This window comes from Eupeodes corollae, chromosome 2 (assembly GCF_945859685.1).
Source record: "Eupeodes corollae chromosome 2, idEupCoro1.1, whole genome shotgun sequence".
Classification (NCBI taxonomy): Eukaryota; Metazoa; Arthropoda; class Insecta; order Diptera; family Syrphidae; genus Eupeodes; species Eupeodes corollae.
The window spans coordinates 16,140,017-16,428,374 of record NC_079148.1 but is presented as its reverse complement, the minus strand read 5'-3'; the positions used below and the strand labels follow the sequence as shown (position 1 = coordinate 16,428,374).

At 33.7% G+C, this 288,358-nt stretch overlaps 13 protein-coding genes and 1 pseudogene across 19 annotated transcripts; 5 read left to right on the top strand and 9 right to left on the bottom strand.

Moving 5' to 3' along the window:
• Positions 1–6,482: 6,482 nt before the first annotated feature.
• Positions 6,483–94,070, top strand: LOC129948222 (farnesol dehydrogenase-like). 5 transcript variants are annotated; one of them, XM_056059134.1, is made up of 2 exons: positions 6,483–7,090; positions 93,284–94,070. In XM_056059134.1, the coding sequence occupies exons 1-2, from the start codon at positions 6,518–6,520 to the stop codon at positions 93,455–93,457; spliced, it is 747 nt and encodes a 248-aa protein (XP_055915109.1). In that variant the 5' UTR covers positions 6,483–6,517; the 3' UTR covers positions 93,458–94,070. The 5 variants fall into 5 exon arrangements, with proteins under 5 accessions (XP_055915109.1, XP_055915107.1, XP_055915110.1 ...); XM_056059132.1 differs by lacking the exon at positions 93,284–94,070 and adding an exon at positions 7,156–7,652 and having other exon boundaries at positions 6,485–7,090; XM_056059135.1 differs by lacking the exon at positions 6,483–7,090 and adding an exon at positions 67,830–68,444.
• Positions 24,574–25,466, top strand: LOC129948224 (farnesol dehydrogenase-like). Its single transcript, XM_056059137.1, has 2 exons — positions 24,574–25,191; positions 25,259–25,466. The coding sequence occupies exons 1-2, from the start codon at positions 24,622–24,624 to the stop codon at positions 25,421–25,423; spliced, it is 735 nt and encodes a 244-aa protein (XP_055915112.1). The 5' UTR covers positions 24,574–24,621; the 3' UTR covers positions 25,424–25,466.
• Positions 51,807–52,675, bottom strand: LOC129948223 (farnesol dehydrogenase-like). The gene is made up of 2 exons (XM_056059136.1): positions 52,079–52,675; positions 51,807–52,017 (listed from the first exon to the last, which is right to left on the bottom strand). Exons 1-2 carry the CDS (start codon positions 52,646–52,648, stop codon positions 51,841–51,843), a joined length of 747 nt encoding a protein of 248 aa, XP_055915111.1. The 5' UTR covers positions 52,649–52,675; the 3' UTR covers positions 51,807–51,840.
• Positions 94,071–106,666: 12,596 nt separating the features above from the next.
• On the bottom strand, positions 106,667–107,555 carry LOC129947651 (farnesol dehydrogenase-like; annotated as a pseudogene).
• A 68,150-nt stretch (positions 107,556–175,705) lies between these two features.
• On the bottom strand, positions 175,706–186,061 carry LOC129944547 (protein stoned-B). The gene is made up of 8 exons (XM_056054054.1): positions 184,237–186,061; positions 183,089–184,177; positions 182,860–183,028; positions 182,549–182,800; positions 182,299–182,480; positions 182,029–182,239; positions 181,830–181,969; positions 175,706–177,313 (listed from the first exon to the last, which is right to left on the bottom strand). The coding sequence occupies exons 1-7, from the start codon at positions 186,059–186,061 to the stop codon at positions 181,831–181,833; spliced, it is 3,867 nt and encodes a 1,288-aa protein (XP_055910029.1). The 3' UTR covers positions 175,706–177,313; position 181,830.
• Positions 186,062–186,101: 40 nt separating this feature from the next.
• LOC129944548 (protein stoned-A) lies at positions 186,102–217,395 on the bottom strand. 2 transcript variants are annotated; one of them, XM_056054055.1, is made up of 3 exons: positions 217,141–217,395; positions 187,465–188,829; positions 186,102–187,402 (listed from the first exon to the last, which is right to left on the bottom strand). In XM_056054055.1, exons 2-3 carry the CDS (start codon positions 188,798–188,800, stop codon positions 186,102–186,104), a joined length of 2,637 nt encoding a protein of 878 aa, XP_055910030.1. In that variant the 5' UTR covers positions 188,801–188,829; positions 217,141–217,395. The 2 variants fall into 2 exon arrangements, with proteins under 2 accessions (XP_055910030.1, XP_055910031.1); XM_056054056.1 differs by lacking the exon at positions 217,141–217,395 and adding an exon at positions 216,493–217,079.
• Positions 217,396–220,433: 3,038 nt separating this feature from the next.
• LOC129944761 (putative nuclease HARBI1) lies at positions 220,434–220,970 on the top strand. Its single transcript, XM_056054426.1, has one exon. It carries the CDS (start codon positions 220,434–220,436, stop codon positions 220,968–220,970), a length of 537 nt encoding a protein of 178 aa, XP_055910401.1.
• A 5,782-nt stretch (positions 220,971–226,752) lies between these two features.
• LOC129947028 (farnesol dehydrogenase-like) lies at positions 226,753–227,708 on the bottom strand. Its single transcript, XM_056057436.1, has 2 exons — positions 227,091–227,708; positions 226,753–227,014 (listed from the first exon to the last, which is right to left on the bottom strand). Exons 1-2 carry the CDS (start codon positions 227,664–227,666, stop codon positions 226,841–226,843), a joined length of 750 nt encoding a protein of 249 aa, XP_055913411.1. The 5' UTR covers positions 227,667–227,708; the 3' UTR covers positions 226,753–226,840.
• Positions 227,709–231,025: 3,317 nt separating this feature from the next.
• LOC129947767 (farnesol dehydrogenase-like) lies at positions 231,026–231,919 on the bottom strand. The gene is made up of 2 exons (XM_056058449.1): positions 231,332–231,919; positions 231,026–231,261 (listed from the first exon to the last, which is right to left on the bottom strand). The coding sequence occupies exons 1-2, from the start codon at positions 231,893–231,895 to the stop codon at positions 231,088–231,090; spliced, it is 738 nt and encodes a 245-aa protein (XP_055914424.1). The 5' UTR covers positions 231,896–231,919; the 3' UTR covers positions 231,026–231,087.
• Positions 231,920–238,461: 6,542 nt separating this feature from the next.
• LOC129948208 (farnesol dehydrogenase-like) lies at positions 238,462–239,295 on the top strand. The gene is made up of 2 exons (XM_056059108.1): positions 238,462–239,046; positions 239,109–239,295. Exons 1-2 carry the CDS (start codon positions 238,477–238,479, stop codon positions 239,280–239,282), a joined length of 744 nt encoding a protein of 247 aa, XP_055915083.1. The 5' UTR covers positions 238,462–238,476; the 3' UTR covers positions 239,283–239,295.
• A 5,075-nt stretch (positions 239,296–244,370) lies between these two features.
• LOC129946739 (farnesol dehydrogenase-like) lies at positions 244,371–245,835 on the bottom strand. Its single transcript, XM_056057044.1, has 2 exons — positions 244,675–245,835; positions 244,371–244,608 (listed from the first exon to the last, which is right to left on the bottom strand). The coding sequence occupies exons 1-2, from the start codon at positions 245,242–245,244 to the stop codon at positions 244,435–244,437; spliced, it is 744 nt and encodes a 247-aa protein (XP_055913019.1). The 5' UTR covers positions 245,245–245,835; the 3' UTR covers positions 244,371–244,434.
• A 136-nt stretch (positions 245,836–245,971) lies between these two features.
• LOC129946738 (farnesol dehydrogenase-like) lies at positions 245,972–246,895 on the bottom strand. The gene is made up of 2 exons (XM_056057042.1): positions 246,296–246,895; positions 245,972–246,227 (listed from the first exon to the last, which is right to left on the bottom strand). Exons 1-2 carry the CDS (start codon positions 246,863–246,865, stop codon positions 246,054–246,056), a joined length of 744 nt encoding a protein of 247 aa, XP_055913017.1. The 5' UTR covers positions 246,866–246,895; the 3' UTR covers positions 245,972–246,053.
• An 8,721-nt stretch (positions 246,896–255,616) lies between these two features.
• LOC129948317 (corticotropin-releasing factor receptor 1-like) lies at positions 255,617–263,833 on the top strand. The gene is made up of 5 exons (XM_056059269.1): positions 255,617–256,182; positions 262,440–262,559; positions 262,637–263,336; positions 263,398–263,578; positions 263,645–263,833. The coding sequence occupies exons 1-5, from the start codon at positions 255,765–255,767 to the stop codon at positions 263,807–263,809; spliced, it is 1,584 nt and encodes a 527-aa protein (XP_055915244.1). The 5' UTR covers positions 255,617–255,764; the 3' UTR covers positions 263,810–263,833.
• Positions 263,834–268,607: 4,774 nt separating this feature from the next.
• Positions 268,608–287,465, bottom strand: LOC129946491 (alpha-(1,3)-fucosyltransferase C). 2 transcript variants are annotated; one of them, XM_056056707.1, is made up of 3 exons: positions 286,919–287,465; positions 269,886–270,897; positions 268,608–269,196 (listed from the first exon to the last, which is right to left on the bottom strand). In XM_056056707.1, the coding sequence occupies exons 2-3, from the start codon at positions 270,728–270,730 to the stop codon at positions 268,758–268,760; spliced, it is 1,284 nt and encodes a 427-aa protein (XP_055912682.1). In that variant the 5' UTR covers positions 270,731–270,897; positions 286,919–287,465; the 3' UTR covers positions 268,608–268,757. The 2 variants fall into 2 exon arrangements, with proteins under 2 accessions (XP_055912682.1, XP_055912683.1); XM_056056708.1 differs by having other exon boundaries at positions 287,256–287,465.
• Positions 287,466–288,358: the final 893 nt, after the last annotated feature.

The window sequence follows — 288,358 nt, the reverse complement described above, 5'->3', positions numbered from 1 at the left end:
AAAGTGCTATGCGTATTTATGCATTTACATTACATAGCTACATAGATTTTTGATTCTCTCGATGGAAGAATTGCAGAATATTTCTCAATACCAATATTTGCTTTGTCTATTTGATGATATTTTATATTATATAAATATCATGGGCTCTTGCTGAGTTTGACAAGGTGGGACAAGGGGGGACGGGGGTCTATGGTAACGTGACTTTCGCCATTCATTAAAACATTTTTTATTAGTATTTCTTTTGACTATTTTTTTATTTTGCTGCTGCAGCTGGCAGTTACCCGTTGATATTTATTTTCCTTCGATGACGTCGTTCTCGGACGCAAGTACCGCTTATCACGACACTATGAAAAAGGGTGTGGCCTGCGCACGTGTATGTTGATGGTCTGATTTCGATTCGATCGTCAACGTCGTCGATGATGAGGATGCGCAACGTTAATGTGGTTGTTGTTGGGCTCGTGCCCAAAAATCTGCTGGACGAAGAATAATTTCTTGTTAGCGCCGCCGTTGCTCTGCACATATGGTTGATGTGCAATAGAATTTTCACTTAGTGATGATGTTTTTGGGTGTCCCGCTCCCGAATTGCATTGTAGTGTATATACACACATATAATCTTAGCATTTTCAGCTATGTATGTGGCTGGCTTTGCACTGGGCTTCTGAGTTGAAATTCCTGAAATTCCAAATCATTCGATTCATTCGTAAACAGTCGCGCGTGCGTTAATATATTGTTTTTGTCAAGTGGTGTAAAAATAAAAATTTCAACAAAAAGGAAATTAATTGTTCATTTAACTATTTTTGATATCCGGCCTTGCATAGGTAAGTAAAATAAAGTGACAAGTAATTAATGTTTATTAGTATTTTTTTGATGTTTCATTCAAGACAGCGCTTAAAAAAAATATAATAACTTTATTCAACCACAAAGCCTTTCACAAAATTAGCAAAAGTATTTAATAATTTTCCCTTTTGTTACAAATACCTAGTAATTGAAAACCATTGTGCGTCTTTCGAATTTATCAAAACGTTATAAAGTTTTGAACTTAAATTGTATTTCTTTTTTAGGAAATTTTTAAAAAAAATTTTAAAATGACGTCAAATGCTGGGTCAAGTGACCAGCCAGATATAAATGAACTGGCAACTGACAATTTTAACCAAAACACAAAAAATGTGTATGATTTACTCAGTCTCTGGGGACTTGATACCTTATATAATCACTTTCTTTGTAAGTAAATAATTGAAAACAACGGTCCACCTACATATGTATGTATATACTATACATATATATAGGTACATATATTTGTTTTTATAAAAGAAAATCAGGCTATGTCGTTTTTCTTGGGTTTTTTCATCATTTCGAATTTGATGTCGACTTTAATATCTTGGTTGGAAAACAATTTTATTTGGTTATTCACCACAAAGGACAAACTGAGAAATGATAAGAATTAATTTAAAATTTCTCCTTACGTTTTAGAATAATTTAATATTAATATCCCCGAGAAAACAAACATAGAAACCTACAAAAATAAACATAAAGCTAATGTTGCTTTAAATAGTCATGCATATCAAAAGTGGCATAAGTAAATATTTTCTTTTATAACTGTTCATGGTCCAACGGTCACCCAAATCAATATTACTGACCTAGGTATAATCCAATCTTATTAGTAAAATCGAACAATTTTTGGATTTTTTTTTCAGCTTTTAATATCACAGATTTGGAATCCTTAAGGTTACTGAATGAAAGTGATTTGATAACACTATTTCCAAAAGATGTGGGCAACCGGGCCAAATTGCGTTCTAAAATAGAAGATTGGCGAAACAGTGTAAATAATAAAAATAGTATAATATATTTTAATTTTAAGTTTCTAAATTTGTATTTTTAGAAATAAGTTAAAAACAATAAAAAATAAAGAATTCTTTCAAATGTGTCGTTCTTTTATATATTATTGATTTTTTAAATTATTATTCTCTAGTACAAACAAAATACAATGGTACGGAAATGAAAAATAAGTAAAGGTGTGGATTTTCTTATTGCATTACTACTGACAGAAATTATTTTCAGTTTCCTTCATAAAGATAAAGATAAGAGTTTTCGTTCATAACTAAGAAGAGTAAAACCACTCAATTTTGTAACTACCATTAAACTTCAAAAGATAAGACTACACTCTTGAATTCAAAAATAAATATGATATATTTGTGAATTAAGAACGATAGTTTTTAAATTAATAAGAAATATTCTTAAATTGCGACGAAAATGCTGAAAAAAATAAGCAAATTGATATTCAAAAGTTGCAATTACGAATATATTCATTGCAATTTGTAACAAAAACTTATAATTCGGCGCGCGATCAACTAAAAAAATATCCCTGAGAATACGAAAACCAATAAGTTTATGTTGTAAATCATAATGAAGATTGTTGATTTTGCAAAAAATTGTTCTTGAATCTCTACATGATTCCTTGAAAATAGAAAGTAAATTAATCTTTAAAAGCTACAAATTGCTGCAGAAACTGTTTAAAATTACGACTCAAAAGTTGCAATTTAAAGATAACTAAGTATCAAAACTGTGACTGTCATTTGCAAACTGCAGAATAACCTGTTTCAAATTACGACTCAAAAGTTGCAATTTAAAGATAACTAAGTATCAAAACTGTGACTGTCATTTTCAAACTGCAGAATAATCTGTTTCAAATTACAAATCAAAAGTTGCAATTTAAAAAAAAGAAGTAGCAAAACATTAGTTGTCATTTGCAAACTAATGTATATTGTCGCAGTCTAAGAAAACAAGGGTTGAAATTTGCCACTTGTGTGTGTAGGTATTTAAAAAAACGAATCATAATCTACAAGAAAACAATTTCAATCCACAAACTCCTGCTGAAATTCACTATTAAAATTAACATTAAATTGATACAAATTAATATCAAATTGCAATTCGCTGTTTGAAATATTTGTTTTCCTCGGTCGAATTATTGCTACTCAAATGTAGTGAAATATGATTTTTGAGTGTCAATATCTTCATTTTGCTCATTTTATGAAATTGCAAACAAAAAGTAGCAATTTACTTATTTCGAAGCCAAGGTCCAAAACTGGATTCATTTTTCGTGATTTGTAGCTTATTTTTCTTGATCTGATCTAAGAATTCTTTCCGTGATGTTGACATTTGTTCTTTTTGATGGTTGGGTAGAATTTCTAGCAAGTTCAGAGTTTTCTCGGCTTCTTTTCTTAGACTTTTTCTTTTGTTTCTCAGGTACACTTTCTGCGTTATTAACACCAGAACCTGATTGCGCAAGAATATCTTCCCATGTAGAAGAGAAAGTAGTGGGAATAGGCTGTGCCAAATCATTGGTCGACGTAGAACTATCGACCATGATGTTGGTTACAGAGTATGCATTTAATTTGCAAACTGCAGTGTTGAAAGACTTCAGTAGCTCTTCAAAATCTTTAGAAAGTTTTATAATAGCCGCGTTTTATTATCACCGTGATCTGATCCGGATCAGATCATGATAATAAAACAGCATTGGATCATCATATTTTTTATTATTTAAAGTTTGGTAGCAGTGTCAAATTCGTTCTTTCAAAAGTGACATTTCAAAGCAAAACAAATACCAAAAATGGAAGCTGCTGTGGTTGATCGAAGTATTCATTTTAATTTTTATTTCTTTTCTCTATTAAAAACTTTTATAATTTGCAGTTTTTATTTGAAAGCGATGAAAGCGAAGAATCAAACAATTCAATTTTATGCCTATTGAATCTTATCGATGATGATTCAAGTTCCAGTTCTAACTCCACAACTTCTGAAAATGTGCAAATCACAAAAATCAAAAAATGTTGAAAATACTTTTGTATGGGAATTTTTTGAAATCATTCTTTAAATTGAAAATGGTTGTAAGAAATACTTAGGTGACATAAATTAGAACTCAGAACCGTCTGAACCATCTCAATGAAGAGAGTAGATTTGAAATGACGGTGGGTTGTATGTAACACTTTTAAGAATTTTGTATGACTTTCTCTCGAAATTCTTGGAAGTGTTATATACAAACCACTGTCATTTCAAAACTACTCTCTGCATTGAGATGGTTCAGACGGTTCTGAGTTCTAATTTATGTCACCTAAGTATTTCTTACAACCATTTTCAATTTAAAGAATGATTTCAAAAAATTTCCATGTAAAAGTATTTTCAACATTTTTTTCTGCTGCAGCTTTCTCGATTTTATTTATGTTTTTTGACATTTAAAGCAGGGTTGCCCATAGAACATTTTGATCAATGATTTTTTTTGTTCCTTTTTTTGGGGAAAATAATACCCATAAATTATGTCAAATATACACTTTTTTGGACTTAATTATTTGAATTTCACCAATTAATTAGTTTTGTTAAAATATCTAATTATTTCATGGATTATATACCAAATAAATAAATATAAAGCTTCTCGCTTTTTATTTAAAAAAAAAAACATTTTATTTCAGTCAAATTGAAATGTTTATATGGCAATACAGGTTTTATTTAATTTGTTTGCAATGATACCAACATTTACATGTGAAATCACAATGATAGAGCGCTCCTTGTTGTGAAAAAAAGAATTAAATTTTGGATCTCAAATTGAGATCCAAACACAAAGCAGGATCTTGTGTTGTTGTTGTAATGCATGTAAATCCAAGATCCGGATCAGATCATGGTGATAATAAAACGCGGCTAATGTCAGCTTTAAAAGAGGACATTTTAAAAGCTAGTTGAGATACAGAGAGCTTACGGCAGTCGTGACAGTACCAGTAAGCAAATTTCGAATTGGCTATTTTTTCAATGAAAGCGTTGGTTGAACCAACGCATTTTGCATTGTAAAGATTACCACAGGATCCGAAACAAGCAAATAGAGGATTATTATTAGCACCCTCTTGACAGTTTTTATTGTAGCAATCCATATTTCCGAAGGAGTGTTAAAATAAATAATTTAAAAAAAATATAGATAAAATGGTATTTAAATTAAATAATAAAAAAAAATACCACTGGAAGCGGAACTCGTACCTACGTGCTTCAAAAAAAGTCTTAATTAAACCAAACTTTTACTCACTGGCCTACGCAAGGCCCTTAAAATTGGTTGACAAAAATATAATGAAATTAAACTAATAAGGTGGAATCAATATAGTCAAACAAAGAAAGTATAGGGGAAAATCAAATATAAAATAATTGAAAACAAAAAGCACTCACACATGGACAAGCGAACACTTTGGAAAAAACAAAAATACTGAACACCTTACCGGGGAGAACTTTAGTTTTAAACAAAATATCACAAAATTCAAGAAAAATGAAATTGATTAAAATGCTTTTATAACACAATATTTGATAAAGTTATTGAGTAAAACAAAATAAATTCACTTATTCAGTGAAATTTAACACCACTACAAATATATAAACACGACTAATAATAAGAACCAGTGCAACCACTTTCCTTTGAATGTGAACCACACCTAAACGTCAAGTATTTTTCTGCATTTTATTTGACATTTCTTAATTTCTATCTTATTCAATTTAATACACGGACAGATACAAAATCGAGCAATACGTTAAAGTTATTTAGGCTTGTAATTAAAATGGGCGTCAAATTAAAATTCATATCACGTACACCGTAGTTTTTCCAGTTAATTTAATCGTAAAAATGTGCTTACAAAACATTGCTGCTGTTCTTTTAGTGTCGATTAAGAGCCACCTCAACTCGTCGTTATGCTCAACTATTGAACTTCTCACGCTCGTCGTTGACTTGCATTTTTGGAAGACAATATTTTTAAACCTCGCTAAGATATTTCAGTTAAAAAACAATTTTACGAAATTTCGGCATTTATTTTTGTAAGAAAATTTAATTTTATATTTTTCTCAAAAGTTAACCATATGTCAAAAACTTTATTTTCCGTTGCAAGCATTATTCTGCAAGTAATTTAATTTTTTGTCCGTACAATATTCGAGGTGACAAATGTTTTGTTTTCAGTTTTTTTTAGTTAGTACAAAAAACCGTTGATCGTTTGTTTTTTCGAAATAATACTAATTTTTATCACTTCGCATTATAATATATTATTGTAAGACAAAAATAATTTAAAGTCAATACCTCAGATTCTTGATATATTAACAACGAAAAAAGGTATCCTGAACGTACGTTCCTACCAACGTCTCTCTAAAACTCTTTGATTTAGGTTCTAAAAATCTTAAAACATCGACAAATGTTAAAATTTTCAATTCGACAAATCTAACAGAATACAATAACTTCCTAAGTGTCTTTAATAATTTTTCCAAAAAACTGTAATCATTATAATATTATTGGTTTTTTCTCAGTGTAACTTCAAAAGCTCTTTCTCAAAGCTTAACAAGAATTGAATTGATGTAGGTTTATTATTTTTCTAGAGTCTAGTGCGTATCACTTTGCATTTTCTTGTTTTATTATTTTTATCGAGCTTTTTAAATTAAAACAATTAAACTATACGATCGAATAAATAATACAAATTTTTGAGAATTCAGTCTTCAACAATCGTTGATCATGGATCGTTGGCAAAATCGTGTAGCAGTTGTGACCGGAGCAAGTAGTGGAATAGGTGAGGCTATTGCCAAAGATTTAGTAGCCGCTGGACTAAGGGTTGTCGCTTTGGCCCGTCGAGAAGATCGTCTGGATAAAATTCGTTCCGAATTGCCTTCGGATGATGTTCGAGAACGTTTCTTTGTGAAAAAATGTGATATTACAAAAGAAGACGATGTCAAAACAACATTTGAATGGATCGAACAAACTCTTGGAGGAACTGATATTCTTGTCAATAATGCCGGGACAACAAGACCAGGAAATTTAGTTGAAATTGATATGGCTGTTATGGATGAAGTTCTGAATATCAATGTAAGAGGTCTCATCTACTGCACTCAGGCAGCATTCAAGAGCATGAAAGCCCGAAACTTTGATGGACACATTGTCCATATTAACAGTATCGCTGGACATAATGTGCCCATTACTAGACCTGGACTCAGCTATAATATCTATCCTCCCACTAAATTCGCTGTAACTGCTATCAATGAAGTTATGCGCAACGAACTTAGGGATTTGGGAACCAAAATTAAAACAACTGTAAGGCAAAAATATTGTATAATACCTTGAAAGGTCATAAAGAAACATTTGTATACTATTTTTAGAGCATCAGTCCAGGACTTGTTCGCACAGAAATCATCCCAGATGAACTATACAACGAAATAGGAGTTTATTTGAATGCAGAAGATATTTCTCAAGCTGTAATGTTTGCCATTTCAACGCCTCCTCATGTACAGATCCATGAAATAGTCGTAAAACCAGTTGGAGAAAGGTTTTGAAAAAAAAAATGTTTAAATAAAAAAAACAACCGCACGAGTATTTTATATTATATCAAATTTTTAATCCACTTATTTCTTGTTTTTAGTTTTGAATAAAATATATAGCTTGTATTCACTTTCAAAGATAAATATATCGACTACGTAAAAATAATAAAGAACTTGTCTGGTTTTTGTCTCGAAAGCTTTTCTGATTATTTATGTGAATACAATAATTAAAAATAACCAATCAGTATATTTTAGAAGTACATAAGACGGAGCTGATAAGATAAAAAGTGTGTTTTGTTTATTTAATAGAGTTTTCGAAAAGTGCATTTGTTTATTTTGTCTTCTTCACACTTTATTTATGTTGTGAAGTAAAAATGTGTAATGACTTGGGAATTTTCGTCAATATTTCGAAAACAAATTACAACAACAAAGCTGACAAACTTTATCAATTTCGGAAGTGAAAGTGGTAATACGAAAAATTGATTTGAAAAATTCTTATTTTAATCAGAAGGGTTTTTGTTTATGTTTATAATGTTGTGTAAAATCTTTAACTTTTCATTTAATGTTATTGTTCAATTTTGAAATTTCTTGGCGTAAGGTTTTTGGAATCGTCTGCTTGTGCAAACGTTCGGAAAACTTTTTTCTACTCAAGAAATCAAGTCTTAAGAATGCATAAAGATATCGACTTGAAATAAATTTGTTTTAAAGGTCAATACAATAATGAATTTTAAAAAACTTAGGCATGTTTTTCAAATTATATCAATTTAGTAAAAAATTTTGATTTATAAAAATCAATGAACAGTTTTTCTTAAAACATGTCTAACACACTTACACGTTTTACACTATTTTGTTTATAATTATTTAGGTATTAGATATTTTGTGCTTATAAGCATTCATTTAATATTTGAATTTCTTTAAAAAATGTTTGCTTGTTTTTGAGATACGAAATTTTAACAAAAAACCAAAAAGTTTTTTTTAAATTTAAAAACTCAAGTAAACGACTGGCTTGAACGTAATTGTTCGTGTATAAAAATTATTTGTTTAGTAATCGTATTTATATTTAAAATTTTAAAACTTAATTTTTATATGAGTTTGTCTTCTATAACATTTAAATGTTATTAAATCATAAAAAAAAACCTCATTGAATGTTGATTCGAAAATCATTTGTGTTGTATCTTTACAACTTTTAAATTTGGTCCTAAAAATATTTTTGGTATGCATGTTATTGAGTGCTTATAAAATTTTATATTCAAATAAGTCATGACATTTTTGATCATCAAATATATAGACAAGAGCTTTTGCAAAAAAAAATTATTGAAACCGGTCATTAGTTTTTGGAAAATCTTAAAAAACAAAATGTTTGATTTTTGACTATGTTACAGAACGTTTTAGTATTAAAACTGCTTTAAAACTTTTTTAACTTCCAAAAGGACGTTCTTGTAAACGGTCCGATTTGTCGAATGAAAAATGTTGGCATTTCTCGGCTTTTCAAGGTCCCTAGAGTTGAAATATAAGATTTTTGGAGGGATGTACATATGTGCGTGAGTGTGTACATACGTTCGTACGTCAGAACGTTCGCGAAGTATTTTTCATAGCCCATAGCTTAAGAACAAGTAGAGATATAGATATTTGATATTTTGATATTTCTTTATTTGTATGTCAGCTGTACATCAAGTTAAACTTATAAACAGTACAGGATATAAAACATTGATTTAAGATACAATTAACAAAAGAAATATTAACAAACGTGTGAAAACAAAATGAATTATACATTATAAATAGACTAAAATTAATTAAGAATTGAAGACATGTCAATTAAAAGTTATCTGAATCAAGACGCAAGGAAAATAAAATTAAAAATGATTAATTTAAAAGTATGTTCAGTTCAAGTTGGTGAAATATTCAAAACAAATTGCTTGAAACTTTCTGTTTTGGATTCTAGACCTCATGTGAATGGGAAGGTTATTCCACAGTCTAACAGCATGAACGAAAAAGAGGCTGGGATGCGGCCCACACTAATAATTTCCCATCCCGTCTGTCGATTTGTCTTGCTTCAAAGTTTGTCTATATGTATTTTTACCAAATTTGCGTACTATTTATTGTATGTAGATTTAATTTTTTATGAAAAAACGGACTGTTGGATTTTTATATAAAAATTACTGAATATTGAAAACAATATTTTCTCTGAAATAAAATAAATTTGAAGCCAATATTTTTAATTTTTGAAAAGCTATTTGAGCCGAAAGTAAATTTTTACCAAGTTTTAGTATTGTTTTTTTTAGAGTTTTATTTTTTGTAAGAAAACTGTAAATTCGAATTTTTAAAAAATTTTACCAACTGTTGAAAACAATATTTCTTACAAGATAAAATTAGTTTGAAGCCAATATTTAAAATTTTTGAAGAGATATTTGAGTCGAAAATCAATGTTTACCAACTTTTATTCCTTTTTTTTTTAGGTTTTATTTTTTGTAAAAAAAACTGTCAATTAGATTTTTCTCAAAATTTTATCAGATATCAAAAACATTACTTTTCGTTGCACAAAATTGTTTTAGAGATGAAATCATATTTCGGTCGTAAAATTTTGGAGTTGACAAATTTTTTTTTCACTTTTATTGATTTTTAAAAAAAACCGTTATATTGATTTGTTTCAAAAAATATACCTGTTTTGTGTCACGTTACAATATATTATATAAAATTTAATTCAAGTCTCTAGCGTTTTTGGTTCGTAAGATATTTAGGGTTAACCAAAATTTTCACCTTTTTTTCAAACTGCTATGGTAAAAAAACCACCCACGCAATTGTCTTGAGAGCCCTTTCTGCATCTTTCTGCCTTATTATCTGTATAACAAAATTTATTTGAAGTCGATATCTCTTCTGGTTCTTGAGCTATGGACAACGAAAAAAACGTCGCGAATGTACGGACGTACGGACGTACAAACGTTCGTACACACGCACACACAGACATCTTTCTAAAAATCTTTTATTTCGACTCTAGGGACCTTGAAACGTCGAGAAATGTCAAAATTTGCAATTTGACAAATCGGACCCATTACAATAACTTCCTATGGGAAGTTTAAAATTGCCTGTGCGATGTCAAACACGTAAAAGTAAACGAGCGCAATAAAATGGAATGTATAGAAAAAAAAATTAAGCCTGTCACTGTGCCTGTCACTGTGCCTGTGAATCGTCTACGTTTAATAAAATATTATATTAAAATGCTTTAGTACAAGTGCCCACAAAAACGGACGGACGGCAGACGAATATAAATCATCTTTTGTGAGTGCGTTCGCGTTGTCACGTAACAGATAGTCTTCTAAGGGAAGCATAAATCTTTGAAACAACTGTATCGACATGGTTATTCCAAGTTAACCTGTTATTAAAGACCACACTCAAATTTCAAACTTGGACAACATATTCAATAATACAATTATTCAACATAAGGGGATGGAAACTATCTGGGTTTGGTTTGTTTCGTTTTTTCAGTATTGAGTTTAAGTCCGTTCCGTGCCGACCAATCATATATTGCCTGTAAATCAATGTTCATTTAAGATATTGCATCCTTAAGCATCATCTCAAGAAAACTAATATATAAGTGGACATTATCTGCATAGATATGAAACTGACAGTAAGACAAAACAGAGGGCAGATCATTAATGAACAATGAAAACAGTAAAGGTCCAAGGATTGATCCTTGGGGAACACCATTATTAACAGGGAGAAACGGGGAAATTCTACCATTACAAGACACGGTCAAATATGAGTAAATAAGTTTTTCAGTTATGTCAGAGAAGCTAAATAGAGTCGTCAATTTATCACAGAGAAGATTATGGTTAACACAGTCAAATACCTTTGAAAAGTCAAGTAAGGTTATAACAGTTGTAAATATATTGTCCAAAGCATGTCTTATGTCATCAGGTACGTTCAGTAAAGCTAAAACACAGCTATGTCCCGACCGAAATCAAGATTGCAAAGGATTCAATAATTGCTTGTCCTGATAATCATCTAGGGCACTTACATCAAAAAAATTTTGTTATACAGATAATAATGCAGAAAGATGCAGAAAGAACTCTCAAAAATATTGCGTGGATGGTTTTTTTTACCATATCAATTTAAAAAACAAATTAACATTTTGATTAACCCAAAATATTCCACGAACTAATAACGCTTGAGACTTTAATTAAATTTTGAATTTTTTTATTGTACTTTGGTATCACTTCCAAACTAGTATATTTTTGGAAAATAAATCTAATTAACTTTTTTTTTTTTAAATAAAAAAACTGAACAAAAATATTTGTCACCTCGAATGTTTTACGAACAATAAATGATTTTATCTCCAAAATAATTTTGTGCAAGGAAGAATAACGTTTTGAACATAAAGTAAAGTTTTGAGAAAAATCGAATTGACAGGTTTTTTATTATAAAAAATTAAAATAAACATTACCAAAAGTTGGTAAAAATTGATTTCCGACTCAAATATTTTTTCAAATATATGGAACATGGCTACAAAAACTAATTTAATCTAATAAGAATAGTTGTTTTTAAAATTTGGTTTAATTTTGAGTAAAATCGAGACAGTTTTTTTCATAACAAATTAAAACCTACAGAAAGTAGTACGCAAATCCTGTTTAAGATTGGTAAAAATTGGTTTTCGACTAAAAATCTCGTTTACAAAAATAGATTTTATAATAAAAGTATATTTAAAATGTTGTTAGTAATTTCTATTTTTCTTAGAATAATTCAACTAATAACTTTTTAAACAATAACAAAACACGAACATTTAGAATCCTACAAACAAGACAAATCGGCAAATCTTTTTTTCAAGTTTAAACTACAGTGGCGAGGGCACACGGAATAGGAGGACAAACTTTTTTCGACTTCTCTACCATCGGTTTGTTTGATTAAAATCATGAGTTTGATTTTTTTTACAAATGCAATAATCAAATACACCATTAAAAAAAATAAATTTTTCTTTTTGTTGTTTTTGGTCTTTAAAAAAAAAAAAAAATACTTAAAACGAAGCTGTTTAAAAAACCTTAATTTATAATCCTTAATTTTTTTGTACTTGAGCAAATAATTTAAGGTTGAAAAGGAATACAATTACACTTGCTTGAAAGTCACTTCGAAAATATTACAACATATTCGAAAAAAGCACTCTTGACCCCCTTTCTCCCTCCCTTAATTGCTTATTTCTGGTTTAAACAATTACTTTTTAAAAAGTGGAAACGATGCAAAAATAAATAAGGGTATTAATCTTAATTGAGCTTTCTTAAAATTCTTTGAATTAAGTACGTATTTTTCCTGAGCTATTTAAAAATAATCAACTCTTGTTTGATTAATTAATACCCGTAGATCTTAATCTTTCCAAAAAACAATAGCGTTCATCACCGATAACGCCATCTGTTGCAGGTGATGAACTATTTTACTTAGACCGCAGTTTCTACAAAAAAATCCTTTCCTTTAGGTTGTTTACATTCTTTAAGACCTTATATTCAACTCTTAAAATAAATGAAAGTATCAATAAAGTAGAACTGCTCTTTATCCAAATTTAAAATAAAAAAATATAAGCACTTTTCATTAACTCTAAGTAAATACTTAATTCTTATAGAAAAACCAATATAGTCCGGATGAATAAGGGGTCAAGTGTTCGTCTTCCTAACTAACTAATACAATGTTATCAAATGAATCTTTGGCTTTGATAGCTTTGTTTTTAAGTGGAACAATTGTCTATAATCCCATCATCAAAAGCTCAAGTGACGTCTACTCTAGAAGATATGCGATTCCCCTAAGTATGATTCCGTGCTGTCGCATCTGCCAGAGAGGTATTTAAGATCAATTGAACTTCAATTAAATTGAATTTATATCAAACCAAATCTTATAATCATTGAAGAACAAACATACAAAAAGACAAACGTCTGAGGTTTAAAATATTTTCTTACGCTATACTTTTTTTCTCAAAAGATATACATATATGTATGTGTAAGAGTTCATAATAAAATAAATAAATAAATCATTCCATTCAAAATGACGCACATCACATAAATTGGTCACCAACCGCACAAAACGTAATAGACAAACAGATACGTATACTATTTTCTACATCTGTCAAATTCAATTAATTATAATCCATCACGTTCACTCAGGCAAATGGATTCAGTATCTTTGTATACAGTTATTCCTAGAAGACCACCAGCAAAAATGTCCAACAAACTGGTCGTCCTCGTCGTCCTTGTCGTCGTAGTCGTAGTCATAGTCATTCCAAAACTATACATGGTTAACCCTTAAAAACAGACAAGACCAACAAATAGAATAAAAAAAAGAAGGAATAAAATTCATAAACCATTTTGAGTCAGTTTCAGAGTCAGAGTCATAGGACACCAATCCAGCCCGCAGCCTTCAGCCTCAAACATCCTTGAAACCAAAATGCTTCGTCAGCATCTGCATATGTGTCCTTAAGCAAATACCACCAGCTTAGGAGTAACTCTATCGCAGAGTGACTTCCTAAATTGCCCCACTCACAACAGAACTTAAAAGGCAGTCCCAACTTAACCAACTACCAACTACCAACTACATCGACTCCCAAGTCCGACTATGATGACGACGAGGACGAGTCAAACAAGAAGAGTGATACCGTAGAAAATCCTTACCATAAGCCATTTGGATATATTTGGTTAGATTCGAAGACGGGGGTGGGGGCGAGCTGGGGATGTTATATAGTTGGCCAAAGAAAGTGTACACGAGTTGTCCTGGAATACGATCTTAGAAAATGAATTGTAAAAGTTTGGCTTTAAGTCCCAAAACTCAACTCAAGTTGTATACCTATAGAAATAGAGAGAAAGAGAGAGAGAGAGAGAATGGGGACTTGCCGGTTATCATAGACTAAAGGTGGGTAGGTAAGGGAGTTTCTCAAAATGAATATGCATGAACGGGGACATCTTATATAGCAGACCAAAGAAATACCATCAGACTAAGGACTAAGTGAATTTCTCATCATGGATTGAAATCGAGACAAATGAGAAATGTTTCTATTCAAGATGTTATAAATGTAAGTCTATATATCCTGCTATAGGTAAAATGTAAAGTTTCTTGAAGTAGATGATATCAATCGTATTAATATGACAGAAGACAGAAATTTAAATCTCCAGAAGTGCTATTAACTGTGATGGAAGTGTTTAAAGTTCGAAATTATCTAATATAAGTTATATATCTAAGGTTTTGAATATTTTGGGGCGTGTTTTGCTGATGTAGTTGTTAATTATTTTCCAACAGAGCGTATAAGGACGTTGGACATTCGTGTAGTACGGCAAAAGAAAATATCTCTGAACTTTGAAGTACCTACGGCGAATGTTGTTCCAAGGGCAAACAGATGGGCTTTCTTACAGACGCGAGTATTATTGTTCAATAAGTTGAATACAGATCATAGACCGTTACAATAATCACAAAAGAGGTTGAGGTGGTCTACGACAATATTAAAGTGACGTTAATGTCTTTTATTTTCACAAATCGTTTTAAAATCTCACCTTCAAGAGGCTACTGTTCAAGAGGTTTAAGTAACTTTCTAAAGCACTTCCCCAAAGATGGAAGTTTTACTCAAGAATAAAAAAGCTAAGAGACACTATTTTCAGCGAAACAATTTATTGCGTTAAATGTTTCAGACTGGAGTTCGTTTCAAAAATCAGGAAGAGACCCGGAGAAAAAACGGATGCCTGGGGTACATCACCATTAATATTGTGAGTTTCTGATTTAAGCCCGTCGAAAACAAGTTTTACTGAAAAATTTTTTTAACTCAACGAAGAAGAGTTGCCGATACTAAAAGCACGCATTTTCTATAAGGGAACAGGATGCCAACTTGAAAATTCCAATGCCTTTGAAATACCAAGTGCCTAAAAAATAATGTGAAGATTTGTCCCACTTTTTAGGGAGATTGACTATGAAGTCACCAGTGAACCTACTGCTATGAAAACCTTAATGTTGGCTATTAAGAAGCCTTCGAGCTGTGAAATACTTCTAAAATTGATAAATAACAATCAGCGTTTTTACGGCCTTTGAAAGAACGGACGTTAGTGTAATCGGTCGATAATTTGAGGGGGAAGAAGATTTTTTTTTTGATAAGCTTCTTAGCTTAAAGTGCTTTTTTAAAACTACTCGCAACGAGACCAAAATAATAAGAAAGACTCAAAATTACTAATTGAGATAATCCTACTTATTACAATAGCATCTCAATTGAAATTCGGCCACATTACCTACAATTTTGAGGCACTTAAAGAGCTCAGTGCTTGGAGTTATTTTGTTAACTGAAATTTAAAAGTCTTAAAACATAAGTTTTAAGTTTGATTATATAAATCGACGAGGAAAACAAAAATGAAATCCTGTGATACTACATTAGCAATATTTTCAAATGCTCTTGACGAATATGGCTTTAATTATTAACACCACTTTATCCCAACAGTTTAAATCTTTCACCAATTCAATATCAAAACCTAAAAATATTTGCTTCTCTGTTTTTTAGTAAATTTTGACAATTTCAATGCGTTTATGAAGTGCGTATTGTCCAATTTTTAGTCATAGATGTCGAAAGATGACAGCTCCAAATTAACAACTGCTAAATACCGAGCTTCCTAAAACTAAACCTTTTTATGAAAACCTTTTATATCAAAAATGTTCAATGTAAAACTAATTGAATTTTCTTATTTTCAAACAATCTTACAGATACATTATTATGTTTCGTTTATTTAGCTATGATAATTTTGATTCTGTCGTTCTATGTTTTCTATGTTATTTTGTTTATTTTCTAACTCCCGAAAATGAAGGTATTTTAAATTGCTATCAATTAGTCGACCAGTTTATATATTTTTGTTTCATGTTTTCTATGTTTTTTTTAGGTTTCTACTAACTTTTTTAATATGTCAAATCACAGAAAAACATAGAAAACATAAAACGAAACAAATTAAATTCCTCATAAGTTGTAAATGACAACATTATTTTTATGACAAATACAATTATGGCCATTATGGCCTAAGGTTCACTTAAGTTGATTGATTTTATTCTGTCATTCTACGTTTTCTATGTTATTTTGTTTATTTTCTAACTTGACATTAAGTGCCTTCCGAAAACGGAGGTATCTTAATTTTAATTAGTTGACCCAGTTTTAATTTTGTTGTTCCATGTTTTCTATGTTTTTTTTTTAATTTTTGCTAACTTTTGTAATATGTCAACTTAAAAAAAAAAAACATAGAAAACTTAGAACGAATCAAATTAAATTTCTCATAAGTTATAAATGACAACATTATATTTTGTCCGTCATAAAAAGACAGATAAAATGATGTATGTATTCGTTTGTGTAAAAGGTTTTTTTTCTCATTATTTTGTTGCTAATTTACCGTCAATTATTTGTAAAAAATTTAAAGTCTCCTTAAATCTCCTTAGTTGTTGGTGTTAAGGTACTAAGTTTCCATTTTGATAACATGTTAAAACTATTTATATTGAACTATCTGTTGGTTTGCCGCAAATAATTTACAATTATCGATAACAATCACCACCAAAGTTTTTTAGTGAACTTTAACAATTTCGGAATATTAAGATGACGGCTCCAAATGTGACAGCTATCTAAGTAGAGGGCTACTTAAAGCTAAACCTATTTATGAAGAAGGGTTATATCAACAATTTTCAATGTTAAAATAAATTTATTTTCTTATTTGTAACCATTTTTGCAGGCATGTTTTTCGTTTCGTTAACTTATCTATGAAAATGTTGATTCTGTCGTTCTATGTTATTTTATTTTGATAATTTTCTAACACGATATTATTTGCCTTCTGAAAATTAAGGTATAATGAAAGCTTAAATGGCTCTAAACTTGGATTTGATTTGTCTTAACTTAGTTGCAACAGTTTAAATGTTGTTGTTACATATTTTCTATGTTTTTTGTTAACTTTTTGTCAATTTTTTTTTTGTATTAATTTATCGATAATTTTTCATTTTCTATTTATGAAAAATTTTATTTTGTTCGTTCTATGTTTTCAATGTTTATTTATTTTCAATAAACTATATTCTGGTAAGACTGCACTGAATACAACTGCAAATCAAATTATTTATTTATTTTTTGTGTTAAATATTTTGTTTGCTCAGTAATTAATTTGTTGTTAATTTAACGTTAATTGTCACTTTAAATTAATTCTATGTTTTTTGGATGTCAAGGTACCAACTTTTGCAAGATTTTTTTTATATGGTCTGTTAGTTTTACAAATAAGTTAGGACTAATTAACTGCAAATAAGTGGAAAGTAAATAATTCAAGGTAAGCAAATACAACCAGCAACTTTCCTAAGTTGATAATATGCGTTGTTAGCGAAGCAGCAGACACAAAACATAGAAAACATAGAATGGCAAAATATTCCCCTTATATCTTTTCGATTAATGAATTTTCTCTTGCTTATTTAACACTTATTTCCTTTTAAGCAATTAAAAACGAAATCCTTGCACTTTTCGATTTATTCTTCCTTAAAAAATGTCTCCACTTTCACTTCTTCAATAAAATCGATGTTTTTTCTAAAAGATTTTCCTTAAAATTCGTCAAATACTCGTGTACCTTGTTCAGGTATAACGAAAACATTTTTGGATAAAAAATAAATTCCCATCAATACGTTCATTATACCTTAAATTTGATTAAGAAAATTCTTTGTTAAAGTGAAGAATCTTATAGAACCCTTTGGTAAAAAGAAGTTTATAGTTTTACAGCATCATAAAATCACAAAAAAATCTATACACTCATCGCCAATCTCCTCTTCAACGATGCAAAGAAAAATTCAAATTGCGCCATAATCGCTAACAAAGAAACTGACATTTATTATAAATATGTTCTATCCAAAAGACAGACTGTAAAGGGGTCTCCCCGATTTAAGATATACCTACTCTTCGAAAAAAAGCTTTCAATAATATATGGGTTAGGTATTGTAAACCACAAAATTCGGCTTGACAAAAGACTTCATAATCATATCCTGGCGACCAAAGACGAAAACGAAGACGACGACGGCGAAGACTACAACGATTCATTGAACAAAACCCAGGAATTTCCTGGAGTCATAACAAAAGTGATTTTCTTTCCTGGGCCATATGTATACAAAAGGCACAAAGCCCATGGCCGCCGCAGTTGAGCTGTTTGGCCTGAAAAAGTCTATTCGCAATAAGCCGCACCGTCCCTTAGAGAGAGAGCGTACGGATTGCTTTATAATAATGCGGGTGCTTTCCATAAGCGAAAACGAAAACGCTGAACAATGCCGAGATTAAATTCCTGAGGCATTGTGCCAGAACAGAACTTGATTCCCAACCAGGGCCCCATACACTTTGGTTTTTCTATCAAATTCATTCAAGATTGACTATAACTTGGTTAACAGTGAAATGCTCAATTTTTTGGAAGGGGTTTTATGTTTATTTTGTAGCACTCGCCCTTTTGTTAAGCTTCAGGTTATCGCTGACAGAGAAAAATTGAAAGTTGGACAAAAAAAGGCACCGCTTTAATGGCAAAGACGATATAGCGAAAGCCAGGTGATGCAATATTTTGGTCGATGGATAGGCCATCTATAATCCATGCGGAAGTGTAAAGGTAATGTTCGTCAACATGAGTAAAGCTTTTTTTTCTTTAACCCAGGCAATAGCAAGGACATCCCCGCATCGTGATGGTATATAGGGAACCACAAAAAAGGAAGTTTTCACAGTTTTCTAAAACATACCAACCAAACTTACCAACCCAGCCCAGATCCAAGACCAAGCTCAGTCAGCCTTAGCATCTATTGAAAGGTATTTCGAAAGTTTGTAAACTTTAAAATGTGTTTTGAAAGAATGCTTCTTCAGTGTGTGTGAGTGTATACTCGTAGATTTTGAAAAGGAAAAGTTTTTTTTTGTTCTTGTTGTTGCTTTTTTTCTTCCTTTCTTTTCTTCTTTTTGATTTGATAATGGAACAGAAAGAGAAAGAAACATAGTAGAGGAATAGAAGTTTTGTTAAGGACTTTATGCAATATAATAGTTCGTAGTACGTATATAGGTTTGCATAATGTGTTCGTATATGTGGTTTTAAACGAGCAACTTTTTCCATATGATGGCTAAGGCTATATCTATGGTTATACTCGAGTACCTATAGGTAGGTTTTTTTTTAAGGTTATAAGGAAATAAGAGCAACAAACATTGTAAGGATGTTAACCAAAGTTTCCAGTGATGCGTAATCGAGTTTATTTAACACTAGCCGCATTTTATCAGACTTGATAGAAATTTCCAAATAAAACGATTTTTTGAATAAAAACAAAGTTAAACTTTCTAAATATTGCTTTGAAACAAAAACAAAAATAAAATGAATATTATAAGAAAAACATATTCGACTGGGTTCTTATTTGGGTTTTGGGTTTTGAGATTGATATACCTACGAATGGATATTGTTTGTCACTAGTTCTCTGAGGTAAGTAGGATATGTTTTAGAATTTTAAAAGTCTAAAAATCTGGGTAGAAAGTTAATTAAAATTAAGTTTTTCTTGAAAATTCATAAAGTTTTTTTAAAACTCTTATAATTCCTGGAAACCTTTGAGAAGAGTTAAAAAGTTGAGTAGAACATTCTGTCATTTCTGTGGTCACAACCAAAAACCACGAAACTTTGTTTTACACATTTTTCAGAAGAGAACTTTAAAGTTTTCAAAAGATTAAGACAAAATTTTTAAAAAAAATTTAGTGGGTGGTTTTTTACCATAGTAATTTAAAATAAAAGTGACAAAATTTGAATGACCCCAGATAACTTTGGGACCAATAACACTAACTGCTATAATTACATTTTATATTATAACAGGTTATCAATTTTGTAGTTTCAAAAGTTTAAAGCTGGAATTAGACATTTTTCAAACTAAGTTGTCGAACAATTTTTTTTTGTCACTTGAAAGTCTGATATTTACGGAAATGGATCGCTTAACTATCGCACAACGCTTATGAATTGTTGAAAACTAATACAAAAATGCTTTGAGGAGTGATTAAAGTTTACATAAGCGTTCAACTAAGCAAGTAAAGCTTAAAGAAATTGTAAGGCCTGGGCATCATCGTTTCGGTCGTAAAACAGAAAATTTAACTGCTGTAATTGAAAGTGTTGCCGAAGACTAGCACCAGGATGTGTCAATTCTTCATCGTGTTCAGGAATTAGGACTGTCTTACGCACATTATGGCGTATTTTGAATTTGGATCTATACTTTCAACCATATAAAGTCCGGTTTACACAACCAGGTGACCATTTGTTGCGAATTTGTCCACCTTTATAGCGACCCGACGGACTGAATATAATTACGATTGTTTTTAAACAATATTCGATTTTCGAATCCAATATTGTCGAAGATCGAACGCGAGTTAAATTCCTTTTATTTTTTTAAATTATTTTAAATTAAACAATATCAAAATTGCACACCGCCGATGTGCCGCGAGAGTGAGTATGACACTTTACGAGAAACGTCAGTCGATATGACAAACAGGTGAAAAAATTCACCACAGGTAGCAATAAAAGTATTGCCAGCACGTTAGCTCAGCTTAAGGGGGGGTTTCGATGAGGTAAATATTTTATTAATCAAGGTGATCAATAAAATTGAAATAAACGCCCATGTTCCGAATTTCGATCGAAAGTGAATTGAAATCACTTTTCAATTTCACGTGAAATGAAATTGCATGTTCTTCAATTCGATCGAATTCGAAAACTTCGAATTAGCTTCGAACTGTCAAAACTGAAGAATCATACATTTTTTGTTTCCGAAGTAAAATGTTTGCTGTTTTGAAAATGGATGCAATATTATTATCAATTTTAAGTGAAAAAAGGAAGAAGAATTCAAGAGATAAAATAAAAAATAAAAAAATATATTGGATTTGCTGACACATTTTACGTGTGTGAAAATTATGTAGAATTGTTCTGATAAATTAAGTTATTTTAGATTAAGCAAAGACGCTTTTTTATGTGTTCTAAGGGAAATAGAACCTTTTATAATACCTTCTTCAATTCAAAACTTGTTGCAACCCTCCGATTCCTAGCAGAAGGAAGCTTTCAAAGATCAATTCACAAAATTAAAAAATGTGATTTGAATGCTTTCGAAAAATGGAACAAACCGAAATACAGAACATCCATTTGCATGTTTGAAAATCCAATTTACGATAACGAATTGTGAAACACCCAAATTCACTTTCGCAAAGTGTATTTACAATAAGTGAAATGCAGAACATGGGCAAAAATTAATATCAAAATGATATCAAAACTTTTTACTGGAAGTTTGCCAAAACCAGAACAGGAAAAATAAGTATTCAAATCAAGTTAGGAAATAAAAGAAAGGTTTTGTTTTCCAGATGGGAAATTAAAGTTATGTTTTATTGCTGAAAAAACCTTGGCCGAAGCCGGAATTAAAAAGCATGATCTTTTATAAAAGAAAAAGATACAGATTTAGATTATTGAGATTGACAGAAGGTCAATTCTCGATAAATGTATTGCAAACAAAAGAAAATAAGTTATGGATATAAAAACAAAACCGATAAAAGAAATCACTCGAAGAAAATTATTCCGATAATACCAAAAAATCAAAAGCGGTGAACGCGTCCCGTAATATCTGGAAATTAATACTTCGACTCAAAGGTCAAAAGCACGAATTCGAAACAAATGAAGAACACTAGAAGAAGCAATATTCTGAGAAACAATAGAAAACACTATACTTAGCTTTTTCTTGATTTCCTCCAACTGCTATCGTAGTCCTTTCTCAAAAACTTTTCTCCATAGCAGAACAAAACAAAATCTTTAGCTCAATAAAAAAAAACTTAAAGAAAAACTATCGTGCTAAACAAAATTACTTTATATGGGTCTTTTCAAAAGGCTCGTCAAAAGGCTTTGGGCGCAATCCAAAAAGTGGCCATCATCACGTCGAACTTGAATCTTCCGGCTTCTTGCCCTAAGGCAATCCTCTCGGATCTTATGTGTGGTGATCGATCTGTCTTGGTCCCGCAACTTCCTCCATCCATAAGATTATGGTGTGCGACCGAGAAGCCAGGTATCTTTCATCGCACGCGATCTCTTTAAAGAGGTGATGCGATCACCTAGTAGCTCAATGAGCTCAAGGCTTTCTGGAAAAAATCGTGTGGAATTCCTCTCATTGCCAAGTACCTACACGCGCTAGATTTTGGTCGAGGAAAAACTACTTATGTCGTGTTGAAGAAAGTCTGTACCCAAACCTATAATTAAAATGAAAGTTATTAAGATATTCTTGGAGAGATTTTTTTATCGTTAATACTTTATGATGGGCCCTCAGCAATACTAAGTTGTAGTTAATGTGACTTTCCTACACACATTGTTGGGCATGGGTATCGTCTTCATGCCTTTGAAGATTTTATTCGGCCAATACGTGACCAACCGTCGCACAGTTCGTTGGTGTGGAACTTTTTCTACACTTTGGTTAAACCTGTAAAATTTGCTTTCCCAAAATGCAAGAAGAACAGGTCACTGGCTGAAGGTCCAGCTTTCTACTAAACTCTGCCAAAACTTTGAGGCCGCAGTAAGAATTGTTAAGGGTGGTTAGCAACTAGGGAGGCAAAATTTGTTGTGGTTAAAAATTCATAACGTCGATGCTTGAACAACAGGCGGTGGACGGCGATTTTTCACACAAAATTTTCTTCAGCGTCGAAATACATTTCTCCCTCGGTGGGTATGTTAACAAACAAAATTGTCGTATTTGGGGTTCAGAGAATCTCCAAGTGATTGAAGACTGGCCATTGCATTAACAAAAAGTAGTTGTTTGGTGCACTCTGTGGTCCGGAGGTGTTATTGGACCTAACTTCTTCAAAAACAACTATGGACCGCTATGGTCCTATGATTTTTTTGTGTCTGCTGTTGAAGAATACGACTTCGAGAATAAGTGGTTTCAACAAGCCACATGCGACCCATCTCGAGCAAATGTGGCTTTATTGAAAGAGTCGCGTAATTTCTTGTAGTAGCGATGTCAAGACCGTGTTTATGCAGATAAAGATTTAACTCTAGAGCGCTTAAAAACCAACATTCGTCAATATGTTTCAAGTTGTCGAAACTAACCAAATCAATGCTTTGCAACAATTCACGTGGTGGTCATTTAATTGTTGTTATGTTTCACACATAATGTCAACGTTCAAACTTTATAATAAAAAAGAATCAATATATGTTTGTGTTTTATTTAAGTTTAGTTTTGGAACCACAAAATGGATAACCCTGTACATTGAGTGTCGGCATAAATTCGATTAAAATAAAAACTACCGAAAGCAAATATTTATCAATTCAAACGCTTTGCGAACAAAAAAAAATACCTTAATGCATCGAAGACTAAAGTTTCTGACATCTAGTAAATTTTTTAGATACCTACATCCAAACGACTGCTTCTCATTTTTTTTTAAATTTTAGTATATTTTTTTTTAAATTGACAACTTTTACAAAAACGACTAAGAACTTAAACAAATGATTTTAGAGCAAATGGAAAATTCAATTTTAATGGTGTCTAAGTCTCGAGAGCCTAGTCATGAACTCACAAGATCTACAATAGTCTTATAGAAGAAATTCCAAAAAAGGAAACAGAAAAAACGCTACTTTCATATTAAGATATAAAAACTCATGCACTATTATTTTTATTACTTTGATAATAATCAAAACAAAAAGCTTCCCTATATGGTCATTTTGTTTAGATTCCAAAGCTCAATTTATACAAACTTAATGACACACCTTCACTATATTTAGACACAAGCGGATTAGAAGACAAGTTCTGAACTCAAAATTCAAAAGGGCGAATTCTTATTCTAAAAAAAATATCTCAGATTGTGTTTTGCTTTAGTTAAGCTTTTGGAAACTTTCGATCCATTTCAATTTCGGAGATTTTTAAATGCAAGAAACCAAATAGAAACTCGATAAAAATATCAAGCCCTGCAAACACAAATTTTTAAAAGAACCAAAAGACTTCTGAGCCAATTTCGAATAACAAACTGAATTCACCCCTTGAAGGTATTGGTATATTTTAGCAAATTTTCTGTTTCACTTCGTTCAAAAATTTGTATATTATTTTTACTAAGCGTTTTCCAAACCTAGTCTACCCCTGCTTCCACTTTTTGTTGTTACTTGAAACTAACCAAAGTTTATAAGACTTGAACGAGAGTAGGTATAAGTGATGAGAATGCTTCCTATATCATTAATGTTTGTTCATTATCAGTAATTAAGCCAGTTTGTTAAAAAAAACTGAGAGCTATAAAAAGCCCTGAAGGCCTATTCTAGCACTATCACACTCAATCAGATATTCATTGAACGCATAATGGAACGTTGGCAGAATCGTGTTGCAGTAGTGACGGGAGCAAGTTCCGGTATTGGTGCAGCAATTGTCAAAGACTTACTCAATTCTGGTTTGAAAGTAGTTGGTCTTGCAAGACGTGTTGAACGTGTTGAGGGCTTGAAGACAAACTTGCCTGGCGATCAACAGAAACGACTTTTCGCCCTTCAATGTGATGTGACGAGTGAGAACTCAGTGAATCAGGCATTCGATTGGATTATTCAAAAACTTGGAGGTGTTGATATTTTGGTCAATAATGCTGGTGTAGTTCGACCGGGAAAACTATCAACCATGGATATTTCACTGGTGAGAGAAATTATCGACACAAATGTTATTGGTGTTGTCATGGCCACTAAGAGAGCTTTTCAAAGTATGAAAGATCGAAATTTCGATGGACATGTTTTGATAATAAATAGTATTGTCGGACATAGTATTCCTTGTTTTCCGACTTTGGTCGATTTGAATGTTTATCCGGCTTCGAAATATGCTGTAACTGCTATCACGGAAGTCTATCGACAGGAATTTAAAGGCCTTGGAACAAAAATCAAGATCACGGTAAGATGCATATGAACTGAAGAATTTTTCTGTTTTCTTGACGCACAGAAGCTTATTTTGATTTTAGAGTGTAAGTCCGGGACTAGTGAAGACCGAAATTACTGAAGGTTTTGCTGCAGCACCAATACTTTCTCCCGAAGATATCTCAAGTGGTGTAATGTATGCTATATCAACACCTCCTCATGTACAAGTGCATGAGATTACAATAAAACCTGTGGGGGAGAATATGTGAAGCATTGTAAATGATAATAAATTTAATTAAAATGAAATGATAAGCATGCAATAGTCATACAAATAAAAGTTATATGCCTGTTAAGAATCGTAAGTGTATTTCAAACATAAGAGAAATAATGTGTGAAGATTAGCACAAATGTAATGTTAACATAATTCGTGTTCCAATTTTTAAAATAATAAAATTTATAACACTTAATGAAAAAGTGTGAGAAAGTGTAAGAGGCTTAGAATATTTATTGTGTCATTTCATCATTTAAATTTTTTACATGAATTACGACATCTTAACGAAACATTGTAAAATTTTATAAAACTGTATTCAATGATTCGTAATATTTTAAACACTGTTTTCTAATTTTAAGTGTACAGTAAGCTATTTGAAAATTATAAAAATACTAAGAACTTTTTTATCGAAGCTCCAAAATTGGCAAGTAGCAATTTTAATATAGTATGACGTCAGATACACTGTGTGTCAGGTATCTTCAAGTGACTAAAATCGATACATTTAGTAGACTATGGGTAAGTACATTTAAAAGTGATAGTTTCACAAAATATAAGACAAAAATGATTTGAAACGATGGCAACCATAAAAAACATTTTGACAGCTGTGTTAATTTAAAGTCTTTAAACTTAAACATAAGTTTACATTTTTTTTTTATTTGGGCATCTTAAATACCTACCCTATGTATGTTTAAGTTTTAAGCACACCTATAATTTAAGGAAAAATCAAAAAAGGCGATGCATTGTACATTTGTCTTACAGCTTTAGATGTCAAAATAGGGGTCTGTAACAGAATTGAGTAAAAAATTTCACATTAATGGTCTTTAGCTAAAGAAAGAATATCTTTAAATGTAGATACATCAAAAATTGTGCTTAGAAATAATAAAATTTGGCATAAGTGTACATTCTGCGATTGAATTTTTTAAACACTATTTCGACAAAACACAAAAAGTAATTTAAAAATTTGTGGCTCTATTTGGATTTCCATTAAGAGGTTTCATTTAAAATACCTCATTACTTTGGAACTGTCACCTTTTGAATACAAAATCTTTTGACATTTCGTTATAAAGCATTAAGCGGCCCATAGAAATTAAACGCATGTGCACACCGGTGTACTGACAGTAGGTGTGACATTATGCCATACACGACCAACCAAACAAAGACGTTACCACATCAGTTATGAAAAAGATCGTAAAAAGGAAAGATCAGAGTGAGTGACGTTGAAAATTGAAGCTTTTATTATAACAACATGCCACTTAATTCAGGTGGAATTGAATAGTTAATGTGCACGTGCATCCTCATACACATCACACCGATCGAGACACCGACACAGAAAAATCAAAATCTTTTTATTTTATTCGCTCCGTGTCAAGCATTAGAAATTGGTGCATGCTCCAGCCAGAACACATTTCTGCACACTGAAAAAAGTTTGTGGACAAATTCGCGGGAATAGTTAGTACCTCGAGTACAGGACCGTCTCGAAATTTAATTGGTCCCGACATACCTTCTTCCTTATGAGGGTCATGCTTATGCCACAAGCAACTTTCTAGTTTGCTGCCAGGGATAGGGAACACGGTCCCAACCGATTATTCTGTGGTTACTGTCAAAGGGAAGCTCTGAGATCAACGAACGAGAAGAATCACTTTTTGATTTTATTATTAAAAATAATATGACCATTTGTAACAGAGGTATTACTCCCACTTTCGTCTTTCCGAGCTCGGAAAATTATGATGGATGGGAGGATGTGCTCGATGTTACTTTAGTAAACAACCGTAATGTATTAGTGGAGAATCGGAGAGTTTCCCCTTTAAATTCGTTTTCGGATCACAAGAGGATTTTTTTTCAAATTAATTTCGAGTAGAAAAACCCTCCGCCTTACAGAAATCCCGAAAGAACAGACTGGACGAAATTCAGTCAAATTGCTAATTCCAAACTAAACAACTTACCGAATCTCACTGAATCGACAAGAGATATTGAATCAAAGGTGAAAACCTTTGACACTTCTATAAGTAATGCTTTTAGAGTCTCTTGCCCAGTTAAATATAGCCGTAAAACCCTTCCTTCTTGGTGGAATGAAGAACTGTCCAGTCTTAGGAAAATGACGAGGACAATTTTCAATATCTGCCACAAACATAAGTTTTACCAACCGTATAAAGACTCCCTTAAAATTTACAAGCAAGCCCTGTCATCAGCCAAAAGACAAGGCTGAAGAGAATACTTTCAATCAATCCAAGACATAAAGGACTCCTCAAGGCTCAGCAAAGTTTTATCGAATTAACAATGTCATCCTTCATTTCTAAAAAATCCTGATGGAACCTGGACAGCCTCTCCAGCCGAAACTCTTGAGCTATTCCGGGTTGCGAGAGTGATAACCCCGAACAGCTTGAATTCACAGAACTAAAAGTAGCTCATGTGAAGCAAGTCAATTCCGTTATAACCAGAGAAAATATTTTGTGGGCCATCAATACTTTTTCTCCATATAAATCCCCAAAACACGGGAGCGCAAAACACGGGAGCGCATTCTTGATTACCATATTAGAAAAATCCTAGTTGGACGACCTCTAGAAAGCTCTCACCATGGTTATCTTAAGGTGAAATCTACGGAGACTCCATGAGGTAGTGCGTACTGTAGAACAAACAATCCATTATAAAGAATTTACTCTTTCCACCTTCCTAGACATAGAAGGTGCTTTTAACAACGTCATTACCGAATCCATAGAAGAATCGCTCGTTAAGTTCGGTGTAGAAGACTTCATTCGAGAATGGATTATTTCCATGCTCACTGGTAGGAAGATTCGAGCCACTCTAGGCAATACAATCGCAACAAAACACGTGAGTAGGAGAACACCCCAGGGTGGTGTCTTTTCGCCTCTTCTATGGCTTCTGGTCATGGATACAATTCTAGTTAAATTAGAGAGATTTGGAGTAAAGGCGGTAGCTTATGCGGATGATTTGGTGCTATTGATGTAATGAAAGTACACCTCTGTGATTAGTGAAATCACGGAGTCAGCTTTGAAGAAAGTTAGCAGCTGGACCACGTGTTGTGGACTAGGAGTAAACCAAAGTAAAACTGTTGCTCTTTACCACCAAAACTAAAGTACCGCCCTTCACGCTACCTCGACTCAAAGGTCAAATCCTATCATTGTCTTCCAGTGCAAAATATTTGGGAGTTATACTCGACCCTAAACTAAACTGGAAACTAAATATTGAAGTACGGCAGCAAAACTTTCGCCAAAAAGTGGGGACTTCAGTAGAAGATGATTTTATGGACGTACACAGCCGTAGTACGTCCAATCTTAACATATGGTTCGATTGTGTGGTGGCCTGCTCTTAGCAAAGCCTATAATATTAATAAGCTAAAGAAGGTTCAGAGAACAGCTTGCGTGGGCACCATAGGGGCCATGCGTACTTGCCCAACGGACGCCTTAAACGTTATTTTGGATCTTCTACCAATCGACCTTTTTATTAAATACATAGTTTCCTGCAGCGCTATTAGGCTGAAGGAATCAGACAGCTGGTTGTCAAAACCTTATGGTCACAGCAACACAACGAAATTGATTCCCTCAGATATTATCTCGTTAGACACTGACTACTGCACTCCTACTTTTGGCCTAAGTAAGGGTTAAGGTTATTTTCCCATCCAGAGAAGATTGGGAGAATGACATCGCGTCAAAAGGTTTCGACACAACCATCTTTACTGACGGCTCAAAGATGGAGTGTGGTGTTGGTTCTGGGATCCGTTTTTCAGGCTGAACTGCTGGCAATAAAGGAGGCATGTAAGATACTTAAACAAAGCCCAAACCAAAACCAAAATGCGGCTATCTTTACAGACAGTCAGGTAGCTGTCAAAGCCATTAACTCGGGTACATCCTCATCTAAATTGGTCCAGCAATGTCGGAGTGAGCTTGCGAGCCTGAATATTAACCTCGGTGTCACCCTGATCTGGGTTGCGGGCCATAGTGGTATCGTGAGCAAGGATCGGCCCTTCATAACTCACTTACGGAAATGGTTAACATTCCTCTTGGTGCTATGAAGGGTAAAATCTTTTCTATCTACAAAACTGAATCAAACCGAAGGTGAAGCAATTTACTCAACTGCATTATATCTAGGAAGATATGGCCCACATATAATAAAACCCGTACAAACGATCTTCTCTGCAGGCCAAGGCAAGACATAGCCAGGATTGTTGCGGTTCGTACCGGACATTGGCTTATAGGAGTTCATGCAAAGAAGTTGGGCATCTCTTACAACACCTTTTGCCGTAGCTGTAGTGACCAAAGAGAAAGTGAAACGATAATCCATTTCCTCTGCAAATGTCCTGCTTTGGCAAACACTAGAATGAAATACTTTGGAAAAGCATTCTTTCACGAACTTGCTGAGCTATTTGAGACAAAAATTAGAGACCTAATCTTTTTTCTCAATGCGACAAAATGGCTTTAACGTAATCGCTATAAAGCTTCTCTATAAATTTTTCCCTTTCTATCACAGGTCAAACGAGTTTTTGGTATCAAAACCTCGCACTACAGCGCTAATTGGATCTCAGGCTACGTTGCCTTGAGATCGCCATTTTTACCTACCTACCCCAAAGAGAACCTGCGTAGGTCCCCTCCATCCCTCACAACAATACTCTCGAACAGGAATGATTGAAAGTTGTAAGTCACTAGGCGCTAGTTCTTAATGGACACCTAATTTATTTATAGACGCCATTTTGTTTTGCCTTCTTTGGGAAGAACCCTTGACACCGACAGCTCTACCACAGCTTTGTACAAAATAGCATCACTTGTACAAATTGCTAAATTTACTAAAAATAAATCGATGCACATTTCAACAACGCACTGAAATCATTGAAGTTAATTCATGACACTTTTATTTCTAGAAAAATTCACCACAATATTGTACACCTACATCTTTTCATTAAACCCTATTAGACTTTTCTTCGAGGCCAACTGAAATGTAGATTGTATGCCAATGCTCCACAATTGATTAAAGTCCTTTAAGATGGGATTCGGAAGGTTATTGAGGACATATACAGCAGAAAATGTGCCAATTGGTCAATGAAAATTCCGTGCAAGGTACACAATGTTGCTGTGTTCGTGGCCGTTTCTTACGTTTTCCATTAAAAATAACATACCTTCGTCTTTACAATAAATTTAATAAATATCAAAATAAAACCTCCTTAAACACTTTTTATTTGTTTCATCAATGAAAAATAATAAGCCTGCGGGAATTGACGGTATTATCGTGGAATGTTACAAAAACAGAACAAAAAATTAATTTATATTAAAAATTAATTTATTCTATACCAGGCTTTTTGAGGAAAAATCTATTCTGAAATCATTTTTAAGAGCATAGATTTGCGCATTATTTAAAAAAGGTTATCCTCAGTGCCCAGACAACTACAGGGACATATTGATTTTACAGTGCCTTCGGAAAATATTCACTCATCTTCTATACCATTGGTTGACGAAATGGGTTGAAGAGAATACTACTTAGTATTTTCCAAGCCGGTTTTCGATCGGGTCTATCAAAAGTTGAACATACATATATTTGCACTCACTACTATAGTCAAGATGTTTTCAGAAAACAAAAAACAACTTTATGTTTTTTTGTCGATTTAAAAGCGGCATTTAATACGGTTAACAGAAGCGCTTTAATTTATAAAATTTCTACCCTAGGCTTATCAACAAAATTTTTCTACTTATATAAGTTTCTTATAACAGATCCTCTGCTGCTGTATGGAATGGAAGTAGAATGCCTAATTTCTTCAATACAAGTGCTGGTGTTCCACAAGGTTGTAAATTAAGTCCATTAATGTTTACACCATATATTGATGACGTATCCAAAGATTTCCCTGGTGGTATTAAGGTTGGTGAAACATTAATATATATGCTCCTATAATGACATTGTACTATTGGCTGATAATCCCATAGCTTTGCAATTACAAATAAACAAGAGAAATGGTTTTTGGAAAGTGAACCAATAGAAATATTAAGTCAGTTCAAAGACTTAGGTTGTTTGATAACTCGTAACCTTGATTTTCGCACACATGTAAAAAAAAATGCAATGCAGCTAAAACGGCAATAAATCTTATGTGGAGAAATTTCTTCTTTAACAAGTATGTGGATGCAACTGCTAAATTAAGAGTGTTTGATTCAAGCATTAAAACACGTCTGTGCTATGCAAATCAAGTGTTTGGCTTTCAAAAAATTAAAGTAATTCAACGCTCATTTTTAAAACGCATCTTTAAACTGGTCAAAAATCGCCTTTCAAAGAATGCAATGATCTAGCTTTGACCTAAATATCTGTATAGATGATAGACTCTCTCTTAATCAAATTAGTGTTATCTTTAAAAAAAGGACTGAAATGCTTTGCTTAAATTATAGACCTCCGCAACTTTTGCAACCGTAATGAAACCAAAAACGTGCATCATTTTCTAGTTGTGTGTCCAATTTTATAAGAAATCCGAAGGCTTTACTTTTCAAAGAATTTCCTTACACTTGAAGATACAAAGAATCTTTTGCTCAGGTTGGAACATTCTTTGTCTCTATGTGAATGATGCCTTAGGTTACCGTTAAAGTTTCATCGATAAAGTTCTAAAAAAAAATGATTACAAAAATGAAACCTCTTTTTCTGTTAAAACATGCTCTTCCTTTTTTTGTATTTGTTTAAAATTTATTAAATCTGATATAATAATCTAAAGTATTTATAACTTAAACCTTTTCTTTCTTTTTTACTAAAAACTCGAAATAGGTCAATTAGACAGACGGCAGCATTTTTGTCAAGCTTTACAATTCTTATGTCAACAAAATGTAAACAATTATTGAGAAATAAAGAATATAATATTAATAATAATAATAAATATTTGTTTCATTTAAACTTTAAAATTTAATCATATCTACGTCAAAGATAGTGACATCTGATCTTAAGTTTCAAGGTCTTTTTTCAAAAATTTTGTTTTAAGATTTGATGACGATGATCCAGTTGGTCACTTTTTCACAACTATAACGCCTTTCACATTTTTCGCATGTTTCGTGTCATAAACTTGACATTAAGTGCATACAAATTTGAAATACTATTTAACACATAGTGAAACCTTAAAAGTCTTCAATGCGTCACACACTGTCAAACTATTTTGTTGCCTCACATAAGAAATTGTCTTGAAAAAATATAATTCAACTTTTTAAACTTAAAGTGACGTCAGAAACGTAACAGTCACAAAATGTATGTATTTACTATATTCTCGGTTTCTTTCAGCATTCCTACCTATTTTTTTTTACTGAAGAAGTCTTAAAACGTTAAGTATTGAAGGAAATTGTGTTGCAAAGTAAAACCGCACTTCATCACAGAGCTCACCAAAAGTAGATACCTTCCTTATACACTACTTAGGTTCTATGGATGCATGTAAAAGACTTTTTTTTCAAAAAGTATAGCAGCAACTCCACAAACACTTTGACATAACTCAAATGACTTACGCTGGGGAATATAATATTTTAATTTTAACGCTCGCTTTTCGTCTCAAACAAATTCTTTAAGTAAAGTTATTAACTTACTCTAGCATAGTCTTTTTCCAGTACATATAATTTATGTTACCTCCATGACAAGGTAGCGGCGGCGGCGGCAGCGATAGTAATGCAATGTAACTCAGCGTCATGGGAAGAATAATGCTTCACGTTGTCTCCTAATTTGGAAAATGTTCACGACAAAAGCTTAAGCTCTGTCGTTGAAGAAAAATGAAGAAAAAGTACTAAACGAAGAAGAACAAAAAAGTTTGAGCTGCTTCATTCTGAATTGAGCAACTTGAAATGTGGTGGCATTTACCTACCTTGATGATGCATTTTCCCCTGCACCCTCTTCTCTTCGTGCACTAAGTTTTGACTTCAATAGAAGAATTTCACATCCGCAAAATGATGGGTGGGCTACCCATACATGTTGAACGGCACCCACAGCTCTTTGATGTCTCAAAAAAGGGCTTCTCCAAAAAAAGTTGCCCATTCCCAGGAACTAATTATTATTACTTGAGTTGAGTGGGAGCACGACTTAAAAGACGTAGAAAAAGACCTGTGGAGCTCTTCCCTTATAAAACCAACATAAAGCTTCAAACTAGCTACGGCATTTGTATCCATTTTCATCGTTGAGAAGATTATGTTGCTACTAGGAACTAATTTCAAGCTCAAAAAACAAACAAAATTGAGCAGGAGGACGGAAAAAGTTCATCTTTACTCCTCGTTTCTTCGTCATCGTTGAATTGAATGCCAAAGTTTGAAGGATGCATAAGTTGTATATATGCATGCAGAGTGCAGCATGCAGCAGAAGCAGCAGCAATCTAAAAATTCTGAACTCAAATAAATGAAAAATCTATTCCTGACGGAGCAAGTATACGCCCCCATGACCCACCGAAGACGACGAGTCGACGACGACGACGAACGCTAAGAGATGGGTGATGTGTCTCCTGAAGCATGCGAGGACGATAAGAGTGAAGTGTGAGGGTCATAAAGTTTTCTTTAGCGAAAAACCTCGTTTTTTACGAAAGATTTATGTGCAAAGGTACGCGATATTGAAAATTATACATGTAAGATGTAAGTATGTTTGTATAACGACGTTAAGTGATGCCCTGTATATAGTGTTGAGGCAAAAACCTTGCTTCTGGTTTTTTAAAAAAATTCTCCGTTAAAGTTTTTTTTCACCGTACTCATATGTGCCGTGTTGTATATGCACCTGAACTTCACTACAAAATGTGAGGAAGAAGTTTCTTCTAAGGCATGGCGCCTGCTGACGTTATTGGCTATGTGGTGGTATCTTATACCAACAACTAGAGCTACAGCTACAATGATGAGGATGAACCGACTTGCTGCCTGCCAGAGCATATACAGAACTGGAATAGAAGACTAAGAAGAACCACAGCTGAACCTTCAAATGTTTTCATAAGTGTTCTTATTAAGTGGCAATCTAATGTTGAAGGTGAATGGTAGGTATGTGCTTCTTGCTTAATTTAATTTTAATAACCTTGCTCTAATTTTTGCATTAAAATGAATGTACGCTGCTGCGCTAGTTAGAAAAGAATATAATTTAGTTTAAAGTTTTCTTTAAATTATTATTTGATGCCGATTCAACGTTGAAGCTTTACAAACAATGTTTGAACATTTTTGTTCTTATAAGTCAAGTGTATTAGAGCTTTGATGATTTCGTGTGTGGAATGTGAAAATTTAAATAATCTTTGCCTTAATCTACCTCACATGAAGAAAAAAAGTTTAAATTTTCGGAATGTTCAATTTTAAGTAAAAGAAGAATTAATTAACTGTTGAACCCATGGTGTGAAGGTAAGTGTGAACCACTGTTATGCTAAATGTCTTGGATTCAATCTCTCGCTATGACACCTAAAGTTTTTTGTACGGGGACTGCCCCTAGTAGTAGAGATTGACAAATCCTTGAAGAATAACTCTTGTAATGGAAGGTGATTGCTCAAATAAGACCTTTGGATTCAGCTTAAGACTGTAGGTCCTCTCAATCCCTGAAATGATTTGCACACACGATTTGTTGATAACTAGGCCCTATTTCTGTTTGTATGCATTTTTAATTTGTTGTATCTCCTTTAAAATAAAAATAAACTGTATATTTTAAACTTAAAAAAAGTGTTGTTATTTCTTGATGTTTCAAGGTTGATAAGTCCCTCCTTTCAAAGGCTCAATACGCCTACAACAAAGAGAAATCAGTTGAAACGGCTCTACACAGTATAGTACGTACAATCTAATATTCCCTCCATCATAAAGAATAAACCTTAGTTGCCTTCTTAAATATAGAAGGTCCATTTAACAATGTCGAGACATCTGCAATTGCTTGTGTATTGACATCTCTAGATAAGTCGATCAGCGAATTGATTAATCAGATGCTGAAAAGCAGGATTATCAATTCAAAACTGGGCGATTTTACTGCACAAAGGGGTGTCAGCAGAGAAACGCTACAAGGTGGTGTCCTATCCCCTCTCCTCTGGAACTTAGTTATAAATGAACTACTAATTACTCTAGAAAGACAGGGATACAAAAGAACTCTTACTAAACGCTTAAAATAAGCACACCATATGGGCAAATCGGTGTGGACTAGGCGTTAACCCACAATAAAACGACCTTGTCCCCTTCACAAGAAAATAAAAAGTCCCACTCACTGACTCTCCCCTCATAAACGGTGTTCCACTTAAATTTTCTGAACAAGTAAAATGCTAAGGTCTCATTTTGGATAAGAAATTAATTTGGAAAGCTTATATCCAAGAGAGAATAAAGAAGGCCACAGTAGCCCTGTTCTCCTGTAAAAAGGCCATGGGTAATAAATGGCTATATATCTCGGTTATAAGGCTGATCCTTACCTATGGAGTAGCGGTATGGTGGACGGCACTAAAAATAGCGACAAATCGCGATAAACTCAGCAAAGTCCAACGAACAGCCTGCCTGTGTATGGGAGTAGCACTTCGTTCTACCCCCTCCGCCTCATGCCGTATGGCCGCTAATACAGCCATACGGCTTCAAGTCTCCTCTCTGTGAATCAATAATGGAATTGCCCACACCACTATTTTGAACTCGTTCAGAACTATAAACAGTAATATTGACTACACCATACCCCATCCTCAGTTTAAAAACTATAGCTTCAAAGTGACTATACCTCCCAGGTCTTCTTGGGAGAATACATCATTTTTGAACGATGATCCTATAAACTTTTACACAGACGGATCAAATACGGAGAATGGGGTTGGTGAAGGCGTATACTCAGATAAACTAAACTTAAGTCTTTCCTTTCGTCTACCCGATCATTGTAGCGTGTTCCAAGCTTTAAGTAATGATATACGCGTATTCTCGGATAGCCAAGCTGCTTTAAAGTCCCTAGAATCTATCTCTACTAACTCACTAACAGCCTTAAATTGTCGATCATCTCTTACGGATATGGCTACACTGTTCAACATTCACCTTTTCTTCGTGCCGGCCCATAGAGATATTCCAGGAAATTGCAAAGCTGAGGAACTTGCAAAAATCGGAACAACTTTACCTCTGCTGGCTTACAATGCTAGCATAGGTATTCCCTTGTAAACTCATGCTAAAGCAAGATACCATAGAGAAAACAAACTTTAGGTGGAATAACATACCACCACCTGTTTAGCGACTAAACTTAATTGGCCAAATCTTAGCGCCAGGCGTTCAAAACAATTAATCTCTCAGAGTAGATTGCATATTAGCTACGTTTTTGGTGTCCTGACTGGGCACTGCTTGATAGGAAGGCATGCTATTCTACTTGGAGCCCCTGCAAATGATTTTTGTAGGAGTTGCATGGACTAGGAGGAGGAGGAGACAATCTCTCATCTTCTGTGCACATGTCCTGCCTTATCACAAAGACGTAGAAACTACCTTGGAGACTACTACTTCAACGATACCAGCGATCTAAAAAATTCTGACATTATTTGTCTCCTACGCTTCATTCGGAGCTCCAATTGGTTCGACGAGTTAAGCTGATCAACTGATCCATGTGGTATCACAACGGACTATACTTTGGTCTAAGTGTGTTGGACTTCCCAACCAACCTGACCTAACCTTAGGTCCATAAAATATATATCCACGGTTTTTGATAGATGCGTGTAACAGTATGTACCTTATGACGTTCAATATATTTTACATTCAATGATGCGGAGTTTAATCGTATACGATCTTCGAAGCCAAGTCACACGCCCGCGTTCGTATGTTCATACGTTCGTTATGCCATTTTTCGTAGCATATATCTCAAAAACTAATAGAAATATCGACTTCATAGAAATGTTTGTCTTACAGATGTAACATCAAAAGATACAACAAAAACTTTACTTTCAATCACTTTCCCACGTCTTTTTCTTCTATTTTTACAAGGATTGTCTTCGGTCTACTAAGATAAGGGCAGCGATATTACTTAAATGTTTGGTTCACTCTCTTAGTAAACGGTAATTTTTTAAGAGCTTGAGAACTTTAAAAAAAAAAAAAAACGCATACAATTTGCAAAATCTCATCGATTCTTTATTTGAAACGTTAGATTGGTCCATGACATTTACTTTTTGAAGATAATTTCATTTAAATGTTGACCCCGGCTGCGTCTTAGGTGGTCTATTCGGAAAGTCCAATTTTGGGTAACTTTTTCGAGCATTTCGGCCGGAATAGCCCGAATTTCTTCGGAAATGTTGTCTTCCAAAGCTGGAATAGTTGCTGGCTTATTTGTGTAGACTTTAGACTTGACGTAGCCCCACAAAAAATAGTTTAAAGGCGTCAAATCGCATGATCTTGGTGGCCAACTTACCGGTCCATTCCTTGAGATGAATTGTTCTCCTAAGTTTTCCCTCAAAATGGCCATAGAATCGCGAGCTGTGTGGCATGTAGCGCCATCTTGTTGAAACCACATGTCAACCAAGTTCAGTTCTTCCATTTTTGGCAACAAAAAGTTTGTTAGCATTGAACGATAGCGATCGCCATTCACCGTAACGTTGCGTCCAACAGCATCTTTGAAAAAATACGGTCCAATGATTCCACCAGCGTACAAACCACACCAAACAGTGCATTTTTCGGGATGCATGGGCAGTTATTATTTATATTTATTTACGTAGCCATTCAACCAGAAATGAGCCTCATCGCTGAACAAAATTTGTCGATAAAAAAGCGGATTTTCTGCCAACTTTTCTAGGGCCCATTCACTGAAAATTCGACGTTGTGGCAGATCGTTCGGCTTCAGTTCCTGCACGAGCTGTATTTTATACGGTTTTACACCAAGATCTTTGCGTAAAATCTTCCATGTGGTCGAATAACACAAACCCAATTGCTGCGAACGGCGACGAATCGACATTTCACGGTCTTCAGCAACACTCTCAGAAACAGACGCAATATTCTCTTCTGTACGCACTGTACACTGTGTGGTTGGTTTAATGTCCAATAAAGTAAACCGAGTGCGAAACTTGGTCACAATCGCATTAATTGTTTGCTCACTTGGTCGATTATGTAGACCATAAATCGGACGTAAGGCGCGAAACACACTTCGAACCGAACACTGATTTTGGTAATAAAATTCAATGATTTGCAAGCGTTGCTCGTTAGTAAGTCTATTCATGATGAAATGTCAAAGCATACTGAGCATCTTTCTCTTTGACACCATGTCTGAAATCCCGCGTGATCAAATACTAATGCATGAAAATCCTAACCTCAAAAAAATCACCCTTTACTTTGAAGTGAATAATATAAGAGATGTCAGTGGTAACAAACTTCCGGGAAAAAATAGGTTTAAGAACATAAATGACAGATGGTCCTTTAACAACAAATAAAATGAGAGACCAAATAGCATGGGTCTCTTCGCTTCCGCTGAATGCAATCATTGAATTGGCGCCTAATGGCAAGCTCTTCAGAGTCCGTTGAATTCAATGATGATGTCGGTGTATAAAGCTTCGGTTAAAAGTAGGATAGGCGGTTGGGTCTTGGTGCATAAAGCTGGGGCTAAAATAGGATAGGCGGTTAGGTCTCAACTGCGTTAGATCACTCTAGCGAATTATGCATTGTGTAGCAGATTTCTAGATCAAGATCCACGTTTTATGATTTGCCAAAAGCAATTTAAACTGTCTTCCCGGGATGGTGAAAACATGGAAGGGCAGTTTTTAAAGATTTGGATTCAGAAAATTGAGTATGATGTGAGATAAGAAAAAAAAGTTTTGAGAAAGTTCTCGACTTTCCTTTGTTCACTAAATATACATGTAATTCTTAGTTTGAAACTATCTTTGTTTTTTTTCCGGAAAAGGTTTTAAAAGAAAAATCGTTATATAAAGCTTAAATTTAGTTGATCTACGAGTAATACTTTGAAAAAGTATTTTTCTTTAATGACCAATCTTTTCACCGACGGTTTCGCTCCAAAGGCTTGTGATTTTCTTATTCTCATAAGAAAAAATTACTGGAGCCTATTTTTTTACCACAGCAATTTGATAAAAAGATACAAATTTTGGTTAACAACAAATGATTTTATCTCCAAAACAATTTTGTGCAACGAAGAATAACGTTTTTAACATCTAGTAAAATTTTGAGAAAAATCGAATAAACAGTTAAAAAAAAATTAAAAACCTAAATAAAATTAGCAAAGTTAAAAATTTATTTTAGATTTAAATATCTTTTCAAACATTGAAGGTTATGGCCTTAAAATGGTTTTAGCTTATAAAAAATTTTGTTTACATTCAGTAAAATTTTAAGTATAATCGAATTAACAGTTTTTTTTACAAAAAATTAAAAACCTAAACAAAAATTAACAAAAGTTGTTAAAAATTGATTTTTGACCTGAACATCTGTTCAAAATTTAAAAATATTTTCTTTAAACTTATTTTATCTCACTTTGACATTCATTACATATTTTATACAAATTCAATAGTCAGTCTCTTCATAAAAAAATAAATTCTAAAAAAAATTGTACGCAAATTATACTAAAATTTGGAAAAATTGGTTAACGACTAAAATCTCGTTAACAAAAATAGATTTGTTAGTTATTTTTTAATTGTTAAGAAACTTACGAACGAAATCGAAAGACGGGATGGAAGTTATCAGTGTGGCGCGCATCCCAGCCTCTTTATTGGTAATAAAATTGGCGGATTTGTAAACGTTTTTCAAAAATCAATCAATTCATTATGAAATGGCAAAGCATAATGAGCATAAATCAAGTGACAGCTTTAAATAATAACTCTTTCGAAAAAAGTATTTTCAGACTGCAAACCATGCGTCTAATAGAAACTTTTATTACAATTAATTGTTTAGAACTGCAGTTTTATGTTCCATTTTACTTTAACATTTAAACACGGTTTTTGGTAGTCTTTAATATTTTAAAAAGCTGATGTGATAAAACATTTTAAGTGGGTATTAGAGTTCTGAACTGCTAAATCCTATAAGAGAGAATTATTTGGTTTGTGCCAACTTGAAACCAACTTACTTTCCTATTCAATATGGAGATTGTTTTTCAAAAATAGAGGAGAAGGTATCAAACACATTGGGGAATGTACATGCGTTCAAATGTCATTTGTGAGTTGATATTTCAACAGAACTATAATTAGATTTTTATCACTATCTTTTAGGGTGGGGTACATTTGTATGGCAACATTTGTTTAGTTTTCGAAACTAATAGCAGTAAAAACTTGCAAAATGATGTTTTGAATGAACAGAAAAAATTGAGTTCAGACAACTCTTTCTGCCTCCAATTCTTAATTCAAAAAACATTGAGTAATACATTTCTAAAGTAAGGTAAATCTCCTTCTTAATTCATTTTATTGACTTAAAAATGCAACAAAAACTACTTTTGTATCACATTTGATTTATCAAAAGGAACTTTTTAAATATTTGATTTTAAATTGACATCAATTTACACAAAAGTCTTCAATTTACGAGATACAATCTTAGATTGTATAAATCCTTCACGTACTTCTTTTGAACATAAAGTAGCTGATGCTTTTGTGACGGTCTTAACTGCCCTCTCAACGGTCTGGGTGTGACATGGTAGTTTTATTATAAGTGGTTTAAAAATATACTTTTTCCAATCGATCAGTTTTATTATAAGTGGTTTAAAAATATACTTTTTCCAATCGATCAGTTCATAGTACACTTTTTCATGCAACTTTATAATTGGGACTTCAAAAACTCTTAACCGAGTAGGTTTTTCAGTGCGAGCTTTTAAAGTACGGCGCAGAGCCAGTTCTCTGATATGTTTTTTTGGATCAGTTAACATTGGTAGCAATACATTTTCTGAATGCGCAAAGAAACTGTTTCGTTTGATTACAGGATCAATAAAAGTCTGATATTCCACGGAGAGATAGCGACTTTTCGAGATTAAACCCCATAAATGCAAGGCTCCATCTTTGCAGGTAGGTTGTCATTTGATATTGAACCAAGTTGGAGCATAGACCTTCAGGACGCACGTAAGTTGCTTACACTATCCAATTTTCCTTAGGAGTTGATGTTCCGATATACAGACAAAGAATACGATTAGCTTTAGCGAACCACCTAGCATGGGACATCTTTCCGGGGGACTTATCAGCTAGGTTATCGGGACAACTTCCAGTCAAAACTGGTGAAACGATCCTGAATAAATAAAGTTGGTCAGAGCTAAGGTTCTTTGTGTCTATTTAATCGGCAGCGACTCTCATTTTTTCGCAATTTTCCAGGTCCTTTCCAATCACTCCTGAAAATGTTCATGGTCCCGAGGTTACGCCATCAATATGTCCAAATAAATGACGGAATTGCAGCACATTCATATAAAACATGCAAACTGGTCTTTTTAATCTCTTTTGCAACAGGCGCATGATTCCACCAAATTTCCCAACATTGACATAGGTACAATAACATCCAATAGCTACTAAATTTTCCAATGAAATGTTTTCTGTCAGGAAATACTTAAACAACTTTTGTTCAACACATTTAGCAGTACCTGATGTTGGAGCAATCTAACCTAAGTATTTTGACTCTGTATCGCTTATTAGCGAAATATGTTCTTCGATCACTTGTTCGTGGTAATACTTTCCATTTCTTTGCCGGTTGACTAAAGTTTTGTCCTTTCGACCGTCGAAATATAAAGCACTGATCTCAGAAACAGATTCTTAATTTTGAACACTTTCTCTTGCCGTTTTTCGCTCCCTTCTTAGTTTATTTTTATCAATAATGGGTAATTTACATTCCTGTAGGATTACAGAAGCAATCGCAGCGGCCGCTCTATCTGATACCCCATAACGGTCGCAGTTTTGAGATAACGTGGAGTAATTCAAGTGTTACGGATTGTTGTTTTTTTATTTCCTTTGGAATCGTCAACTGTAAAAATATCTTCGCTATCTGAATCTTCACATGAATCCGATTGTGCTTCTGGTGGACTATTGTAATGAACAGAAGAAGAAATACTTTTAGACGTTTTCGCAAGGCCAGTTCTTTATCCATTTTTCTTTTCAAACTTTTTTGATTATTTTTGTAGCGAGTACATCTGTGTTCCCAATTATCCTTTTTCTTGTGGTTCTTTGATCATTTAGAAAACTTCTTTCATTCAGTGGTACCTTTCTCTCTTTTGGACAGTTGCATTTCGAAAAATCAGAGCATTTACAAGATGAAATGTCAAATAAAACTTGGATAGCAGAAACAAATTAATCTAGCTTCTTGTTTGGAATGTTGGAAAGGAGTATTTTACACTTACCATGATAAGATTTTATCATTTGTAATGATCTCGTAGTTGAAATAACCGGTAGTGATGCCTGTTTCCAAACAAATTCGATTTTTTCACAAACTTTATCACTTACACTCAAAAAAAAAACTGGTACCGGTGACCATATTTCCCGCTAAATTTATCCAGAAAAAGTGGTTTTTAGATTCCTACCAGGCGTCTTGGTAAAATTTTCCAGAAAATCGTGGTAAATTTTACCAGGAGATTTTTCGAAGAATTCCTGGTAAAATACACCAGATTTCTGTTAGAATATACCAGGAGAATTATTTTTCCTGGTAAAAATTATAATGGAAATAAACCCAGTATTTTGGTAGAATATACGAGGAATATTTTTTTTCCCTGGTTACATTTTCCCCAGTATCCCTGGTAAAAATATACCAGAATTCTGGTAGAATATACCAGGAATATTTTTTTTCCTGGTAAAAATATACCAGAAGTCTGGTAAAATATACTAGGAATATTTTTTTTCTGGTAAAAATGTAGGTACCAGAATTCTGGTAAAATATAACAGGCTTGATAGGTATACTGTACTAAAATATGATTTTTACCTAAGAGGAAAATATATGCCAAACAATAAAATTCCAGAAAAAAGATAGTTCTTAAACTCATAGAATTTCTGGTATTAAGTACCAGAAGCATGGTTTTATCTACCAAGAAAAAATATAACAGACAATAACATTCCTGGTTTTATTCACCAGATAAAAGATAATTTTAAGACTTCCAATATTCCTGGTAATAAGTACGAGAAGACTGGTTTTATCTACCATAGGAAAAAATATACCAGACGGAAAAAATCCTGGTTTTATTTTCCAGATAAAAGATAATTTATAGAAATAAGTACCAGAAGACTGGTTTTCTCTACCAGGAAAAAATATACCAGTCAGTAAAATTCCTGGTTTTATTTACCAGAAAAGAAGATAATTTCCAAACTCCCAGTATTTCTGGTAATAAAAACCAGAAGACTGGTTTCCTGTACCAGGAAAAATATACCAGAAAAAAAATGTCCTGGTTCAATTTACCAGATTCAAGATAATTTTCATTTTACCAGGAAAAAACGTACTTTCTACCAGGACGCTGGTAGTATTTAATAGAAAATTTTCTGTCAAAAATTTTACCAGGCAACTAGATTTCTGGTAAATAAAAACCAGATTTCTTTTTACCAGGAAATCTGGAGTTATTTACCACGAAATCTGGAGTATTTTACCACATTTTTTCCTGTTTTTTTTTTACCAGGAAATATGGTTAAAAAAAATGTCTCCTGGTACTTGTTAGATTCTACCAGATTTCTGGTTTTTTGTTTTTTACCTGGAGTTATTTACCACGAAATCTAGACTATTGTACCTGTTTTTTGGCTGGTATTTTCTACCAAATTTTGCCTACCAGGAATTTTTTTTGAATGTATTTCCTTGAACGTTGGTTCCTTTTTATTAATTTTTGAAATTGTACCTATTCCATTCATAACATTTCATTAGCACTTCATAGTGGGCAGTAAATTATTCAAATCTCAAGTCTCGCCGAATATAGGACATTTGAAAGCCTTTCAAGTACGTTCCATTACTACAGATTTAATTCAAAGAAATTTTTAAAGCAATCACAAACACAACTATAAATTTAAACTTAGCTTCAATTTTGCGAATACACTGAAGATGAAAAACCTTAAAATGAATGACATGCTAATTGGTTTTTTTAAAATTTGGGTATCGGCCTACTTTGATTTTTGTTTCGAATAAAGTTCAAATAACGAAATGAACCCAACAGAAAGTCAAAGCCACCTCATTTACAAATTTAAAAAATTGAAAAATAAAAAATCAATCATGGTAAATAAGTTGAAAACGTTAAAACTTTAAAGATAAATTGGAGGCAGATAAAGTCAACCCATTTCAAAAATATTTTGCATATGTGCCAATAATACCAAATGGCCAATTTTTAGTGTTATTAGATCTCTCAATTCTCAAAAATAATTGTTTGGCCCACCCTACTGTCAAAATAAACACTGACAATTTTTAACGAATCAAATCCAATAAAATTGGCAATAAAAGCCTCAATTTCACAAAATATACCGATACAAGATCCTATATTGACGTGAAAACTGATTAGCTTAACAGTGAAACAGTCCACAGTGTTTCCTGCTGGGCGTGATGACCAGCAGTCAGTCCAAGGTAGATAAAGCAAGTCCAAAACATCTGTATTCTGTATAACAATGCAAAACCAATTAGTCCAGACATTAAATCTTAAGCCCCTTGTAAAACAAACAATCATTTGTTGCCACTATTATACACCTCCACAAAAGTGACAGGTGTACCTAAAATCAAAGAGAAAAAACAAAAACAAAAAAAAAAAACTTATGGAAGCGGAAAAGCGGTAAATCACAAGCACATTTTCTTTTCCATATCCATCTCTATTACCTTTATATGAATAAGGGTTCGAATCAGGCTCAGGATCTCGGGACTGCTGGGAAGAAGATTGCGGTGCAACTGAGTGTATCCTTTTTTTGCAGACTAGGAATTTTTCCACACTCACTAAACTCCTCCACAGTTCATCATTCCATTTTGTCGAAAGTATTGATTGGCAAATATGGTGATGGAAGAACATACATCCTTCTATACACATATGTATATAGAGAAAAGGATCTCCATCTCCATTTCTGTATGACAGAATAAGTTCGAAGCAGCGAACAGAAGCGTGGGTGGTTAGGCTTGGAAGTGATTGCGGGGGTGTGGAAATAGCTTAATCCATGGGCAAATACTCAATCAGGATATCCCCGGATTCCAGACACGTAACATTTTGCTCACATTTGAGTGCACCGAGTCAAGTGGAGAGAAAAATCAAAGGACGAGATTATCCAATCCTCGATATGATATAAATTTATGTATGTAGGGAGTGTAGAGGTATAGACAGCATATGAATGGATGATGGATAGGTCTCTTTATGGCGGCAGATAAAGTTGCCAAACAAACATGTGCGTGGGAGGGTTTCCCCCGGGAGTGTTGTTTGCTGCTCCTACTGCCGCTGCTGCAGCCCTTCTCCAGGATGCTGTTTGGTATGCAGACGAAGGATATATGTGTGTTTTTTTTTTGTTATTGTCGTTCATATTTTAGTTGCCTCTGCTTTTTATTGCAGCTAGATTTTTTTATTTTTATGTCGTCGTCTTTTTCTTTGATATTATTTACAGACGTTGAAACATTGAAGCCTACTCGAGTAGAAGATGAAGAGAGAAGTTTTCTAGGTTTAGTTGAGGTGGCTATACATCTGAAATCATCGTTTTTTATTTTGTCTATTTGAGTTATTTTGTTTATTGACGATTATGGGAAAATTAAAGTGGTATGAAAAAATTCTAGGAAGAAAATAAAAATCTTGTTTGATGTTTTCTAATACTCTTCAATCGAAAAGGGTGAAGGATTCGTTTGGTAAACTTTTCTGAAGGAGCTACTGATAGGACGAGGATATTTATCTTTTGCAATACTTTAAACGAGTTCCGTTTAAGATTTGTTTGTCCTTCCTTGCAGTTTGATGATTCTTTTTAAACTTACATTTTTATTTTAAATATTTTTTTAATCTTCAGAGAGATTTGTTTGCAAATTATAATTTACAAACATAAGCAATATAGACTTCATATCTACAAAAATGCTGGATTGGCCCCAACGACAAAGACTGCATTTCGACAGTTTTCTTTTTCAACTAGATACTAATGTTTGCGTCTTGATTTCAAACTTTTACTTTGGGGTTACTGAGCTTGGATCAACAATACATATTGTTTTGAAAAATTAATAATAATGTAATGGAACTAAAGCACCAAGTTATCTTATTAAAATTTAAGGATTAATTGGTATTTGTCTTGAACCAAAAGTCATTGTTTTGTGAGGACTGAGGGCTGAAATCCAAAAAATAAATGGTGTGCCTCAGTGTTTTACTATTAACGATACCTGCAAAATTGCAAGTCATGCATTGATCGAACTCTAAGCTAAAATCTACTAAATAAATGATGTACCACAGGGTTATACTTTGTCTCCTCTTTTTGTTTGTAATTCCAACAATCCCCTAATCATGGACTTCTAATTTGAATCATGAACTACAACATCATGTTATTAGTTTAAACATCGAACTTAATTACAATTTGAACCTCAAAATACAAGTCATGCCACTAAATAAATGGTGTGCCACAAGGTTCCCTTATGTTTTTATTATCACATTTTACAAAATATTGCTTTGTAAAATTAAAATAGTCACGTTTTAAGAAGGTTCTCTTACCTTAACACAGTGCAAGCTATACGGAAATATCAAAATGGTGTTACAGGCTTACAAAATTCAAGACCATTTTTTTAGAACTTGATTTGGACTAATAGTTTTTTGGGTTTCGTTCATTCGCTATTATATTTATAACTATTCTTATGCTTTACTATCAATATGCCTTTCTCCTACGAATTACTGTTCATTTTAACTGCTTTAAAGTTCATTTTTAGCTCATATTGGAAAAATATGCTCTTTACTATCCTCGCTCTAAGAACAATCGGAAAGGGAAGTTGTGTTGGCTTTTTTAACAAATTTAAAAAGTTAACTTCTAAAATCGATGCGGATAAAGTTGAAGCAATCTAAATGATATTTTGTTGTTTGTGCGGTGATTTACGATGGTTAAAAGTTAAAAGCAAACGTATATTTATCTAAGGTCAAAGATCTTCACTTTACACCCCTAAAAATGAAAAAAAAAAAAAACATCAAGAAAACTTTTAAAAATGGCATTTATCTTATGACAGACAAAATATATTATATAAATGCTAGCCTCCCCACTGCTACCGCACCGCTACTGTTTTGATTGACTCAATTCTAAAAGGATATAATCGATTTTCGATTTTACGCTTACTTAGGCCTGCTGATTGCAATCAAAAAAGTTTTGATGAAGACTTTTGAGTGCCGCCCGCCGCTTTCGCTATACATTGCCATCGCACCCATCCTCACCACAGACAGTCTTCCTTAAAACTGCTCCAGTTCCATCACCCTACCCGCTATCATAGAGGGTAACGATAAAGGACCTATAATAAGTCTTAAGGTTGGTGGTGTGATCATCTACTGCTGCGGTCGTATATATACGAGTGAACGCGGTTGTTTAGTCGTGTGAATTATCAAGAAGAAATCTCCTTCTTTTTTTTAAAGTGAAGATTAATTTTGTTCATCTTAAAGATGGAAGATGCGATGATGGAATATTGGAATCTAGAATTTTATAGAGGGGTGGAGATTTTGTTTGTCCTTCTTCTCTTTTTTACCTAGGACCTATTCAGGGAGAAAATCCGAGATAAAATTTCATTAAAGATTATAGGATTATTGTGAGAGAGAATGCAGTGAAATGTTATCCTGTATCAGTCAGGGCCAGGGGTAATGAAGTTAGTCTTCTCCTAGGCAAAGCTCAATTGAAGAGGTTACTGCGCAATTGAGAATTGAAAAAGTAGTAAATGAATAATTTAATCATATTTTCAGTATTTTTTCATAAGTGCAAGTTGGTCAAACGTTACATCTACAAAACTTTACTGAAAGCACACCTTATGGGTTAGTCTTATATTTTGTCTGAACTTCTTTCAAAACGATGCTTTCGAAAACGTAAAAGTTAATGGTGATCGCTATAGAGCCTTATTAATGACTTTTTCGTTCATTTACTGAACAAGCCAAATGACAGATATTTTGAACAATTTAAAAATATTGGTATTTATAAAGATTTTATGGAAAATAATGTTCAAAAACCCACAAAAATCCAATTTTCACCTGGTGCATTTTTCAGTTTTTGCTACGCTTGGAATATTTTGGATTTCTTCGATGTCAATACTTACAAGCAATATTTGAACAGTGATATTTATAAAACTAGAAACATTGTAGAGAAGACGACTAAAGTAAGGCTCGTTTCTCACTACACAGTTTTGACCGTACAGTAAAACACGATATATGTATGGTTCCTGTGCTTAGTATACTTTTCAAAGGTTTAGATTTATAAGAACATTCAAGTCACGCGTTGTTTTAATGAACGACAAACAAATTATTGCACTCTGCCGCAAGAATAAAATCGTATGATGTGAAAACATGCACTTCTTAACGTACGCCACTAAGCTTATCGCACCGTCCGGCTGCCTTATACTGTAGTGGCAGTAGACGGTTGCAACCCGGTGGCGCGGAGCCGGCATTTTGCCGTGACCGTATAATATAAAAGCGTATATGCTCTTCTTCGCGCCTCTAGAAAATGTCGCCGTCCGGTGTTTTGCTGTACGCACAAAACCGTCTAGCGTGAAACGAGTAAGACCCAGTTTAAGAGCTTTTTCATTAATTATATTAATTCTAAGATATCACATCCTCAATCGCGGATTATTTGATGACATCAGTTCTTTTTTTCCGAACTTTATAGTAATCCTGATCGATACAGTTTTGCTTGAACTTTAAGTTGGGTAAGATTTATTTGTTAGGTTTGCTACTTCGTATTATATTCTTCTGTTGAATTAGTGAGAACTTCAGGCAGAGATCGATGACAGTTGGGATTTGTTCTGCACAGAACGCGTTCAGTTCATCCATATCAACTTCTGTGCTGGTTCGAATCGTATCCCTACTATTATAATGAATAGGTGTTCTTACAACTAAAAAACTGCTGCGTACATTTTTCCTTCTTGGTATACAGTTTAATTCTGGGCCCGTTCCGGAAGTTGGAAAACAGCATTTCTTCCACTAATCCCCAACAAACGTGAATTTTCTTCTCCCTCAAATTAACAACCGATTGCGCTAGATTCTTTTATTTCCATAACACTTGAAAACTCTTATTTTTTATCAGCTTAAGAAATATCTTGAGGAACGGAGGCTATTCAATAATAATAATATTGAAAAAGATCCACTGCTTATCATCAAAATTCGAATTTATAAAAAAGATGAGGTTAACGCGGAAAGCGGGCCTCCAAAAACTACCGAAGGTGAACTAGCGGTTGGTGAACCTGGGACGTCGCGTCGTCTTCTCTCCTAACAGAGGGTGATGATGCACCCTTGTCCTCTCCAATCGCGACTGCACCCTCTACAAAAGTCGTAGAAAGTCCATCCTTAATGGAGACTGAGGACGACCATAACATGATCCTTCTGAGCGAGGACGAACTCTTGGGTTCATCCTCAGACTCAGAGGATCAGAACAAAACCGTGCTGGAGGTTGATCTGCCTAATTGTAGCCAAACTGCTGCAGTTAGTACAGATTAATCTCCAACACTCCATAAAGGCCTCGGCCTCACTTCTTCTCCGTCTGGCGAGTAACGGGGAAGACATTGTCCTGATCCAAGAACCATGGATTGTAGGATCCGTTGTTCGAGGACTCAGGACTCCTGGATACTACACACTTTGTGTGACAGATAAAGGTGAACCTAGATCTTGCATACTAGTGAAACGTAGCATTAATGTATTTTTACTCCATCGTTTCAGTGACAAAGATACCACCGTTGCTAGGCTGGAAACAACCAAAGGAAGTTTCTGGCTGGTATCGGCGTATCTTGGGCATGACCACCTTGGCCCTCTCCCTGGAAAAACCCTGCAGAAAGTCATCGCTGAAGCGGAAAGGAAAAAGATCCGCCTAATTATTGGGAGCAATGCTAAGGCTCTTCATACTGTATGGGGCAGTACGAATATCAACGACAGAGGTAGGTCTCTTTTTGATTATATTCTTGGTACTAACCTCTTAGTAAGTAATGTTGGTAATGAACCAACCTTCATAACTAAAACTAGACAAGAAGTCTTAGACATAACTCTTGTCTCAGATAGTATACACCATATGATCTTGGACTGGAAAGTATCCAAAGAACACTCGTTCTCTGATCATAGATATATTCAGTTCAATATAAATGTGGATGATAACCCGAGTCCATTGACTATTGGGCTTCATACAGGAACTCATTACAGAGTTTACTAGAACCTACACTATCTAGTCCTTTCTCTAACGCTAATGAACTTGACAACAAAGTCAATGACCTTACCTCAGCTATGAACAGATCGCTAGAAATTGCTTGTCCATTTATATGCATAAGAGGAAAGAGGAAACCACAATGGTGGGCCTCAGAGCTTGACTCGCTGAGGAAGGAATGCAGGAAACTTTTCAACCGAGCCAAAGCTGCAAGACTAGCCTCTCATTGGGACTCCCACAAAGAATCCCTAAGAATCTACAAGAAGGCACTAAGGAAATCCAAGAGACCTTCTTGGCGATCCTTCTGTGGCATTATAGAAGAAACTTCTGAAGCCTCTAGGTCACGGAAAATTCTTTCAACTAATCCAGCTATACCAAGCTGCTTGAAAAATACAGACGGCTCCTGCACAAATTCAAGTAATGAATCGCTGAACCTACTATTGGACACTCACTTTCCTGGTAGTTCTCTTACCGAAACTTGCAACAGTTTTACATGTTCAAGTTCAAATACAACATATCCACAAGGTCTGATCACAAAGGATAAGCTACAATGGGCTCTCAACAGCTTCAAACCATTTAAAGCTGCAGGACCAGATAGAATAATACCAGCCGAATTACAAAAAGCTTCTGATATAATTACACCAATCCTTGAGGCAATTTTTACCAGCTGTCTTTACCTGGTCCATGTTCCCTCGGCATGGAAAGAAGTTAAAGTTGTTTTTATGCCACAATGCCATTGCCACGCGTGCCGGATGGCATCCTCTCGCTCTTTTGAAAATGAGTGCTTTCAAATTTCAAGGTTGAGCTCAGTTTTTCCTCATCATTTCGTAAAAGCGAAATGTCTACTTGATTATAACTTCCAACTCTGAGCTGATGCTCCACAAACTAATGCTTACGCCCCTTATGAACATTACTGAAAGCTAAGCTTTTAACATGATTGGTGACAGTCATCGCTGTAAATGTTCTTGCCTCAAGCGGTTTAATATCAATTAAGCAGACTTTGCTCAAATCAACAAACCAACTCTAATCGAAAAGCCACCTCAATAAATGATCAATGAGACAATGAATAAACTATTTTGTTGCAGTAATGGAAACAATTGTAATTGAAATTGTAAAATTGATTTTACGTATTCAAAATAGGTATCATCCATTAGATCAGCCTAAGACCGATATTCGTTGCTTTAAGCCAAACTAACTTAAATCCAGAAAAATTATTCTTAAGATTACTTTTGTATGTTTTCATGATATAATTAAAAACATTTACGAGTACAAGTATTACAATTTTATTTTCTTAATTGCTATTACATTGCCTCTCCAACTGGTTTTATTGTCAATTCATGCACTTGAACGTGAGGTGGGGTCGATATAGCATATAAAACTCCACTTGAAATATCTTCAGATTTGAGAATACATTTTTCAAAGTGGTTTTTAATTTCGTCATCAACAATTTCCGTATCAACAAGTCCTGGACTGATGCTCTAAAAAACGAAATCAAGTTAATAAAAATTGCAACAATTTTTCTATAGCACAATTAATTACAGTTATTTTAATTTTTGTTCCAAGTCCACTGAATTCCTGTCGATAAATCTCTGTTATGGCAGTAACTGCATATTTGGTTGGTGGATAAATATTCATTTCAACATTCATTGGCATCACAGGAATCTTATGTCCCGCAATACTATTTACTATCAAAATATGTCCGTCGAAATTCCGCTCCTTCATACTTTTGAATGCATGTTGGGTACACATAACCACACCCATGACATTTGTATCGATAACTTCGCGAACTTTTGAAAAATCCATTGTCGAGAGTTTTCCAGGATTTAGGATGCCCGCATTATTCACCAAAATATCAACTCCTCCCAAATTCTTGCAAATCCATTCGAATGCTGAATTAACAGAATTTTCTTGGGAGACATCACACTTAACGGCGTGTATACGTTTTTGTTGGTCCTTCGTTAAGCCTTTTTTCAATTCTTCAACTCGTTCAACTCGACGGGCTAGGCCAACTACGATAAGACCGGCTTTAGCTAAGTCTTTGACAATAGCTGCACCGATTCCCGAACTTGCACCTGTAACTACAGCGACACGATTTTGCCAACGTTCCATTGTTAGTAACCTAGTAAAAGTAACTGAAATAAGTCTGGGTGTTGTGTCTCAGTTTTATAAAGTTGAACTTGAAGCCCCTTCAAACGGCTCGAGCTTTTTGTTATGCAACGAGGCTTACTAAATAAATATGCGTGACTTGTTATTTTTTAATAACATTAATAATACTATCGTTTTAATTGTCTAAATGTCTTTTCGATCTCAAATAATTGTTAACATTTTTAATGTATGAGGAACGGTTGAAGCTATTTATCTATTTGTTAACTTTTCCAGAGTCAGAAGCCGGCCGGCTGCTGTTTGGCTGACTTGCAATTTTCAATTAATGATTTATCAACACAACACAACACAAAATACCTAGTTCATCATGAAAATTTTAATCGAAATGTGTTTTTTCATGTAAGTATAGAAAAATAATATTTCTAGTTGTTATTATTACAAAGTTAAGGTATGTGGCTCTAACCACTTATTTGTATTGGCAATATATTGTTTTGCGATAACCGAGGCAGGTAGAAGTGCATTTAATAGGGTAGGGCTAGATAATTATTCAATAAAAAGTTCTGATAATTTTATTGAACATTTGAATACACAATGTAACATTAAACTTTTATAACAAAAGTTGATTTGAAGAAACATTATTAGCGGCTAGGTTTTTACTCCATATTGAATATCTCTTAGTCCTGAGTTTATGATTTATATAGCTGTTATTGCCCCTTGAGGCTTCTTAAAAATAATTCTTTCTTATACAATTTCTAATATTGATCCTTTTTTCGCGTTCTATTTTTAGTAAAGACGTAGTGTTTTGCTTGTTAAATGTCAAAACATAACAGCTTTAAAAGTGAATGCTGTCAAAATAAAGAACTATTCAAATCAAAACCTCTCATTGAAAGACTATATACTATATTTGTATCGGAATTTTGTTTACATCATCAGAGGTATCTTAAGCACTCGTAATCTTCTTTTTTATGACGATACAAGATTCTTTGAAATAATCTAATTTAAAGCTTAAACACAAGACTAACACAAAACTGAGACAAAACACAAACCTTAAGAAAACCAACAATTTTGTTGATTTCGGCACCAAAAGCAATTAACAATATTTTATAATACAACTTGATTGTTGCTAACGATGCCTTAAACTCTTAAGTTCTAAATATATCCACAATCCAGTGATTCCATTCCTGACAACATTACTCGCACACAGGAATGGTTGAGAGTTGTAAGTCACTAGGCCCTGGTTCTTCATGGACTGATGCGCCACCTAATTTATTTTATTTTAGCATCCAGTGATTTGTTAAATTTATAAATTGCTATTTTTATATACATAAGGCTGTAGAAATTTTCCTGATAAAATTTAATTTTAAAGTATAGAAAGATATTAGAATTTCTCTGAATTGTTGAATCCAAAATTTAAATCAAGAGATTTAAGAGAGATATGTATGTTTTTTATTCCGAGAGGCTAACATTGACCCGGACCACTACCTCGTTGTAGCCAAGGTACGGCTACGGATATCCCGATCCAAGCCAAAACAAGGAAGTACTGTGAGAAGATTCGACGTTAGACGGCTACAATCGCAAGAGACTGCCATGTCCTTTTCCGATCGAGTCTCTAATAACTTCTCAAGGAGTCATATGCTGCCTGCATTAAGCATTGAAAACCAGTGGCAACATTGCCTTGCAGCCATCAGAGATGCCGCCTCTGAAGTGCTAGGTTTCACACGGCCACCACAGCGAAACCCCTGGTTTGACGACGAATGCCGGCAAGGGCACGCAGCGAAACAACAGGCATAAAAAACGGCGCTGTACAGACAGTCCAGAGCTGCCAGTGAGCAGAAGAGGAGAGAGGAACACCTGCTTTTTAGATAGAAAAAAAGAGAGCACGAGAAGCCGGCAATCGAGGAGGAAGAGGGATGCCACAACAGGAATGAGGTTCGTAAACTTTACCAAAAGGTAAAAAAAAAACCTCCCAAGGGTATCAGCCACGAACCGAAGAATGTAATGTTGAGAATATGGAAAGATCACTTCTGCAAATTATTATAACGGCGATGACGAACCAAATTCCGCTGTAAGGGAGATAGATCCACTCAATCTCGGCGACGCAGATCAACAATTCTACCTACCCGACCTTGACGAAGTGAAAACAGCTACATCTAAACTTTAGTCAAAGAAAGCTGCTGGAGCTGACGGCATCACCGCCGAACTATTCAAAGCACAGGCGATGACTTGCTACGGAGTATGCACCAACTCATCTGCAAAATATGGTCGGAAGAAAGCATGCCCGATGAGTGGAATCTCAGCATAGTGTGCCCGATACATAAGAAAGGAGACCTTCTAAACTGCGCCAACTACAGAGGCATCAGTTCTTAAACATTGCGTATAAGATCCTCTCTGCCGTATTATGTGAACGTCTGAAGCCATTCGTCAACAACCTGATTGGTCCTTAACAGTGTGGCTTCAGACCAGGAAAGTCCACTATCGACCAAATATTCACATTACGGCAGATCTTGGAAAAAACCCAGAAACTTCAAATCGATACCCACCATCTCTTTATCGATTTTAAAGCCGCGTATGACAGCATGAATAGGAAAGAGCTCTACCGAGCAATGTCTAGTTTTGGCATCCCTGTCAAACTTATCCGTTTGTGCAAAATGACGATGGAGAATGCACGCTGCTCTATCAAGTTCGGAAAACATCTCACCTTTGCATTTGATGTCAAAAAAGGTTTTAGACAAGGCGATGCACTGTCATGCGACTTCTTCAACATCGTTCTGGAAAGAATTGTGCAAAACTCAACCGTCAACACTAGAGGCACTATCTTCCAAAGATCCATCCAATTACTCGGATACGCAGATGATATTGACATAATTGGAAGATCATAGCGTGATGTCAGTGGAGCGTTTTTGAGCATTGCGACGGAAGCGAAGAAGATGGGTTTTGTGGTCAATGAGGGCAAGACCAAGTATATGCTGTCATCAAAAAAGGACACTGAACGACGACGTCTTGGACAAAACGTCACCATTGACAGCTATAACTTTGAGGTAGTTAAGGACTTTGTCTACCGAGGCACCGTTATTAATGCTGACAACGACACCAGCGCTGAAATCAAACGAAGAATAACTCTTGCAAATCGCTGCTTCTTTGGACTTAGAAGGAAATTGAGAAGTAAAGTCCTCTCTCGAGCATCTAAAATCACCATCTATAAGACACTTATCATCCCGGTTCTCATTTATGGGGCGCTGAGGCCTGGACCCTGTTAAAGAAAGATGAGAGCGTCTTAGGATGCTTTGAGAGAAAAATTCTTCGGTTGATTTTTGGTCCCGTAAGCATAGATAGAGAATGGAGGAGAAGATATAACGACGGACTGTACGGGCTGTACAGCGACACTGACCTAGTTAGCAGAATTAAAGTCTAACGCATTAGATGGCTAGGTCATGTAAAGCGAATGGACAACAACGCTCCAGCCCGGAAGGTCTTAGAATTCAATCCCGAGGGACGGCGCAGTAGAGGAAGACCGCGACTCAGGAGGCGCGCCCAGGTGGGGGAGTACCTCAACCAACTTGGCGTGCGAAACTGGAGACAGCTATCTAGGGATCGAGCTGGCTGGAGACGCATGTTGGTTGAGGCCCAGGTCCGCCCAGACTGTAGCGCCAACTTAAGTTAGTAAGTAAGTAAGTAAGAATCGGTAACAAATAGTGTGGGGCACTAAATGCACTAAAAACACACACCGGTAAATAAGGATCAATCATGAAAGATCTACAGATTTTTATTTCTAAATTAAGAACTCACTACATTGAAAAATAGTTATCTCACTTTTGGGCATGGTGAGTTCAGTAAAAAAAGGTTATAAAATGAGAATTGAAGTACAACACTTTATGTTTGTCAACACAGCCATAGAAGCATTGTTCAAGCGTCAGTCTTTTCATGTTGAAATTCCAAACCAAATTTGAAATAAATCACTTTGCAGCTGAACGAAATTGACCGAAATCCAATTTAAATTGTGTTGCCAACTTAAAGTTATTTTTAACTCTAAACATAACACCCTTTACAACTGGTTTAAAATCTGTAATACCTCTGAAAAAAATAACTCAAGATTAAAGTATTGGATTGCATACTTTTCGAAGTTCTCTAAATGACTATATAGCTGCGTTTTATTATCGCCCATGGCTCATATTGGAACCTGGTAAATTTAAGTTGTTTTCCACTCTACCTGAAAGAAGTCAATGCGTGTACTGACAAATGTAGATTGTTTTTTTTTTCGAATTATTTTTCAATGCATTTCCCATTAGAAAAAAGTAAAAAGCAGCTCAAAAACATCAATTTTATTATGATTCTAAAAAAATAATCACGTTCTTCTTATATCTTTCACCTATTTCAGAAATAAAAACATAATATTACGAGTATGCCTCTATATTCATAACATTGATACCGAATTGCATTCCCAGAGGGTAACAGGGTGGGCAGTTGTCCTTTCCAGGAATGTTTGATTGATTGACACAAAGTTAATGACTAATTAAATACTAAAATACATTATAATCACTAACAAAGTATTATATTTCTAGTATTACTATTATTATTGCTGGACTCTTCTAAAACTTAAGCACAGTTGATTCGCTCAGCAATTTTGAGCTACAAACAAATACAAATTTTTTGTTGTGGTTTAGGCTGGGTACAATCTTTGCAAATTTAGAAAATTATCTCTCAAAGATCTTGAAAAATCGACTTATATAATATCGTACAAGAAGCAGACGATTTTTTCCCGACAACGAAACTTGAATGCATTGACTAAAAGAACTTTTCGAGGACAAAGACCAACCATCATCGAAGATCGTTAGAATTATATAATTGAACAATCCCATAATTTTTAGATATATTCTGTTTAGAAGTTTTAATTTACAGGATTTTGTATGTTGAATGTACACCGAAAAATGGTTTCGGAAAGAGAGGAAGAAATTATAGAAGTTGTACTCAGTAGATTTGCTGATAACCCACGGCTGCGTTTGGACTTCAAATAATTCAAAAAAAAAATACCTAATTTAAGTCGTGCAACAATCTGTTGAGAAGGAAAAAGAGAGGGCATGAGAAGCGTGCGGTCGAAGATGTTGAGAGGTATAAAAGCAGGAATGAGGTTCGAAAGTTTTATGAACAGGTGAAACGAAATTCACAGGTACATAAACCTAGAACCGAAGGCTGCAAAGACGAAAGTGGAAACATCATAGTGGAACCGCAGTCAATGCTGAGGATATGGAAGGACCACTTCTGCAGACTGTATAACGGCGACGAAGAACTAAATCCCGCTGTCAGGCAGGATGACCCATTCGATATAGACGACGAAAGCCAACAATCCCGTCCTCCCGACTTAGACGAAGTAAAGATTGCCATATCTAAGTTGAAGTCTAATAAAGCCGCTGGAGCAGATGGCTTGAATGCCGAGCTCTTTAAAGCAGCTGGAGATAAGTTGGTTAGGAGCATGCACCAACTTATCTGTAAGATATGGTCGGAAGAAAACATGCCCGATGAATGGAACCTCAGTATTGTTTGCCCGATCCTGAAAAAAGGAGACCCTCTAAACTGCACCAACTATAGAGGAATAAGTCTACTTAACATCGCCTATAAAATCTTCTCTGCCATAATATGTGAACGTCTAAAGCCCATCGTCAACAACCTGATAGGTCCTTATCAGTGTGGTTTTAGACCAGGAAAGTCCACAGTTGATCAAATATTCACATTACGGCAGATCCTGGAAAAAACTCAAGAGCACCAAATCGACACCCACCATCTTTTCATCGATTTCAAGGCCGCATATGACAGCATCTACAGGGACGAGCTGTATAGAGCCATGTCTAGTTTTGGCATCCCTGCCTATGGAGAATTCACGCTGCTCCATAAAGGTTGGAAACAACTTAACAGAACCTTTTGATGTCAAAAAAGGTTTTAGACAAGGTGATGCGCTGTCATGCGATTTTTTTAACATCGTGCTTGAAAGAATAGTGCAGAGCTCACACGTCAACACTAGAGGCACTATCTTTCAAAAGTCTGTCCAATTACTGGCATATGCTGATGACATTGACATAATCGGAAGAACTCAGCGTGATGTCAATGGGGCTTTTGTGAGTATTGAGGCAGAGGCGGCAAAAATGGGTTTAACGGTTAATGAGGGCAAAACAAAGTACATGCTGTCGTCTAGAAAGGACATACAACACCGACGTTTTGGTCAAAACGTCACAATCGACAGACGTACCTTTGAGGTAGTCAAGGACTTCGTCTACCTAGGCTCCGCTGTAAACGCAGAAAACAACACCAGCGCTGAGATCAAACGCAGAATAACTCTTGCTAGCCGCTGTTTCTTTGGACTAAGAAAGCAATTGAGTAGTAATGTCCTCTCTCGAGGGACCAAAGTGTTGCTATATAAGACCCTTATCATCCCCGTCCTGCTATACGGTGCAGAAGCATGGACCATGACAAAAGCGGATGAAAGCACCTTGGGTCGCTTCGAGAGAAAAGTTCTTCGTGTGATCTACGGTCCCGTATGCATCGAAGGGGAGTGGAGGAGAAGATGGAACGACGAACTGTACGGGCTGTACAGCGACGTAGACTTAGCAAGAAGAGTAAAAGTCCAACGACTAAGATGGCTGGGTCACGTAGAGCGCATGGAAACCAATGCTCCGGCCCGGAAAGTCTTCGAATCCACACCCACAGGACAGCGCAGTAGAGGAAGACCGCGGATCAGGTGGCGCGCACAAGTGGAAGGTGACCTCACCCAACTTGGAGCGCGAAACTGGAGACATCTAGCTAGGGACCGAGCTAGATGGAGAAGTTTGTTGGGTGAGGCCCTAGTTCACACAGGACTGTAGCGCCACCTTAAGTAAGTAAGTAAGTAAGTAACAATCTGTTGAAAACTAGGTACTAGTGTCTTAAAACTCTCAACCATTCCTGTAGGATAGATAGGGCCTACAGTCTTAAGCTAAAGCCGAACGTCTGATTTGATAAAGCACTTTTCATGGCAAGAATTACTCTTCCAAAATTTGTCAATTCCTCGCAAGAGGCAATACCCATGACCAAAAAAAATTGGAAGCCACATGCAGGGATTGAACCAAATGCCTCCTACCACGTCATAAATCATAAATGGTTGATCTTTCCAAACATGAATAAAAAAAATTCCAAAGATCGAACTTATTTAGTTTTTAAATAAGTTTAGCAACTTCCCTCTTCTCGCCGGACCAAAATCAAGCGTACGCAATTGTTAATGCACAGTTATTTTATTAAAATTGCAGTTCTTCGATACACTTTTTTCTGGTATTGGACTTTTATAATATATTGAACTAAAACTTTTGTGCAATAGCTTATCCGACATAAATATATAAAAGAAGCTGGTATGCGACCCACACTGATAAATTCCCATCCAGCCTGTCGATTTGTCTTGCTTAAAAGTTTTTAGGTTTGGGTTAAAAAAGTTGTTAGTTGAATTATTCTTTAAAATTTTAAAATTACCACCAATATTTTTCATTTAAAGAAATAGGTTATTTTGAAAATCGAGTTTTGATTTGCAAAATCCTACATCCAACCTGTTCAATCAGCATATCACGCCGCAATAAGAGCCAGCCTCAAAGCTTTTAAGACAAGCCCTTTAAAAAATATGTTAGCTGAGGGAGGTTTTTCGTCGATCACAAAAAGAAAAGAAGTCCTTACATCAAGACTTGTAGGAAAAATACTTGAATCCTATATGACTCTCCAATTCTTTTGGACTCAACGAAAATCCTTAAACGCTTAAAGACACCAAAAAAACCATCAGCCCTCTACATAACTTTAATGTATGCGAGAAAAATCGGCATTGAACCAAAAATTAAAAAAAAAGATGTCGAGTGTGAGCCTCCTTGGCTATGCCCGAAGGAATCTATCAACACTGCACTCGCTCGATTTAAAAAAGATTCAACTCCGAAAGAGGTATATCTGCAGCATTTTCATGAATTAATGAATCCTTTCATCAGAAATAACTGGAATATTCTCTTTACCGATGGCTCAAAGTGTAAGGAAGGTACCTCTTTCGCAATTGTTGACTCAAACAACAATCTAATCTCTTCAGAAAAGCTGCCACCATTTTTCTCAGCCGAAGCCTTAGCGGTTTTAAAAGACACGCAATTCGCCCGCAAATCGAAGAAAAAAACAGTGATATGCACGGACAGTCTTTCAACTTTAGCCGCCAACGAAAACGTCAACAATCGATCATCCTACATCATACAAATCAGAGACAACGTCATCAAACTTGGAAAAGCGATAAAGATTTTTTGGGTGCCAGGTCACATCGGTGTAAAAGGCAATGAGCACGCAGACAATGAAGCCAAAATAACCGCTAGGAACAGAAACTTAGCAATATCAATATACCAACCTTCCAAAAACGATATTTTAAAATTTACTTGCTCCATTCTACGCCTGCAATCATGAACAAATGCTTCACCAGGTTGAGGATTGGACACACCCAGCTCACATACAGTCACCTACTCAACAAAGATCCCCCACCCATTTGCCACCTCTGCCAACTCAATATCCAGCTGACCATCAACCATTTAACTACAGACTGCCCGAAAATCAATGAAATTTGTAATAAACTTTTTAACTGTAATCTAAAAAATCTCCTTTTGGTTCCTTCCGAACAAAACATACAAAATATTTTCAAAATTTTAAAACTTTTAAATCTTCACCAGAGTATTTAACATTTAATTATTAAAAACCCCTGCGGGGGCAGTCGGAGTAAGTCAGACCTATTACTCTTACTTACTCCGACCGCCCCCTGCAGCTGGCAAATTTAAAACATCAAAATATCCAAAAATACTATTTTAAACATTTCAGCTAGAAGCCCTGGTAGCTATTAGCTTTTAAGTATTGTTTTGTACATTTATGTATAGTTCAATAAATAATAATAATAATAGTTTTGATTTTTTGTCGAAATCAAATTTTTACCAATTAAAGTAGCATTTCTAAAATTTTTAAAAATTGGATGAATGAAATTTATTTGAGACATATCAAGAACCGAACACAAATTTGCGTACTATTTCTTGTAGAAAAAAACGGCCTATTTTATTAAAAAAAAACTTCTGAATAAAATAGAAAACAATATTTAATTTTTGTAAAGCTAGTTGAGTCGAAAGTAAAATTTTACCAACTGTAAGTATTGTTTTTTTGTTAGGTTTTTATATTTTGTAAAAAAAACCTTCGATTTTTTTTTTTTAAATATATTTGTTTGGTATCATGTTACGTTTGTTGCGTTTTTAGTTCATGAAATATTTAGGGTTAAGCAAAATGTTCAACTTTTTTCAAACTGGTTAGTAAAAAAACTAACCACACAATTTTTTTGAGAGCCCTTTCTGTATCTTTCTGCCTTATTATCTGTATAACAAAATTTATTTAAAGTCGATATCTCTTCTGGTCCTTGAGCTATGGACAACGAAAAAAACGTTGCGAACGTACAGACTAAAGGACATACGAACGTACGTAAACACGCACGTACAGACATCTTTCGAAAAAAAATTTATTTCGACTCTACGGACCTTGAATCGTCGGGAAATGTCGAAATTTTCAATTTGACAAGTCGCACCTTTTACAATTACTAAAAAGAGGCTTGAGTGTCTCTAAATAACTTGCTATCATTGGTTAATTGTTGCTAACCAATTCAATGACTCTTTTGGTTCTGTAGGTTAAACTTCGGATTCATTTGATTTCTGTAATAGATTTGAAGCCGAAGTTGGATTAGTAGATAGCACATATCAAAGTATTTTCTTTTTTTGACCCAGTTGCTAGATCTGAGGTTTATAGCTTAATCAACTCTCAATCTTGTTCTTGTGTAGTGATGGTTGTATTAAAAATCAAACTCTAAAGCAAATCGCACTGAATGTATCTGATATCCTAGCTCATCTTATTAATTTAAGCATTGGCACTGGGATTTTTCCATTTAAATTAAAATGGCTAGCGTTATTCCATTTTTTAAAAAAAGGTAATAAAAACGAAGTCAATAATTATAGACCTATTTTATTGCTATCCTCCATATCGCAAATGTTTGAAAAAGCTGTTAAATATAGAATGTTACGTTATCTTAACAAAATAAATTTCTTCAATAGTTCGCAGTTCGGTTTTAGAGAAGGGCTCTCTACTGAAGATGCTCTTCTTGAATTTTGCACTTTAATTAATAAAGGATTAGATGACAAAAAATATTGTGCTGGTTTGTTTGTAGACATAAGCAAAGCATTTGATAGAGTAGACAATTGCATTCTTCTAAAAAGATTACATAATATCGGATTCCGTGGGTTTTTTTATAACTGACTTGTGTCCTATTTGAAAGACAGGACCCAAAGAGTGAAAGTTGGAGATTTTTAAATAACACTAGGGTTTCAAACCTTGGTGTTCCACAAGGGTCGGTCCTTGGTCCTATCCTGTTTCTCTAGTCTATATAAACTCTTTGTTCAGTCTTCCATTCTTTGGTTACTGCTTTTGCTGACGATCTTGGTATAGCCAAGCCTTGTGGATGATCTAAATTTTGATATCCACCTACTGCGTATCTGGTTTGCAAAACACAAAGTTAATGTAAGCAGCAAAACTAAATTGATGTATTTCAGTTTAAGCGATTTCAGATGTAAATATATTATTCCATGCTCAAAACTGCCAACGTTATAAAATGTTAAACTGTACATGTAATGGTGGTGGTGCTCTATCGCGATTTTATGAATTTAAATCTGTTGTGACAATTGTTTTAATGTTGAAATTGTTAATGATTTTAAATACCGAAGTATTTCTTTTGATCAAAATAAGAGTTGGACAAATCACATTTCAACTTTGAAGCAATATTTACGTTCTTACCACCTCAAAAAATGTTGTGATCACAAAACCTTAAAAACAGCTTATTTTGGAATTTTTCATTCTAAACTTTAGTATGGGATTAGTTGCTGGGGTGGTGCTTACCTAACTAAAATTCAGCCTCTGGTCATTTTGCAAAAGTGTGCTATGAGAAAAATCTGCGGGGTCAACCGGTAGTATCCTTCTATGGTGCTCTTTAGAAAACTGAACAGTCTACCTGTGAGACATTTATATTATTTTTAAGTTTCTAAAATATTCTTTATGAGATGTGGATATCTACAGAGTCCAAACTCTGAGGTCCGCAATTTGTTAAGCAACCATGACAGCTATGTATCCGTCGTCGCCTCATTTCGAACGACTCACTTAAGAAACTTCTACTCCATTTCAACCAAATCTAAGTTTTGTTGGCCTACATCAATTAGTTTTAAACTTAATTATTTGTCTTTTATAATATAAATAATGTTTTATTCTTTCTTTATTTTTTATTCTTGTTTTTAATTTTTGTATTCTCGTTATGTTATGTTCCTTAATATTGTTCACCCCACATAAGGCATTTAATTATACCGAGTGCCATTTATCACTATTTAAATTGTTAAATAACAATTTGTCACAATAACTATTCTTTTTAATAATATTTCTTTTAAAACTTGCATAATTGTCCTTTGTTACTTTTATGTTTTATAAATGTATTATTATAAGTATAATAAAAAAAGTCTGTCGATATGTCTGGCTTGAGACTTTAACAAAAATCTTCTTATCAACATTTTGGCTGTAATAAACGTTTACCAATTTTAGCAGAATTTATGGAAAGTTTTTCTTTCTTAAATAATCAAATAATATTATTTTGAAGTCAATGCCAAAACGAGACATTTATAATCGATCATCAATTTTTACCAATTGTGCGTAATTTATTTGTTGAAATAAATAAATAAATAAATAAACTGACTGTTTGATTTTTATACAAAATTTACTGAATACCCGAGTCGAAATACATACAGAAAAACGAACCTCATATCGTCCTCAACGATTTTTAATCGTCCTCATTTCATCCCACATGAATCTTTCCGTTTTCTACGCATATTTTGTGATCCTTATTTTGTCCTAAATGAAGGTTTATCAACATAGAAAATAGATATTGTCCTCTTTTTATACTAAATAAGCCTACCTAGTCGTGTACCTGCGACGACATCGACGACGACAAAGACGACGTAGAAGATGATTTCGACGAAGAATTATTAGGGGAGAGTACGATAACTTAAGTGACAAAGTTTAATGACGGATTTGTATAGAACAGTTAAAAACAAGCATTTTTACTATAAGAGGGGTGTCTATCTCCCCCCGTTTAGGCGGTAGGGGCAAACAGTTATTAAATAATATTGGCAGTACTTACAACTTAGTTTTATACATTTTTTAAGAGTCAAAACTTTTGTCTATTAGCTTGTTCTTAAATCAAGTCAAAACTATGCATAGTTTTTGAAAAAAAAATGTTTTAACCTCAAAATTTGTGTAAAACAAATTTAAAAAAGGTTTAAATCCGCAAAAAAAAAGTAATTTTAATCAAAATATTTTTTGGTAATTTTTAATTTTCTCAAGAACTAGAAAACATAGGATCATCTAGTTTTAATTTTTTGATCAAAAAAAAATGAGAGCAATAAATTCTATAATAAAAACAATAGTAGATAATCTTGAAGATTTGAAAAATTACAATTTAAACCTTTTTTTAACTTTTTTTACTCAAATTTTAAGTTAAATTTTTTTTTCAAAAACTACTCATATTTTTGACTTGATTTAAAAACTGGCTAGTAGAACAGAATGTTGGCTTTAAAGACATGTATAATACTTAATTTTAAGTATTACCGTTATTTTTAAACTATTTTTTTTTTTTCATTTTAGATAATATTTTTTTTAAATTGCCACTCCCGCCTAAAGGGGGGGAGATAGACCCCCCTCTTATAGTAAAAAATGCTTGTTTTTAACTGGTCTATACAAATCTGTCATTAAACTTAGTCGCCTAAGCTTCGTACTCTTGCCATGTTTTGTATGTTTGTTTGTCAAAATTTTTACTAAAAATTTTACAAGATGTCAAATAAGTTATTTTTAGTTTTTGAGATAAAATACTTTTTGTTCCTTAAATCTTCGAGGTGGCAACCCTTTTTTTTAATCCAGTTTTTTAATAAATAAGAAAAAAAAATTAAACGATTTTTCACCTTGAACGTCAGAAATGTCAAAATTTTATCAGCGACGAAAAGACGATGCGGTTCTAAGACATACAACTTTCAATTAACGATTTATTTTTTTCCTTATATGTATGTTTATTTTCTTTTAAATATTATCTACCCTTTTTCTTAGAACTTCATTTCACACGACCAGACCATTTAGTACACAATAGAAATATCTTTCCGTCGTAATAATAACCATTTCTTAGGTTTCTGAAATTGATCTAAATAGAAGCCAGGTATTACATGGTTAAGAAATAAACCCTATGGATAATTTCTGATAAAATAAAACTCAGATATTGTGGCTTACTGAAACATATTGATTATTATAAAAGCCCACCTAACAGGAAGATATTATGGTGGGTTGAACTTAACCCTTTTCTTGTTGTTAATAAAAAATCAACTTTTACGAAATAAGTTTTATACTAAAGCCTAGTACGCTGCTGATGCGAAACGAAATTTCCCATACAAAAATGACATGACGAAATCATAAACGAAAAATTTCGCTGTGCTTTTCGTTTTTCAGTACGCTGCTGAACAACGAAATGTGTCATTTTAGTGGATAGCTGTACTAGATTTTTTAGTACAATTCTCCACTCTTTTCGTTCTCAATTAAATTGCCCGGTATATTAATTGCTTGCGAGATTTTGACGTTTAATTTATTTATTGGAAAAAATTGTTTACAAATCAAAATTGAAAATTGTTTACTCGTGACTTTCGGTGTTTTTCATTTTAATATAGATATAGACTCTATAGATATATAGACTCTACACAAATATTTTTCCGTTGTGGTTTTCGTTTTAATTTCGCTCTACACTTGGAGACCACTGAAAAATTTCGTTTCGCATCAGCAGCGTACTAGGCTTAAATGGTGATTTTTTTGGCAACATTGGTTTAAACAGCTGACGCACGTTTCGTGTTTTGTTTCACGGTCAAACATCTTCAGGTTGGTCTATAATTTAACCATGAATCGTCTTACAAACGAACAACGCTTGCAAATTATTGCATTTCATTATCAAAATGCGTGCCCTGTTAAAAATGTTCATCGCGCGCTTCTTCCATATTACAGACATTTACCAAAATATGGTTAGGGTACGTAAATAAGCAGAACTGTCGATTTTGGAGTGAATATCTGCCAGAAGCATTGCAAGAACTAAGATTGCATCCAAAAAAGGTCACAGTTTGGTGAACATTTTATTTCGCGTTCGGGACCGTTAAATGGGCAGCCTAGGCCGAGCGATTTAACGCCTTTAGATTTTTTTGATGGGCTTAGTTAAAGCTCATGTCTATACAGACAAGACCGCTTCAATTGACGCATTGGAAGACAACATTGAAGCATTTATTCGTGAGATACCGGCCGAAATATTGGAAAGAGTATGCCAAAATCGGACTTAGCGGATGGACCATTTGAAGCGCAGTCAAGGTCAACATTTGCATCAAATAATCTTTAAACATTAAATTAAATGGACCGTACTATCGATTCAAATAAAGATTTCATGCGTTTCTTTGAATTTTATATATTTTTTTTATTTTCCTATAGCTTTTAAAAAATCACCCTTTATATTGTTGTTTGCATAAACCTTACACAGAAAAGTTCATAGGCAGTTATGAATACAAAACTAAATTAAATTCTATAACATTATAATATCAAGCTATCACAATTAATTGAATAATTATCATTTCCCTACTTTAGCATTACAATATTGTACAACAAAAACGAGTGCCTTAACTTTGAAATAATTTATGATCTCAACTAGAAATATTATGCAATTAAATTATTCTGTATACTCTGTAAGCAAAAGCTAACAACAGTTTTTGATTAAAATTTCAATCGAGAATTATTGTTTGTTGTGTTTATAATTGAGAGCAGTCAGCCAAGCAGCCGACAAGCCGGTAGCTATGCGTCGATATTTCGAGTTAGGGTTGTTCAAAGATAAACAGACAAATGCCTTCAGTCACACTCATTCCATTTATAGATCGCGAAATTTCATTATAACGAATTCATTATTATTATTATTAAAAAAATCACATAGCTATTGCACAAAAGTAATGAAAACAAACATTGTTGCGTAATGGAAAGCTCACATCATTTGAATAGGTTTCGACAATTGAGTTAATAAAACTGAGGCACGATACTTGGAGGAATTTCAGTCACTTTTAAGTTTTGAGTTACAATGGAACGTTGGCAAAATCGGGTCGCTGTAGTTACAGGTGCAAGTTCGGGAATCGGTGCTGCTATTGTCAAGGACTTAGCTAAGGCTGGTCTTATCGTAGTTGGATTAGCCCGTCGTGTTGAACGAGTTGAAGAATTGAAAAAAGGCTTAACCAATGACCAACAGAAACGCATACATGCCGTCAAGTGTGACGTCTCCCAAGAAAACTCTGTTAATTCGGCGTTTGAATGGATTTGCAAGACTTTGGGTGGAGTTGATATTTTGGTGAATAATGCAGGCATGACAAATCCTGGAAAACTCTCGACTATGGATATCTCCAAAGTTCGTCAAGTAATTGATACTAATGTCCTGGGTGTGGTTATGTGTACACAGCACGCTTTCAAGAGTATGAAAGCTCGAAATTTCGACGGACATGTTTTGATTGTGAATAGTATTTTGGGACATTCGATTCCTGTGATGCCGATGAGTGTTGAAATGAACATTTATCCAGCAACCAAATACGCAGTTAGTGCTATAACAGAAATCTATCGACAGGAATTCAAGGGTCTCGGAACAAAAATCAAGATAACTGTAAGTAATCGAAACTAAATTAAGCTTTGAGGCAAACTGAGGCGTTATAAAAATTTTGTTTTTGTTTAATTTAGAGCATTAGTCCAGGACTTGTTGATACGGAAATAGTTAATGATGACATTAAACAATTATTTGGAAAATGCATTCTCAGATCTGAAGATATTTCAAGTGGAGTTATGTATGCGATATCTACCCCTCCTCACGTTCAAGTGCATGAATTGACAATAAAACCAGTTGGAGAGTCGATGTAATAAGATTTTAAAAAATAAATAATGTTATTGTTAAAAATCAAACCAAAAGTTGTTCTTTAAAATTTAGAATTCGAAAAAAATTAAGTTTGGGAAAAAACAGTATTTTTTAAAGATTTAGCTGATGGAAAATATAAAAAAATTTAACATAATAAATGTATTAAAAAATGGAGTAGTTTAAAGAAATATATCCGTTTTTTAATACATACAGAATATTAATCAACACATGTTTGAAATACAAAAATTTCCCTCTAAATAGCCACTATTTTTTGCTTTAAAAAACATGTTTACAAAATGTCGGCTTGGATGCGACCCACGCTAAGAACTTCGTGTCTGTCGATTTTTTTTTAAAACTTAAGAAAAAATTGACAACAATATTTTAAGTACGATGAATAAATTTAAAGGCAATATTTTTGTGTTGTATAAGAAAGTTGTCAAATGAATTTTTCTGAAAATTAACAAAAAATTATTTGATTTCAATATCTTATTTTGTTAGTCGAAATCGAATAATTATTAATTTAAGTAGCATTTTTGTTTAAGTTCGTATTTCTTGTTATTTACAATATGTTACGTTACTAACAATTTTTTGCATTGAACGAAATAATTTTTAGTCAATTTCTCGACGTTTCAAGGTCCCTAGAGTCGACATAAAAGATTTTTAAAAAGATGTAAGTGCGTGCGTGTGTACGTACGTTCGTACGTCCGTACGTTCGCGAGATATCGATTTCAAATAAATTTTGTTATACAGATAATAAGGCAAAAAGATGCAGAAAGGGCTCTCAAGACAATTGCGTGGCTGGTTTTTTTACCATAGCAGTTAGAAAAAAAGGTTAAAATTTTGGTTAACCCTAAATATCTTACGAACTAAAAACGCTAGAGACTTGAATTAAATTTTATATAATATATTGTAACGTGATATCAATAAAGTATATTTTTTGAAGAAAATAAATCTAACGGTTTTTTTTTATAAATCAAAAAAACTGAAACAAAAAATTTGTCACCTCCAAAATTTTCGACTCAAATATTATTTTATCTAGAAAACAATTTTGTTTAACGAAGAATAATGTTTTTGACGTCTGATAAAAATTTGAGAAAAATCGAATTGACAGTTTTTTTTATAAAAAATAAAAATCTAAGAAAAACATTACTCAAAGTTGGTAAAAATTGAATATCGATTCAAATATCTTTTCAAAATCTTGAAATTTAGGCTTAAAACTTATTTTATCTTATAAGAAATATTGTTTTTAACATTCTGAAAAATGTTTAGAAAAATCGAATTGACAGTTTTTTACAAAAAATAAAAACCAAAAAAAAAATTAGTAAAAGTTGGTAAAAATTGATTTTCGACTCAAATATCTTTTCAAAACTTTAGGATAATGGCTTTAATTTACTTTTATCTCTCAAAAAATATTAATGCCAACATTCAGTAAAATTTTGGGAAAAATCGAATTGTTAGTTTTTTTACAAAAAATTAAAAACCGAAAAAATATTAACAAAAGTTGGTAAAAAATGATTTTCGACTTTAATATCTTTTCGAAAATTTGAGATAATAGCTTATAACTAATTTGTACTTATAAGAAATATTGTCTGCAACATAAGGACAAATTTTGAGAAAAATCGAATTGACAGTTTTTGTACAAAAAATAAAAACCTAAACAAATTTATAAAAGTTGGTAAAAATTGATTTTCGACTCAAATATCTCTTCAAAAATTTTAAATATTTACTTAAAACTAATTTTACTTTATAGGAAATATTGTTTTCAATATTTGGTAAAATTTTTAAAAAATTCGAATTGTCAGTTTTCTTACAAAAAATAAAACTCTAAAAAAAAACAATACAAAAACTTGGTAAAAAATTACTTTCGTCTCAGATAGCTTTTCAAAAATTAAAAATATTCAAACTTATTTTATTTCACAGAAATATTTTTTCAATATTCAGTAATTTTTATATAAAAATCCAACAGTCCGTTTTTCCATAAAAAATAAAATAAAAAATAAATAGTACGCAAATTTGGTAAAAATTGATACGAGTACATATAGACAAGCTTTTAAGCAAGGCAAATCGATAGACGGGATGGGAAGTTATCAGTGTGGGTCGTACCCAGCCTCTTCTTTTATTTTTTTTTTTTTCGAAAATCGTTACATAGTTTTTTTGTGTTTCGAATTTTGAAAAAAAAATATAATTTTTCCATTTTAACTTCTTTTTATTGAAACAATTCAACTTAAGAACCCAAATTTTTGAGAAAATTTAATAAAAGTCTATCAGATCGTTTTGAAGAAAATCCGTATGGTTTCTTTTTTTAAATTCTTATTTTCTTTCCATTTTTAACCACAAAATGTTTATTGTTCCAAACATGGTTGTAGTTTCAAAGTTACAACTTAATCAACGATGTGGTAAGGTTTGAGGACAACCAGATACCATGTTTGAACAAAATCCCGAATTCGACGTTTTTTTGCAAATAAGTTATAACATTCAAGTCTCAAGTACAATTACTTAAGCTTCCAATACTTTTAATTTATAACAGCAAATCTATGTGACTGATTTGAACGTTTAATTTGTCCCAATTAAAGCCAACAAATTAATGAAAAGAAAAACTTATGACTCAAAAACGTGCTATTTATTTTAGAAACAATGGCTTTCAGTAATTTCTCATTACCAAACACAGTGAAATAAAAATTAAAACAAAATATTTTAACACATTTTTTGTGTACACAATTGTTTCAATTTTATTAGAATTTCGGTATGTTTTTTTTTTGTTTACATATTTTCTCCAATTGGTTTTATTGTTAACTCATGAACTTGAACATTTGGAGGTGTTGAAATCGCATACATAACTCCATCAGAAATATCTTGTGGTTTTAGAAGAGCAGGTCCAATGTCATTCTTAATTTCTTCAACCATATCGGTTTCCACAAGACCAGGGCTTATACTCTTAAATACAAAAGGAGAAATAAGAAAACATTCTTTTTAAGAACTATTTATTCAAAACTTACTGTGATCTTTATTTTTGTCCCAAGTCCCTTGAATTCCTGTCGGTAAATCTCAGTTATGGCCGATAAAGCATACTTGCTCGGTGGATAAATATTCAAGCCAATGTGAGTTGGAAAAATTGGCATCGAGTGTCCCAGAATACTGTTCACTATCAAAATATGTCCATCGAACTTTCGATCCCTCATACTTTTAAAGGCATGTTGCGTGCAATGCACCACTCCCATCACATTTGTATCTAAAACTCTTCTAACGTCTGAAATGCTCATAGTTGAGAGTTTTCCCTCCAAAAGAAGTCCAGCATTATTCACGAGAATATCAACACCACCGAATTTTTCAATAATCCAATCGAATGCAGAATTCACTGATTCTTCACTTGAAACATCACATTTAAACGAATGAACACAAGATGCGTATTTTGGAGGAAGACTTTTTTTCAATTCTTCCACTCGATCAACCCTTCGAGCTAAGCCGATCACAATGAGACCAGCTCTGGCTAAATCCTTGACAATTGCAGCACCAATGCCTGCACTGGCACCCGTCACAACTGCAACCCGATTCTGCCAACGTTCCATTGTAACTGAATTTCCGAATTGATCATTCTTTGGCTTTTATTTATAAAAGGTTTTAAATTTAATAATAAAAACACTCCAAGTATAGATCTGTTGTTTAATATGCAAATATGTATAATTAATATTTGAAACATGTTTAGCTTAATAGCTGAACGATGTTGTTTACTGCTTTATTTAGCTGTTAGAATAAAAGGTGTGTCGAAGATAAAGAAATGCTTTAAATAGCTACTTTTTCTGGGATAGGATTTTGCAAACCCTTAAAAATGAAGTAAGTTAAGTTAAAGGAAAAAAAAGAATTTCACGGGAAAGTAGTTGTTTTTATAGCTTGAAAATATTTTTAAACTTCTCATCAAAGTTTGGTGGACAGCAATTGATTTAACTTTTTGAATATTGTACACAAATAAATGAAACATTTCTGTTTTAAATTACGCTTGGTTTTTCCAATCCAAAATACCCAAATCAGTGGCTGTAGAGTTATAAGATATCAAAGTCTTGTTAACATTTTTGAACACCCTTTGAATGTCGAAATTGGCTTAGCTTATAAATGACACTTTCTCATGAGTAAATAAGATTTTTTTCTCTGATTTCTGGAGTAATTTCTATTATATTCGTTTACTAAACGGTGATTTTTTAAGAACTTGAGACCTTTAAAAAAAAAAACGCATAAAATTTGCAAATCTCATCAATTCTTTATTTCAAACGTTAGATTGGTCCATGACATTTACTTTTTGAAGATAATTTCATTTAAATGTTGACCGCGGCTGCATCTTAGGTGGTCCATTCGGAAAGTCCAATTTTGGGTAACTTTTTCGAGCATTTCGGCCGGAATAGCCCGAATTTCTTCTGAAATTTTGTCTTCCAAAGCTGGAATAGTTGCTGGCTTATTTGTGTAGACTTTAGACTTGACGTAGCCCCACAAAAAATAGTCTAAAGGCGTCAAATCGCATGATCTTGGTGGCCAACTTACCGGTCCATTCCTTGAGATGAATTGTTCTCCGAAGTTTTCCCTCAAAATGGCCATAGAATCGCGAGCTGTGTGGCATGTAGCGCCATCTTGTTGAAACCACATGTCAACCAAGTTCAGTTCTTCCATTTTTGGCAACAAAAAGTTTGTTAGCATTGAACGATAGCGATCGCCATTCACCGTAACGTTGCGTCCAACAGCATCTTTGAAAAAATACGGTCCAATGATTCCACCAGCGTACAAACCACACCAAACAGTGCATTTTTCGGGATGCATGGGCAGTTCTTGAACGGCTTCTGGTTGCTCTTCACTCCAAATGCGGCAATTTTGCTTATTTACGTAGCCATTCAACCAGAAATGAGCCTCATCGCTGAACAAAATTTGAACACTGAACACATTTCGAACCGAACACTGATTTTGGTAATAAAATTCAATGATTTGCAAGCGTTGCTCGTTAGTAAGTCTATTTATGATGAAATGTCAAAGCATACTGAGCATCTTTCTCTTTGACACCATGTCTGAAATCCCGCGTGATCTGTCAAATACTAATGCATGAAAATCCTAACCTCAAAAAAATCACCCTTTATTATGTTCAAGAGTTCATAAGAATTATTTTCTATTTCCAATAGACACAAAATCAAGATTGTTAATTGCAAGTTTTAATGAAATGTTATCGTATTCAATTTATATCATTTTGTAATTGACTTGAACCCCAGTTTAACCACATTTTGAATAAATTTCCTCAATTAACTTAACAACATAATTTTACAGTACAGTAAAGGAAATGATAGTGTTTTTTTGTTTTGCAAGTATAGATAAACATTGAATGTTGTTTTGAATGATTGATTTATTTTAGAAATCTATATATTTTTACGGAAATATTAACTTTAATTTAAATTAATTTAATTCAAACAAATTAAATGTTTTTTAACAAAAAATATAAACAAGTCGACAAGGTTTTGCTACTGGCAATTGAATTGCACTTTTTAATAGATTTACTGATAGTGTTGAGGTTGGGTGCTAAACAAAATTACATTTCATTAATTTCCTTAATCAAAATCTGTAATTTTTGTTTGTTTTCAGAACTGCATCTCACTTCATACATATTTGTCATTTTGTATGTGTTGCTATTTCATTTATATTTATAAGATAAAATAAACTCAAAATTAAAAATTAAAAATTAAGAAAGCATAGATATTCGGTACAAGATGTTTGAGGTGACATGTAATTCTAAAAGTTTCACAGATGAGTTTCCATTATGGTCTTTTTTATAGATTTTAATAAATAATATCTTATTTCAAAAGAGTGATGAAAAGGATGAGTGATGCGAGAGGAAGAAAATGAATGCTTTTGACATTGATGAATCTCTTCTTCGTTTAATTAGAAATTACCTTTCTAACGTTTCAATACAAGTTGTATTGGATGGTTCTAAGTCTAAAATTCATAAAAATAAATGCTGGTGTTCCCCAGGGCTCCGTTTTGTCTCCGACTCTCTTCCTTATATTCATAAATGATCTTAAAAAAATTAAACTGTACCCTCAGCTTCTTAAACTCGTATCTAGATTCACATCCTTGTCCTTTGGATGTGAAACTTCAACGGCAGCGTATGATAAGCCCATCAAATCCTGATCTCGACAGCATTCTGTTGAATTTAATGCTTCGAAACACACCCCCGATGCCACTATCTATGAGTGGCACTTGCATCCAGGAAACTAATCAACTGTCAGTACTCGGTATGTGTATCACAGATCACCTTTTATGGAATGATCATATATTTGATATCGCCAAAAATGCTGCCAGGTGCTTAGGATTTCTCCGACGACGGTGCAAGAAATTTGTCACCCCTTCTGATCTGGCTGTAGTTTGCAAAGCCTTCATCCGTTCATAGCTTGAATATAATTCGCATATCTGGGCAGGTGCCCCCAACACAAGTCTAAATCTCTTGGATAGAAAACAAAAAACTGCTTTAAAATTGATAGGCGATAGAACTATAATCGAAACATTTACATTTCATGCCTTTCGTTGTTTTATCGATATTTTTACAAACAATGTTCTATCGAATTAGCCAGTTGCAATCCACCCCTTAAACAATTGAGCCGTAATACTCGCACTTCCATAAATGCTCATCACTTCATCAGTTTACCCTTGAGCTCAATTTCGGGAGTACTGTCAAGTATAGAGATTCTTTCTTAAATCGCACATCGAGAATGTGGAATGCTTTAGCCAACTCTGTTTTTCCCTCCCATTTTGATGTTCAGAACTTTAGGACCAATGTGCACCGGTATATCCTCTTAAATCCATCCCTATTTTTCTAACGCTCACACTGTGTTTAAATATAAACATATAAAGGGTACTAAAAACCCCTTGAGTGCCTGTAAATTATAAAAAAAAAGAAAAGGTGATAAAAACTCGTGCATTGTTTTACTTCGATGTTGAACTTTTCAAAACTGACAACACTTCATAATGTCACACTTTTAATATTTTTATATCTGGCAACCCTGGTAGAAGACGTTTTAATTTCATTAGTTCCAAAAAGTATGCAATTTATTAAATATATAAACTAACTAGATTTTACCCGCGACTTCGTCCGCATAACAAAGTTTTTGTTGGATAGTAATATGAAAAAAAACAAGTTGTACTATTTTATACGTATGTTTAAGATGTGCCGAGATGGGATGAGGCCATACTAAGTGTTATTGGTTAGGTAAGGCGACGAACCGAGTAAATGATTAAGTATTAAATAAACAATTAAATTTACACGACAAATAAAATATTTGCAGGATTTCTATGTCTTTTGCATGCGTCCAAACGTGTGTGCCCGTTCGGGTAGAACCACTCAATGGTATCCTCCCCCGCACCACACTACCACCGCCGCCACCTGCCTCGTCTACAGCGTGTGACGCACGCCCGCGCACTCGTACCGCCCCACAGCCTAAACAGAGTTATCAGAAGTAGAAGACAGACCCTGTGAATTATTTGTTATACCTACATGGCTCGTGTTTGACGATGAAAGGTTGAGCATAGCAAGTTAAGGTTTAAAATTAGGTATTATTTGTGGAACTTCGTGGGAGCCACAGTTTGCGTCTAACATTGAAGGCTTGAGGTACATGGAGCGCGAAGCCCGAGTTAATATACGTGTATGATAAGTTTAACATGTTCGACAACTTATTTTATGGGTTGGGAATGCGTTCTTCTTTTTAATTGTAATACCAATTTTATTCAAATCTTTGAAAAAGCGATCAGATTCCCCGAAAAGGGAATGCGTTGTTTTCCCGAGGTCAGAAGTTACTCATGCCCTTTCTTAAGTCTCAAACTATCTCCTATTTAAATCTGTTCAGCAGTTTGGGCGTGAAAGCGATCGGTCCATCTGAATTTTCCTATGGATATGCGTCATACCGGGGTAAAAAGTAGCCTATGTCCTTTCTCGGGTATCAAAATATATCCATACCAAATTTTATGCAAATTGGTAAAGTAGTTAAGGCGTGATTAAGTAACAGACAGGCAGAGTTACTTGCACATTTATAATATTAGTAAGATATAAGATTTAGCAGTGTTTTGAAGCTTTGATTGTTTTTTGGAAAAAGTATGTATAAAGCATGTTTCTAAAGAAATTAGAACACGACATTTTAATCAGACATAACATTACGATGGTTAAGGTGTCGAAAATAGTGGGTCCGACGATTGCGTTAATCTGTCTCCCTGTCTGCCTGTCCTCACATATTGTCTGAATAATAAAGTGTTTTTCAATTGGCGCGGTTAGATTTCGGCACCCCGTGCCGCCCTTTCTGTTTTGGTGAATTCTGTCAAATCTGTTGTTTATTATAAAGTTGCTTATGTTAAATTATCATGGCAAGATACACGATCGAACGATCAAAATGAGTGTTGTTAAAGCAGACGCGTTGGCCCTTCAGTCTTCACAGTCGACTCTCCAATGTTTGGTGGCAAAAATTAATACGACCGGTTCAGTAAACTATCAGCCAACACCCGTACGTTCAAGGAACTGAAGAACATCACCGCGGTCCGTGAAAGTGTACAAGAGAACCCGAGGCAGTCTATTCCTCGCCGTGCACAAGAACTCGGCCTTTCGCAAACTTCAAGTTGGCGAACGCCATTTGTTCGCTGACTCGAATCGTTTGGAAGAGGATCCCAATTTTGGCGGAATAAACATCTTTAATGAAGAGAAGTGCTTTTGGTTGAATGGTTGTGTTAACTGGTGCTTTGGCACCAGTTGATAATGGATCCTCAAAAAGTTACCGTTTGGTGTGGATTTTGGACCGGCACGCGGTGTAAATGGTTCCTACTTTTTTAAAAACGAAGTTAGTGGGGCGGTCACCGTCAACAACGATCGCTACACGATGATAACAAGTTTCTTATGGTCCAAATTAAACCATATGGACCTGGATGACATGTGGTTCCAGCAGGATGGCGCTACGTGCCACACAGCAAACACCACGACATCTACACATACGAGTAACATCTACCCGCCCTTATTGAAAAACCCTATTTAATAATATTTCAATTAAAAGATCTACCTTTATAAAATTGATGTACTCGTAACTAAACTGATCGCAATTTTTTTTTTGTCAAGATAAAAGAAGCAAGACCATTTTTGCTATGCTCTTAACTTTTTTTTAACTTCCCATAGGAAGTTATTGTAATGGGTCCGATTTGTCAAATTGAAAATTTTGACATTTCTCGACGTTTCAAGGTCCCTAGAGTCGAAATAAAAGATTTTTAGAAAGATGTCTGTGCGTGCGTGTGTACGTACGAACGTTCGCGACGTTTTTTTCGTCGTCCATAGCTCAAGAACCAGAAGAGATATCGACTTCACATAAATTTTGTTATACAGATAATATGGCAGAAAGATGCAGAAAGGGCTCTCAAGAAAATTGCGTGGGTGTTTTTTTTTACCATAGCAGTTTGAAAAAAAGGTGAACATTTTGGTTAACCCTAAATATCTTACGAACAAAAAACGCTAGAGACTTCAATTAAATTGTATGTAATATATTGTAACGTGATTTTAAAGAAGTTTATTTTTTGAAAAAAATCCATTTAACGGTTTTCTTTTTATAAATCAAAAACACTGAAAAAAAAATTGTCACCTCCAAAATTTTACGGCTAAAATATGATTTTATTTCCAAAAAAATTCTATGCAGAGAAATATAATTTTATGACATCTGATAAAATTTTGAGAAAAATCGAATTGACAGTTTTTTTTTATAAAAAATAAACATCTAAAAAAAACATTACTCAAAGTTGGTAAAAATTGAATATCGATTTAAATATCTTTTCAAAAACTTGAAATTTAGGCTTTAAACTTATTTTATCTTATAAGAAATATTGTTTTCAACATTAGGACAAATTTTGAGAAAAATCGAATTGACAGTTTTGTACAAAAAAATTAAAAACCTAACAAAATTTAACAAGTGTTGGTAAAAAATGGTTTTCGACTCAAATATCTTTTCAAAAATATGAGATAATAGCTTCTTACTAATTTTACATATAAGAAATATTGTTTTCAACATTAGGGCAAATTTTGAAAAAAAATCGAATTGACAGTTTTCTTACAAAAAAATAAACCTAAAAAAATATATAAAAGTTGGTAAAAATTGATTTTCGACTCAAATATCTTTTCAAAAATTTGAAATATTGGCGTCAAACTAATTTTATCTTATAAAAAATATTGTTTTCAACATTCGATAAAATTTTGAAAAAATCGAATTGACAGTTTTGTTTACAAAAAATAAAACTTAAAAAAAAAAAACAATACTAAAACTTGGTAAAAAAATACTTTCGACTCAAATAGCTTTTCAAAAATTTATCACAGAAAATATTGTTTTCGATATTCAGTAATTTTTATATAAAAATCCACAAGTGTGTTTTTTCATAAAAAATAAAATCTACAAAAAAAAGTACGAAAATTTGGTAAAAATTGATACGAGTACATATAGACAAATATTTAAGCAAGACAAATCGACAAACGGGATGGGAAGTTATCAGTGTGGGTCGCATCCCAGTCTTTTTTTTTAATTTTAAGCAAGGTTTCATTTTATGAATAACTGAAAATTATTTTTCTAAGAAAAAACATTATTTCGATATATGTCAAGCTTGTCTAAAACATTTTTTATTCCTGAATATTTGTCTGTCAAATACCATTGAAGCACTTCGTATAGTTTCTTTATTTTGTTTTTCACATTCAAAAATTGTAATTACCAAAATAGAATTTGAATTTGAATTTCAAAATATGTCTAGGTAACTTTTTAGTTTTAAATCTCCTCTTAATGTCCAACTTTTTCACTTGAACACAGTTTCTTTAGGTGAAAAAAATGTTTAAGTAAAAGAATATACCTGGAAATTTCACTTTCATATTGTTTTCAAGATTTTTTGAAGTTTTTGGTCTCGAAAATTGTTGTTTTGTAAGGCTTAGCTAAATAATAGAGGTAATGAAAAAATTATTTATATAGAACTCAAATACATCAAAAAATGTACGGAAGAAAAATTCAAGTAATCAACTACCTGCGTACATATATCAAAACTATTTAAATATATTTTTGAACTTTCATTTATTGATATACATTGTACATATATCTTTTGTACAGTTGTCTAGTCACATCTAAGGGATATTAAATATTGCCGAAAAAATAAGCTTTCGAAATCCATTTTTACATACTGTGTTCGTAATTTAACTCAACTTGCAATATTATCTCCGACAATTTTCAATTCCCTTATGAAAAACCATAAACGTTTAAATTAATTTTCTTCTGATAGTGGTCCAGAGAGAAGATGATACGTAACGTATTGTATCCATAAACGGCTTGAATTAATACCTCCGAGGAATCTAATGGAGCAAAAACATTTTCCTTTCACACTTTCTCTCCAATATTTTGATGATACAGTGTGCTGATGGTAAGTTCAAAGAAACCCCCAAAGTCCTCTCAAAACGCACGCACAGCATCACCATAAAAGACAATACAGAACAAAAACAAACACAGTATCAACTGATGTTCAACACAAATTCGTTCGAATTCAAAATTTGTATAAATTCGCATTTTGCAAATGCATGTGCTCGACTCAAAAACAAGGATGACAACGACGACTATGAGCGACAAAAACGTATTTTAGGTATTTGTTTGTAAACTCAAATGCGATCATTTTTAAAACGAGGAGATAGTTTTTGCAGAGAATGTGTATAGTGCGATATTCCAGACATAACAATACTCAAAAACCAAAAGACAAACGTACTTGTAAAGTCCTGCCGTTTAAGGACATCCAGATACCCACACATAACAATACATAAAGCAATTGCAATATGCTTTGGCTTTTTCCTGGAATATGGTTGAAGCTTATAGAGGACGAGCAGCTGCCTTCACAAGACGCACAATTCTTCGGTTTGGTTTGAGGGTCAGGGCCGGATACAAAATCTTAGTTTTGGGGGAATTTTGTTTCATGAACCTCACTAAAATAACTTATACATCAGTAATGAGCTTAAAAACAAATTGTTAATTTTAATTGATAGTTTACTAACTTTACATCTTTTAAAATCCACTTGATTGAAACTTAGTTAACTTATGTTTTGACAGTTCTGCGTTTTTTATGACAGATATTGGATATAATAAAATCTTGTTTTCGAAATTTCTTATAGAAATGAAATTGGATTCAAAAATGTCAAACTGACATAGAGAAGAAAGTTCTTTGATGCCTTTGTCACCTCCTCCGAGTTACGTGCCTTCCAGCGTTATGACCATCCACGGTAAAATATCGTGCAAATGATTCTAAATTATAGAACCCTATCGTAGGGAAGGGTATTAAATGGTGCACTCTCAGCCGTTGGAAATATCCTTTCCGTATATGAAGCAGGAGCCCTATAGCTAATGGTATAAGAAGGTTCTTCTTCACTATTTTAATAAAGCAAACGACAGCTTTTCTGTATTTATTGCACTCAGTTCATTTCAGTTTGCTTGTTTGTTTGTTTGTTTGTTTGTTTGTTTTGCTTCGTGTTTTGTCCTTTCAACGTTTTGTTGTCTCCCTTCATGGTGCATCAGCAGAACTTAAACGCGACGAGTTAGTATCGTCGTCGTAAAATTTCAGGACGAATTTGTAAAGGACAAAAGTTGCAACTAGTATAGTTTGTAGTATAGTTGGAAATAGTAGCAGCATCCCTTCTATTCAAACTCCTTTTTATAGATGATTTGTGCTTTTATATCCATTGTGTGTCCTTGTAAATGTTGTTTTTGTTATTGTTGTTGTTGTTATAATTCATTTTAGAGAAATATATACATACATATATAAATTTAGATAGAGAAGAAGAGAAAGTTCTTCAATTGAATTTGTATTTTATTTACACTTGAATTGAGAGTTAAGTTAACATAGAGCTTTTGATGGTTTAAATTGTATATTGTTGAACCAATTGTGTAGACCAAAAATAACATTAAGAGTTAAGAAAATATGACGTATAAATAAATAGTAAAATTTATTTTACACTTTAGGAAGTAAAGTTTTTTAATACTTTAGTGATCTTTAGAATTTTAAAATACAAAAAGTGAATAAAGTCACTGGCTTGAATCAGTAAACTTATACAAGCATTTAAGGGTCTTTGATTAAGTGTTCTATAAACATATTAACATTTCAATAAGTTCAAAAATTCCATCTGTATGCTGCTGCATATCCTGTAAAAATCTTTAAAAAATCGAATTGACAATGCTTCAAGAGTTCCTGGTTTGTCGACGTAAGTTTTTAGTCATACCAGGAAAATTAACATGACCAATTTTGGAATGAGATTATCAAATGGTAGACATGTTCATTCAAGAGGACACAAGCGTAAACAGGTTTTTCTCTTTACCCCTGTCTATCAACTCCTACTCTCACCTCCCCGTGGTGAACATCGGGTGCCTAGTACCTTAACTGGAGATTGGGTTCCAACCCCAGTGGACAGTTGTTGGGGGCAGCAAACGAGGGAGGGGGGTAGAGGTGTTTCCACTAAGGCAATTCTCCTTATCCAGACGGGAGCGGAGGAATTCCCGAGATGGAATCAACGGTGGCGTCTACAGTTCCAGTATGGTTGAACTACTTAGTGAACACCTTATAGGGCTTCTTCGATTTATTCGGAGCCCAGGCCTGTAAGGAGCGGTTTTATCCGGCTCCCCATCCTTGTAGTTATACTTAGAATCTGGCCCTCCAGGTTGCGGGTTGTGCGTCGGGGTGATTTCCTGCCACGTAAAAGCTTTCATAGTTGCGAAGCACCAACAATCCTCGGATACGGACTGATTTACTGTTGACAACCAACGCAAACGAATAAAGGACAACGAACTTCGGATATGCACTTGGAATGTTAGGTCCCTTAACATACCACGTGCGGCGAAGAATTATCGGAGGCCCTAGACCGCTAAAAAGCAGATATCACCGCCATCCAGGAAATACGATGGGATAGGCCGGGCAAAAAGAGGATGACAAACTGCGATATTTACTATGGTGGTTGCTACCACGAAAACCAACAGTGCTTATTTGGATGCGGCTTCGTCATTGGAGCCAGACTTAGGCAAGAAGTCTTGAGCTATAGGTGCATCAAAGAGCGCCTTATGACCATACGCATCAAGGCTAAATTCGGCAAAATAAAACTGATATGCGCGCACGCCCCCATAGACGAGAAAGACGACAGCATCAAAGATATGTTCTTCGAGCTCCTAGACAAAACATATGAGCAGTATCCTAGCTACGATATTAAAATAGTCCTGGGCGATTTTATTGCCAAGCTAGGAAGGGAAGACATCTTTGGTGGAATAATCGGGAAGCCGACGACAACACTTCCGACAATGGATTCAGGCTCATAGATTTTGCTGGGGGCGAAACGTCATGGTAGCCAGTACGCGTTTTGCACACCTCAACATCCACAAAGGTACTTGGACTTCTCCAGATCAATCTACCGTCAACCAGATTGACCATATTGCTATCCACGCCAGACACGCTTCCAGCATCATGGATGTACCAACTTTCCGAGGAGCTAACATCGACTCGGACCACTACCTCGCTGTAGTCAAGGTAGCACTTAGGATTTCCAGACCCAAGGCAAAACAGGGAGGTGCTGGGAGAAGGTACAACGTCGAACGGCTACAATCGCCAGAGATCACCAAATCCTTTTCCGACCGAGTTTCAAGTAACCTCTCTCGAAGTTCTCTGCAGCCAACACAATGTATCGAAAACCATTGGCAACATTGCCAAGATGCAATTAGAGAAGCTCTGATGTGCTGGGATTTAAACAGCCACCAACAAGGAACCACTGGTTTGATGAGGAATGTCGGCAGGCAAATGCAGCCAAACAACCGGCACGCAGGAGCGGTACTGCATAAAAGGACGAGAGCTGCTCATGAGCTCTATGAGCAGAAGAGACGAGAGGAACGCCGACTTCTCAGAAGGAAAAAAAGAGGCCATGAGAAGCGTGCGGTCGAAGATGTTTAGAGGTTTAAAAGCAGGAATGAAGTTCAAAAGTTTTATGAACAGGTGAAACGAAATTAACAGGTACATAAACCTAGAAGCGATGGCTACAAAGACGAAAGTAGAAACATCGTAGTGGAACCGCAGTCAATGCTGAGGATATGGAAGGACCACTTATGCAGACTGTATAATGGCGACGACGAACTGAATTCAGCTATCAGGCAGGATGATCCTTTCAACATAGACGACGAAAGCCAACAATTCCCTCCTCCCTGCCAAACTCGTCCGTTTGTGCAGGATGACCATGGAGAATTCCCGCTGCTCCATAAAGGTTGGAAACAACTTAACAGAACCTTTCGATGTCAAAAAAGGGTTTAGACAAGGTGATGTGATGTCATGTGATTTTTTTAACATCGTGCTTAAAAGAATAGTGCAGAGCTCACACGTCAACACTAGAGGCACTATCTTTCAAAAACCTGTCCAATTACTGGCATATGCTGATGACATTGACATAATCGGAAGAACTCAGCGTGATGTCAATGGGGCTTTTGTGAGTATTGAGGCAGAGGCGGCAAAAATGGGTTTAACGGTTAATGAGGGCAAAACAAAGTACATGCTGTCGTCAAGAAAGGACATACAACACTGACGTCTTGGTCAAAACTTCACCATCGACGGACGTAACTTCGTCTACCTAGCCTCCGATGTAAACGCAGAAAAAAACACCAGCGCTGAGATCAAACGCAGAATAACTCTTGCTAACCGCTGTGTCCTTGGACTAAGAAAGCAATTGAGTTATAAAGTCCTCTCTCGAGGGACCAAAGTGGTGCTATATGAGACCCTTATCATCCCCGTCCTGCTATACGGTGCAGAAGCATGGACTATGACAAAAGCGGATGAAAGCACCTTGGGTCGCTTCGAGAGAAAAGTTCTTCCTGTGATCTACGGTCGCGTATGCATCGAAGGGGAGTGGTGGAGAAGATGGAACGACGAGCTGTACGGGCTGTACAGCGACGTAGACTTAGCCAGAAGGGTAAAAGTCTAACGACTAAGATGACTGGGTCACGTAGAGCGCAAGGAAACCAATGCTCCGGCCCGGAAAGTCTTCGAATCCACACCCACAGGACAGCACAGTAGAGGAAGACCGCGGATCAGGTGGCGCGCACAAGTGGAGGGTGACCTCACCCAACTTGGAGCACGAAACTGGAGACATCTAGCTAGGGACCGAGCTAGACGAAGAAGTTTGTTGGGTGAGGCCCTAGTTCACACAGCACTGTAGCGTCATCTTAAGTATAAGTAGAGTAATTTTGGAATAAAGTTTATCACTATATTGATTTGGCAATGAATTCATGATAAGCCCATTTCATGACAAGTTTTTTCTGACTTTTGGGAAGAAAAAAAATAAATACATAAATGATTCGTTAGTACTTTTTCTTCACTTTAACTGCAGCTCCTTCCTTGTATAACACAATTTTTAGGACGAGCTGTTCAAGGAACATATTTATTGATTTCCAATTAAGTGCCCAAAATTACGAAGCATTATTCTTGTATCAATAGAGTTCGACCTTCTTAAATCTAAACTGTCAAACTTTGAATGCTCCTGAAGAATAAACCCATATTATAAATGTTTAAAAAATATCACCAAATACTTTGTTCAGATTCTTTAAAGGTTACTAAGAGCTAAGAAATTGTTTAGGAAAGTTTAACTTTATATGTGGTCGAATTATAGCTTTCTGGCAGAAAAAAAGGAAGAACTTCTTCTACTTTGAATTCTAACGTCAGTTTCAGCATCATTCGATTGTTAAACGCCTTTTCACATAACAGAAGAACTCTCATATCAACTTGTTTTTATTCTTTACACCAGAATCAATTCCACGTTTTTGAACTTATTTTAGACCTCGCAAAAAATTGAATGTAAGAATACAAAACAAAATTTTATTTTATTCGCCTTCGCAATTTCGTATTATTTTCCATTATACTTTTCTTGGAAAAATTTCACAATGAACTTAAAAATTTGCAATCAACATCAACATCAACAGCATCAAAGTTTCTCACCATTTCCGCGTCTTTTAAATTTAACAACCAAAGTTTTATGGTCATCAAATTTTTATTATCTCGTTTCTAGACTCTACAATAGTACATACCTCTATAGGAGTAGATACTTTTTCATACATTTTGCTTTTAGTGATGGAATTCAAGTTAAAAAGATTATAAAATGCCCTCTTTTTGATGATGGAAACATCAAAAACCCAAAGACGTGTGTACTTCTTAAGTATTGTGGCGTGCTCGAGAGAACTTTCCTATATAAAGTTCCAAGAGTATCCAAATACAAAGAACTAACAAAGTGCGGTAAGGAAACAGGACGACCAACGACCAACGACGACGACAACTTTGAGATGATGACGAGAACGATGGACGTGCCTTTTGTTGACATGATTTCACTATAGCCATTGTCGTCGTTCGTCGTCGTTTGGTTGCGTTTTCGTATAACAAAAGACCGTTTTTCTCATTCTTCTCTGAAGTTCCTGCTGTTTTGAACGCCCTGAAAAAACCCACTGGCCCACACATCAACCACCATTCACTCATTTATTCAAGCCAACAACGTGCTAAGTAGTTATATCAAGTCTTTTCTAACCTAATCCACTAGATTCAATTCCAATTTCTCATACCCTAGTGACTTGGTGGGGAATGCCAAGTCAAAGAAGTGGGGTTTTAATGCAATTTTGCCTTCCTCTTGAACCCCAGTGGTGCTGCTGGAACTCCTGAACGATAGCACAAAGTTCTTTTGCAAAATATAAAAATACATACAATTTTTCTCGGCCAATTTCAGGCGATATGGCGAAGAGTTTAGACAAGGAAATTCGCTGAGAGTCCTGAGACATTGTTGAACAGCGAACGCACGGAACGGATAGCTAGTTTTGTATTGTAACAAAAGCAAAGCAAAGCAAAGCTATCCTTTCACATAGGAAACACATATGACTACAACGAGTATGTAATATTTTCAATACTCGTCCTTATGTCTATAAGTAGAATATTGTAAAGAAAGCTGCAGGGATTTCCTTAAAGGAATTTACTTTCTCCTTATATAGTCATAGAGGGCGCAATACACAATAGAAAGAAATAAACTAGATGAGGAACTGAGCTTGGATCTGGTCATGAGGACCGTGAATACAGGACATTGGTTTCTTTGCAAAATTGTGGATTGTAGAGTGTCGAAGAAAAAGATAATCTTATGTTGAATGAGTGCTTTGTGATTATGTGCATATATGTATCTAGGTTGTTTCTGTGTGTCCTTTTGCATTTTTGCTGCTATATTGCAATTCAATTACAGAAAAAGTGTTTCAATACGAGCAAGAATTGCCATCAGTTCAATAATAAGGAGGTACCTACTCGTGTATGTTCCTATAAGTAGTATAGTTTTATTAGAAAATCAAAGCAAAGTTACGGATTTAGTTCTCCAGAAATATCCAGAAGGTACTATAGACCAACTTTAAGGGATAAAGTGGGTGCGCTGCATGCAACAAAAGCATGGACATTGAATATTATTTTTATGGCAAAGATAAAATGGAGAAAGTTCATTTTGGAGTGAAATAAGCCAATAAAGTTTATGTTTTCCAATTCTAATTGGATTTCGACTAAAGTTGACAAATAAAAATTAAGTTAAGTGGGTAAAATGGAATCATGCTCACAACAATTGCACCATTTATATTTAGTTATTCAGATTTCAATAAGAAGTTTCCTTGAAACTGTAACATCCTTGCAACTTATTGTGTTTTTTAAGCTACACGAGAAGTTCTGATGGTGGTTGTCTATGGTTTGATAGTTGAGAGTTTCACACTGTCATATAATGCCAAAACACTGCTTAAAATTGTGGAAATTTCGTCGAAAAATTTTATTCATTGATGAAACTCATTTTTGGTTGTACAACTTTGTCAATAACAAAATGTCAAAAAAAACTTCAAGTCGTGAACGAATCATAACATAACATCTCCATAGATTAAAATATTACTATTTCGTACACAAAGGAATACATCATTGATAGCTAAATGTATTGGTCCTAAAAGACAACCCTAGGGAACTTCTGATTTGACAATTGGGGTTGGATAAAGAACTTTTGAATTTTATAAGTCTTATTTTAAAGATATAAAGAAATTTATTAAAAAAATTAAGAAGATATCCCTTCAGCTTAAATTTGATGATGCCTTAAGAAATGTGAGGAAAAGCCCTAGAATTATCAGTCGAGCTTTTGACAATTGATAACACTCAATTCTTGAAATGTAAGCTATCACAAACAACTTTCAAGAAACTCTATTTTCTAACATCTAAATGTTTTCTACCATTTTCTTTAAGCCTATCAATTTTCTAAACAAAAGGAGGTTGGGATGCCACCAACACCGATAACTTCCCATTCCGCCATTAATTTGCCTTGCTAAGAAAGCTTGTACATAGGTTTTTGTGTTTTGTTAAAAAAGTTGTCAGTTGAATTATTGTAACAATTTTTAAAATATTACATATAATGAAATAGTTTGATTTAAAAATCTATTTTAGTTAACGACATTTTGAGTCGAAAACCAATTTTTACCAAATTTGCATAGTATTTTTTGTAAAACTTTCTTAAATTTTACTGAATGTTTAAAACTATATTGATTATTAATCTCAAATTTTTAACTTCCCATAGGAAGTTATTGTAATGGGTCCAATTTTTGAAATTGAAAATTTTGACATTTCTCGACGTTTCAAGGTTCCTAGAGTCCAAATAAAAGATTTTTAGAAAGATGTCTGTGCGTGCGTGTGTACGTACGTCCGTACGTCCATACGTTCGCGACGTTTTTTGTCCTCCATACCAGAAGAGATACCGATTTCAAATGAATTTTGTTATACAGATAATAAGGCAGAAAGATGCAGAAAGGGCTCTCAAGGGTGGTTTTCTTTACCATAAGCAGTTTGAAAAAAAGGTTAAAATTTTGGTTAACCCTAAATATCTTACGAATCAAAAACGCTAGAGACTTGAATTAAATTTTATATAATAACCGGTAATGTGATACCGAACAAGTATATTTTTTGGAAAAATTCCATTTAACGGTTTTTTTGTAAATCGAAAAAACTGAAGAAAGAAAATTTGTCCCCTCCAAAATTTTAAGACTAAATTATGATTTCACCTCCAAAATAATTTCGTACAACGAAGAATAATGTTTTTGACATCTGATAAAATTTTGAGAAAAATCGAATAGACAGTTTTTTTTATAAAAAATAAAAATAAAAAAAAAACATTACTCAAAATTGGTAAAAATTGAATATCGATTCAAATATCTTTTCAAAAACTAGAAATTTGGGCTTCGATCTTATTTGATCTTATAAAAAATATTGTTTTTAACATTCAATAACATTTTGACAACAAATGCCGGCAAGCGGACGCAGCGAAACAAGAGGCATACAAAACGGCGCTGCACAAAAGGACTAGAGCTGCTCGCGAGCTCTACGAGCAGAAGAGGAGAGAGGAACACCGGCTTCTTAGATGGAAAAAAAGAGAGCATGAGAAGCGCGCGACCGAGGAGATAGAGGGATGTCACAACAGAACTGAGGTTCATAAATTTTACCAAAAGGTAAAAAAAACCTCCCAAGGGTACCAGCAACGAACCGAAGCCTGTAAAGACAATCAGGGGAACATCGCAGTAGAACCGCAGTCCATGCTGAGAATATGAAAAGATCACTTCTCCAAATTATATAACGGCGATGACGAACCCAATTCCGCTGTAAGGGCGATAGAACCACTCAACCTCGGAGACGCAGATCAACAATTCCGCCTACCCGACCTTGACGAAGTGAAGATAGCTATATCTAAACTTAAGTCAAACAAAGCTGCTGGAGCTGACGGCATCGCTGCCGAACTATTCAAAGCAGCAGGCTATGACTTGGTACGGAGCATGCACCAACTCATCTGTAAAATATGGTCGGAAGAAAGCATGCCCGATGAGTGGAATCTCAGCATAGTGTGCCCGATACATAAGAAAGGAGACCCATTCATCTGAAGCCATTCGTCAACAACCTGATTGGTCCTTATCAGTGTGGCTTCAGACCAAGAAACTCCACTATCGACCAAATATTCACACTACGGCAGATCTTGGAAAAAACCCAGGAACTTCAAATCGATACCCACCATCTCTTTATCGATTTTAAAGCCACGTATGACCGGGAAGAGCTCTACCGAGCAATGTCTAGTTTTGGCATAACTGTCAAACTTATCCGTTTTTGAAGAATGACGATGGAGAATGCACGCTGCTCTATCAAGGTCGGAAAAGATCTTACCGAAACATTTGATGTCAAAAAGGTTTTAGACAAGGCGACGCACTGTCACTCCAATTCTTCAACATCGTTCTGGAAAGAATTGTGCAAAACTCAACCGTCAACACTAGAGGCACAATCTTCCAAAAATCCATCCAATTACTCGGATACGCAGATGATATTGACATAATTGGAAGATCAAAGCCAAAAGTCAGTGGAGCGTTTTTGAGCATTGCGACGAAAGCGAAGAAGATGGGCTTAGACCAAGTATATGCTGTCATCAAAAAAGGACACTGAACGACGATGTCTTGGACAAAACGTCACCATGGACAGCTATAACTTTGAGTTAGTTAAGGACTTTGTCTACCTAGGCACCGCTGTTAATGCAGACAACGACACCAGCGCTGAAATCAAACGAAGAACAACTCTTGCAAATCGCTGCTTCTTTGGACTAAGAAGGCAATTAAGAAGTAAAGTCCTCTCTGAAGCATCTTAAATCACCATCTATAAGACACTTATCATCCCGGTTCTCATTTATGGCCCTGTCAAAGAAAGATGAGAGCGTCTTAGGATGCTTCGAGAGAAAAATTCTTCGGGTAATTTTTGGTCCCGTACGCATAGATGGAAAATGGAGGAGAAGATTTAACGACGAACTGTACGGGCTGTACAGCGACACTGACCTAGTTAGCAGAATTAAAGTTCAACGGCTTAGATGGCTAGGTCATGTAGAGCGGATGGACATCAACGCTCCAGCCCGGTAGCGTCCAATCCAATCCCAAGGGACGCGCAGTAGAGGAGGACCGCGACTCAGGTGGCGCACGCAGGTGGGAGAGGACCTCAACCAACTTGGCGTGCGAAACTGGAGACAGATAGCTAGGGACCGAGCAGGCTTTAGACGCTTGTTGGTTGAGGCCCAGGTCCGCCCGGACTGTAGCGCCACCTTAAGTTAGTAAGTAAGTAAGTAACATTTTGAAAAAAAAATCGAATTAACAGTTTGTTTACAATTGATTTTCGACTCAAATATCTTTTCAAAAATTTTAAATATTAGCTTCAAACTATTCTTATCTTATAAGAAATATTGTTTTCAACATTCGATAAAATTTTGAAAAAATCTAATTGAAAGTTTTTTTTACAAAAAATAAAATTCTAAAAAAAAACAATAATAAAACTGATTAAAAATTTACTTTCGACTCAAATAGCTTTTTAAAAATTGAAAATATTGGCTTCAAACTTATTTTATTTCACAGAAAACATTGTTTTTGATATTATGTAATTTTTATATAAAAATCCAACAGTCTGTTTTTTCATAAAAAATAAAATCTACAAAAAATAGTACACAAATTTGGAAAATATTGATACGAGTACATATAGACATACTTTTAAGCAAGACAAATCGACCGACGGGATGGGAAGTTATCAGTGTGGGTCGCATCCCACCCTCTTTTTCAAAAGAAAAATGAGCTGAAAACTAGAAAAGCTTTAATTATTACCAAGTTTTATCAATGTTTTGTTTAGTTACCAAATTTTTGTAAAAGAACAATATTTTTTATAAGATTAAATTAATTCGAAGCCAATATTTAAAATTTTTCAAAACATATTTGAGTCGAAAATAAAGGTTTACAAACTTTGAGTAAAGTTTTTATTTTTTTACAAAAAAGTCTCACTGCGATTTTTCGTAGCAGAAAATTATTTTGAAGATAAAATATTTTTTGTTCGTAAAATTTTCGGGGTGACAATTATTTTTTTTTCAGTTTTTTTTTGATTTATAAAGGGTTAACCATCTTTCTGCGTTTTTATCTGTATAACCAAATTTATTTGAGGTCGATGTCTCCACTGGTTCTTGAGACATGGACGGCAAAAAAAGCTTTGCAAACGTACGGACGTACACACGTACAGACACAGGCACGCACAGACATCTCTCTAAAAATCTTTTATTTCGACTCTAGGGACCTTGAAATGTCGAGAAATTTCAACTTGAGAAATCGCACCGTCCCGTTCCCATGGGAAGTTATAAATGTCGGAATCCTTGTTTTGTAGATACATGAGTTACAATGTGAATCTTTAACAATTTTCAATGAACCTTATAATTTTTGAATATCTTAAATGGTAAATTCTAAAGACTGTTGACGTATGGATGAACATTTCAGCTTTGTCATAAGGTTTTCAAAATAAGGAAATCTTGTATCTTCTTTTTTAAACTGAATTCTGTTAACGAAAGTGAAATACAGTCACGTGAAAAATTAATTTCAAAAAATATAAGACTTTATCATTATAGCAGGTACATACATATGTTTACTCGTATACGAGAATGTTGTAGAGATCAATCTTCGGCTTTTTATCGCCTCTGTCTGGGGGTAAAGATCTGCCCAATTATTGATGTTCCCATATTTATTGAAAAAATTGAACTTTATTCCGTCTCGTTATTCAAGCTATCATATTACACGTCACCCCCAATTCTGATGTTTTTGAACTGTTCAAAAGTAAGAAGAAATGCCTGAAATCCCAGCAAAACATTCCAACTCGCTTAATGTGAACGAACCAGCTTTTTGTATAGTCAAATAATTTAAAGCCCCAATTGAACACATAATTACTCACTATCAGTAAAATTTGAGCATTTTCCAATACTCTTAATTTTATTGAATATAAAAGCCTTAGTCAATCCCAAGAAAAAGTTTAGTTTGTTCTCGGCGGGCGTGCGGTAAACTGATAACATATTAAAACAATATGGAACGCTGGCAAAATCGCGTTGCTGTCGTCACCGGGGCTAGCTGCGGCATCGGCAAGGCAATTGCCGACGACCTGGTTAAGGCTGGATTGAGAGTAGTTGGTCTGGCCCGACGATACGACCGAATGACTGAGAATAGAGCCAGGCTTCCGGAAGCACTTCAGTCACGCTACTTCATTCGAAAGTGTGATATCTCCGTCGAGTCCGAAGTGAAACAAGCTTTCGATTGGGTCGAACACAGTCTCGGAGGCACCGATATTCTTATCAACAATGCTGGAATAGTTCGACCGGGTAACATCGTCGACATGGACTCACAGATGATCGACGAGGTTTTCAATACAAATGTCAAAGGATTGATATATTGCTCGCAGGCAGCTTTCAAGAGCATGAGTGATCGGAAGTTCGCGGGTCATATTGTGCACATAAATAGCATTCTGGGGCATAATGTTCTAGGTGGAACACCAGAAGCACCAAGCTTGAATGTCTACCCGCCTTCGAAGTACGCAGTGACAGCTATAAACGAGACCCTCCGGAATGAACTGAGGGTTCTGGGGACGAAAATCAAAACAACTGTGAGTTTAAGTGATGTTTTTGTTAAAATAAATAAATCGAAAAATGTGTGATTCAATTCCAGAGCATCAGTCCTGGCATCACAAAAACCGAAATTGCACCACCGGAATTGTATGATTTGTTCGATGCTCTCCTAATGCCAGAAGATGTGTCTCAAGCTGTGTTGTTTTGTATTGCAACGCCACCTCACGTCCAGATTCATGAAATGGTTATAAAACCCGTTGGAGAAATTGTCTAGAAATACCCTAATATTTTATGTACTTAACCCATTGTGTATTTCGACTCAATTTCTTAATATGTAATATTCAATTTAAGGGAGGGTTTTTTTGTGTTGATGTTGTTTTTTAAGTTATTATGTTTCAAAAACGATTTTGTATTTTTGTTATCAATATTTTTTTGTATTGTTTCTTAATTTTGTGTACCTATTTCTTTCTTGGAAGAGTGATGCGATAGAGATGGAGATAAAAAAGCTAATTATAGTAAAAATAAAATTGATGACCGAAAAAAAAACGTATTGCTGATAAAGAAAATTGATTCGGAATGATGTGATGTTGAACCGGAATAGAGTGAAATAAATCATATTAAATTTCCTAATCTTTATCATGACTAAACAAATCTTTCGGAAATGTTTAGTCAGATGCAAGTGAAGAGGAAAATTCTTATCAATTTGATGCGATGCATTTAAAGAATTATTCAATTTTTTTTTTATCAAAAATGATGATTTGCATATTTTAAACGACCTAAGCAAATTGTTGTCGTTTATTATTTACGCGTTTATACAAGTATATAAGTATACAATTCTTCAAACTTCGAAAGAAGTTGAATAATAAAATAAATGGTATTGAAGCTAAGGACTTAATTACACTTTTCGATAAAATTACTTAATTTTCTGTCCTACTAACCAAACAATAAAATGATTAAATTTTTTTTCACATTAGGTTTTTAAAATATTCCCCTTCAAAATTCATAAAAACCACCAAAAAACCGTGTTTTTAATTCTTAGTTATAAAATAATTAAATAAGGTGGCGCAACAGTCCGTTGAGAATTAGGGCTCAGTGACTTACAACTTTCAACCATTTCTGTGTGCGAGTAATGTTATCAGGGAAGGAGGGGATCTACAGTTTTAGCCGAATCCTAACGGCTAATTTAACTTTACATAAAGCTTTGAGAAAACCTTGAATTTAATACTTTCATAGTTTGCAAAACTACGTTTTGGACTTGATTGTTAGTGCTCATTTCTAATTCCAACTTAAATTTTAACCATTTTCTAAAGTTTTAAAAATATTCGTTTTCAACTTGATTTTTCGGACTTGATTTTTAGTGCTCATTTCAAATTCCAACTTAAATTTTAACCATTTTCTCAAGTCTTAAAAATATTCGTTTTCAAAATTATTTTTATATTTTGTAATATATATTTCAAAATGGTTTGTTACAAGTACGGGAGTGAAACAAGGTTGCCTACTCAGCGTTCTGCTCTTCTCGCTTTTTATAAATGACGTAGTAGATGACCTTCCTGGAGGCATAAATATCGCAAGTCCTACAATAAATGTTTTGTTATACGCAGATGATCTCGTCCTATTGTCCGAATCAGCTGAAAATTTACAATTGATGATAAATCGGTTGGGGTCTTACTGCAACAAATGGGGGCTGACCATCAATACCGCTAAATCCAAAGTGATGATTTTCTCACGATCCGTACAATCTCAAACTCAAAATAGATGGTTCTACAATGGGAATCTCTTGGAAATATCTAAAGAAATAAAATACTTAGGAGTCAAGTTAAACTCAACTTTGGATTTTAACAAACACCTATTAGAGAAGGTCAACACTTCGCAGAGTTTGTTGAATTCAACATGGAAAAAAGTTTTTTCAAACGACAGGATACAATTATCAGCCAAATACAAAATTTTTGATGCTGTTGTGAAATCAACCTTGTGCTATGCCTCTCAGGTTTGGGGATCAGAGGAATATGAGGTTATTGAGAAATGCCAAAGGAATTTTTTGAAAAAACTTTTCAATCTTCCACTCAACACACCAAGTTACGCAATCTACTTGGAAACAGGCTTACCTCATCTCATGACAAATACACTTAAAGCACAGGCTGATTTTATAATCAAAATATGCGCTTTTCAGAACTCCAGAGTATCCAAAAAGATGCTTTTATATGAAATGAGGAATAAGGATTGGTGGTTCGCGAAATGGCAATATATTGGAAGCTCTTGCGGAGAAATGCTCCGTATAGACATAAACAACTTGTGCAATGTAAAAGATCAGCTCTATAAAATTATCCAAAAGAATGAAGACTTTTATACTCTCAACTTGATTTTAACCTTAATAATAGAAATTACTTCAACGATTCACTGAGTTACAAAGAAATATCTTTAATCTTTAAAGCAAGAAGCGAGACACTCAGTTTAAACGGTAATCCTTACAACGGCAGCTTCAATCAATTTTGTACCCTTTGTAATCTTAAATCTAAAGAGGATTGCTTTCATGTTATAAGTATATGTCCTATATTTAGACAACAAAGGATACGTTTCTTTGGTAAACAAACATTAACAATGCATGAAACACTTCAAATTCTAAACGGTTGGGACTGGAAAATGTTAAGCAACTTTTTGAATGCAATTTACAAATACCGAATGCTTTTAATAACAGAATATGTTTGATTTTTGTATCTATTATCTAAAGTTTTAAATATTATAAATAATAAAATTACCTATATTTACCAACCAGGCTGACGGCTTAGCCATAGCTTTAATATTCATATAAATAATTATTAACTCTGTATACATTATATTCTAATAAAAATGAATTTGTTACTTACTTACTTACTTATATTTCAAAAACTTGATAAAAAAAGAATTGTTTAGACAATGGATTCGTAACGAAACTTACTTTCAAAACGTTTTACCTTTTTTATGTTGAAAACCGTTTAGATTTTTGGAAGACAGGTTAAATCTAACAACTTGTGAAGATTTTTCGATTATAATATAAATATTTGTGTTGAATATTGAAGAAAAAGATTACAGATTTAAAAAGCTTTCACAGATTTGTTTGCAAAAAAGCTACTTAATAAATTTTAATAACTGCAAAAATCCTTATTCTAATCTCAAAAACCTGACGTGTTGCAATAATATGGAAGATGGATTGGTTTTTGAATTCAGACATTCAAGACCTATTAAAAATGTCCAATTTTATCGTCATTCATTTTTTATTTCTGTTTTTAGACCTTAAATTTTAAACTTTATGAAAGTACTATAAAATTTAAGTAAATTTTGTATTCTACAAAAAAGCGTAAGGTTATGTTTGTCTATATGTACTCGTACCAATTTTTACCAAATTTGCATACTATTTTTTGTAGATTTTTTTTTATGAAAAAACGGACTGTTGGATTTTTATATAAAAATGACTGAATATCGAAAACAATATTTTTTGAAAGAAAAAATTAGTTTGAAGCCAATATTTTTAATTTTTGAAGAGCTATTTGAGTCGAAAGTAAATTTTTACCAATTTTAAGTATTGTTTTTTTTAGAGTTTTATTTTTTGCAAAAAAACTGTCAATACGATTTTTCTCAAAATCTGTCCTAATGTTGAAAACAATATTTCTTATGAGAAAAAATTAATTTGAAGCCAATATTTTAAATTTTTGAAAAGATATTTTTCTTTTTTTTTAAATTGTATATTTTGTAAAAAAAACTGTCAATACGATTTTTCTCAAAATCTGTGCCAATGTTGAAAACAATATTTCTTATAAGTAAAACTTAATAAGAAGCTTTTATTTAAAATTTTTAAAAAGATATTATAGTCCAAAATCATTTTTTACCAACTTTAGTTATTTTTGTTTTCGCTTTTTAATTTCTTGTAAGAAAACTGTCAGTTTCATTTTTTTCAAAATTTTACTGCAAGTTGAAAATAATATTTTTTGAAAGATAAAAGCAAATTAAAGCCAATATCTCAAAGTTTTGAAAAGATATTCTAGTAAAAAATCAATTTTTACCAGCTTTTATTAATTTTTTTTTTAGGTTTTATTTTTTGTAAAAAAACTGTCAAAACGATTTTTCTCAACATTTTTCAAAATGTTGAACAAAATATTTCTTATAAGATAAAATAAGTTTGTAGCCTAAATTTCAAGGTTTTGAAAAGATATTTGAATCGATATTCAATTTTTACTAACTTTGAATAATGTTTTTTTTTTAGATTTTTATTTTTTATAAAAAAAAACTGTCAATTCGATTTTTCTTAAAATTTTATCAGATGTCAAAAACATTATTCTCCGTTGCACAAAATTGACTTGAAGATGAAATCATATTTTAGTCGTAAAATTTTGGAGGTGAAAATTTTTTTTCAATTTTTTTTTTGATTTATAAAAAATATACTCCTTTGATATCACGTTACAATATATTATATGAAATTTAATTCAAGTCTCTAGCGTTTTTGGTTCGTAAGATATTTAGGGTTAACCAAAATGTTCACCTTTTTTCAAACTGCTATGGTAAAAAAACTACCCACGCAATTCTTGAGAGCATTTCTGCATCTTTCTGCCTTATTTCTGTATACCAAAATTTATTTGAAATCGATATCTCTTCTGATTCTTGAGCTATCGACGTTGAAAAAAACGTCGCGAATAAAGGGACGTACGGACGTACGAACGTACGAATGTACGCACACACGCACGCACATACATCTTTCTAAAAATCTTTTATTTTGACTGTAGGGACCTTGAAACGTCGAGAAATTTCAAAATTTTCAATTTGACAAATCGAGCCCATTACAATAACTTCCTAACAAAATTTGATAAAAAATTATTTTCCACAAGGTTTTGAGATATTAGCTTTAAACTACTTTAATCTTCTAAATGAATATTATTGTGAACATTCAGTACAGTTTTGAGAAGAATGTAATTGATATGTTTTACAAAAATTAAAACCTAATACTAAAACTCGATAAAAATTAACTTCCGACTCAAATATCTTTTCAAAAATTAAAAATTCAGTATTTTTTTTTTTAATTCAAAAGTCTGTTTTTTCATAAAAAATTAAAATCCACAACAAATAGTTTCCAAATTTGGTAAAAATTGATGTTCGGTTCTTGATATCTCTCAAATTAATTGCATTTGTCCAATTTATAAAAATTTAAGAAATGCTACTTAAATTGGTAAACGTTTGTTTTTGACTAAAAATCTATTTAGGAATGCTAGATTTTCAAACTAAACTATTGGTTAATATGAAAAATATTGTTGACAACTTTTTTAACAAAACACGAAAACCTGCAAACTTTTAAGCAAGACGAATCGACAGATGGGATGGGAAGTTATCAGTGTGTATCTCATCCCAGCTTCTTTTTTATTCGATAGGTCGTACTTTCTACTTCTCAATGGTTGCAAATTAAACAGATTCAACGGTAATTCTAGAATTCCACAAGATAACCATTTAGTACCTATTCTCTTTATTTGCTTATAGGTGATTATGTTAAAAAAAACTAAGTGCATCAGCACGGATCTGAGTGGTCCAGTTTTCAATAACTCTTCCGCATAGATCCGGCTGAATTAAAGCAATGGCCTGCGTTATGTTCACCTTTAGGGCATCGGTCGATTGTGATTTATTTGCATGGTGCTGCGACTTCAAGAAACCCCACAAGAAAAAGTCTAGCGGTGGAGATAACCTTACCCTGCCCAAAATGCACACCAAACGGTAACTTTTTGAGGATGCATTATCACCTGGTGAACCTCAAGTGGGTTAGTCTCGTCCCATATACGGTAATTTTACTTGTTAACACAGCTATTCATCCAAAAATGCTCCTCGTAACTAAAGATGATTTTTCGGGCAAAATTGGGTTCCTCTTTTAAACGATTCAAAGCCCAGTCAGCGAACAAACGGCCGGCGTTGTCTATGTTCATGAACCTTGAACTCCTGGGTCAGTTGGATTTTGTACTGTATAGACTGTCTAGGATTCACGGACCACTGCGATGTTTTAGGCCTATGTTGAGTTCCTTGAATGTACGGGTGTTGGATGATTGTTTACCGGCCGTTTCAAATTTTGCCACTAAACGTTGAAGAGTCGACTGTGTATGAAGGGCCACCACGTCTACAGTGAAATGGGCGCAATGCACGCAACGTTTGCGTTAACGAACATTCAAAAAAAATCAAATGGGGTGGCGCAACAGTCCGTTGTGAACCAGGGCCTAGTGACTTACAACTCTCAACCATTCCTGTGTGCGAGTTCTGTTGTCAGGAATGGAAGGGACCAACAATTTAAGGCCGAATCCGAACGGCTAGTTTGAGAAAGCACTTTTTCATGACAAGAATTACTCTTGAAGGATTTGTCAATTCCTCGCAAGAGGCAGTACCCGCGAAAATTATTTTTTTTTTAAATTAAGGTGGCACAGGCAGGGATTGAACCCAAGACCCCTTGCATGACAGTCCAACGCACTAACCATCATGCCACGGTTACTACGAACATTAATTTTGATAATAAAGTTTTATGATTTGAACGTAATATTCAATCGTGTTACTTGCTATGATGATTTGGCATAAACAACTGAATAAAAAACAAAAGATTTGACAGATGTCACCAAAACCAAATGGCCGCCACGAGGTGCCAGAATCTACCCACTCCAATTGAAAAACCCTTTTTTATAAGCCAGTCAGTCATGCCAGTTACTTGTATCCATAAAATGTTAAAAAATTCTGCAAAGCTGATGTAAATAAACAATAAATTAAGTTATGCACTGTACTTCTTGACAAACAGACTTAAATTAAATTTTCAAATTTTTCAAAACAGTTTCTTGTGTTTTTTTTAAGTAACCGATCCCCACATACCTACATACATTCAAATTTGTGTGGAAAAATGAAGAACAAATATCTCACTTTACTCCGTTCTGCTTTCCCTGTTGCTTCAGTTTTGTATGCATGTGAGTTAAGTGACTTTTCCGCATATTAGATACGCTTCCATTACCTTACTTCTTACACTCCTTGCAACCAAAAGTACACTTTTCAGACACACATTACACAAAGTGTTACGTCCTCTATATACCCTATACTTCTATGGGGTTGGAATGTATTTATTGCAACCATTTTACTGTGTTTTTGGCACTGAAAATGCCATTATTTGATTCGCTTGAGAGACGCAAAAGAAAATTAATATTGTCAGACCTTTAAACAGCGCCTACTTACATGTTACACTTTTGTAAGTTGTAGAACATAAAGGCCGGCAAACTTATAAGGATGACCAAATTCAGGAACCATGCGATACGAAGAATATCAAGGGAGTGTTTTAGGTCCATCAATTTAAGTAATTTATATCACATTTTTCTTCTTTTGCAGACACATTTTGGACAAATGGTTAACTTATTAGTCCTTGTGGTTTATTATTTTGTGTGTAAGAGAAATGAAATCCTTATAATGTTTATGGGTAGGTATATGTTCATACGAGTGTCCTTATGTGCCTTTTGATGTTGGGTGTGAAATTCTATGGATATAAATTTTGATCAACACTAAGCTTTATGACAATAAATCATTGAACTTGACAATTTCAAGTGTATAAATGTTGGAACGCACTCAGTTAGAAAATCTGCTGAATGCACGTGTTCGTAATAATACATGAATTTCAAGATTTTAGCAAAAAATATTTCATGACTCATGTCGAAATGATATTACTAGTTTTGTTTTGGAATAAGTTTTTATGATTTAAGAGGAGACCATATTTTAGTTGAGACTTTTGGCAGAAAGTTAAATTGGTGTTTATTTGTCTTTTAAAGATGTCTTTTTAAATCATTTGCGTAAGTGGATAAGTGAGTCAGTAAATGAGTCAATAAGTGAGTTCATTAATGAGCCACTAATTGAGTTCATGTAATTTAGTGAATAAAATAATAAGTAAGTGAGTTGAAAAGTCACTCAATTAATGATTCAGCAAGTCAATGTCCGGTACAAACCGCAACAATCCTGGCTATGTCTTCCTTTGGCCTGCATAGAAGATCGTTTGAACGGGTTTTATTATAGGTGGGCCATATCTTCCTAGATATAATGCAGTTTTGTAAATTGCTCCTCCTTCGGTTTGATTCAATTTGGTAGATAGAAAAGATTTTACCCTTCATAGCACCAAGAGGAATGTTAACCATTTCCGCAAGTGAACTATGAAGGGCCGATCCTTGCCTGGCTAGCTCGTCAGCCCGTTCATTTCCCACGATACCACTATGGCCCGGAACCCAGATCAGGGTGACTCCGAGGTTAATATTCAGGCTCGCAAGCTTATCGCGACATTGCTGGACCAATTAAGATGAGGATATGGCCGAGTTAATAGCTTTGACAGCTGCCTGACTGTCTGTAAAGATAGCCGCATTTCGGTTTTGGTTTTTGTTTTAGTATCTTACATGCCTCCCTTATTGCCAGCAGTTCAGCCTGAAAAACGCTAGCAAAGTCAGGAAGCCTAAAGGATTTAGCTACATTTAGGGACTCAGAAAAGATCCCAGAACCAACTCCACACTCCACCATTGAGCCGTCAGTAAAGATAGTTGTGTCGAAACCTATCGACACGATGTCATCGTACCAATCTTCTCTGGATGGGAAAATAACCTTAAAACCCTTACTAAGGCTCAAAGTAGGAGTGCAGTAGTCAGTGTCTACCGAGATAATATCTGAGGGAATCAATTTCGTTGTGTTGCTGTGACCATAAGGTTTTGACAACCAGCTGTCTGATTACTACGGCTGTGTACGTCCATAAAATCATCTTCGACTTAAGCCCCCACTTTTTGTCGAAAGTTTTGCTGCAGGCGTAGAAGGCAAAACAGGCCTTCTTAACCTGTACGTCAATATTTAGTTCCCAGTTTAGTTGAGGGTCGAGTATAACTCCCAAATATTTTGCACTGGAAGAAAATGATAGGATTTGACCGTTGAGTCGAGATAGCGTGAAGGGCGGTGCTTTAGTTTTGGTGGTAAAGTGCAACAGTTCAGTTTTACTTTGGTTTACTCCTATTTCACAACTCGTGGCCCAGATGCTAACTTTCTTCAAAGCTGACTCCATGATTTCACTTATCACACAGGTGTACTTTTCTGACACCAATAGCACCAAATCATCCGCGTAGGCTACCGCCTTTACTCCACATCTCTCTAATTTAACTAGAATTGTATCCATGACCAGAAGCCATAGAAGAAGCGAAAAGACACTACCCTGGGGTGTTCCCCTACTCACGTGTTTTGTTGCGATTATATCTCTAATTTAACTAGAATTGTATCCATGACCAGAAGCCATAGAAGAAGCGAAAAGACACTACCCTGGGGTGTTCCCCTACTCACGTGTTTTGTTGCGATTGTATTACCTAGATTGGCTCGAATCTTCCTACCACTGAGCATTAAAATAATCCATTCTCGAATGAAGTCTTCTACACCGAACTTAACGAGCGATTCTTCTATGTATTCTGTAAGGACGTTGTTAAAAGCACCTTCTATGTCTAGGAAGGTGGCCAGAGTAAATAAATAATGGATTGTTTGTTCTACAGTACGCACTACTTCATGGAAGGCAGTCTCCGTAGATTTGCCCTTAAGATAAGCATGCTGAGGGCTTTCCAGAGGTCGTCCAACTAGGATTTCTCTAATACGGTAATCAAGAATGCACTATAAGGTTTTAAGCACAAAAGATGTTAAGCTTATTGGTCTGAAATCGTTCGCGGATTCGTTACCTCGCCTACCCACTTTCGGGATAAAAACTACTTTGACCTGTCTTCACGACATGGGCACATGTTTGAGAAGGAGACATCCTTTGAAAAAATATTTTTTCTGGTTATAACGGAATTGACTTGCTCCACATGAGCTACGTTTAGCTCTGTGGTTTCAAGCGATTCGGGGTTATCACTCTCGCCACCCGCAAAGTGCATCTTCATCAGTAGCTCAAGAGATTCGGCTGGAGAGGCTGTCGAGGTTCCATCAGGCTTTTTTAAAAATGAAGGATTACAATGTTCCTTCGATAAAACTTTGCTGAGCCTTGCGGAGTCCTTTATGTCTTCGATTGATTGACAGTATTCTCTCCAGCAGTGACTCAATAAGTTAGGCAATAAATGACTTAAAAAGTGAATAAGTTAGTGAGTTAATCAATAAGTTAGCCAATAAATCAGTCACTACATGGAATAAGTGAGTAAGTCAGTGAATAAGTAATAAAATAATTGAAGAAATAAGTTATTGAATCAAAAAGTGAATTAATAAGTTAGACTGTAAGAATTTCAGTGAGGGGATCAGTCTCAAACCAATAAATGAGTGAGTCACTCAGTTAACAAGTAGGTCAATAATTTAGTTAATAAATCAGTCAGTACTTGAACTAATAAGCCTGGGTCAATAGCTGAGACAATAAATTAGCGAATCAGTGAGTGGCTCAATAAGTAAGCCAATAAATGACAGAACAAAAAGAATGAGTAAGTCAATAAGGTAGCCCGTAAATCAGTCAGCACATGAGTCAATAAGTGAGTGAGTAAGTGAATAAGTAGGTGAATATGTGATACAGAAAATCAGATAATAAGATAGCCAATGAGTAAATTAATAAGTCAGACAATAAATGAGTCAAAAAGTGACTCAGTAAGTGGGCCTATAGAAAATGAATCCATAAGTGAAAGTCTCTCAATTAATAAGTGCGTCAATAAGTGAGTTAAAAAGTCAGCCAGCCTGTGAATTAATAAGACAATACTAAGTCAATGAATGCGTAAATCTGTAAGTGAGTCACTCAATAAGTGAGTTATTAAGTCTCAGTCTACAGAGAAGTCAAAATTGAGATAGCAACTTATTTTTTACAATAAGCGCACACTCAAAGGGATAACTACCCTTTATTATGTAGACACAGTGTGAGCACTAGGAAAGGGAGAGAGGGGTTGAAAGGAGACGTCGGTGCACATTGGTTTTGAATTTCTGAATATTGCAATAGCTAGGAAAGACAGAGTGTGGCAGGGCATTCCACATTCGCATAGTACGGCTAAAGAACGAATCTCTGTACTTGGTAGTACGACCGAAGATGGGCTCGAGGGTATATTGATAAGCATTAATAGAAGAGCGAGTATTACGATTGAACTGTTTAAGGGGAGGAATGCAGCTGCCTATTTCTCTAGAGCATAGGCCATTAAAATAACGGTAAAACAGGGTGAGAAACATTTCGACGATGTTCAAGTGACGTAAATGATCCTATGATGGTAAAATCACCAATCAATCTAAATGCTCTACGTTCAATACTATCCAAGAGGCTTAAGTAAGTTGCAGGAGAACCAGCCCAGATATGCGAGTTATACTCAAGCTTTGGACGTATATAAGTCTTGTAAATAACAGCCAGATCAGACGGGGAGAAAAACTTCTTGCATCGCCTTAGAAAACCCAAACATCTTGCCGCATTTTTGGCGACATCGCGTTTGTGATCGTTCCAAAAGATGTTGTTGGTGAAACACAAACCGAGAATATCGAGATGTTCAGTTTCCTCGATGTAAGTGCCATTTATGGATAATGGCAGGTGGGGTATATTTCGCTTTAACGATACAAGACAGCATTGCGTATTCGAAGCATTAAATTCCACGCAGTTTCTTATTTTCCATTGTACAATGCTGTTTAGGTCGGAATTAAATGAGCTTATCATATTTTGTCGTTTCAGTTCCACATCCGAAGAGGAGGGATGTGAATTTGAAAACGAATATGAAAATCTAAGAGTACTATGAGCAGCGAAACAATGTATTGCATTAGATGTTGCAGACAGGAGATGATTAATACAAATGAGAAAGAGTGTTGGAGATAAAACAGAGCCCTGGGGCACACCAGCATTTATTTTCTGGTTTTCAGACTTGACTCCATCCAATAAAACTTATATTGAACGATTCGAAAGGTAATTACTAATCCAATGAATTCATGAAAACCGAAAACACGCATTTTCGATAAGAGAGCCTGATGCCAAACCCTATCAAATGCTTCTTAAATATCAAGTGGAGTGATCTTACTTTCTCCAAAACTATGTAAAGATTTGTTCCACTGTTCGGTGAAATGAACCATGAGATCACCAGTGGACCTATTGCTACGAAAGCCATACTGTCGGTCATTAAGAAGCTTCCGTTCTTCAAGATATTTCTGGAGCTGATAATTAATCAGCGTTTCCATGACCTTGGAAAGAAGGGACGTAAGTACAATCGGTCGGTAATTAGACGGTAAGGAAGATTCGCCTTTTTTGGGGATAGGCTGGACAAATGCGGTTTTCCATCCGCTCGGAAGGGGACCTGAGGAGTAGGACAAATGAAAAAGATTCCGCAGTGGTTTTGCCAGCGTTGAAAAACACCTCTTCAAAATAATAGCGGGGAGAACATGCAGACCAGCGGATGTATGTATGTTGAGATCTTTTAGGACTCTCGCAACAGTACGAGTGTGAAAATAGATTTGCCCCATGGAATCCCTAACGCGTTCGAATGGCTTTATTATTTGTATTGCATATGCAAGACTGATATTGAACAAGTGATCTACTAATTATTTCCAATTTATTTTTCACTGAACGTATTTAACTCATAAACTATTCCATTGCTGAATTGTATAATAATGCAATTTCTTTTTACGTAACCTATACTTTAATTTAATTTAGTTTTGCGTGGCATAACAGTAAAAAAATATAGCAATTATTCTCCCTAAACCTGCAATCACAGACAAATGTTCTTCCTGTTTAAACCTCATTAAAGAAAGTGGGTGAATACCACGACTCCTGAATGTATATTGTCCAAATTTTAATGTTTGTTTCTTTATACACATCACTCCCTTGCACTTTATTAAATTTAATTATTATAAAAACATCAGAAGTGTTACTTCTAATTGATAATATACACATGAGAAGAAGACCGACACCACGCCCCCGGGGTTGTGCATATTCATTGATGATTTATTTCCGTCTTTCATCTACCACTCTTCTGAATTTCATTTTTCTACAAAATTTAGAAGTAGTTTCCTGAACTAATACTTCGTTTGTTTTTGTGGGTGGATATCAAGCCCCTAAATCAAAAATTGAAATGTTTCAATTGTTTCCTTTCTTTGTAACATAATTCTGATGATCGGTCAGTCAGTTGAGGTTGTTTGTAATTTTTGAAGTGCTATGTCTCGGAAACTCTTGACTACGGAGAAATTACGGTATAGTTGAGCATTCTAAAAATGTAAATGCAGTCATTTGGGATATTATGTTTAATCATCCAAAATTTTGATTTTGAAAATTTATGAGTTTTCAATTTACCGTATGTATTTCAAAATTCAATAGTTATAATGATACAGCAATATCACACACAATTTTGAATTATAGTTTTTGAACTTACTCCCCTTTTTTAAGGTTAAACATTTCTCAGAACACTCTTTTGCACTGAGATAAGAAATATATTGATATTTTTTAAAAAATTGCTTTAATATAAAAGTAAAACCATTTGACTAATTTCACAAAACTTGTTTATTTTAAAATCTTGATTCTTAACATTTTTTTAAAAATCTAAATTGTTTCTCCCACTGGTTTTATGATCAATTCTAGAACTTGAACATGTTCTGGGGTAGAAATTGCATATAATACAGCTTGTGACACATCCTTGGCATTTAAAACTATAGGATTATTTTCATAAGCTTCCTTCGGTAGAATTTCAGTTCTTACTCCACCAGGACTAATGCTCTTTGTAAATGAAATGACACATAAAAATAAATAAAATCTTCTTTGTTGAAATGTTTAAAGAATTACTCACAGTTGTCTTAATTTTACTCCCCAAAGACCTCAATTCATTGCGAAGAGTTTCATTGATCGCTGTGACGGCAAACTTCGATGCCGAATAAATATTCAAACTTGGACAAGCCGGTTCACCGACAACATGATGTCCTAGCCAACTATTTATATGCAAAATATGTCCGTTGAAATTTCTCTTCTTCATGCTCTCAAAAGCTGCTTGAGTTGCAAAAATCAAGCCTTTAACATTTGTATCGAAAATGTCGGTAATGATTTTTGAATCCACATCAAGTAAATTGCCAAATCGAAGTATTCCTGCATTATTGACTAGAATATCAGTTCCACCAAGGGTTTCATCGATCCAGGTGAATGTTTTCTTTATTTCAGCTTCATTGGTTATGTCCAGTTGACGAGTATAGTAAGAAGCTTGAAGATTCTTTGGTAATTCTGAGCGATTTGTATTTAAACGATCAATTCGACGTGCAGTAGCGACAACTTTTAAACCAGCTCTAACTAAGTCATCAGCTATGGCTTTTCCAATTCCTGAACTAGCTCCAGTTACAACTGCAACTCGATTCTGCCAACGTTCCATGATATTGATTATTGGGATTGATGGTTCTTCACTAGTTGGGTTCAGATAGTTAAGTGAATTGCTTTAGATAGATGATGCCTGGTTTTGTACTTTTATACAACTCTTTGTTCTAGACTATCTCTTCAGAAAATAATCTCTCATGTTTCACTCAATGGAAAAAAAACAAAATGCATTTCCAAGGACCCATAGGTTATTGAAAAATTATATTATTAATAAATTGAATTCAATGTCACTACGATTTTCAATGTGTTTATTTTCAGTTTGAGCTGATAACCATGTAGAAGATACGAAATGTTGTACATTTTGCAAAGAAATATGAATTCATTTAATTGCTTTGATTTCTGTTTTCTTTTGAAATATATTAAACTTTCACTATTATTTGAACCATATGAGTATTAAGAGAATTTTTGCTTAAAGTTAAAGAAAGAGCTCCTAAGAGAACCGTTTGGCAATTCGAGAAAGCCAACTGGGACGGTCTCAACAATTACTTCAGGATCTTTAACTGGTCACTATGCTTCCTCGATAGTGACGTTGACGCCAGCGGTGATATGATCACAAGTTTGATTCTCCTGGGATTGAGAACTTTTATCCCGAATATGGTTAAAAGCATCAGACCTAAGGAAAACGCATGGTTCGATGCGACCTGTAAAGAGGTCATTAGGGTTAAGAAGGTAAGTTTCCGTTATTTTAAAGCCAATTCAGCTGAGGAAAACCAAAATAAGTTCAAGCAGGCCACGAAGACCTGCAAAGCCTATATTCGAAGCAAATCTCTTTGCTAGGCAGTTCGCCGCGAATTCAACGCTGCCAGTGAGTGTTATGACTCCGCCTGTACTTGATCGAGTTAATGATTCTATGAGGCAAATCTTTTTTCTCACTCGTACTGAAGCGAGAGTCCTAAAAGAACTTAACATACATAAATCTGCTGGTCCGGATGGTATCGCCGCTATTGTTCTGACGAGGTGTTCTTCATCGCTGGCAAAACCACTGCGTAAGCTTTTTCATCTGTCCTATTCCTCAGGTCTCGTTCCGAGCGCATGGAAAACCGCATTTGTCCAGCCTATTCCCAAAAAAGGCGAATCTTCCTTACCGTCTAATTACCGACCGATTGTACTTACGTCCCTTCTTTCCAAGGTCATGGAAACGCTGATTAATTATCAGCTCCAGAAATATCTTGAAGAACGGAAGCTTCTTAATGACCGACAGTATGGCTTTCGTAGCAATAGGTCCACTTGTGATCTCATGGTTCATCTTACCGAACAGTGGAACAAATCTTTAAATCGGTTTGGAGAAAGTAAGATTATTGCACTGATATTTCAAAAGCATTTGATGAGGTTTGGCATCAGGCTGTTTTATCGTAAATGCCTGTTTTCGGTTTTCAGAAATCCCTACTTCATTGGATTAGTAATTGTCTTTCGGATCGTTCAATACAAGTGGTATTGGATGGGTTAAAGTCTGAAAACCACAAAATAAACGCTGGTGTGCCCCAGGGATCTGTTATATCTCCAACACTCTTTCTCATTTTCAATAATGATCTTCTGTCTTGTACTTCTAATCCAATAAATTGTTTGGCTGACTATAGTACTCTTAGCTTTTCATATTTGTTTTCAAAAACGCATCCCTTTTCTTCGAGTGTGGAACCTCAACGACAAAATATGATAAGCTCATTAAATTCCGACCTAAGCAGCATTCTACAATGGGGATTAAAAAACCGCGTGGAATTTAATGCTCCGAAAATACAATGCTGTCTTGTATCGTTAAAGCGAAATACACCCCCCTTGCCTTAATCCATGGATGGCACTTGCATCGAGGAGACTGAACATCTCGATATTCTCGGTATGTGTATCACCAACCACCTTTTGTGGAACGATCACATACGCGTTGTCGCCAAAAATACCGAAAGATGTTTGGGTTTTCGAAGGCGATGCAAGAAGTTTTTCTCCCCCTCTGATCTGGCAGTTATTAAAAAGACTTGAGTATAACTCCCATGTCAGGGCTGGTGCTCCTGCAACTTACTTAAGCGTCTTGGACAGTATTGAACGTAGAGCATTTAAATTGATAGATGATAATATCATCATAAGTTCATCTGCTTCGCTTGAACATCGTCGTAATGTCTCTTTTTACCTTTATTTTAACGGCTTATGCTCTAGTGAAATAGCCAGTTGCATTCCTCCCCTTAAACAGTTCAACCGTAATACTCGTGCTTCTAGGAATGCTCATCAGTATACCCTTGAGCCCAACTTCGGCCGTACTGTCAAATACAGAGATGCGTTCTTTAGTCGTACTAAGGTGGAATGCCTTACTACACTCTGTCTTTCGTAGTCTATGTAATATTCAGGAATTCAAAACCAATGCGTACCGACATCTCCTTTTAAACCCTCTCTCCTCTTCCTAGTGCTCACACAGTGCCTCGGCATAATAAGGGTAGCAATATCTCCTAGATATCTAGCTAAATGTATCCACTTTTGGGGTTGAAGTTGGTTGAGTCACTTTCCACTTGTGCGTGCCACCTGTTCCGGGTTATTCCTCTAATGCGTTGTGCTGCGGGTATGGATTCGAAGACTTTCCCAGCCGGAGCAATTGTTTCCATACGCTCTACCTGACCTAGCCTTATTCGTTGGACTTTTACCCTTCTGGCTAATTCTACGTTGCTGTACAACCCGTACTTCAGTGTTGTATGTCCTTTCTTGACAACAGACAAAACTTTGTTTTGCCCTCATTAACCGTTAAACCCATTTTTGCCGACTCTACCTCAATACTCACAAAATTCCCATTGACATCACGCTGAGTTCTTCCAATTATTAAAATGGTATCAGCATATGCAAGTTATTGGACAGACTTTTGAAAAAAGTGCCTCTGGTGTAAACGTTGGAGCGTTGCGCTATTCTTTCAAGTATGAGGTTAACAACATCGGATACCAGCGCATTACCTTGTCTAAAGCCTTTTTGGACATCGAAAGGTTCTATTAAGTTGTTTCGAACCTTTATGGAGTACCTTGAATTCTCCAGTGCGGACAAGTTTGGCAGGGATGAAAATACTACTCGTCCCTGTAAATGCTGTCGTATGCGTCCTTGAAATTGATTAAAAGACGGTCGGTGTCGATTTGAAGTTCTTGGGTTTTTTTCCAAGATCTGCCGTAATGTGAATATTTGACGATAGGTTTTAGACGTTCACATATTACGGCAGAGAAGATTTTTCAAGCGATGTTAAGTAGAATATGATGCCTCTGTAGTTGGTGCTGTTTAAAGGGTCTACTTTTTTCAGAATCGATGAAACAGTACTAAAGTTTCATTTAAATACTTTAATCTCGCCGTGATGTCTTCATTAAGAAAAAAATAGTTTGTAAATTAAGTTTTTTTAAAACTATTTAGTTATACAAAAATAAATATATATTAACTGTAATCTTATGATACTATTGTATATTCCCAATTACAGTATCTTATACTCCAAAGACTCCAATCCAAACGAAATAGTTTGTAGTTCCTTATTTTTTGAATGTATCCAATTTAGTGAAAAGGTAGCTATAAGTTGCATAAATTGTATTATGGATATGTTATTCATTTAACATAACCAATCTTTTCTATGGGAATAATTTAATAAAACCTTTTTTAGCTTTTATTCGCTTCTTTTTGTTTTGACAAAAGAACCACATTCACCAAAATGTCTTTTATTTTCATAAAATTTTTGATTTCATGTCCTTTTCATAGAAAAACCAAAATCATCCCAAAACCGTTAAGGGACATCCAAAATTAAATCATACCTTTTCACCTTACGACAAAAACCTTTAGTCTATTGCCCATCGTCTTCTGTAGGTAAGAAAATTGTTTACTTTTTTCTTCTTCATAGAAATCTTAGTTCAATTTATACTAAAAACAAAAACAATATATCACTGTTTCCTGTACGTTATCCTTTTTTTTTGTGATCTCCTTTTTCAGAGCTTGGGTGTGATTTTCAAAAGCTGCCAAAAAGCCTAGCAAACAACTCAATCCTGTTAAGAAAATCGTTTTAGGGTTGGTTTTCTTTACAGATTTTTTTTCTTCCTGCCTGTTTTGTTTTGCTGTGTTCATTTCATCGTCCTTTTTCCTTTTGAAATAGAAAAATGAAAAGGCGGAAAAAAACATAGGCAAATTGTTTCTTGAAACAAAATCTGATTAAGCTCTGATCCTGGAACATTTATCGAACGGATTATGGGTTTGTCTCCATCCCCATCTTCTTCTCCTTCGTTTCGTTTATTCGTCTTCGTTTTCTCTGAGGTTGAATAATAAGTGGTATAGGAGTAAGAGTCTAAGGATGCTGTGATTTACCTATCAATCTCATATAAAAAGGAATCTATTTGTTTGGCAAAGTCAACCTTAGATATTATATAAATTTTATCATCATCCAGGAAGCATAAGGTCTTCGTCTTCTTCTTCTTCTGTGTTTAGTTACAGGATTTAAAACACACAAATAGGGGATTATCGGTGATTTTAGAGAATTTTCGTGTATTTACAAAAATGATGATTTTATTTAGATACCTTTTCTATATCTAGACTTATACCTGTACCTTATATAGGTTTAGGTTTGTAAGAAAGACTTATTGATTTTGAAAATGAGGGATTAGAAAATGTAATTTTTAGAATAATGGCCCTTTTGTCTTTAAGTGGCAGCTAGGGATTCCCCAATTCCCATCTCCATCATCATATGATGATGGAAGGAAACTTATCTTGTAAATTTCATATTATCATCAGGAAGAGTACGAATCTATGGAAGAAGCTTCATCAGGATTGCAAAAGGATTGTAAACTTAAATCTACTTATAAGGAATTTTTGGAATTATTTTATTTTAATATCTTTATTGGTTTTATGGTTTTCATATATATTTCTCTACCGATGTTTTAAATTTTGTTCAAGATTTGAGTTGTGGGTGGTTTGGTTTGGTTAAAGTTTATGTAGACGAATAAGAAAAGCTAAAACTATGTGTGTAGTGCATACTGATGATGTCCTTATGAACTTTTACTGCACATTGTATGTATGAATAAGTTTATAGTTTATTTATCAGAGTATAAACCTTGTAGCTTATTTTTGTATATTTCATTTATAAAGCATTATGCATCAAAGGATTTTCCATAGATAAATCTAAACCATTTTTCACATAGCGCATCAGTCCCTCTCTTTGGACAACACGGACACAGAGTTCATATCAAAATCACTTTCATAAATTGCAAAACAAAATTCACAAGGACGAAAAGGCGAGAGTGAGGGCGATGTAGAAGGCGAAGGCGACTCTTGGATATATAGATGAAGCGATCCCATCTATCAGTGGTCGTCTATCAAGTTTCCTCCACACATTATATAGACAAAAATATAGTTACAGTGTAGTGCATCCATGTCACATCCATTCTCATAATTCAGACGATGCTCGCACAATCTTTCAAGCATTTCAAGTATAGTCAAACTCATCTCTTACCCTTTGACCGGACTCGCTAGCTTTCAAAAGCAAAAATACACACACAAGCAACTAAACTAAACTAAAAAATGATATAATAAAAATCCCATCCACTTAAGGGAAGGCCAAAAGAAGAACAACTTTGGCCATAAGGCAAACGAAAAAATAGGGACGAACATGGTGCATACATATATACGACGGAAACGGAAACGGATACCACTTCACTTGATAAAGGAGCACAGGGGTACATCAGCCGCATAGATTTTTCATTCTCATTCCTTTAATTCCCAAATAGTTTTAGCAATTTATCATTTGAAGCTTTTATATACATACATACATATATATTCCCAAACTCTACTTTTGCTTATATTTGAAGGAGGAGTAAAGTTATAGTAAGTTCGCAAGATGAGTTTGCTATAAGCGGGAACAACTAAGCCCAGCTCCAAGACACAAAGGATCACCCAAAAGTCCCTTTTGAATTATATTGCATCTTATGGTTTGTAGTTCACAAAACCGGTGTAGGTGGTAGGTTGAAGGTACACAAGTAGGTTTAAGCTGTGTGAGGATTTTGAATTTTCTATTTGGTTCCCTGTACGGAATCTGGAAGAAGAAGTTGAAAAAAAGTACACACAACAAATCTACAAAAGACTTACGTAGGTACTATACGACCTAACTTATGTGACCGTATAAACTGGGTTGCCAATGAAGAATTTTGTGGTTTTCAACTTCACCGTCTATTAATTGAGTTTAATCATAATGGGCCCGAAGTTCAATGATGTGCTTTGATTTTCAAAAAGAAGTGAGGGCATTTCCAGTGCCTATTGTAGTTTAGATAAATGTAATTCTTTTTTAACATAAAGATAGAGCTTAAAGATTCAAAAGAAAAATTGTTATTGGTATTTCCAAACTTCTTAAAATTCTAAATAGGTGCGAATTTAATATTTTTCCATTTTTTTGTTTGGACAGAAATTTGACTGAATTATGCTTTACTTTCAAGATCTAAAGAGGCACAAATAAAATTAAATCAACTGCAGAAATAAGATTTTACTGACAAAAATAAGATTTTACCTTCTTATTTAGAGGCAGTGACGCATTATACTTATGGTGATAACTTTTGATAAATATTTCCACATTCGAGTAGTGCAGCTGAAGAAAGCATCCCTGTACTTAACAATACGTCCAAAATTGGACTCAAGGGTAAATTGATGAGAATTGTTTGAAGTACGGGTATTACGGTTGAATTTTTTGAGAGGAGGAATGGAACTGGCTATTTCACTAGAGCATTGTTTATAAAAATACCGATAAAATAATGATAGGTATGGGACCTTTCAGTGTAGTTTAAGAGAAGGTAATGTCTTAGTAAGAGAACGATATAATATTTTTAGAGCTCTCTTTTTGATTCTTTCTAAAAGAAAAGAGGATGGCATGCGACCCACAATAATATCTTTTCATCCCGTCTTCCGATTTGTTTTTCTTAAAAGGTTTGAAGGTTTTCCTGTTTTGTTAAAAAAAGTTATCAGTTATCTATTTTTGTTAATGAGATTTTTATTCGAAAAACCAACTTTTACCAATTTTAGTAGCATTTCTTAAAAGTTATTATTTTTAATATAAACGAATAAAAATTTGATGAATGAAATTTATTTGAAGCCAATGTTTTTTTTTTATTATTTACGAGATATGGAGAACCGAACATCATTTTTTACTAATTTTGCTTACTATTTTTTGTGGATTTTATCTTTCTATGAAAAACGGACTTTTGGTTTTTATAAAAAAAAACTACTGAATATCAAAACTAAATTTTTTTGTGTGAAATAAAAAAAGTTTAAAGACAATATTTTTAATTTTTGAAAAGTTTTTTGAGTCGAAATTAATTTTTTTCTTTTTTTTTAGGTTTTTATTTTTTGTAAGAAAACTGTCAATTAAATTTTTCTCAAAATTTGACTGAATGTTGACAACAAGATTTTTTTAAATATAAAAGTAGTTTAAAGCCAATTTCTCAAAGTTTTGAAAAGTTATTTGAGTCGAAAATAAATTTGTATCAATTTTTTTTAGGTTTTTATTCTTTGTAAAAAAAACTGTCAATTCGATTTTTATCAATTTTTTTTTTGAATGTTGAAAACAATATTTCCAATAAGTAACATTTTTTGAAAAATATTTGAGTCGAACATCAATTTTTAAAAACTTTTATTAATTTTTTTTGTTTAAGTTTTTTTTTCATTTTTTTTTTTTTCAAATTTTGACTGAATGTTGATAACAATAGTTTTTAAAAGATAAATGTAGTTTAAGGCCAATATTTCAAAGTTTTGAAAATATATTTGTTTCGCAAATCAATTTTTACCAACTTTTGATAATTTTTTTCAAGTTTTTATTTTTTGTAAAAAATACTTTCCATTCGATTTTTCTTAAAATTTTACCGAATTTTGAAAACAATGTTTTTTTATAGGATAAAATAAGTTTGAAGCCATAATCTCAAGTTTTTAAAAAGATATTTGAGTCGAAATTCAATTTTTACCAACTTTGAATAGTATTTTTTATTTTTGAAATATTTTTTTTAAAACTGTCTACTTGATTTTTCTTAAAATTTATATTTTTTTTACAACTGTCTACTTGATTTTTCTCAAAATATTACTAGATGTGAAAAACGTTGTTCTACGCTGCACAAACTTGTTTTGGAGATGAAATCATTTTTAATTCGTTAGATTTTTTAGGTGAGAAATTTGTGTTCCAGTTTTCTTTAATTTGTAAAAATAACCGTGTTTTTTATAATAAGCACACACTCAAAGGGATTTATTACCCTTATTATGTAGAGACAGTGTAAGCACTAGGAAAGGGAGAGAGGGGTTGAAAGGAGGTGTCGGCGCACATTGGTTTTGAATTCCTGAATATTGCAACGACTACGAAAGACATAGTGTGGCAAGGCATTCCACATTCACATAGTACGGCTAAAGAACGAATCTCTGTACTTGACAGTACGACCGAAGTTGGGCTCGAGGGTATATTGATGAACATTCCTAGAAGCGCGAGTATAACGGTTAAACTTTTTAAGGGGAGGAATGCAGCTAAATATTTCTCTAGACCATAAGCCATTAAAATAATGGTAAAAGAGGGTGAGACAAAAAACATTTCGACGATATTCCAGTGACGTAAATGATCCTACGATGGTAATATCACCAATCAATTTAAATGCTCTACGTTCAATACTGTCCAAGAGGCTTAAGTAAGTTGCAGGAGCACCAGCCCAGATATGTGAGTTATACTCAAGATTTGGACGAACATAAGTCTTGTGAATAACTGCCAGATCAGAAGGGGAGAAAAACTTTTTGCATCGCCTTAAAAATTCTAACATCTTTCGGTATCTTTGGCGACATCGCGTATGTGATCGTTCCGCAAAAGGTGGTTGGTGATCATTCTCCTCGATGCAAGTGCATACATGGATAATGACATGGGAGGTGTATCTCACTTAAACGATAAAAGACATCATTGTGTTTTTGAAGCATTTAATTCCACGCGGTTTATTATTCCCCATTGTAGAATGCTGTTTAGGTCGGAAATTAATGAGCTTATCATATTTTGTCGTTGCAGTTCCACAAACCCAAGAAGAGGGGTGGGAATCTGAAAACGAATATGAAAAGCTAAGAGTACTATCGTCAGCGAAACAATGTATTGGATTAGATGTTGCAGACAGGAGATCATTAATAAAAATGAGAAAGAGTGTTGGAGATAAAACAGAGCCCTGGGGCACACAAGTATTTATTTTGTGGTTTTCAGACTTGAATTCATCCAATACCACTTGCATTGAACAATCCGAAAGGTAATTACTAATCCAATGAAGCAGGTATTCTTGAGAACCGAAAGCACGCATTTTCGATAAGAGAGCCTGATGCCAAACCCTATGAAATGCTTTTGAAATATTTAGTGTAATAATCTTATGTAAAGATTTGTTCCACTGTTCGGTGAAATGAACCATGAGATCGCCAGTGAACCTATTGCTACGAAAGCCTTATTGCCGGTCATTAAGAATCTTTCGATCTTCAAGCTATTTCTTGAGCTGATAATTAAGTAAGTGCAATCAGTCGGTTATTAAAGGGTGAGGAAGATTCTCTTTTTTTGAGTATGGGCTGGACAAATGCAGTTTTCCATCCTCTCGGAACGAGACCTGAGAAGTAGGACAGAGGAAAAAGCTTACGCAGTGGTTGTGACAGCGATGAAAAACACCTCTTCAGAACAATAGCGGTAATACCATCCGGACCAGCAGATTTATGTATGTTAAGATCTTTTAGGTCTCCCGCTACAATACGAGTGCGAAAAAAGATTTGCCTCATAGAATCATTAACTCGATCAAGTACAGGCGGAGTCATAACACTCACTGGCAGCGTTGAATTCGCGGCGAACTGCCTAGCAAAGAGATTTGCTTCGAATATGGGCTTTGCAGGTCTTCCTGGCCTGCTTGAACTTATTCCGGTTTTCCTCAGTTGGATTAGCTTTAAAACAACGGAAACTTACCTTCTTGATCCTAATAACCTCTTTACAGCTCGCATCGAACAATGCGTTTTCCTTAGGTCTGATGCTTTTAACCACATTCGGAATAAAAGTTCTCATTCCCAGGAGAATCAAACGTGTGATCATATCAACGCTGTTGTCAACGTCACTGTTCCGCACCATTATAAAGTCCGATCGAAATGAAAAACGGTAATATTTTCTGTGGGAAAAAGTATAGAAAAAAAACCCACTTTTATTCTCCTGAACCCGGTGTGAAACAAACCCCTCTAATGGTCGAGAGTGACTAACTTATTCTACTTGTACAATACGAATATGTGAGTTAAAAAGAACTACACGTATGGCCAGTGTTGCCATACGTAGCAGTCACTGAGACCGCCAGCAGTTGGCTGGTTGTTTTTGTTTTATTGTAGTTCATTTAGTGTGGTGTGGTTTATGTTTTTTTTTTATTTGTTTTTTTTTTTTCATCACTGTAAATATTTAATTTGCTATTTTTTTTATTATTATTATTTGTTTTTTTTTTTTGTTAACATTTAAAATAATATATGGGAAGCAATTAGACAAATATCACGATTGGGCACAAGACTCGAACAAGACGCGCATGGGCAACGGACGCACAAGACAGAGTTGACCTTCCCCAACGAAAGTTCACATACTTGAAGCGCTGCTTTCTTCGGAAATCGACTTGCATTTTTAGGGTTTTTATGAACATAGGTGATAATTCTGATTCCAACATAATAACATAGTTAGGTGTATTTGATGGCAGTCTAAAAATCATTATCATTAACTGCAACGATTCAGGTGATGTTGCAAAAAGAACAATGTCGTCCGCAAACAGCAATGCTTTTGTTATTTGTCCGGCGAATTCTATGCCACCTGGTAAGAGATGTGTAAGATCTTCAAAAAACAAGGCGAACATACTCGGACTTAATGTACAGCCTTGTCTGACTCCCGATTGTTATTTAAACCCTCTCTGTATTCTACTTAACTCTTCCGAACTTACACTTTTAGATACATACATATATTAAAATGACATATTTCATTCACAAAATTAAAACCTTAAACAAAAAATTACTACTAAAACATGTGTTTTGAATTAGTTATTAGAAATAATTGAAGGGATTAACTTCAACTATATTTACCTTATGAAAAATATAGTTTTAACAACTTTTTTTTCCTTACAAAAAAAAATTGCTTCCTGTCAAGAATGCTACAGTTAATAGATTTAACGTCCCGAATATTTGGATACAAAATAGCTGCTTCCATTACATTGGCCAACAAGAAAATTTAGTTAAAAATCATATTACACTTTTTCTAAGTAAGTTCAAATTCGACGTCAAAATCATTTTATCAAATCAGTTACTTGAAAAACATCATTTTATAATTCGAAAAAATTGGATATTTTAGTTTTTGTAAATTCACGATTTTTTTAAACAAAATTCATGATGATTTTCAAATCTAAAGTCAATAAATTCAATATTTCTTTTTAAAATTTGCAGTATCTTACTCATTTAAAAAATCGTGATTAATTGGAACTTCCACACCTTAAAAAAAAACCTGAAATATTGTTGCTTAAAAGATATAAAACCAATTTTTTTTTTTACCAACTTTGAGTAATGTTTTTTTAGATTTTTATTTTTTATAAAAATCGATTTTTCTCAAAATTTTATTAGCTTTTAAAAACATTATTCTTCGTTGCACAAAATTGTTTTGGAGATGAAATCATATTTTAGTCGTAAAATTTTGGAGGTGACAAATTTTTTTTTCAGTTTTTTGATTTATAGAAAAACCGTTAAATGGATTTTTTTCAAAAAGTATACTCCTTTGATATCACGTTACATTGTATTTTATAAAATTTAATTCAAGTCTCTAGCGTTTTTGGTTCGAAAGATATTTAGGGTTAACAAAATTTGTAACCTTCTTTCAAACTGCTATGGTAATGGTTTCTTGAGAGCCCTTTCTGCATCTTTCTGCCTTATTATCTGTGTAACAAAATTTATTTGAAATCTATATCTCTGCTGGTTCTTGAGCTATTGACGACGAAAAAACGTCGCGAACGTACGGATGTACGGACATTAAAAAGTATTGTTTAGTTTGTGCGCCAGCAAAAAAAAACATAATTTGGATTACCAGTTTTATTGATGTTTTACTTCTCTAGGTTCCATAAATGATAGTTTGACTTAGGAAAAAACAGTATTTTATAGTGCACCAATGCAATGTTAACAACACTTGGCAGCCCTAACAAAGAAAAATAACTTTGACCCATAGATATTTTCTTGATTCAGTTTGTTTGTAGGTATACATATTTGTGGTATACTGTTGCATTCATACTCTTTTATTCACCTATACATATAAAATACTCGAACTTATTCACGCACGGCACATGTCCTTGTGATGCATGATACACAAAATGTGAACTAAACATTTTTCTAAGACCTTTTATATCCTTGTTGGTTTTTGAAACAATAGTCATGATGGCTGTCTGTCTGGATTGTGTGGTCGAAATTGTACCAAGAGAGGTGCATATATGGACATGTGTTTTTGTCCAGGTCATGTGTTCAACATGGATCAATGTCCAGTCCTCTAGTGTGTGTGTCCCTGTTCAGTCTCCTCCGCTCCGGTCAATGTCCGCATGATCCAAAAGGCAGCCAGGACTTGTTTTTAGAGTTGGTTTGGTTTAGGAATGTGATGTAGCTTTACCTTATGCCTAACCTCCTAACCACACAAACACACTACAATATTAATGTGAAATTGTAAATTGAAATTTTCCTCAACTGACGCATTTAAAGGAAAATTTGATTAACGGTAAAAAGGGGCAATGAGTATGAGAGAGGGTCCTTTTAGTTGGGCATGGATATTGGTATGGGTAGTGCTGGGGAAGTTTTTGAACCTTATACAAAAAGAGATGGAGAGAACTTAGGCAATCCAATTAACCACGTGTTTTGCACACTCTATAGCTTTGTACTTACGTATATAAGTTGGGTATAGGATCATCAGAGGACGACAGACCTATAGAAATGTTCAGATAAACTATGAGGACGTTACTTTACTATATGTAGTCAATACTTGGAATGAACATTGAGTTCAACTATATGATACCTTACGCACCTATACCTACCTATAGATTGATACAAAATGGATTTCCAGATGCAGGAGATGTTGATGTTTGAACGCCGACATCCTAGGAAAGGATTCATATAGTCTATGCTAGGTTAGGTATACAAAAGATTTCCAATGAAATGCCAACTGAATTGACTTGTTCGTCGGAAAACGAAAACGACAACGAAAACAAACCTTTCCCAGAGGACTAATGAACTTTAGCATTCGCATTGATATCAAATTTTTGAGTGGTAAATAACGAACGAAGAGTGTATTACGTATCCGTGTCTCTGTCTACGCACAAGGCACATTCAGTACGATTTACAAAATATCAACGCACGAATAGGGTTTGATTTTAATGACCGTGCGTTAGGGATATCTCGATGAGTGTTTTAATGATGTTAGGAAAGGTCTTTCTTCTTCCAGAGACAGTTCAGAAGAATTTTGAGTCCTGGTAAAAGGTTTTAAATTTGTTCCCTAACTCAAAAATTTGTGATTTAAAAAAACCATGCACCAATAGATACTCAAGTGTAAGTCAAAAACGTCTTCTTTGTAGTTGGCATAAAGACGCCTATAAATTTCATTGTTTGACACTTATTTAAAGCATAAAAACATAACCATCTGGAACTTAATTTCAACTCCTTGTATATCCCAACATAGGTTTGGACGATATAAGTTGCAACATATTGTTGGGGGATGGAGGAAAAAAATCCATCCCTTCCCACAAAAGATGTTTGCCACAATTTTTAAAACACAAAAGAGAGGCCAACAACAACTTGAGAATATAATAGTTATGTGGATGTAAAGTAATATATCAAATTTCACAATGTAAGCTTTCCGAACTTGAACCCGCTCTGGGCATCTCATCGTCCTCTTTGCTGACTTCCCCGCAGCCGCCACCACCACCGGATACCCGGATCTTCTTCCAGAACCCACATTGACTGTAAAGTAAAGCATTTGAGTTGTAGGAAGGAAAAGGAAGCGTTGGTTAACCTCAAAATTTGCAATGTGCTACAAGAAAAGTGCACACACAGAAGATATAATAATTTTATTATTTAAAATTAAGTTTAAATGCCTTCGCCATAAGAATGGGTCTGATGGGCCTCAAGGATCTATAAAGGGTTTGGTTTTGGGTTGGGAGTGTAGGCAATTGTTGGAATGTACAAAATATACATGTGTTTGTATTATACTATGTTTGTTTAATGGGGTCAGGACAGAAAGGATTTTAATGGAGGTAGAGGTAATTTTGCTGCAATTTTGGTTTGCTTGTGTTGTAAAAGAGATATAAATGTACACAACAGTTGTATGGAATTATATCTTTTAAGAAAAATGTATAAGATTTAAAGAAAAAATGTACCTTAGAATTGAAAATATGTATATTGGGATCTTTGAAAAAACAAAACACGTTTCAAACTATTCATAATTTTATAGCTCCGTTAGAATTATAGACAGGTAAAACTACTAAGACTTTGAAGCAACAGATGTAACTCAACATTTGTTTTAGTATAAATTAACGGCTATATGCTCAAAAAAGACCGAAGAAACATTTCTTAAAAACAAAATAAAATACAAAAAATAATACGTCAAAGTTACTTACTTACTTACTTACTTAAGGTGGCGCTACAATCCTAGCTGGACCTGGGCCTCAACCAACATGCGTCTCCATCCAGCTCGGTCCCTAACTAGCTGTCCCCAGTTTCGCACGCCAAGTTGGTTGAGGTCCTCTTCCACCTGGGTGCCACCTAAGTCGCGGTCGGGATTGGATTCAAAGACCTTCCGGGCTGGAGCGTTGATGTCCATCTGCTCTACATGACCTAGCCATCTAAGCCGTTGGACTTTAATTCTGCTAATTAGGTCAGTGTCGCTGTACAGCCCGTACAGTTCGTCGTTATATCTTCTTCTCCATTTTCCATCTATGCGTACGGGACCAAAACTCACCCGAAGAATTTTTCTCTCGAAACATCCTAAGACGCTCTCATCTTTCCTTGACAGGATCCAGGCCTCAGCGCCATAAATGAGAACCGGGATGATGAGTGTCTTATAGATGGTGCTTTTACATGCTCGAGAGAGGACTTTACTTCTCAATTGCCTTCTTAGTCCAAAGAAGCAGCGATTTGCAAGAGTTATTCTTCGTTTGATTTCAGCACTGGTGTCGTTGTCTGCATTAATAGCGGTGCCTAGGCAGACAAAGTCCTTAACTACCTCAAAGTTATAGCTATCCATGGTGACGTTTTGTCCAAGACGTCGTCGTTCAGTGTCCTTTTTTGATGACAGCATATACTTGGTCTTGCCTTCATTGACCACTTAACCCATCTTCTTCGCTTCCGTCGCAATGCTCAAAAACGCTCCACTGACATTTGGCTTTGATCTTCCAATTATGTCAATATCATCTGCGTATCCGAGTAATTGGATGGGTTTTTGGAAGATTGTGCCTCTAGTGTTGACGGATGAGTTTGCACAATTCTTTCCAGAACGATGTTGAAGAAGTCGCATGACAGTGCATCGCCTTGTCTAAAACCTTTTTTGACATCAAATGCAAAGGTGAGATGTTTTTTAAACTTGATAGAGCAGCGTGCATTCTCCATCGTCATTTTGCACAAACGGATAAGTTTGACAGGGATGCCAAAACTAGACATTGCTCGTTAGAGCTCTTCCCTATAGATGCTGTCATACGCGGCTTTAAAATCGATAAAGAGATGGTGGGTATCGATTTGAAGCTCCTGGTTTTTTCCAAGATCTGCCGTAGTGAGAATATTTGGTTGATAGTGGACATTCCTGGTCTGAAGCCACACTGATAATGACCAATTAGGTTGTTTACGAACGGCTTCAGACGTTCACATAATACAGCAAAGAGGATCTTATACGCAATGTTAAGGAGACTGATGCCTCTGTAGTTGGCGCAGTTTAGACGGTCTCCTTTCTTATGTATCGGGCACCCTATGCTGAGATTCCACTCATCGGGCATGCTTTCTTTCGACCATATTTTGCAGATGAACTGGTGCATGCTCCCTACCAAGTCATCGCCTGCTGCTTTGAATAGTTTGGCAGCGATGCCAGCCATCAGCTCCAGCAGGCCTGTTTGACTTAAGTTCAGATATAACTATCTTCACTTCATCGAGGTCGGGTAGGCGGAATTGTTGATTTGCGTCACCGAGGTTGAGTTGTTCTATCGCCCTTACAGCGGAATTCGGTTCGTCATCGCCGTTATATAATTTGGAGAAGTGATCTTTCCATATTCTCAGCATCGACTGCGGTTCTACTACGATGATCCCCTGATCGTCTCCACAGGCTTCGGTTCGTGGCTGGTACCCTTGGGAGGTTTTTTTACCTTTTGGTAAAATTTACGAACCTCATTCCTGTTGTGACATCCCTCTATCTCCTCAATCGCGCCCTTCTCATGCTCTCTTTTTTTTCATCTAAGAAGCTGGTGTTCCTCTCCGCTCTTCTTCTTGTAGAGCTCGAGAGCAGCTCTAGTCCTTTTGTGCAGCCCGTTTTGTATGCCTCTTGTTTCGCTGCGTGCGCTTGCCGGCATTCGTCGTCAAACCAGGGGTTTCGCTGTGGTGGCCGTGTGAAACCTAGCACTTCAGAGGCGGCATCTCTGATGGTTGCAAGGCAATGTTGCCACTGGTTTTCAATTCTTAATGCAGGCAGGACTCCTTAAGAGGTTATTAGAGACTCGATCGGAAAAGGACATGGCAGTCTCTTGCGATTGTAGCCGTCTAACGTCGAATTTTCTCACAGAACTTCCTTGTTTTGGTTTGGATAGGGATATCCGTAGGCATACCTTGGCTACAACGAGGTCCGAGTCAATGTTCGGATATCCTGTATACTGGAGAACATACTTCGAAGTAGTCAAGTTAATTCTAGCTTTTTGTCTTTGTTTCTATTGAATGTTGAGTTTTTGTTCGGGCTCATCGATTTTGCTGCGGGCGAAACAATAAGGTATTACGCATTTTCCACACTTCAACATCTACAAAGGAACTTGCTTTAAGCAATCTATATTCACAAGATAACTCAATAACAGTAAAAATGGCATCTAAGGCTGAATCCCAGTTTAAGAATTGCTTAGCTTCGAAATTTGTTCATAAATTTTATTGACCCACTTGAATTCATTTGCCAAATGAAAACTATTTTAAGATTTTAACAGCTTCCCCTAGTGTTTTGACCTTTAAACGAATTACGAGACATGTGTTTTTTTCAATTCTACGAAAATTTACAAAATTTGAACTAACCTTGGTAGGAGCACCTGAAGATAAAGATTTTATTAAATTTGTATCCAGCTATGAATCATACGCGTAAAAAAAATTAAGTCCCTACCCTAGACTACCTTCCACCAGCTCTGAGCCTATGAGTCAATACCTGATCCAATGAAAACAAGATTAAGCTATGGTTTTGAAATTTTATTAGGAAAGTCAAATTTAAGTTTTCACATAAATGCTGAAGAAATTATAAACCCAAATCTTCGAGTGCCTTAGCGACAATATAGAGGAGTTCTGGTTGAGCTTTGGCTTCAATCATTGAAATGAGTCCTCCGAAGACAGCAAATAAAATGACAACGACTTGGTTGTACATTGTGGATTTTAGGTTTTTGTATTAATATAAACCTTAACAAAGTTAAGAAGCAACTGATGCCTGAATGCATAAAGCTCCTGCCTTTAATAGTCGAAGAACAATCTTTTTTTTTGTTGCATTCTTGATTGCAAAACAAATATTTCCACATAAAACAGAAGCATCAGGAAAACAACACTCTTATTTGATCAGCTTTATTTAATTTGAAATTTGATAAAATTTTTGTTTCTGCAAATAGCGAAACACATTTCATAGGTTCAAATTTCGGAATTTCCTTATTGAGCTGAAACTGATCAGATTTGTATTACTCATTATAATTTCAAAATTAATAATGATAATAATTAATAATTTCAAAAACAAAAGGAAAGACAAAATATAACCACTGTTACACTTTTTTGGTGAGTTTTTGTTTTTGAAAGGTGGAGGTGTTCTATAGGTTGAGCGGAAATAAGCTGTATTGAAACCATATACCAGACAAAATGTTAACGGTTAATCCCTTAGCTTGGTGCATCTGAAGACTTCAAATTTCCCTTGATATTTCAAGAAGTCCCTTGAAATTTCAAAACCTCACTTAACATTTCTTTGGAATCTTCAGAGAGGTCTGGGTATGTCTCTATCTTCCTTGATTTTCCAAGACCTACCTTAAAATCTCCTCACTTCCAATATTCAAACCACTTTTGAAATTTCCATACCTTTCTGGAAATACCCCCTTTTGATTCTTCAAGGACTCCCTTTATATTTGAATAGAGACCTTAATATTTCAAGATCTAACTTGAAATTTGTACACCCCTTGATATTTCATGGCCTAGTTGACGTTTCAAGATCTCCTTGGGTTCTCCAGACCTCCCTTGATATATCTAAGCCTCCCTTAGAATCTTAGGACCTACTTTATAATTTTAAGACGTAAAAAAAGAGTGTCGTTGCCGAGGTTCATTTCGGGTTGTTCAGTCCCGGTTGTCCTCATGGAGGTTGGTTGGGTGTGGTGGTGTTGAGCCGAGGTACTATGCTGACTCTAGGCCAGCATAGAGTGTATACCCAGGTATTTGGCGTTCTTCTTCCCTTTAATCCTTGATGCATCCGGAAACGTCAGAACAAGGTTTCGGGCCACTGCCGCCAATCTACAGCGGCTGATGTTGGTGACTGGTCTCCGGAAGCACACCAATTCCGATTTGGAGGTGTTTATCCTTATTCCCTACTTCTGGTAGTACTAGTAGAGTCTGCTTATGTGTGCTTCTACTCTTCGGGCTGTGGTCGTAGGAAACATGGAGGATGAGTAGGTGAGTGAGTCATCCCCAAACAGCAGGTTCTCACAATCCGTTGGCCCTGGCTGGTGCCAGCAGACTGTAGAGGAATGGTCCAAGTTTTGATCCTTGGGCAACTCCTGCCTTTACATCTTTAATCGTTGACTTGCAACTGTCGATTTCTACGAAGAAGTTTCTGAAAGAAAGAAAAGAAAACAAAATTTTTATTATTGGCTGTGGGATATTAAAAATTCGGAGCTTATGGATGAGGGTCTCAATCCATACGCTGTTCAACTGTTGCTTGGTGGCTATTGAGAGCGCCGTGCGGTGACGTCGGACTGACACTTTAGAAGTGGATGGGTCCTTGACTGAGCTTGTCGGAATCCAAACTGCATGTCGGGGATGATGTTTTATTCGTTGCGGAATTTCTTAAGCCTCCTTAATATAATACTTCTTACAGAATATTGGTGCTGCCTTTCTTCGGAATTGCCACTACTTTAGCTGTCTTCCACTTTTTTAGAAAATGGCCGTTGTTGATGCAGTTATTTATGATAGTAGTCAAGATTATCATACAAACTTGCGGAAGTCTCTTCAGGATTTAGTTGGAAATCTCCATTCCAGATGACTTCTTCGGCTTCAAGTTGTTAATGATTTCAGCTATCTCTTAACGATTGCCGAATCTATGGATATTAGCTGTTTCATCAGCTTTGCAGTTGTCGTCAAATTGAACTACAATTTTTGGCTGTTAAGTCAAAAAGATCGAGGTTTCTACTTCATTCAGGAAGGCTTGGTCCGTTGATGGTTTTGGGGTGAAACTATATTCAAAGTGTTTGGCAAAAGATTCCACTTTGCCATTCATTGAAGTAAGCTCGATGTTGTTGCTCATCATGACTTCAAGCAGTCTTTTTCTCCAACCAATGAGGCTATTGATTTTCTTAAAGGCATTTGGTCCAGGTTATATCTCCCTCAATCTCTTTTTGAAGGAGATGTCTTTGTGGTGTCGGATGGAGTTTCGGAACATGATGTTCACACATTTCAGTTCACTCTTGATAGCTCGGTATTCGGGGTTTACCCTGTTGAGTTCTCTCTGATGGATCCTCTGAAGGAGCTTTCTCAGCCTTTGTCGGTGAAAGTATACATTTTGAACATATATCGGGAGATGTTGCTATCTGTCCTCGTTGTCCTGTGAATTTTTTGGGCATCAAGAGCGATTGAAATGGTTAATTCCATGGACGCGACACTCTTATCAATTCCATTGTCCAGGAGGTTTTGATTCGCTAGTGGAAGCACTAGGTTTCCTTCGATGTCCAACTGCAATCTCTCGAAGTTTAGTTTCTTGTTGTCGATAAAGTCCGCTTGAGGTCTCGCTGCTAAAATGGCTGGTTGGCTGAGCTTTATGGAAAGGAGTACGGCTTCCTGTTCTGAATCGCTTGAGAAAGTTAAACATTTAAAACTGCAGATGTCTGGAATGACAAATACAAAATTTGAAATTAATATAAAGAAATCAAGAGTAAATGGAGTTCTAGGAAATGTTGGCTTTCTCTGTGACACTATAACCAAAGAATGTTCCTCAACGTTATCTTTTAACAAGTCCACTACAGCTTTCCCTTCGATACTGATGGATATGTATCCTGCCTTGATAGTAACGTATGTTGAAGTTGCCTCCTTGACTGTTGTCAGGGATGGAAAGCACCTACAGTTTTAAGCCGATTATTAACGGCTAATTTGAGAAAGCACTTTCCATGACAAGAATTCCTCTTGGAAGACCTGTCAATTTCTCGCAAGAGGCTGTAGCGGGTAACAAAAACTTCAAATGGCTGATGGTTTCAAGTATAATTTGTTTTTAATTTCTATTGTTTACAATTTATACTTATACAAGCTCTTTGAAAACTCATACCTGCATACTTTGATGTTATTGTCTGTAAAAAAATACTTGAAAACGTTATCTCTGCTGGTTCCTGAGATAGGATGGATAATAAAAAAAAAAACTATCCTAGACCCATACCCACCCCTCTTTAAACCATGGATTTAGATTCTAGGGCCCCTGAAACCTCAAGAAATTCCAACATTTTTAATAATAACTTCCTTTTTAAAGTTAAAAAGTCCTAATTTTTTCATTTCCTACAATCTTTAACAGTTTTCGACAATATACCTATTATTTCCTTAAGAATAAATTTAAAGCCTTAATTTGATTTGATTAAAATATAACGCCCTAAAAAAACGCGTAGGGTGTTAATGTTACCACGTAGCTAAATATAATTTCAGCTTCCCCCTCCTCGTAGTAAATATGTAAACAAATCAAGTTAACACAAATCGGCACAAAATCCACCTTAAATAACATCCAATTCGTCTATTGATTAAAAGGATTTCTGCGTTATTCATCCCATCACTTCAATTAATGAAAATGACACAAGTATTTTGCTTTTCAATTTGATTTGTAGAAAAGTAACTATAAACATCTCTAATACACATTACAGCTTTATACCTATCTATCTATATAAACACAGTGTGCAAAGAGACATTTTGAATTGGAATATTTTTTTCGCTTCATAACATTCGTTGTTCCATCAAAACTTCCTTTCTATATAGATTGTATAAGGAAGGCATTTTCTGCCAAAAGAATGAGGAATAAGTAATGTTTTTTTCTTGAGATACTTATTTGAAAGGAGGCAATAGATTCCACTTCCGTTGCTATTGCCACGCCCACCACCCCATCTACCACCTTCTTCTGCTTATGCTCAGCCATGTTTGTTGAAGTCAATCAAATAAAGTAATCTTGCTTCGGAAATAGAAGAACAAGCTTTAAGTAATCGCTAGTCATTCCATTTAATTTCCTAGATATATGAACTATACATGCTCTTATGCTCAGCTCAACTCAGTTCATGCTCATTCTCAAGCCATGGAATTGAAATAGAAATAAAATAAAAGCAAACACACAAAAACGGCACAAGTAAGAATATAAAAAAAAAAAACAAAAAACTAAAAAAACGATGTTATTGATTGATCCTTGGATATCCTGCCACGGCAAATGCTCCTTTGAATGAATCCCGGTACTCATTTATTTTGCTTCTTCTTCTTCCTTTTGACTCTGTGCTTAAATAGAACGACTTGTGTCGTCAAGAAAGACATCCATTTTTTGTTGTTGTATTTCCAAGTCCTTTGAGCGGTATGGGCACGCAGTGTGGCGGGCGGCGGCGGCGGCGCAAGGAGGCAATGATTATGGTGCTGCTGCTGTAAGATTCCATACCACACCAGTACACCACCCAAGCCTTCGGGAAGGAAGCAATCAGTTTGGATTAAGATGAATGACGACGATGTTCACTATAAATACGAGTACACTCTGCTTTGGCCCATCATCATCAGGAGGAACTTTAATTTTTTAGTCCTGCGAATATGTGTCGTGTCTCGTCTTGTGGCAGTAGCAGTAGCAGTGTCAGTAATATTGAAAGGGACACCCTTTAGTGAGATTTACCATCACCCAGTAGTCAGCAGCCAGCAGCCTGCTAACGCTAAAGCACAACACTCCGGCAATAATATCGAATTGGTGTTATCGTAAAAACTAACGAGCGTTACAACGATGATGCTCAAATGTAATTGACTTGTCACGGAGAGTGTTTGGGATTTAATGCCAATGACAAAAGATAGAATTTTAGAATAATATTACTTTTGAGTTCCGAGTGCTAGCTAAGGATACGCGATTGTTTTTAGTATACTCGACACTCGTGTTATAGAAAATATCATTAAGCCTGGGAAAGGAAAAACTTTGAAGTTTAGAGCCGGAAGAGTGTATATATACGAAAAGGACATTAGTTTGAAAGGGATACTTAATTATAGAGATTATGAGGTTGTTTTAGAGTCCTTTTTGGTGTATTAAGTATCTAAATCAGTGTCGTTGGTTATTGTTGTTGCTGTTGTTTATGAGCGTAGAGGAAAGATCATTTTGGAAAGCTGAAGTAATATGAAAGAAAATGGACAAAATGAAATGCACGTACATAGCAAGCTATAAAGAAGGTACTTTATAGCGGGTTATATTATAATGACGGCCATTTTTATTTTTAAAAATGATGTGATTTTGAATAAGAGCTGGGAAATAGAATAATGTTATATACTTTTATACGTTATACGCCAAAGAATGCTTTTAGAAATATTTATCAAAGGTAAGTTGACAGCGATGTTTTCATTGACAAGCATTTTGACATCTGTCATATGTGATTTATTTTTCGTTTGTCATTTAATCATGAATTAAATGAGGTGTGAGTAAAATATGAAAAGTGTTGCAAACCAGAAAATTTTATTCTACTTTAAAGATTGTTTTTGGATAAATGGCTCCATACTACAATAGTAGTAATTGAGACTTGACAGTTTGGTGTGTTTTACGGGATAGTGGAATTATTGGTTATTACGTTTTTGAAAACGTTAATATAGAGTCTTATGAAAGTAAGCCATGATGAATGACTGTTAAGGTCTTGAATTGAATTGCTTTGATGTGGGTATCTTTTGTTTGCCATGCTATACGTCCTTAAAAACTGCAAGCAGCCTTCGAAAATAAATCACAAGATTGGACTACATCCAAATCAGCCATGGTAGCCATATGCCAAAAATCATATTAAATAAAATGCACGACTGGGTCGCACGAACTTGCTCCTGTATGCTAAGAGTCTGTTTAAAAAAGTACTTACCTATATAAGATTTAAAAATATAATTTTAAAATATGTTTGTCTTCAAAGATATTAATGCCATCTGATTTGTCAAAAAAACCGCACGATCTTTGTATATGAAAACCATAGTACTCTCACGAGCAGAAACTTTTAGGGCGACCAGATGCCGAGTCGTTGGGGTGGCGTTGGTATCTAAAGCGGAGAAATTCAGCGGGAGCGAGAGAAAAATATTATTTCTATTTACATAAGCAGCCAGCAGCCAGCAGAATAAGGAAGATAATTAATTTTCGACCCAAAAAGTCTACAAAATTTCCTTCATTCTATTTGAGTCTATCCTTGTATATGTCTTCACATAAAGAGCTTCCATATGAAGGTTCATGAATTTGTTTTTGTTTTATTTATATCAATGCACTTTATATAACAAACAAAATGGCTTAATATTGTATCTAATAAGGGGATGAAACAAACTTTTGCATGCAAACGTCAGCTGTTTAGGATCTTTTACCGATATTTGTTTTTATTTCCATTCATAAGTCTGCTTTTACTTGTGTACGATCTTGTATATGAAAAATGGATTGTATTATGTATAAAGCTACGATGCGATTCATATAGATTCAACTTGTTCCTTAAAAGCTTTTTTCCTTTAGATAGCTTTATTGTAATTTCATATTAGAAGAACCAGGATGGAAAATAAATAAGATAAGAAAGAGGCAGACCATGTGTGTAGTTAGGTAGCAGGTAGATGTCTAAAACGAATAAAGAATAGTTCATTGGCGAGCTTAGCTTTATGCAGATAGAATAAGGACATGTTTATTATGATAACGAAGGAATTTTATTGGTAGCTAGAAGGTGGATACTACATTCCTTCATTACTACAAGTGTTCAGCGCAAACATGGAGTTTTTACGTTCAGTTTATTTATTTTGTTAAAGTTTAAATAAATAACAAGCATACGAACAGGTACAAGCAATTGCTATTAAAGTGTTGTTTACAGCCAGGCTTTTCTGCGTTTTGGATTTTAGTTAAGAAGTGACACGTGAGCAGCAGTTGTAGAAGTTGTACGTAATACCTTTCAAAATAGGTATAATATGTGTACCTACGTTGAAAAAGTGATTCTAATAGAAAATACATATACTCTTTCTGGCCCGTTTCTTTAACTTGTACTATTTATTCTTTTATATAGACTAAGGCAAGTTAAATATGTGTGAAAGAACCTTATTCGTAAAGAATAATATTTTAAAATCACATATACAAAGTGACCAAGATAATACTTCTTGATAGACACTTTAAAATAGATTGTTGATTAAATTTATCATATAAATGTGTACCAAATGCATTAATTTGGATGAAAGATAGGAATGTATTTACAATTTGGCAAAATAATGCGCTCTTTCGGGCTCATGCACAGTTAATAATTTAAAAAAAAAATATTTTAAGATTCAAAATTTTACCTGAAAAATAAGTTTGTCTTCAAAAATTTAAATGCCATTTTATTAATCAAAAAACAGTTGATTTTTTAAATTTTTATTTTGAAAATCGTTAGAGCGGTTTTTTTTAAAATTAATTTTTTATATATAAAATTTTCCAATTTTGTTCTAAAAATATTTTTGGAATGCAGTTGTTTAGTGATTGTAAATATACGTCTTATATTTGAATTTCGTAAAAAATTGTTGACCCGTTTTTGAGATATAGAATTTTGAAAAATAAAAATTCAATATTTTTTTAAAAATCCAAACAATTAAAAATTACATTTTTGTTAATCAAATATTGTTAAGGCAATATAGGAGCTTATTCAGAAAAAAAATTATTAAAATAAGTTCATAAGTTGCTGAGAAAATTAAAAAACAAAATAACGGTTCTATGAGCGGTACCTTTCCTGAGCAATACAAAAATATGATTTTCTTATAGAAAGAAGCCAAGTTAAAAAATAAAATTTTAGAGAAAATTAAAAAGAAATCTATCGGTTTGTTTTTGAGAAAATTCGTATTTTCGTTTTTTGACCAAAAAAATTGTATGGTGGCCACTGTTAGTTTTGATCTTAAAAAAAAAATGAAAAAAACGCCTAACGCGAATCTGCTCAAAACCTTAACTTCCAAGTTTGAACTCAATCGACCCAATGGTTAAGGCTGTAGGAGCGTGGACAGACAGACAAAACCGACCGGACGGAATCGCGGGACCCACTTTTTTCGACTTGTCTACCATCGTAATATCATGTTTGATTAAAATCTCGAGTTCGAAATTTTGCACGAATGCAAAACTTGCCATATAGTTCCTATATGTCGCAAGTAAAAAAGAAGATGCGATACGATCGCTGTTGATAGCTTAAGACTGGTGGCCACTTAATAGTAAATGTAAATTCTTTTATTTATTTATTGATAGAAATTGAAAGAGTATGAAAATATATAGTTTAAGCTATTTTCTATCAAAATGTGTTTGAGAAGTTAAGATGAAAAAAATTTTAAGTCAGCATCTTTCTTTGTTTTCAAGGTACTCCAGACAAAAATACTAGTTTAAAATTTGTTGGAAAATAACTTACATTTAGACTTTTCTAAAAAGTCAACTAATTGCCACATTAATAATTTCCCATGGGAAGAAAATAGTTTGATTTCAATACTTTGTTAATCCTTAGAAATTTTCTCGACAACCATGAAAGTAGAAAAAATTTATCCACCACAACTATTCGAAATATGAGTTTTTCAAACTAAGAATGCCGGACTCTATCTTTGAACTTCTCAACTCCGTTTCTATGTAGCCTAGTGGCTTTGAAAATAAGCAAATCAGCACAATAATATTATCCTCTAACCGTTTTCGCAATATCCAGACAATGCCACATTATCAAAGAAGCAGCTTCAAAAAATTCGAATCTATTATCAAAATGTCAACGGACTACGGACAAAGATCAATAAGGGCTACAAAAATATAACAATTCTACCACACGATATAATCATTTTGACTGAAACTTGACTAAACAATACATTATTGGATACGGAACTCTTAGATTCGAACTAATAAGTGTACAGATGTGATAGACACTGCTTAAATGCTTGCCGTTAAAAATTGCTTGATATGCACTTTGCTTGACGACTTAAATCAATCTGATGTAGAAATGATTTGCATAAAAGTTATAACTGTGACAGGACTGCTATACATAATCGCCACATATATACCTCCAATTTCTCCGTACAACGTTTATAAACACTTAATTAATTGCATTGACATAATTAACGATCAAATTGAGCAACAAGATGAGCTACTAGTCTCAGGAGATTTCAATCTTCCAAACTTGATCTGGACTAAACAGACGTATGAGAACTATCTATCTCCTATTAACATGTCCTCTACCAATGAATTATTGACAATTGACAGTCTTTCCTCATGTGGACTAAGCCAATTTAATGGGATTGCCAACAACTTTAACAAAATATTGGACCTTATATTCTCTCGCACACACTCAATGCTGATATTTCTGTAAATTCAGTCAATACCCTACTTGTCGAAGAAAACCGACATCACCAAGCATTAGACCTTTCTTTTAATTTGAATATATGTAATGTTAATAATTGCTCCAAAGATAATCTTGAATTCAACTTTAAAAAATGCAGACTTAATGAACTTTCAACCTGTTATGTAATGTTAACTGGAATGATTTGTTTGAGAACTGTGAGATTAATGCTATTTGCTATAATTTCTACTGTGTTCTCTTCAACATTTTTTATGACTCCACACCATTGCGAAAACCGCGCAATATTTCTAAATCTCCTCCAGGGTTTGACTCTTGCTTAAAAAACATAAAAAATAAAAGAAACAAGGTCTGGATTAAATACAATAAAACAAAAGCTGATAATGAATTGGTAATATTCAATGCGCTAAGAAATATGTTTATTGACTATTCAGATATTCTTTGTAATGACTTTATTTTAAATACATACCGACATAAAAAACAACCCAAAAAACTTTTGGAGCTATGTTAATAGTAAGAGAAATACTGATGGGTATCCAAACTGCATGTCATTCAACAACGAACTTAGCAATGACTGAAAAAATTTTAAATATATTTGCAATTTTTTCAAAGATGCTTTCGAATAGGGAACTCCTGTCAAACTCCTGAGTCATTGGACCTCTCACAAAATGTCCCTCATTTGAATTAAATTAGTTTTTGCATCTCTGAAGATGAAATCGTTCGCAAAGCTTCAGAACTTGACATTTGTTATAGCCCTGGTTCAGATGGTATACCTTCTTATATTTTGAAAAAATGCGCATCCTATTTATCCTATCCTCTTCATATTCTCTTTAATGAATCGCTTAAATCTTCAATTTTTCCTGAAATTTGGAAAACTTCGTTCATAACACCGATACATAAAAAGGGTAGTAAAAATGAAATACAAAATTATAGTCCCATTGCAAAACTGTCCGTCATCCTTAAGTTATTTGAGTCCATTATTTGTAAAGTCATATCGTTTAATTGTAAGTCTATAATTTGTGGCAGTCATCATGGCTTTGTTCAAAATAAGTCAACAGATACTAACCTCTTTCATTTCAGTTCATTTTGTTTAGATTCGTTTGAAAAATGGAAACCAGTTGACCGTGTCTTCACAGACTTCAGTAAGGCCTTCGACAAATTGTGCCATAAAACGTTATTTTTCAAACTTAAATCCCAAGGCTTTAACGAGAAATTTGTTAGTTGGGTTTCGTCGTACTTATATAATTGATCATACATTGTAGTTTTAAAGAATGAGCAGTCATCATAACTTTTATACCAAATCTTGCGTACCACAAGGTAGCCACTTAGGACCATTACTGTTTATTTTGTACGTTAACGACTTACCTTCTATTATAAACACTCATCTGTTTTAATTAACGCTGATGACATTAAAATTTTAAAACGTATCGACTCACTTGACGACTGTTTACTCTTACAAGTTGATCTAAATAGTTTTCGCGAATGGTGTTTTATAAACAAGCTTTTACTAAACATAGAAAAATGTATATCAATGTTTTTTACACGCAAACAAAATGTTTTGACTTTCAATTATCAATTAGACTCTTCTTATTTGGCTAAACTCTCTACTTTCTCTGACCTATTTATTTTTCTTGACTCAAAATTAACTTTTACAAATCACTATGACTATATTATTAAAAAACCAAATAAGACACTCGGATTCATAAAACGGTTTTCACATGATTTTCGCGACCCATATATTCTTTAACTTCTTTGTATATCATTTGTAAGACCAATATTGGAATATGACTGCATAATATGGGCTCACTTTTATTCAGTCCATATAAACAGAATAGAAGAAGTACAAAGAAGATTCATGCGCTTCTGCCTCCATTTCCTTAAATGGTCTAATAGGCTCGAACTTCCACCCTACAATCATAGGCTTAAGCTCATAAATCTTCCATCGCTTTCTAAACACAGAGAGTACATTCAGCTATGCTTTATTATAAAATTAATCAATGGGTCAATCATATCACCATCAATTTTGGAACAATTAAACTTTATTTATAGCCGTTCAAGTATTAGAAGACAAGTTCTTTTACGTCCTACATCAAGCGGATCGAACTATGGTGAAAACAGTCCCCTCAACCAATTGATTTCAGTTTACAACAAGTATTAATTTTTGGTAAATTTTGTAAGCAATGATTTTAAAAGTAAAACTTTTAAATTAAATTTTGTCAACACTTCAGTTTAGTTTCTTTTTTTTTTTTGCAAATTGCTTAAAGCATTGTTAATCTATTTCTAGATGTATGATCTGAACGTTAGTTTGTATAACGAATTCAATAAATAACTAAATAACATAACCTACAAAGAGTGACAGTTGGTTCGGTTTTTCGGCTGGCAGCATCGTCGGGCCGAATTTTTTTCAAAATGAAGTCGGTCAGACAGTTACTGTGTTCGCTATCGTAAGATGATAACTAACTTTGTATGATCTGAATTGGAAGATATGAATGTTTCAGCGGGACGGTGCCACTTGCCACACAGGTAACGAAATAATGGATCTTTTGAGCGACAAATTTAATGGTCATGTTATTTCACGTAGTGTCGATGTCAATTGGCCGCCAAGATCATGCGATTTGACACCATTCTTTCTTTGGGTTATTTGAAAGAAATGGTGTACGTCGATAAACCAGACAATATTCAAGGACGAGATAATTCTATACATTAACCAAAATTATGCGTCAGCTTTATCGAAAATTGTGATCATCGGATTGAGGTTTGCCGCCTGTTTTTCTAAAAAGATTTCAAAAAAGTTATTCTTCGTAGAATCAAATAGTTTTGAAGGTACGTGAGAATATTTTTCTTAACCCCGTTTCTTGAAAGTTTTAATTTATTCCATATCACGACAAAATATCAAAAATGTGAAATTTTATTGATATCAATTTCAATGTATTTCCGTCGAAAAACCTTTTGCAATTTTTTTTACATAGCTACAGCATAAAAAACCAGGCACTCAATTTCAATTCTTTTTACATCTTTTGACGTTATTGTCTGTAAAACAACTCCACTGGTTCTTCAGCATTAGCCGACTAAAGACCAAATGAACTTACGAACGAGAAACGTTAAAATTTTCTACTTTTCCTTAGTTCTTTTATAAACCCTGAATAAATGCAAGAAAAAGTTTTTAAATTCAGTTACATGAAATACCTATATATTAAAATTGACGACTTATTCAAATTCAACATGTGAACCCGTACTTTTTTACAAATAAAACTTCTAAACTTTAATCTAAATATAAAAGTAAGTATAAGAAAAAGTTAATGATCGTGTAATTTCGTAATGAAAAGATTATAAGACACTTTTCTTTTTCAACCCATATTTAAAAATATATGTTACAAACTTACTTAAAGTGGCGCTACAACCCTGTGTGAACTAGGGCCTCACTCAACAAACTTCTCCATCTAGCACGGTCCCTAGCTAGATATCTCCCGTTTCGCGCTCCAAGTTGCATGAGGTCAATTTCACACCATCTGATCCGCGGTCTTACTCTGCTGCACTGTCATTAGGGTGCGGATTCGAAGACTGTTCGGGCCGGAGCATTGGTTTCCATGCGCTTTACGTGACACAGCCATCTTAGTCGTTGGACTTTTACCCAAATGGCCTCTCATGTACGATGTTAAAAAGATCGCAAGACAGCGCATCACCTTTGTCTTAAGCCTTTTTTCATCGGAAGGTTATTAAGTTGTTAAGTTATTTCCAACCTTTATGTTACAGCGTAAATTCTCCATAGTCATCCTATACAAACGGACATAGCTCTATACAGCTCATCCCTGTAGATTCTGTCATATGCGGCCTTGAAGTCGATGAAAATTGGGTTGGTGTCGATTTGATGTTTTTGGGTTTTTTGGGTCTTACTAACATATCAGGAGCTTGAAAAATTTACCATTTACAACTAATTTTACAGACAAAAATACATTAATATAATTTCGCAATCTCTTTCAAAATGTATGAAAGTTTTTACGGTTTTACCATCTAAAGAGTTTCAAATCCATTATCTGGTCAATAAGACCCTCTAACAAACTCTTCTGGTTACTGAGAATTTGTCGAACAGTTTTATTAGTATAAAGGCATTAAAGTACTACACTTAACCAATATTCGCCAAAATATACTAAAAAACTACCAAATCTTTAATGTTCATGGTTTTCAAGAGAAAGTAGTTTAAGTTGGTTTTATAAAACGTTTTAACTTTTTTTTTCATTTAAATCCAAAAAGGCATTCAGCTGAAACATATGTTAACATAAAATTCTTGGAACAAAGACTTACAATTTAATTAAAATTTCCAACTTGATTTTCATTTCTAAGAATTTCAAAACTTGACCTTATTTACATAAATTAATGTACACGAATGTTATGTTATAAGGTGGATATGTATGTAAACTCTCACCCCCATGTTTTTAAATAATCTATGAAGAAAACACAAAAAGTCATATTTGTTATTATTATTTTTCACAATATGAACTTGCAGAATTTCCATCAACCTTGAAAAAAACTATACATATATTCCTGCGAGATTTTAACTTCCTAACCTAACTTATAGATCTTTCTCAAGTTAACCTACTTGTCAACATTTCATATATCTACAATGTACAGTATTATAATATTCACAAAACAAAGCTCCTCAAAACTTTTTCAACAGCAATCCAAATAAAACAAAATTTGAAAAAAAAATTAAAAATATTAAAAATTTACAATCGTACATATGCACCTATATTCTATCCACACACACAAACGTATAAATATATTTCAAAGAAAATACTTCAAATGAAAGTTCACGGTCACGACAATGCACTCTAAAGTCATTCACCATATAAATATTCCACTGGCAAAAGGATTCTAGATCATGACTTTAGCATTCAACGTACAACCTACATTTTTCTCTCTATCCATTCAAAGCTATTTAGACAAATATCCTTTCACATATTCATTAGCTCAAGAGTCCACCTCCAGCCTCCAGTTTCCACCTCAAGCCCAACGAACGTTGCTTTTCCTAGCTAGTTGTGTTTTTCTGTTTTATACCCTCTCACAAGCCACTAACGTCGTGTAATCCTTATAATATCCCCTCAGAGCTCACAGTTGTACCTTGTGTACTGTTCCTGCCTCTCATATGCTTCGTATAGAGCAGCATCAGCGCAGGACACTCCTGTACTCATTTGTGTTTCACATAAATACCTACACGACCCACTTATGTCAAAAAGGCTCCACTAATATCCTTTAAACATTGGCTTCCGGGTAATTGCAAACTTTTAGGATACGATGGAAACACACACCTCCCCTAGTCATAGCTCTGTGCTGGGCTAGGCTGCTCTGTGCTGTTGCTGTGCCTTTAAATGGGAAAACTTTTGCATGTTAAGCCTGGCTAGCGGTATCCGTACCATATCCGAACGAAATGCAGCCGTATCCTAATTATAGGCAATGTTTTCCTTATACTTGTTGTTTTGATTCTCCCCTCTGGCGCACTAAAAAGGGGGCGATTTTGTTTGCATTATTGTGTGGTAAATGTGGACATCGTTATAGTTGGGGCTGGGGCCAGCCTCCTCGAATACATATCGTCTTTTGAGTCGTTTCGTTTGTGTTGCAGACGTTTTACAATTTTTTGTGTCATTCATTTGTCACACATAGTTTCAGGTGTTTCTGAGAGCATGTGATGCAATGTCACAAATGAACAAAAGGTCAGTTTCTCGCTAGGTAAGGTATCCGTGTCCTGTCAGTATGCAATGCATTTCTGACATGAAATAAGAGAGGAAAACCTCCCAGCTAGCTTCGACTACAAAGTGAACCAACCCCATTTCATTTCTTGTACTATGTTTGTGCTATTAGGGGAATAAACACTTTGGCAATGTGATGATTGGAAGAAAAGTCCTTTCAAAGGAACTTTTTCTATCACTGATGATGTATTTGACAGGTAAATATCAACATTGGCTGGCTGAACAAAACGGGTTCCTTTCAGTTTTAAGATTGAGTAAGCAAGCTTTTAGAAAAAAAAAGAAACCAAACTCGAGTAGAATGTCCCCATTATAAACTACTCGCCGTACGTTAACGTTGATTGTTTTGTGTGCTTTCTTAAATGGCTGACATTGGACTTGACAGATTTGTTTTTTTTTTCGTTAAGTTTAGTTCAGTTTCTTTTCTTTGCTTTGTAATGTCAAACTATCTTCAGAGAGAGATGGCAATTAATGTAGGTAAGGTTTATGTCAAGGTGGGAAGGAATGAGATGTCAATTGTCGGGTTTGATGATATGTATTTTGGCTTAATGGCTTTTTAATGGGTTCGTCCGTCATTTTTTCTATGCATATGTCATTATGAAACTGTTTTGCCTATATAGTAATCATGAGGATATGAAGTTCAAGGACAACGATTAATATAAATAGAGAGGACATTTTTCTATAGAAATATATACTCGGAAGACATCTCTTGCAACTTTTTTGTAAATGGAGGGGTCGTTATAGAGAGTTTGTTGAATGACATAATGGTATTCAAGAGTTATTGTTGACAAATAAATTTCAGAAATTGTGAGGAATTAAATTGCAGGAAGAGCGGACTTACGAAAATATGTATATTATTTTAAAAAGGGGTGAAATAGAGTCAAGGACGAGAAAACTAAAGTTTTGAAGCTCACACGTGTTTTGAAATGTGTTTTTACTTATAACAAATAAAATGTAGCAAAAAATGCATGAAAAACATTTTGTTTTGACGCCATTTGCCATGCTAAGTGTTGAAGAGAACAGGTACAACTCTGTAGGTACCAATCCCATATATACTCACTTATAAACACAACAAGCCCATCCTGTGAACCTCAAACAGATCATTGGTAACAAGATACTTTAAATAAGTAGATTCCGGTTGTTACTTACTTACTAAAGGTGGCGCTACAGTCGTGTGTGAACTAGAGTCTCACCCAATAAACTTCTCCATCTAGCTCGGTCGCTAGCTACTCCAGTTTCGCGCTCCAAGCTGGGTAAGTTCTCTTCACTTGTGAGCGCCACCTGATCCGCAGTCCTCCTCTACTGCGCTGTCCTGTGTATGTGGATTTGAAGACTTTCCAGGCCGGAACATTGGTTTCCATGCGCTCTACGTGACCCAGTCATCTAAATCGTTGGACTTTTACCCTTCTGGTTAAGTCTACGATGCTATACAGCCCGTACAGCTCGTCGTTCCATATTCCCCTCCCCTCTTTTTCTATGCATACGGAACCGTATATCATACAAAGAACTTTTCTCTCGAATTGAGAGCTTTCATACGCTTTTGTCATAGTCCATGCTTCTGCACCGTGTAGCAGGACGGGGGTGATTAGGGTATTATATGGTGACACTTCGGTCCCTCTAGAGAGGGCTTTGCTACTCAATTGCTTTCTTTACCGAGAGAAACAGCAGTTAGTAGGAGTTAATCTTCGTTTGAGATCAGCGCTGCTGTTGTTTTCTGCGTTAATGGCGGAGCCTAGGTATACGAAGTCCTTAACTACCTTAAAATTGCGTCTGTCGATAAAGGCGTTTTGACCGATACGTCGTAGTTGGTGTAAGACCTTTTTTCGCAACAGAACGTACTCAGTTTTTCCCCCATTGTCTCTGCCTCAATACTCACGAAAGACCCATTGACATCACACTGAGTTGTTTCGATTATGTCATTATTATCAGCATATGCTAGTTATTGGAAAGACTTTTGAAAGTGCCTTTAGCACTGACACGGGAGCTCAACGCTATTCTTTCAACTATGATGTTAAAAAATCGCATTACAGCGCACAACATTGTCTAAAGCCTTTTTGACATCAAAAGGTTCTGCTAAATGTCATAACTAGACATGGCTCTATACAGCTCATCCCTGTAGATTCTGTAATATGTGGCCTTAAAATCTATGAAAAGATGGTGGGTCTCGATTTGATGTTCTTGGGTTTTTTTCTAAGACCACACTGAGAAGAACCTATAAAGTTTTTGACGATGGGCTTTGGACGTTAACATATTACGTTAGAGAAAATTTTGTAGGCGATCTTAAGTAGACTGTTGCCTCTATAGTTGGTACAGTTTAGGGAGTCTCCTTTTTTCAGAATAGGGCTAGCAATACTAAGCTTCCTTCATCGGCCATGATTTCTTCCAACCATATCCTAAACATAAGTTGGCGCATGCTCCTAACCAACTTATCTCCAGCTGCTTTAAAGAGCTCGGCATTCAAGCCATCTGCTTCATGGCAATCTTTACTTCGTCTAAGTCGGGAAGACGGGATTGTTGGCTTTCGACGTCTATGTTGTATGGATCATCCTGCCTGACAGCGGAATTCAGTTCTTCGTCGCCGTTATACAGTCTGCAGACGTGGTTCTTTCATATCCTCAGCATTGACTCCGGTTCCAATATGATGTTTACACTTTCGTCTTTCAAGCCTTCGGTTCGAGGTTTATGTACTTGTGAATTTCGTTTCACCTGCTCATAAAACTTTCGAACTTCATTATCCTGCTTTTGAACCTCTCACCTTCTTCGACCACACGATCCCCGTTGTTATTGCATCTACAAAACAAATATATACGATTGCTTGTGAGCATATAAATAGGTTATCATACAATGAAAATTTTGCTTAATGATGAAAAAGAGCAGGAAGATACAGCCTACTTCATGTGTCCAGCACTATGCCACACTAGAAACAAACTCTTATGCTTCAACAATCTTGAAGAGCTAGTAGGCGTTTTATTAAACTGACTATTAGACTTTATAAAAGCCTCTAAATGTCTAGAACAAGAGAATCCATAAACACAATAGGTTTTTATATTTTATTATCAGGAAAATTAAATACCAGTACTTCGGGGTATACATTTTTCAAACCATTTAAAATCAGTTTGACAGCTGTCAGTTTAGTTTTAGTATTACACGAGATGGTAGACAGTTTTTTTAAGTTTTCCAACTAGAAACTTTACAAATAGCGTTTCAGTTGGTCTTTCGGCAAATGTATGCTCCTACGGTTGGAATAGGGCAGGGTATAAACCCTAAAACCTAAAGTGACAGCTTTCAGACAGTTTTTTTTTTTAAATTTCCAACTAGCAACTTTACAAATAGCCTTTAAATTTGCTCTTTTGTTTGGCCTTTGGTCACTTGTATGCTTCTACGGTTCGAATAGGGTAGGAAACAACCAATTTAAAAGTGTTTCTTTTATTTTTAGATTACTTTGGAAGTGTCAAGTCGTTTCAAGTACTGCAAAAAAGTACTTGTAGTGATCAATGAACCAAGTTGTGTTACGCTGACGTTAGTAAACCCTCTCAGTTTATCTACGAGCGTGATTATTTTTTTCAGAATTGTTTGTGAAAATAAGTATTAGACCAATTTTCTTCGAAGACAGTTAAACAGTGCCTGCACCCATGTTTTGATAATCTTTTACCAAGATATTCATGTTCCCATTGCTCTGGTATTGTTATTATTGAAGTTAACCTGAAAATTAAATCAAATTAAAACTCAGACTACTATGCAATGGACTTTGTCCGATCTTGAACAGTCGAGCCGTTAATCAATTACGTAAAATACGCTAATTAATGACATAAGTTCAATGACTACAAAAAATTGTGTGTTCTTAATAATAACCACGTCTGAATTTGAATATAGTTCAGTGCACTTAACATTGATACAAAAAAGACACAACAAATTTAGGTACCAATAAGATAAGAGCTTCATTTCTAGGTGACAAATAAGTAACATAAGAACACGATCGGCGTAATGAGTGATTATTCGACACGTGCGGATCAGTAAATCAGCCAGAATATCTCTGGTTAAAGCTTCGGCTAAAGGCTAAATTATTATTGAATTGGAATGGAAAATATAGTTAAAATTTCAAACTAAAGCTATCAATGATACATGGCATTACAATAGTAAAGAAGTTAAAAATTGGGTCCCTCCGCTTCTCTCTCTGTCCTCACCCTTACAGGCTAAACCATTGAGTTGATTGAGACTTGGAAATTCAGGTTTTAAGCAGATTCATGCTAGGAGTATTTTTCACTTTTACTCAATACTAAAAATATAAATTTTTGTGGTCAAAAATCCAAAATTCAAATTTTCTCAAAAACAAACTAATAGATTTTTATTAAATTTTCTTTACAATTTTTTGTAGTACCCGTAGCGTAATGGTTAGTACGTTGGACTGTCATGCAAAGGGTCTTGGATTCAATCCTTGCTTGTGCCACTTAACTTTTTTCACGGGTAATGCCTCTACGAGGAATTGAAAAATTCTCCAAGAGAAATTCTTGTCATGAAAGGTGCCTTCTCAAATTTGCCGTTCGGATTCGGCTTAAAACTATAGGTCCCTAACATCCCTGACAACAGTTCTTGGACACAAGAATGGATGAGAGTTGTCAGTCACTAGGCCCTAGTTCTGAAACGGACTGTTGCGGCACCCAATTTAATTTTAATTTAATTTACAATTTTTTTCTTAATTTGGCTTCTTTTAATTAAAAATATGTTTTTCTTTGGTCTACAAACGAAATCAGATATAACCGCACAAGCTCTTGTTAATAATATTTGAAGATCAAAAATTTAATTGTTTTTTTTTCTTTATTTAAGCATTTTTTTTTTGCAAATTTATCTGCATATTTTAAATATTTTCAATCTAATATTAAGAAATTGTATGTTACGAAATTAATTTAATACAAAATCGAAAAATTTATATTTATATTTGGCATTTGAAATTTTAAACACAAACTTATGATACAGTTAAATTTACATTGAAACTGATTAGAATAAAGTGCACCAAAGTTCAAAAGGAAAAAGCAAGTAGATTGGGTTCTAGCAAGAAAAATACGGACAATTTTCTAAAAAAAAGTTGACTTTACATTGATAAATAACGGTAATACAAACAGAATCATGGTATATCATTTTGGAAAGCTAACTTCCCATAGGAAGTTATTGTAATGGGTCCAATTTGTCAAATTGAACATTTTGACATATCTCGACGTTTCAAGGTCCCTAGAGTCGAAATAAAAGATTTTTAGAAAGATGTCTGTGCGTGCGTGTGTACGTACGTTCGTACGTCCGTACGTTCGCGAAGTTTTTTTCGTCGTCCATAGCTCAAAAACGAGAAGAGATATTGACTTCAAGTAAATTTTGTTATACAAATAATAAGGCAGAAAGATGCAGAAAGGGCTCTCAAGAAAATTGCTTGGGTGGTTTTTTTACCATAGCAGTTTGAAAAAATACACTGTAACGTGATACATTGTAACGTGATATCAAAGAAGTATATTTTTTGAAAAAAATCTATCTAATGGTTTTTTTAATAAATCAAAAAAACTGAAAGAAAAAATTGTCACCTCCAAAATTTTACGATTTAAATATGATTTCATCTCCAAAACAATTTTGTGCAACGAAGAATAATGTTTTTGACATCTGATAAAATTTTGAGGAAAATCGAAATCGAATTTAGGCTTCAAACTTATTTTATCTTATAAGAAATATTGTTTTTAACATTTGGACAAATTTTGAGAAAAATCAAATTGACAGTTTTTTTTCAAAGGAAGATTTTTTTGAGGTTAGGATTTTCATGCATTAGTATTTGACAGATCACGCGGGATTTCAGACATGGTGTCAAAGAGAAAGATGCTCAGTATGCTTTGACATTTCATCATGAATAGACTTACTAACGAGCAACGCTTGCAAATCATTGAATTTTATTACCAAAATCAGTGTTCGGTTCGAAATGTGTTTCGCGCTTTACGTCCGATTTATGGTCTACATAATCGACCAAGTGAGCAAACATTTTTTTTAAATAAAAATCATTTAAGTGAATAGGTTTTAAAAAATAATTGAACTTGAATTTTTTTCTTGTCTGAACCCATCTTCCTCGCTGTAGCCTTTTGCTGCACTTCATACCAATCTCCCCTTATATCAAAATTTTTCATAAGTCAATATCGTTTTTTTTGTTCTCAAAATACTTGAGTCCAATACACTTTTTATCGGTTTTTAATTGTTTTGGTAGATTTTCGTTTTTTTTTTAATCTGTCAATTGGATAATCTAAAAATTATCGTTCAAAAAAATATTTACTTTAATCGGTGCATTGGTTCCTGAGAAAAGTTGAAAAATAATTTTTTGTTATATATCGAAAGAAACCATGTTAAGAAATACATTTTTGAAAAAATTTAATTCAGACATATTTTGACATTCTTAAGAAAATTCGAATACCATTTTTGACATGCAAAATTGTAATGGCACTACTGTTTTTTTTTCCACCAAAAAATAAAAAAAAATGCCTTGTGCGAATCGTTTATTTTGAATTTAATCGACCCAATGGCTTATGATGTAGGGCGATGCCATACAGACGGACTTTATGCGAATATTCTACCATCACAAGGTAAGTTATGTTTAATTAAAATCTTGAGTTAGGAATTTTTTACTTTTCATATAAGGTTTCTATAATTGTCGAAAGTAAAACAACGAAATTCCTGGGTTCAAACACACGCATTCCACCATAAACCGTAACTTGTTTGCATGTAGGTTTTACACCTTGTTAAGAATCAAGGGCCTATAACTTAGAACTCTCAGTCGTCTCTGAAACATTGTCTTAATAATAAGGATAAAGGAAATGGAAGGGGCCTACAATTTTTATATTTAATCCGAATAGCTCAAAAAAGAACTTCTCATGAGAATAGCTCTTGTTTTAAAAACTTTTGCATCCAGAGGTAGTTCTACGCAATAACCATCACGCCACGAGCGCTACGCTTCCGTGATAAAGTTTTTATAGTAATATGAATCTGTCATATATGAAACCCTTCCATTGTTTTGTTTTTATGAAAAATCTCAACTCAAGTCAACGCGGAAAGATCTCGTCTTAACACTCGCACATAACATTGATTGCCTACCAGACAAATTGCCTCGAGGTCTTTCGGGCAGAAAAGTGCGGACAACGAAAGCGACAAACGACGACGCGACGTAACGTCTTTCCATTTAGCCATTTTGTAGCGTTACTATGTTTTATTAAATGCCCGAATGTGTGCGGAGACTTTTCTCACCCCCCACCCCAAAACGGGACACATAACAAATAAAAGGGTCGAAACACATTTTGTAAGGCCAAAATATGAATCCCCTTTCCTATTTTCAACGTCCCAACTTTCCCATTCGAATTTACTTCGCACTTATGTATGAAGGTACAGCGGAAGTCAAACTGCTTGATTTATGAACCGTTACTTGTTGGGGGTTTGGGTATTTGGGGATTGTAGATGGTAGACGGTAGATGGTTGTATAGTTGTTTTGGTTCTGGTGGCGGTCCAGCCATCAGGCGATAGTTGATTGCGGTAGCGTTAGCGTGCGATGAAATTTGCCGTAAATTATGGTTTATTAGAGTTGATGCTTGGAAAAGTTAAATGAAAATGTCCTTTCGGCAAAAAGAGCGACGAAAGGCTCAGGCTGAAGCTCAGGCTCGTCTCGTTTTATGCGTTCGCTGGATTACACCATCAGGCACACAGATTCGTGGCGAGACGAGACGAAGAGAGGGCCCATCAGGTTGAATGCCCAGATTTTTTGGTGGGTGTGGTGTGGGTCCCGATGGGTTCTTTATGGGTAGATAGGTAGTACAGTAGTAAACATCACGGTATACCTATATGGATTCGGGATATGAGATGGCAAGCTTTTTCCGCTGCGTGTTTTTGGGCAAAACTGTAATTACTTGGTAAACGGAAGGAGACGAGGCAGCTTGGCTCGCCTGTAGTCTTGGTGATGGTGATGGGTTGAATAGGGCTTACGTTTTAATTGGGTTATTTTTGGTTGAAATAATTTAATCTGGATTGCTTCTCATCGGAGGGGCGGTGGCGACCAGCGGCGACGGGGTTGGCAGCGTCGTCGTCGTAGTCGTCTGACGACGGACGTAAGGGGTGTGGAGTGAATGAGGATGGTATCGCGGACGGGTTATGTCATTTGAAACTAACTAAATTTCTCTTCGAAGGATTCATTATAATCTATATAGGTACATGCGTTGTGTATATCTGTGTATGTACCAGCGTATACATATATTTTTGGAGGATTTTCATCGATGTCGACTGTGCGGGATTTTCGGAAAACAAATAGCCCCTTAAATTAATTAGGGTTATCTTCGAATTGGCACATAAGTTTTTGAGCAAATAACATTAAATATTTAAAGCTCTTTTGATTAGTGTGTATTGTAGGAAGTTTAGGTACATAAACATATATTAAAGTGTATATGTATGTTTTTATATTAGTTTGATGGGGTTCTTTCAGTAGATAGAAATAAATTGATATTTCTGACAGCATAAGTATACGGCATAAATATGAGAAATTAACTGACTATTCATCCCTTCAAAATGTTATTAGTATTTACTCGTATATCAATTGAACATACAATTAAATGAACGTTTAGTTCTTAGTTATGGTTCCAAAATGTATGTTAGACTATTTATTATCCCCCAACCAGTTTTTTCATCTTCAAATTCAATTTCGGGAACATTTTACTAAATTCGAAACAGGAGTTGTTGACTATAAGGCACAAATTTACCATAATATTTAACTATTAAAATTGCTTTTGATTGAATATTGGTTGTTGCAGAGATTTTTTAATCCAGAGAGTTTTGGGGTTTAAACGAAAAAAAGTGCAAATAAGCCTTAGTCTTATAGTGTAGTAATTAGATACTACACTTTGATCTTAGCCATAAGGCCGAGAAGACCAAGTCCCTTGTTAGTGACGAAGGTTGAGCTTCAGCTCATCTTCAATTCAATAAAAAACAAAAAGTCAGCAGGTGTCGATGGTATATCCAACGTTGTACTAAGACATTTACCGATGGAAGCAATTGACATTTACACCACGCTATTCAATAATGCACTGAATAATGCATATTATCCAGTGCATTGGAAGACCGCCGTGGTTCATCCTCTCCCGAAAAAGGGAAAGGGCAACTCCAACCCGTCAAATCTTCGGTCGATAAGTCTTCTTCCGAGCATCAGCAAAGTTTTCGAAAAGATCATTAATAGGGCTCTGACTAAGTGGGCTACGGACAACAAAATAATTCTGGATAAACAGCTCGGGTTCAAGGCGGGTCATGACACAATTCATGCTGCGTCTAAACTCGTTTCTGATATCCAATGGAATAAATCAAAACAACAATGCACAGGTGCTGTTCTGGTTGATTTGGGAAAGGCTTTTGACACGGTATGGTAAGAGGGTCTTTACCTAAAACTGAGCAGGCTTGGCATAAGCAAGCCACTTTATGTACTTTATGATATGCTTAACGGTAGAAAAATTGTTGTCAAAAGTGGCAATGTAACTTCTACCATAACATTCTTAATAAAATGGTCTTCAACAGGGAGCGGTGAATTCGCCGATTCTCTTCAGCATTTACACCAGCGATCTGATAGGTAGTTTTACTAGGCAATTGCGTACGCTGACGACCTAATTGCGTACAGAACGGCCCGAAAGGTTGAGGTTATTAAAATTCTCTTCCAGCGTGATTTCGACAAGATTCAGCGATATTGCGACGGCTGAAAACTGAAAATAAATGTCCAGTAGTCGGAGACAATTCTGTTCCGGACTGCGTTGGCTAGGGCCACGAGGGATACGTGTAAGAATTGGCGCAAGATGGTCATCGTTGCAAAAGTGTAGTGAAGTACCTCGGTATCTGGTAAGATCAGTATTTATATTTCGACAATGATCATTTATGGTTGTCCTGTGTGGTTCAACGTTGCCCCTTCTCAGATGGAGAAGTTTCGGTTGTTCGAGCAGCAGTTCATTTTAGAAATTGCATCCTTAAGCATCATCTCAAGAAAACTAATATATAATCGGACATCATCTGCATAGATATGAAACTGACAGTAAGACAAAACAGAGGGTAGATCAATAATGAACTATGAAAACAGTAAAGGTCCAAGAATTGATCCTTGAGGAACACCATTATTAACCGGAGGAACGAAGACATTCTACCATTTACAAGACACGGCTTGCAAACGATTGGTCAAATATGAGTAAATAAGTTTTTTAGTTGTGTCAGTGAAGCCAAATAGGGTCATCAATTTATCATAGAGAAGATTATGGTTTACAGAGTCAAATGCCTTTGAAAAGTCAAGTAAGGTTATCTCAGTTGTATAAGTTTACTGCCTAAAGCATGTCTTATGTCATCCGAAATATAGATTGCAAAAGGATTTAATAATTGCTTGTCTTTAATATAATTCTTTTATCTGGTTACTTATCAGACTTCCAGATAGAAAATATAGGATAGCTATGGGTCTATATTCGTTTTTCTTTCGTTGTTTTAGGATGAGGATGGTTTTTGATGTCTTCCATAGGATGAGATATGTAAAAATAAATAAATAAATTGGGTGGCGCAACAGTTTGTTTGAGAACTAGGGCCTAGTGACTGACAACTCTTAACCATTCATGTGTGCGAGTACTGTAGTCAGGGATGGAAGGCACCTACAGCTTTAAGCCGAATCCGAACGGAAAATTTGAGAAAACACTTTTCATGACAAGAATTACTCTTGGGGAATTTGTTAATTCCTCGCAAGAGGTAGTACTCGTGAAAAAAACTTTAGGTGGAATAGGCAGGGAACGAACCCAAGAACTCTCGCATGACACACCATCGCACTATCTATCATGCCACGGGCTTTGAAGATGCCATTATAAAAGTTTTGAATATGTGAGTTGTGTGGGGAAGTAGGAAGTAGGAAGTAGGAAGGGTAGAATGATTTTAATAAATTCAGGATGAATATTGTCAAGTCCGGTGCATTCAGATTTTATGGATACAAGACAATTGCTTTACCTACCTGAGCATCATCTACGGCGCTTACCGAAAAGACGTTAGTAGTATCAATTTCTGCACGTTTAGAAGACATTTTATTGAATTTGTTTTGAAGTAGAGAGTTTAACATTCAAATCTTCCAAATCAATATTATCATTGCAAGATTGAACATCTTTTCTCAAACCAATATTCTTAACTTCCTTCCAAACTTTGACGATCGATCTGAGTTTTGCAATTTTGATAAAATTCGTTACAGAATTACCTACCCGTTTAAAGTATAGGAGCATTTCTGGACAACCAAAGCGCCTCCAATGTCGGTATAAGACATCTCCAGGCTTAATAGCATTAAGTTTATCCGCAGAGAGCCAAGGACAACTTCGAGATTTCACATGACTCGTTTTCAATGCAACATATTTTTTAAAAAGATCTTTAATTACTGATGTAAAGCATTCATTCAATGTAATAGTTTACGTTAGATGTGGTGTTAATTAAATGAAAATCCGTCGACATACATTCGTTAAATAAGTATATAGGTATAGTATAAGCATAACGACCACGTTGCTAGGCGGAGGCCGCACTAGGCCAACCCTTACCTGTGATTCAAAAGGACACACCTGCTGATGAAATTAAAGCGTGTCTGAAGTCATTTGCTCTTTGGAAAAAGGTAACATAATTCAGGCTTACAGCGAATACCGATACCAAGTGCTCTGTGACACCAACGGACAATTTTGGTAATTTAATACATAGGTTAGGTTAGGTTAACGTGGCTGCGGATTTAGAATCCACACACTTAGGCCAAAAGAAAGGCCCATTGTGATACCACACGAATCTAGAGAATTACTTCTTACTAGTCGAACCATTTTGAGCTTTTTATAATGCGAAGAAGATATTTGATATCCTTTTTAGCTAGTTCACTGGGATTATCAAAAGAGTAGTACCCCAGATGAAGTTTGCGTCTTATTGAAAGAGCAGGGCAAGTGCAGAGAAGGTGAGAGATTGTTTCCTCTTCTTCTTCGTCCATACGGCTCCTGCTGTAGAAGTCATTTGAGGCTACACCAAGTCGTATTGTGTGTCTGCCTATAAGACAGTGTCCCGTAAGGACACCTATTAGGTAGTTTATATGAAGTCTGCTTTGAGATAACAAGTCTTTAGAGCGCTTTAGGTCCAGTGAAGGCCATATGAGCTTTGTGGCTGAGCATGTTGGTAAATTGTGCCACCTAGAATTTGCTATCGCAAAAGCTGTTTTTTTAGCATAAGTTTACATGTAGCTATCGGTATACCTATCTCCTCCCTTTCAGGTGAAATAGGCATGACGGTTCCATTTTTAGCGAGTTTCCCGTGATGTCTGTGTGGCCCGGCACCCAACATAGGTGAATGTTAAATTTCTGCACCATCTCCATAAGAGACGATCGACAATCGAGGGCCATTTGAGATTTGGTTGAGACACCGTCAAGAGATTTAATAGCAGCCTGACTGTCAGAGAAGATGCGGATATCAGAAGTTGGTATCACGTTTTCTCTTAGCCAGGAGAAAACTTCTTTTATCGCTGAAATTTCCGCTTTTAAGACGCTACAATGGTTAGGAAGGAGGAATGAGATGCTTAGATTAAGCTTTTCTGAGTACACACCACTACCAACTCCCTCATTTGGCTTGGATCCATCTGTATAAAAATTAATACTTTTGCTATCCAGGAGTTTTTTGTCTTCCCATTCATCATTTTTGGATGGAATCTGGAAGTTTTTTCCAAATTGGGGTATAGAATTAGACTAACTATGTACTTTGGTATATAGAACCAAAGAGGTTCAAAATGGTGGAGTGCCACTCATTGTTGTTGGTCCATCGAGATGAAGCGTCGAGTCTTATCGCTGTACACGCTGCTACTTGTTTACTGAGGATATCGTGGGTGTCAGATGGAGAAGAGTGTCTAACGCTGCTGAGGGTGTGGTTCTCAATGTCCTGCTTATGCAGAGACATGCAGTGCGCTGAACTCTGCTGAGTATGTCGCAGTATGTTACTTTCTCCAGTGCAGTCCACCATACTGCAACCCCGTACATAAGTATTGGTCGGATGACCGATGTGTACAGCCAATAGGTAATGCGATTGTCCAATATCGGATCAAGACATTTCAAATCAAATGGGGTGGCGCAACAGTCCGTTGTGAACCAGGGCCTAGTGACTTACAACTCTCAACCATTCCTGTGTGCGAGTACTGTTGTCAGGAATGGAAGGGACCTACAATTTTGGGCCGAATCCGAACGGCTAGTTTTGAGAAAGCACTTTTTCATGACAAGAATTACTCTTGAAGGATTTGTCAATTCCTCGCAAGAGGCAGTACCCGCGAAAATTATTTTTTTTAAATTAAGGTGGCAGGCAGGGATTGAACCCAGACCCCTTACATGACAGTCCAACGCACTAACCATCATGCTACGGGTACTACCCGTACATTTGGCTTTGGTTAAAATTAGTGGTACACCTTTTATTGAAGGAGGTATAATTCCTGGGGTTTTATATTTCCGTGTAAAAAGGACGAGGTCAGTTTATTGAGGATTAATACTAAGTCCGCAGTGATCAGCCCATCTAGTGAGCATATTGAGTGCATTTTGGAGGAGGTGTTTCAGTGTATTAGGATGTTCCCCTGTGACAGCGATAGCAACATCATCGGCATACGCAACCACTCTGTAGCCTTCCCTCTCAAGGGATATTAGTAGTTGGTTAGACACTATGTTCCACAGGAGAGGGGACAGAACACCACCTTGCGGAGTGCCTCTACTGACAGACCTTTTTGTGCAAAAATCCAACAACTAAGAGTTAATGATCCTGATTTTTAGCATTAGATTAATCAACTCACAGATTAAGTATTCGACGTTTAAGGTCGTCATAGCAGAAGTGATATCGGATGTGTCAACGTTGTTGAAAGCGGCCTCAATATCCAGGAAGGCCACCATAGTATATTCCTTTTGCTCTAGGGAGTATTCGATAGTTCTTACCAGAGTGTGCTAGGCTGTTTCTACCGATTTCCCTTTGCAGTAAGCATGCTGAGACATTGAGAGTCTCTTATCAATGCTATTACGTATATGGATATCGATCAATCGTTCCAGAGTTTTGAGAATGAATGATGATAGGCTAATATAGGTCTTAGGTCTTTAGGGTGGACATGCGAGCATTTGCCTGCCTTTGGAATGAAAATTACCTTTACATTTCTCCATCGCTGAGGTATATATACCAGATATATACAACTTTTGAAGATCATATCAATGATGGGCAAAGTTATATCAATGGTTTATTGTAGCTCAGCTGGTACGATTTGATCTGGACCTGGAGATTTATAAGGTTTGAAACTTATAGTAATAACCTTCGATTATTTAACGGCACAGATCATGGGCCGAACATTATTAATGTTAATATCTTAACCAGCATTGGAAAATGTGAAATAAAATTATTTCTCAAATCCCAATAATTCCTACAAATTTACAATTCTATCTATCATTGGTTTTCATCATTGAAACTTATCAGTGGAATTTTGTTGACAGGTTGGTTATTTCTTGATTAGAACCAAGCATTTCCTAATTGGAATCAAGCGACACGAAACATATAAAAACTTACGATCATTACTTTGTTTTCCATTCAACATAATTCAGCTTTTACTTTTTGTTTATTACTTATTCTTCCTTAAGAAAAAGATTGAGAAACAAAAATATTGTTATCATTAAAAAATCTGCCTTAAATTGTAATCAAATGAACCCTCCTATTCTCACTTAGGTCTAAACAAAGATTGTTTGCCATAAATTTTTGAAATGCTTTTTTGATATTTCAACGAATACAACAACAACACATTCGACACAAATTGTTAGAGTACAATAAACATAACACATCACATAAATTACACTCTTATACATGTTAAATACATGAAAAGCTTTAATTATGAACTGTTATCTTATAACAACTAAAAGAACGAGTAAACCTATACACAAGCATATACCTATAGAAGGGAAATAAAACTTTCATCATAAACCAACTTAATGAAGCTACTGTATAGTGTATAGCTAGCCTTAGCACATCAGGCTCAAGCACAGGCACAGTCACACGCACATCGTCATCATATCATCATCATTATATAACATCATATTATATAACCTTTGACCTATTATAGTCCTTTTTGCTTGTGGTATGGGAAAATTCTAAGGAAAGTTATAAAGTTATACCGAAATCACATTAACATTATACACTTTAACGAGAGGAGAGAGTCCTTAAGTCTGTTACGTCGTCATCGTCGAAGTCCTTGTTGGTCCATAGGTCGGTCGGTCGGTCGGCCGGTCTTCCTGTCTCGAAGAAGAAATCACTACCCCATGTACAGACATTCCTGTCACATACATACACTCCCATTCTCACCAATATTATATACAAAGTTACATTTCATATGATGAACGTCTTAAATATATCTTAAATGTGTGATACGCACGCATGCAGCTATTAAAACGTCCAGACCATCATCATCATTGTTACAAGATAAAACAGGATCTTACATATGTATGTTACATGATTTAGGTGTGTGTATGTTTATGTACTTGGAAACCTAGAAGGATGTCACATTCAAGACTCTTAACCACAGTTTTTAGATTTTCAAATTATTTCCTTTGCAATTATTCATAACGTTGATGATGGAGTTTCCTTTATGTGGTTGTTAATGGACACATTCCAGGTAAACCAGGGTTGCATTTTGTCATAAAAGCTAATGGTAAAAACTTGAAAAGTTGAAGATTAAATTGATTAATTTTAATATGTAACCATGTGGGTTTTGCAATATTTTAATAGGATCTGTTACAAATGTGAGTCCAAATGATTTCCGTTCAGATTTTCTTCATTTGATCTTAAGCACAGTCTCTATAATTTCGGAAATGATAAGAGACCTTTTGATTTCATTGTGAACCATTCCAAAACACTCCAAAATACTTGTGAAACTTTATTATATCGTCACTCTTTTGGTTATTTTATTGTAAAATCGCATTGTTAAACGGTTCTCCTTATACTAAAGGAGTGGAGGCAAACCAATGGTAAATTATGCCAAGCTGTTTCAATATGACAGGCCAGATATACATTAAACAACTGATAAAATTATACTGCTCGTTTGGGAATAAGAAGAAATGCCAGAAGATTGACGAAAAGACATAATCTGCTCCATAAATAAGAAAGGAGATGTCACAACGTGCAGCAACAATGAAAGAAGCCACATAAGCTAAAACTATCAGCGCACAATATCAGTGTGGCTGCATCAAAGGTTTATCAACTACCGATCAGAAAAATATCTAGAATTTAATAATCCCACATATCATCACTTAGTTGTGGATTTTAATCCAGCATACGGTATAAATAAATTAGTGGCGCAAAAGTTCGTTTGGAACTAGGGCCTAGTGACTTACAACTCTCAACCGTTCTTGTTTGTGAGTAATGTTGTCAGGAATGGAGGCGACCTACAGTTTTAAGCTGAGACCGAACGCCTAATTTGAGAAAGCACTTTTCATGACAAGATATACTCTTGGAGAATTAGTCAATTCCTCGCAAGAGACAGTACACATAAAAAATAGCTTTAGATTGCGCAGGTGGGATCGAACCCAAGAAATCTGGCATGGCAGTCCAACGCACTAACCTTCACTAACACTAACCTTATAGACATAAGCCATCAGAGAATTCAACATTCCAAATAAATTTACATGACTATTCATAGGTTGACCATGACCAATATAATAAGTCACGTTAAGATAGCCGGCTTGCTTTCTCTACCTATCAACATCCGCAGTATGCTCCGAATAATGTGGCCTGCTTCCTCTTCAACCTAGCATCTGAGAAAGAAATTCGTGACTCTGAAACTCTAACAATAATGGTCATCGTCACGAGGGATAGACTGATACTGGTTAAGGGAGACGACATCCACATAATCGGAAGATCCGAACAACCTGTACGCGATTCCTGCAGCTGCACAGCACATTAGTGAAGAAAAACAAAGCACTTACAATCAAGGTAGCTGAGCATACTATTTTTAAGTAGTGCGATCCTTCATATACCATGGGTTAAAAGTAGCAGCCGAAAACAACTTAAGAGAAGAAATACGCAGGCCGCTGCTCAAAGCCAATGTAGCCTTAAAAAGTCTTTCAAAGCTTTTTAAATCCAGAAACCTAACCATAACTTATTAGTTGCTGATGTATAGGACGATGGTTCTGCCATTATTCCAATATGAATCTGAAACCTGGCTGTTTAGTGAAAGGCAATCTGACCTTTAAGCAGAGTTTGAGAGGAAAGTCAAGGAGAATTGTTAGCCCCTTATGTGAGGAAGGACTTTTTCGGAGACGCTAAAATCATGAAATGTATGCAATCTACCATAATAAATAAATTGGGTGGCGCAACAGTCCGTTGTAAAACAGGGCCTAGTGACTTACAATTCTTAACCATTCCTATGTTCGAGTACTGTTGTCAGGAATGGAAGATACCTACAATTTTAGGCCGAATCCGAACGGCTTATTTGAGAAAGCACTTTTTCATGACAAGAATTACTCTTGGAGAATTTGTCAATTCCTCGCAAGAGGCAGTACCCGCGATTTTTTATTTTTTTTTAATTAAGGTGGCACAGGCAGGGATTGAACCCAAGAGCCAAGACCCCTTGCATGACAGTCCAACGCACTAACCATCATGCCACGGATACTACAGGCAGATATCGTCACAAAACTTAAGCTCGGTAAACTCCGTTGGGATGGACATCTAGCTTGCATAAGTGAAGAGGAACCAGCCACTAAAGCCTTTTGTATTACATTTTATGGTGGGCAACAGCGTGGCATGATGGTTAATGGGTTAAGTTTTGACCGGTACTGCCTTTTGCGAGGAATTGACAAATCTTTCAAGAGCAACTCTTGTTATGAAAAGTACTATCTCAAATTAGCCGTTCCAATTCGGCTTAAAAATCTCCATCCCTGATAACATTACTCGCACACAGGAATGATTGAAAGTTGTAAGTCACTAGGCCCTAGTTCTCAACAGACTCTTGAGCCACCTAATTATTTTTTTAACAGCGTGGAAGAAGAGAGAAGGTGGTAATCAGCGCGTCCACAAATTTGTGGTGTCAAATCTCGATCGGCACAAAAAAGAAAACTTGTTAAATGAGGCCAGATATTGATGATATCTTAGAGATTTCTCACACTTAAGGCGTTATTTTTATTCTTGAAAAAAGATTAGATAAAATTAATTTTTCTAATCAATGTTTTTGAACGTTTTTTTTTCGAAAACCAGTGGTAACAGTGCCAAGATGTAATCAGAGAAGCCGCTTCTGATGTGCTGGGTTTCAAACAGACACCAACAAGGAACCCCTGGTTTGCTGAGGAATGTCAGCCGGCAAATGCAGCCAAACAACAGGCACGCAAAGCGGCGCTGCATAAAAGGACGAGAGCTGCTCGTGAGCTCTATGAGCAGAAGAAGCGAGAGGAACGCCGACTTCTCAGAAGGAAAAAGAGAGGGCATGTGAAGCGTCGATCGAAGATGTTGAGAGGTTTAAAAGCAGGAATAAGGTTCGAAAGTTTTATGAACAGGTGAAACGCAGTTCACAGGTACATAAACCTAGAACCGAAGGCTGCAAAGACGAAAGTGGAAACATCATAGTGAAACCGCAGTCAATGCTGAGGATATGGAAGGACCACTTCTGCAGACTGTATAACGGCGATGAAGAACTGAATTCCGCTGTCAGGCAGGATGACCCATTCAATATAGCCAACGAAAGCCAACAATCCCGTCCTCCCGACTTAGACGAAGTAAAGATTGCTATATCTAAGTTGAAGTCTAATAAAGCCGCTGGAGCGGATGGCTTGCATGCCGAGCTCTTTAAAGCACCTGGAGATAAGTTGGTTAGGAGCATGCACCAACTTATCTGTAAGATATGGTCGTAAGAAAACATGCCCGATGAATGGAACCTCAGTATTGTTTGCCGGATCCTGAAAAAGGAGACCCCTCTAAACTGCACCAACTATAGCGGAATCAGTCTACTTAACATGTCCTATAAAATCTTCTCTGCCGTAATATGTGAACGTCTAAAGCCTATCGTCAACAACCTGATAGGTCCTTATTAGTGTGGTTTTAGACCAGGAAAGTCCAAAGTTGATCAAATATTCACATTACGGCAGATCCTGGAAAAAACTCAAGAACACCAAATCGACACCCACCATCTTTTCATCGATTTCAAGGCCGCATATGACAGCATATCTACATGGACGAGCTGTATAGAGCCATGTCTAGTTTTGGCATCCCTGCCAAAACTCGTCCGTTTGTGCAGGATGACCATGGAGAATTCACGCTGCTCCATAAAGGTTGGAAACAACTTAACAGAACCTTTCGATGTCAAAAAAGGTTTTAGACAAGGTGATGCGCTGTCATGTGATTTTTTTAACATCGTGCTTGAAAGAATAGTGCAGAGCTCACACGTCAACACTAGAGGCACTATCTTTCAAAAGTCTGTCCAATTACTGTCATATGCTGATGAAATTAACATAATCGGAAGAACTCAGCGTGATGTCAATGGCGCTTTTGTGAGTATTGAGGCAGAGGCGGCAAAAATGGGTTTAACGGTTAATGAGGGCAAAACAAAGTACATGCTGTCGTCAAGAAAGGGCATACAACACTGACGTCTTGGTCAAAACGTCACTATCGACAGACGTAACTTCGTCTACCTAGGCTCCGATGTAAACGCAGAAAACAACACCAGCGTAGCTCTGAGATCAAACGCAGAATAACTCTTGCTAACCGCTGTTTTTTTGGACTAAGAAAGCAATTGAGTGGTAATGTCCTCTCTCGAGGGACCAAAGTATTGCCGTATAAGACCCTTATCATCCCCGTCCTGCTATACGGTGCAGAAGTATGGACTATGACAAAAGCGAATGAAAGCAACTTGGGTCGCTTCGAGAGGAAAGTTCTTCCTGTGATCTACGGTCCCGTATGCATCGAAGGGGAGTGGAGGAGAAGATGGAACGACGAGCTGTACGGGCTGTACAGCGACGTAGACTTAGCCAGAAGGGTAAAAGTCCAACGACTAAGATTGCTGGGTCACGTAGAGCGCATGGAAACCAATACTCCGGCACGGAAAGTCTTCGAATCCACACCCACAGGACAGCGCAGTAGAGGAAGACCGCGGATCAGGCGGCGCGCACAAGTGGAAGGTAACCTCACCCAACTTGGAGCGCGAAACTGGAAACATCTAGCTAGGGACCGAGCTAGATGGAGAAGTTTGTTGGGTGAGGCCCTAGTTCACATAGGACTATAGTGCCACCTTAAGTAAGTAAATTTTTGAACGTTGAAAAATGATTATTTAAAAACGAGAGTTTAAATCAGTCTCATGACCCATTGAAAGTTATAGATCATATAAAAGCGTTATCTAGAACAGATTTTCAGGTTTTTCTTTTTTACAAATGAGTCAAAATGATTCCCGCTAAGATTTGTGCTACATCTGAAATTTTTGATTTTTTTTAGATTGAAAAAAATTAACTTTGATCGCAAATCATCTTTTATAAGTATTTTTATTCAGTTCAAAGTCTTCATGTAAGTTCGCTCCAGCCGTTATTTCATTAAGATTTGAAATATTATATGTAATTTGAAAGCCTTAAGGACCTCTTTCTCATAATATTCACTGTTTGTTGATAAATATTTTATTAACTCAGTTTCAACTTAATTTAAACCATATCTTCTACCATCCCCCCTCCCTCTTTACAATCCAATATCTGTAAGCTATTTGAACTTCACATCGGTCGGTCAAACGATCCAATGAACCAAAAAATACAGGACTTTTGTAAAATCATACAGTGAAATGTTGTAAATTGAATACTCGAACAATTTAAGTTCAAAACTCAAAGAGTATTCAATTTTATTTGCATGCATTACGTGACGTGATGTATATCTATGTCTATACCTCGGACTTATTTGCTTAAATTTTACATAAATGTATGTGTTTCAATGTAAAACTACATATCTATAAATTTTTAATATTCATTGAATAATATTATTTGCAACAAGTCATATTCATAATATTTGCACAACATGCTGTTAATCGATGTTTGCAAATAAAATATTTAATTGAATCACACGCTTCTTTAACAAGGATCATCGGGTTTCAATATAAAGTTACAACAAAAATTTAACCTCATTTTATATTGTATACTCGCATATTGTAAAGTGTAGGCACAGTTTGTAGTTGTAGTATCCTGTATAGATATATGTATGTGTAGGTAACATTTAACAGAACAAGTCAAATAATTGAAAAACCCACCATTGCGAATTTCGTAAAATTCACCAAAATAAAAATTTCAATCCTTTAAATCTCTATACGGAACCGTACATGTAATTGAAGTACATGTATTAAGCAGGTATTATATTTTAATTACAACAACAACAGTTATTTTATGAATATAAATATATATGAAACAAAAAATGAATAATTCAGCGTCAGAGGAACTTATAATGTCTGCACACACTGTATTATAGTGTATAGTGTACTCAAAAACAAACATAAAATTAATATGAATTTAAGCTGAATTCACATGTCGATTTACACTTTGGTATATGTTATGTTATGATAACTTAACGTATATCATATATTTTATATTTATATATGAAAATATCAAATAATGAACGGAAATGGATATGTCCGCAATTGGTTGTCTCTTTTCAAGTGTAACAAGAACAGTTCTGATTTTTTCGATAACTCAATGATTCAATCGAACGCGAATGTATTTATATTGTTATAATTGAATTTTTACATGTTAAATGAGTTTACAAGACTGATTTACTCTACACGCAATCATGGTATAAGTATAATATTCAACATAAAATTTAATGTACTTATTTAGGTCGTATGCAGGTGAATTAACAACGTAACAATCGAAAAACTATGTTAAATTGAAAGGAAACAAACAAGAAGAGGCCCTAAGTGACTTTCTTATGGTACTCCAAATGTGAACCCTATGAAATTGACCAATATGATAATAAATGAATTAGGTGGTACAACAGTTCCTAGAGAACTGAGGTCTAGTGACCAGTCATGTGTAGGATTGATTTGTGGAATGGAAGGGACCTAATGTATGCCGAATGTGAACGTCTAGTTTAAAAACTCACTTTTCATTACAAGAATTACTCTTGGAAGGTTTGGCAATTCCTCCTAAAAAAACTTTGTGTTACACAGTCAAATATTAAACCCAAAGCGTCTTGCATGACAGTTCTACACACAAACCATCCTGCCACGTATACTACAATCTTTGTATATGAAAACTATACAAAGCTACGATCAGTATGATACCAAAGACTTAATGTCGCTTATTTTAAGTTAAACCTTTTTTCTTGATACAGATACTTGTTTGGTATAATGCAGCTATAATATGTATTTTACTAAAAGATATAAACTAAAAAGAAGCCAAAAAAGAAGAGGGCCTAAGTGACTTCGTTGTGGTACAGTAGATGTAAAACCTTTCGCCTGGCTGTTACCATGCCAAAAACTTGGTTCCGGGTCTTTGATGTCTGGATATTAATTTGGAGTAATCTCTCAAGGACTTTTGGAATTAAGTATATCATTGGAAATCTAAGTTTTAAGTTGAATCTATCATCTTGATATAGAGCCCTGTTTGACATGATGCACAAGATATACAAATCTTAAAAGAGGATGGGATGCACTGATAACTTCAAATCCCGTCTGTCGTTTTGTCTTGCTTAAAACTTTGTAGGTTTTTGTATTTTGTTAACAAAGTTTTCAGTTGAATTATTTAACAAATTTTAAAATGATCAACAATATTTATACCTATTATATTCAATTTAATATGACAGCTATTTTCAACCTATCTATCTCAAAAGGTGAATTTTTAGAATGTTGGCAACTATCTTATATTACACCAATTTTTAAATCTGGATCTAAACAAGAAATTCCAAATTATAGACCAATCAGCAAAATATCTGCTCTTCCTAAGTTATTTGAGACATTAGTCTGTGGCAAGCTCACTTTTCAATTAAAAGATTTTTTATCCAATTTCCAACACGGCTTTATATCTGAAAGATCTACAAACTCTTATTTTACATTAATGACTAACTATATAATTAATAATTTTGAATCTTATAGTCAAACTAATATTATTTTTACTGATTTTGCTAAAGCATTTGACCGCGTTAACCATCATAATATTCTATTACACAAACTTTTGAAGCTAGGGTTTCATTCCAAGATTCTGGATTGGTTGAAATCCTATTTAACATCGATAGATCAAGTCGTTAAGATTGACGAGTATAACTCTAATCAAATATTGGTTTCTTCTGGTGTCCCTCAGGGTAGCCACTTAGGCCCTTTAATTTTCCTGCTTTTTGTAAACGATATTCCCAACATTTCTCAGAATTCTCATTGTCTTCTTTTTGCGGACGACCTTAAACTATATCGTTGTATTAAATGTTGTGATGATTACGTTTTATTAAATACTTACTTACTTAAGGTGGCGCTACAGTCCGGGCGGACCTGGGCCTCAACCAACATGCGTCTCCAGCCAGCTCGGTTTTAGCTAGCTGTCTCCAGTTTCGCACGCCAAGTAGGTTGAGGTCCTCTCCCACCTGGGTGCGCCACCTGAGTCGCGCTCTTCCTCTACTGCGCCGTCCCTCGGGATTGGATTCGAAGACTTTCCGGGCTGGAGCGTTGATGTCCATCCGCTCAACATGACCTAGCCATCTAAGCCGTTGGACTTTAATTCTGCTAACTAGGTCAGTTCGTCGTTATATCTTCTCCTCCATTCTCCATCTATGTGTACGGGTCCAAAAATCACCCGAAGAATTTTTCTCTCGAAGCATCCGAAGACGCTCTCATCTTTCTTTGACAGGGTCCAGGCCTCAGCGCCATAAATGAGAACCGGGATGATGAGTATCTTATAGATGGTGATTTTAGATGCTTGAAAGAAGACTTTTTTTCTCAATTGCCTTCTAAGCCCAAAGAAGCAGCGATTTGCAAGAGTTATTCTTCGTTTGATTTCAGCTCTGGTGTCGTTGACTGTATTTATAGCGGTGCCTAGTTAGACAAAGTCCTTAACTACCTCAAAGTTATAGCTGTCCATGGTGAAGTTTTGTCTAAGACGTCGTTGTTCAGTGTCGTTTTTTGATGACAGCATATACTTGGTCTTGCCCTAATTGACCACTAAGCACATCTTCTTCTCTTCCGTCGCAATGCTCAAAAACGCTCTACTGACATCACGCTTTGATCTTCCAATTATGTCAATATCATCTGCGTATCCGAGTAATTGGATGGACCTTTGGAAGATTGTGCCTCTTGTGTTGACGGTTGAGTTTTGCACAATTCTTTCCAGAACGATGTGGAAGAAGTCGCATGACAGTGCATCGCCTTACAGTGAATCCGTCCGTATCCGAGGCTTGTTGGTGCTTCTAAACTTAAGGTATTTTTTACGTGGCCAGGAAGTCACCCCGACGGCACAACCCCCAACCTGGAGGGCCAGATTTTTTTTTATTAAATGATAACTTAAAAAAATTGGCAGATTGGTGTAATATAAACTCCTCATATCTTAATATTTCAAAATGCCAAGTTATGTCTTGCTTTCGTACGATTTCACCAATTTTTTACGAGTATCAAATTGATAGTTCTATATTGGATCGTGTAGCACAAAAGAAACATTTAGGTGTTATCCTTGATACTGAGCTTTCTTTTCTTCCTCATATTGACTACATCATTAATAAATCTAACCAAATTTTAGGGTTCATCAAAAGAAATAGTAAGGAATTCACAGATCCGTATACCATAAAAACTTTTTATATTTCTCTCGTTCGATCTTTGCTTGAGTACTGCAGCACAGTTTGGAACCCTTGCTATAATAACTCAGTTGTAAGAATCGAGAAAATCCAGACAAATATTTCAAGGTTTATGTATTAAAAACTTAATTGGGGTATTGTTATTCCATCGTATAAAACTAGATGTATCTTATTTGGTTTGCAGAGTTTTGCAAATCAGCGTGCATACTTTGCGATAATGTTTATTAAATGTGCTCAACTTCTTGCACTTATTTCTATTCCTGTTCCTGGTTTTATTTCCAGAGATAATATTCTTTTTTACGAGCAATTTCATAGATCTAACTTTGGTCGTAATGAACCGATTTCTCGTTGCATCAGAGAAGCAAATTCAGTTAGTACTAGTTTGGACTTTTTTAGAATTTGCACTAGAGATACCTTTAAAATGTATGTTTTCAATGTACTTAGATATACTTGACTTTTGTATATTTATATATTACTAGCGACTCGGTACGTGCTTCGCTACGTATAAGGCATAGTAATAAAAAAAATGATTATTAAGTTCATTTATTCAAACAAAAAAATATTTTAAATTGCTAGCTACTTAAAAGTCCAAATGACCCAAATAATATATTGCTTTTGTTATATTTATCAGCAAAGAGTAAAAACTAAAAAAGAATTGGGCACTCTTACTATGGTGGGTCTAAATGGGTTAGTCTAAAACAGCTGGAACAGGCAACATAAAGTTTGTCATGTGAAAAACATGATTGCTCCAAAATGACACCACAAACGTGAAGTGTTTCAGATTCAAGCTATGCGGTCGGTGGTATACCAGCCGGTTCTAATGAATTTAAAAATTCAATTGAATAACTCATTGCCTCAACTTGATTCATAATACTGTCAATTGATTTATATGTCGTGACTACACCTGGCAGTTTTGTTTGATTTTGAAAATTAATGGCATTGATATGAATGTTTTTCGGTGCTAAAATGGGGCGTTCTCTCAACCAATCAAGATTTCACTAATTCTGAAGAATATTCGGAAAAACACATTCTATCAACTCATCTATAGATTGCGTAATTGTACAAAAGTTGTTCTGTAAAGTGATCAATCCGTTGGTACTGTCGATTGGTATTTTTTCATGACCAATTTCTAACAATTGTTTTGATAACTCAAGCATCATTATGAAGGTGAATACGCATTTTAAAGTTGAGTGTAAATTTTCGTAAATTTCTCCAAAGAACTGATAACTTCAAACAGGCGTTTATATTATCAGTAGAAGTTGATCGAGGAATGACAGGCAATGTTTGACGAAAGTCCCCGGCCAGCAATATTAGAGCACGACCAAAACAGCTGTTGATTACCGCGTAAATCTTGCATTGTTTGATTAAATGCTTCTATCGATTTCTTATTTGTCATTGTGCACTCATCCTATCAAATAATTGACGTTAATAGCAGAACTTTTGCCATAGCAGAATTTCTCGACCACCTTTTAATAATGTAGCAGCAATTCCCGAAGATGCAAGTGTCAATTCAATTTTCTATTCTAAGCGAATAGTCGCTAAAATCAATGATACAACGAAAGTTTTGCCTGTACTACCAGGTGCATCCAAGAAATAATGTCCACCTGTATTATTGGAAACAGCACATGTTTTTGTTGAATATTTTATTTCGTTATATTCGATTCTACAAATAAACGCAAATCATTAGAATTGAACTCCTGCTCACTTTGCAATTCACGATCAAAAATTCATGTATCTCACGATTTAGTGCGGTCTTTCCCAATTGTGCCAATGCTTTATTTAGACACATATCTTCAATTATTATTACAGCTTCGTTGTACTTTTCCAAGTTAATCAACAAATCTAGATTTCTTTAAGTATTAGTACAAATTGATTGTATATGGGAGTATAGAAAGATTTTGATTTTACACCTTTTCAAGATTTTTTTTTTATTTTCTCTACGTACAAACCTTCTCTGTACTTCCACGAATAATTTAAGACCAAAATTAGACAAATCGATAAAGCCATTGTTGAGTTTTAACATTACAACGAAAAGTGGCATTGATTTTTATATATATATATATATAGATAGATTGTTATTTTTCTTTTTGTATCTATTATTGAAGTTATATTGAAATATTGTTATCAATTAGTCTATAAGAGAACTTTGTTTTTTGATTGATGAATAAATAAATAAATATATTGAAATAGTTTGATTCCAAAATCTATTTTTAGTCGAAAACTAATTTCTACCAATTTTAGTAATATTTCTTAAAAGTGTTATTCCTTATATGCATAAACAAATAACAATTGGATAAATAAGAAATTATTGTTGGATTTTTATAAACAAATTACTGAATGTTGAAAACAATATATTCTGTGAGATGAGGTTTTTATTTTTTGTTAAATAACTTTCAATTCGATTTTGTTCAAAATTTTACCGATTGTTGAAATCAATATATCTTATTAGACAGAATAAGTTTCAAGCCATAATATCAAATTTGTGAAAAGATATTTGAGTCGAAAAACAATTTTTAACAACTTTTTTCAATGTACTTTTTAACTTCCCATAGGAAGTTATTGTAATGGGTCCGATTTGTCAAATTAATTGAAAATTTTGACATTTCTCGACGTTTCAAGGTCCCCAGAGTCGAAATAAAAGATTTTTAGAAAGATGTATGTGCGTGCGTGTGTACGTACGTTCGTACGTCCGTACGTTCGCGCAGCTTTTTTCGTCGTCCATAGCTCAAGAACCAGAAGAGATATTGATTTCAAATAAATTTTGTTATACAGATAATAAGGTAGAAAAATGCAGAAAGGGCTCTCAAGAAAATTGCGTTTCTGGTTTTTTTACCATAGCATTTTAAAAAAAAGGTGAAAATTTTGGTTAAACCTAAATATCTTACGAACCAAAAACGCTAGAGACTTGAATTAAATTTTATATAATATATACAACGTGATGTCAAAGAAGTATATTTAACGTTTTTTTTTATAAATCAAAAAAAATGAAAAAAAAAATTTGCCACCTCCAAAATTTTACGACTTAAATATAATTTCATCTCCAAAACAATTTTGTGCAACGAAGAATAATGTTTTTGACATCTGATAAAATTTTGAGAAAAATCGAATTGACAGTTTTTATAAAAAATAAAAATCTAAAAAAAACAATTCTCAAAGTTGGTAAAAATTGAATATCGATTCAAATAAAATTTGGGCTTCAACCTTATTTTATCTTATAAAAAATATTGTTTTTAACATTCTGAAAAATATTGAGAAATATCGAATTGACAGTTTTTTTACAAAAAATAAAACTCTAAAAAAATCAATACTGAAAGTTGGTAAAAATTTACTTTCGGCTCAAATAGCTTTTCAAAAATTGAAAATATTGGCTTCATACTTATTTCATTTCACAGAAAATATTATTTTCGATATTCAGTATTTTGTTTATAAAAATCCAACAGTAAATAAAATCTACAAAAAATAGTACGCAAATTTGGTAAAAATTGATACGAGTACATATAGACAATCTTTTAAGCAAGACAAAGGGATGGGAAGTTATGAGTGTGGATCGCATCCTAGGCTCTTTTTTTAAAATTGTAATTGGATTAAATCACACGCAATTTAATTAATTTTAACAGTCCTTTCTGCATTTTTCTGCTGTAGCAAACAGATTTGAAGTATGTAGCCCTACTAGTTCTTGAGCTATTGGCGACGAAAAAAACTTCGCAAACGTACGGACAAATCGGACCGATTACAATAACTTCCTATGAGAAGTTAAAAAGAAGCGAAAAAAGAAGGGTGCGTAAGTGACTTCCTTGTGGAACCCCGTATGTGGCAACTATCGCTTCATCCAGTATGAAGCCAATAACTTAATTTTGGTTCTCGGACATCAATGTGGAGAAGTTAAGTGAGATGCAATTTAGATCTTTGCAAATAAATATGCCGATTAAAGTCTCATTTTGAGTTGACTAACAACCTTATTTGGCATAATGCACCTATGATACAATATATTCTCCCATATTCAATGCATTACGATATTTTTTTAAATACTCTAAATGACCTTTAAAGTCATTATATTATAAGCTTATTACTTTAATGCATATTAAAAACCACCTATGAAGGTATAACTTCAACCTTCTTTTGAACGTGTGGACTATAAGTTGTTACATTACCGTGTTTCATCATCAAGTCCTTGAACTGGATGCATGGTGCTGATACTGATACTGATTCTGCTAGTCCTGCTGCTTGAAACAGAATCCTTTTTTATATGTGAATATTATTTATTGGCTATTTGTATGCTGTATTTTCATGTAGGTATATAAGTATTTTATCCTTTGGGTTATGTGTTGATTGAATATTTTACATATACATGCATTTATATATATGCACATACTTGTGTATGAGTTGGTTATCGACTTTTTCACAGGTAAATAAAATAAATGTACATAAATATAAGAAAGTATTAAATAAACGGAAGCGATAAAATAATAATATTTTCATTAATTTTATTTAAACTCTTTTATGAAGGTTGGTATTTAATATTTATCGTTCAAACTACATGAACTACTATTTAACTGGGAAGGCCTAGAACTGTTAATCTAAATGCAACAGAACAACAGAGAAATAGTAAGATTTTCAAATTTTTAAAACAGCGTTTACAGAAAGTCGTAATAGGGACTGAATTTTCGGGTTCTGCAATTTTGAAAAATAAATAGCGCATGTCTTACAGTCAACACGAAAAATGGTTATAAGCATGACTTAATAAAAATTGGTAACTTGTCGATACCGTATCCTAATGACTTTTAAGTAACTTCTGTTTTATTGACATTTTGAAAAACACCTCTTTTCAACCAGTTTTGTCATCATCATATTTTCAAATATCACTGGTCAATAGCGTATTTTAGTTGACAATCAAATTATACTTTTTCTTAGAACCTAATGGCCTTAGTTGGATTTTTGAGATATAACTTTTTATTATTCGAAAACAAAACTTATTATACATAGATTTGTTGTGGCTATTTAAATTATTGAAGTACATTTTTGTGTTTAATAAATTTCTGACTATTTTTTAAATATACAAATCATTAGGTTAGGTAGGTACTCAATATTCTGATTAAATGTTTTATTTATTTAAAAAAACAGTCAGATTCAATTTTAAGTCTCCACCTGTCCTACATAAACTTTAAAAGAAAGCTCAAACAATTATGTTGAAACACAAAGTTTAAAGGTTCTAACATCAAGTTTTTAAACTAGATCCTATTGAAAAATGTACCTATAAAAATATAGTTGAAAACAATTATTTCTGAATTTGAGCTATGGTTCAGAATCAGTACGAAAATCAACTCTAACACGAATTTTTCAAAACCATAAGGAAATTTCATTCAAGATAACTAAACTCCAGATAAAGTTAAATGATAACCTATAAGTTGACTCATAACTATTATGATAATTTACGAAATCTAAGTCAGATACTAAAAGGATTTAAACTGTATCTAGAAAAGAAATGTTCGTTATTTTTAAAATTATTATCCAAAATGTTGTTATAGAAACTACGTTGCGTTTAACACATCTTTTAAAAAAGAGTAATTTTTCTTGTATTTTTATTTTAAAAAATTGATATAATAGACAAATTTTAAGGTGAGATTCCAATTTAAGATTACAAATTCATCTGGACAAAGTAATGATTGGTTGGTGTTGCAGATTAGAAAACAAAATTGGTTGAGTTTAAGAAATTCAAATAAGAATAAGATAATTCCATGGTATTTATTTCTTAATACTATTTCTCAGATATGTCTATACGGTTTTGTCTAATTTTTCATTCACACACTTAATGGTGGCTCTAATGTTTCAAAAAATGCTGGTTTGTCAGCATAAACTAATGACTTAAGGTTCGTCCAAGATCAAATTTTCGAAAAATCACTTATTAACTTCCCATAGGAAGTTATTGTAATGGGTCTGATTTGTCAAATTAAAATTTTGACATTTCTCGACGTTTCAAGGTCCCTAGAGTCGAAATAAAAGATTTTTAGAAAGATATCTGTGCGTGCGTGTGTACGTACGTTCGTACGTCCGTACGTCCGTACGTCCGTACGTCCGTACGTTCGCGACGTTGTTTTCGTCGTCCATAGCTCAAGAACCAGAAGAGATATCGACATCAAATAAATTTTGTTTTACAGATAATAAGGCAGAAAGATGCAGAAAGGGCTCTCAAGAGAATCGCGTGGGTGGTTTTTTTACCATAGCAGTTTAAAAAAAGGTGAACATTTTGGTTAACCCTTAATATCTTACGAACCAAAAATGCTAGAGACTTGAATTAAATTTTATATAATAGACTGTAACGTGATCTCAAAGAAAAATATTTTTTGAAAAAAATCTATCTAACGGTTTTTTTTCTAAATCAAAAAAACTGAAAAAAAAAATTTGTCACCTCCTAAATTTAACGACTTACATATGATTTCATCTCCAAAACAATTTTGAGCAACGGAGAATAATGTTTTTGACATCTGATAAAATTTTGAGAAAAATCTAATTGACAGTTTTTTTTATAAAAAATAAAAATCTAAAAAAAAAATTACTCAAAGTTCGTAAAAATTAAATATCGATTCAAATATCTTTTCAAAAACTTGAAATTTCGGCTTCAAACTTATTTTATCTTATAAGAAATATTGTTTTTAACATTCAATAAAGTTTTGAGAAAAATCGAATTGACAGTTTTTTTACAAAAAATAAAAACCTAAAAAAAAAAAATTAATAAAAGTTGGTAAAAATTGATTTTCGACTCAAATATCTTTTCAAAACTTTGAGATATTGGCTTTAATTAACTTTTATCTTTCAAAAAATATTGTTGTCAACATTCAGTAAAATTTTGAAAAAAATCGAATTGACAGTTTTTTTTATAAAAAATTAAAAACCGAACAAAAATTAACAAAAGTTGGTAAAAATTGAAAATGGATTCAAATATCATTTCAAAAACTTGAAAGTTAGACTTCAATCTTATTTTATCTTATAAGAAATATTGTTTTAAGCATCCTGAAAGATGTTGAGAAAAATCGAATTGACAGTTTTTTTTACAGAAAATAAAAACCTTAAAAAAAAATTATATAAGTTGGTAAAAATTGATTTTCGACTCAAATATCTTTTCAAATCTATAAAATATTGGCTTCAAACTAACTTTATCTTATAGAAAATATTGTTTTCAACATTCGGTAGAATTTTGAAGAAAATCGAATAAACGGTTTTTTTACAAAAAATAAAACTCTAAAAAAAACAATACTAAAACTTGGTAAACATTTACTTTCGACTCAAATAGCTTTTTAAAAATTCAAAATATTGGCTTCAAACTTATTTTATTTTCCAGAAAATATTGTTTTCAATATTCAGTGATTTTTATATAAAAATCCAACAGTCCGTTTTTTCATAAAAAATAAAATCTATAAAAAATAGTACGCAAATTTGGTAAAATCGATACTAGTACATATAGACAAACTTTTAAGCAAGACAAATCGACAGACGGGATGGGAAGTTATCAGTGTGGGTCGCATCCCAGCCTCTTTTTAAGTCTTAAATTGTACCCTTTGATCCCAAAAATGTTGTGCTGAACCAGTATGACCGAGGAAATCCTTTTAGTGCTTGGTTTTCAGTCATGGTTTTTACTCTTCAAACGGGTGTATCTCAATACTACCTTTTTTAAGTTTTCACTGCAGAATTGCTTTTTCTAGCAGTTAATAGGATCAATCAAAACAATATAATAAAAAAAATTACTGGAATTGTTAGCCCGGCCGTGGCCCCTTTCAAAAAAGACGCCATAGTAAAATAATACTCAGTCGCTTATCCTCTTTTTTTGGGGGCCTCAAAGGTATCCTTAGTTAAAAAGGAGTATACAATCTTTAAATTGTCAGAAAACAGGACTACTTCAATAACTAAAGCCATTACTAAATTTATTTTACAATAAATGTAAAGTTAAGTTAGTTAATTTTTTAAAACAAAAAAATTAATCAGAATGGCTCCAATTCACCTTACATGCGGTTTATTTCTAATATCGTAAGAAATAAGGACAGATGATGATGTCATCGACATGTAAACCGCACTACACACTCAAAGTTAATGGCTTGAGGATGATCGGAAATGTATCCTATTGACGGAGTCATTTAACAAGGGGAGTCATTCGGTAAAACGATAATCGATGGACGATAGCGTTTCGACGATAGTCTCACTTCAAGTAAGACGATAATCGTCAAAGTGATATCGTCAAAACGATAGCAAAGTAGGTATCGTCTGCTATTAATTTCCATTGACAACTAAGCAAATTGAAGCAAAAAAGTTTCGGTGTAGTTTAGTTTTGTTACAAAATGAAAATAAAAACTCAAAAAAATACAATGAATTCGGTTACGCATTTTTTTATATACAAAACATTAGTAATCTCTTAATTGTTGTTAAATAAATAAAACAATTGTAGTTTTGGAATTGCAAAATGATATTATAAACAATAAATTTGCCAGACGTTTGTCGTTCTACATACATAATGTACATATATACATTCAATATTAAAATTCGACAGGCAACGATTTTTGTATCGCTCTGGCACAAAGCACTAATCCAAATTAGTTTTGGAAACAAAAAATATTTTTGAAGCCAATTTATGTTCCCTGTGGATAAAATGAAGTCTTCACTTCCTTCCTTTGGACCAAATTGGGTTTATTACTGCAGCTGATTTACAAAAATATCAGTCATTGGACAAACATTTTGATATTATTGTTTTATCTTCGGCGGCAACAAATAATAACACAAAAAGTGACAATAACAATAAACATCACAAAATAGGTGGCATGTTTATTAACAATACATTTTTTGCAAAATTTCAAAACTTCTCATAGAGAAAAACCAAGTTTAATAACATTTTCAAGCTATTGAACAAGAATTATCTTTCTTTGAGTTCATTTTGACATTTCAGTCATAGTATAATATACTCAACGAACTTATACTGAAAACGATTGAACTTGACGATAGTGATAAAGTTACGTGAAGCAAATTATTGACGATATCGTTAATGATAATCGTTTTGACGATTATCGTTTCGGAAATTACGGAATGACTCCCCAGAAGTAATTTGTAATAGGAAATGTATGATGTGCTCTATGAACTTCCTGAACGATTTAACTATTTTCGAAGTTCTATAATATAGTTCAATTTTTACCAAATTTGCGTACTATTTTTTGTAGATTTTATTTTTGTATGAAATAACGGACTGTTGGATTTTTATATAAAAATTACTGAATGTCGAAAACAATATTTTCTGTGAAATAAAATAAGTTTGAAGCCAATATTTTTAATTTTTGAAAAGCTATTTGAGTCGAAAGTAAATTTTTACCAAGTTTTAGTATTGTTTTTTTTAGAGTTTTATTTTTTGTCAAAAAACTGTCATTTCGATTTTTTTCAAAATTGTACCAAAATTTTCACCTTTTTTTCAAACTGCTATGGTAAAAAAACCACCCACGCAATTTTGTTGAGAGCCCTTTCTGCATCTTTCTGGTTTGGTTTATTTTTGAAGAGCGAGTAAACTCAAATTTTGGCAACAAAAAAGACTCAAAAATGTATTAAACCCCTTTAAATGGACTTAGAATGATTTAAACAAAAACAAAATAGGTTGTGCAACAGACCGTTGAGAACAAAGATCTATTGACTTACACATCTCAACCATTCCTGTGCGTGAGCAATGAAATCAGAGATAGAGGGAACCTACAGTTTTAAGCTGAATCCGAACGGCTAAGCACTTTTTATGACAAGCATTACTCTTTGGGGATTTCTCAATTCCTTAAAAGTGGGAGTACCCTTGAATAAAACTTGAGAATGCACATAAAGGGATTGAACCAAAATTTCTGGCATGATTGTTACTATTTCTGACCGACACTTTGTTAACTTTCCTTCCTCCTATTTTTGAATGCATCTTGTGCAGAAAAAAAGAATCTATGATTTTTCTCCTATATTCCACCTGCTTCGCTTTCGTAGTTCAGGCCTTGCATTCGGCAAGGATTTTGGGGGAAAATCATGTTTTTCTGACAAGGTGCATTTTTTTCTTGGAAATAATATTAACTTCCATCTAGCGTTTAAAAAATCTCCACGTTATTGTCTTGGAAAGTAAGTTTATCAACGTTTCGGTCAACATACTTATACCAAAATTTAAGACATTTATTTTTGTCGAACGGTGTTATCAGCTGTTTTTTTTTAATAACAATTAGCCGTCTTGAAGTTACAGCTCAAAACCAAACTTGTAGTGACCGATTGCACTACTGTGAATTAAATTTGGTTCACGTTATTGCATTTTTAAAAAGAAAATTTTATCAATGAAGATGATGACGATGCCATATATTTACTTAGAATTAGAACCAAACAAAAGTTGAGTAGAGTGAGAGTCTTAGCCGAGCTGTTTACAAGTCTAGAAGCTATGGAAATGAAAGTTACATTTGAAGTCCTTATCTTAATTTTTCTCTTTTATTTTGGAACAATTGAACAGTTCAATTTATTCAAATATTTTTGTTGATTTTGTGTGAATGAGAGATTATAAAAAATAAAATTTTGTCGTCCATTTTATATAAAGGAAGCCGTAAGAAGTTCTATAAATTCTGTTTGTTTCAGAAACTCCTTAAAATTTCACACCAAAGTATTTTTTCAAAGTCGGACTTAGTTGACAATTTGGGGAATTTCAACCAAAAATCCAAAAATTTTAACTCAAGAAAACAACAACATTGCAATTTGTTTACAGGACTACCACACATACGAGTAGTATTCAATTTATTAACAACTTTAAGTATATTCTATGCTGCAAGCTGCAGTGTCGGGAGTATATTATATTATTTATATCTCTTCTTGTTTTTTTTACAGTATTAACTTACTAAGAGCGAGATGATTATTTATAATATAATTAGAATAATACATTGTTTTTTTTTAATATAATTTATTTTAATGATAATAATAATAATAATTAAATTTAAGAATTTAACATAGCATGTTTTAAATGTTTAGGTATATATAATATAAATATGTCAACAACGGAAATAATTTATTTGTTTTTATTTTAAAACAATAAAACATATTTTTGTTTTTTTTTTGTATGTAATACGTATAGATAATACTTATTTTTATAAATATCTTTTGTTGTTTTTTTAAAATATTTTTTTACTTAAATTTAGATCGTTTCTTACATTCACTTTGTTTGTTATTTAATTTATACATAATAATTTAAATATAATATATTTTAATTTAAGCTTTGTTTTATTTTTTATTTTAAATTATAATATATTTTATTAGGAAAGCAGAAAAATAAAATTTGTACTAGTTAAATAAAATTTGTATATAAAACAATATTTATTTTAGTTTAGTTAATGTTTTTGTTTTTATTATACAATTTATAAGGTTTAAATGTTCTTTTGTTGTCGTCCTTGTTTGCTTTGTTTCTTAATTTTTATAGTTAGATCCATAATAATTTATAACCGAATAACAATTCCACACATTAGCATACGAGATTATTTAATTAATATTTTTATTTTTAATTTTTTGTTTCAGGACATATATTAAATAGGTAAATATGTATTTGTATGTTCTTTTTTGTTAATGCTTATTGTCAACTAATATGTCGATATTTTAAGTACATTGCAGGAGAAAATCAAGGATAATTAAAATGAAAAACATTTTCCTTAAGATGATTAAAGGGCAATTATTGTAGACCGTCCTTAAGTATATGGTATCTACTTAAGCCAAAATTGGTTCTAAGTTCAATTTGATGGATTTTTGGCGTTATGCTTATAGAAAGATCTAATTTTGTCCAAAATATCTATGAGTCAGATGTATTTTTCTAGAGTTCTTTTTTTTAACACACGTAAATTAATAAATTACATCGGGCAACATTTTTCACTTAAAATTGATTTTAATTTCTTACTTTTTTTTAAATATTTTATAAGTCTAGTTTTGACTAAAAATCAGATATAATAAGCGATTTAGCTTTCGAATTGCTTTTTTGATGATGTTGATGATGATAATGACTTGATAAATCAGCTTATTCGATTTGTTCTTATTTATTTTTGTCTGTCTAAGCATTAATATTAACTACTATTGCTTCGATGTTCATTTATCATTAATATTCTTTTTTTTATGATTACATAATATGGTATAATTTTTTGTTTTTTTTTAATAAAACAACAATTTTTAATGAAAGTTTTTGTTTTTTCTTTTAATTCGGTGAGTTTAATGATAGGCTAATAATACTACATTTATAACAATTTTGTTTATAGTTTATGATAAATTAATTTATCTTTTGCTGATTACTTGTCATAATTATCGAGTTATTATTTGTTGTTCTAGAAAGAAAAAAAATGGTTTATTAAAAATATCTTTTATTAAAAATACATTATAATTATGAGTGAAGTTTTGGTAAGACTTGCTCAAGTAAACAACAATTAATCTTGAATTCAATACCAGTTTGGCAGCATTTATAATTCAAACAATCAGCTGTCAAAAGGAATGTCCCACATCTTTTTATTTGTGAAATTCTCGTTTCTTTTTGCAAAACAGTTCTTGATGGAAATCATCTATTTAATTCTTAGACACATAATTGTACACTAAAACTTTTAAATGATGATCAAATGGTAGACATGTGCACCCAAGAGGACATAAGCGTCCAAAGTTCTTTCTGCGAACCCAGTTCTGTCTACTAACTCCTACACTCACCTCCTCGCGGTTCACGGGGTTGGACGTGCGTCATGGTGACTTCCTTACCAAAGTAACTTGCAAAACACCAACAAGCTTCAGACATGGACAGATCTACTGTTGACAACCCACACTAACATTTTAAGGACAACGAACTTCAAAAATGAACGTTAAATGTCAGGTACCAATGCTGCGATTAGTACAGATTAACCTCCATCACGCCATCATGGCCGCAAACAACCTGATACTCCGACTGCATAGAAACAAGGTAGACGTCGTCTTGATACAGGAGCCGTGGGTCTCAAACTCCATCATCAGAGGCCTCAAGACTCCTGGCTATAAACTATGGTATGCATCGGAGAAAGGTGGACCAAGGTCAAGCATGTTAGTAAAAATGACTTAAACGTATTTTTACTCCCCAAATAAAGCTACCTACTGGATCATATCCTCTTATCTCGGCCACGACAGCCTAATTCCAGGAGACACCTTGAGGAAGGCAATTGCGGACGCGCAATCGATAAAAAATGGTCTACTAATTGGTTCGGACGCTAAAGCCTATAACACTGTATGGGGTAGCTCTGATATAAATGATAGAGGTGAGTCCTTATTTGATTACTTACTAAGCACTAACCTACTCATAAGTAATATTGGTAATGAACCCACTTTTGTAACCAAGAATAGGAAAAAGGTACTTGATATTACACTTACGTCTGACTTGATCCACAATCTAATTTCAAACTGGCATGTCTCAAAAGAGAATTCCTTCTCTGATCACAAATACATTCAGTTTGAGCTCAAAGATTTGTCAAATAGATCTACGGGTTTTCGCAATCACCGTAATACAAACTGGGAGCGATATAGGGAGGTACTAGTACAACTGCTTAATAAACAACCTTATTAAAAGCTCCTCCAGATGAACTAGACCCTTCTGTGAATCATCTCACCAAAGCCTTTAATGAATCAATGAGTACTTCATGCCCTGTAACCATTTTAAAGGGTAAAAAGAAACCTCATTGGTGGCGTAAAGAACTAGATCCATTCAGAAAGAGCTGTCGGAAACTCTTCAATAGATCTAAGTACACTAGATCTCCTTCTGACTGGGACTTATACAAACAAGCTATAAAGCAATATAAAAAAGAATTAAGGAAGAGTAAGAGGTCTTCTTCGAGAAACTTTTGTGGTAAAATACTTCAGCAGCCTCAAGACTCAGGAAAATTCTCTCAAAAAGTCCAACAATACCCAGTGCTTTTAAGACAGAAGCAGGCACGTGGACTATCGCAGATGAAGAATCTCTTAATTTGTTATTAGACATCCACTTTTCAGGTAGCTCTAACATACTCAACGACTTAATATCAGAGTCTCAAGCTTCTACAAGCGATTTAGTTGATCTAATAACGCGGGAAAAACTGCAATGGGCCATAGACAGCTTTGATCCATATAAATCTCCAGGACCAGACGGAATCATTCCTGCCGAACTACAAAAACGCTCAGACATGACCATTCCACCATTGGAAATAATGCTGACAAGATGTTTAAGGTTGAGATATATTCCCAAAGCCTGGAGAATGGCAAAAGTTGTCTTCATTATTAAAGCAGGGAAACCCTCCAACGTTGACCATAAGGATCTACGACCAATCAGCCTATTATCCTTCCTTCTTAAAACCTTGGAAAGATTGATTGAAATTTACATCAGACATAGCTTAAAACCATATCTCATTTCAACAGCTCCACATGCTTACTCTAAGGGAAAATAAGTAGAATCAGCACTTCATTTGCTGGTACGTATTATTGAATATTCCCTCGAATACAAAGAATACAACCTAAGAGCGTTCCCAGATATTGAAGGAGCTTTCAACAACGTCAGTTACCAGGCAATCACAACAGCAATGGGTAAGCTGAAATTAGAGAAATCACTCATAGATCTTATAATTCTCATGCTCAAAAGCAGGACAATAACTTCTAGCATTAGAAGTTTTACTACCACCAGATAGGTGAATCGAGGCACCCCCCAAGTTGGGGTTCTTTCGCCTCTTTTATGGAACATGGTAGTTAACCACCTACTAACATCATTGAAAGCAGAGGGTTTCAGGGTGATTGCCTATGCTGACGACGTTGCAATATCTATATCTGGGGAACACCCCCAATTTCTCCCGGAACTCCTTCAAAATGCCTTAAATAGGCTAAGCAATGTGTCTTGAACGTCAATCCACATAAAACTGAATTTATACTTTTTTCGAGAAGATATAAAATTCCTTAGATTAACCCATCCAAGATTAAAGGAATACCATTAAGCTTTTCCGACCAAGCTAAATATTTAGGCCTCATTCTATACAAAAAACTAAATTGGAAGGCAAATACTGATGAAAGATTAAAAAAGGCTACTGTAGCGCTTTTTACTTGTAAAAAGGGCATAGGATCAAAATGAGGCTTCTCCCCAAAAATAACCCACTGGCTATACACTTCGGTAATCAGACCGATATTCATTTGTGGAGGTCGTATGGTGGACCGCACTGGACAAGATGGTAAATCTAAATAAGCTCATCAAAGTCCAGCGATCAGCAGGTATGTGCGTCACAGGAGCACTTCACTCAATACCAACCGCAACACTGGAAGTGCTTTTAAACCTAACATTTCTCGACATCTTCTCCAAAATGGTGGCAGCCAACTCATGTGTGAGGCTTAGAGCCACCTCTCAATGGAACAGTACTACGATTCTTGAAAGTTTCAGATCTATCCTAGATCGCTTAGACTATACCACCCTAAAAATGGTATTCGGTAAAAGCTTCCATGTGTCCATTCCTTCAAGATCCTCCTGGGAAGAAGAGACACCCCTGGAAGACGATGCGGTACACTTCTATACTGACGGTTCAAAGACCGATCACGGAGTTGGAAGTGGTATCTTGTCAGAACAACTGAATCTCAGTCTATCCTATAGACTTCCCAATCAATGAAGTGTATTCCAGGCAGAAGTAATGGCGATTCAAGAACCACTATCCTGGCTCAAAGAAAAGGTTGTATCTTGTAAGAATATACGAATCTTCTCAGACAGCCAGGCCTCTCTTAAGTCTCTCGCGTCTGTCTCCACAAACTCTCAAAAAGTCGACGATTGTCAATCATCTCTGAATGAGATGACGGAACAGTTTAACATTCACCTTTTGATTTGAGTGCTGGGCCACAGAGACATTCCGGGAAATTGCTAAGCCGATGAGCTCGCCAAAAACGGAACACTTCTGCCTCAAGTTAGACAAAACATAACATGGGAACACCACTTGCTACATGCAAATATCTTCTCAAGCAATATGCTCTAGAAACAACGAAAGCTAGATGGTCACAGAGTACCACCTGCCTATAGCAACCAAGCAAATATGGCCAAGTATAGACTTAAAACGGTCAAAAGGCTTGATATCACTGAGCAGACAAAGTATAAGCACTGCAATTGGAGCAATAACGGGACAATGCCTCATAGGACCACATGCTCTATAGTAGAAGCTGCATGGACGAGGAGGAAGAGGAAACAGTCTCTCTAACTTTATTAAAAGTACGAAATGGTGTGTTTAAGTTCATTACTCTCCCATGAGTATCCTCATTAGTAGTATCACAATGGACCCTTGAGGTCTAGGTGAGTCAATGATATCTGGACAGCCACTCCAACGTAACCAAACCTAGGTACCACGTGCATCTGAACAATTGATGTTCAAATGGTAGACATGTGCATTCAAGAGGACACAAACGTCCTCATGTTTTTCTCAAAAATCCACAACTATCTACTAACTCCTATTCCAACCTCTTCGTGATGAAGATAGCAGGGGACGAATTCCCAAGATAAAATCAATAGTGGTGAGGGCCCTTGCTCTTGGAGTTAAATCAAGGACCTGGTAATTCAGGTTGAAAGTCGTGAATCAGGGTGACTTCCTGACCGCGTAAAAAAAATCAGTTGCGAAGCACCAACATGCCTCGGATACGAACTGATTTACTGTCGACAACCCACACAAACGTTTTAAGGATAACGAATTTGAGTTATACATTTTGAATTGTATGTTATTTAATAGACCACCATCATTGCCATCGAGAAAATGCTATCAGCCGGATCAAGGCTTTATTAGGCAACATTAGCAACATTAATTTCCTTAAAATTGTTATCTTGTCGAAAAAAAAAAATGAAATTACCTTAATTTGAATCTGAATCAGAATCACTTGGTGGCATTGGTGAAGCAGCTGGCTGAGGTGATGGAGGTGCCTCCTTAATAGGTCTGGTGGCAGCCAAATACGCATTTGTTGATTCTCCATGTGTTGTTTCTATACCAACCCTGTTATTAAATAATCATCTTAGAATGTCAGTCTTTTGAAAATGTTACAAAAAACTTACTTATATTCATGTCTTGCCAAATATCGAACGTATTTCTCTGGCGGATCATCACTATCTGAATCTTGAACACTAACTGAACGAACAGTTGTATGCGAAACCTGTGTTGCTGGCATAGTGAATTCAACCAAAGCAAATGGTGCTAATTCACTTGGTATCTGGTCATAGGAAGTAAGTGCCATTCGACAGACCATTTGATGAGTTGTGTAGGCTCCTAAAAACAGTATTGAAGCTAAGTCTAAAGAATTTCAAAAAACAATTTTCGAAATGTACCTTGTCCTTCTTTTGGAAGTCTCGGACAACGCCAGACAATAGCCCGATGATGATGTTCGTACTTGGCCTGGCCCGAGGTGACTTCAATTAGAGACTCCTGCAAGGTGTCCACTGTTCCCAGAATCCTTTCAATACCCTTGATTTTTCCCGTACGACGATGTGCGGATTTGACAGAACCGTACCTTCAAATTCAAAAACATCAGAGCATTAAACATTTGACTAAGTCTTTAGTCAGGTATTCGGATCATACCTAAAATGTTTTTCTACGCGGAACAAATAAATCCAACATTCCGGAATTGGGAATCGTATAGATACATCCTCACATGGTATTTGGCCAAGTTTGCGCGATGCAAAGCCTGGCACTAATATATCAGCCCTCAGTTCCACTTTGTTACCGGTAACACACCACGTGGCCTTTAACTGCAGTGGAAGCTCCCGATTCTTTGGCGGGCGGACTCGGAAACGGAAGAGCTCAATATAACAAGCATCTGGTGGCTGAAATCTATAGATAAACACATTATACTCTCGAGAGTTCAAGAAACAATGTTTGAATTAAATCACTTGATAGTACGGGTCCTTTCGTATTCTTCCAAGTTCACAGAATTATGGAACTCTACTTTTTCCAGACGAATCCATTCTTCGGTCACAACAGGAATGATGTCATGACGTCCGACCACTTCCTTGCCTTGGCGCCACATGTCGTTCATGCCAAGTTCGATTGTTGGCATTCCTGTGGAAAAAAACACATCTTCAATGCTTTCAACAAAATACTATAACCCGACTTACGTACCTGATAAGAAGGCCAAAAAGAACAGTCTTACTCTTGCAATTTGCTTAAGAATCTTTCCTTCTGAATCCTGCTCGACGTAGATTTCATCCACAGCCGTGACTTGAACCTCCTCCATTTTGTAGTTCAGGGCCCGATCTCGATGAGCAGAGATCTTGAAGAGTGCTTCTTCAATACAAATCGACAGCTGTTTCATATCCTCATAGTTCATTGAGCCGATCTTGAATAACTGTGAAGATTGTGGAGCATGCTCAACTGGCAGACCGAGTTTCTTCAAGTCACTTCCGAACTCCTTCACTCCCTGATAGTCCCCAGCGATGGCATACTGGGCGAACTGACTGAGCTTGTTTGTGATACGTTCGGCTTTCGTAACCTGGCCTGGTCGCACACCAGGTCGTTCCTTATAGAAGATATATTGAAGCTTCATTGTGAAGATCTTGCCGAACTGATCATATTGCTGTGCACCGACTTCCGACACGGAATATGATGGCTGAAGGGGTAGCTCTTGGAAAGGCTGTTTGTCTGATGCTTGATTGAAGAGCTGGATAACAGGTACATCATTTTGTATCGCCATTTTTACAAATATTTTCTTCCAGAAGCGCTGACCTGTTATCTTCTTTTTGTTCGGCTGTCGGAGTTGCATTTCCCATCCTGGTCCAACATAGTTCAGTCGCGGGAAATCTTCTAGTGGTTGCGAAACGTCTTCATCGAAGAGAGGAGTCTGTGGAGTTTCTTGTGAGTCTGTGCGTTGCATAGGTGGTACCTGATCTGGTGCTACTGCCGGTGCTGGGAAGCCGGTATCCTCTTCACCCTTGTCGAATGGATTTACCCGTGGTGAAGAGTCTCCTGAATTCACCGAGTTATTCTGTGAACCACGAGGTGGTGGTGGTGGTGCCAGAGCTGGAGTCACGCCATGAGCATTTTCAGCCTTAGGTCGAATAACAACGCTGAATTCCTTGTCGACAGATTCAACAGATTCACTGCGCTCTGGAGCCTGCATTGCCAAGAAGGGATCAAAGCCATCTTCGGTGCCGAATCCATCATCGGGGGCTGCAGGAGTAACAGCTCCAAACTCATCGGTATCACCCCAAGCTACAAACAAACACAAAAATTAATATGAAACTATTCAAAAGAACATAAGGGTTGCTTACCATCTCCACCTCCGGTGCTGGTTGGCGTAATCCCTCCTCCAAATCCGTCCAGTAAGCTCACGTTGTCTTTCTTCACCGAGTCAAACTTAGCTGAAAAGGCGTCAAACTCATCGGAAGCAGCGAATATGTTTGTCACAACTGGAACAGGATCCGGATCAGCAGCGAAGATATTCACAGCTGGTTCGGGATCAGCTGCGAAGATATTAGTGATCGCAGGTTCTTCCACAGCGAAGATGTTTGTAACAACTGTTGGTTGTGGATAAGTCTCTTCATCGGCATCAGGACTTGCAAATGGATTGGCTGAAGTGGCACCTGAAGGTGGAGCAAAGTCTAGCCCGGTGTCCATTTGCTCTGGTTCACTGGCCTGATAGCTGGAGTTGGCATCGATTGGAGATTCAGGAACAGCTTGAGTAGTGGCAATCGATTCTGTTGGTGGACTGTGATCAGTTTCGACCACCTTTTCCACGTCGGCTTCTTCAGGCTCGGGTTCTGGTTCTGGTTCCGGTTCTGGTTCTGTCTCAACAATTTCCGGAGGAGGTGCAGGTACAGGTTCGGGTTCTTCTTCATCGTCGGATCGAGGCAAATCTTCGACGGTGGTTATTTCTATGTCCGGAGTTGGAGCCCTCATCTTAGGAATTTCTGGAGCAATGGTGCTCATGGGAGCGGCTGATTCTTCTTCAGCTGACTGTGGGTGGCTGGTTATGTCTTGACTACTCTCGTCTGGATGCGTTAAAGTTGATGAAAAGATTGGATCTTCGGTTGCTGCTTCAGCAGGAGCCTCAGTCTGAATTAATGGACTTGGTTCGGCTTCAGCAGTAGCTGGTGGTGTTGTTGGAGCCGCCTCATCAGATTTCTGCTCACCATCTGGCATTGGATCTAAAACGATGTCTCCACTGAGTAAGTCTTGTTGCGCTGGTTGAGGAGGGGAGGGTTTCGAAAACAAACTCAAAATATCCTCCTTGCTCTTTGGCGGTGGTGGTTTTGGTGGAGCTGTTGTTCCAAACATGTCGAATAGATCATCAGGCTCCTTAGCCTGCTGCTGGTTGGCTGGCTGTGGAGGAACTGGCCTCGGAGGTGCTCCTGGAATAGATGGTGGAGTTGGCCTAGGTGGTGCTGGTCTAGGCGGTGGTGGTCGAGGTGGCAAGGCCTTAGTCTGTTGCTGCATTGGAGTTGCTGGTTGCATCGTTGGAATTGAGGTAGGAGCAGCGAATGGATTTTCATTGCTACTACCCATCAAGTCCATATCGAAGCCTTGAGTTGCTGAAGATCCACTGTCTGATACATCCAACAAATCTGCCAAACCCGAGTCCGGCGTTGGGCTTGGAGAGTGGAGATCCCGCATTGAAACTGGACTTGGTGATCTGGTAGCTGGAAGTCGGCCAAGCAACTGGGAACTGGCCTGGTCAAGCTGATCGGATACTGAGTAGATGAGATCTTGTGTCTGCTGTGAAGGGGGCGATGGTCTTGGAGGAGGCCCTTTCTTTGCACTCTCTTCTGAACTAGGATCCATGGCATCGTCATCGGCTTCGATAGTTGTTCCAAAGAAGCTCATCGCTGGGTCGATTGACTGAAATGCGCTTGCATTGGTTGTTTTCACAGGTTGCTGCTGAGTTTGAAAGATGTCAGCCATTGTGGTGGCAACTGTTGTTGGCGGAACCTCCTCCTCGGCATCATCACCAAATGCGAACGGGTTCGTCTGTCCAGCAAAGGGATTGTCGAAATCTTCAGCTGCCTCTTCAGGCCCATCCTGCATCAAGAATGGATTGACAGCAGCATCGGCTCCATCGTCCATATCATCACCCATCATAAGGAAGGGATTCGCCATTTTGAAAGAATTTGCTTTAGCTTGCTGTAAGTGCCGGTGTTTAACGTTCGATTAATTCGTTCTCAAGAAGCTTGATTTCTGTCTGCCCTGGTGCTAGATTCTCAGCAATTGATGTGTCAAATGGGTCAATATCCTCTGGTGTGCTAACTTCTCTGCGAGTCAGTTGAGGAGTCAAAACTTTGTCTCCCAAACCGAGTTCCTGAGCGTCTGTGAGAGTGTCTAGAACTCCTGTTGTGATTTCTGGGGTCTGTGCTGGCAAGAGTTCGTCTTCTATAACCTTCAGCTCCGCCTTTCCGGGGGCGATATTTGCTGCAATCGATGTGTCAAATGGATCGATAATCGCCTCTGGCTCTTCAACAATATCCTTGCTCTCCTGAGCTGGAGTCAGAACTTTTATATTGATATTTTCTTGAACTCCCAACAAATCAGCTGGTGCAACTGGTGTTGGAGGAGCTCGTGGATCAAAATCTGGATCAGATAAACTATGCTTAAGATTGCTTGTCAGCAGATCCTGCTCTAGATTCTTTAATTCAACTTCTGATGGCTTATTTGCTGGAACAAACGACGTATCAAATGGATCTTCGTTATCTTTCTCAGGTATTGACTCTGACTTGGCGTAATATGGTGTTAGTGGCTTTTGAACTTTGCCACCATCGTTATTTGCTCCGAGTAAATCCTGATTTTTTGGAACCAAAAACCCAACTGTCTTTGACTGTAGGTTTAGGCTGAGGGAAGACTTTCGACGTGCGGGATCAAAAGGTTCCGAAGGTGTTTGGATTTGAGCCACTGGAGTTGCTGGCTCCTCCTCGGCACGTGGATCAAAGTCTGGATCGCTCAGTGAGTGCTTGAGCTTAGAGTCCTGTAGAAGTTCCTTTTCGAGTACTTTAAGTTCAACTTCCTTGGGTTGAACAATGACACTTACAGCTGATGTATCAAAAGGATCGAAATCTTCTTCACTTGGCTCAGGGATGGGGGCAATGGGTGCTGCCCCAACTGCACTTAAGTCTGTGGTACTGCCGGCAAGAAGATCTTTTTGTTGAGCTCCGAGAAGATTGGAAGAAACGTCGGAATCTGCAAAATTTGTATTGAAAAGATCACGCTGCAGAATTTTCTTGGGAGGAGGTGGAACCACAGGGGCCTTTCGTTCTTCGGCCCGTGGATCAAAGTCAAAATCGTCGTCGTCGTCTTCTTGGGCGGTGACAACCTTTTCAACGAAAGTTGTGTCGAATGGATCGTCCTCTAAAGCAAAATCGTCGTCGTCACTTAGATGGATTACACCAGGGGCGATATGTGGACCGCTGGTTGGGCGAGGTGGTGGGCCTGCTGGCCTTGGAGGTTTAACTGTAAAAGAAAAATGCAGGTCAATACTATATGATAACAAACTAAAGATTTTTCGAACTTACCCTTTCCACCTGTTGAGGTTTGTTCGAGTTCGTTTGGAGTCTGCTCAAATTCAGCCCAATCTCCCTCTATAGGTCCACTTACTGCTATTGGTACGGGAACCTGTGTAATTACTTTGACTTCTTCCTTTTTGGTCAGAGATTCTGCAGCTAGTTCTGCAAATTCATCGTCTTCCTCGTATTTCAAAACATCGAACTCAGCGACAATATCACTGGGTGGTAAATCTTCAGCACCCTCTGCTGGCTCACGTTCGGGTAAGAACCCTCCTAAGCCTTCTTCTTCTTCGTCGTTATACTCGTCTTCGACTTTTGGCTTCTTGAGGAATTGCAAATGCAATGACGCTGTTAAGTCAATAGGAACGTCGTTTGGAATATCATCAGCTAGCTCGTCTAGAAGATTAGTTGGTTCCGGAGTTGCTGAAACTGCTTCGACTTCTGTTGCAACGGCCTCTAAATCGATACTTTCATCAAGCAAAAGATCTTGAACACCTTTTCTGGGTTTTCGCTTGGCTCCACTGAGGGCAACCGCGTGATCACGGTCTACTCGTCCTGTAAGAACCTCGACTGCAGCACCAAGGCTCACTAGTTTCTTACCTCCCTTGGCCTTATCGGCGCCTACGATTACCTTTTCTGCGTAGGCTGTGTCAAATGGATCAGGCCCTTCGTCGATTTCAAGCTCCGGTGAATCTGGGACAACACCTAGTTGAAGCTCTCCACTGGTGATGGCATCTATGTAATCAGTTGCGAAGATATCACCTACTTCCTCCGATTCTTCTTCGGACTCGGAGAGCTCAACAACAGCTTCGGCTAACTTATCCCGATTGGCTTCCTTCTCCTCGGCTAAACGACGCTCTTCTGCAAGGCGTGCAGCCTCACGAGCTGCAGCTTCTTCCTCTTCTTGCTTCTTCTTCTCAGCTGCTGATGGAAGTCGCTGATAGAAAGAAGTCTGTTTGATGTGATCTAACTCCTGTTGAGTTTTATGAAGGACTGAGTCTACTCCCGAAGTAAGGGCTTTGAATTTAGCCCACTCTTCGTCGTTTTCGGTTTTATCAACTGTACTTGATGTACCGTTAGTTGCAGCTGCAGCCTCTCCCGATGTGCCGGAATTTTCTACTGGATGTGCTGATGATGCAACTGATCCACTAGTCGAACCCTTCTCGACGTCTGATGCACCGTCAGATTCACCAACGTCTGATTTGGCTGCCTCAAGTGCGGCCTCTTGTTTGGCACGCTGCTCACGCTTGTATTGTTCGAGTTCCTCTTCGGTGAAGAGTTCTTGATCTTTTTTCGATTTCTTTCCTTTCTTTTTCTTTTTTAGGCCTTTAGGTAGCTTAAGCATTCTCTAATATACGAGACATCGATATCGGTCTAGAAATAAATTTTAATATTTTTGTTTATTCAAAATGATTTGAATCATAAAATTATTGAATTCGACGCAAGTTAATGTGTAAAACAAATGAATCCAGACATTTTTACTCTGAGTCAAATCAAAATTACTAAATTACGAGTAGGTCTAAGTTTATCATACTGAAGCAGCTCTTTACTGCAAGATTAAGTTTAACTTGATGTTTTAAAAAATCTATGGAAATCGAAATTTGTTGAGTTAAGTTACAAAACATTCGGAATAAAACTAATAAAAATCGTATCCTCAAAAGTTTTATATGTTTGGTTTAAGAAATGAGTAAATTTTTTTAATCCCAAAGCTGAAATGGTGTTATGTCAAACGGAATGAGTTTACATACATTTTTTTTTAAGAAGACATCACCCGGGGTCATACTCATAAGTCACAGGAAAATGATCCATAATATACCCTCTGGGCCCATTTGTTTCGGTTTATCTATTTGACAGTTATTCTTGCCAATAATTAAGCTAAGGAATCTTAACTTATTCAAGTATTTAGAAGTCCACATACAATTCTTATACATTTCTGGTTTATTGTGGTGTTCTGACCCAATTATTATTTATTTCAAAAACAGAGCGAGATAGGGGATTACTAATGTAGATACATAGACAAAATTTAGTTTTAGAATTTTACAATTCTGTGCTAAATGTTTTTTTTTTTTCAAAGGAGAAGTTATATTTTGAAAATACACAACTGGAATACTTTTGTATCCAAAGAATAAGTTTATCATCAAAACTTCATTTCATTTTCCAAAAAAAAACAAAAAAATTCTTTTCGAAAATCTTTACAGCTGTTTTTTAGGAAGTCTCTTACAATAATATCATTCCTAGTTTTTGTTTGTATGCTATACAGTTATTAAGTGCCTATTGAAATACGTTTTAAAATACCTTGACCAGTTTTTGTAATACCGGGTTTTGAAAAAAAATGAACGATTCTGAACATTAAATATTATTTGGAGCCCTGGTCAACAGCTCATCGTGTGTTTGTTTGCATCGTCTTTATTGAAACGGACCGCTCAGTCATTCAAAAACAGAGACGATTGCGAAACCATTTTAATATTGTCCGCCAAAGTCGTATTCCAAAGCTTGATACAATTATAAATTGGGTGAGCAACTTTCTTTGAGCTGGAACTGCACAAGAAGGTGATCGAACGGTTCAAGAAATATTGAAAGAATGCATCGAGCAGTTGAAGCCAGCCCTCGTTAATTAGGTGTGTTTCACTTTTTGTTGGAACTGAGACGAACGACGACGACTTAACGTATGAAGTATCAACTTGAATATTTTATTGTTTTAATAAAAGTAGAAAGTTGCCATACATCAACAACAATAATGGGTATTTAAATAGCAACATTCTTAATTGGGTTATCTCAAAGCACAAGTATACATAAGCAAATCACGTACACTCAAAGCTCTAAGTAAAACAGTAACGCAGGACATTCAAAAAGTTCCTAGTCAAATGCTTCAAAGAAGTACGCAGAAATTCCGACAACATCTGCAGGAATATTTTGACAAAAATGGACATCAGCACTAGATTGATGTAATTTTTTGTACGTAACCAATATTTCCATTTTTTTACTGTTTTTGAACTGGCATCATCTACAGGATACATTCATGAATGAAATCTGAGTTTTATTGAAAAAAAATAAGTGTGTAACAATTTATCCAAATATTCAACATATTGAGCAAAACAGACCTTCTATTGAAACTAAATTCTAGTTATTAAAAACAAAACAAAGCTTGAGTGTTAGGTTAGGTTAACGTGGCTGTGGATTTAGAATCCACACACTTAAGCCAAACAAAAAGGCCCATTGCGTTACCAAATGAATCTAGAGAATTACTTCTTACTAGTCGAACCATTTTGAGCTTTTTATAAAGCAAAGAAGATATTTGATATCCTTTTTAGCTAGTTCACTGAGATTATCAAAAGAGTAGTCTCCCAGTTGAAGTTTGCGTCTTAGTGAAAAAGAGCACGGCAAGTGCAGAGAAGGTGAGAGATTGTTTCCTCTTCTTCTTCGTCCATACAGCTCATGCAAAAGTCATTTGAGGCTACACCAAGTCGTATTGCGTGTCTGTCGATAAGACAGTGTCCCGTTAACAGATAAGCTGGTTGACGTGACACCCATTAGTTAGCTAATATAAAGTCTGCTTTGAGATAACAAGTCTTTAGAGCGCTTTCGAACCAGTTAAGGCCATATAAGTTTTGTGGCTGAGCATGTTGGTAAATTGTGCCTCCTAGAATTTGCTTTCGCAAAGTTTAAATGTAGTTATCGGTATACCTATCTCCTCCTTTCAGGTGAAATAGGCATGACGGTTCCATTTTTAGCGAGTTCCATTTGAGACACCGTCAAGAAATTTAATAGCAGCCTGACTGTCAGAGAAGATGCGGATATCAGAATTTGATATCACGTTTTCTATTATCCAGGAGAAAACCTCTTTGATCGCTAAAATTTCGGCTTGGAACACGCTACAATGATTAGGGAGGTGGAATGCGATGCTAAGATTAATCTTTTCTGAGTACACACCCCTACCAACTCCCTCATTTGGCTTGGATCCTTCTGTATAAAAAGGAATACTTTTGGTAACTTAAGTGTTAGTATTTTTAAATCAAATTTATTTAACTCTAGTTCCTACAAACTTGAGTATGTTTATTTTAATGAACTTCCAGTATATTTACATTTCTGGTTCTCGGTGTTTTATAAGTTTTATTTCTAAAACGCTAGTAGATGCGTAAGGTCAGCAATTATTTTTAAAGAATTTATTACTTGTGTTATAATGGTTAAAATATGTGACAATAGATGTGAAAAATTGTGTTCCAAAAATACAAAAACTTATATTAACTATTTATTATTCAAAAAACGAATATATTTAATTTCTAACTAGTTTCTTGTGAGTTAGTAATGTAAATGAATAGTAAGATTACTTCAACATTATATTAATCTTAGCCGAACTACAAAAGACTTCTGATATAATTGCACCAATCCTTGAGGCAATTTTTACCAGCTGTCTTAACCTGGTCCATGTTCCCTCGGCATGGAGAGAAGTTAAAGTTGTTTTTATACCTAAAGCAGGTAAATGCTCCCAAGTCAATCCTAAAGATCTACGACCTATAAGTCTATCATCATTCCTTCTAAAGACCCTGGAATGATTGATTGTTATTCATTTAAGGGCACGTATCGATACAAGACTTCTGTCTTCGTCTCAACATGCCTACTGTAAAGGTAAATCGGTGGAAACAGCTTTACACACTTTAGTACGCAGCATCGACTATACCCTCCATCATAAAGAGTTCACTATGGTTACTTTCCTTGACATCGAAGGTGCCTTTAACAACGTGGACACATCTGCAATCACATCTGCACTGACATCTCTAAATGTAAAGAGTTCGCTTCGGGAGTTAATTCATTTAATGCTTACTAGCAGAATAATTAACTCAAAACTGGGCAACTCTTCTAGCAGACAATTCGTTAGTAGAGGGACACCAAGGTGGTGTTCTATCCCTCTCCTCTGGAACCTAGTGGTGAATGAAATCCTAACTAGTTTGGACGCGGAGGGTTTCAGAGTGATAGCCTATGCGGACGACGTTGCTATAGCAGTTTCAGGAAAGTATCTTAAAATCCTAAAAGAACTCTTACAAAATGCCTTGGACAGACTTATACTTTGGGCTGATCGGTGTGGACTGTGTGTCAACCTACACAAAACCGATCTGGTCTTATTTTCGAGGAGATACAAACCTCGAATAATGTCAACCCTCCTTATATTAAAGGAATCCAATTAAAATTCTCAGACGAGGATAAAGTATTGTGGACTGCTTAAGAGAAAGGTACTGGACACCTTGCTCTACCTTACACCTATTGACATATTTAGCAAACAAATAGCTGCATGCTCTGCTATTCGCCTCAATGCTTCGTCGCAGTGGACTAACAACAACATTGGCCACTCCGTAATTCTAAGGTTTTTAGAATCAATTCCAAAGCACACAGACTACACCACACACCCAACTACAATTCGACAGAAACTTCCAGATTTCTATACCTAACCTACCAGATCTTTTTGGGAGGATAGGGTTTTCTTGGAGGATGGGTCAATCCATTTTTACACAGATGGGTCAATAACCAAAGAAGGGGTTGGTGGAGGTGTGTACTCTGAACGACTGAAATTAAGTCTCTCATTCCGCCTTCCCAATTATTGCAGCGTGTTCCAGGCGGAACTTTTGGCGATTAAAGAGTCTTGTCTTGGCTCAAAGAAAACGTGATATCAACATGATATCCGTATTTTCTCTGACAGCCAGGCCACTATCAAATCTCTGGACTCTGTCTCTACAAACTCTATAACAGTCCATAACTGTCGATCATCTCTAATGGAGATGGCACAACAGTTTAATATTCACCTTTGCTGGGTGCCGGGCCATAGAGACATTCCAGGTAACTGTAATGCAGACTAACTCACCAGGAACGGTACAGTATAGCCCATCCTACCACGTTTGGCAAGTAGTGGCATACCAATCGCTACTTGTAAACTGCTACTAATGCAAGATGCTGTGAGGAGGACAGGCACCAGGTGAAACAACATCACCACGTGTCAAGCCACAAAAAACATCTGGCCAACACTGGATTTAAAACGTTCAAGGTGCTTGCTCTCTCTAAGCAGATCGCATAATAAACTTGATAATAGGTGTCATAACCGGACTCCGTCTAATAGGAAAGCACGCCACGAGACTAAACGTATACTCAAATGACTTTTGCAGAAGCTGTATGGACGATGAAGAGGAAGAAATGGTTCTTCATCTTCTCTGCACATAAACTGCTCTAGCTCAAAAACGCAAGAATTACGTAGGAGAATTATTCTTTAACGATTTAAACGATGTAAATCATATCGGTATAATCAGCCTCTCACGTTTCGTAAGGGATTCAAGCTGGTTCCATTGAGCTTAGGAGGAAGCCTCAAGATTCATGTAGTATCACAATGGGCCATTAAACTGGCCTAAGTGTGTCCGTTTCCATTTTGGACAGCCACTATAACCTAACCTAACCTAACCTATATTAATCTTTAGCTACGCATTTGTCTGAAACTGCACTGTAACTACTCAGTAACTTATATGATGAAACGTCACTTTTTAATTACAATCAAAGGGGTCAAAAAACTATTCAGAAATATGTTTCTAATCTAATTATTTCAAGAAGACTGTTACGTGACGAAAATATATTGTGCCACTAAAAGTCAACCTAATTGTTAATATAGTTAAAAAAAAACTTGTAGTGTTAAACCGTGGGGTGGTGGTTAGTGTGTAACGATATCACGCCAGAGGTCTTTGGGTTCAATCCCTGCCTGTGTTACCTTAGTTAAAAAAAAAGTGTTCACGCGTACTGATTCTTGCGAGGAATTGACAAATCGTCCAAGAGAAGTTTTTGTCATGAAAAATGCCCTCTCAAATTAGCCGTTCGGATTCGGCTTAAAACTGTAGGTCCCCTCCATCCCTAACAACCTTACTCGCACACAGGAATCGTTGAGACTTGTAAGTCACTAGGCCCTAGTTCTCAATAGACTGTTGCTCCACCTTATTTATTTATTATGCAAGGAACCTATACTCTATTTTTTGAAAGTACTTTCTGCATCATATGATGGTATTATTTGTAAACCGCAATTTATGTGAAGTCAATCCCTCTGATGGTTCTTGAGATATGGAGCACGAAAAAAGGTATACCAAACGTACGTGCTTACCTTGAAACATCGATAACTTTCAACATTTTTAATTCGACAAATCCGACAGATTACAACAACTTTCTACGATTCTATGATTCGTTATGTACCCTTCTGGGAAAATTTCATAAAAATCTATGAGGTTGTTTTCGAGAAAACATATAATTTCAAACTTTTAGACTTTTTTCTTTAAGACATGCATAAAGCTAAGTTCTATGCCAACTATCCACATTCAATTCAAGACCTAACAGACGGAATTCATGAAGTTTTCGAGGATATTCAGCAGTAAATTAATGGATTGCTGATGTGAAATTTTATGAGAAGGATAATGTGGGGCTATTTGACTGATAAATAGTTTTTTCATTGATAATGAAATACTTTTCTCTTTTGTAATAAACATCTCTCAAACAATTAGGTGAACTTTTTTTTAAATATTAACATAAAAACTCTTTATCATGAATTTATTAATATTAAGACTGAACAAGATCTTGTTACATCAGCGATGTACGAGTACGTTAATATAATGTAAATGTTTTTCAATAATTCAATATTTTTGTAAGTAGGTTATTGTGGTTCGAAATTGATAGCCTTAATAATTCCATTAAAAATCCAATTTATAATAAACTTGTCTTTTTAGCTTATGCATAGTGTGTCTGCCTTTTTACTTTAAACAAAAGATGCAATTAAATGTTGAATGCTTCATTTCCTAGCCATATGCAGGATATCGTTTAATGTCGTACCACGTCCTCATATTTCTTGCATCATCTTTTTTTTAAAGTGAGCGCATAATTTTCACAAAAAAAAAGGAAAACAAAAAGGAAACTCATATTCCTATATCTACTTTTTGCAACTCCTACAACAACCTCTTTCATGTAAACGGGTGACATTTTCCTCTCGCTGTTCGCTGAATGTCATTGCGTGCAATTTTCCAGGGCAACTGAGTTATTTTCAAAACCAAACCAGAGAAACCATACTCGAAGCTAAATTAATCAAAACATACAAGGACATATATTTTCAGTTTTATGTCCTGATGGTAGGATATCTTCATACAAATAGGTAGTGGGGGTAAGGTTAACACTACACACATAACGGTATGTATGTTATAAATAGCATAGGAATCGGTGTAGAATGGACGCACAGCTCACGTTAGGTTGCTTCGCTTTTTATTTATCAGCTTACTTTTTCCTATGAAGGTGATGGTATGTTTTTAGGTGTATACTTTGAATGTCCCTAAAAAAGGCAATAGCAATCTGGGAATGACATATTCATTACTTTACGTGAAGTGGATGCAAATTTGACTCGTTCAAGGTAATATTTCAATCAAAATATTAAATTTATGTATGAATACCGTATACGAAAAACTATTGGTATGATTATTATTCATTAACCATCAAGAGGTTTGTTCCTATAGGTAACCTTTACACCTGCCTACACCTGTAATGCATGTTCAATGGAAAATCTTTGAATATTTTTTTAAAACATAAAACATACCAACATACATATATATAATTTTAACCTAGGTAGGTACAGCAAAAAAAAAGTATGTAGGTTGTAGCCTAAAGGTACGTATCTCTTCAAAAATGTAACACAGGGCTTTAGTGCTTTTCAAAGGACACCTTTATTTCTTGAGTTTTTTTTTGCATCCTAAATACAAAAGTTCAACAAAATCGATAAATTGAATGAATGCGAAAGGTTGAAAAACTCAAAATTGACTTTGGTCTTACATAAAAGATATTGAATAGGTAAATTCTATGGAACTTGTAGTCAAAAGTTCAACAATGACTTTAAATTGGTTTTATTAAGAAAATTAATGGATAACTGAACACACTAAAGAAATAAATATCTTTATTCGTGGAACTTTCTTGTTGAGTTTATATAAAGATACCCGCATGAACTAATCCTTTGTATCTATGGACATCATAAGGTTGATTCAACTTTTAAAATAGGACAACAACTTATCTTTTAATAGAAGAAACCAGCTCACCATTTTTATTCTTGTTCTTGTTATTTATTATTTATTTATGTTAACACAATTTTCACATTATGGGCAAATCTATATAATTCTGTAATACCAATAAGTTGGAATATTCTTTTGTTGAGTTTACCCCACAATACATTGACAAATTTTATTTGTTAGCAGAAGTTAGGGTTAAATGTAAAAAAAAAGTTATTGAATATCATAAAGGTTGTCCCAAAATCAGCATGAGGTCTGTTTTGGGTTTTACACCTTAATTTCCTTAAAACAATTTAAATTAATTTAATGCGACACGTTGTATAAAGGGACTTGCTAACATGCTATTTAAAAGTATGTTGAGATACAGGTTTGATAATTAAATTATTTTTTCACAATTCAAATTCCTCTAGTGAAAATATAGTATTTAAAAATCACAAAATATTAGACAATTTAAACTTTATTCATTGTAATTCAAAGTTCTTATTCTCAAATTGATGTATTCTATAAGAGTTTAAATATAAATAAATAAGGTAGCGCCACAGTCCAGAAGAACCATTGCATAGTGACTTACAACTCTCAACCATTCCTGTGGGCGAGTAATGTTGCCAGAGATGGAAGGAAAATACAGTTTCTATTTTAAGAGCTTATTTTGGTATATTTCTGTTCTTCACTGCCTGCATTAAGCATTGCAAACCAGTATCAACATTGCCTTGCAGCCATCAGAGATGCTCTGAAGTACTAGGTTTCACACAGCCACCACAGCGAAACCCCTGGGTTGACGACGAATGCCGGCAAGCTCACGCAGCGAAACAAGAGGCATACAAAACGGCGCTGCACAAAAGGACCCGAGATGCTCGCGAGCTCTACAAGCAGAAGAGGAGAGAGGAACACCGGCTTCTTAGATGGAAAAAAAGAGAGCATGAAAAGCGAGCGATCGAGGAGATAGAGGGATATCACAACAGGAATGAGGTTCGTAAATTTTACCAAAAGGTAAAAAAAACCTCCCAAGGGTACCAGCCACGAACCGAAGCCTGTAAAGACGATCAGGGGAACATCGTAGTAGAACCGAAGTCGATGCTGAGAATATGGAAAGATCACTTCTCCAAATTATATAACGGCGATGACGGACCGAATTCCGCTGTAAGGGCGATAGAATCACTCAACCTCGGCGACGCAGATCATCAATTCCGCTGACCCGACCTTGACGAAGTGAAGATAGCTATATCTAAACTTGAGTCAAACAAAGCTGCTGGAGCGGACGGCATCGCTGCCGAACTATTCAAAGCAGCAAGCGATGACTTAGTACGGAGCATGCACCAACTCATCTGCAAAATATGGTCGGAAGAAAGCATGCCCGATGAGTGGAATATCAGCATAGTGTGCCAAATACATAAGAAAGGAGACCCATTCATCTGAAGCCATTCGTCAACAACCTGATTGGTCCTTATCAGTGTGGCTTCAGACCAAGAAAGTCCACTATCGACCAAATATTCACACTACTGCAGATCTTGAAAAAAACCCAGGAGCTTCAAATCGATACCCACCATCTCGATTTTCTCGCTGTCATATCGATTTTAAAGCCGCGTATGACAGCATCTATAGGGAAGAGCTCTACCGAGCAATGTCTAGTTTTGGCATCCCTGTCAAACTTATCCGTTTGTGCAGAATGACGATGGAGAATACACGCTGCTCTATCAAGGTCGGAAAAGATATTACCAATGCGTTTGATGTCAAAAAAGGTTTTAGACAAGGCAATGCACTGTCATGCGATTTATTCAACATCGTTCTGGAAAGACTTGTGCAAAACTCAACCGTCAACACAAGAGGCACAATCTTCCAAAGGTCCATCCAATTAGTTGGATACGCAGATGATATTGACATAATTGGAAGATCAAAGGTGATGTCAGTAGAGCATTTTTGAGCATTGCGACGGAAGCGAAGAAGATGGGTTTAGTGGTCAATGAGGGCAAGACCAAGTATATGCTGTCATCAAAAAAGGACACTGAACGACGACGTCTTGGACAAAACGTCACCATGGACAGCTATAACTTTGAGGTAGTTAAGGACTTTGTCTACCTAGGCACCGCTATTAACACAGACAACGACACCAGCGCTGAAATCAAAAGGAAAATAACACTTGCAAATAAGACACTCATCATCCCGGTTCTCATTTATGGCGCTGAGTCCTGGACCCTGTCAAAGAAAGATGAGAGCGTCTTAGGATGCTTCGAGAGAAAAATTCTTCGGGTGATTTTTGGTCCCGTACGCATAGATGCAGAATGGAGGAGAAGATATAACGACGAACTATACGGGTTGTATATAGTGACACTGTCCTAGTTAGCAGCATTAAAGTCCAACGGCTTAGTCATGTAGAGCGAATGGACATCAACGCTCCAGCCCGGAAGGTCTTCGAATCCAATCTCGAGGAACTGCGCAGTAGAGGAAGACCGCGACTCAGGTGGCGAGCCTAGGTTTGAGAGGACCTCAACCAACTTGGCGTGCGAAACTGGAGACAGGTAGCTAGGGACCGAGCTGGCTGGAGACGCATGTTGGTTGAGGCCCAGGTCCGCCCCGGACTGTAGCTCCACCTTAAGTAAGAAACTAAGCATTTTTCTGCGAACAAATATTTAGCACAGAATGAAATTATTTCTAACTCAATACTCTTATCTACTTTCAAAATATTCGAAACGATAATCATTTTTTACGGATTTGGCATAGTTTGAACATTTGTATTTTATATACAAAATTTTGATAAATGTTAACAACAATAAGTTTTTTAAGATGAAAATTAGCTTGAAGGCAATATCTTCAATTTTCACCAAGATGTTAGAGTCAATCATCAATTTTTAACAACTTTTAGTATTGTTTTCTTTTAGTTTATTTTTTTGTACAAAATACTTTACTTTGATTTAACTTAAAATTTAACATAATATCAAAAAACGTTATTATTCGTTGAATACAATTATTTTGGAAGTAATATAATTTTTATTCGTTAGACATTTGAGGTTCTAATTTTTGTTTTAAAAGTTGGACAAAAAAGGGATTGAATTTTTGTCAAAACGATTTTAATTTGGAATCACATCTAATTTTACAAAATACAAATAAATTCAAGTCGCTAAGTTTCCTGATATATTTCGGATCAATCAAAATATTTACTTTTTTAAACTGCTGTTGTAAAAAAATACTCATTAATTTTTGTTTTTAAGTTCTAGAGATCTGATCGCCAAAAAACGTTTCCCGAACATTTTATTTAGGTCCTAAGGAATTTATCATCAAGAAATGTAACAATTTTTAAATTGACAAATAGCATATAGGAAGTTAATAAATATTAAATTACGGAAGATAAAACACAAAAGTCAATACTTAAGTACATTTTTAGTATCAATAGAAATGTCGATCTCAAGGCAACCTTGCTTGAGATCCAATTAGCGCTGTAGTGCGCCGTTTTGATACCAAAAACTCGTTTGACCTGTGATAGAAAGTTAAAGATTTATAGAGAAGCTTCATAGCGATTATGTTAGAGCCATTTTGTCGCATTGAGAAAAAAGATTAGGTCTCTAATCTTTGTCTCAGATAGCTCATCAAGTTCGTGAAAGAGTGCTTTTCCAAAGTATTTCATTCTACTGTTTGCCAAAGCAGGACATTTGCAGAGGAAATGGATTATGGTTTCACTTTCTCTTTGGTCACTACAGCTACGGCAAAAGGTGTTGTAAGAGGTACCCAACTTCTCTGCATGAACTCCTATAGGCCAATGTCCGGTACAAACCGCAACAATTCTGGCTATGTCTTGCCTTGGCCTGCATAGAAGATCGTTTGTACGGGTTTTGTTATAGGTGGGCCATATCTTTCTAGATATAATTCAGTTGGGTAAATTGCTCCACCTTATGTTTGATTCAGTTTGTTAGATAGAGAAGATTTTACCCTACATAGCACCAAGAAGAATGTTAACCATTTCCGTAAGTGAGCTATGAAGGGCCGATCCTTGCCTGGCTAGCTCGTCAGCCCGTTCATTTCCCACGATACCACTATGGCCCGGAACCCAGATCAGGGTGACACCGAGGTTAATATTCAGGTTCGCAAGCTCATCGCGACATTGCTGGACCAATTTAATGAGGATATGGCCGAGTTAATGGCTTTGACAGCTGCCTGACTGTCTGTAAAAATAGCCGCATTTCGGTTTTGGTTTGGGCTTTGTTTAAGTATCTTACATGCCTCCCTTATTGCCAGCAGTTCAGCCTGAAAAACGATAGCATAAACAGGAAGCCTAAAGGATTTAGCTACATTTAGGGACTCAGAAAAGATCCCAGAACCAACTCCGCACTCCATCTTTGAGCAGTCAGTAAAGATGGTTGTGTTGATGTAGTGTAAGTTTGCCTTCAAAAATATAAATTTCATTTGACTTGTCAAAAAAAAACCCGCTTGATTCATCCTAAGACTCAACTCAACCTAGGACAACTAATCCCGGGAATGCAAAATACTTGTAAGCATACTCAAAGAAAACAATTGTTTGTTAGTTCGTTCAAAGCTTTTTCCTTTGGATAGCTTTATTAACTTCCCATAGGAAGTTATTGTAATGGGTCCGATTTGTCAAATTGAAAATTTTGACATTTCTCGACGTTTCAAGGTCCCTAGAGTCGAAATAAAAGATTTTTAGAAAGATGTCTGTGCGTGCGTGTGTACGTACGTTTGTACGTCCGTACGTCCGTACGTTCGCGACGTTTTTTTCGTCGTCCATAGCTCAAGAACCAGAAGAGATATCGACTTCAAATAAATTTTGTTATACAGATAATAAGGCAGAAAGATGCAGAAAGGACTCTCAAGAAAATTGCGTGGGTGGTTTTTTTACCATAGCAGTTTGAAAAAAAGGTGAAAATTTTGGTTAACCCTAAATATCTTACGAACCAAAAACGCTAGAGACTTGAATTAAATTTTATATAATATATTGTAACGTGACACAAAACAGGTATATTTTTTGAAAAAAATCAATATAACGGTTTTTTTTATAAATCAATAAAAGTGAAAAAAAAAATTTGTCACCTCCAAAATTTTACGACCGAAATATGATTTCATCTCTAAAACAATTTTGTGCAACGAAAAATAATGTTTTTGATATCTGATAAAATTTTGAGAAAAATCTAATTGACAGTTTTTTTTACAAAAAATAAAAACCTAAAAAAAAAATGTATAAAAGTTGGTAAAAATTGATTTTCGACTCAAATATCTTTTCAAAACTTTGAGATATTGGCTTTAATTTACTTTTATCTTTCAAAACATCTTGTTGTCAATATTCAGTTAAAGTTTGAAAAAAATCGATTTGACAGTTTTCGTACAAAAAATTAAAAACCGAAAAAAAAATTAACAAAAGTTCGTAAAAAATGATTTTCGACTCAAATATCTCTTAAAAACTTTGAGATAATAGGTTCTAACTAATTTTTTCTTATAAGAAATATCGTTTTCAACATAAGGATACATTTTGAGGAAAATCTAATTGACAGTTTTTTTTACAAAAAATAAAAACCTAAAAAAAATGTATAAAAGTTGGTAAAAATTGATTTTCGACTCAAATATCTTTTCAAAACTTTGAGATATTGGCTTTAATTTACTTTTATCTTTCAAAACATCTTGTTGTCAATATTCAGTTAAAGTTTGAAAAAAATCAATTTGACAGTTTTTGTACAAAAAATTAAAAACCGAAAAAAAAATTAACAAAAGTTCGTAAAAATTGATTTTCGACTCAAATATCTCTTCAAAAATTTTAAATATTGGCTTCAATTAATTTTATCTTGTAAGAAATATTGTTTTCAACAGTTGGTAAAATTTTTAAAAAATTCGAATTGACAGTTTTTTTTACGAAAAATAAGACTCTAAAAAAAAACAATACTAAAACTTGGTAAAAATTTACTTTCGGCTCAAATAGCTTTTCAAAAATTTAAAATATTGGCTTCAAACTTATTTTATTTCAGAGAAAATATTGTTTTCAATATTCAGTAATTTTTATATAAAAATCCAACAGTCCGTTTTTTCATAAAAAATAAAATCTACAAAAAATAGTGCGCAAATTTGGTAAAAATACATATAGACAAACTTTTAAGCAAGACAAATCGACAGACGGGATGGGAAGTTATCAGTGTGGGTCGCATCCCAGCCTCTTTTTTTAGATTAATATTAGAAAAACCAGGATGAAAAGTAAATTATCTGTAGATAAGAAAGAGGCAGAACATGTATGTATGTTTAAATTATAAAGCGATTGCCAATTGGTTGTGTAGTTAGGCAGGTGTCTAAAACGAAAAAAGAATAGTTCATTGGAGTGCTCAGCCATGTTTATGATGATAATGAAAGAATGTTAGTAGTAGGTAGAAGGTACTTACTACAATCCGATCACATTCCTTCTTTCCTACAAGTTTTCAGCGCAAATATGGGGTTATTACGTTCAGTTTATTTTGTTCGTTAAATTTTTAAAGAAACAAGCATACGAACAAGTACAAGAAATTGCTATTCATGTGTTTTTTACAGTCAGGCTCTCGTGCGTTTTGGATTTAAGTTATGAAGTAAGCAGTGGCTGTTGAGGTTGTACGTAACACTTATACAGGAAAATCCATATGCTCTTTCTGGCCCGTTTCTTAAACGTGTACTAAGTATTTATTCTTTTGGATAGCTAAAGGCAAGTAAAATATGTGTGAAACAACCTTCTTCTTAAAGAATAATATTTTAAAACCATATATGCAAAGGTATCAAGATAATACTTCCTGATGGACACTTTTGTTGATGAACCATATCATAGCTATTCGTAAATCCGATGCAGTGACGCTAGATAGCCATCGTTGGTTTATACAATAGTTATAGTTATAAAAATAGTTAAATGTGCACCAAAGGATAAATTTGGATTAAAGATAGGAATATAATTAAAATTTTGTTAAAATAATGCACAGGGTTTGATCCGGTGAGATAGGAGGGGGTTACATTTATCACAGCTAAAGTAATTAAAAAAAAACTGTTTTAAGATTCAAAATTTAACCTGAAAATTAAGTTTGTCTTCAAAAATTTAAATGCCATTTTATAAATAAAAAAGAGGCTGGGATGCGACCCACACTGATAACTTCCCATCCCGTCTGTCAATTTGTCTTGCTTTAAAGTTTGTCTATATGTACTCGTACCAATTTTTACCAAATTTGCGTACTATTTTTCGTAGATTTTTTTTATTGAAAAACGGACTGTTGGATTTTTATATACAAATTACAGAATATCGAAAAAATATTTTCTGTGAAATAAAATAAGTTTGAAGCCAATATTTTTAATTTTTGAAAAGCTATTTAAATTGAAAGTAAATTTTTACCAAGTATTAGAATTGTTTTTTTTTTAGAGTTTTTTTTTTTATAAAAAAAACTGTCAATTCGATTTTTTTCAAAATTTTATCGAATATTGAAAACAATATTTCTTATAAGATAGAATTAGTTTGAAGAAAATATTTCCAATTTTTGAAAAGATATTTGAGTCAAAAATCAATTTTTACCAACTTTTATACATTTTTTTTTTATGTTTTTATTTTTTTGTAAAAAAACTGTGGATTCGATTTTTTTCAAACTTTAACTGAATGTTGACAACAATATTTTTTGAAAGATTAAAGTAAATCAAAGCCAATATCTCAAAGTTTTGAAAAGATATATGAGTCGAAAATCAATTTTTACCAACTTTTATTAATTTTATTTTTTAGGTTTTTATTTTTTGTAAAAAAACTGTCAATTCGATCTTTCTCAAAATTTTTCAAAATGTTGAAAACAATATTCCTTATAAGATAAAATAAGTTTGGATCCTGAATTTTAAGTTTTTAAAAAGATATTTGAATCGATATTCAATTTTTAACAACTTTGAGTAATGTTTTTTTTAGATTTTTATTTTTTATTAAAAAACTGTCAATTAGATTTTTCTCAAAATTTTATCAGATGTCAAAAACATTATTCTTCGTTGCACAAAATTGTTTTGGATGTAAAATCATATTTTAGTCGTAAAATTTTGGGAGTGACAATTTTTTTTTTTCAGTTTTATTGATTTATAAAAAAACAGTTATATTTATTTTTTTCAAAAAATATATCTGTTTGGTATCACGTTATAATATATTATATAAAATTTATTTCAAGTCTCTAGCGTTTTTGGTTCGTAAGATATTTAGGGTTAACCAAAATTTTCACCTTTTTTCAAACTGCTATGGTAAAAAAACCACCCACGCAATTTTCTTAAAAGCCCTTTCTGCATCTTTCTGCCTTATTATCTGTATAACAAAATTTATTAGAAGTCGATATCTCTTCTGGTTCTTGAGCTATGGACGACGAAAAAAACGTCGCGAACGTACTGGCGTACGAACGTATGTACACACGCACGCACAGACATCTTTCTAAAAATCTTTTATTTCGACTCTAGGGACCTTGAAACGTCGAGAAATGTCAAAATTATCAATTTGACAAATCGGACCCATTACAATAACTTCCTATGGGAAGTTAAAAATTATTGATTTAAATTTTTTTTTTGAAATTCGTTAGAGAGGTTTTATTTTAAATTAATTTTTTACATATGAATTTTTTCAGTTTTGTTTTAAAAATATTTTTGGTATGCAGTTGTTTAATGATTGTTAGTATACGCTCTACATTTGAATTTCGTAAAAAAATGATGACCCGTTTTTGAGATATAGAATTTAAGAAAAAAAAATCGATATTATTTTGATAATCAAATTTTGTTAAGGCAATACAATGGCTTTTTTCCAAAAAAATATTGAAATCAGTTCATAAGTTGCTTTGAAAATTAAAAAACAAAATAACGGTTTTATGAGCGGTACCTTTCCTAGGCAATACAAAAATATTTTTTTTTTAAAAGAAGCCAAGTTACAAAAAGAAATTTTAGAGACAAATTAAAAAAATCTATCGGTTTGTTTTTTGAGAAAATGTGAATTTTCGTTTTTTGACTAAAAAAATTGTATGGGGGCCACTGTTAGTTTTGATCTTAAAACAAAAATGGAAAAAACACTTAACACGAATCTGCTCAAAACCTTAACTTCGAAGTTTGAACTCAATCGACCCAATGGTTTAGGCTGTAGGAGCGTGGACAGACAGACAAAACAGACCGGACGGAATCACGGGACCCACTTTTTCGACTTCTCTACCATCGTAAGATCATGTTTGATTAAAATCTCCATTTGTATTTTTTTAACGAATTCAAAACTTGTCATATGGTTCCTATGTGTCGTAAGTAAAAATGGAATTGCGAGAATTTGTCGCGATTTTAAAAAGTCGGTTTTTAAAAACCTGATTCTGATATACTCTTAACTAATTAGAAAAACGTAGGCATTTAAGAATTAATTGCTTAGTAAAATATTTGTTGCTAAGATAAGTCTAAAAATTAAAGTTTTTTCTCTAAAAGATTTTAATTATACCTATAACTACATTCTTGAAATAAATATTTTGAGCACTGTTGACAATTTTACGTTTGAATCATATCTTTTTTGATTTGCTTGCATTCAGTAAGTAATTATTTAAAAGTCGAGCTTTTTCAGAGAAGATGGAAAAATAATTCCAGAAGAAAGCATGCCCGATTATTGAAACCTCAGAATTGTTTCCCGGTAATAAAAAAAAAGAGACCCGCTGTTTTCTTGGCTGAGAAAGAAATTGATTAGTGAGGTTCTCTCTGGAGTAACTAAAGTTTACTCATCATCCGTTCGAGAGAAAAGTTTGTCGGGTGAGCCTAAAGGATAAAATCCAGCTACTAAAATGGCTTCGTAGCGTATAGAAATGTCTTCGAATCCACGCAAACAAAACAGCGCAGAAGAGAAAGACCAGGGATCAGTTAGCGTGCTCATTGGATGAGGCGGAGGCCCTAGTTAACACGGGACAATTATAGCGCCACCATATGAAAGTAAGAATTACAAAAAAAAAACAACGACAAACATAAAAAATTTCTGCTGTTAAATAATTGTAATTTTCTGTTAAAAGCTGTTAAAAGCTATTATGAGCTTTTAGAACAAAGATCACGCTTATTTACAACTTTTCACTGACAATAAGCCTACATACATAAACATAATCCACCTAAGTGCATTTATTCCATTTATTTTGGGGAAGAATGTCAGCAATAACGCTCCGAATATTTTCAAATAAGCAATCAATCAGTCTCGGTCTTATCTGTGAAGACAAAGCTACTTCACATTACCTCAGAAAAGGGGACACGCTCACAAAAGATTTCCTTCCATAAATTGATTATTTCATTGCATAGCGCGAGACATTATTTTGTATATAAGTTTACAGGATTTATAACCGAGCGTCGTTCAGGAGTAAGAGTATTCATTATAAAATGTCAAACCCATTCATCAATTGACAGCTGTCAAAAAGATCAATTCCGAAAAAAATTGGAAGAAAGAAAACCACAGTCTAAAATAAGTGATGGATTTTATTTTCACTATTCAAGCCACGAAAGCCTTGATTCTGAAAGGAATTTGACATTCAAGAAAATATAGCTAATGGTACCATAAAGTAGGCCAAGTCTTCAGATAGAAAATTAAGTTTAATCATTATTTTACGTGTGTACATATATTAAACTACTGAGTGTAGATTCTTGCCTTTCATAATACATGATAGAGAATGACAACTTTTTACAAAAATATGAATTGTTTGCGCCACGCCAACGTCATTGTTTTAAATTGCTTCGTAAAGAAATATAATACGGTTTCAATAAAAATCCAATTTGCTTTCAATATGAAACGTGTAAGACAATATTTTTGTCCTCTTATTTTACTTTAAGGATCAATCCAATTTATAAAAAAAATTAAATTGACTTAAATTGAAGAAAATTTGTCCTTAACGTATAGACTCAAATTAGGATAGGGAATTTATAACTTGAGCACGATATGACTTTGTAGGTCTGCGAGTAATCTCCTTGTATTTTGAAAATATTTTACTTAAAAAATAAATCAACGTTTTCACATTATCTATATCTCTATTTCTGACACATTAAGCTCTTGGTTTTATACAGTCTTGGGTATTTTGTCTTTTTTTTAAAATGGTTTTGTGATTTGATATAAGATATAAGTTTAAGTGTCAAGCAGTAATCTACTTTGATTAACGTGCATTTAAGAAACTCATTTGAAATTTTTTAAAAATGTCTGAAAAAGCTTAATTTAAAATTGTTGTAAAAATAGGTTTAAAGAGGTTTATTTTTCTAATTTCAAAATACACTGTAAAAGCACTTTTATTCGTAATCGATTTGGCAAGAACTCGTCACATTCAACTCCAATTTAATCAAATTCTAATCGATTATATCTATTATCCTTTTTGGCTACTGCCTTTCATAGGTATTTGTATTTGTATATATTCCCTTTTCGTTACTCCTGCATTTTCAAAATACCTTCAAACACAGATACACTCTTGTATATATGCCCATTCCAATTAGTACAAAGTGTTAGAGGAGATTTATCCTTTTTCACACCATTTATCCACAATTTTCCTACAAAGCTCGATTTTAGATACATTAATTTCCGTCCGTACATTTCAATTATAATTCCGAGTATAGAATGTCCTTTCATCGGCATCGCAGTCGCATTAAAAATCAATAAATTACTTATTTATTTTTTTCCAACTACTGACACACTAAATAGTATCCTCAAACCTCATCTCCCACCGAGATAAAAGCAAAGATATGTACGGTACGGAGACGTATAAGACCGTCGACGTTTTATATTACGTGATAAAAATGTTCTCTCTTGTAATTCAAAAATCTCGAAAAATGGCCCGAGTAAGAGAAGAAGAAAAAAAAAGGACGAGCAAAATAAAAATAAAAGAAAACCAAATGATACTCGTATATAATATAACCTCAACTTGACTAACAGAAAACCAAGAAAAAGGATAAAACTGATGATGGTGAAGGAGGATGCTATGAAGCTGATTATGATGGTGATGGTGGTTTTGTTGGTTAAGTAAGTGGAATGATCAAAAGTTCAAATAGGAGGATGCAACAGCAACAATGACGTACTATAATGAAATTACAATACCCCTATCTCTACTTCTATACGCCATCGGCAACAAAAACAACAACAACAAGAACATTTTAAAATGTATCTATATTGCATTTTGCCTATTTTTCTCTTACTTTTTTTTAAAAAACTTTTATTTCACTTTATTTTACTTTCAAAAAACACTATAGGCAACTTTATAATAAAAATAGAAAGGCATAGTTAGGTGCCTAACCTACTACAAGGTGAAATTGATGGAAAGTAGCACTACAACATTCACTGGAGTGCGAGGGGGTTGGTATTTCTAAAGTGAATCAACTATGAACATTGAAGTGAGAGATGAAAAGAAGGAGTCCTTCTTCCTACTATATATTATATTTCCTCCGCAGGATGAGTAATTTTAGCTTTCTTTGTTTCAGATATGCATTTGAAACCCATTTTGATTTATACGATGATTATGAAATTCACTTTTTACCATAGGAGAGAGGTAGATTGTTCTCTAAGTGTAATGGGGTGGTGGTGAATATTAAAAAGAAGAAAAATTAATATTTAAGGAAAAGGATATAGAAAATGACTTTAACTACATCCTATATTATACATATGTGAATTTTCGTTTTTTGACTAAAAAAATTGTATGGGGGCCACTGTTAGTTTTGATCTTAAAACAAAAATGGAAAAAACACTTAACACGAATCTGCTCAAAACCTTAACTTCGAAGTTTGAACTCAATCGACCCAATGGTTTAGGCTGTAGGAGCGTGGACAGACAGACAAAACAGACCGGACGGAATCACGGGACCCACTTTTTCGACTTCTCTACCATCGTAAGATCATGTTTGATTAAAATCTCCATTTGTATTTTTTTAACGAATTCAAAACTTGTCATATGGTTCCTATGTGTCGTAAGTAAAAATGGAATTGCGAGAATTTGTCGCGATTTTAAAAAGTCGGTTTTTAAAAACCTGATTCTGATATACTCTTAACTAATTAGAAAAACGTAGGCATTTAAGAATTAATTGCTTAGTAAAATATTTGTTGCTAAGATAAGTCTAAAAATTAAAGTTTTTTCTCTAAAAGATTTTAATTATACCTATAACTACATTCTTGAAATAAATATTTTGAGCACTGTTGACAATTTTACGTTTGAATCATATCTTTTTTGATTTGCTTGCATTCAGTAAGTAATTATTTAAAAGTCGAGCTTTTTCAGAGAAGATGGAAAAATAATTCCAGAAGAAAGCATGCCCGATTATTGAAACCTCAGAATTGTTTCCCGGTAATAAAAAAAAAGAGACCCGCTGTTTTCTTGGCTGAGAAAGAAATTGATTAGTGAGGTTCTCTCTGGAGTAACTAAAGTTTACTCATCATCCGTTCGAGAGAAAAGTTTGTCGGGTGAGCCTAAAGGATAAAATCCAGCTACTAAAATGGCTTCGTAGCGTATAGAAATGTCTTCGAATCCACGCAAACAAAACAGCGCAGAAGAGAAAGACCAGGGATCAGTTAGCGTGCTCATTGGATGAGGCGGAGGCCCTAGTTAACACGGGACAATTATAGCGCCACCATATGAAAGTAAGAATTACAAAAAAAAAACAACGACAAACATAAAAAATTTCTGCTGTTAAATAATTGTAATTTTCTGTTAAAAGCTGTTAAAAGCTATTATGAGCTTTTAGAACAAAGATCACGCTTATTTACAACTTTTCACTGACAATAAGCCTACATACATAAACATAATCCACCTAAGTGCATTTATTCCATTTATTTTGGGGAAGAATGTCAGCAATAACGCTCCGAATATTTTCAAATAAGCAATCAATCAGTCTCGGTCTTATCTGTGAAGACAAAGCTACTTCACATTACCTCAGAAAAGGGGACACGCTCACAAAAGATTTCCTTCCATAAATTGATTATTTCATTGCATAGCGCGAGACATTATTTTGTATATAAGTTTACAGGATTTATAACCGAGCGTCGTTCAGGAGTAAGAGTATTCATTATAAAATGTCAAACCCATTCATCAATTGACAGCTGTCAAAAAGATCAATTCCGAAAAAAATTGGAAGAAAGAAAACCACAGTCTAAAATAAGTGATGGATTTTATTTTCACTATTCAAGCCACGAAAGCCTTGATTCTGAAAGGAATTTGACATTCAAGAAAATATAGCTAATGGTACCATAAAGTAGGCCAAGTCTTCAGATAGAAAATTAAGTTTAATCATTATTTTACGTGTGTACATATATTAAACTACTGAGTGTAGATTCTTGCCTTTCATAATACATGATAGAGAATGACAACTTTTTACAAAAATATGAATTGTTTGCGCCACGCCAACGTCATTGTTTTAAATTGCTTCGTAAAGAAATATAATACGGTTTCAATAAAAATCCAATTTGCTTTCAATATGAAACGTGTAAGACAATATTTTTGTCCTCTTATTTTACTTTAAGGATCAATCCAATTTATAAAAAAAATTAAATTGACTTAAATTGAAGAAAATTTGTCCTTAACGTATAGACTCAAATTAGGATAGGGAATTTATAACTTGAGCACGATATGACTTTGTAGGTCTGCGAGTAATCTCCTTGTATTTTGAAAATATTTTACTTAAAAAATAAATCAACGTTTTCACATTATCTATATCTCTATTTCTGACACATTAAGCTCTTGGTTTTATACAGTCTTGGGTATTTTGTCTTTTTTTTAAAATGGTTTTGTGATTTGATATAAGATATAAGTTTAAGTGTCAAGCAGTAATCTACTTTGATTAACGTGCATTTAAGAAACTCATTTGAAATTTTTTAAAAATGTCTGAAAAAGCTTAATTTAAAATTGTTGTAAAAATAGGTTTAAAGAGGTTTATTTTTCTAATTTCAAAATACACTGTAAAAGCACTTTTATTCGTAATCGATTTGGCAAGAACTCGTCACATTCAACTCCAATTTAATCAAATTCTAATCGATTATATCTATTATCCTTTTTGGCTACTGCCTTTCATAGGTATTTGTATTTGTATATATTCCCTTTTCGTTACTCCTGCATTTTCAAAATACCTTCAAACACAGATACACTCTTGTATATATGCCCATTCCAATTAGTACAAAGTGTTAGAGGAGATTTATCCTTTTTCACACCATTTATCCACAATTTTCCTACAAAGCTCGATTTTAGATACATTAATTTCCGTCCGTACATTTCAATTATAATTCCGAGTATAGAATGTCCTTTCATCGGCATCGCAGTCGCATTAAAAATCAATAAATTACTTATTTATTTTTTTCCAACTACTGACACACTAAATAGTATCCTCAAACCTCATCTCCCACCGAGATAAAAGCAAAGATATGTACGGTACGGAGACGTATAAGACCGTCGACGTTTTATATTACGTGATAAAAATGTTCTCTCTTGTAATTCAAAAATCTCGAAAAATGGCCCGAGTAAGAGAAGAAGAAAAAAAAAGGACGAGCAAAATAAAAATAAAAGAAAACCAAATGATACTCGTATATAATATAACCTCAACTTGACTAACAGAAAACCAAGAAAAAGGATAAAACTGATGATGGTGAAGGAGGATGCTATGAAGCTGATTATGATGGTGATGGTGGTTTTGTTGGTTAAGTAAGTGGAATGATCAAAAGTTCAAATAGGAGGATGCAACAGCAACAATGACGTACTATAATGAAATTACAATACCCCTATCTCTACTTCTATACGCCATCGGCAACAAAAACAACAACAACAAGAACATTTTAAAATGTATCTATATTGCATTTTGCCTATTTTTCTCTTACTTTTTTTTAAAAAACTTTTATTTCACTTTATTTTACTTTCAAAAAACACTATAGGCAACTTTATAATAAAAATAGAAAGGCATAGTTAGGTGCCTAACCTACTACAAGGTGAAATTGATGGAAAGTAGCACTACAACATTCACTGGAGTGCGAGGGGGTTGGTATTTCTAAAGTGAATCAACTATGAACATTGAAGTGAGAGATGAAAAGAAGGAGTCCTTCTTCCTACTATATATTATATTTCCTCCGCAGGATGAGTAATTTTAGCTTTCTTTGTTTCAGATATGCATTTGAAACCCATTTTGATTTATACGATGATTATGAAATTCACTTTTTACCATAGGAGAGAGGTAGATTGTTCTCTAAGTGTAATGGGGTGGTGGTGAATATTAAAAAGAAGAAAAATTAATATTTAAGGAAAAGGATATAGAAAATGACTTTAACTACATCCTATATTATACATATGTGAATTTTCGTTTTTTGACTAAAAAAATTGTATGGGGGCCACTGTTAGTTTTGATCTTAAAACAAAAATGGAAAAAACACTTAACACGAATCTGCTCAAAACCTTAACTTCGAAGTTTGAACTCAATCGACCCAATGGTTTAGGCTGTAGGAGCGTGGACAGACAGACAAAACAGACCGGACGGAATCACGGGACCCACTTTTTCGACTTCTCTACCATCGTAAGATCATGTTTGATTAAAATCTCCATTTGTATTTTTTTAACGAATTCAAAACTTGTCATATGGTTCCTATGTGTCGTAAGTAAAAATGGAATTGCGAGAATTTGTCGCGATTTTAAAAAGTCGGTTTTTAAAAACCTGATTCTGATATACTCTTAACTAATTAGAAAAACGTAGGCATTTAAGAATTAATTGCTTAGTAAAATATTTGTTGCTAAGATAAGTCTAAAAATTAAAGTTTTTTCTCTAAAAGATTTTAATTATACCTATAACTACATTCTTGAAATAAATATTTTGAGCACTGTTGACAATTTTACGTTTGAATCATATCTTTTTTGATTTGCTTGCATTCAGTAAGTAATTATTTAAAAGTCGAGCTTTTTCAGAGAAGATGGAAAAATAATTCCAGAAGAAAGCATGCCCGATTATTGAAACCTCAGAATTGTTTCCCGGTAATAAAAAAAAAGAGACCCGCTGTTTTCTTGGCTGAGAAAGAAATTGATTAGTGAGGTTCTCTCTGGAGTAACTAAAGTTTACTCATCATCCGTTCGAGAGAAAAGTTTGTCGGGTGAGCCTAAAGGATAAAATCCAGCTACTAAAATGGCTTCGTAGCGTATAGAAATGTCTTCGAATCCACGCAAACAAAACAGCGCAGAAGAGAAAGACCAGGGATCAGTTAGCGTGCTCATTGGATGAGGCGGAGGCCCTAGTTAACACGGGACAATTATAGCGCCACCATATGAAAGTAAGAATTACAAAAAAAAAACAACGACAAACATAAAAAATTTCTGCTGTTAAATAATTGTAATTTTCTGTTAAAAGCTGTTAAAAGCTATTATGAGCTTTTAGAACAAAGATCACGCTTATTTACAACTTTTCACTGACAATAAGCCTACATACATAAACATAATCCACCTAAGTGCATTTATTCCATTTATTTTGGGGAAGAATGTCAGCAATAACGCTCCGAATATTTTCAAATAAGCAATCAATCAGTCTCGGTCTTATCTGTGAAGACAAAGCTACTTCACATTACCTCAGAAAAGGGGACACGCTCACAAAAGATTTCCTTCCATAAATTGATTATTTCATTGCATAGCGCGAGACATTATTTTGTATATAAGTTTACAGGATTTATAACCGAGCGTCGTTCAGGAGTAAGAGTATTCATTATAAAATGTCAAACCCATTCATCAATTGACAGCTGTCAAAAAGATCAATTCCGAAAAAAATTGGAAGAAAGAAAACCACAGTCTAAAATAAGTGATGGATTTTATTTTCACTATTCAAGCCACGAAAGCCTTGATTCTGAAAGGAATTTGACATTCAAGAAAATATAGCTAATGGTACCATAAAGTAGGCCAAGTCTTCAGATAGAAAATTAAGTTTAATCATTATTTTACGTGTGTACATATATTAAACTACTGAGTGTAGATTCTTGCCTTTCATAATACATGATAGAGAATGACAACTTTTTACAAAAATATGAATTGTTTGCGCCACGCCAACGTCATTGTTTTAAATTGCTTCGTAAAGAAATATAATACGGTTTCAATAAAAATCCAATTTGCTTTCAATATGAAACGTGTAAGACAATATTTTTGTCCTCTTATTTTACTTTAAGGATCAATCCAATTTATAAAAAAAATTAAATTGACTTAAATTGAAGAAAATTTGTCCTTAACGTATAGACTCAAATTAGGATAGGGAATTTATAACTTGAGCACGATATGACTTTGTAGGTCTGCGAGTAATCTCCTTGTATTTTGAAAATATTTTACTTAAAAAATAAATCAACGTTTTCACATTATCTATATCTCTATTTCTGACACATTAAGCTCTTGGTTTTATACAGTCTTGGGTATTTTGTCTTTTTTTTAAAATGGTTTTGTGATTTGATATAAGATATAAGTTTAAGTGTCAAGCAGTAATCTACTTTGATTAACGTGCATTTAAGAAACTCATTTGAAATTTTTTAAAAATGTCTGAAAAAGCTTAATTTAAAATTGTTGTAAAAATAGGTTTAAAGAGGTTTATTTTTCTAATTTCAAAATACACTGTAAAAGCACTTTTATTCGTAATCGATTTGGCAAGAACTCGTCACATTCAACTCCAATTTAATCAAATTCTAATCGATTATATCTATTATCCTTTTTGGCTACTGCCTTTCATAGGTATTTGTATTTGTATATATTCCCTTTTCGTTACTCCTGCATTTTCAAAATACCTTCAAACACAGATACACTCTTGTATATATGCCCATTCCAATTAGTACAAAGTGTTAGAGGAGATTTATCCTTTTTCACACCATTTATCCACAATTTTCCTACAAAGCTCGATTTTAGATACATTAATTTCCGTCCGTACATTTCAATTATAATTCCGAGTATAGAATGTCCTTTCATCGGCATCGCAGTCGCATTAAAAATCAATAAATTACTTATTTATTTTTTTCCAACTACTGACACACTAAATAGTATCCTCAAACCTCATCTCCCACCGAGATAAAAGCAAAGATATGTACGGTACGGAGACGTATAAGACCGTCGACGTTTTATATTACGTGATAAAAATGTTCTCTCTTGTAATTCAAAAATCTCGAAAAATGGCCCGAGTAAGAGAAGAAGAAAAAAAAAGGACGAGCAAAATAAAAATAAAAGAAAACCAAATGATACTCGTATATAATATAACCTCAACTTGACTAACAGAAAACCAAGAAAAAGGATAAAACTGATGATGGTGAAGGAGGATGCTATGAAGCTGATTATGATGGTGATGGTGGTTTTGTTGGTTAAGTAAGTGGAATGATCAAAAGTTCAAATAGGAGGATGCAACAGCAACAATGACGTACTATAATGAAATTACAATACCCCTATCTCTACTTCTATACGCCATCGGCAACAAAAACAACAACAACAAGAACATTTTAAAATGTATCTATATTGCATTTTGCCTATTTTTCTCTTACTTTTTTTTAAAAAACTTTTATTTCACTTTATTTTACTTTCAAAAAACACTATAGGCAACTTTATAATAAAAATAGAAAGGCATAGTTAGGTGCCTAACCTACTACAAGGTGAAATTGATGGAAAGTAGCACTACAACATTCACTGGAGTGCGAGGGGGTTGGTATTTCTAAAGTGAATCAACTATGAACATTGAAGTGAGAGATGAAAAGAAGGAGTCCTTCTTCCTACTATATATTATATTTCCTCCGCAGGATGAGTAATTTTAGCTTTCTTTGTTTCAGATATGCATTTGAAACCCATTTTGATTTATACGATGATTATGAAATTCACTTTTTACCATAGGAGAGAGGTAGATTGTTCTCTAAGTGTAATGGGGTGGTGGTGAATATTAAAAAGAAGAAAAATTAATATTTAAGGAAAAGGATATAGAAAATGACTTTAACTACATCCTATATTATTTAGCTTGAAATGAAAAAATAGGGATATTTACAAAAATCTCAATCTACTTCACTCTTTATTTATACAAAATTAAGAAATGGTACTCACCACATCAGTGACATCCATTTTTAATTACTTTCTAACTTTTGTTATAAGAAATAAATTACACTTTTTTCAGGCCTCGATGAATTCTGCACATTAAAATTATTAAAATAGACTGCCCTTTGGCAAATCAAAAATTACATTTTTTTCCACATATTCACCACATTCTCAACTGTGAATTCACCACGATACACCACCTACCATCACCATAGTACCGCTTTTAATATCCATTAGCTGCTATATTTTCAACATGAGATTAAGCGAGAGGAGTATAGAAAAATGGAGGAGTGTGAGAAGGGCAGAGAACAAGAAAGAGAGAGAGACAGAAAGGGCAAGAAAAAATACCGTTTTTTACCACTGTTGGTGTTGGGAAAAATCGATTTCCATCAAGGAAGAAAAATTTTCTTTCTCTATTGGTTTTTCTTTTTATTCATTTTTGGGAAGTTTGTCGATTTTTTTTTAATATGAAAAGAAAAAGCGGATTTCCTGTGAAATAATCAGGATTTCCTTTTTAAAATTAAACTGCAAGCATATTCACAAACATATACGAAAAGAAATACATTCAAATGAAGAATAAGAAGAAAGAAAAAAACCCTTTTTTGTGGTTCTTCAGCAGGAATATAGCCATTTTTTCTTTACTTATTCTGAACTTACGTCTCTTTTACGGCACAATTATGTAAACTTCGTTATCCTTTTATCGAAAAACTGTGTATTTCAGTTATTTTTAATTTATTATTTTATTTATGTTCCTTTTTTTTTGTTTTATATGCTTTTCTTTGATTGTGATTGAATTTTCTTTTTAAATAATTTTATCAAGTGAAGAAAAAAATAATCACCACTTTTTGGGCTTAAAGCAACCAAGAACACTTTTTAACTCGACGAGTGTAGGAAAAACTCTGAGGTTTATTTTCTTAGGCAGAGGAGAGAACAAAAATTATTATTTTTTTTTCTTTTTGTGTGCAAAATTCGAAAATGGCAATGGCGTTTAAATTATAATACACACCACCATCACTGAAGTTGGCTGCAGTTCAAAAGAATGACAGGAAGGGAGACATATTTCTGACATAACCTTTAACCTTTTTGAGAGAATAATAAACAAATATGAAATTTGATTTTAGGTTGAAACTTTGTTAGTTGGAATTTTTAAAATAATTTGTATGTATTCTTTTAAAAATATAACTTTCTTGTTTCAAAAATTTGTAATTCTTAAACACTGAAAAATATAATAATTCACATTTTACACAACATAAACAAAAGGTGGGTGGTGAGGAAAAATACACTTTTTCCAACTCCCATCCCAGTGACACACATATTTTTTTATATGACAAAATTAACACTTCTGCGTAGGACAGGCCATGATTCTGACATTCGTTTGACATTTATATATTTTGGCCTACTATTTTCTAAAGATTATGATGAAAAGGGGAAGAGAGCAGGGCAGGGTCGGTGATGGGTTAACACATGCGCATAAATATTTTATAGAAAGTATTTGAGTGAACAGTTAGAAAGGAGCACAAAATGGATTTTATAGTAGATATTATATAGATACGAAAAAGGAGGAGATAAGAGAATGAAAATGGACTTTTTAGAGAATAGAAAAATGTTAATTTGACAATATATTTAAGGAAAAAACAAGCAAAAACACACATAAAAAAGTTATGAGTAACACTTTTAAGGAAATTGTACTTTTAAAACCGACTATTTATGAGTTTTTAAACAAAATTTATTAAAGAAAATATTTTTTTTGGAAGAAAAAGCTACAGGTTGTAAATTACTTGCCTTTATGGTAGGAAAACTATTGGAATACTGACTTTATTCAAGCGATACAGCAAAAGAGGGCTGCCAACAGGACTTTTTTGTTTTTGTATTATTTTAATGGTGAGAAAGGAACTTTATTATTCACAATTGGATATGTTAACCCATAATTTATATTTCTTATTTACCTCCCGGTCCGATTTGCCAAATTGAAAATTATGGCATTTCTCGACGTTTCAAGGTCCCTAGAATCGAAAAAAGAGGCTAGGATGCGACCCACACTGTCGATTTGTCTTGCTTAAAAGTTTGTCTATATGTACTCGTATCAATTTTAAGCAAATTTGAGTACTATTTTTAGTAGATTTTATTTTTTATGAAAAAACGGAGTGTTGGAATTTTCAAAAGAAAAAAAAATATTTAAAATCGAAAATAGTATTTTCTGTGAAATAAGAAAAGTTTGAAGACAATATTTTTAATTTGTGAAAAGCTATTTGAGTCGAATATAAATTTTTACAAATCTTTAGTATTGTTTTTTTTAGAGTTGTATTTTTGTAAAAAACTGTCAATTCAATTATTTTTAAAATTTCACTGACTGTTAACAACAATATTTTTTGAAAGATAAAAGTAAATTAAAGCCAATATCTACAATTTTTGAAACGATATTTGAGTCGAAAATCAATTTTTACCAACTTTTATACATTTTTTTTTAGGTTTTTATTTTTTGTAAAAAAAAACTATCAATTCGATTTTTCTCAAAATTTGTCCTAATGTTGAAAACAATATTTCTTACAAGTAAAAATTAGTAAGAAGCTACTATCTCAAATTTTTGAAAAGATATTTGAGTCGAAAATCATTTTTTACCAAGTTTTGTTAATTTTGTTTCGGTTTTCAATTTTTTGTAAAAAAATTTTCAATTCGATTTTTTTCAAAATTTTAGTGAATGTTGACAACAATATTTCTTATAAGATAAAATAAGTTTAAAGTCCAAATTAAAAGTTTTTAAAAGATATTTGAATACATATTTAATTTTTACCAACTTTGAGTAATGTTTTTTTAGAGTTTTATTTTTTATAAAATAAAACTGTCAATTCGATTTTTTTTAAAAATTTTATCAGATGTAAAAAAACATTATTCTTCGTTGCACAAAATTGCTTTGGAGATAAAATAATATTTTAGTCGTAAAATTTTGGCGGTGACAAAGTTTTTTTTTCAGTTTTTTTCTTGATTTATAAAAAACCGTTACATGGATTTTTTTCAAAAAATATAGTTCTTTGATATCACGTTACAATATAGTATATAAAATTTTATTCAAGTCTCTTGCGTTTTTGGTTCGTAAGATATTAAGGGTTAACCAAAATGTTCACCTTTTTTTCAAACTGCTATGGTAAAAAAAAACACCCACGCAATTTTCTTGAGAGCCCTTTCTGCATCTTTCTGCCTTATTATCTGTATAACAAAATTTATTTGAAATGGATATCTCTTCTGGTTCTTGAGCTATGGACGACGATAAAAACATCGCGAACGTACGAACGTATACGAACGTACGTACCCACGCACGCACAGACATCTTTCTAAAAATCTTTTATTTCGACTATGGGGACCTTGAAACGTCGAAAAATGTCAAAATTATCAATTTGACAAATCGGACCCATTACAATAACTTCCTATGCGAAGTTAATACAATATTTTTAAAGATTTTTAGAGAAATGTCTGTGCGTGCATGTGTACGTACGTCCGTAAGTTCGTACGATCAAGAACCAGTAGAGATATCGACTTCAGATGAATTGTGTTATACAGATAGAAATGCAGAAAGATGCAGAAAGGACTCACAAAAAAAAGGTGAACATTTTGTTAAACCCAAAATATCGCACGAACGAATAACGCTAGCGACATGAAAAAGAATATATATTATATATTGGGTCGTGTGCAAAAAGATGAGATCAAACTCTTTACTCACTTTTTTGAGAACTTTCTTAAGGTTGTATGCAAAAAAATAATTACTGACCGAGTTAGATCTCACTTGGTGAGTTCACTCTCATAGGGATGAGATCGATCTCAAAAGGAAAGCTTGCCATGAGATTGTGCTCGTTTTCATATGCAAAAAGCTGAGTAAACACTTGGTTACATGAGATCGATCTCACAAATTGTTAAGAATGGTATTTCTCGGACTTAGTTCACATAAAACCGTAAGGATGGCTGAATTTATAATTAAATATGTCGGACAAAGAAATTATAAGGAAAGAAGGTGTCCAATAGGTGATGATTTTCGTCGTTTGTACCGGTTTAGTGAAGAAGGTGTGCGATTGTTAACGAAGGAATTTTTGGGCCTGAGCTCAGAAACGCGTGGTGGTGCTCTCACAAATGAAGAAAAAATAAGAACATTTCTGCGATACATAGGAGACCCGGGGTTCCAAATTGGAGTTGATGAAAACGTTGGAGTTCATCAATCTACGGTCTCTAGAGTGGTGCAGCAAGTTTCTGCAGAAATTGCAAGCCAGGCCAAGAATTGGATTATATTCCCACATACTGTGGAAGAAATACTAGAAGCGCAAAGGTTATGGAGCTCGAAGTACGAGTTTCCTTATGCAATTGGTGCTTTAGATTGCACTCATGTCGGAATAAGGAAACCTTTGACCTATCATGAGGAGTACATTAACCGTAAGGGATACTACTCCATTAATGTTCAAGCTTCATGCAATGCGGAAGAAAAGTTTACAAGTGTTGAATGATGCTGGCCAGGATCCGTACACGACTCCCGTATTTTGAAAAACTCTTTCCTATATAGTCACATGAATAATAATACTTCATCAGGAATACTTCTCGGTGATGAAGGTTTTGGCATTACTCCATGGTTAATGACCCCGTTTAAAGAAACGAATAATGACATCAAACGTAATTTTAATGCTGTTTTGACAAAAGAAAGAGTTATTATAGAGAGAAGAATCAATCATAACTAAGCAACGATCGATCGAGATCGATCTCAATTTCAACGAGTAATAGCTGTTGAGCTTGAACTCGTTTTTTTGCATACAAAACTGAGTCTGAGTTCCGCCCTACTCGATCGATCTCACCGGTGAGTTCAAGCTCGTCAGCTCAGACTCTGAGCTCTTGCCCATCTTTTAGAATATGACCTATTGTAACGTGATATATATTTTGAAAAAAATTCAACTAACTGTTTTTTTTAAATCAAAGAAAACTGAAAAATAATTATTTTCTCCTCCAATATTTTACGAAAATAATTGTGTGCAACGAAGAATAACCTTTTTGGTATCAAGTACAATTTTGAGACAAACCAAATTGACAGTTTTTTTTTTAATGAAAACCTAAAAAAAAACAAAAAGTTGGTAAAAATTGATTTTCGACTCAAATATCTTTTCAAAAATTTAAGATATTGGCTTCAATTTAATTTTATATTATAAAAAATAGTATTTTCAACATTCAATCATACTTTGAGACAAAATTTGAAAAAAAAAATCGAATTGACAAGTTTTTTTACAACAAATAAAAACCTAAAACAAATATTAATAAAATTTGGTGAAAATTGACTTTCGACTAAAATTTCCTTTAAAAAACTTGAGATATTGGCTTCAATTCATTTTAATATTGCAAAAAATATTGCTGTCAACATTCAGTAAAATAATGAAAAAAACCGAATTAAAAGTTTTTCTTACAAAATATAAAAACCTAAAAAAAAAAACAATACTAAAACTTGGTAACACTTTATTTTCGACTGAAATAACTTTTCAATTTCTTCAAAATTAAATTGAAATCCAAAAAATGGTACGCAAAATTGGGTAAAATTAATCTTCCGTTTTCGATATCTCGTCAATTATAGATGATTTTGATTTGAAATTAATTACATTCATCCAATTTGTAATATAATTTATAATACAAAAATTAAAACTTTCAAGAAATGCTAGTAAAATCGATGTAAATTGAGTTTCGACGAACAATCTCGTTAACTAAAATAGATTTTGAAATCAAACTTTTTCATCAAATTCAAAATTTTGTTTGTAATTTTTATTTTTTTTAAATAGTTCAACTGACAACGTTTTTAACGAAACACGAAAACCTTTTAATCAAGACAAATCACCAGACGGGATGGGAAGTTATCAGAGTGGGTCGCATCCCAGCCTCTTTTTATATAGGCTTTCATATTAAGTTACAAATAAACAAGATCCATGTGCATGAGATTACATGTAAAAGTCATTTAATTTTTATTATTTTTGGTAAAAAAGGAAAATTCCATCATCTTTCTAAATTTTAATGCAACAGAGGAAGTAGTTTATCATTCATTAACTAAGAGTATTATAAGGTTATCAACGAATATAAGGTATTGTTCACTTGATATCCATACAACGGTCTTCCACTAAGAATTTTTTTTTTAATTAGTCAACCATGTGACAAAGTGTCAATTTTGCAACTATCATATTTCGACATTTAAAAAGTTAAAAGTATGCCATCACTTATTGAACAACGCATACTTCATACTTTTTTCTTCGGTTTTTGTCAAAGCTCATCAATTGATTTAAGACCTTAAAAAGAAAATTCGTGAAGTTATTGAAGACTTATAGCCGCAAATCGATGAATTGGAAATTTTCATGAAAAGAATTTATCGATGGTAGTCATAATGACCATTGGCAATTTATATTCATAATGTCTCTCTTTACAACAAAATGGACGTCCAATGATTTATTTGAACAAATTCTTTTTGTAGATAAAAAATTGAAACCTATTATTGGATTACTCTTCTTTTTTTTTAAAGTATAAAATAGTAAAATTTTTAAATAGAAATATAATATAAAGTGAAACAATTCGGATTAGTCTAAGTTTTTTTAAAATAAAAATATGAGTCATGTGATATATTAGGTTTTATAAGGCTCAAAAAATTAGCATTAAAATTATTATCATATAGAATCATTAATTTCGTATTTTCGATTTGAAAGAGCTTGATTTTAACAACTGGCAACGATCGAGTACCACGTGATAATTATGGTCCTCGCAATCGAGCAATCGATAATAATGGAAAGATATTGCTAAGGAAAAATATTGCTACTGCAAATGTAGTAGTTGCTAATGAGCGTGTGAAGTCAGTTTTAATACCAATAAGATTGATTATTAAGCAATACATTGTTTTAGTTGTTAAAATATAGACATTTATTTATGCATGGCAATAACAAAATGATATTTATGCAACTTTGAAAACAAACAAAAAAAAGGCCGGAATGTCAACCCACTGATAATTTCAAATTCGTGTCCGTCTGTTCTAAAAGTTTCAAAAAATATTAATGAAAACATTTTGTGTAAGACAAAAATTATTAAAGTCAATATCTTTCTATGTTTTCATTAGTTGTTAAGGTATTCGTTTTTTGTAAAAAATGTTGTCCATTTTGAATTTTTTTAAATGTACCTATTTTTTTTTGAAATCACTTTCACTTTTTTAATATTACTTTTGGCATTATCATAGTCAAAACAAAATTTGATTAAAGTCCAATTCTCTCCTGGTTTTCGAGATATGGCCGACAAAAAACGATATCCTAAATTAATGGACGTACGGACAAATTGGGCAAACTACAATAACTTCTTACGGGAAGTTAAAAATCGATAAGCGCATGTGATGACTTTGAATATGTCTAAAAAGAAAATTTCTATAAAACAAATTTCTATACAAACAAATTTCTATACAACAAATACAAAATTTCTACACAAACAATATTGAATCTTGATCCTTTAAGCCTAGTACGCAGCTGAAGTGAAACGAATTTTTTCGGCGTTCTCCAAGTGCAGAGCAAAATGAAAACGAAAACCACAACGGAAAATATCTGTGGAGAGTTCTGTAAGCTGTAAAAAAAATTGACAAGTTCTGACAGTCAGGTGCTGGTAGACAAAATTGGAAAAGAATTCTATTTATTAACATTTTGTTGAGCAGTTAGTACATAATTTTTTCATTTCTGCAGAAATGAAATTCTCATGAATTCCAGAGGCTCGCAACGGCTGAATTATTTTTGTGCTTACTTCCAAATAGCTTCACTGGCTTTGACCAACAAAGCCAGTTTCTTTTTTTCCTCCGAAGAGAAATCAATTTTTTTTTCTTCGGTTTATTTTTTGGAAGTTGAAGTTCACTGCTCGTTTTCATCACTTTTTGCACATCACCAATAACATCTTCAACATTCTGAGTTTCCGATTTAGAAATGTATTGTTTTTTTTTTTTTTTTACACATTAGACAAATCCATTTTATTTTAAATTTTAAATCAAATATAAATCAAAGTCAAAACATCGAAAGTCACGAGTAAACAATTTTGTTTTCAATAAAAAAATTAAACCTCCAAATTTCGCAAGCAATTAATATGCCGGGCAATTAAATTGAGAACGAAAAGAGTGGAGAATTGTACTAAGAAATCTAGTACAGCTATAGACTAAAACGACACATTTTCGCGTTGAGCAGCGTACTCGAAAACGAAAAGCACATCGAAATTTGTCGTTCATGATTTCGTCATGTCATTTTTGGATGGGAATTTTCGTTTCGCATCAGCAGCTTTATAAACAAATAAATTATTAGAATCCTCTATACCTCGGAAAGTATATTTTTGGTAGAATGTTTAGCCTAAAAGTAGGCTTTTGTCAATATTTCTACAATTTTATGAATTTCTACTTAGTTTAAAATAAAATTAATCTGATGACCAAATTACTCTACAATCTCCTTAAAGTATCGCAATGAGATCTACAGTCTTAATATAAAGCCTTAAACTGTGAGAGCTTAGCTGTGGTCAGAAAAGTTTACTTAAAATTACTTGTGGCTCATAAAAACACATCCTTCGACTATAAGTCATATCAAAATTATTGGGAACCTCATTAGGCTTCGAGCCTTAACCTATTCTAATTTCGTTTAAAAAAGTGAAGTATGTATATGCAACAATTTTGATTTTTTTTTCTGAACGAAAAACAGAATCCTAATAGCAATTATAATGTTTATTAAGACGCTGTCATGAGATGAGAGTATTCGAATTTTCTCGAACAGAAGATTTTTTAATTAAAATTTAAGGTAATGTCAAAAACCTTTGAAGTAAATTTAAAAAATGGAATGGATGATTTTTGTCCGTTTAAGTTACTTTTCACAAAGTTATTAATTTCCCATATTAAGTTATTGTAATGGGTCCGATTTGTCAAATTGAAAATTTTGACATTTCTCGACGTTTCAAGGTCCCTAGATTCGAAATAAAAGATTTTTAGAAAGATGTCTGTGCGTGCGTGTATATACGTGCGGTCGAACGTCCGTACGTCACATTTTTTCGGCGTCCATACGTCAAGAACCAGAAGAGATATCGATTTCAAATACATTTTGTTATAAAGATAATAATTCAGAAAGATGCAGAAAGTTCTCTGAATAAAATTGCGTGGGTGGTTGTTTTTACCTTAGCAGTTTGAAAAAAACCTGAAAATTTTGGTTAACCCTAAATATTTTACGAACCAAAAACGCTAGAGATTTGAATTAAATTTTATATAATATATTGCATTGTGATATAAAAGAAGTATATTTTTTGAAACAAATCCATTTAAAGGTTTTTTTTATAAATCAAAAAAAATTTGTCACCTCCAAAATTTTACGACTAAAATATGATTTCATCTCCAAAACAATTTTGAGCAACGAAGAATAATGTTTTTGACATCTGATTAAATTTTGAGAAAAACCGAATTTACAGTTTTTTTATAAAAAATAAAAATCTAAAAAAAAAACATTACTCAAAGTTGGTAAAAATTTAATATCGATTCAAAATATTGAAATTTAGGCTTCAAACTCATTTTATATTATTAGAAATATTGTTTTTAACATTCTGAAAAATTTTAATAAAAATCGAATTGCCAGTTTTTGTACAAAAAAATAAAAACCTAAAAAAAATTAACAAAAGTTGGTAAAAAATGATTTTCGATTCAAATATCTTTTCAAAAATTTGATGTAATAGCTTCTAATTAATTTTATCTTATCAAAAATATTGTTTTCAACATAAGGACAAATTTAAAAAAAAAACCGAATTGACAGTTTTTTTACAAAAAATAAAAAAACTAAAAAAATTTACCAAAAGTTGGTAAAAATTGATTTTCTACTCAAACATCTTTTTAAAAGTTTAAAATATTGGCTTCAAACTAATTTTATCTAATAAGAAGTAAGTTTTCAACATTCTATAAAATTTTGCAAAAAATCAAATTGACAATTTTTTTACAAAAAATAAAACTGTAAAAAAAACTATACTAAAACTTGGTACAAATTTACTTTCGACTCAAATATCTTTTTTTTAAAAATTAAAAATATTTTATCTTATTTTATTTCACAAAACATATTGTTTTCGATTTTCAGTAATTTTTATATAAAAATCCAACAGTCCGTTTTTTCATAAAAATAAAATCTACAAAAAATAATTTGGTAAAAATTGATACGAGTACATATATACAAACTTTTAAGCAAGACAAATCGATAGACAGGATGGGAAGTTATCAGTATGGGTCGCATCCCAAGTTTGTAAAGAAAAACATTTTCATACTTTATATTCCTTAAATCAATTCATTAGAATTACAATTACTTATTTTTTTTAATGTAAAATCTTAAAAAGTTTCTCCAATCGGCTTCACAGTAATCTCATGAATTTGAACATGTGGGGGAGTAGAAATGACAAACATAACAGCTTGTGATATATCTTCAGGATTTAGATAGATTCCAATTGTATCGTAAACTTCCTTGGGGGCAAGTTCTGTCCGAACAAGACCTGGACTGACGCTCTATATAACACAAAGAGAAAGAACAAATTTTATATTAAACGATCACACTTTACCAAAAAAAAAAAGGAACACTAACAGTTGTCTTGATTTTGGTTCCCAAATCCCTTAATTCACACCGAATTGTCTCATTGATTGCAGTCACACAAAACTTCGATGGCGGATACATATTGAAGCTAGTACCAGGTTGGACATTAGGAATACAATGTCCAGCAATACTATTGATATGAACAATATGTCCATCGAACTTCCTTGCTTGCATACTCTTCACGGCTGCTTGAGTACAGTAAACTAAACCCTTGACATTTGTATGCAAAATTTTGTCCATCCATGCTGCTTCCATTGTAACAAGATTTCCACCACCACGTCCACTGACACCAGCATTGTTGACCAGGATATCAGTACCGCCGAGAGTTTTCTCAATCCAATTGAAGGCTGTCTTGACATCTGCCTCGCTGGTAACATCACACTTGTGGGTAAAGTACCGCTTTTGTTGGTCTGCTGGAAGTTTGGAGCGGTTTTCATTTAAACGTTCTAACCGACGACCCAGTGCTACAACACGAAGTCCTGCGGCAGCTAGATCCTTGGCAATGACTTCGCCAATTCCACTACTAGCACCGGTTACTACAGCTACTTTATTCTGCCAACGTTCCATTATTACGGAGTTATGCCAAACAAATGGTTTAGAAGTTAGGCCTAGCGTCGTTTTATACCTACAAACGTTGATTCTGTAATGCCCCTAAACAAATATTGATAATATTTTGTGTGATATCAAATCTTATCTTCTATTGGAGATTAGGTTTTGCTTCCTTTTTGTTTTAGTACTTCTGCATTATTATTATATTCTAAACAGAATTACACAACACCTTGAAAACTATCAAGTTCATATCGAAGATTGATGTTTTGAGTGCGTTACAGAAACGCAAGTCATATGTGTAGTTTAGTGTTCACTGCTGTGGGGCTTAAGTGATAATAAAAAGGGGAACTATCTAATTGGCATTTTGTATGCTTTTTAATTTTGTTCAAACATTTGATTTTTTTAGTATATCCCAACAAGTTTGCAGCTTTTCAAGCTTTTAATAAACAATGTAAAAACTTTGTTTTTTAAAATAAAAAATAGGGCGAAGTTGGGTAGGTAAGTTCCAATGAAAAAAAGAATTGTGCCCAAATTTGTAAAAGATTATTTTTTTAATTTTGATGCGGGATGTTTAGAAATACGTATATTTTTCAATCTTTAAATATATTTATACACTATTTTTTTAAAACACTCTTATGAAACAATGGGTCCCGGTCGTCATTTTATTTTATATGTTTTTTCCCGTTTCTAGAAGTTTAAAATTTCTTATTTTTACAACATTTAAAATCTGGAACTAAGGCGCTTGAATTAAAGACAAATATTTTCAAAGAAAAAATGTTTGATTATTTAAAAACCCTTTTAACTTTTGTGTTCTTCATAATTTTTAAAAAAGTTTACTTAAAGCATTTTTGCACTTGAAGAAATAAAATTTAACGGACATAAGTCACTTTACCTGAAGAAATATTAAGTTTCCGTAGGAAGGTATTGTAATCGGTCCGATTTTACGAATTTTGACATTTTTGAAATTTAACTAAAATATATATACATATAAGATTTTAAGAAAGATGTCTGTTTGTGCGTCCGTATGTTTAAGAAAGATTCAGAAAGGACCTTCAAAAATTAAGTAGGTTGTTTTTATACTATAGTAATTTGAAAAAAAGTTTAACATTTGATTGATCCCAAATATATCGAACCAGTCACGTAAGGGACTTCAATTTAATTTTATAATATAAATTGTGATTTTTAAACTTTTCTTTAAATTTTGAGCTAAATTCAATACTTTTTAACTTCCCATATATTAAGTTATTGTAATGGGTCCGATTTGTCAAATTAAAAATGTTGACATTTCTCGACGTTTCAAGGTCCCTAGAGTAGAAATACATTTTTTTTAGAAAGATGTCTGTGCGTGCGTGTGTACGTACCTTCGTACGTCCGTACGTTCGCGACGTTATTTTCGTCCTCCATAGTTTAAGAACCAGAAGAGATATCGACTTCAAATAAATTTTGTTATACAGATAATAAGGCAGAAAGATGCAGAAAGGGCTCACAAGAAAATTGCGTGGGTGGTTTTTTACCATAGCAGTTTGAAAAAAAGCTGAACATTTTGGTTAAACCTAAATATCTTACGAACCAAAAACGCTAGAGACTTGAATTAAATTTTATATAATATATTGTAACGTAATACCAAACAAGTATATTTTTTGAAAAAAATCAATATAACGGTTTTTTATAAATCAATAAAACTGAAAAAAAATTTGTCACCTCCAACATTTTACGACTGAAATATGATTTCATCTCTAAAACAATTTTGTGCAACGAAGAATTATGTTTTTGACATCTGATTATATTTTGAGAAAAATCTAATTGACAGTTTTCTTACAAAAAATAAAAACCTAAAAAAAAAATGTACAAAAGTTGGTAAAAATTGATTTTCGACTCAAATATCTATTCAAAACTTTGAGATATTGGCTTTAATTTACTTTTATCTTTCAAAAAATATTGTTGTCAACATTTAGTTTAAGTTTGAAAAAAATCGAATTGACAGTTTTTTTTACAAAAAAAAAAATAAAAACCGAAAAAAAATTAACAAAAGTTGGCAAAAAATTATTTTCGACTCAAATATCTTTTAAAAACTTTGAGATAATAGCTTGTAACTAATTTTTTCTTATAAGAAATATTGTTGTTGACAGTTTTTTTACAAAAAATAAAAACCTAAAAAAAATGTATATAAGTTGGTAAAAATTGATTTTCGGCTCAAATATCTCTTCAAAAATTTGAAATATTGGCTTCAAACTAATTTTATCTTATAAGAAATATTGTTTTCGACGTTTGATAAAATTTTTAAAAAATACGAATTGACAGTTTTTTTTACAAAAAAATAAAACTTAAAATAAAAACAATACTAAAACCTGGTAAAAATTTACTTTCGGCTCAAATCGCTTTTCACAAACTAAAAATATTGGTTTCAAACTTATTTTATTTCACAGAAAATATAGTTTTCAATATTCAGTAATTTTTATATAAAAATCCAACAGTCCGTTGTCTCATAAAAAATAAAATCTACAAAAAATAGTAACCAAATTTGGTAAAAATTGATACGAGTACATATATACAAACTTTTAAGCAAGACAAATCGACAGACGGGATGGGAAGTTATCAGTGTGGGTCGCATCCCAGCTTCTTTTTTTTATAAAAAATCAGGATCTTTAAAAAATACTACGCAAAATTGTTAAAAACTGATATTCTACTCTAATATTTCGAAATAGGTGAAGGTATTGATTTCAAAATTGTTCCGTTCTATTAAAACGTTACGTAGTTGATGGAAGATAATGTTTTAAAAAATCCAATGTGTTTTTTATTAAGAAACATAAACTTAATAAAAATTATTTTTTCATATGCAAAATATTTTCTCTAACTTTTAGTTAATTTTATTCAGAAAATCCATCAAAAACTTATTTTATATTCAGTAATGAAGCTTATTTCAGGTTAAAAGGCGTTGTCAATAAGCAAAATGGCAGTATTTTGAGTGAAGACAATTATGAAACTTTTAACGAATCACCATCATACAAGCGCTCACTCTGGTTTTCAAAATATAATCAACTAAACACAGGATTTGGGTCGTGCAGCCCATTTAACCATCAATTTATTTTGCAAAATCAACTTGGTGACAATTTTATTTCAAGAAGTGATCCTGTAAACTGGCGCCTTTGTCGTTCGACGATCTAAGTGTGGCTTAACGCCTTTCAATTCATGATAACAATCTTGCAACTGTTCAAGTATTGAAGCCATCATTGATGCCAGACGGCCAAAATTATTTAAGAAAGGTAGTGAAAAACTGGAGTTATCGAAAGAACCATAGAAAAAATATTTTATATCAAATTGTTAAAATAAATAAACATAATTATGAAAAGAAATTAAACAATACAACACGCAAAAGATATTAAAAAAAAAATTCTGAAATTTTATTGTTTCAACAACAAAATAAAATTACAAAAAGCTTTTAAATAAGTTCACCAACTGGTTTCACAATGATTTCATGAATTTGGACATGTGGTGGCGTTGAAATAGCAAACATCACAGCTTGTGAAACATCTTCAGGTTGTAAATATGCTGCTATTCCTTCAAAAACGTTGGCTACAGCCATTTCTGTTTGAACTACCCCTGGACTTATGCTCTTTAAAAAAAAAAACATATATTTTATAATTTGTTTCTTAAATAAGAAACATTTCAATTTTAACACAAACCGTTGTCTTAATTTTAGGTCCCAAACTATTAAGTTCCTTGCGTAATACTTCATTGACTGCAGTTACTGCAAATTTAGTTGGTGTGTAGATATTGGTGCTAAATGAAAGATCAGGTACTCTATGTCCATGGATGCTGTTAATATGAACTATATGTCCATTAAATTCACGCTTCTTCATACTCTTATAAGCCGCTTGAGTGCAATAAATAAGACCTCGTAGATTTGTATTTATAACTTCATCGATCACTTTAGGGTCCATTTCAACAAGGTTTCCGTTCTTTAAAATCCCAGCATTATTCACGAGGATATCTGTACCACCAAATGTTGTTTCTATCCATTCAAATGTAGAAATAACTTCATCTAGATTTGATATATCACATTTTTGAGGGAAATATAATTCCTGATGCGATTTTGATAAATCTAATTTATTTTTCTCTAAGCGTTCTAAACGACGACCTAGAGCGATAACTTTAACTCCTGCTGCAACTAAATCCTTGGCAATAGCTTCACCAATTCCACTGCTAGCTCCGGTTACTACTGCGACACGATTTAACCAACGTTCCATAGTAAAAGATCAATTTTAACTAACTGAAATTCGTGAGATTCATTAGAAGAAAGACCCAGAATAATATTTATTAAAAACAAAAAAATAAAAGTTGAAAGTGAAAAACAAGAACAAAATTCTATTGTATCAAATTATATATCTAATTATTATTTCAAAGTCGTCTGCAGACGATTGTGCCAAACAAAATACAAAATAAGCTCATTTCAAAAGTGTATATTTAGTTTCTCACTCGAAGTTATTTAATGGACTTAAAAAGTTTCAGTCACAGATCATTTTAATCATTGTATTTTTAAACGATTGTAATCTATTATTCCGAATTATTTAACGGGAATCAATTAATTACAATCGTTTTAGGCTTCATGTATTCGTATTCACTTGTAGCCATTCATTATTTTTTACTTTCGAAAAGTGTGTTGGTGTTTTTCCATTATATCAAGTTTTTCAATAAGAGCGCTACAAAAGTTTTTTTTAAATAAAACAAACCGGTTTTGAATATCAATGAAATTCTTTATTCCTGTGAAAGTACGTTCGATGCCATTATGTATGTATAGCCACCACGGACACGCTTGCAAAAGTCCAGATGCTGAACTCAATTTTCGGAGGTTCGGCCGATACTGCTGCAATTTCATATTCGATATTGGTACGAAGTTCACCAATCGCCGCAGGCTTGTTGGCTTAGACCATATAGTTAACGTGGCCCAACAGGAAATAGTCGAACGGCTGCGTCAAATCGCACGACCGAAGCGGCCAAGCGATTGAACCATTTCGTTAGGTAATACTTTCTCTAAACTTGGTTTCCGATAAATTGATTGTGACATTTTCTGTGTGGCTATAGCGCCGTCCTGTTGTAACCACATGTCCTCCAAGTCCATATCATCCAATTGGGTCCAAAAATATTCTGTTATCATTGAACGGAATCGGTAGTGATGAACAATAACGTCTTGTTCATCACGGAATACGTACGGATGTGTACGACGAAGGTGTGGATTGCTGCCTGACTAAAAAACCGAATCATTTTCAAGTTGTTACTTAGCCCAATTCACGAACATACGACGCTTCTGGTGGTCAAGCGGCTTCAGTTCTTGTATCAATTTAATCTTGTAAAAATTAGGACAAGAACTTTTCGCAAACTTCTCCACAACGTTTTCACAGAGATGCCCAACCCTTGAGAACGGCGTTTGAGAGACACATTTTGGCTTTCTGCAACAGAAGCCTCAGCAGCAGCAATATTCTCGACACAACATACACTTTTTTGTCTCACTGGGACGGAATTATATTGTACTGTGTCTGTAGATTGAAAATTATCCACTAAACGCTCAATCGTTGATCTGTTAGGACGATTATGACGACCATAAATTGGACGTAGAGCTTTTAACGGTGAGACCAGGGACTCCGAATTTCGGTTGTAAATTTTATTAATTTCGACCCGTAGTTGGGTCGCATATCTTTCCATCATGCTATGGAAAACTTTACTGAAGAGAAATGTCAAGAGAACATCGTGTGCTGTCCCAGTGTCCCTGTCGCTCTACTTTTGAATCGTCCCTGTTAAAAAATCCTGTACATTACGCCAAATAGAATATTGTTTAGTAGAAAAAATAATGAATTTGACTAAATATTCAAAGAAGCTTGAAACCAAATCATCTGATCTTTATTCGAATATTTAGCAAGTAACGGATTATCCATTTTGCGATTTCAAAAATAATTTGTTAAACAATTATTTTTGCCAGTTAAAAGTCTGACATTTTCGAAAATGGATCGCTTTACAATCATTGTTAAAATCTGCTACAAAAACTTACTACAGTCACGTATCGGCTTTGAAGGGAGATTATGGTTTACATATTAGCAAAATTGTGAAGAAATTTGAAGAGACTGGATTAGTTATACATGTTATAAAATATGTTATAATAATTATTAGTTAAATATGTCGATTGTAAGGCCTGTGTTGTGCATCATTGTTTCGCTCGTACCACTGAAAGTATCGGTGCTGTAAGTGAAAGTGTACACGAAGACCCGAATGTAGCGATTCCTCCTTGTTTTCAGGAATTAGGACTGTCTACCAGCACACATTATGGCGTATTTCGCATTTTGGTCTGCAACTACATTCATTTAAGGCCAGCTGACCATTCACAACGTCGTAGATACGTCGAAGGGTACTTGAACAACAGGCGGTGGGCGGCTATTTTTTACCTCGATGGGTGCATGAACAACAGGAGGTAGACGGCTATTTTTCGAACAACGTTTTCTTCAGCGACGAAGCACATTTCTCACTATTGGCATTTGTGTTTCTGAGAATCCTCAAGTAATTGAAGAGAGGCTTTAACGTCATACCTGTCACCGTCAATTCGGAGCCTTATGGTCATAATATGATAACCGACTTTTTGGTGCTTCTGTTGAAGAATACGATTTGGAGAATATGTGTTTTCAACAAGACGGTGCCACATGCCATACATCACGGACTTTATTGCAAGAGACATTTCCTGATTGAATAACTTCTAATCAAAGTGATTTCAACAGGCCATTCATTTGATTTGACACCAATGGACATTTTTTGTGGGGTTACACGAAAGACCGTGTTTATGCAAATAAACCTTTAACTCTTGAGCACTTTAAAACCAACATTGTTCAAGTTATATCTGAGATACCGACCAATATGTTTCTCTAGAGAATCTATGTTTCACAACAATTCACGTAGTGGTCATTTTATTAATTTAGTGTTTCAACGTTTAAACTTTAGAACAAAAAAGAAATATCATTAACAAAAATATTTTATATGTGTTTTATTTACGCGTACTTTTATATTAAAAAAATTAAAAACATTTGTATTTGTTTACATATTTCAAATAAAATAAAAAAAAATTTGTTTGCCTTTCACGCCCACGTTTATGTTTAAATAAACGCTAAAATAATTCGTTTAAGAAAACATCCCACTTCTCTCATTAGATTAGGTATTCTGATATTGATTAGAAATTCATAAGAACCAAACAATGTATAAGCCACACGTACGCTCTTTTGAAAAGTAATTTATATGCCAAAAGCATACATAATGAGAAACTTAAAATAAATACAAATTTTGTTTTCTTATTTTGTATTTCCTTGAAAATAAAACAAATTTAATCTTGAATAAGAAAAAGAATGTAGTTTTTCAAATGTTCCAAAAAATATTGATTCAAGTTAAATTTGTAAATACACCTGTTTTAAATGCTCAAGCTTTATGGCTATTGTCAAAATACAAGGTTATAATATTTACATGAAGTTTTGCGTCATAGGAACAATATGGCAAGTGCATGTATTACATTCGTCGGAATCGAGAATTTAATCAAACATGACATTAAATTGGTAAAGAAGTTTGAAAAATTAGTGCCGCGATTCCGTCTGTCTTTTTGCCTGTCTGTCCTCGCCCCTACAGCCTAATCCACTGCTTTGAATTAGTTTAAACTTGAGTATTAGGGTTTTAAGCGAATTTGCCTCATAATTTTTTTTTTTCATTTTTAAGATCAAAAATGACAGCAGTCCTAAGTGCACATTTCTTAGGACAAAAATCGAAAATTCAATTTCCCTGAAAAATGTCACGATGCATTTTATTAAAATTTCCCTAACAGTTTTGTTCTCATCTTGGTTTCTTTCAATATAAGAAAATATATTATTCCCTTAAGATAAATAATTTTATCAGGAAAAAATATGTGATGATCACAAATGTCACATTTTGTCTTAACTTAGTATATACAATATACATACTTACCAAAAATAGTTTAAAGAAAAAATTGAAAACATTTTCTGTACATAAAATCCGCTTAATTGCGCCTTCAGTTCAAAAATTTCCCATACACAAACAATATTATTTATAAATAATAACAAAATTGAGAAATGTTTCTAAATTTATTTTATTGTAACCTTTAACAAATGAAAGATATCAAAAAATAATAACATAAAGTAAAATAGTATTCCTTTAAACAAAACAAAAAACAAACTTTAATCAATTAACAAAGTATACTGTTTTCAAGAATACTGCTTTCATAATTATTTTAGTTCAATTGCATACTGTAGGCTATACGACGCAAACAAAATAGTTATACTCGGATTCTAAAAAGTAATTCCGATACGCTTCTTAATTTAACGTATTTAATATTCAAACCTTTGACACTTATTGTTATTAAGTTAATGCATGTACTCGTATTTTGTAAAAAAGGAACAGGTATTGTCGGGATTTTAATTAATAGGGATTTTGAACAAGCGGGATTTTAAAAAATCGGTGTTTTAGAAACAAGGTTTTACAATTTTTTTCGGGATTTCTTAAAAGTGGAATTTTAGTAAGCGGGATTCCGCTACGCTCCAATTTTTAAATCTTAAAAAAAAGGAAACAGACTCTTTGGATACATAAGCTAGTTCGTGCGATCCAGTTGTGCATTTTATTTTGACATGAGATTTAATATAAGTTTGTACATTTTCCAAGCTTTTATTTTTTCTTATTGCTTATCAATTATTTGAAATTTATTTATCATTCCATTTTTTCTGTTCAAGCGTAACATCTAGAAGCAATATTAGAATAATCGGAATTTTCGATATTACCATTTTTAAGAGACCACTATAGCTTCTAAACGTTCATTCGTAGGAAAAGCCCTGAAATTAAATTACATGTTTTAATATCATAGAATATCATATCATTCTTTATTCACCTCTGAAAAGTGGTAAACTAAAAACCGTAATTAACAATTTAAAACCACATGGTACTATTGAGAAATTTGCTTTAGAGTGATTTTCTCAACGCTTGATAATATTATATCTTTATTTACACAGAATTTTTTAAAATAAAATAAATATATCAGCATTTATAAAATTAAGTAAGTGAACCAACATAAACGACAAAATTTTCCATCATTACAATAACTTAATAAAAAAAAAGAGGCCGTGATGCGACCCACACTTATAACTTTAGCTCCTATATTTCAATTGGTCTTGCTTAAAACTTTAACAAAATATTCATTGTGAAGTCAATATTTTTCTTCGTTTCTTAATACTTGAGTCGAAAACCATTTCTTATCAGTTTTTTGTTGTTTTTGATGGTTTTCGTGTTTTTTTAAAAAAGATCTCAGTTGAATTTTTCTTAGAAATTAAATATAAATTACCAACAACATTTTGTATTTCTTATACAAATACACATTGGATTTTTGTAAGGAAATTTAACACAGAATGAACAAACATATCACCTCACAATTTGTTATATAAAATTTAATTCAATTCGCTAGCGTAATTGGTTCGTGAGATACTAAGCAAATGGTAAAAAACACCCCTTTTATTTTTTAGAGAGTCCTTTCTTCATCTTTCTGCATTATTATCTGAATATACAAATTTATTTGAAGTTGATATCTCTCCAAACAACTTTTATCTAGGCTTGAAACGTGGAGAAATGTGAAAATTTTCAATTCGACAAATCAGACTTATTACAAAAACTTCCTATGGGAAGTTAAAAATATCCTCTTTAAATTCATACAATCCAATTTTTCTGAAAAAAACCTTTAAAATTGTTAAAAATCCGAGATAGGACAAAAACCGTTTTTTCAAAATAGCCAACACATGTTTTTATGTCAAAAAAATAGTAGTTTTTTTTTTAGTTTATCGTGATCAAGCGTCAAAGGCTTTTCACAAATTCCCAGGTGATTATCTGTTTATAAATAAATCATTTTTTCTAATGAGTAGTAGAGTACTGTATCAATGAAGTTAATATTAAAGTAAAATATGACAAGAAAATTAAAATGAAAAATGTATATAACACAGAAGAATTTACAGGAATCTTTTCTGTTTTTAATTAAGCTTCATTACTTTAATCAGATATCTATACATACCACAAATCAATCTAATTAAATAAGTATATCTATAATAATAATATTAACAAGATTTTTCAACTTTATCAGAAAATTCCTAAACAATATGTACATTTTTCTAAAAATCCACTTACTTTTAAATAAGGAAAGGACTAGTTTTTTTTCAATAAAAAAATAAGTATGTTCCACTGTGCTGCGCAGTGCAAAAGTTGTTACCAATCACTAAATTCGCTTCAAGAAAATCGAAACAAATATTTCGTTCTCTAATTTAAATTGAAGCTTATTACAAAAATTAATTCTGAAAGGAAGATGAATTTTGTTCGGAGTGACAAATTTCATGTTCGTTATATAAAATATTTAAATTTAAGACAGTATCTTCTTCCGCTAACAAAAACCAAAGGGTTCAGATTTTTTAAGGCTTAAGATCAATTAATGGAACAGGTTTTATAATTTTAAAAGTTTATTTCTTCTTCCAAAACCTTGTTTTGGAACCGTGTATGCTACTTCATTTTTTATATCATAAATTTAATAAAATCGCAAAATTAGTTTATTTTTAATTTTGTGACGAAATTTCAGGTAATAAGATTAAAATTATTGAAATTAAATTGAGAAAACATGGATCCATAAGGATATCGCAAAAAATCATTATAACCCAGGTGGCTGTATTTTTTGTTATTTAAATAAAATGTAGGCATTTATATTCAATGAACCAACATTTTAATAAAAAGAGGACAGAATCAGTTTTTATTTTGTTTGTTGATCATGGAGCGTTGGTCAAATCGAGTCGCAGTTGTTACCGGAGCAAGTAGTGGAATTGGTGAAGCCATTGCCAAAGACTTGGCCTTGGCTGGAGTTAAAGTTGTTGCTCTGGGTCGACGATTGGAGCGTCTTGAAAAAAATCACTCAAAACTTCCCGATGAAGCTCAGAAGTTATTCTACCCCCGCAAGTGTGATGTTACCAGTATAGACGATGTTCGAGCCACATTCGAGTGGATAGAAGAAACTCTTGGAGGAACTGATATTTTAGTGAACAATGCTGGAATTCGTAAAAGTGGAGATCTTATGGAAATGGATCTCGATGATATCGATGCGGTTATCAATACAAATTTAAGAGGACTTATTTATTGCACCCAGGCGGCTTTTCGAAGTATGAAAGCTCGGAATTTCGATGGACACATAGTGCATATAAATAGTATAAATGGACATGTTGTTCCTAATCGAGGACCAGGTCAAAGTTCAAATGTTTATACACCAACAAAGTTTTCTGTAACTGCAGCAACTGAAGTAATGAGAAAGGAAATGATAAATTTGCAAACTAAAATTAAGGTCACTGTAAGTTTTTCTACGAAATAGTTTTTTGAAAATATTTTTTAAATTGTTATTTTTTGTCGAAGAGTATAAGTCCTGGATTAGTTCGAACAGAAATTGTTGCCGATGAAATATTCGATAAGATTGGATGTTATTTGAAACCAGAAGATATTTCACAAGCTGTATTATTTGCTATCGCCACACCACCGCATGTACAAATTCATGAAATGATTGTAAGATCAGTTGGTGAATTTTTATAAATAAATAAAGTAAATTAGTTGCAATGAAATTGAGATTCAACTCGGAAGAAATTAATTTTTGAGAGGAAATTAAATAATTTTTCATTTATAACACAGGCGTCAAATGAAGTAAGATAAGGAAGATATTTGTAAACATTCAATATTAAAATATTAAGAAGACATTTTTTTTTTAATTTGGTTTAAGAAAATTGATCCTGAATGTAAATGTGAAGAAAATATTGATGCAGGCATTAAAAGGATTTCCTATCGTGTTTAGAAGATGTTTCATTGATGATTTTTGTGGCTAGTGTAAACGTCTGCTGATGATTAATTAATGAGCCCATTTGAGAGTTGGGTTAGAATAAGTGGATTCATTATTTAGATTAACGGACTTGAGGAATAAAGTAACATTTTTGATAAAAGAAGAATATTGTTTTTTTTTTAATAAAATAGAATTAACGACTACCACAATTTTGATTTAAGTAATTAATGAAATAGATCTTCTTTTGTTCTTCTGTCAATTATTAAAAGGATGCTTGTTAGAATATGTATCTTAGTGACATTAGGGTATTAAGAAAGTCTTAAAAAATTCGACTTCTAAGACCATTTTCTATTTTAAATGTAAAATGCATTTTTTTTAGTGATGAACTCATTCATTTTCATATTTGATTAAACAATTTGCGATTGAGTACACTTAATTATTTTACAGTCTCAAACAAAACTAAACTATTATTATCAGTGAATAAATGCAAAAAACATAACATAACCATAATACTATAATTACTTTAAACAAACGAGATAAAACTACAACAATAATTTCTTCTCCACTTTAAGTTAAAAAATATCAAACACTTCAATTAAAGTTGTAAATATTTAAATAATGTAGAATTTGAGCTTTGAAAAGAATAATAAAACAATTGACACAAAAATTCAAACATTATAGAAAAAATAACTTTTCTTAAATTATTTTATTATTCTAAATGATTTTCAAACAAGTTTATATAAATGCTAATATTTTTATATGGTTTCCAATAAAAGGTTTCATTTTAAATAGGCCGCTTTTTAAGCTGTTTTTCAAACTGTCATTTGACAAGTAAAACTTATTATTATCATTAAACAACAATAAAAATTGTTTAATTGAACTACAAAATTGGTTAGCTTTTTGAAAAGTTTCCTGCTCATATTATTTTTCTCGAAGACGTGATCACAACTGCCTACTGGGAAGTTTTGATTTCTTTGTGTTACGTGAAAGATATAAGTTTATACCATTTTTCCACAATCAATATAAGACCTTAAAGAGAGAATAACTGGAGTATGGCCTGAATATAAATTAAATATATATGATTTATTAAAATCGACACTTAAAATAAATAAAAATAAATTAGGTGGCGCAACAGTCCCTAGAGAATCAGGGCCTAGTGGCTTACAACTCTCAACCGTTCCTGTGTGCTAGTAATGTTGTCAGGAATGGAGGGGACCTACAGTTTATGTGCTGAATCCGAACGGACAATTTGAGAAAGCACTTTTTCATGACAAGAATTACTCTTGGAGAATTAGTCAATATCTCGCAAGATGCAGTACCCGTGAATTAAACTTTAGATGGCACAGTCAGGGATCGAACCCAAGACCTCTTGCATGACAGTTCAACGACGCACTAGCCATCATGCCACGGGTACTACTTAAATTGACACTTATTTGCTTTAAATACCTTTAGCTTCAAAAAAGTCAATTAAGTCTGGTATTTTCTTAAAACCAGATGGCCAATATGTTTCCGAACTAGAGTTATAATATTTGAACTTATTTATTTATTTATTTATTTATGTATCATCTACAAGCAGACTTACAGCTAACAGATTATGGTAGAAATAGATATTAATATATGAATATAACATTACTAAAAAGTAAATATAAATAAAAGACTAGCCTTAGAGGAATCTCTCGAAGAACTTAAATCAATTAATTGACAAACTTCATTGAACTGTTTTAAAGCCCTAGAATTGCTTCATTACTACCATAGCAGGTCCGATGGTATCGTACAAAAAGCAAATGCCTTAAGCAAAGTTATCTTGATGGTGCATAGATGGGTATTAAAGAAAGCAAAGAAGGGCATCTAATATGAAAGCATAACACGTCCCTCACCTCACAAGCATTATATCATGAATGTTTCGTCTCGATTCCAGGGACTTAATTCGTAGCAATAGGCATCTGGCTCTTTAATCAGGGAAAAAACTCCATTCCATTTATAAAAATATTAATTTTGTAAAACGCCTTTGAACTTTTAGGATGCGATTAGAAAAGGTCTTAAAGGTCGGATTCTATATAACATCTGCGTATTCAAGTATTGATCTTGATTGACAAGGGATGTATAAAGTGATAATAATGCGTAGGGGTCACAAAAATCAACGCAATTTTGTTTGATAAAACCAACAAGTGAATTAGCTCTACCACCTATATAGTCAACATGACATTTAAAAGAAAAAGTTGAATCAAGAATTATACCAAGATATTTGATATTTTCTACACGGGAGAGTGTGTTAAACTCGATCAAGTATTTCATATGAATGTTTGATTTAAAAAATGAAATAACATTACATTTTTTTATATATAACTTTAAACTATTTGAATTACACCATTCAACCACCCAATTTATATCGGATTGAACACGCTAGCAGTCATCAGCTTCGGCATATAGGAGACACTGGGAGTGATTTATGGCTAACGTAATGTCATTGATAAAAATATTAAAAAGAAAAGAACCCAAATGACTGCCCTGCGGGACACCAGAAGTACATTCTATAGACCTCGATAGGAAGTTATCAATGACAACTTTTTGAGACCTACCTATGAGGTATGACGAAATCCAACTGAGAAACTTAGAGTGAAATCCAAATATCTCAAGTTTACGTAGCAGTGTGTGATGGCTAACAGAATCAAAAGCTTTGCTAAATCTGTATATACAGCATCTACCTGACTCAATGCCTTAATAGAATTAATTACGTATGTTGAAAAAAGAGCCATATTTGTAGTGGTTGATTGCCTAGATATAAATCCGTGTTGAAATTCAGATATGGATTCTTTCGGTAAAAATTTAGTTTTATTTTTTATTAAACTCTCGAACAACTTGGAAATGGCTGAAAGCTTTGAAATACCCCTATAATTTTCTACTAAGTGAATTAGCATAAGGTAAGATATTTTCGACGTATCAATAAAAATTCCTTCTGATAGGGACTTATTAAAAATACAAAGCAGAGGATAGCAAATTGATGAGGCACAATATTTGAGAAATATAGCGGGTAAACCGTCGAATCCACCATTTAATTTTGATTTAAGGGATGTAAGTCCTGAAAGAACATCATAACTACTTAACTGTAATGCATCAATATCAACCTTACTTGGTATATTGAGCATACAGGGAAGATTATTCATAGTTTATACTAGGAGTTGAGTATACTGATTGGAAGAAATTAGCAAAGAATTTGAGTATTGAAGTAATATTTGAAGCTTTTACTTGTGGCCTTCTTGATACAGCCGTTTCCACTTTTTCGTTATCAGTCTAGATCCCTGTTGGTTCTATTTAGAGCTAACAATGAAGTCAAGCCGACGCCAATAACAATGGTAAATATTTGAGTTTTTCGTAGACTTTTTCATTTCAGAGCGCAAAAACTTTAATTTTTACCATTATACTTCATGTTGCAACTACAATGTTTTCATTAGTAAGTTACCAACAGCATCAATATCTTATAAACTGATATCGTAAATATCAATCATGGCGCAACCTTTTTCAAAACATTGGCAGTGAAAAGACTCATCAAAATAATAGAACCAAGAACACTTATGCTAAAGAATCAGATTGGACTAAAAAATAAACGTTCCACGATAGACCAAGCGCATTCATGGATGTGGTGGAAAAAGTGTTTTAAGATGTTCCTCAAGTCTTTGTCAAGGTTTGACACTTAGAAAATGACCTTCCCAGGTAGTACGACGAAATACTAAAGTCTTGTATTACGAACCGAATCTATAGAGTACAGTACGAACAAAATTATTGTGGAATTATTGCGGTGTACCGCAAGGAAGTATCCTAGAACCAACCTTGTATTTTACACAAGGGATTTTAAAATAGATACCAACACTATCGTGGCCCTCTTTGGTGATGATACTACATTTATTGTGTTAGATAAATTCATTACAAAGACTTTACAAACATATTAAAAATGTAGTCTATAAAGTAACTGATTGGAGGCACAAATTGCTTACCAAACGAACATATGAACTTTACAAACAAAAGCATAAACAATGTTTCAATTTCTTTAAAACCCGTGCTGAACTCATCCAACAATTTCAAAACAAAGTTCTTTGTGGAATAATAAATGCCCCTTAGTATATTTATAAGAAAAAGCAATCTAAATTCTAAATTGTGATTTTCAAATTGTAATATTTACAGAAGTGATCAGAAAAAAACGCTGTGTCACCTAATCAGTGACTGCAAAGTTATACTAACTCCGAAATAGAGCACGTTTCAAATTTACGAGTCAATGTTCGGAGATAGAAAAAACCAACCTCCTGGAGTTGTACCTTTAAAATATATGGTAAAGTATTATAATTATATGCTTCATTTATAGTGATCCACCCATCTTTCAAAATTCAATCAAGGTTAACAGATGGTTCTAGTGCGGTAAACGTCCCAAACTATATCGATACCAATTCTTACCAAGTGTTTTTTGATGCCTTTTAAACTTTTTAGTGTTTGGTTATTTGGCTTGAGCACAAAAGACCTTACATTTTGAAGCATGAGACCGAATAAACGAATTATTTCTGAAGATTATAGTTATACTATAGGGTATTATGGTCAAGAAATTCTTTAAGTAATATTCATAAAACATCAAATTTAAGAAAATAGAATTTGGTAATACATTAGTTTTAAATAAGCGGATTAGCCAAAATAAATCTTTAAAAAAATATTCATAAAAGTCCTAAGACCGCATATGTATTAAAAGAACTTTGGTTAACGAATTGCATTTTTAATTGAAATTTGTAGATAGTTCTTAGTCCTCTATTTCCTGACCTTTGCTCATTGGACATAAAATTTCTATAGATATAAGCTTAACAATCTTTTTTTTCACTTAGAAATTATTTAATCTTCATTTTTTTTAACAAAACGCATAGATAAGAAAATCTAAAACGATTCACCAACTGGCTTCACAATCATCTCATGAATTTGTACATGTGGTGGTGTTGAAATAGCAAACATCACAGCCTGTGATATATCTTCTGGTTTCAAATAGCAACCAACTGCATCAAATAATTCATCCGGAATTATTTCAGTTTTAACTAATCCAGGACTTATACTCTTTGAGAAAATAATAAATACGTTAAATAATTTTTAATTCAATAATATTACGATTCGAAAACTTACTGTGACTTTAATTTTTGTCAGCATATTACTGAATTCCTTTCGCATTACTTCAGTTGTTGCAGTCACAGCATATTTTGTTGGAGTATAGACATTTGTGCTTATTCCGGGAAGAATCTCCGGGACTTTATGTCCGTTGATACTATTTATATGGATAATGTGTCCATCAAAGTTGCGAGCTTTCATGCTCCGGAAAGCCCCTTGAGTGCAATAAATTAAACCTCTTAAATTAGTATTGATAACCGTATCAATATCATCAAGATCCATTTCTACGATATTGCCTGGTTTATGTAATCCAGCATTGTTCACAAGAATATCAGTTCCTCCAAGATTTTCTTCTATCCACTCGAATGTGGCTCGAATATCATCTTTGTTGGTAACATCACACTTGCGGGGGTAGAATAACTTCTTAGCTTCATCGGGTAGTTCTGAGTGGTTTTTTTCAAGACGCTCCAATCGTCGACCCAGTGCAACTACTTTGACTCCCGCCAATACCAAATCTTTGGCAATGGCTTCACCAATTCCACTACTTGCTCCGGTAACAACTGCGACACGATTTACCCAACGTTCCATGGTGATGGTTAAGTTTAAACTGAAACTAACTTATGAAGCCAAATTTTTGCTACAAGTTTGTCCGCATATTGTGTTAAAAGTTAAAAGCTCAAAATTTGATAATGTTATTTATCAATTTATTATTTATGACTTTGTAGTCAAGCATCTATCTAAAGGTACGCAGAATGAGTATACGTAATCTTATCGTGAAGATATAAATTATTTCAGGTGTTTGTACCATAAGAACTCTCAGTATTTGTTCAATATTATTAGCTCCATCAGCTGGAGACGGGCACGCCGCCGCCGCCGTGACGCCGTCGTTGGAGAGAATACCAACTAAGTTTGGCATTTCAAGAGATTGGTAAGCTTTTGCTGATACATTTTACTATGTTAAAGATCTTACATGAAACATTTAAAACATAAAATTTGAGCTTTGAAGCTTCCACAAGTTCATTTGACAATAATCTAGTTTTGTACCAATATTTATCTAATCACGTAAAGCAAGCAAATTTTTTTAGAAATAATAAAACAAATTTAAGATTAGGCTAAGTGAGGCATTAGTGGCTGTTGAGTGGAAAAATAACAACATAAGCCAGTTCTTGGTCAGTTGTGATGCAACATTCAATATAGGAAAACTAATCAATATTTCCCTACACCGGCTCTGAAGACGACGGCACTGTGTTCGAGCTTTAAACATCGTAGAAAAGTTGATATCTCACTGTTTTTTGTTTATAATTGAGTTTCCTCAAACATTTAATCACATTTTATTTTCTAAATTAATACAAAATCCAGTTTTTAGTATTCTTTACAAAGGTCAGTAATTATTTTCATTAGAACTTCTCTCCAACTGGTTTCACTGTGATTTCATGAATCTGTACATGCGGTGGAGTTGATATCGCGAACATCACAGCTTGAGATATATCTTCTGGATTCAAGGAAATGCCAACGGCGTCAAGTGTTTCCTCAGGAAGAATTTCCGTCCTAACAAGTCCCGGACTGACACTCTAGATTTATTGAAACGAAAACAAGAGCATTTATAAATTATTTGTGTATACAATATTTTCTCACTCACTGTTGTCTTGATCTTTGTCCCAAAATCATTGAATTCCCGTCGAAGGGTTTCATTGATAGCAGTCACTGCGAATTTTGTCGGTGGATAAATATTGAAACTGCTACCAGGTTCGGTGTAGGGAACACTGTGTCCAGCAATACTATTTATATGAACAATATGACCATTGAAATTTCTCCCCTTCATACTCCTGAAGGCAGCTTGGGTGCAATAGACCAATCCCTTGATATTTGTACTGATAACTTCATCTAAAAATGTGCTATCCATGTCGACAAGATTACCCGGACGAACTATTCCAGCATTATTGACCAGAATATCCGTACCGCCAAGGGTTTTCTCGATCCATTCGAAAGTTTGTTTAACATCTTCCTCATTGGAAACATCACATTTTCGAGGGAAGTAACGTTTCTGCAGATCAGCTGAGAGTTTGGAGCGATTTTTATCGAGACGTTCTTGTCGACGTCCTAATGCAACAACTCGAAGACCTGCTGTGACTAAGTCCTTGGCAATTGCTTCTCCAATTCCACTACTGGCTCCGGTAACTACCGCGACACGATTTGACCAACGTTCCATAATGACGCTTTGATTGTAACTTAGAAGTGATCTTGGGTGTCAAGAGGATTTTATAAAGTCAGAAGCTATTAACTTGTTTGTTTGTTTGTTTTAATGCGAGAGCACAAAAGTGAGTTGTCATTATTTCCATGGCAAATTAATTCATATCTAGAATTATTTTTTAACGAACATAGGGTAAATTGCTTGTTTATGGCTAATGACAATATAATAGCAAAATAATTAAATAACTTTTTTTTAAACCTCATATTTCTTAAAATTCTTAAAAATAATTGTGTGTTAAACTTCAATACAATGTAACCAAAAACTTTGACAATTTCATCAATATTAGTGACAAGAATCGGAAACGAAATAAAGTTGTAATTTAAATACTTCAAGGTCGTGAAATTTTATCAAACTCGTTTGGGCTGGTAACAAAATTTAAAAATTTTTATTTTAACCAATACAACTTTTAATCAAACTGCCAAACACAAGCTTATTTACCTTAAATTATCTATGATAAGTTCAAATAATATACGATAAATTATTTTAATTGACTTAAACAAATGATAATTATAGCTTGTAAATTAACGTACACTTAAGTATGTATAAGAATTGAACTCACAATAGTAAAGCTAATTTCAATGATTTTTGTTTTAAAGTAAAATAAGGTTTGTAATTAGCTAATACAGTATAAGCTCTCTTAACCAATTGGAATGGTATTATTCTTAATTGGTACAATCTTTCTCTCAAAGATGTGTGTTCTTGAAAATCCAAATTTTTCAAAGTGCTTACAATTTAGTAGCGTTAATTCGAAATCAACTAAGTTAAAAAAATTGTATAGACGTCAGTTATCATTACCAAAAACAAAATTAAAACTAAAAACAATTTTAATTTTTTTCTCTTCAAATTATTTTTATATAATTAATTAATTTTTAAATAAATGTATGATGAAAAATTTAAATATACTTCACAATTTTTGTCTTTGTCTCCGAGTTAAGGGGATTCTATTGTATTGAGTTTTCTACTGTAAACAATTACAAGTTTTAGTTCTATACATTGGGGTGGTTATTAAAAGAAATGTTTTGTATTAGATTTAGAAAATGTTTGAAACTTAAATTTGAAGTTAGAATATTTATAAAATTTATAAAGTTGTCAAAAATCCAACAGACGAAATTATTTAAATCAATACTTGATGGTTTTTAATACTTTACTGAAAAATCCAAATAAAAGAGTTTTTGACAGTTAATGATTACAATCGGATTAACTACTCGTCAGGAATCGCTTTCGACAAAATTTATAACAGGTGTTATTTTAGACGAATAGTTTTCAATGTGGCATTGATTTTGCTCAGATTTGATATTTTTGACAGTTTTCACTTGATTGATGCTCAATTTGGTTTACTTACTCCTGAAACAAATTTTTCCAAACCTTGCAAATTTACTACGAAAATAGTGGTTCACACTAATCATCAATTTATTAAAGTGAACTTTTGATGAAAGAATTATAAAGCCTTAAGTGGCCGGACACGGCGTTTTATTAACTTCTCGTAAGGAATTATTGTAATCGGTCCGATTTGTCGAATTGAAAATTTTGACATTTCTCGACGTTTCAAGGTCCCTAGAGTCAAAATAAAAGATTTTCAGAAAAGTCTGTGCGTGCGTGTTCGTACATTCGTACGTTCGCGACGTTTTATTAGTCGTCCACAGCTCAAGAACCAGTGAAGATATCGACTTCAAATAAAAAGACACTCAAAAAAATTGTGTACATGTTTTTTTACTTGCGACATATAGGAACTGTATGGCAAGTTTTGCCATATAGTTTGTAAATATTTTGAACTCGCAATTTTAATCAAACATGATTTTACGATGGTAGAGAAGTCGAAGTCTGTCTGTCTGTCCACGCTCCTACAGCCTAAACCATTAGATCGATTGAGTTCAGACCTGGAAGTTAAGGTTTTGAGTAGATTCGTGTTAGGTGTTTTTTATCATGTTTTTTAAGATCAAAACTAACACTGGTTTTTTTATGGTCAAAAAACGAAAATTGGAATTTTCTCAAAAACAAACCGATAGATTTTTTTTTAAATTTTCTCTGAAAATTAATTTTTTAACTTGGCTTCTTTTAATAAGAAAAATATATTTTTGTATTGCTCATTTCTCCGCAACTTATAAACTGATTTCAATAATTTTTAACTTCGCATACGAAGTTATTGTAATGGGTCCGATTTGTCAAATTGAAAATTTTGACATTTCTAGACGTTTCAAGGTCCCTAGAGTCGAAATAAAAGATTTTTAGAAAGATGTCTGTTCGTGCTTGTGTACGTACGTTCGTACGTCCGTACGTTCGCGACGTTTTTTCGTCGTCCATAGCTCAAGAACCAGAAGAGATATCGATTTTAAATAAATTTTGTTATACAGATAATAAGGCAGAAAGATGCAGAAACGGCTCTCAAGAAAATTGCGTGGGTGGTTTTTTTACCATAGCAGTTTAAAAAAAGGTGCACATTTTGGTTAACCCTAAATGTCTTACGAACCAAAAACGCTAGAGACTTGAATAAAATTTTGTAAAGTAAACTGTAATGTGATCTCAAAGAAGTATATTTTTTGAAAAAAAATCTATCTAACGTTTTTTTTTATAAATCAAAAAAACTGAAAAAAAAAAAAATTCTCACCTCCAAAATTTAACGACTAAAATGTGATTTCATCTCCAAAACAATTTTGAGCAACGGAGAGTAATGTTTTTGAAATCTGATAAAATTTTGAGAAAAATCGAATTGACAGTTTTTTTACAAAAAATAAAAACCTTAAAAAAAAATTTAGAAAAGTTGGTAAAAATTGATTTTCAATTTAAATATTTTTTCAAAACTTTGAGATATTGGCTTTAATTTACTTTTATCTTTCAAAAAAAATTGTTGTCAACATTCTGTAAAATTTCGAATAAAATCGAATTGACAGTTTTTTTACAAAAAATAAAAACCTTAAAAAAAATTTAGAAAAGTTGGAAAAAATTGATTTTCGACTCAAATATCTTTTCAAAGCTTTGAAATATTGGCTTTAAACTAATTTTATCTTATAAGAAATACTGTTTTCAACGTTTTCAAAATTTTGAGAAAAATCGAACAGACAGTGTTTACAAAAAATAAAAATCTAAAAAAAAAAAACAATACCAAAACTTGGTGAAAATTTACTTTTGACTCAAATATCTTTTCAAAAAATAAAAAAAAAACGAATTTTATCCCACAGAAAATATTATTTTCTTATTTTTTAAAATTGATTTTGAAATTAATATTTTTCATCATATGCTAAAATTGGTGGTAATTTTAAAATTTTTAAGAATAATTCAACTGACAACTTTGTTAACAAAGCCTACAAACTTTTAAGCAAGACAAATCGACAGACTGAATGGGAAGTTATCAGTGTGGTCCGCATCCCAACCTCTTTTTTCTTCTAGAAATCTACACGTCTGAAGGAACAACCTTTATACATTTTTTTAAAGAGTTAAATTGAAAAATGTATACAATCTAATAAATGAGCTTAAACAAGGTAAGATAATAATGAAAATCAATTACGACACTTCTTTCAACAGCTAACTAAGACTTTAACATTCAATTTTGAAAACGAAAAATACCTCAAACTATTCTTCTCTTTCTCATTGTTTAACTTTTTTTAAAAGTTGTTTTTAACTAAGCGATTTAAATAAATAAAAAGTTCATGATAATTACCACCCTTATGTACTATATTAAAATAATTATTCAAATTCTTGTATAGTCATTCTCATTAAAGTCATGAATGAAGGTATATCTATAATTTCTCAAGAATGACTTTCAAAAATTTTATAATAATTGAAGAAAAGATTATATCATCATTTGACATACTAACTAGTTTTTGCATTTATTTTCAAAAAACCAAAACAAATCTTTATTTGTTCTTCTATCGTTCTTTTGTTTACGAAATGAAGAAGCTTAAAAAAGAAACAGGTTTTCTATCGTGGAAAATATTTGTTTTCTTAACTTCTGCACGTGAATTAAAAATTTCTGTCTGGGTTTTAAGTTTTCCACGTAATTTATGAGACATTGATGATATAAAGGTGACAACTTAAGACCTACACAAAATCAAAATGTTGCGTATCATAATAATTATGGTACCCCTCAATTTGAAATAATAGCCCTTAAAAGTGATAAGCAAAATGTTGATTCAAACGTAGACACTTTTTGCTAAATATTTTGAAGAGAGTGAAAGCGTTACTGATACCATAGTTTCTTAGGCTGTTTATAATCTCAACTCATCATCAGTAGAAAATGATGCTGAAAATGTGAGTAAACGCGTTTCATAACTACTTTCAATAGAACCCCACCTACTAAATGACAAACTCTAAATTTTGTACTTAAAAAATATCATCAAAAACCTTTTATTTAGCTTTACTTTCGAAACAAAAAAGTGATTGACGCTGTCATAACCGTTGGATAGACCTAAGAAAAAACTGAAAAAGCATATTTTGAAGTGTTTTGAATCGAATTAAAGACTAAGAAGAAACTAGCAGCTTTTAACTGCCAATAATAATCACAGTTTAGTGTGTGTGAGTTTGTCTTTGGACAAAACATGTCGTGTGTAGACGACTTGTTAAAAAAAAGAGCTGTTGCCATATGGATTTTTGTTAGGTTGACCAACAGTCTTTCTAATTAGAAGTTACATATTTACAAATAAATAAGTATAAATGTCTTAATCTTGATGTTATTGGTTTTCAGTTCTTTACTTTAATTTTTGATATTTTTTGGTAGCTTAAGCCAAAATTGATACACAAAAACACAAGAGAAAGCGGTCTTGGATTTTATGTGGCCATTATTAATTATTGTTGATTGTCTTTTCGACTAACCAACTCAATAGAGTTAAGGATAGGTTAAAAACCTTCAAAAAATGTGTAAAAATTCGTTTTCAACAATACGGGAACAGAAAGAGATATTGACATCAAACTTATTTTATCATACAAAATATTGTTGTTTTTCAGCTTTCAGCTAATTTTAAGCAAAAATCTAATTCACAATTTTTTTTAACAAATATCGAAAACCTAAAAAACAACTTAAAACTGATAAAAAATGGTTTTCGACTTAAGTATCTTGAGAACAAAGAAGGATACTGGTGCAAAATTAAAACAAAAACACACACACGAGTATTGTTAAGGACTTTCTATTTTACTAAGTAGCAATAAGTACCACTTAAAAAAAAAAAAATCGGGTGGCGCAACAGTCCGTTACGAACTAGGGCCTAGTGACTTACAACTCTCAACCATTCCTGTGTGCGAGTAATGTTGTCAGGAATGGAGGGGACCTACAGTTTATATGCTGAATCGGAACGGCTAATTTGAGAATGCACTTTTTCATGACAAGAGTTACTCTTGGAGAATTTTTCAATTCCTCGCAAGAGGCAGTACCTGTAAAAAGACTTTAGATGGTATAAGCAGATTGACCACATTGCGATCGACGCACGACACTTCTCCAGTATACAGGATATCCGAACATTACGAGGGGCCAACTGGAACCGCTACCTCGTTGTAGCCAAGGTACGGCTACAGATATCCCGATCCAAAACAAAACAAGGAAGTACTGTGAGAAGATTCGATGTTAGACGGCTACAATCGCAAGAGACTGCCATGTCATTTTCCGATCGATCCTGCTTGCATTAAGCATTGAAAACCAGTGGAAAATTGCCTTGCAGCTTTGAGAGATACAGCCTCTGAAGTGCTGGGTTTCACACGGTCACCACAGCAAAACCCCTGGTTTGACGACGAATGCCGTCAAGCGGCATACAAAACGGCGCTGCACATGAGGACCAGAGCTGCTCGCGAGCTTCACGAGCAGAAGAGGAGAGAAGAACACCGGCTTCTTAGATGGAAAAAAAGAGAGCACGATAAACACGCGATCGAGGAGATAGATGGATGTCACAACAGGAATGAGGTTCGTAAATTTTACCAAAAGGTAAAAAAAACTTCCCACCGGTACCAGCCACGAACCGAAGCCTTTAAGGACGATCAGCGGAACATCGTAGTGGAACCGCAGTCTATGTTGAGAAAATGGAAAGAGCACATCTCCAAAGGGTAGAACCACTCAACCCCGGCGACTTAGATCAACAATTCCGCCTACCCGACCTTGACGAAGTTAAGATAGCTATATCTAAACTTAAGTTAAACAAAGCTGCTGGAGCTGACGGCATCACCGCCGAACTATTCAAAGCAGCAGGCGATGACTTGGTAGGGAGCATGCACCAATTCATCTGCAAAATATGGTCGGAAGAAAGCATGCCCGATGAGTGGAATCTCAGCATAGTGTGCCCGATACATAAGAAAGGAGACCCTCTAAACTGCGCCAACTACAGAGGCATCAGTCTCCTTAACATTGCGTATAAGATCCTCTCTGCCGTATTATTTGAACGTCTGAAGCCATTCGTCAACAACCTGATTGGTCCTTATCAGTGTGGCTTTAGACCAGGAAAGTCCACTATCGACCAAATATTCACACTACGGCAGATCTTGGAAAAAACCCAGGAGCTTCAAATCGATACCCACCATCTCTTTATCGATTTTAAAACCGCGTATGACAGCATCTATAGGGAAGAGCTCTAAAGAGCAATGTCTAGTTTTGGCATCCCTGTCAAACTTATCCGTTTGTGCAGAATGACGATGGAGAATGCACGCTGCTCTATCAAGGTCAAAAAGATCTTACCGATGCATTTGATGTCAAAAAAGGTTTCAGACAAGGCGATGCACTGTCATGCGACTTCTTCAACATCGTTCTGGAAAGAATTGTGCAAAACTCAACCGTCAACACCAGAGGCACAATCTTCCAAAGGTCCATCCAATTACTCGGATACGCAGATGATATTGACATAATTGGAAGATCAAATCGTGATGTCAGTGGAGCGTTTTTGAGCATCGCGACGAAAGCGAAGAAGATGGGTTTGGTGGTTAATGAGGACAAGACCAAGTATATGCATTATGCTATCATCAAAAAAGGACACAGAACAACGACGTCTTTCACAAAACGTCAACATGGAAAGCTATAACTTCGAGGTAGTTAAAGACTTTGTCAACTAGGCACCGCTATAAAAACAGTCAACGACACCAGAGCTGAAGTCAAAGAAGAATAACTCTTGCAAAATGCTGCTTCTTTCGACTTAGAAGGCAATTGAGAAGTAAAGTCCTCTCTCGAGCATCTAAAATCACCATCTTTAAGACAGTGATCCTGTTAAAGAAAGATGAGAGCGTTTAAGGATGCTTCGAGAGAAAAATTCTCCGGGTGATTTTCGGTCTAACTGTACGGGTTGTACAGCGACACTGACCTAGTTGGCAGAATTAAAATCCAACGGTTTAGATGGCTAGGTCATGTAGAGCAAATGGACATCAACGCTCCAACCCGGAAGGTCTTCGAATTCAATCCCGAGGGACAGCGCAGTAGAGGAAGACCGCGACTAAGGTGGCACACCCAAGTGGGAGAGGACCTCAACTAACTTGTCGTGCGAAACTGGAGACAGGTAGCTAGGAACCGAGCTGGCTGGATACGCATGTTGGTTGAGGCCCAGTTCCGCCCCGTATTGTAGCGCCACCTTAAGTAAGTTAGTAAGTAACCTTAACAAAAAATTGCTTAAAGTTGGTAAAAATTGATTTTCGACTTAAATATCTTTTCAAAAATTTCCGATATTGGCTTTAAATAAATTTTATCAATTTTGAAATTCGGTTAAATTTTGAGAAAAATGGAATTGAGAATTTTTTTATTTTAAAAATACAAACTTGAAAAAAAGAATACTTAGCCTTAGTAAAAATTTGCTTTGAACTAAAATATCTTCCAAAAATTAAAAATATTGACTTCAAACCAATTTTATCTCACAGACATTTCGACATTCAGTAAATTTTTAATAAAAATCCAAGAGCTCATTTTTCATGAAAAATAAAATACACAAAAAAGAGTACACAAACGCTACTAAAATTGGTTTCAACTAAAAACTTTGTTAGCAAAAATAGATTTTGAAATCAAACTTTTTCATCATATACAAAATATTGTTGGTAATTTGTAAATTTTTAGAAGAATTCAATAATTGACAACTTAAAAAGAAACACGAAAACCTAAAAACATTTTAAGTATAATTGTCAGACAGAATGGATAGTTATCAGTGTGGGTGGCCTCCCAGCCTCTTTTAATATTTACTTGGTATTTGCTCCTTTTTCTTTCAAGATCCACTGTTTGATGACATGGTTGTTCCTATTATCTTCCATTTTTCTATATATTTGTCTGTCTTTCTACTCTAAACTCTTCCTTAAAGCCACCACCGTAAAATAGTTATACGAAGAACCGCCCATCTTTCCTCATTCTCTCTAGACCTAGTCTTTCCCCATTAAAATGTATGTCTAACCAACTTACGATGACGTAGACGTTACGTTGTCACTTAACCATTGAACTAATTTTAAAACTATTTAAGTTGACACACCCACCAGTTACAATGATAGGTGCAGTCCGGTTCGGTCTTAAGTTTTATTTCCTTCAGAAAACCCTTAACTTACCCTCAGAGTTCCCGTCTTCCTTCTTCAAGGTCGTTCTGACTTACGAGTATCTATTTTTTGTTGTTGTTGTTTTATGAGTTTTCTTGTAGGAAAATTCAATTAACAATATTATTGACTTGTGTTTAATTGCTTCTTATCACTATCAACTGATAAGATACCAATAATTTCTTGAATGATAACAACAGAAAAAAAAACACAAATAATCACAAACTGATTTGACAAGTTCCGTCTATACGAATGCTATGATGGTCTGTGGTTTAGACTTCGAAAGGTACCTATACCGGACGTTGTTCGTCGTGTCGTTGTGCGATGCCATAAATTATAAAATAGATTGTTTTGTTACTAAAATATTTAATCATTCATTAAAACAAAAATAATGAAATTGTTTATAAATAATTTTTATAAAATTCTCGGAGCGTGCCTATGCTTTATGCTGTTGATATTCGAAGGAGTTCAAAGTGATTGTCGTTATCGTAGTTTGAATGTTCCCAAAAACATTTTCCAATACTGGGCTAGTTGGGGTTGTTATATTTACACGCGACCTGATTTTTTCAATGGCACCCCAATTGAATTGCAGACGTGTCCATTGCATCTGAGATCTAGGACGTATTTCGTTCCAGGAATAAGACATAAGAATTCTACGTTTTGTCATCCTTTTCACCATTCGAGTAAATTTGTAGCACGTCAAGTTGAGAAATCTTTTTTGAACAACCGAACATTGATGCGATGGATTGAATGTACGAATGACGCTGAGGATTGTTGTGCTGATGTTATGGACAATGATGTGGCTGTGGGTGAGTGGAGGCAGAATATACCAAAAGTAGTGTCTTATCGTTATTCAATATTTGTTTGATTATTGTGCATTTCGATAAGAATTTAGTTTGATATTGTTTTTTGAAATACATTTAGATTTATATTGTATCCTAAGTAGACAAAGAGAGATATCTTTTTCAAGTGCTCGGCGAAGATGATAAAATTTAAAAACACAACCATAAAGTGTGACTTAATAGTCTGGGCCGTAATGTTGCGAAAATATAGCGTGTATAAAAATAAGTATTTTTTTGTTTATCTATAATAATGAGGAGGTAAAAATGCCATTTTCTTATTGGAAAGAGGTGTCGTTTTGTAAGAAATAATAAAATGCACACCTTTGTTGAAATCGTTCCTTGCGAAAAATGTTTAAAAATCTAGGACTCAAGATTTGGTTTTAAAAAATACTACAAAATTTATAAAAATCATATAATAGCACCTATAAACATACTTGTATGTACAGTAATACCCGGATAATTATCTTAAGTTCTAAAGTGCCTAACCCACATAAGTATCTTCTATCTATTCCTCTTAACTGTCTCTTATTTTATGTAGTTTTAACGAATTTTACTTTAACAAAATTTTTGTGTTTCATACTTTAAATTTTAAGTGCAAACAAATTTCAACAGACTTAAATATTTTGTTGTCATAATTTGTTCTAGTTTTGTCCATATAAATAAAGACATACATATATATAATAAATCCTGCGGCTTGCCAACAAATTATTTCAAGTGCAGTGTACAAAGCCAAACAACAAAAAAATCAAAACCTAATTCTAGTGTTATAACAAAAATTCATAAGCAATTAACGAAATGGCAAAAGTTATAATGATAACACAGTGCAATGGGTAATCCCTTCTCTCCCTTCCCTCCATCCCTCACAGTCATATTATCTCAATCGATGTAAAAATTGCGTACGGTTCTTTTATAGCTATACAGTGTATACATCGATTGAGTTGATGTGTTTTCGGATAAATTAGTATATGTGATATCTAGTTAACCAGGGGCGGATCAGTATGCAGATTTTCACTTAGGCATAACACTAGTGGAAATCTGTAACTGAAAAGTTCAAATTGGATTCAAGATAAAACATATACTATAGGTAATTGTCCGAATTGTGTTTAATTGGTTTTGAACATTAAAATGTTGGGTGAATTCAGGGTGGATTTTAGCAACATTCGTGGTTTAAGAAAGAACTTCTGTGCCACATATGTCCACACTGCATCAAACAGGCCAGCTGTTTTGGCATTGAGTGAAACTCAAATAGGTGAAGATTCCGATCATTCAGAATTTAATCTAAATGGGTATAACTTAGTGCCATTATTTTTTCCTCATCATGGATTAGCCGTGTATATAAGAAATGATGTTGCGTACCAACTCCAGCCACAATATTGTTTGTGCTATAACACAAACTTCAATTTCATGAGGTTAAAATTTACGGTAAATAAAGCGCATCATCAACTCGCATCCCTGACGTTGCAGGTCAATCCGCCAACACCCTAGACTTGTTTCTTACTTCTGACCCTAATAAATACACAATCAGTGTATTACCGCCTCTAGGCACATCAGACCATTGTATCGTATCTGCAAAATTCTCATGTCGAAAAAACCCAGTTAAAGAAAAACTTTCTATGAGAACCGTTTGGCAATATGAGAAAGCCAACTGGGACGGTCTCAATGAATTCTTTAGGAACTTTAACTGGTCACTATGCTTCCTTGATAGTGACGTGGATTCCAGCGCAGATATGGTAACAAATTTAATTCTTTATGGAATGAGAAATTTTATCCCGAATAGGGTGAAATCTATCAAACCCAAAGAGAACTCATGGTTTGATTCGAGCTGTAAAGAGGTTATTAGGTTCAGAGATGTAAGTTTCCGTTGTTATAAAGCCAACCCGACTGAGGAATACCGGAATAAGTTTAAATAAGCTAGAAAGACATGTAATGGTCATATTCGACGATACAAATTTTTGCATGATCAGAAATTAAGGCAAAAAATACTACAATGTCCCAAAGGTAGTAAAAATTTCTGGTCATTTGTAAAAAACGTACGAATCACCACGTCATCCTCGGTTCCACAGTTCGTCCACAAGGACAATCCATATGTAAGCTCGATTGATAAAGCCAATTTGCTTGCAGCACATTTTGCTGTTAATTCGACGCAACCGGATAGTGTCATGAGTCCTCCTGTTCTTGAGAGCTTAAATGATTCTATGGGACGAATCTTCTTTCGCACTCGTGCAGTCGCAAGAGTACTGAAAGACCTTGACATACACAAATCCGCTGGCCCGGATAGTATTCCCCCTATTGTTCTGAAGAGATGTTCTTCAACGCTGGGAAAACCACTGCGTAAGCTTTTCCATCTGTCCTATTCTACAGGTCTCTTTCCGAGTGGATGGAAAACTGAATTTGTCCAGCCTGTTCCTTAAAAATGCGAATTCTATTCTCCCTCAAACTATTGTCCAATTGCACTTACTCTCTTCTTTCTAAGGTCTTGGAAACGCTGCTAATTTTCTGCTTGAGAAATATCTTGAAGAACGGAAGCTTCTTAATGACCAAAAGTATGGCTTTCGTAGCAATAGGTCCACTGGTGATCTTATGGTCTATCTCACCGAACAGTGGAACAAATTTTTACATGGTTTTGGAGAAAGTAAGATTATTCCACTTGATATTTCAAAAGCATTTGATGAAGTTTGGCACCAAGCTCTCTTATGGAAAATGCGTGCTTTTGGTATTGATGAATCCCTTCTTCGTTGGATTAGAAATTACCTTTCTAACCGTTCAATACAAGTTGTATTGGATGGTTTCAAGTCTGAAATTCATAAAATAAATGCTGGTGTACCCCAGGACTCCGTTGTGTCTCCGACTCTCATTCTTATATTTATAAACGATGTTTTGTCTGTATCTTCTAATCCATTAAACTGTTTCGCCGACGACAGTACCCTCAGCTTTTCATATTCGTTTCTAGATTCCCATCCTTGTCCTTCGGATGTGGAATTTAAACGGCAGCGTATGATAAGCTTATTAAATTCTGATCTTGACAAAATTGTCCAAAAACCGTGTAGAATTTATTACTTCGAAAACTCAATGCTCAACGCTATCCATGAGCGGCACTTGCATCCAGGAAACTAATCAACTTTCAGTACCCGAGATGAACATCACAGATCACCTCTTATGGAATGATCACATATTCGATATCGCCAAAAATGCTGTCAGGTGCTTAGGATTTCTCCGAAGATGCAAGAAATTTTTCACCCCTTCTGGCTATAATCTACAAAGCTTTTATCCGTCCAAAGCTTGAATATAATTCGCATATCTGGGCAGGTGCCCCCAAAACAAGTTTAAATCTCTTAGAAAGAATTCAAAAAAGGGCTTTAAAAATGATAAGCGACAGAACTATAATTGAAACATTTACATCGCTAGAACACCGTCGCAATGTTTCATGCCTTTCGTTATTTTATAGATATTTTTACAAACAATGGTCTGTCGAATTAGCCAGTTGCATTCAAACCCTTAAACAATTCAGCTGTAATATTCGCACTTCTAGAAATGCTCATCAGTTTACCCTTGAGTTCAATTTCGGGCGTACTGCCAAGTACAGAGATTCTTTTTTAAATCGCACATCGAGAATGTGGAATTCTTTGGCCAACTCTGTTTTTTCCTCCCATTTTGATGTTCAGAACTTTAAGAACAATGTGCACCAGTATCTCCTTTTCAATCCTTAACTATTTTCCTAAGGCTCGCACAGTGTTTAAATATAAACATATAAAGGGTACTAATAACCCCTTGAGTGCTTGTGAATTTAAAAAAAAAAAAACATATATAAGTGCATTCAAGCGATTTTTTTATAAGTGGCGGGTTGAACTGAATTGTTAATTTCAAGTTAATTGTTCCCTTTTTAATTTAAGTATGATAACAAGCCACGATATCTAGACCTCATTTACACGCTATTAACGCTGATTTTAATCGGAGCTAAACAATTGGGGCTAGTGATTTATTTTTACAAATTACTCAAAAACTATAGTTTTTTTTAAGAAATATCTAAATATCATTAATCCAATATTTATCCAAATTTTATGATTTTTTTGGAATAAATGCATCTCAATGGCTTTGCCTGTTTTTCCTTGAAATCAATGAACCTACCAACTACCAACTTTTTAAAAAACAATAAAATTATTAAGGGTGATTTGTTAAAAGCTATAGAAAAGTTTTAAAAAAACACATACAACTCAGAAAAATGGATGATATTTTTATTTGAATCGACAGTACGGCCTAATGGAGTTAAATCGCATGATCTTTACCGAACTCGTCTCTCAATAATTCCATTGTTTCGCGTGATATGTGGTATGTGGCACTGTCTTGTTGAAACCATATGTCATGTAAGTCTAGCTCTTGCATTTTGGGCAAAAAAAAAGTTGGATATCATCTCACGGTAGCGCCCACCATTCACAGTTACGTTACGAATCGCATCATCTTCGAAGAATTACGGTCCAATGATGCCACCAGCCCATAAACCGCACCAAACTGTCACTTTTTGTAATACATTGGTCTTGCAATGCTATTCACTCCATAATCGACAACTCTGCTCATTTACGTACCCATTGAACCAAGAATGAGCTTCGTCGCTGAACACTATTTTTCGGTAGGAGGCGCGCGATGAATTTTCTTAACAGAACACGCATTTTGATAACAAAATCGAATAATTTGCAAGCGTTGTTAGTTGTAAGACGATTCATGTTTAAATTATAGACCAAAATTAAGATATTTGACAGTGAAACAAAACACGAAACGTGCGTCAGCTGTTTAAATCAGTGTTGCCAAAAAAATAATAGCTACCTTTAGTTTAAAATTAATTTAAAAAACCCATGCATACCAATATTTTACCCTCTTCTCCCTTAATTTTAAATAATTTCTAGCAGTTATTTAATTGAGAAAGTTAATTTTTTTTGGAAGTATGCACATGAACGATTTCTTCAATTTCAATGATTTTGAAAACGGTTATCAAAACTTGCACAAAGAATTAACATATTTGTAGTATTGTAGGAAAAATGGTAACTAGTATACCGTTTTTATTTTAATGACGATTACAAATTTTTACAAAGAGATCTTTTAAAGTTTATATACTATAAAGGATTTTGTTTCCTCAAAATAAATTAATTCAAAATATGATTGTTTGTATTGGAAATTTAAATATTTTGTAGTTTTTTTTTATTTTTTGGTTTCCAAAAACTTAGTAAATCAAATATTTGAAAATAAAATATTTATTTTCAATTTTCAATCAATTTTAAGAACAAAATGATTGAAACATTGACAAATGCTTAGCATCCTATTTTTATATTTCAAAAATGATAAAAAAAAATTTAAACAAATATTGGAAAGGCGAAAAATTTTAAGTGATCTATTTATTTCAACCGCAATTGCTGATCTTAAAAGATGGGTTTGAAAAATCCCTTATACTTAGTTAATAAAGGAACTTAAAAAATTATGCAATTCAATAAATTGTCTAAAAAAAACTAAGCATTCATTGTCTTGCCAAACATACTGTTTCAAAAGTGCTGTCGTAGCACTACAAATTCCGTTATTGTACATTTTCTTAAAAACAGAGCCGCATGTTTAAAAAACACAAAGTACTTAGATATTTGAGCTTTAAACGCGTCCTTATGAGTATAAAATAAAATTAAGACAGATATTTTTATAAATATAAAAATGAGTAAAAAATTAATTAATCAAATTTCTTGCAGAAATTTTCATTTAACAAAGCACCTTATGTCGAACCAAGACGTTCTTAGTAAAATTAATATTTTCGTTTTGTAATTTTATGTGCCCCTAAAAAATATTTCTACAAACAAAATTTTGTAGTTGGTAAAATTATTCTTGAATTATATGAACCACATTTATAACTGAAATAAACAATATTCAACAGAATTTAACTACTTAACCCCTTTCAGTAGAGTGCAAGTATGGGGGTTCTAGTTAAAGCCGCACATCAAGAATGTGGAATGCTTTGATAAACTTTTATGTTCACTTTAAAACTTTTAAACTATTGTACTCTGATATCTCTTCTTAAATCCTTTTCCTTTTTTCCAAAATTTTTTCCTTCTCTTATTTTCTTACGCTATTCCTACTCAAACTTGGTGTTTAAGAACTTATTTAAGCATATGCCTGGTCTTACAACAAATTGTTTTCTTTTTTCTATAACAATTTCTGAAAACTAAACCGATCTTAATTCTATTTTATTTCAGATAACCACTGTCCTAGTGTTTGGGATGGCTGGAGCTGTTTTCGTTCAATTCCAGCTGGTCAGACCTATAAATTGCCTTGCTCCCGATTCGCCTATGGAAATGAAGGTCCCCGTTGCCATCGTGAGTCTTTTATCGACAAGAAAAATCGTATTCGATTAAAATCTAAACTTAAATTAGTTCCTACTGCTTATTTCCAGACTTCAGCTATAAGGAATGTTACCACAATGCAACTTGGAATCAACAAACCGACTATACAACGTGTGATGTTACTCCTCCGCTCATAGCCCGAAATAAATATTACATTGTGATTCTAATGATATCAACAGTCTTCTGTACACCAGCCTTGATGGTTCTCTTTCTTACCAAAGCTAACCACTCGCAAAAGCTTCGAATTGTTCGAGCACTTCTTCTGGCCATTTGCATCCATAATATGATGGTAATTCTTGTTCGGACCATAATAATTATGCCAGAATTGACTACTTTGCAACCAACATCTACAACAATGTATCAGAATTCAGTGATTTGTCGAGTATTGACAGTTCTTGAGAAACTTTCTGGGAACTTTGTTTTCGGATGCATGCTTCTGATTGGAATATTCCTCCATCAGCTGCTAACCAATTTGTTTAGGATTCACGACCGAAAAAATGGAGCTTTGATGTTGCCATTTTATATTGGAACAGGAGTTATTTGTGTTGCCAGTGTTTCCTGGTGGAGTGTTATTATGGCTAAGTATAACGATCAATATTGTTGGCAGGTTTCGGAAGACTTCCGTGTGGATTGGATTCTTGATGGACCTCGACTGGGGATGTTGTGTGTTAATCTGCTTCTTCTGTTGCATATAACGGTGAGGCTTTGGCATGCATTTAATGCCAAGGAAACCGATGATAGCCCATTTCTGTAGGTTTGAATAAGAAAGGTCTCCATGTTTTCTTGACTGATTTGATCTTTTTTTCGACAGGAGAGCTTTAAGGGCAGCATTGATATGTCTTCCCGTATTCGGGATGCAGTTTTTATTTCTTATAATTCGGCCTGATATGGATAACTGTGGAACGGAACAGTTTTATTATATCACAAATTACTCAGTAGCTGGAGCTCAAGGCATATTTATTGCAATATTTCATTGTTATACAGAACGTGAAGTAAGTTTTGTAGAATATAACCTTTGAAGAAAGTGATTATATCAATTTTTTTCTATTTTGTTAAAGGTCAGTAAATATTTTAAAGAATGTTGGTTTAACCTGAAGAAGAAATTTTTTCGAAGAGATTCTGTTATATCGAAATGTAGCACCGTCAATGAAACTCAACAAGAATTGGTCAATAATATTTCGTCATCAAAATTAAGAAGCGAGGGAAAATTGATTTTATTTTAAAAATAAATAATATTGATAATATATGGACAAAATTATGGGATCAATAATAATTGATCGTAGTTAGCGTCTTTCAATTTTTGACAAAACTTAAAATATATTTTTTAATTGGAAAACATTTATAGAAACTTATTTTTTTAAACAGTATTTTGAAATAAATAAATCTCAAGACAAAAATTATGTAACATTTTTTAATTTAACAATAAAATTAAAGGTTTCTTAGACTTATTTTAAGAACAATTGTAACTCGGATTTTTTATATTGTTTTCAGGTTGTTTTCGTTATACGTTTTTTGATAATTCAAGGTTCGATTTAAAGGGCGCATTCAAACTTTAGATGTCATTGTAATAGATGGAAAACTCAACATTATATAAAACACTGTCAAAACTATGGGGTTGATATTTTTAAAAAAGTCGCAAGAATTTGGCGATAAAATTCGAAGAAAGTTAACATTTTTTACGTCATAACTTCTTTTTTTTGGTCCATTTGATTTGAGAGTTCTTAGTGTTATATAATAATAGTGTTTTTGAGTATATTCTAGCCTTGAGCTATATGAGCTAAGAGTTTTAATAAAACAAGTCAACCTTAAATTGAAAAGAGTTCTGGTCCTGGATTGTCAAATGTAAATATTTGTTCCCAAACCTGCGATTTTAAACTTCATTTTTAAACGCAAACCGTTTGACAGTTTACCCTGAAAAGGGTAATATTTTTCAAGTTTGGCGTATGTACGTAAAATTAAAATTTACATTCATGGATTTGACAGTTGGCTCTCCTCCCATTTCATGGTTAAATCCATTAAACATTGGAACTTGCCTAAAGGACAATATGTCTGGTTATCATGTTGAAAAAAGAGTGTCATATTTTATACATTTTCATTCTTAAAAATCAGCTCCTCATATCAATAGAGAAGTTGTACTTTGTATGTAATTGATTTTCCTTTTGAATCTAGAAATCTGTTTTGAAAAGAAGGCGTTAATATGCAAGCAAAACTTTAAATTGTTTAACGTATATCGAAACAGTGTTACCAAAATAAAACCAAAAACATTTCCAGGTTCATGGCTGAAATTAAGTTTTTGAAAGATTCGCCTAAGGTTATGCAAATAAAAATGTTGTAATACTTAAAACGGTTATTTTAAATCTATTTAGAAAGAACTGGAATATTTAATTTTACAATTTTGAAACAATTTAGTATATTCGCTGTGATCATGAGCCCGAGGAAGTATATGAAGGGATGTGGGAATTCACAAAAACTGTCAAAATGTAATTGTCATATTATTAATAAAGAAATTGAATGACAAAAAAATAACTGGCAATTACATTCTAATACTTCAAGTGAAACATTTCATCTGGTCATCAAAACCAAAGTTTCATGTTCATCCTATATTGGTAAATATCCTAAAATCATATTGATGAATGATTTCATCACATTTACGAAATGTATAATATTGATGAAGTCAATTATCACATTTTTAATTCACATTTAGTTTATCATATTGCAACTGATTTCTCCGTAGATTGAAAATTTGGGGTAATTTACATTATTAAATTGACGAATGAATTCATCATATTTATAAAAAAATTAACATTCATAATATAGATGAAAGCTTTTTATGGAAATAAGATTATCAAATTTACGAATATATTGATATGTTTTTGACTAATATTCAGAATATTGAAACTCAATATTTCCATTAGTAATTTATTTTTATTAAGATCAACCTATTTACCAATATACGAGTATTCACATTTAATTAATCATATTGACGAAAGAACTCGTCCTATTTTGTATTAATTTCTTGACATTTGTCATATTTATGAAAGCAATCATAATAGTAAGGTTTCATTCATCATATTAGAAAATATATTTATTATATTGATAAACGCATTTTTCTTCAAATGAAAGGTGGTTAAATTTTAAGGGCTGATGTTGAATGTGAACTATACCTAAAAAAATAGTGTATCAATTTTCGAAAAAAATCATCTTTAGTGATGGGGATCATTTTCACTACAGTGAATTCGTCAATGAGCATGATTTCCCCATTTGGGTGAATGATACCCCAAGAGTGGTTGTCGAAAAAACAATGCACCCACATAAAGTGACTGTCTGGTGCGGGCTTGTGGAATGAGACGATGAGGCCAGTCAGGCAGTTGCTGCGAATTGTGTTGGCTATAAGGAACTTTTTAGTGGCCAAATTTCAATATTTGGATGTGGACCATATGTGGTTTAAACAGGTCGATCCCACTCGCAACAAAGGTAACGAAACAATGGCTCTTTTGCTTGACAAATTCAATGGCGGTGGTATCTCACGTGGTGGCGATGTCAATTGTTTGGTAAGATCATGTGATTTGACACCGATTTCAAAGGAAAGGTGTACGTCGCGTCGTCGGTAAGCCAGCAGCAAACCATAAAAGCAAGAAATAATTCGGCACAGTAACGACATAAAACCTGAATTATGCCTCTGCTTCATTAAAAATTTGGACCATTGGTTGGAAGTGTGCCGCCGAGATCGTGGCAGCTATTTGGCCGATATTCTGTTGTATACATAATAAAACCATACCAATAATATGATAATAAAAAAAGATACTGGGATGCGACCCACACTGATAACTTCCCATCCCGTCTGTCGATTTGCTTAAAATGTTGTCTTATCAAATTTGGGTACTATTTTTTGTAGATTTTATTTTATTATGAAAAAACGGACTGTTGGATTTTTATAAAACATTTACTGAATATAAAAAGTAATATTTTCTTTGAAATAAAATAAGTTTTAAGACAATAATTTAAATTTTTCAAAAGCTATTTATGTAAGTCAAAAGTAAATTTTTACCTAGTTTAAGTACTGTTTCTTTTTAGGTTTTTATTTTTTTATAAAAAAAAAACTTTCAATTCGGTTTTTCTCAAAATTGTATGGAATGTTAAACAAAATTTCTTATAAGACAAAATAAGTTTGAAGCCAATGTCTCACATTTTTGAAAAGATATTTAAGTCAAAAACAATTTTTACCAACTTTTATTAATTTTGTTTTAGGTTTTTATTTTTTGTAAAAAAAAATGTCCATTCATTTCTCAAATTTTGTCCTAATTATAAAAACAATATTTTTTTATAAGTAAAAATTAGTAAGAAGCTATCATCTCAAATATTTGAAAAGATATTTGAGTCGAAAATCAGTTTTTAACAACTTTTGTTAAATTTTTTTGTAAAAAAAACTGTCGATTCGATTTTTCTCAATATTTTTCAGAATGTTGGCAACTGTATTTTTTGAAAGATGAAAGTAGTTTAAAGCCAATATCTCAAAGTTTTGAAAAGATATTAGAGTCGAAAATCAATTTTTACCAACTTTTATACATTTTTTTTTTGGGTTTTTATTTTTTGTGAAAAAAACTGTCAATTCGATTTTTGTCAATATTTTTCAGAATGTTGAAACCAATATTTCTTATAAGATAAAATAAGATTGAAGCCGTAATCTCAAGTTTTTGAAAAGATATTTGAGTCGAAATCCAATTTTTACCTACTTTGGGTAATGTTTTTTTCAGGTTTTTATTTTTTGTAAAAAAAACTGTCACTTTTGACTTTTCTTAAAATTGTATAACATGTCAAAAACATTATCATTCGTTGTACAAAATTATTTCGGAGATGAAATCATATTTAGTCGTCAAAATGTTCACCTTTTTTTAAGCTGGTATGGTAAAAAAACGACCCACGCAATTGTCATGAGAGCCCTTTCTGCATCTTTCTGCATTATTACCTGTATAACAAAATTTATTTGAAGTCGTTATTTTTTTCAATTCTTGAGCTATGGACGACAAAAAAAAACGTCGCGAACGTATGTACACACGCACGCAGAGACATTTCTCCAAAAATCTTTTGTTTCGACTATGGGAAGTTAAAAATACAATAATTTCTCAAATAAATTGTATATTATTCAAAAACCACATCAGGTCTTAAATTTTAGCCACCCTTTGTATGAAATTCTTCTTCAACACAAACGTTTCTGTAAGCAATTGATCCACAATCATTTTTAACAATACTAACTTCTTACACTTTTTGCAAACGATTGGTAGCAGATTGCTAAATATAGTTTTTTCTAAAACCCTAAATAAGTTTCATTGTTGCAGTTAACGTTTGAAAATCTCATTATGAAGACTTTGAAGTCGAGTAGCTCAAAAACTATTATTTGAAACAACTACAACAGTAAATTTTTAAAAAAACAAAAATTGGATCACTCCTTCAACCTGAAAAGTGATTACAACCTCCTTGATTCTACTGTTTGCTAGAAATATACCCTATCTTTAATAGTTACTACATCTTGAAATTTAAAAGTATCTAGACCAAATCTGTATAGACCTTCCTCTAACCCTCAAGACTTCCCTTTTAATTACTATATAAACCACTTTAAGTCTCTAGACCTCTTTCTAAATTTAAAGAAATCCCTTTAAGTCTCTAGCCCCAATATATAAGTTTGAGTTTAATTCTAAATGCTTGGAACCTGACCTGTAGTTCAAGAACTGCAGCGACTTTTGAATTGTTAACATTCAACTCACTGTTTAGACTTAAGACAACTTAAAATAAATAAATTGAAAGACACAACAGTCCGTTGTTATCTAAGGCCCAATAACTTACAATCCTCACCCATTCATGTATGCGAGTCATCTCAGGTATGGAGAATTGGAGAGGACCTACAGTTTTATGCCGAATCCAAACGTCTAATTTAAGAAAGCTTAAAATTGGCAATATTTTCAAAAGAATTCTAGTTCAGAAACTTTTGAACCTATTAAGTCTTTCCATAAATAATAATTAGTATCTTATGGCAACTTGTTTATTTGTGTACATGCAACAGATTAAAAACTTAGAAAATGAAAATAAGTACATTTTTGTAAATATGGATCTCATAAATTTTCTTAACCTATACATACTTATATTTTTACAACATAAAATAAATTATAAATACAATTAAAATAATATTTTTGGTTTAAAATAACACGTATCGCCGAGCCACCAATTTTCGATATCATCATAAAATTGTACTTTTTCACTTGCAGCTGGTGCATTTAATTTCATACACAAATCACAAAATGGTGATCGTGAAGTTAATCGATAAAATTTACGCCACCAAAAATAACGTCCATATTCTTTGGGATGCTGGTCAAGGTAGATAAGATAATCGGCCAATTCTTTGACATTTCGAAATTTTTCTGCATCAATATACGAATGAGGTGGTGCAATTTTTGAATAATCTGCTCCTCCAAAAACAACAGGAACTATTTGTCGATTAAGAGCATTGTAAAATTTCTCAGTTACATAATCAAGGCACAGTGAATTTTCGAAGGCGAAGTAAAATTTATAATCCGTATCGAGCATTCTATCACATCTTGATGAGTTGTGGGGGCATCTGAAAGAAGAAAAATTAATGAAGTTAATGTAAAGTTGTCATTATAGCCTTGAAATTTAGTAAAGAATACAAGAATGGTGGAATGACAGAACATTTATAGAAGAAAACTGTCAAGTTATTACTTTCAATGTGCAGTATTCATTTTAAAAATGGCGTCAAATGTCACAGCAATTGAAGTGCGACATGTGACAGTTTGTAAAGAATCAGAACCAATTACATATAAAAATAGCGTCCACATTGAAAGTAGTGCGACAGGAGACAGTTCTTCCAATTATTAAAATGACGTCAAATCTCAAAGTAATAGAAGTTCGAAAGATGTCAGTTCGCGAGAAACCATAATCAAATTCAGCCAACACATTCTTTGACAAACAAAAACAATGGTGTGCTGATTTTATCAGACGGCTGCTCTCCAACTCACCTTAGACTTCCATAAAAAAGCCGGCAAAATAAAGTCCATAGCATATAAACAAGTTGCTATCACCTGAATCAACACCTTGAGGTTCGCACAAATAAAACAAAACAAAACCCTACCTTATCGACGAAGTTAATCTTTTTAAAGCTCATTAATTACTTTTGCCAACAGCCATAAATAAATGTCAAACAATTATCATTATCTTTATCAATAATAGAAAACTTAAAATATATGGCACACAAATAAAATAGAACAGAATTTTGTGAAAATTACTCACTTTAAAGGTCCGCACGCACCATACACGTCAACATTAACATATCTTTGCAGACTTTTGGTCAATTCTTCTCGCTGTGACAAAGTCTCACAGTGTGAAACAAACCAGGCTGCAAATTTCGTCTTCCCAGCTATCACTGCATTCAATTCTTTGTCATCAGTCAATTCCATCGATTCAACTTTCCGCCATATTGGATTTGCAGCTGGAGCCACAATCAGTCCGGTCTCGATGTCCTCGAAGAACATATAAGGCCACACGATATCCGAATCCAGTCTATATGTCATGGTGAGGTTGTAGAACCGCTGCTCGTTGCCAAGAATATGCTTAGTCTCACCGGGCGGTTCCATTAGGGCAAAAACATAGCGCTGTTCCGGACTGCGACGTTTCGGCACCGGTTGAAGAAATGGAAAATGTTCAGCTACATGGAAGACAATAGCATCGAACATCTCTATGGCGGGCAGGAAATCATGATTGTTGGTCAGAGCACAATTGGTCACCGGACAACGCTGATCTCGGAAGTAGTCCGGGCTCAATGTATCGCCGGGAAGTTTCCATCGACGGTCTCCGAAGAAGGCATTCCACAGCAATATGGTTCGAGGTCCGCTCTGATTGGACTTTACAACTTTATGATTTCGGTTGTAGGCTTTCAGAAGTTCGTACTGATTTATTGCCGGTTGAAGGCGTATCATATGAACAATGAACAGAAGTCCCCCTCCCAGAATCAATAGGATCAGGAGAAAATTGCACAGTCTACCTCTAAGTCGAATGGACATTATATCACTAATGTTCGAAACAGCACCGTTCGAGTTGTCGTTATCGTTAGCTGCGAGTAATCTCTCCGAACTCATTTTCAAACTAAAAATGTTTTCCAGCTGAGTAAGGTTTATCGAATGCAAACGATAAAGGTTTTTGAGTTCTTATCTGGTTGGGCATTTTGATAGCATGGTATGGCGGCTTGGTTTTGTTTGCATTTTTCGTGTAGTTATCACTTGTATTGACTTAGCTTCATGAGCACCTGAAAGTGAGACAAGCAGACCCATTAGATTCGTTAATTTTACCGGTGAAAGAAACATAAAATGTTAACAGGTAGGTAAAGTTGATATAGGTGGAGATGTGAAATAATTTCTGCAAAGGTACAAATACAATAAAAGATTTTTATTTTAACAGTACGGGAAGTAGGGTTGAGAATAAGGAAAGAGATTTCACTGCTCGTCGAAGGACACAGCCTTAATGGAATTTTAAACTTTGTTCGTATTATATTAAAGAGTGTGAATCTGAAAATTTAGTTAATAAGTTAATTTTGTTTATGTATACTTAACTCGATTTAATCAGTTCATTCAATCATTCGGCTTATTCAGCTCATTTGGTTAGTTCAATGAATTCAGTCCATTTGATTCATTCGTTCAGTCAGTCAGTTCATTTAGTAAAATAACTTAATTTCGTTTATGCACTTCACTCGGTTTATTCAGTTCTCTCATTTCGTTAATTTAATTCATTAGATCCCTACAGCTAATTAAGTTTATTTGGTTAATTAAGTTAATTTAGTTTTTTCAGTTCATTAGGTTATTTAAAGCGATTTTGTTGAATCAATTCATTCAGTTTCTTCAGTAAATAAAGTTAATTAAGTTCAATCGGTTTATTTTGTTCATTTGGTTTTTGTTTTCGGAATAATCAGTTCATTTATTTAAGCTCATTCAGTTTGTTCATTTGAGTCAAGTCGTAAGACTCATTCAATTCATTCAGTTTGTTAAGTCAATTTATTAACTTTTCATAAGAAGTTATTGTAATCAGTCCAATTTGTCAAATTGAAAATTTTGACATTCTCGACGTTTCAAAGTCCTTGGAGTCGAAATAAAATATTTTTAGAGAGATATCTGTTAATGCGTGTGTACGTACATTCGTACGTCCGTACGTTCTGGAAGTTTTTTCGTAGTCCAGAGAACCAGTAAAGATATTGACTTTAAATAATGTTGTTATTCATATAAAAATGTAGAAAGATGCAGAAAGGACTCTGAACAAAATTCAATGTCTGCTTTTTTTTACCAAAGCAATTTAAAAAAGATGAAAATTTTGGTTAAACCAAAATATCTCACGAACCAATAACGCTAAAGACGCTAAATTGCATTGTAACGTGGCACCACCCTTGATTAATTTTCGGAAAAACTCCAATTAACTTTTTTTATAAATTATTAAAATCTGAAAGAAAATAATTGTGACCTCGAAAATCTTACGAGCAAAAATTGATTTGATCCCTAAAACAATTTCATGGAACAAGGAATAAAGCTTTTGAAATTTGGTAAAATTTTGTTAAGAATAGAAGCGACAGTTTAAAAAAAATTAAAAACTTAAAGTTGGTAAAAATTGATTTTCTCTCAAAAATCTTTCAAAAAATTTGAGATATTGGCTAGAAATTAATTTTATCTTATAAAACATATTGTTTCAAATATTTAGCAAGATTTCGAAAAAAATCAAATTGACATTTTTTTACAAAAATAAAAACCTAAACAAAACATTACTAAAAGTTGAAAACAATTGTTTTTAGAGTGAAATGTCTTTTAAAAAATTTAAGATTATGGCTTCATCTTATATGAAATATTCTTTTCAATATTCGGTTAAATTTTGATGAAAATCGAATTGACATTTTTTTTTATAAAAAATAAGAAAACAATACTTAAACTTCGTAAAAATTTAATTCCGACTCAAACATCTTTTCACAAATTAAAAATATTAACTTTGAGCTTAGTTTATATCACAGAAAATGTTGTTTTCATTATTCAGTAATTTTTTTTATAAAAATCCAACAGTCAGTTTTTTCATAAAAAAAATAAAATCTACAAAAAAGTACCTAAATGCTCCTAAAATTGTTAAAAATTGATTTTGAAATGAAATTATTTCAGCATATGGAAAACATAATTGGTAATTTTTAAATTGTTTAGAATAATAAAACTGAAAACTTAACTAATAAAACACGAAAACCTACAAACCTTTTTAGCAAGACTTTTCGACAGACGGGATGAAAAGTTATCAGTGTGGGTCGCATGCCAGCCTCTTTTTTAATTTGATTCAATAGTTTAAAAAGTTAATTAAATCTTTCCAGTTATTTAAATTCATTCAGTTCGTTGTGTTTGTTAAGTCAATTCTGTTATTTCACTTAATTTGGTTCCTTGAGTAAAATAAACTAATTCACTTGAGGCAGTTCATTTTTAAAACAATTCATTTGTTTTATGTAATTTACTCGGTTAAATAGTCCATTTAGTTCCTTTATGTAGTTTTGTTCTCTCCGTTATTTAAGTCCATTTAGTTTGTTTATTTTAGTCCAGTCATTCGGCTTCTTCACTTTATTTGGTTCATTTCATAAATTCAGTTCATTTAATTCATTCAGTTCAGGCAGCTTTTTTGGTGTTATTATTTTCATTACCTTTCATTTTCATTCACTTCATTTATTGAAATAAGTTAACTTTTGGGTGTCTTCAATTCATAAAATCAATCAAGTTGATTCAGTTAAGTCAAATCATTTGACACATTCAGTTCATTTAGCAATTCAATAAATTCAGGTCATTTTGGTGAATTTAGTTCATTCAGTGAATTGATTCATTCAGTTCTTTTAGTGGATTTGGTTTATTCAGTTGATTCTGTTCATTAAATTCATTCAGTTATTCGATTTAGTCAGTCTTTCCGTGAGTTAGTTACAAATGAATCAGGATTTTTACGTTTCAGAAAACTTTTAAACTTATATAAGGGCTCCTAAGCTCACAATTTAACGAATGGTCTATGCTGTGTGGACGAGACATTATATAGTAATTAGAAGGTGCAGTATATTTCAGAGCTAATGGATGACATTTATAAATTTAATGTGTAAGTAAACCTCCAATTAACCGTTATAAATGTAGGTATTTTTGGAATTAACATTAATTTTCTCAGCTATTACTCCCTTCCAAAGTTGAAGTGTGTGAAATTGTATAACCTTTACCAGTAGGTATTGTTGCTGAAGTCACATTTCTCTCATTCATCATCAAAAATGTTGCATGTTTTTTTTTTTTGATTTCGTGACATAGGATTATTAACTCACAACAATTCCTTAACTGTTGCACATAGCCTAAAGTTTAACATAAAATCGTAACCATTAATTCCAATGTAGACTCAGTAGTGCCTGTAGTAAGAGCAGAATAATTTGCCTATAAAACAGCAATTACATAATTATTATACAAAATATAGAGAAAAAAATATACTCATTCACAAAATTTAGGTGAGGTGTGTTTATATTTTGTTGGTTTATTTTATGTTGCAGTTTGGTATCAAGAAGAAAAACCATGAGCATTTGTAAGGTTTTATTATCAGAAGTCTACTGGGAAGGTACTTTACCTAAGTTTATTTAATTTTCAATGTCATCGATATAGAAAGAAAGAGTGTCGTAGGTTAACCCTCATGTCAAACACTCCAGCTCAATTGAATAGTTTGTTCAGTTCATTCGTCCATTCGGCTTTTTCATTATTAAGTTCATTCAATGCTTTCAGATTATTTGTTACTTTAGTTTAGTGAGTACATTTCAGTTCATCCAATTTGATAATTTTATTCATTACGTCCCTTCAGTAAATGATGTTCATTAATTTATATAGTTCGTTCAATTTATTCAGCCGTTCAGTTCATTAAGTCTATGCGGTCAATACAATTCATTTGGTTCAATTGAATAGTAATATAGAATACACATTTTTTTTAAACAAATAAAAAGGTGTCCCAAAATATTTTGTAGATTAGATAGATAGGTTTTAATTGCTCGTCTTTAATAATTTACATTGTTTACAAAAATCAAAAAAAAACATGGCATTTTGCCGTATGCCTAGTTGACAAAACATTAATAGTTTATTTTATAACCAAACGTTGTTAAAGACACAACAAATAAAATGTGCAATTCCCTTGGAATTTACTAAAATTTCAGAAGATTATGCCTCTGTGATATTCTTGGGTTCCATAATTTTCGAAAAAAATAATAATAATAATACTATAAAAACATTTTAAATTTTTTTTAACGTTATAGTCTAATGTAATGATCCAGAGTGTAACTTTTCAAACTTATGTATGTGATATAAGAGTAATTCTTGGAAGTTGGGTTCATTTCCTTTTTTTTAACTTTTGCAGTGTGTTAATAAGTAAATGTAATTAATTTGCATAATTTACTACATTAGCTTGGCAGTGTTTTCTGCCATTTTGTAGAACAATTATCTGATAGTGTTAGCTTTAGCTTCCGTTTAGCCTTGACTTATTTTTTTAAATCACGAACACCTCTAGTTTTTTTTCTTGCATGTTAAAAGAATAATTCGAAAATTTCATTAGAATATTAAAATTCTGTTGATGTCACTATGTACATATAAGATATCAAGAGGACTTGGAATTTTTATCTAAACTTATTTAACTTCATCTAATTTGGTGCCTCACGAAAGGAAGTTGCACTTTTAACTTGCGACATAAGGGAACTACATAATATGGAAAATATTGCAATCGTACAAAAATACAAACTCAAGATTTTATTTAGATATCATATTAGTATTTATCGAAAATAAAACATGTGTCTGGCCATTTCGTCCGTCTCTCTGTCCTCGCCCTTACGGCCTTAACCAGTGGGTCAATTTAGTTCAAATTTAAAAATTAGTGTTATAAAATGAATAATGGTTTGTTTACATTTATTGAGACTTAACATTTTAGTAGTACCAATGAAAAATCGAAAATTCGAATTTTATCAAAAACGCCCAATAGATTTTTATGTTTATATTTTTAACTTTCCTTAGGAAGTTATTTTTTTCAGTTCGATTTGTATCTAAATCAAAGAAAAATTTTGAGAAATACCAAAGTAACTGGTATTTAACAGAATGTTTAAAAAAATCAAACTATTAGTTTTTTTATATAATATAAGAATCTTTAAAAATATTACGCATAATTCATAAAAACTGATTTTCGATTAGAATTTTTCGAGAATAGATAAAGATTGTTTAATTGATTGATTTCGAAATTACTGTATTTCATGCAAAATTATGTTATTAACGTAAGATAATGTTCCTTAAAAATCCAATTTGTATTCTCTTTTATAAAAAATTAATACTTTTAAATTAATAACTTTCGACATAAAATTTCGGGAACTAAAGCAAATATTGAAATCAAATTATCATATGCGTTTTTTTGTTTTTATACTTTCTAAGGACTTTATGAACTAATACAAATCTTATTAACTTCCCATAGGAAGTTATTGTAATGGGTCCTATTTGTCAAATTGAAAATGTTTGACATTTTTAGACGTTTCAAGGTCCCTAGAGTCGAAATAAAAGATTTTAAGAAAGACGTCTAAATATCTTACGAACCAAAAACGATAGAGACTTGAATTAAATTTTATATAGTATATTGAAACGTGATATCAAAGAAGTATATTTTTTTGAAAAAAATCCATCTAACGGTTTTTTTTATAAATCAAAAATAACTGAAAAAAAAATGTGTGACCTCCAAAATTTTACGACTAAAATACGATTTCATCTCCAAAACAATTTTGTGCTACGAAGAATAATGCTTTTGACATCTGATAAAATTTTGAGAAAAATCAAATTGACAGTTTTTTTTTCCAAAAAATAAAATATCTCAATAACTCAAATATCTTTTCAAAACTTTGAGATATTGGCTTTAATTTACTTTAATCTTTTCAAAAATTCTTCTTATCAACATTCAGTTAAAGTTTGAAAAAAATCGAATTGACAGTTTTTTTACAAAAAATTAAAAACCGAACAAAAAATTAACAAAAGTTGGTAAAAAATGATTTTCGACTCAAATATCTTTTCAAAACTTTGAGATAATAGCTTCTAGTAAATTTTTACTTACAAAAAATATTGTTTTCAACATTAGGATACATTTTGAAAAAAACCGAATAGACAGTTTTTCTTACAAAAAATAAAAACCTAAAAAAAAGTTGGTAAAAATTTATTTTCGACTCAATACCTTTTCAAAACTTTGAGATATTGGCTTTAAAATATTTTAATCTTTCAAAAAGTATTGTTGTTAACATTCAGTAAAGTTTTGAGAAAAATCGGTTGAGAAAAATCGGAAAAATCGGCTTATTTCAGCTTCTAAGAAATATTGTTTTCAACATTTTGAAAAATGTTGAGAAAAATCGAATTGACAGCTTTTTTACAATAAATAAAAACCTAAAAAAATGTATAAAAGTTGGTAAAAATTGATTTTCGACTTAAATATCTCTTCAAAAATTTTAAATCTTGGCTTCAAACTAATTTTATCTTATAAGAAATTTTGTTTTCAGCATTTGATAAAATTTTTAAAAAATTCGAATTGACAGTTTTTTTACAAAAAATAAAACTCTAAAAAAAAAATACTAAAACTTGGTAAAAATTTACTTTTGGCTCAAATAGCTTTTCAAAAATTAAAAATATTAGCTTCAAACTTATTTTATTTCACAGAAAATATTGTTTTAAAAATTCAGTAATTTTTATATAAAAATCCAACAGTCCGTTTTTTCACAAAAATAAAATCTACAAAAAATAGTACGCAAATTTATTTAAAATTGATACGGACAAATTTTTAAGCAAGACAAATCGACAGACGGGATGGGAAGTTATCAGTGTGGGTCGCATCCCAGCCTCTTTTTTGTTTTTGGAACAAACTCTTATATTTTATTAATAATATTTCATGAACAAAAGTGTCTTATTTGTTTTTTTTTTGTATATAATATTTTGTTCAAAATTCGATATCTCAAAAATTAGTTCTTAACTCAAAAAGAAATTCAGATTTAGAAAATATGTAAGAACATAATATTTCTAAAAACAAATTAACACAATTTGACTGCAATGTCTTGTGCAATATGTGCCTTTGAAAAAGTCGTATATCTTCCTCAAAAACGGCTAAATTTTCCAAATATGATTTGAAAAAAAAAACACGAGAAAATGTATACTTTAATGCAGCCCCTCTTTGTCATACCATCCGTTATACTTAATTTTTAGATTGCAACTTTTTTAAACAACATAAGCTGAAATAACATTAAAATAAACACCAATTTTGTTTTTACATTGAAAATTCTATTTTTTCGCTTAAAAAAGAGATTTTCGACAAAATGTATTTAATGGCAAAAATAAGATTAAAAAAAAAGGCTGGGATGCTAATCACACTGATAACTTCTTATCCTGTCTGTCGATTTATCTTGCTTAAAAGATTTGTAGGTTTTCGTGATTAGTTAAAAAAGTTTTCAAATGAATTATTCTAAAAAATTTAAAAATTAATAACAATATTTTGCATATGATGAAATAGTTTGATCTCAAAATCTCTTTTTGGTAACGATATTTTATAGTTGTTAACCACTTTTTACCAATTTTAGTAGCATTTCTTTTAAAGAAACTGGCAATTCGATTTTTTTCAAAAATGGTACTAAATTTTGACAACAATATTTTTTAATTAAATAAAATTAGTTTAAAGATTATGTCTCAAATGTTATTTGCGTCGAAAATTTTTACTAACTTTTAAACATTTTTTTTTACTTTTTATTTTTGTAAGAAAATTGTCAATTTGATTTTGCTCAAAATTTTACCGAATGCTGAAAACACTATTTTTTATAAAATAAAAGAAGAAGTTGGAGGAAATTCAATTTTGAGTAGTTTTTTTTAGGTTTTTATTTTTTATAAAAAAAACGTCTATTCGATTTTTCTCAAAGTTTTACCAGATGTAAAAAATGTTATTTTTGGTTGCACAAAATTGTTTTGGAGATAAAATCATTTTTTATTCGTAAAATTTTCGAGGTGACAAATTTTGTTTCAGTATTTTTGATTTATAAAAAAAAACTGTTCATCCGATTTTTTTTCAAAAAATATACCTACTTGTTTGGTATCACGTTGCAATTATATACAATTTAATTGATTTCCATTCCTGACAACATTATAAGCACACTTGAATGGTTGAGAATTGTAAGTCACTAGGCCCTAGTTCTCAACGAACTGTTGCGTCACCCAATTCATTCATTCAATTGATGTCTCTAGCGTTTTTGATTCGTGAGAGATTTAGGATTGGCAAACATTTTCTCTTCTGGTTCATGAGCTATTGCCTTCCAAATAAAACGTTGCATACGTACGGGCGTACGGACGTGCAGACGTACGAACGTACGAACGTACCTTCACACGCACGCACAGACATCTTTCTAAAAAATCTTTTATTTCGACTCTAGGGACCTTGAAACGTCGAGAAATGTCAAAATTTTCAATTTGACAAATCGGACCCATTACAATAAGTTCTTATGGGAAGTTAATAAGCCCTGTATTATAAAAAATCAGGGAAAGTTAAGATATTATCTTAACAATATTCTGAACTTCCAAAATCATTAGGGATACCATAGACAAAGTATAAGAAAAAGAAATAATTTTTCACCGCTGAATTGGCTAAAGAAATGTTGGGAAAAATTAAACTTTTCGAAAGTTACCAAACAAATATTTATTTTTTTTAAGAGTGCGTTGTTTTACTTGTAAGAATACTTTCAAAATAGGTATTTTAATTGAAAATATGTTTCAAGCATCATTTAAAAAAACAATCGCGCTACAAAACTACTATAATGAAACATTAAAAAATTAAAATTTTTAAAAACAACATTTATATTCATAGTAGCTCTATTTAAAAACATGTGTTTATAACATTTTAACGACATTTAAAAAATATTTCGAAAAACTTTGCAACAAAAACTTCTTCATTTTCCACAAATAACCTCAAATAAAAATGCTATGACAAATACGAAAAAGGCTAAATTCATTGAAAAATTGATATTTATTCATTCACCAAGCCCTTTTTACAATATTTATACCTAGAACGCCCTTCACAGTTTTTTCATCAGAAATTAAAAATGTGTGTGTATGTTTACTCATCATTTCGTAAAGTAATACTCGAGAATGATTTCATAATCCACCCCACAGATGGTTTTATATTTATTGACAGCTGAATTATGGTTAACAGATGAAGTTGTAAATTTTCATTAGTTTTGTTTACGTTTTAACAATGTGCTAAAAGTTGCTACCGCAAAGATTTCTCAAAACAACAATAAATCAGATTTGCACTTTTCCTGACCAGTGGTGGAATTATTTGCATTTAAAGTACATGCATGGGACACAAATACTCAAATATTTCAAGTTACTTTGCCTAATGACTTTTGCTTATAGTTTTTGTATTTCTACATAATTTTCACCCTTATTAAATTACAGCTTAAAACACCCTTGCAAAGTAATTATAAACTTTTTTAAGTGCAACTTGCAATCATGTCACCCTTGCGTCTGGGATATTAATTTCCAATATTGATTTATAATTTTAACATTCGTACTCAAAAGGACAATTCCTTCAATTCAATTAATATAAAAGTAAATTTTACACGCATTCCATTCATTAAAAAGGGCTTATTGCAAACTTACTTTAAAGTTGAATTACACGAAGACTACAAATGCAAGCAAAATGCAAATAAAAAAGACATTTTTCTAATCTTATCTTATCTTACATTAGATAAAGTGCATTCAACACAATATCGAAGGTACTTTTATTTCATGAGTCAGCCTTTTTAGTTTTTATTGCAAATCTAGCTTGGTTAGGGGCTTTAGACGTAGAGACTTAAGACGTATGATATTTGTCGATTGTAAATAGATACAAATGCACATAAAAGGCTATATTTTTAAAAGTCATTTTGCTTCTTTTAAAATTGCAATGTGCCTCTGTTTGTTTAATAAATTGAACAATTATTTTCATTCATCTCGTATTAACTTAATCATTCTCATGTTATAAAATGATATCATTTTTTTCATCTATTAAATACTTCAAAATTAACATATACAGATTATAGAATTACTTTGAACTTCTAAGTGCATATGTTAAGTGCAGTGTTAAGAGATTGTGAGAAAAATATCTTTTCTTATGGGATAAACTATAAAACAGAGAGAATTTTAATTAATATTAGGTTAAAGCTAGGATTGTACGACTGTCTGTCTTTACTTGGCCGTAGAAACTTAAAATTAAGGTCGATTGAGTTTTGGACTTGTGAGTTAAGGTGTAAGGCAGATTAGTGTTTAACGTGTTTTAACTTGGATTTAGGAATGTATCGAAAATGGTTGTCGGACTAAGAATGTTGACATTTTTCAAAGTTACAGAATCTTAAAAAAACATCAAACAGTTGAATTTTGTGTACGTCTTTAAAAATGGAACGAAAGTATTTGACAATTAAAATATTTCATGACCAAAGAATCATATAACCTCAAAATTAATTGTATGCATACAAAAATGACGTTTTTGAATTAATGAGACAGTGTTTTTGCAATAAAGTATGATCTTAAAAAGTAGTTCTAAATGTTAGTAAAGTTCATTTTCTACTCAAATACCTTTGCAACAATAAAATATATTGACTATAAACTAATATAAACATTTAAATAGTATTGCTTTTAACATCAATTAAAATTTTTTTAATAAACAAGAATTTACAAAAACAACTGCAAATTTGTAAAACCTGATGTTCGATTCGAATATTTTCGAGATTAGTATTGACTTCAAAATTATTTAATTCTATACCTACAAAATGTTATTATTTACACAAAACTTTAAAAAAAGTTGCTAAATTTAATAAAAAGTGGAATTCCCCTAAAAATGTCTCGAACAAAAACAGATATTGAAATCAAACTAATTTTATCACATGCAAAGTATTGTTGCTAACTTTTAGTTTCTTAGAAAATTTTTACAAAACATGAAAACCTACATAAACAAAAACTTATAGGAATTGATTTTCGGCTGAAATATTACGAGAACAATGAAATATATGAACATTATAAACATTTAAGAAAATCGTGAGATGGACGGTAAATGGAAAGTTAGCACAGTCTAAATATCATGTATTAATTAAGTATATTGTGGTTAATGAGGACAAAACCAAGTATATGCTATCACCAAAAATGACACTGAACAACGACGTCTTTCACAAAACGCCAACATGAAAAGCTATAACTTTGGGGTAGTTAAGGACTTTGTCTAACTAGGCACCGCTATAAACACAGTCAACGACACCAGCGCTGAAATCAAACGAAGAATAACCCTTGTAAATCGCTGCGTCTTTGGGCTTAGAAGGTAATTAAGAAGTAAAGTCCTCTCTCGAGCATCTTAAATCACCATCTATAAGACACTCACCATCCCGGTTCTCATTTATGGTGCTGAGGCCTGGACCCTGTCAAAGAAAGATGAGAGCGTCTTAGGATGCTTTGGCATGATGGAGAATGGAAGAGAAGATATAACGACGGACTAAACGGGCTGTACAGCGACATTGACCTACTTAGCAGAATTAAAGTCCAACGGCTCAGATGGCTAAGTCATGCAGAGCGAATGGACATCAACGCTCCAGCCCGAAAGGTCTTCGAATCCAATCCCGACGGACGGCGGCGCAGTAGAGTAAGACGGCGACTCAGGTGGCGCACCCAGGTGTGAGAGTACCTCAACCAACTTGGCGTGCGAAACTGGAGACATCTAGCTAGTGACCGAGCTGGCTGGAGACGCATGTTGGTTGAGGCCCCGGTCCGCACACGACTGTAGCGCCACCTTAAGTTAGTAAGTAAGTAATTAAGTATTACCTACGTATTTTTTTCTAACATACAATTTTCGAAATTTTAGGAAAAGTTAGACTTTTTTAAATGAAATTCAGATGTTACGCATACCAAAAAACTTTCTAAAACAAAGTGAAACATTGAAAACTACATAATTCAAAGGTTTTTTTTTAGAAATGACATTTAAATTTTTTAAAAATGAATTTATTCATATAGATACTATTTTTAAACGGACTCTTTGGACAAATGAGCAAGTCTTTAAGTTTTTGTTATTTTTTCCTCTAATTTGTCATTTATAAGCCAAGGTTTTTAACTTAAAATTTTTTAACTTCCAAGAAAAGTTGGATATACTTCTGTATGGTTTCTTAATTTAATATAATACATTTTGAGCTTTTTCTAAGAAAAATCCATTTGTAGTAAAATTTACATCATAATCAGAAAGTGAAATTGAAAGACATAACCTCGACTTTTAAAGTCTATCACATTAATGGTGCAAAAGACCTACAAATTGATGATATTGATCGACTGCACAGTTTTAAACAAGTCAAAAAAGATTAAGGAAAACGCATTCAAATTGTTTTTGTTTAAAAAAGCAATTTTTCTACCTTTTATAGGAAAAAATAAAGTGAAGAAGTAGTAAAACTAAACTGTTGTTAACATTAAACTTATAATATTTATATTTACTTACACTCTGAACTCACACTAAATATTTGTATACTTAAAAACCATATTTAAATGAGTAACCATTGCAATTAATGCAATGTTTAGCTTGTTTAAAGAAAAACAAATTATTGTTATTATTACTTGATTTACAATATAAGTATTTAAATTGTTAATTACTCATAAACTACATTTAATAAGTTAATTAAAACTTTCTGATTCATTAACCAGCTGCATCATATCATACAATGTTCATGCACCTGTTAACGTGACTCAATTTTATAAAATTCATAGCTTCAATTGAAAATACAAAAAATACAACATCACGGCTAGGTTCCATAAACTTGTTCTTATACTTTATTTATGATGTTTTAGGAAGACATTTCATGAAGAAAATAACACAGTATGATTTAAAAAGTAAAATAAAACCAATATCAAAAAAAAGGTTAATTAATTTACAATACAAAAATTTGCTTTGAAAGTGACCCATCGTAAATTGTAACTATGATTTATAATAGCAACGCAGAGGAACACATTTATCTCGAGATTTTCATCAAACATAATATTTCGATGGTAGAGAAGTAAAAAAAAATGGATCTGGCGATTCAGTTTACGTTGGGCTGTCCTTGCCCCTACCGACTAAACAATTGGGTCGATTAAGTTCAAACATGAAACTAAGGTTCTGAGCAGATTTGATCTAGGTGTTTTATTAGTTTTTAAGATCAGTATTAGTCCCCATAAAATTATTTAGAAAATTTGAATTTTCTCAAAAAAGACCCGATAAATTTTTATAAAAAATTTTAATATTGGATCTTAACTTGGCATTGCTCCAGAAAGATACTTCGCATAGAACCTGGTTTTTGTTTTTTAAATTTTCTTAGCGATTATAAAACGATTTTAATATTTTTTCTTTTTTTTCTGAAGAAGCTCTTATAGTTTATAAATATTATGTGATGATTAAAATATACATTTTGTTTGTGGATTCTTAAAAGTTAAATTATTTCTCTAATATACGATGCCTCAAAACATTTTGGTTAATATTTTTAACGAAATTCAAATTCCCAAAACATAAAAAAAATTAAAAATTGTATATACACAAAATTAGTTAAAAAAACAACCCTAATGATTTTCGAAGTAAAAAAACAGTTACAAATAATTCCAGAAATTAAATGGCAAAATGAAATATACTTATTTTGCGGATGTATTTTAAGATAAAAAAAATCGATACCATTTTTAAGCACAAACTTTTGGACACAGGAACATAATTTAATAATTTGTTATCCTATTAAGAAAAAGATTGTTGTTAATTTGTAAGTATGATTAACGGTATAATGTGGAGAATTAATTAATTAATTAATTAATTAATTAAATTAAATCAAAGTCCAGAGCCTAGTTTGTTCACGAGATATTTGAGACCAACCAAAATATAAATTTTTAACTTTAGGAAGTTATTGTAATGGGTCCGATTTGTCAAATTGAAAATTTTGATATTTCTCGACTTTTCAAGGTACCTAGAGTCGAAATAAAAGATTTTTAGAAAGATGTCTGTGCAAGCGTGTGTACGTACGTTCGTAGGTCCGTACGTCTGTATGTTTGTTGTCCATAGCTCAAGAACCAGAAGATATATCCACATCAATTAAATTTTGTTATTTAGATAATTTGCAGAAAGGGCTCTCAAGAAAATTGTGTGGGTTTATTTTACCATAGCAGTTTAAAAAAAAAGGTGAAAATTTTGGTTAAACCTAATAATCTAACGAACCAAACACGCTACAGACTTGCATTAAATTTTATATTATATATTGCAACTTGATACAAAACAAACATATTTTTGAGAAAAAAAATATAGCTAACTTTTTTTCGAATAAAAAATGATTTTATCTCTAAAACAAATTTTTGCATCGAAAAATAATTTTTTTGATATCAAGTAAGATTTTGAGATATATCGAATTGACATTTTGTTTATAAAAAATAAAAACCTAAAAAAAACATTACTTAAAGTTGGTAAAAATTGATTTTCGACTCAAATATCTTTTAAAAATGTGAGATTATGGCTTCCAACTAACTTTAACTTATAAGAAATATTGTTTTCAAAATTAGGACAAATTTTGAGAAAAATCGAATTGATAATTTTGTTTTACAAAAAAAAAATCTAAAAATAAAACTAATAAAACTTGGTAAAAATTGGCTTTCGACACAAATATCTTTTCAAAACTTGAGATATTGGCTTCAAACAACTATTATCTTAAAAAATATATTTTTTTAACATTCAGTAAAATTTTGAAAAAAATCGAATTGATAGTTTTTTATGCAAAAAATTAAAAACCTAAAAATAAATTAACAAAAATTTGTAGACGTAAATATATTTTCAAAACTTTGAGATTATGGCTTCGAATTAATTTTCCCTTATAAGAAATATTGTTTTCAACATTAGGACAAATTTTGAGAAAAATCTAATTGACAGTTTTTTTTACAAAAAAATAAATAAATAACTAAAAAAAAAAACAATACTAAAACTTGGTAAAAAATTACTTTACTTTTACAAGACAAATCGACAGACGGGATGGGTTGCATCCCAACCTCTTTTTTAAAAGTTTATTTTTTGAAATTTCTTTCTACAAGTTTCAAAAATACAATAAGAAATATGAACTAAAAACTTATTTTCGGCTCAAGACTTTGAAAAAAAAAAATAAGATATTATACTTCAAATAATTGAAAACTAAGAGCTGTGTTTTTGACACTCGTTAAATTTAGAAACAAAGCTTTTTAGAAACAAAGTAATTACAACAATTCTAGGTACATATTACAAACTTAATTTGTTATACTGCAAAAATCTCTACAGCGAATTGATTTAATTCCAATTTTTATATTAAAAAAATATTTTAGTTGATACATTTATAATAACTACTAATGACGTACAAAGGATTTTTACGTGTGTTGTTTTTTAGTTAAATGAAAAGTGAAAACAATTTTATTAAAATTTGGAAAATAATTGAATACAATAAATAAATTTTTCAATTTAAAAAAAATTGTATTTACTCTTTACAAAAACAATTTACTAGATACATTCAAAATTTAAAGTCAATCTGATGAAAATATACGGAATTATGAATGCGAACAACCTTCAAAATACAGCATTAAGATAAATGCGTTTGGAATTGTGAGTAAAAAATATCATGATTAATTTGAAATACCTTCCTTAAAACTATAATTAAATTAAATTAAAAGTTTTTCCCGAACATAGAAACGATTTTTCGAAAATACCAAGTATGGCCAATACCCTCAAAAGAAACTATATAACATATAAGCTAAGCAATAGCCCATTCTGCTGTAGACGATTTGTAACAACAATTTCAAAAAACAAATGTTTCATTTGCCTTTTTTGTTTTCGTTAATTGCGTAAATCAGATCTATTCAACAAAATGTATTGGAAAAACATTATCCACGATTCATGATTAACAGACTTGTGCGCTTTTCTTACTGTGATCTAGAAAGGTGAGAAAAATTCATTGCACCCACGATCGTGAAGCTGTTTAATTTATTATAAATAAACTTAAAATGAGTTTTGCTATAATGAAATCTTTCCAATAAATAGAAAATTATAAGTGTGGTTTGTATCCTAGCCTCTTTAATATTTCTTTTTTATTTTGATTATTTATTTATCTTTCAAAACAGATATTTTAGGATTCCTAAATAAACCAAAAGGTAAACACAAAATTTGTATTATCAGTAACCTCAACATATCTCAAACACTCATGTTAATAGATATTGTTTTTATAAACAAATACAAACCTCAGTCAAGGAGAAACCCATAATCCAATATCATAGATTCCATTCTTCAATACCGAATTCAATGTAAGCCCATTACCAACCCATTTCAAACACTCAAGTCTTGAAAACTTTTAGTTACTAATTTGTTTAATATTGCTCTGTTATTTGTTTTTTTTTTAGCCACACTTCAATTAATTATTAATTTGTTGTTTTCTTTTTATCAACTAATATTTTATTGGAAACAAAACAGAGGTGTATTTTTTAAAAATCATTTTTCGCGCCAAACCTTAGGTTATAACTTTTAGAAACAAATTGATCTGAGAGCTAAAAAGTGCGACTCTCTATACTTTTCACGTACCTAATTACACAAGCAACATTTTTCAAAACATTTGTATAACATCATACTCATTATTTATATCCCCAAAGTACACACATTAACCGTTACAAGTTTATAACATATAAGTAACTGAAAGTGAATTCAAATTAAAATTAATACAAAAGGCACAAACAATCCGATATGGTCAATGGTCAAATGAGAACTACCAACTATACGACGACGATTCACGATACAAACAATTCGAAAACTTTGTATAGCAGGAACACAATAAATCTCTCATGACACAGTACAGACATAACGCCAGCGCAAAGAATACAACATTTTTAATTCCAAACAATAATAACGCCTGGTCTGCGAAAATTGTAATTAGCGGAAAAGGGAGTCTATTCAACACAACCTGGAAGCTCTAGAAAATATTTTATAAAAAACTGATATCTTCAATGAAGATAAATTTAGATTGACAGACTTAGGTATGGAATGATGGAGTATGCTAGCCAGCGTTGCCGTTCAATACATTTCAAGATGGAATATTATTTTTAAAATAACGATACTTAAAAAAATATCAAACGAGTTTTTAAAATTTTGCTTACAAAAATTTTAAATTTTGAAAATGATTTAAAAAAAATGTTTTCATAAGCTAGAAGAACAAAAATGTTTTAAAAACATGTTAAAAGGGGTTTTTGAATAAGGCCGGGTAGATGTTGAAATGGAATAAACTAAGCTGTGTGTGAGGTATTACCAAAATTATTTTTTATTTGAAAGGCGCATGTATGTCATTAAGTGTCGAAAATTACATCATTCAAATGCCCGCCTCTGCTTCTTAAAGTGCGGTAGCACGGATACGAGAGGTCCACTTTTGAATGACTCTTCCGCATAGATCCGGCTGAATTTGAGCGATGGCCAGTGTTATGTTCACCTTTAGGGCATCGGTCGATTGTAGTTTATGCATAGACCTGCTAAGGGTGATTTTTGACCAAAATTGGGGTCATCTTCCAAACGATTCTAATCCCAGTCAGAGAACAAACGGTGTTCTCTATGGTCGTGAACTTTTATCTCCTGGATCAGTTGGATCTTGTACGGGTGAAGGCCCAAGTCCTGACGCAAAATTCGCCAAATTGAAGTCT

Coding starts and splice junctions, on each gene's coding strand:
- LOC129948208 (XM_056059108.1), top strand. CDS start 238,477: ATGGAGCGTTGGTCAAATCGAGTCGCAGTTGTTACCGGAGCAAGTAGT. Junction 239,047..239,108: donor AAACTAAAATTAAGGTCACT/GTAAGTTTTTCT, acceptor TTTTTGTCGAAG/AGTATAAGTCCTGGATTAGT.
- LOC129946739 (XM_056057044.1), bottom strand. CDS start 245,244: ATGGAACGTTGGGTAAATCGTGTCGCAGTTGTTACCGGAGCAAGTAGT. Junction 244,609..244,674: donor TGACAAAAATTAAAGTCACA/GTAAGTTTTCGA, acceptor ATTTTCTCAAAG/AGTATAAGTCCTGGATTAGT.
- LOC129944547 (XM_056054054.1), bottom strand. CDS start 186,061: ATGGCGAATCCCTTCCTTATGATGGGTGATGATATGGACGATGGAGCC. Junction 184,178..184,236: donor CAGCACCGGAGGTGGAGATG/GTAAGCAACCCT, acceptor GTTTGTTTGTAG/CTTGGGGTGATACCGATGAG. Junction 183,029..183,088: donor CTTTTTGGCCTTCTTATCAG/GTACGTAAGTCG, acceptor TTTTTTCCACAG/GAATGCCAACAATCGAACTT.
- LOC129948224 (XM_056059137.1), top strand. CDS start 24,622: ATGGAACGTTGGCAGAATCGTGTTGCAGTAGTGACGGGAGCAAGTTCC. Junction 25,192..25,258: donor GAACAAAAATCAAGATCACG/GTAAGATGCATA, acceptor TTTTGATTTTAG/AGTGTAAGTCCGGGACTAGT.
- LOC129946491 (XM_056056707.1), bottom strand. CDS start 270,730: ATGAGTTCGGAGAGATTACTCGCAGCTAACGATAACGACAACTCGAAC. Junction 269,197..269,885: donor GGTGCGTGCGGACCTTTAAA/GTGAGTAATTTT, acceptor TTCTTCTTTCAG/ATGCCCCCACAACTCATCAA.
- LOC129947767 (XM_056058449.1), bottom strand. CDS start 231,895: ATGGAACGTTGGTTAAATCGTGTCGCAGTAGTAACCGGAGCTAGCAGT. Junction 231,262..231,331: donor GACCTAAAATTAAGACAACG/GTTTGTGTTAAA, acceptor TTTTTTTTAAAG/AGCATAAGTCCAGGGGTAGT.
- LOC129944548 (XM_056054055.1), bottom strand. CDS start 188,800: ATGCTTAAGCTACCTAAAGGCCTAAAAAAGAAAAAGAAAGGAAAGAAA. Junction 187,403..187,464: donor AACCTCAACAGGTGGAAAGG/GTAAGTTCGAAA, acceptor TTTCTTTTACAG/TTAAACCTCCAAGGCCAGCA.
- LOC129944761 (XM_056054426.1), top strand. CDS start 220,434: ATGGCTGAATTTATAATTAAATATGTCGGACAAAGAAATTATAAGGAA.
- LOC129946738 (XM_056057042.1), bottom strand. CDS start 246,865: ATGGAACGTTGGTCAAATCGTGTCGCGGTAGTTACCGGAGCCAGTAGT. Junction 246,228..246,295: donor GGACAAAGATCAAGACAACA/GTGAGTGAGAAA, acceptor CAATAAATCTAG/AGTGTCAGTCCGGGACTTGT.
- LOC129948223 (XM_056059136.1), bottom strand. CDS start 52,648: ATGGAACGTTGGCAAAATCGTGTCGCTGTAGTTACAGGTGCAAGTTCG. Junction 52,018..52,078: donor GAACAAAAATTAAAATAACT/GTAATTAATTGT, acceptor TTCGTTTTTTAG/AGCATCAGTCCAGGACTTGT.
- LOC129948317 (XM_056059269.1), top strand. CDS start 255,765: ATGAAATTGTTTATAAATAATTTTTATAAAATTCTCGGAGCGTGCCTA. Junction 262,560..262,636: donor TGAAGGTCCCCGTTGCCATC/GTGAGTCTTTTA, acceptor GCTTATTTCCAG/ACTTCAGCTATAAGGAATGT. Junction 263,337..263,397: donor ACCGATGATAGCCCATTTCT/GTAGGTTTGAAT, acceptor TTTTTTCGACAG/GAGAGCTTTAAGGGCAGCAT.
- LOC129948222 (XM_056059134.1), top strand. CDS start 6,518: ATGGATCGTTGGCAAAATCGTGTAGCAGTTGTGACCGGAGCAAGTAGT. Junction 7,091..93,283: donor GAACCAAAATTAAAACAACT/GTAAGGCAAAAA, acceptor ATTCAATTCCAG/AGCATCAGTCCTGGCATCAC.
- LOC129947028 (XM_056057436.1), bottom strand. CDS start 227,666: ATGGAACGTTGGCAGAATAAAGTAGCTGTAGTAACCGGTGCTAGTAGT. Junction 227,015..227,090: donor GAACCAAAATCAAGACAACT/GTTAGTGTTCCT, acceptor TGTGTTATATAG/AGCGTCAGTCCAGGTCTTGT.